Below are 288,358 nucleotides of genomic sequence, written 5' to 3'. Positions count from 1 at the left end.
TGCCCCAGGAGGAGTATCCAGAAGGATGAATATGTGTTCACAAAGCTACCTTTAAGGCTAGCAAATTGGTAACTGGTGCTGGCAGCTCTGGATTAACAAAAGATAGCTGAAGACACTGCAGGAGTGTGCCTTGAAGAAACAGCAAAGGTAGGGGAAAGGGCAAAGAGGGAACAAACCTCCAGGGCACAGGTCCCTGGAGTGGACCAAAAGCGGGATGTTGAGGTGAGAGATGAGAGGAGCAGATGGCGAGCATCTGTCTGCCAGGGCTGTGATGAGAAACTGAAGTTTCAGGTAGGAGAGGACTTGAGCCAGATCTGCTGCTCTTAAGAAAGATGATATGATGTGTGTCCTTAAAAGAGGTGATATGGTGATATGATGTGAGAGGGAGATGCAAGATGCACGGACATGTGGATGTGCTTCATGTAAACATCTGTGCACTTGAATAGTGGAAACCCAGACAAATACCAAATGAAGGAATGGGAAAGCACAGCCTATACATTGTCAGCATCCTGAATCACTGAATTCAACCCTAGATGGCCTGTGGCTCACTAGTGGCATGCCACTTGGTGTGGGAAAGGGGCACAAGGGTGGCAGAGCTACTTCTGCACTGTCTGCTCTGTTATCCGTCAAGTCAGCCCCTGTTCTCACAGTGATCTGGCTCACTTCAAGCAGAGAAATACTCCTCAGCCTGACACATAGCCAAATAAATCCTCTTGAAACTTATTTTTCTCAAATCCAGCATTTCTCTAAAAACATATGCCATGTTTCTCCCACCCTTCTCCACACTTTTTTCTCCCCTATTAGATTTAGAGTGGAAACAAGGTACTGCTGCAGCAGTCCCTCACCCCGCTCCTGTCAGTGAACTTCTATTCTTTCCATGATGTTTAAAGAAGAAAAAAATGAACTATTGGGTAAAATTTTACAACAAAAGCTTTTCCTTTATCTATGAGTTTTCTGTTTTCCACAGAGACAGCCTGTTTGCAAGTTGTTGATATTCAAACACGTTCTAAAGCATGCTCACCCACCTCATTTAAACTCAGAAAATGTGCAGCCAAATAGACTATCTTGTTCCAGATTTCTGCCATTCAAGCACCAGTACAAAATTAAATGGAGAAAAGACAGAATTCATTCGGTTCCTCGAGGCTTCTTGAAAAGCCGCTGAAATCAGCAGCATGACTCCTTTTAACATGTTTGGAGTGAATCAGGCTGTACAACCTCAGTTACAAATACCAGTGGGACCATGTAAGGGTGGGGGTGGTATGCACAGAAAAGCTGTAACTGCACATATACAGTCATTTTAGAAAGATGTATAAAAAGTAACTGGAAACCTTGAGATCTTTGAAATACTCCAAGAAAAAAATAGGCACAAATTTGAAGTTTGCCTTCCTGAGTATCTCCAACTGCAATGAGTTCTTAAAGAATTAGCTATTATTTTGAAACCCCACACCATTATCACTTTGAGTCTCCTTTCACAGAGATTTGCCTTTTTGCTTTAGGAACTACAAAACTTGAGCTTTTTCTCAGAGAACAACTGGATGACAAGATCACCGTCTCACTTGGCTGCTCTTTGCAACAGAGATGTGACATTTCTTCTTGACAAATCAGTCTCACAACAGTAATCAAACTTTAAAAATATATTTCCAAATAGTCCCACAGTAAATTAATGAGTACAGGAGGCTGTACTTATTGACTTTTTCAAATTGCTCACTGAGAATTCAAGATCCTCGATTAATTCACCTCTTTGAAAACTCCTGCTTTATCCCAATCCTTTTTCTTAAAACTATGGAAAAAGAATATACTGACACCTCAAAATCAATTCTTCAAGATTACCAACTTTGTATTATTTAAATAACTGACAAGGCACTATTTTTTCCATGAAAACACTCCAGCTGGGATATTGCCTCATGCCAGATTGGACTAGGTAAAAATATGTCAGCCGATCTCCATAGTTCATGATAAATTCAAAAGATTTGATATGGGAAATTAAAAGATAAAGATGAGTGAATAATCAGTAATGAATAGCCTACTGAACCAAATTTGTGTCCCTATGTGTACACATAGTTCTGCTTACGAATTAATATTGTTATCTCTTTTTCTGCCTCTTTTATCAACTAATTTTTATGATCAGTTCTTGGGCCGTAGACTCTTTTTAAAAACTTGAGAGCATTTATGATATGGGATTTCCATTGGAAAATGTATTCCATGATATTGTCTCTGCTCTCTTGATAAATAAACGTGTTTAGTCTTAGTTGTTGAATTAACATTAAAAATGTTTTGCTTAAAAGATACTATATCATTATTGAGGGTTTGGGGATTTTTTGGTTGTGGGGCTGTTTGTTTTTTTTCTTAAATGAACTAGTCACAGGGTAGGATGTGTCTGCTAAAGATTTCAGAAGTGGAATACTGGTTAAGAGCATAAAAGTACCAGTAAATAAATCTTAAATAAATATAAGCGCATACAAACTTCTTTATTTATCTGTTAATATAAAGATTAAATAAAATGTTTGGAATTTTGGCTTTAAATCACCTCAACCATTCACTTTCCTCACTTCATCCTGCTGAATTTTGTGTTTGATTAGATGTGACAACTGCTGCTAAAAATACTGGAGTTTGTGCAGCGACAGTATAACTTCAGTCTGCAGAAGAGAGGGCCAAATTCAGCTCCACTCAGAAGTTATAAATCCTGAAATACTTCACTGGAGTCAGGGGAGCTGGTCCAGATTTGCACCCTATGAGAACAGAAACTGGCTCACAAAGCTAAAAAGTGTAATTCAGCTGGCAGTCCTGTGCCAATTTTTCTCTTCAGTTGAACTCCTACCATTATGTTTTGCAGCTTCACTTCTCTCCTGGTATAGAAAAGATCTGGATTTTATGGGAGGATGAGACCCTTCTCAATTTCACCCATATTCACTTCCCCTTCCATTCAAGGAGTTGCTAGGTAAGAGATTGGAGAGTCTGGTTTGCACCTGAGTTCAGTATTCAGCAGTTGTGTTGATGAAGATATCCAGCGCAGGTGGACAAAAAGCAGTAATTTGCAAAATACACCAGAGCAGCTTCCTTCTGCTAAGCTGCATAGGCAAAAATCATGGTTTGCTTTTGCCTAGTGAGTCAATCCTGGGCTTTGTATCAGGCACCTCGTCATGACTTGCATCTGAAAATGTCTCCATCTTCCTTCTTTTTTTGTGCAGTAGTAGGAAATGGAGGTGACCAGAAATACTCCATAGCACTTTGTACCCCGAAGGACACAAAGGTATTATCTATTCAGTGTAACCTGCTTTCTAGAAAAAACCTGCTGGAGCAAGACACGCAGATGTTATCTGTGCATGAAAAGAGTGCTATCTCCAAGCAGCTGTAATCACACCATACCCAGTCTGCCATACTTCCCTCCCCTTTGCTCACACGGTGTTGAATGTCCCCATGTGGTTGGTTCAACAGCGAAATTATAAATGTAATCCCAGAGTTCAATGACTTAATTTATTGCTATCATCCCTCTGCCAGCTCAGGTGGACAACTTCATAGGGCAAGCTAAGCAATACTCGGATCTTTTTTATACTGAGAGTGTCCTGCACTAGATATATGCACCTCAGAATTTCAAAGGAAATGTTTTACAGGTAAAAAAATGGAAGAAAAAAGGTAGCTAAAAATGGCCTTCATTTCATTAATATTTCCAGCCCACACCTTTGCTGCTGCCAGCCCAATCTGAAGGAAATTAGCAAATCATAATGTCTAGAACTGATTCAAGTGTCCCATCGGGATAATGCCATGCTTTCTTTAGTAGAACATCCCATACAAAAACCAGGTTTAGCTGGTGCTTACCTTTCCCAATATAATGGGTCATGGTTATGTTTTTGTTTAAGTTACCACAGAAAAATGTTATTAACTGTTATTATACTTGTACATGCATAAACAGAATTATCCTTTGTTAACTTCCTTTCAAATTTACTGATACTTTCTGCAGAAGCTTAAACAATGTCTCTCAGGACTTGTCAAAATTCAAGGGAAGGAGTAAACTGCAGCTTTAAGATTCTGGGTGCTTTGGAATTGCACACAGTGCACAATTCCTGGCTTCTGTAACAGTTTCATAAGCCTCCAGAAGTTCAAAGTGATAAATATAAGTAACCAGACTATTCCACAGTTGTTGGCACAATGCGGTATCAAAGCCCTGTGTTAAAATGAACAATCATCAAAATAGAGGAACGAATTTTAAGTTATAGCCCACAGGAATTTCTGCATCAAGATCCCAGTTCTGCATGGAGTTCCTTGTACAAAACCTTTAACATTTAGCTTAGTATGGTAAGTTATGACAAGCACAGAACCATAGCCAAATTCTGCCCTCAGTTATGTCTCGGCAATACCATTAGCTTCTGTCAACTTGCACAGCCACAGTCAAAATCAGATCTGATCATTTGACTAGTGTGTAACTCACAGCACATCAGTTTCAGTGGGCCCATTTATATGCTTTAAAACCAAACACATAACTAGCACTTGGATAAATTTGGAACCAAAATGAAGTTTGAGATGTGTCTTCTTACACTAGGAAGAGTTCAACATTTAGGTTACTGCCAGAAAACACAAGTCTGACAGTATCAGATGAAAAATATCATGAGGTATTTAATTAACAAAATTAGCCAGAGATACTCAGGTTTTGGGTCTCAACAGAAAAACATGTGAAAAGTATACTGAGTGTTTACATTTTGTGAACAACTTCTCTATTTGTTTCATAAGTTTTGATTTTTTAGTGCTTTGGAATAAATATGCTAGCTTAAAATGTGGAGTTTTTTTGTTTTTTTTTCATTCTGAATGACAGAAGGAACCATTTAAAGTGTTGTGGTGAGCTTAAAAGACTAAATCAAGTTCAGTTTTCTTCCATAGCTGGCTAGAGCTAATATTTGCTACCCAGTTTAGGTAGCAGTTTAATTTCAGAAAGAGTTGTACACAAAACATTTGTCTCTATGAAATATTTACAACCATTTTTTAAAACATTTGGCTCTATGAAATATTTGCAACCATTTTTTTTGGCTTCTGTTCACTGGCAGGCAAAAGGGCTTGGTTTAAACATAAAGCATGGATTTCATGGTACATCTTTGCCATACATGGACAATGATGGAGACGCACCTCTTTACAGTGCAATCAAGACTTGAAAGCTACAATTTACAATAATTGATTGCACACAAAAAGCAAACATTTTATCTGCTGCCTTTAGCGCACAGATTTGTCCATGGTATTTTCCTGCTGAGTACTCAAGCTAAAGCTCAAACAATGAATCATCTGCTGTTGCTTCTGTAACTTGTGCAGTTTGAAATGTGTTATTTTTTGGCAGTAAATTTCTGATGGCTAAAAAAAAAGAATGCAAACCAGACACAGTGAGGCCATATCAGTAAACTTAGTAAGAAGTAAGAGAGCTAGTGCTTCTGGGAGGCATAGCATTTGCGAACCGTGTCAAAATCGAAATCAGAAATACAAAACCAGTGTTACCTGGCAGGTTTCCATACAAACTTTTGATATTTATAAATAAAAATATCTCAAAAGAAGCGTGACAACTTGGATAAAGGCATACATAAATATATATGCACTCATACAGTGTAAAACTCCATAAATCTGAACCAGAATTGTGTTGGCTTTGTTCAGGCACTCACTTGGCACCTAAATTTAGGCACCTAGTGACATTAAGGGCTTAAATTCCCTTTACAGTCAGAAGGAGAAATACAGTTGTCTTTGAAGGGCTGCAGAAAGAAAAGATCTGACCATTAAGCAGACTCTTTTCTGGAAACCTTCAAAGTCACCTGTCTTTTTCTGTTGACTACAACAGAAAGTGGCACAGTTACTCTAGAAGAGCTACTTCATGAGATTCATAAAATACAGGAACAAGTTAGATGTCTAAATTCAGCTAACTAGATCTAACCTTGATTTCTGATCAAGATAGGGAAACTAATTAAGCTGCAGACTCTTACTGAGCTGCCTGTGTAGTACAGGAGAAAGAAAATAATCCATGAAATCAAGTCCAAAAAAAACACCACTAATCAGTGGACTATTTACCAAGAGTATCACAAGGTATGACAGATGCCAGAAATTCAGGGATTCCAGGCTGGTTAGAGCTGCAACTGCACAATAAGAGTATCCATGCCTATAAACCACAGAAATCACTTCTATCCAACTCAAAGAATTTACATTCTCAACCATCAATAGTACCAACTATTATTAAGTTTGTCCAGCGATTTCTCCACCATAAGTGTTCTCAGTAGCTCAGAAAATCATTAAACTTTAACCACTTAAGCTGCTTCAGACTGAATTTTGATCTGCCTCAAACAAAATATTCTTTCAAAACTTCTTAGCCAAAACCCATCAAGGATTTCCAAGAGTTCAGCCAGAAGAGAGTACATATTTTTGTCCATTTTTAAAAATATCTGGCAATTTTATTCTTTCTGTAGTTGACCTCCCTTCCCTGTGAAAAGGCATAATACCAGACAGGAATCCTTTATGTCAAGAACAGGCTTTCGGCCCCCCCTAAGAAAATCTACTCTTACAACAACGCCGATCGTCCTCTAGGGATATAGGACCCATTCTGTGACTACAAACACCTTTCCAAACCAGCTAAGACCATGCTGATACTAATATTTAGCTGTTTCAGGTTGGAAAAGGTGGACTAGCTATTTTGATATGCCACCTATTTTCTGTTTAAATTAACCTAGAGAAACTGATTGCATAGTTGATGCAAAAAGCAATCTGTAGTAAACTGGTGATAAATTCAGAACACTCTGTTTTGGCGACAGTGGTTATGCTCATAACTTTGAAATTTTCAGTCATATTCCAGATGCACACACGTGACCCCAGAGTCTTTCCGGGGCAGCTGGGCTCCTAACTTTATCAGCTCTGTAAAGGTGTCCATGCTCAGAGGTTAGGGGTACTCCTTTAATACAATATCAATGTGAATTTTTCAGGTTTAGCCTAAGAAGAGGTATAAGCTAAACTGAAAAGGTTACTTTTACACTCAAAGGAGCCTCCACGGACTCAAAGATATTCAGGGTATGGTTACACCAGTTTAACTTTGTCTATATAACCGGTAAAACTTTCCCATGTCAACAGGGCTTTATCTTCATGAAATCTAAATGCATAAGGGAATGTGAGTTCAAGGGGCTCTAAATTACTGTATGACCATCTTAGATTACAGTGAACCATGAATTTGGCTGAAGTGCATTGAGTACAGGAAGCATTATAGTTCTGCTTAGCTATGGTGCTTTTTTTGTCAGTGCTCAAGCCTAGCCTACTGAGGGATAGCATAGACAGATCAAGTATGCAGCATTTTGGCAGAAGGAAGCCAGACAAGAATTGCCTTCAGCAGTGAAGGATAACAGGACTCCAGCAACGCCTCCCTGGAGTGCCACAAACTGAATCACCAGCTTGGCTCTCAGCTCACCAGCTTTTACTACCTCAGCTTTACTCTTCCCTCACTGGGGCAGGGCAGGCAGGTGTGTCATGTGTGTCCAGATTACAGCCTTCGCCCACACAACTTGATTTCCTCTTTTACACAGGCTCTGCTTTAGTGCCTAATCTTGTGTTTAGGACATCATGCTCTGTTGCTATGGAAGTTCATGGGATGTCAGAGGTTTAGCATAATGACTTCACTATAGGCCTAGAGCTTAGGGTAAGGGAGGAGATTTACCATGAGAGAAACCAGGGCTGTAGCTGTGACTACTTGATTGCTAGCATAAATGGAGATGTTCTCTGAGCCCAAAATGCAGCCCTAAGGAAAGATCAGAATGTGGTCTGAGGAATATTTTGTGTTTCATCTTCTCATGAGGTTTTCTGAAAGACATAGAGCTTGCACTCATACTTTTTCAGGTTTCTCAGAGCACTGCATTTCCTTACCTCCTCCCATCCAGCCCCTCACACACTTTTCAAATGAACTACATTTGTATCTATGGTAAAGCAAATTAAATTCCAGAGCACTTTTCTAGAGCCAAGCCATCAGTTTTCCTTCTTCCTTGCTGGAATCTGGTGTTTAAGACCTTATTGATTGTCCTGGTTTGTAGAAGTGACATCTGTAAGTCCCTATCTTGTTTGGTAATTTTCAGTCTAAATCTCAGCTCAAATCATCTCATGATAAATCCTTTTCCCTTGTCATTCTCACCCCATCTGCTCTCCCTAAGGAGACCTTAATAGTCCATCTTCCAAGCTCATCTCTTCAAATGGCAAGGAAGCTGTCAGCTGTTGTGAAGATTTGTAGGGCACTAAATCTTATACATTAAACCTTTAAATACATTTATCCAGGTAAAGCATTTTGAAGCAAATATATAAACTCTGAAGGTTCATATGGCATAATGATTAGCAACCAGATACCAGTGAATTTCATCTTCTTTATTATCATTGTTTTAACACCATAAAATCTCTTTTCCATTTATCAGTATGCTTGAAAAAATGCTCTACTCAGTTTATCTTTCATCAGCTTCATCATTTTCATTACTAATGTAATGGCTGAATCCAAAAATCATCAATTTCATTAGCGTAAACACCCCACAACATGGATTCTGACCCTGACCTGTCTACAAGAACATTTCTGATGAAGTCTCCTTTTTAAGCAAATGTAGCATCAGAACTATTAAAACTATTCTTTCAACAGTTTGAGCCTCATTAGTCACCAAAGAAGTATAATGTGTAAATAATAGCCAGACTGCAATCTCCTGAATGTCCTGAGTTTCATTTCAAGTGATAATTCATAATGTGGTTTGATTCTTTTTTCATCCAACCTCGTTTGTCCATTGCCTGAGTTCAGTATGAGTTATTCACCAAATCTGCACGCCAGGATTCCTGCCTCCTGAAAGCTTTTAATATCTGCCAGCATATCAAAACACAATTATTTGTTTGTTTTCCACACTACTCTCTATTAGGAAAGAAAAGGCTCTGAGATTTTCTGGTGTAGGTTATATAAGTGTCAAGCCTTCATTACTGACTGTTTTGTGAGCTGCTATTTGTATCACATGGCTGGGTGCTGGCAGGGTTAACAGGAAAACACACCGAAGAAATTGCAGGAATCTGGGATAGAAAGGGACTATGAAGTCATCTGGTCCATCTTTTTGCCAATATAGGCCTGTTCCCTAGAGTATATTAAAGTACAAGCACTTTAAATAGGCTTTCTTAAAATGAAGAGGAAGCATCTAAAGTTAACAGCCACAGGTGTGACCCCAGAAGGAGGAATAGGTGGCTTACAGTGATCCAGGGTAAATCTGTGCCATTGCTGCATGGAAGGATGGCTGGAGAGCCTCGCTGAGACGAGCTAATTATAACTGGATTACTGTGTCCTGAAATGTATAGGCTTTCTCAATCTATTTGTTTTCAGTCTGCTCTCCCTTTGGGAGGAGCAGTGGGATGTTAGCTTATTCCAGTTTCTGAAATATACTCTTATTTCCAGCCAGGCCTTTCTTGAAGCTGTAGGATTGCGCTGTTAATTGAAAGTTGTTCTTGGAGGGACAAATTCAGCATCCTTTTCCTATGGCACAGGAATGAACCTGCTGGCTTTGGCTCCCTAGTACTTTAGTCAGACTTCTCTGCAGAAGGCTTTTCCACAGGTACCAGTGAAATCAAGGACTGCAGAATCAGGCCTTGAGGTAGTAAGCCTAAATTTAACTGCACAACACATCTCATGTGCAGAGAAATATATGTGGTAAACCACCAATGATTCATCATTTACTTATTCCAGAAAACAAACAGGTTTTCTTCTGAGTCACACACATGCTACGAATTTTTTCCTTCTCAAGCAAAACAAAATCTAGTGTTATTTTTAGGTTGGGTGAAAAAAGTTCAGATAAAACAAGAGCTCCTTGAAACTGTTCAAATCAGGAACTTGAACATAAGCTTATTTGATGTTCTATGATGTTTGGAAATTTCCTTTTCCACCAGATGCTGTTGCAGAACATGTTATTGTATAACTGGGGGTCACAGAAGGTGATAGAGTATGGACATATTGGGATCTATTTGAAAGTCATGAAACTCTTTTCCTCTTCCCCCTCTCACTTTCAGAGAATCTGAGTGAGCTGCTGATAATAATACAAACATACATTGTTTCTAGAGAGAGACAAGAGCACAAGACAGAAAAAAAAAAACATAAATAACTAAATAAAGAGACAACTGAAATGACTGGAGAAAGCATTCCATTATATCCAACATTGGAGCAACTCTGGAACTTAAATTTTTATTTTATTTTATTTTATTTTAGTAAGAAAGCACTATTTTACACCTATATGCTTTTGGGCTTCAGACTCTGAATTGGATACGGATTCTTTTGCCATTAGTTTAAGAAACATCTCTACTGCCTGTCACAGACTTCAATCTTAAAGCAGATAGAGGTGTGTGATGCATATTACCCCAAGAATTTCTGCATGTTTTATACTGATGGATGCTGAAGAAGAATAGCAGCTAAAGTTGTCAGCAGGTTCACATGAAAAAACCTTGAAAAACTGCAGACTCCCAGACTTCAGCTAAAATTCAGGATCTGTTTCTGTGACACATTCAGTATAACTATTGCTGTGAACATCCAAGTCTATGACATAAGCAGCATAGTGTAGGTTCTAACTAGGAATGTGTCATAGACATGTAAGTTAATTAGCAAATTTCATCCTTTTGTGCAGTTGCACTCAGCGCATGCCAAGCTGTTTTCCTCCCTAGGTACCGTAGTAAACTTTTGGGATCTGTGTTGCTGCATTTGGCTACTATCATCTTTCCATATATTGTGTTTTCTATATCATCAGTTAATTGACACATCATGACAGCTAGTATATATCATTAATGTATTGCACTGTTAATACACAAATTGGAGAGTAGACTTGGCAAATGTTGTGGAGGAAGAAGTAGAAATGTTCAGCTGAAACATGGAGGAGAGACCTTAGTGGCAGAAAAGGATGGGAACTGCTGTCACTGGTAATGAAATGAAGTTTGAGACAGCAAGTTGTGCTGAGGTGACAGCCAACCCCCTAACTAATATAGCAGTGGTAAATGAAATGACAGATGAAATCACATAACATGGAATCTCAACACAGAGGCAACTTTGAAAGCTCTAAAAATAGTGTTTTGCTACATCTCTAGGGTAAAATTATGTCTCCAAATGAAAGGAGAAAGGAAAAGAGCAAGAGGAAGTCAATAATTTGACAATGCTTTATGAGAAGTTTCAAGAGAAGTGAGGAGATGAGAAAACAAGTGCTACAAAGGCGGAAGGCAACCAAGAGGAGAGTGATGGAAGACAGGGAGAAGCATATATCAAGGGAGGCTATCAACAACAGCAAAAAGTTGAAGACAGTTTAAAACCAGTTCAGATGGTCAATAGTTCCCCAAGGAAAGAGCTTTGAAGAAGGGAGTGTTTGAAGGACAGAAGAGGGGAGGGAGGGCTCTGGATTTTAGTCAGATGTCTTGAGTCAGGGTAGTCCATAGGTGTGTCTAGAAAGTAAGCTGTGGTGCAGAAGTTAGCAGAGAAGTTATGTGAAGAGTTAAGCGCAGACGAAAAAAAAAAAAAAGAATTAACAATGGACTATTGGATAGACTGTAGAGGTCTGAGAAGCAGGTGGAATTTGAACAAGATACCTTCAGGAGGTTATGTAATAGTGAGAGAGAGGGAGGAATATGTAGCCAGAAATAAAGAGTCCCAGTGAAGGCAAAAGATACAGAATTAGGCAATAGGCTTGGAATTAGCCTGAACAAATGCACCTATTTCTAGGACACAACTAGTCTTATCCTAATGCAAAGAGCTACATGCATTGATGAATCACACGCTACAAGTGCCAGTTTCCTTCCATTAACTACAAAAGAACCCCAGATACAAGGTTGCATGGACATGGTCTAGTGTGAGGGGTCCCTGCCCATGGCAGGACAGTTGAAACTAGATGATCTTAAGGTCCTTTCCAACCCTAATCATTTTATGATTCTATGATTCATGTCAGAATCATGGAGTGGACAGGTGGGCAGTGAAGAGGCAGACAACCTGAACAGACAGAACCTATTTCTGCTCCAGGTGCAGCACACTCCCACTTGTGCAGTACTGTGCCCAAGCAGTGCAGGTTCAGATGAGAGACTGAATAGCTCAAATGCAGCCCCAAGTGAACATGGTATTTCCAGACTCTAGCTTATAAATCCCCATTCAGCCGATGGGCTGGAACATGTGGATTCACTGTTCAGGTCCTGGAATCTCTGCATCTGGTTGACATGACCTAAACTGCACCATCCGGATACTTGAGAAAAAGCAATGCTTTCCCACTTGTAAGCAATATTTTTAAACTAACAAGACTTTCTTGGGGGAGCAGGCCAAAGCAGAACACTAGCTTGGAAAAGCTGAATAATTAACAGTTGAAAAAGCTCTCATCTTTCATAGTGCTATGGCAACAGCTCTGAACCTTTCCTTCTACTGTAGCTGGGACTGGCTACTGAGGAAGTCATGATTATACCTTCCTTATTGTACCACTTCCAGTTCAGTGTCCAAGCTTGGAGGCATTCAGGGGCATGCAATTTCCATAACTTTTACTACTAAGCCTAGCTGAAATCACCAGACAGGAGACACAAGCAAAGACCAAGAAAACAGAGCAGCTCCATTTCCTCCAATTGCTGGGCTGCTGAGAATTTAGCAGACAGGGGTGTAGCTCAAGGTGATCAGTCAGGAATAAGAACAGATGGCAATAGTTTCACTAGAGACTAAAAGTCCCTCTGTACTGTTTGGATGTGGAGGTTCATGCACCTGAGCAGGACCGCTCTGGACTCAGCCTCATATCACCACTCCTCTGATACTTTGGCAGCACCTGGGCAATGGAGTTGGAGCCTATAGCACAGAGACACACTCCCTCCTCTCCACTAAAGGGAGCCTCCTGTGCCTTCTTCCCTCCTCTCATCCTTCTGCTCTGTGTCTTTTCTGAGAGTCACTCACCCTGCTGCAGGGTCTTTTGCCCAGGCATTTGTAAAGTTGTACTATCAATAAAATCATTCTAGAACAAAAAGTTTCAGCCTGTTATGTAAAAAAAGAAATAAAATATGCAAATAAGGCCTTGGCTAGCCAGCAAAATTTTCACTTACTCCTTTCCTTTAAGGCATTTCTGCCTATTTGGACCTTCTCATGGTTTTCACCTTCCCAACAGGTGTTAACAAAGCTGTGTACTCTTTTGTGGCTTCACACATCTTAGAGCTTCAAGCCCTGAGCACATGGAGCAGGGATGGAGCAGAAAGAAGGAACATGGCAATGCTGAAGGGAAAGCGGGCAGCATGGCTTGAAGGAAGCATTCAAAATGAACGTCATTGTCTTTCAGTTACCTTAACACTTAAATACAACAGCATAAAAAGTCCATTTCATCCTCTTGCTGTACGAGGTGAACAGCACAGATGGCATGTGCAATGGTTAGTCTGTGGGAGACTCCAGCAGGCTCAGCAACTGCATTTAAATGCCACGGGTGGTAGACTGTCTGGATTTAAATGGGAGCCACATTTGCTGGAGCCACAGATAAAATTTGTGGGAGTCAGCAACTGGGATACAGAAGTGTTTGCAAGCATAAGAAGAGAGCATCAACATTTAAAGGCAGGTATGCTGGTTGAAAAGCACCTGGAAGAGCAACCAGGGTGGGCAGTGGGCCCCATCCCAGGTGCTGTGCGCTCAGCACCTGCTGACGTCAGTGGGAGTGCAAGGCATTTAATACCTCCCAGGACCAGGCTGTGAGAGTGACTTCCAGAAGGAAGCTATCTTGGAAACAGATCATGTTAAATGTAGCATAGATGCAAAAAGAGCAGAGCAGTGAATGTTGCAGAATGTATCTTCTTTAGCGCCGTATCCCCAAGCTGTGAGCTTATTCACTCTTGGCTTTCTCTTTCCTCTGCCTTATCTGTTATGATGTTGGCACAGAGCTGAGTCCGTTGGGACTGCAGAGCTGGAACAAAACAGTAAATGTTCTCCAGGTTTTCTTTTCTTGCAGAATTCCCTAACTCCCAACCTACTTAAGGGGGAGCCATGAGCTAAAGTAAAATTATAGTTTTGTCTTCTTCTCAAGCCAGATACCTCCAGAGGGAATTCTGCTCTTACTGTACTTTTTCCCCAGAACTACTACCACCACCAAAGCACCTTGCAAGGAAAATAGGCTCTTTCTGCTCCCTGATGAAGGTTTCAATTAACAAAGGTAGATTAAATGAACGTTTAGTCGATTCAGTTTTGTTCTTCTTATACCAGTTGTTCTATGCACTGGAATTTTATATTCAATCTTTTATACCCAATCTGAACATTTATATAATGTTATAAAGTCTGCAGCTGTTATATGTGATTTGGCAAAGAAAGAAGTATGTTTGAGAAAATAAAAAAAAAAAAAAAAAGGAAGAAAAAAAAAAGAGGCGGTTAAGTCCTTTTATTTGTTTTTTAAAATTCAGAGTTTCTAGTTAAAATTTAACCAAATAAAAATAGTACTAAATGAAGCAGCCTCAATGTCAAACTTTGTGGCTCTCTGAATTATTTCAAAGAAGGTTTGTAATCTTTTCTAGCAGGAAAATTAAACAAGTATTGCTTATTGCCCCAGGCATAGTGAAAACATTCAGTAATTCAGTGGCTTTCAGGGGTCTATTCTCTCTGTTGTGTTTTAACACCCTGGACTGCTGGTTTTTGGATACCACAGATTAAGCAATCTTCTTTTCTTAAATCAGGAAAGAGGTTTTAAATAGATATATGTATGATCCACCCAAAGGACGTCATATCCTATGTATGGACAATCATCCTAAATCCCTGTATCCTACTGGATGCATACAAACAGGATATTGCATCTGTTGGACCTCAAAGCTGCCTTTAGTGTTAAGAGCTGAAACAGACTGAACCTCTGGAGCTGGATAATTTTCCATTACATATCAACATTGTATTCACTGCAGGTCAGTATATTTGCCTTGTTTGTTAATTCACTCTATATACAAGTAAAATCCCAGTGGATGTTGCCTTCTCTTTTACTGTGGTAAAGAAGGCTATTATGATAATAACCATAAAACCAAACCAAACCAAAAAAAAAGCTTTAGTTTTCTTCTGAGATACTTCTCATTTACAGCCTGGCTTTGCTTGAGTTTAGTAGAGGTCAAAGCTGCTCAGTTCAAAACAGAGTTGCTGCCCTCTGGCATAAACATAGAAATCCCTTTTGAGAGGTAGGACAAGACCTCTGGGTCCAGCACAGAACATGAGATGAGCAGGTGTACTAGAGGCTACTCCCTTGGTCCTTTGGTCCTAGAAAAATATTTTAATCAGGCAAGAAATAAAACAGCCCTAGCAACTGCTCTGCATCAGGAGGGATAGTTGACTGGGTAATTGTCTATCCAACTTGCCATAAGAGCAAAAGACAACTCAAGCCTGTGCTGTGGAAACATTCTGTGAAGACAAGAGAGCTGGGAATCAGTGACATCAACCATGGCAGCTAACAAAGGGTTTGCTACTTTAAGAAGCTACCCAGTCTCCATTCTCTTTCCGTCCCTGGAAGATGGAATGAAGAATAGGACAAGAGACTCATAAATAGTCAACAAACAAATTTTTAGCACTGCAAAAAATAAAATCTGAGTTCCAGTGTTAGAAATGTTGGCAAAGTTTCTCATGGATATTCAATTCTGTCTAACCAATATTCACAGGAGTAGCCTAGAGGATAGAGGGAGTATTCCAGCAGAGGCAGGAGGTATTTCATAATTCATTATTTAATTAGGGGGTTTTAGCTGCAGTCTAGGCTCATGGGAAAAACAATGGAAGATTAAATGGCAGCAAAGATCATGCTGCATCCCTTATCTGTTCACATCCAGATTTCTTTCACATATGAATTTTTTGTAACATGCTGGACTTTTGTAAAAAAATAACATTGAATGGAGGAAAACAAGAAAGGGTCAGATGGACTAAACTTCATCTTTTTTTTTTTTTATAAGCTAATGCTTGTGTGTTTGGGAGCAATGAACTAAATATGGATTTTGCTCAGACAAAGACAGATTCAAGGTTAAGGGGGAGACTTTTGTTGTATTACACAATGCTCTGGGATAGACTATTGTTGGTCCTTGTTGTGCAGATGTAGCCATGGCTGATTATCCCTACTCCCAAACCTCTTTACTCACCCACACTGTTTGGTTTCCAAGAGAATGATTCTCTAGTGACTGATTTATTGCTGCAGAAATGTGTATGTAAAGTAACTTATTTTACAACTGTTCACAACTGCGCATCCTGTACCCTTAGCAACAGGCAAAAAAAGGAGTTTTATAAAACATACAGTATTCTACAGTACTCTGCTCTTGTGAGGCCTCACCTGGAGTATTGTGTGCAGTTCTGGTGTCCTCAACATAAAAAGGACATGGAACTGTTGGAACAAGTCCAGAGGATGATCAGGGGACTGGAGCACCTCCCGTATGAAGACAGGCTGAGGAAGTTGGGGCTGGTCAGCCTGGAGAAGAGAAGGCTGCGTGGAGAGCTCATAGCAGCCTTCCAGTAACTGAAGGGGGCCTATAGGGATGCTGGGGAGGGACTCTGCATTAGGGACTGTAGTGATAGGACAAGGGGTAACAGGTTCAAACTTAAACAGGGGAAGTTTAGATTGGATGTAAGGAGGAAATTCTTTCCTGTTAGGCTGGTGAGGCACTAGAATAGGTTGCCCAGGGAGGCTGTGAATGCTTCATCCCTGGCAGTGTTCAAGACCAGGTTGGACGAGGCCTTGGGTGATATGGTTTAGTGTGAGATGTCCCTGCCCCCAGCCAGGGGGGTTGGAACTAGATGATCTTAAGGTCCTTTCCAACCCTAACTATTCTATGATTCTATGATTCTACAGTAAGTTTTGTTGTTTGTTTTGTTTTTTTTAAATATTGTGGATAATGTGAAAATTTTGTATCTTGTGGACAGGAGGATAGAAACCAGAATGAAAGTTATGGAAGGAAAATTAGCAGTGGAACATCCCTTAGTATTACTGCAACAAATCCAGAAAAATACGTTTTATAATCTTTTATATCCTTGAGTTTCTGTAGTGCTTATAAAATTGTACATTCAGTTTTAAATTTGTCATAGTTACTGCTGTAAGCACCAAGAAACTAGCTCTAGAGTAAAGAAGTTACTAGCACTGAGTACCTGCTATGTAGTAGGATAGAGGAGGGGAATGATGTTAATCAGCAAAAAGACAGGTAAAAGAGTTCATAAAGAGAGAGACATACATTGTCTTCTTCCTGGATGAAGTGACAGCTCTGCATTTCTTATATAGTGGACCAAGTAGTTCCCAAAGAAATTAAGGTTTGGTCCCAGAAGTGTACTGTGTTTGCAGGATGCTCCTTGAGAAGAATAAAATTAAATGACCCTTTGAAGCTGTAAAATGACATCACAAAGAAACAGTATTCTAAATTGCAGAATCTGAACACTGGTACAGACACTTTGGGAAAAAAAAAAAGTTAGAAATGAGCTGAATTCCTTTGTACACAAAGAACAAGCAAACATCTTTACTCTGAAATCCAAGAGAAGGCAAGAAACATCTGAATGTCTCCTGTTTCTTGGTGAAAAGAAGGGCAACAAAAAAAGGGGGTGTCAAAATCCCAACATACTATAAATATATAATAAGAAGAAAGAGGTGAATACTTCCTGATGGCACACTTCTGAAGCACGCAAAAATCAAGATCACTGCTGTAGACCAGTGACCTTATTGGACTTACTGTCAGTTGAAATGAAATAACAGAAACTGAGATCCAGGAAAATCAACTAAGCATGGGAACAAAAAACACATGGATAAAACTAGAAAATGTAAGGCAAGAATATACAGGAAACAAGAACAAAATGTACCTACACATTATAAATCAGAGGAAGACAGTTTCACTACTTAGAAAGAATAAAATTCCACAGAAGTCTGTTAATTGTTCCACTGTTTCCATTTCTTGTTAATTATGATAGCATTAAACACATACTTAATCAGATGTTTATGTTTGGTTGAGTTTTTTTGAACGAAAGATAAGGGAAAAATACATTTAAAGAATGGAAGATGTTGAATACCGCCAAGTTCACTGCTAAGAACTTAGCTAAAGCAACCTGACCCAGTCCCGATTATTTTTGAGAATTCATGGATGACTAGGAATCTCAGGAAAGCCCATTGCACCATACTTTAAAAGCAGGATTTAGAAGGCCAGAGAGCCTAACTGTCAGTCATTATTTAATCAAAAGATACAAAGAAAATAGTTAAAAGAAAAATTTGAAAGGAGAATTCTGTAGGTGTTTCAAAAAGAAACCATATCAAGCACACCAAATTTCTTTTCCAGATATGATTGCCAGCCTCCTGGATATAGAGATTGCAGAAATAGTCCTTGTAAGATGTCCTGAACAGGCACTACTTCTTAGAAACAAACTAAGGAAGTAGAATTTAGATAAAACACCCATGAGTTCTTATACAACCGATTGGAAGCCCTACCCTAAACATAGAATCATAGAATCATAAAATAGTTAGGGTTGGAAAGGACCTTAAGATCATCAAGTTCCAAACCCCCTACCATAGGCAGGGACACCTCACACTAAACCATATCACCCAAGGCCTCGTCCAACATACCTATCAATAAAGGGGACCACTTAAAGACAGGGCTATAAACATGATCTTTATCTCCTACATGTATGACATTAAGGTGAAAAGGTTGACAAGCACTTGGGCTAAAAGCTGAGAATTCAGTGTGATCTTGGGAGAGGAAATAGTCCAAACAGGATGAAGTTCTTGAAAGACAAGTTGCAATAGTTTATGTGAAATCCAGGCATCTAGGACAGATGGGGTAAATTGCCCTCTAGAGACATCTGTGTCTCTGCATTACAACTAGATGAAGCCCAGGGAACTGCATAGACAAAATGCTTAGCTTTTGAGTGGCTTTTTTTAAGGTGAGATAAATTCCAGTTCCTAAGAACTGAAATGCAGATATGAAGTGGAGAATATCTGTAGCCGGGCAACAGTTCAGCAGGAAAGATCTCGGAAATACTGCATATCTCAAACTCATGATGAGTCAAACATGGTGTTTTGCAGAAGAATCAATCTGCATTCTAGGTAGTACTAAGAGGATAGTTCCATAAAAGAAATGGCGTATTTATTTAGCCCTTTTCAGAATTGGCAAGGCCACATGTTAAATCCTATGCCCAGTTTTGGAGGGGTAGCAGAAAGAATCCAGAAGGGAGAGCTTCAGAAAACATCACCCATTGATATTCCATTCAACCTTACAGCTGTATACTTCTTTAGCACAAAAACCTTCTGTCAGCTGCATTATTCACTTAATAAAATATTTCTGGATATTAAAGAGTTCTAGTAAAATAATTTATGTGACAGAGAAAAATGGTGTTTGAACTGTGGAAACCAGTTGTAACAAGGCGATGTTGGCTTCCCTACATAGGAAAGCTTCCTCCAAAGGCTATATTTACCCTGCTTGAAAACTATCTGGCTTGCTCCTGAGGAAATCTCTTACAGCTTGGAGAGAAATCTGTGTATGCAGATGATGGAGATAGGGATGGGGTCAAATTCCTGCTTTGTGTCCTCTTGAAAAAGAAGAACAAGGCTCACAGGCTGCAGCTCTCCAGATCTATCAAACTGGCATCTCTCACCATCATTACACTTGCATTACAGTTGCTGTCAGAAAATTACTTATGCCAGAGCATGAATTCTGTGGGTGAAGACAGAATTCTGGGGATGCTCAGTGTTATACCAAAATCTGCTCACAGCTACAGTGGAGTTGTCTTACAGCTGGTCTCTTGGTGGGGTCAGCCTAAGGCCAAGGATGTGCTCTGTCCAAAATTCTCCATTCATCCTACTAGGAAAATGAGGGAACAAGTCATCTAAACAAGGTAAGGCTTTTACTATCCCAAATAGAGTTCAGCACGTGGACTGCTGCCTGTACTGGAAAATTTGAAGAGAAAAGCAGCAACTGTGAGGAGGAGGGTGCCTGATGCTGATGACATTATATATGTCATCTTGATGACCTGATGAGGGAATACTAGTTGCCTTGTTACATAAAAACTTTGAAAGTTTTTAGATCTGAAATACTGGAACTGGGTGGGAATCTGACCAGAAGTTGCAGTATTTTGGGTTAGTTTGGATTTCTTCCAAGGAGCATTTCAAAACTTTACAATCAAAGTACAGAGCCTTTGAAACATCTCTCAGCACAGTGATGGCAGTCATTCCCTCTGTGAGGCACAACCACCATGCAAAGCACTGTAATTCTGAATTATTCATTAGTTATCTCATAAAAGCTGCAGAGAATACACACTGTGCCAGCTCATCAGCTGGTGTAAATTAATACAAATCCAGTGTCTCCCACATGAAGCCCACTAAAAGCATTAAAAGTCACTTAACTACCATTTCTGCAGTACAGATTTGTTTATTTAATAGAGCCAAAATAAAGGCAAAATGAAATGTTTTACAGGATGTAAAGCCAGAGGTGAAGTGTGCTATGGCTTTTAGCTCCCCTTTTTTCTCACCAATGTTTAGCACACAGTGGAGAATGGCTGGAAGGACATTGTGGGGCTACTCTTGCTTTCTTGATACAGGGTGCTGGTGATCTGTATGTGTGCTTTGACGATACTGGGCTCCGAGAGTTTTTCTGTCCCCTGAGAGCAGGGAGAAGCTGCAGAGTTTTGGGAGTCTCAGTCTTTCTTTTCCCTTCCATTCTCCTGGACATAAAAGGCTCATTCTCTTTCAGATGAGCTCCATATATCACAAAGCACAACCCTTCAAAACATGCAGGTTATTCTCCTGTATTAAAAAAAAAAGTGAGAAAAAAATAGACAGGTGTCCACAAAAAATTTCCATGCATTTTTTTTTTCTCTTAAATCCCCATTAGTTGAACATTTCTCCAAGACCAAACATAATAACCTAGAACATAAAATAGCTAAGCTCTGATTCATCAAGGCATTCAGTCACATGCCGGACCTAAGGTGCATGAAATGACTGTGCTTTTTGCATGTTAAAATACAAACTCATGCATTTGATACACAGACATTTAAAAAAGAATTAGAAGGGAACATGCAATGGCAGTATTCATAGATTGCTGGATACATACTGGAGTTTAACCTTTGTGTAAATCTAAAGCAGGTCTCTGCTCTTAAACTGAATTACTCTTATTTTACACCATGATTCATTACTTTAACACAATCAACCTACAACGTTAGAAGCCTCTTAGTGGATGTAAATCAGTCTTCTATACATCAGTTACTCTTTCCTGAAGTCTTTTCAGTTGGGCTGACCTTTCTACTAGAAGATAAACTGTTATATATTTGAATATTTGCATTTTACAGTCTTATATAAACAAACATTTTCAATGCAATACTTGTTAAAGCTGTAAGATCACAAGTTCAATACTTTATAAAACAGCTGTTTTTTTTAATACAGTGCTTTAGACACTTCAGGCATTTAAAGAGAACATAAAGTACTAGCCAAAGAAAAGAAAGGAAAAATAGTTAATATTCACTTACTGTTGTCACAGATGTGTACAACATAAATTTTCAGTCTTACGATAAGATTTTTGAACAGCTTTTCTTTTTTAACTATTGGTTAATAACGATGATTTTTGCAGAGCTCTCAGTAGCAACACATTTCATAGAGTGCGAGTAGATAAATTAAATGGCAAGAGATTAATTGATGAAGAATTTTTGGCTATGGGTATGTGAATATGGATAACAGAAGTAAAGCTTGATGGGTTTCATCTTTCTTTTTCATGTTTTTTCCTAGCAACCTGCCTTTTTCTCTCTTGGATGTAGGAGTTGCAGTTTTTTTGTACATTTCTGCATAAATTTTGCTGCTTCTTTACAGAAATGTACAACCATCATTTTAGAAGACTGACCCATACAACAGAAGGGTATATAATCGTAAATTACCTGGCCAGAAAATTAGTGGTCTAAGTCAGACAGTGAGTCCTGATTGTTAACAGAAGGACAGAAGCTTCAGAAGGGGTCTCTGGAAGTGCTCAGCACCATACTGACAAAAATACACCTTGTGATTTTTTGTTTCGTGTTCTCATTTACAATATCAGCCTAAAATCAAATGTCAGAACTGGCATGTCCAAATAAGGTGAAGTATTGAATATTAGTTGAAAATAAAACGTTCTTTGATTACATTTATTTCAATGTCAAGTCTTTGATGATAAATTCACAGTCAGTCATAGAAAAATTCGTGGACTTTTGTTACTCTTTCTTCATTATTGTTAACTCAAACCATATCTTCCAGAAATGTCCTCAAGGTTAATCTTCACACCATGGTTGCTGAAGCATCCATCCTTGCCCTTGTTCTCCAGTTTTTGTGTCTACACAAGCATTCATACTCCCTAAGGCCTGAAATCATTGGAGGTAGAACAACTACCTTTTCAGATCATGTTCCATCCCATTATGAATAATTTAAGGACAGTTTGTTCATCTTTCATCTGTTTGTAACTTGACACAAGTAATCAAGTGGGAAAAGCAGAGCTCACTGCTTCAAGCCGTGCCCTGCCACATGTTGCATGCACTATATATGGGCAAAGCAGCCATCTACTGAAAATCCCAACTGTAATAATTGAGATCAGTAAATCACCTCTGCAAAGGAGCATGAAGTTCAAGACCCTTAGAGACACTGGTAAATATTTCCCCACCCACCCCATCTTGTTCATTACTGAAAATTCATGAGAACTCTCTGAGTGGAATGCTTTGGTTTGAAGCCTGATTGAATTTTGGACAAGATCCTGCACAAAAAGCATTTTCTTCCAGCAAACTACCAATCATACTAACAGTTGTTGATTTCAGATTTATCACTCCTCTTAAGTGAAAAACTGTTGTTACAGCTTCCAACACTAAGAAGAAAATCTGCCAGAGGTAAGAGACATAGTGAAGATAATTAGGATTGAAGGAAACTGATTTTATTTTTAATGAATTTTGATCATGCATATGTTTATTTCTCTGCAGTTATTCCCATTTTATTGATGTCAATCTTTCCACTGTAAATAACAATCTGTATTTTAATTGTTCTTTTTCTTACTAGCTCAGTTATAGGAGTCACGATTCTTAACAGATTCGTAAATAAAATAGCTTTTTATAGCATTCAGTTCTGATAGCTTGCCAGATAAGTCTTCAGGAAAGGATACCAGTTGTCTAGAAGTGCTACACTTCATATATTTTCAACTATCCCTTCTCTGAAAAATTTTATATATTAATGATGGTGTTCTTAAATTTGTTTTAAACGGAAGGAAAAAAGTCAACGATCATTTTCAATTGCAGGTTCAAATATAATCTTTACAAGCTTTTTAAAATTGAGAAACCAATAAAATTGATTGTATCCTTGCTGATTCCAAAGTCCAAATTAAAGGAGTTTAGCGATAAAAACATAGAAGAAGATGATCAGGTTTTATAAAATATGAATTGATAAAACCCGTTAAAATATTAGACTGTAAAATTTTCCCTATGACTTTAACGACTCCTTCATTCCACTTAAAACTGGTGGGAATTTCTATTACTTTCTGTTGGTAGAGATGGACTTTGCAGTTTCCAAGTGTGATTTTCTTCTTTTATGAAAAGAAACCACCAATAAGGCACTGAACTGAAAGGGGAGGGGGGGGGGGGTTGTACGTTATTAAAGTACCATGATATGCTAACTACTTTTCAGACAGGACTAATTTAAATATATATAAAACTGTAAAGGTAATGATTTCAAAATCAGACTCTCAAATCCAGCCTTAATTTGGTCACTAAGAGAGGTGTCCTGCTATTACAAAACACTAGGTGCTCTTCAGCTCCCTTTTATTTTCATAAACAACAACTGCTAAATTTCTTGCAAAGTAAGACTCATGAAAAATCTACCTTTGGAACATAACTGTTAAATGGGACAAAAGAAATCATTCCAGCTTTCTGGTTCTTTCCAGAAAATGGCTGTTTTGACACCACCACCTTCCAAAGTGGAGAAGTGATAGAGACTTTATAAAACCTTATTAGCTTATTAGTATTGTTTTACTTGAAAGGCACTTAGTACATCACCTTAACCAAGACGTAACATAGATATTTGTGTGACCTGAAGTGACCAAATCCCAAGATAATAGGCTCTCAGAGCTGCAATTTGGGTTATTTTACTTTGTTTACAGATGGTAGCATTTCAGTAAGATTTTCCAAAGGGAAAAGAGCTATTTTAGCATGCAAAGTGTTTTGGGCTAGGCTCAGAATTACCTCATCCAACACAGATACAAAAGCAGCTATGATGAGAAGTTTCGTAATGTTCCTTCCACATAAATGTTTCTTTTTTTTTTTAGTTTTCATAACTTGGATTTTTCTCAAGCCACCTGTAACCCAGTCCTCTCAGAAGTCTCCTTTCCTCTCTTGTAGGTGAGTTCATTTCACCACATCATTGTTAGAGGGCATCAAGGTTGGTTTGGGGCAATTGTGTGATACTGTGTATCTCCTTGGTTACAACGGGAAGCCTCTTATAGATGCAAATCATGTTGGCTTCCAAAAGTACTCAAGTAAAATAAAGAAAGCAGGAGGATGCAAGCACCACCTGCAACTAAGTGCTTTGCTGAGTAAAGCAGTGTATTTGTTTCAACTGTGTTACTACCTGCATGCTGAAGTAATGAGAGACACAGCTATAAAATCAGGAGGGAAATGAGTTTCTCTCCCCCAGCAAGTAATAAAATTATCCTGAGATTCCTAGTATATAATGGGAGGAGATGGGCCAATTCTAACCTTTAAGCACATACATACAGGGGAACCAACAATGACAATTCTACCAGTATACAAACTAGTTTGTTCCCACCTTATACACCCCCTTTTTGCAGGCTAGCCAAGGAGGATAAGAGCTCTTTGTCCTTTCTCCCAACCTCATCTATCCAGAAAGGGACAACGATAAATAGACTTCAAGCTTTTACCAGTAACTCATCTGACTTCTGGACCTTTCCTTACAGAAATGGGCTTGGTAGTTAAAAGAAACCCCCCCATGTTTTCTAATCATTTGCAGCAACTAAAAATTGAAGATCATTATAAACATCAGGCTTGGCAGCATACTAAAATCTCTTTCCCCTCTAATATAGCTCATGCTGGAGGCCTGATCCATTGGCTTCTATTTTGGGAAGTGAAAGAAGGTAGCCACTGGAGCACTATTAAAACCAGAATTTTTTCAAGATAGTCACATCAATTAAATAGATCATAAAAAAAAGGCAGAAGGAGTATTTACAGTTCTATTAAAGTAAACAAAAATAGCAACTCACAGGTAATTATGAAAGAGATTGAGTCTGGCAGGTGAGTTCCAGCATTCTGATTTTGATTTCCAAATGAGGGATTAGAGCCAAGCTATAGACCTGCCATAATAAATTAACTATATTCCCATACTTACATGGCTTGTTTCTTTTCAATCCTACTTTCATTTTACATTAGCAGCATTTGGCACTCTGATATAGAAACAGGCCTTATCATTTCTTAATCACCTCTGCGCCCAGAGTTGGTTTTATGGTAGAGCTACAGTCACAGCACAGCAACCACCTTGGGGCCATCCCACTAGTCCATACCTGTGCAGCACTGCCCCCAGGACCTGGCATCCATATGCAGCTCAAAAGGAACAGAGAAGATTCACTTACATTTTTGAGAAGAAATAGCTTGTCAGTGAAATTATGAGTCCCAGGATCAGAAACTACAGGGGAAACAAATTAAAAAACAGCATAAAAACATTATGATAGGACCAGAAAGTAGTGCCACTCAAGTGAATGGAACATGGAGGAGCAAAGAGGAAGGGTATCAGCAGATTTGTGGAACATATTTACAAAAGAATTCTGTTTGATTTTATTTTCTACTGCAGTCTTGAATATAAGCTGGAATGCCTCTTCAAAGGATGTTCTTAGTAGCAACACAGGCACTAAAGAAGTCTGGCTTCATTGCAATCCACCTGTGAAGTAGTCTGCATGTGAGGGATGAAGATGCCAATAGCCCAGGAGCCTTTCACACAACCTTCACATTGGCATACCCACCCTACTGACTGCCAGGGCTTCGTCCTGCATGCACTGCTGCTTCCCTTGCTGCCACTGCCTGGCTTCAAACACAGTGACTGTAGGTGTGAGTACCTACATTGTGAACACAGCCCAGCTAATAAACCCCCAAAAAACAGAAGTGCTTCCAAAAATGGGGACTTACAGACATGGAGTAGTGATGTGCCCTTTGGAGATTTACTCACTGCAATTGGCATTGTTTTTTGAAAAATGCATTAGCTGTGAAGACAGCAGGCAGGGAGACAGTCTGACCCTGGGGTCCTAGGTGAAAATCATCAATCCTGTGCAAACAGTAGCACTGAGAACAAGTGCAAGCTACTTGGATAGCAAGTAACCCATGCCAAAAGAAGGAGCAAAGGAAAGGACAGCGGGTATGATTTCCCTTTTGATAGACAACTGACATACGGTCATTGTGCTTCAACACCTGCTAGAAATGGTCATTGTACTGAAACGCCTACTAGAACTTAATGTACATCTACTTTGATTCTTTTTGCTTAGACTAAAATCCATTAACAATGCCCAAGAAGTTAAAAACTGAAAAATGACTGAAATTAATTACTACTGCCAATTTTAAGTAGTAGAATGATTAAAAAAATAAAATGTAAAATGGTGATTTTTTTTAATTTAAATTTTACTACAGTTAAAATTTTAATGGATAATCTGAGCTTTTGTGAAGATTTTGCCAAATATTTTGTTGCATTTCTAGTTTCAGAGCTGCTCGTTTTGGTAAGCAAGTATCGGAATTCAAAATTATATTTAGAAGTACAAACGTTGCTCAGATGAACTCTAGTTTTGATCAGCAACAACTGGCTGTGAACAGTGCAAAGTTCTTATTTTCAAAATGGGACAGAACTTGGAAAAAGAAAATGTCATACCAATAGACCTTTCTAACCTACCGACTTTGAAGCAAGGTCAAAAACACATCCCTAAGAGACCTTTTTAACTACCCACCAGGACGAGTTTTTCAAAGACTCCTTATTCACAAAACCTTCCAATCCCACAGCTTCTTCAGTGACAGCTGCACCAACAAAGTTCCTGGCTGAACTTTGTAGATCAGAGCAGTGCACCTGGCTGCCCATCGTGCTTAGCAACACTGTCCTAGCTTTCCACAACCTCCCCCCTTTCTGTTTATACCTACCTACCATCTCCTGTGCAATACCTAGACTGCAAACTCTTTGAGGCACAGAGCAATTCTTCTGCTCCATATTTCTACTACATCCAGCACACTGGGCTGCCAATCCACAGATACCTCCTAGGTGACATGATACAAATACAGACTGTGGTCACAGTGGTATTTCCACCAAAAATACGTGTCATGCTCGTACTAAATATGAAGGATGAGAGAAAGAACTAATTAAATCAGTGCCCAAAGATACATGCTCTTTACTACCTAAAAGTAGAGTGATGATTTTATTAAAGCATTTGTCAGTTCATTCCATGTTAACAGAACAGGCTATGATCCAGTAAATAGTAAAAAAAAAAAGAAGACATGAACTAAACCACTCCACCTGGTGTGAACTGGTACAGGTTCATTACCATCTTCATCACTTTTGTAGACTGAGCTGAACTAAACACATTTTATCTTTGTGCCTGATACTGTTTACATTTGATGAAGAAAACATTAATAATGTTAATTTTCCTTGTAAAATCCAAAGTACTGTATTAATACATTATTATTACTTAACAGCTGAAAGTGCAGTAAATAAAAATAAGTAAGAGCAGAAAATTATTCCCCATGAAAAAGAAAGAGAGGTCTTCTTTCCAGAATGGAGCTCTGTGCTGGCACTGTCTGTGGATGTCAGCAGTGACAGTGGAAAAAGCATTGGAAACCCACATTGCTCCATTAGAGAAAGTTTTCTCCTACCTGGAATTAAGGGAAAAGAGTTCAGATTTTCCACTGTAGTGTAGACAGACCGCAAAAGCCAGCATCTGCTTCCTGGTGCTCACAGCAAAAGGGGAATAGAGAAAATGACCATCTCAACATTTAAGAAAGGCAATGGGCTTTGTTGCAATACATTTTCCTGGTGTAATCTGATGTCACAGGAAAGATGGCTCAGAAAGTTAACAAAAATAACCAAAGTTACAACAGCTAAAGCTAAGCTGGTGATACAGTCAGTGTTTAATGTCCACTATGTGAGATTAAGAATTTGTACCTTGTGATAAACACCTTGTCTCTAACTGTGGAGTTTATGCAACCCCTTCTGAAGCATCAGGTGTTGATCACACTCAGCATGGTGAACTGAAGAGACTATGAGGCTGAGCCAGCAAGAAAGGCACTATGTCCCTATTTAGAAGCCAGAGCTGGGGGAAATCCCATTGCAAACAAATACAAACTGAGCCCAAGTAATCTGTTCACACTCACACTGCTGAACACCAGCTTATTGTGGATGACAAGCTTGAAAACATATGCTCCCGCATGTCTAATTTCCTGCACAGGCATAGATGGACATCTCTGCTGACACCTCTGAGGATGCAGTAGCAGAGTCTATTGCACCCTGAAAGAATGCCTATCTTCTTTTTGTACACAAAATATGACAGTTTGGTCATATAGTTTATATATGTTGTGGTTCAGCTTTTGAACTCTTTGGTGCTACCTATGGTCACTCTGTGTGATGACTGACCCTGCTCTTGGAAGATACCCGCATCCATACACATGTCTTTTCCTTCCTATAGAAACCCGTATCTGAGCGAGAAACACCAGTTTTCCCAGGATCAGAGAAACTTTTCTCAAGGCTTTAGCAGACACTTTTCCAAGGCATTTTTTTCACTTTTGGAGAACACTAAAACAGCGTGAAAGTGTAGTCTTCATAGAAACATGTTCTCCATTAATGTAGGAACATTAAACTAAGGATACATAAATAAGGAATTCAATAGGAGATTAATTATGAAAAGCACAGATAAATCCAGTGTTAGCATAATTGGACAAATGGATTAGCTATAAATGAATAAGGATATGAAACTTTTTTAGGTAGCTGGAAACAGATTTGAACTCCTTCACAATCACTCTGTCATGGTTTTCCAGATCTCCCTCCATCTGTGTGACAAGGAAAAGAGTTTTACCTCCTTGGATAAGCACCTTCCATGTGTTTCATCTGATTACGAATGGCAGGCAGCTCTCTAACCTACAGTCATAGAGGCTGTCAGTCATGAGGTTCAGTTCTTTTAAGAGAGCAAATTTTGTTGGAAATATGATAAATTTTCTCCTAAAACCCCCTCAGATTTATTTTTGTTGCTGAGGACTAAAATATCTATGAGATATTTTGCATGACCTCTAAGTCTGCTACTGTAAGCAAGTTTGGTTCTTCCTGACAACTCTGAATTTAATCTGTAACAACTAGAAATACATCTCCCAACCTGTGGGCTTACACTCATGTCTGCTGTAGTTTCTCCGCTAAATGTTCCTCATGAAACAGATCATTGTCAGATTTGTTCTTTTCCACCCAACAAAGCCAAGACCAAATTCCTGATTCTTGCTTCAGTACCATTTTTCTGGTGTGGGAACAAAACTGAGTGACAAGTGTTGGAAAATTAACAGATGTAGCACTTCTGAGCTAGTGTAATGTATTTCATGGCTGCTACCCCACCTCAGACAGGGGCAGTAGGTACCACCTGTCCTGGGTTCAGCAGGTGACAATGGAATTAGTCATCCAGATTTGGGGTCCGTCACTGGATAATTGTGTAATGGTGCTTAAATATTGCATAGGCCATCTGCTTTTCAGGGGGAAAATTGACTTGCCATATTTGATACTGCTGACGGCTGTAATCTGTTTCATAACATGGTGGGAATAAAGACTGAAGTTATACTCTGGAAAATCAGGAATCAATGGATGCAGTTTTCCTCCCTAATATGTTATTACAACAGGCAAAGAAACTGGTTCTGTAGCACCCATGCTGCAGATCACTTTGCAGATGAAGCAATTCACAGAGATCATTTGACTTGCAGTAGGATTTTTTTTTTTGCAAATTATGATAAGTAACTCCAAAGGATGAAAGAGGAAAAGAAGCAATGGCTGACATAACCATTTTGGTCTGTACAAAGAGAGAGAGTCAAGCACTGTCTAAAACTATGCTCTTCTCCAATCCTAAACACAGGCAATGATCTGTTGGATGGAGCTCTTTAAGACTCCATCTGGCCAGACTCCTGCAGACTGTGAACACATCTGTACTGGTAACAGACGCATTGTCTTTTTTTATGTTTTGTTTGTAAATGCTAGTAGGAGAAGGCAAGTGGCCAATAAAATAGATTATTTGATTATTTTTGTTGAGCTGTTAACCAAGATGTGATTACAAGCTCAATATTTTCTAGAACACAGCCAGTAAGGGAAAGAAAATTAAACCTGGAGTCAGAATTGCAAGAGTAAAACAGGAGGGGACTTTGCTGTCCTTATTTTTTTCATGGGTAAGGTTGGATGAGGGCTTTCTTCTGCTAAACATGCAGTTGGGCAGGTCCTGTCCTCAGCAGAGCTTCACCAAGTTCAGTATATGGCCACTCTTCTGCTAACTTCATCTGAAATTTCCTCTAGGGAACCTTTTTTAAACTTTAAATATGTAGAAAATAAATAGCTTATCAGGTTTCAACAGATCTACTCTATGTGTCATATTTTTTTTTGTGGAGATGGCAGGCACTATTCACCTACAATTTGGGCAAAACTTGAAAGAAGTGTGATGCTTGAAATTAAAGTTCTTGCTGCAGCCTGGGAAGTTTACTTTGCAGGGCAGTGTGACTGCATGCTTATTTTACATTTCCTTAAGATGTACTAAAACACACACAACTACAAAAAGATTGAAAAGTTACTGCCCTTCACAGTATCTCAGTTGACCTCACCTGTTCCTATGGCAATATTGATGAAGGACGGAAAATAAGTAAAGGGTTATAATGTTCTGCAGCTTTTGACTACAGTAAATATGAAAAGCTACTTTTCAGATCACTAAAAATGCCTTTGAATAGCTAAGACATGGTGATTAATTAACTCATTTTTCAAGTGCTCATTTTTCATTTCACCACAAAAATAGCCAAATCAGAGTGTATTTTAATCCATCACCTTTTCACCATCACCCATGGCAAAACCCTCCTCTCTTGACCTTACCTTTTCAACTTCCTGCTAAAATGTGTGTTTAATGAAACAAAAAACTGCCTAATTTTCAAGCTCAGATCCAGCTCTTTCCCTATTACAATCATCAACTAATTTCCTTAAAACATCATCACATAATCAAAAGGGACCCTGGGGACCAGTGTCCTAACCCTGTCTTGTCTGACAGATGGAAGATTCCTTTCTTACAAGTCCAAAGCTCAAGGTTGACATGGGTCCTTCAGGGAACAATACTCATTTTTTTCCAAGCCAGTACCAGCTCCAGGTCAACTGTGGCACTAACTATAGAAAAACTAAACACTTTTCCTGTTCCTCTGTCAATTCTCTTTAATGTTAACCTGAAGGGACTACCCATTCCTCATACAATTGTACTAAAACCAACAAAAGTGCATCCACGCATGCTATTTTATGAGCTGAACATTTGACCTCCTTCATTGTTGCCTAGTTTACTCTGGACAGAAATATCCAAGTTATTTGTGTTTGGTCAGTTTCCCCCTCCTAGTTCCTTCAATGCTCTAACTAGATGTTAAAGAACAAATTGGTAACCTTCACTGCTGCAGCTACTTACCTCTGAAATGCAATAATTAATCCCGAGTGGATGACAAATGCAATGCAATATATTCTCTACTTGGCTGAAGTTTGAAGGAGCATGGACTCCAAATTAGTGAGCTCTTTGGGTTCAATCTGGAAAGCATATGTTTCTCTTCCATCATTCAATCCATCAAAATGCAAAAAAGGCCTGGGAAAGGCACATGGCACGTTTTGATATTATTCATTAAAGTCCTTGTTATAAAGATATGTTTCATTTGCAGGTAACAACAGCCTTATGGGCATCTGGGAACACTTTGAATGATTGCCAAAAAAAAAGAAATTTGGGTCATAACTAAAGATCAACATCCCCTTTTAATCAAATGAAGCCATCATAATGTGTCAGTCCTCAGGGGGAACAAGGGCCTTTCACCTTGCTGGGGCCTGCTGAGGCCAGCAGTAGCTGCAAGCAACCCTGGCAAGTGGTCTTTTACTTTAGAGAGGGGAAAAATGGAATCTATCCATCAACACACTCACATAATGTATAAAAGAAACCACGTCTGATCAATGGGGTAGTTATGTTGCCTTCAAGTTAACCTGTGCATTATAGAGCATCCATTTAGGGCTTTCCTGATATCACTGCAGATCTCCCCTGGCACTACTGGTGGCCATTGCTCTAACACTCAGAAGCCTCCTCTTGGGACAGGTCTTCAGTAAAAATATGGCGTTCTGGCTGTAGCTCCAGTGGTTGTGCAAATAAGACTCCCTGGAGCTCTGCAAGGACAGCTTTCCATCTACAGTGTTGGTTCTACAAAGGGAAAGTGTCGTCAGGTGAATTGGTCAAAATTTTCCAACTTTTTTTTTTTTTTTTTATAATCAGGTCACAGTATTTTTATAAATAGCTTTTGAATGGATTTAGAAACAAAACCCAAAATAGTATATACCTAAATGACACCAAAATAAGACAAAGAAGTTGATGATTTTTCAGGAAAAACAAACAAACAAACAAACAAACAGAGCTCATATCTACAAACATGAATTTCAGAAATGAGAGCGTCTGGTGACTCCTGATCACTGCTGTCAGCCAAAACACTCATTGAACTTCTGCCATTCTGAAGAGCTCCTGCTGCTGTCAGGCTCCCACAAGACAGTGTAGATGCCCTACAAAGGCAGACAAACCCAGGGCAGACAGCCCATCCTGCAAGAAAATAGAGTTATGAAGCAACTGAATGTTTTCAAGTAGACAAGACCCCAGCCTTCTGCCAAAAATAATGATTTGTCTTGGTAAAAAAACCCAAACATATAATTTCACCAATGAACACTTCTTTTTTAAAGTGTTCTGACAATGCAGCTCACTGCTGCAAGGGACTTCTTAAAAATAAAACCTGAACCAAGTGTCTTAGCTATAAATGAACCCACAATGAGCATGCATCTCATGAAGATGAGAAAGGAGAAAGCCTTGCTCGGACCACATGCCCCAGAATCTTGCTGCCATTACCCTGACTAATTTTTAGCCATTTTTAATGGCTAAAACATTAATTTTTCTTTTACATCTCTGAAAATTAATGTAAAAGAGATATTGCTGATGTGTCATTGCACTTCGCAGTGCAATGAAGGAAGGAACAACTGTCCTACAGGTACCCAAAAGCTGCAGAGCAAATGTTTTGATTTTTTCTGAGGCATCAGAGAAAAAGGTTAATTAAGCACTGTGCTCCATATTTTGCTGTGAGATTTTAGGTAACTGTATTCTGGCTTTTTTCATTGCCACTCAGAGCCCCTTCAGTGAACTATAATATTTAATCTGCAGCATTGCTCCATCTGAAATTACTCTCTAGATTTGCGTGAACCTACTGTATATCTCAGATCGCTCCCTGGGTAATCCTCCGTCTATCAAGGAAAGCAGCCTTCTGGTGAGAGCTTTTCTATTAACTTACCCTGGGAGGTGGGCATGGGCTTTTAAAACCCATACTTCTAAGCATCTCGGTGCCCCTTTTCCTGCACCATCAGATCACTTCCCATGCTGTCATATACTCACAGCCACCACATTTCTGTGAGGTGAAGCTGGGCTGTCACCACTGTTAGATGTAAATGAGATCTAACAACACACATATTAAACACGTTGTTCAATGAACAATTTAATCCAACTGCTGCTGCCAAAAGGTGGTTCATGTCATCTTGCTGAGGTGGCTCATATCCAGTCTCAAATGTCCCCACCTCCCTATAGGTGTGTGGCAAACAGGACTGGTAATGCTTCTGCCAACAAAAGGAGGGATGTTTCCTAGAGGCAAGACTCCATTTCTCAGTAACCATGACCCCTCTCAATCTCTGGTTTGAATGAAGCCTCTGGGGATTTTCCAGAGGAAAAGGCACTGGAGGTGCCTGGCAGGAGCTGGCAGTCCTGCTCCAGGCATTGGCACGGTCTCAGAAAGGCAGAGCAGCTTTGCTAGTCGTAAGGCTTTCTAGTATCAGGTGTTGGACTCACCAATCCTGTCTTTATTTTAATTACTGAAAAATAAGCCAGCTACCAACATTATAAGTGATGATTAGCCTGACTCAAACTGCATTGAGCCAGTGCAGAAACCCCAGTGCAAAGCCCCCATCTGCTTCTCTCTGGCTTGAGCTTAGTTTCTGAATAAACTAAGGGGCAGGCAGCTCTTTTTAAGATCCCTTCCCAAGCTATTGCATTTTCTAAGCATGACATTAACCACCCTGTCAGCACTGTGTTAGCTCACAACATTTTTAAGTTAGGTCTCCTCGGATGGCAAGGGCAGCACAATATGGGAGTTTAATATTTGGAGGAGGGTATGAAGCAGCACATGCTGGGTTTGAGAGGTTTGGATATGGCACCATTTCTCAACAGTGGTGCTTTCTAACAGTCCCATAAAAAACACTGATTTGGAGACAAAGTATGCAGGCCTGCCCTTACGCCCAAGGCACTAAAGCCAGCTGGCAGGCTTGTCCTCCGGACTACTAGTACTCTTGAACATGAGAAGGATATTGCATTTACTTATGTCTCCTTTCCACACTGGAAATGTTTTTGAGCTTCGTTCTATGCCTGGTTTTTGTTTCAGTTAGAAACTCAGGAAATCAAAAGAAGAAACATTTAGCATTTGTAGCACACAGCAGAGATGGGGGCCTGACTGAGAAAGGATAAGAAATGATGGCAAAGCTCATACACTCAGTAAAATCTCCCAATTACACTTCCAATCCCCTGCCTTCACAACATGGTGACAGTTTGCCCACTGAATATTTTCAGTGCAAAAAGTCCCACAGAAAAAAAAAGAACATTTGTGTTAAATAGCTGCTCTGCAGAGAAAAAAAAAAAATAATCCCTGGCTGAGTGATAAAATCAATAAATGTTAAAGCATTGCAGGTAATTGCAAAATGATGTTTGCTTTACTTGAAAACACTCCTATATTTTGGAAATTAGTTCTGCAAATGTTGCATGTGAAAGAATAAGCTTCCCCAGGAGCATCCCTGAAGATGATGGACGGGACTAGGAAAGAATGCACAATCATGTTTTCTTCCTCCCAGAGAGAGGGCATAAATCATAAGTTTCTCTCTAATCCTCCTACCAAGGCCCCAGAAGGAAAGGGAAGAACTTGTCATACCTTTAAAATTGGGCTTTTCTGGTCTTCGGCATGGTTGTTTCCACTGGGTTTGCAACAGGCTTGAATGCATCCTTGAATTTCTGAGCACAGCAGAGCAAACTCAGGCTGTATTTTTGAGCTGGGGTTATCCACAGGGCTTATACCTGTGCTCTTCCACATCCAGCAATCTTCCTTTCCACTTTGGTCACTGCCAGGTCCATATTTCAGAAAGAAAACATCGTTCTAAACCATCTTGCCTCTGATTTTGGGCACCTCCCATTTCCATTTGTTGGGAGCATTTCTCTGCAAAGTCAGAGGTCGATGCAGGCATGAGGGCAAGGCAAAGTCCAGGTCAAGTTGCAGTGCATCTACAGGACATGCCACAGCAGTATGCCTTATCACACCTTCCCAGCATGGAATGGTTTCTGAGTTAGATGACACTATAAAGCAGGTTAGCATCTCCTCAGCATCCATAGTTGGTGAGTTTGGAGCTCAGCTCCAGTCACAGGCTGAAGCAGCAGCAGAGCCAGAGCAATTTTCAAGAATGGAAAGAGGCAAATGAAAAAGCACAAGGAAGGTTTTGATCTGTAATATGTTTGAATATTTTGAAGGTCTCTATTCCTGTAGTTTCCCTGCTGCGGCAATTGAGTTGAGGAAATAATAGTGGAGATTAAAAGGCATTCACCATTCAACCTCCCGCAACCCTGACATTCTTCAGTAGAATATGATTGGAACTGGGCACATCTGCTCTCAATAACAAATATAAAAAATGTCCTGCAGCTTCAAGGCCTGAAAAACTTACAGCTGGGCTAAAAGAAGAGCGTAAATATGTATATCTGTAGACTCAATATAAATTTAGTAGTTCGGTAATACTCTGTGATTGGGAGCACACCATGTTTTGGACTGTTTTGTCTCTTGGAAATGCCCAGGAAATGCAGGGAGGTAGAAAGTCAATCTCCACTTGCAGTTAAGTACAGCCAGCCTCAGGTGACATGCAGGTGCAACAGCAGAGCCAGCTCCAAGCCACCACCAAGCACAGCGTAGGCCAGCAGCTGATCCCTCACACCTTCAGATACCTCCCCCACTGCTGGGGTGGCACTGCATGGAGACACCTGAGCTGTAACCCTGCACTTCTGGATGCAATTTGTTGTGCGAAGCATGTGTTGATACTGAAGAGAACTGAAAATATAACCAGTGCTGGCTTGGCATAGTTCCTTCTGCACCTTGCAATTCAGTGACCCCCTTGGTTTTGTTTGCCAACAAAAGAAGCCTGTCATACTGGGGACAAGACTGCAACAGGCTGAAAGATGAAGCATGTCCGGTCTCTCTGGACACAGCTGCTTCAGCCAAGGCTGTGCTATGAATCAGATGGTGTTGCTGATTCATCCCATTTCCACTAACAAATGCAAGTCATCTGTCCACCCTGGACTGTTCACTGAAGAAAAGTTTATTTTTAACAGGTACTGGTTAAAAATAAATGTATACATCATACAAATGAGTAAAGCACTCAGCCCCAAATTGGTGTGAATTTGCCCTGCGAAAAATTAGCTAGCTTGAATGCAGCAGGAAGCCTGAGAGCCATTCCTTCCCTTACACTGGCATAAATCAGGAATAACCCCACTGAGATCAGTTACTGTTCCTATAAGGAAACATTTTTAAGGCTCTGATTGAGATTATGTTCCATTAACCTAGTAGGACAATCCCTTTAGAGGTTTTATTGTTATCCAATGTTCACAAAAAGAGATCTCTGACAGCAAGGGTTTCAATGCAGAATTCGTGCCACCTTTACTGTTAAAAAAGTCTAATGTAAGCTCCTTGTTCAACCTCCCACTAAAATAAAATGAGAGAAATGATTGTGTCCAACCCATCCTCTTATAGGTCTCAACAGTTGGGAAAAAGTGCCCCTTGCAGGTGCAGATAGATATCTCTGCACTGACCATAGACTTGGACTAGACACCTGAAGTTTGTCAAGATAAGCAACATCTTAAGTGATCACAGCAGATACAAGAACTGAACTCTGTTCCTCTCAGCAATAATAAGAGTCTCCATGCGGCTGAAGTGGCTGAGGATGTAAAGACTGTCGAAAAAAAGGTTGATAACAGAGCATTTGGGTAAAAATCAGTGACATGCAGCAGGACTAATAGTCTTGCCTGGCCTGGAAATAGCACATCAATGGCACCTACTCTGCAGCTACTCAGAGCTGCATTATGGCTTACAACCATCAGGAAAGCTGCACAATATCAGCCACTGGATTTAGTCTGCTTCAACAGAAAACACATTTGTACCTCATGGAACTTGACAATTTCCCTCCCTGGGCTTTGTCATGGACACTGTGGTCCTTTTCCATCTAAATACATACATGAGCAGAGCGGTGCAGGCACATGTGGTCTCCTACCCCAAGAGTTGACATCCCTATAAGATGTGCAGCATATGAAGCATGGAGGTGTAGGAGACAACTGAACGTGTCTGTTTAAAACAAAAATAAATAATTGGCACATACATACATTTGGATCACAGAAACAAGGCAGAAGCACCAGTAATTTCCCTTGAACATTTCAAATGAGCAGATGGCATGTAGTAATTTTGTGGTGGGACTTTGAAGTGACCTGCTCTTTCAAAACGTGAGACTGAAACAAACTTTTAAGAGCAGAGCACTTCCTTCCTGTTGTCTTTCACGTCAGGCGAGCAGGCCACAGAGAGAGATGTGCTCCACTTTCTCACCAAGCGCTAAAAAAGTCCCATCTGAGTTGTTCTTTGAACTAAGCATTAGTGTGAAGAGCCTTTCAGGGCAGGCACCGTCTACTGTTCTGCCTGTGAGCTCTGCCTCCGCTCCAGGAGCATGGCCTCACAGCACTACCACACTCAACCTCATACAATAGTAAAGCAACATCAAACTGTGGTAGCATGGCTGGTGTTTCCTGCAGACCCCAGCCGCTTCTGCTTTCTGCCCTGGAGGGCAGGCCTTCCTCTCCTGCACCCACCTCCCCTGCTACTCAGGTGACCCCATCACCTGCCCCTTTTCTCCATAGGCTGCTCCACACAACACACTAGGAATGGGGGATTTGTTGTTCTAGAGATGGTTGCTCAGGAGACCTGCTCACATAGGTGCAGCTAGTCCTATTACCAACAGAGCTCTGCCCAGGGGAGAAAACTCGGCACATGGAAGCTATATGAGAAGAAAGGAGAAGACTTGTGATATGGGCAAGGAGAGCCTCACATGCCCCTGGCAGTGGACCAGCCTTCTCTGGACAGGGAAAGGGGCCACAGTTTTTGTGCATCCTGGTAGGCAGCCACCACACATTTACTTCCTTTTCTCCATGTTGGACAAATGCTGTCCCGCATTTTTCACTCCTAGTTCCCCACATTCAGGTATCCATAGGGGTCATTCAGTCCTTCTCTTGCTGCAATACTAGGAGTGAATTTCACCCACAAAGAATATGTCAAGGAAAACATTTTATCAATCGAAAACAAACCAACCTCCAGTACACAAGGTGGTCAGTAAAGGCATATGTCCTTGATTTGGAGTAGACCAAAGCATTAATTTGCTGTTGTTAATTACTTAATGCAACATTTTGACCTTAACTGCTTACAAAGGGTAATAGCCAGTAACTACAACTTAAAAGAGGGGCAAATTTGGGTGCAGAAAAAATGTTCTTCATGAAGCATTTCCTCTGTCTTTCTGAGTGCCTTATCTGACCAGCATCTTTCACTTTTATTTACATTTTATCTTCTTTAAGAACACTTGTGATATGGACTGAGTCATCAATAAGGGCACAACATGAAAGGAGGGATGAAAAATAAGCTGTCTTAAGAGCACTACTCTGCAGGAAACTTATTAGCATTTATTGTGCAATATCAAGTTACCAGAGTTGAATGGAAAGAGCAGAGTTTATTTAAATAGCACAAAACACAACTCTCTGGAAGTCACATCCAGTATTTCGAAAGTACATGATGGAAAAGGTTATAGGAGAAATCCCTTAGATTTTGCAGAAGCAAGTAACAGGTACAAGTTGGGGGTTGAGGGGCAGTGTTAAGGCTCACGAGAGCCTTAAGAAACAACTATTGGATAAGGGAAATGCCACAAAATTTGGGAAGAAGGTGTAATTTACAGTGGGAGAAATCCCAGGGCTATCACATTTATAACCTACTTGCACAAAGTCTACATCTTGTCATTCACCTCCTAACTCCTCCCCCCAAATAGGAAAAAGAGACATACTTAAGAAACAGCTCAGTAGATTTCCAAAACTGATTTCTGCATCTGGAAGACTTCTGAGTTTTTCAATGGCCAAGTCAAAAACCTCACTCCCACATTAATAGAAGCTGATTGCTACTGATGTAGACTGCAGGAAAACCTTAGAAGCCTCTCTTTAGGGATAAAGCAGGATATATATTTACAGATGACATGCATGTGCTGCCATAAGCAAGTTATACAATTAGAAATGAGGCTAGATTTACAGTTTTGAGCTCCCCTTTGCTTGGATAATGATAAAGTGTGCATGGGTGACATTTGACTCTGAGAAAGCAAAAATACATGCAGAGAGAGGACTTCAACTTGCTGTAAGAGAAGATCTTATTCCTCACTGACTTTGTTCTCTCTAAGCAGATGGTCATGATCTGAACTTCCATTATAGCTGTTCAAAAATGCATCAAAGGTTCAATGGATAAAAGAATGTTATTTTCCAAAACCACTGGGATACTTCCTGTCAGTTCACATAATTGAGTATTACAGTATTTAAATTACAAATTGAAGATTATTTTTACAGGTGTCATTTTAAATATAATATGAAATTTCTTGACATTACCTCAGCCATGCTACACAACCCAGCTGCACTTGGACTTGCATGTGTGATGCACATGGCTGAAATTTTGTCATATTACATCATGGGCTACAAAAACACACAGTATAAATAGACGATGTAATATTTGAGAGAGCAAAAACACATAGTGCTGGCCTCGCTTTATGGAACTCCATATCTAATACGGACGTGGAAATGTAAACTGTTACTAGAGTTCAGATCAAAAACTTTTAGGAAGGAAGCGCAGAGGAGAGCAGATAGACTGTCCTAGGTTGCCCTCCAGTGGGCTCCCACCCAACCTGCCTCCCACTGAACCCTGGCTGAGGAGGAAAACCACCCCGCAGGATTTCGCCAAGCCGAGCAAACGGGACAGCTGTAGCCCATGAAGAAGACACACCCTATTCACACTGGCAGATCTGCAGACCGACGAGAAAAACGTTAACTTGATTAAGAAAGAGATCTTTAAGAACGCTTTTGGCTTTCTATCCACAAATTGACGTTAGCGGCTGCAAAGAATTTGCCTTAAAGTGTTCTAATTTAATGTGGCTTTCTAAAATGCTATTATGTCCACTCTGTAATTTGTTATTTCATGTTTATGGTTTCCAGCAAATGCCATGTCTGGAAAGGAAAAATCCACCTTTTCTTGTTCTCTGTTGTGACTTGCAATTTGCTTTCATTCTGCATGAAAAACTCTCCCCATCAAAGAATTCTAAGCGAAACAAGAAAAATAAAGAAAACAAACTGTCAGCAATGTTGTTAACACAAAAAAAAATGTCAACAATACTCACCAGGTAAATTAAAACTCCTCTACCCTTTTTCTACTCTCCTCCTAGAGAGGAATATGAAGCTTTTAGTAAATTCCAACCTTTTTAAGCAGTTCCATATCCAATATTTGGTGACCACAAGCTAGGCTGAGTGGCTGGGCAATAACTTACAGAAATTGCCAAACTCAGAAGCAAGCAGATGTCATTTCATCTGCAGGCCTGCCTGTCCACACAGAATAAGACTCTGATAATTGTAAGATTAACTAAGCAATTTTTGTTTTGTTTATGGTTGGGCTACTCCTCAAAAAACGAGCATAATTTCAGTGATTCAAGGAACAGATTTGTAATGGAAAAGGCACTAACATATTGTGAATTAACTTCCAGGTGTTAGAATTCCAATGCATATACGGTTACTAAAATGAAGGACTAAAGCAAAATGACCACCTTTGTCTCTTAAGACAGAGCATTGCATGTTAGTGATTTCAGCGTAAATATCCTTATTCCTTTCACTACCTATGTCTTTTTCATTTTTTTCTTCTTACAAAGAGGCATAAAATGAAAAATTGAAAAAGTTCTAATTTCTCTTAAATTTTTTTTTTTTTGGGGGGGGGGGGGTAATACAAGCACTTAAATAAAATGAAAAAAAAATAATCTTGTAATGGTCCCATTCTATACTAACAGATATTTTCAAGGAAAGCTGCATGGTTTAGTGCTAAGAAGTTTGGGTTGTCTCCATGAACAAAGTTTACTCTTTAATTGAAGACAGAAATAAAAACTATGCAAAAATAAGAGATTGAATCAGTTTCTTGTTGTGAAAGGAAGGTAACTAGAGGCCTGGAAAATGAGCATACTGAGATGGGTCTGATAGTAGGAAAGCCTAGCTGGTGATATGTGAGGGTGACAACCGAGGCTACAGTCTAAAACAGGGTTTGGAACTAGATGATCTTAAGGTCCTTTCCAACCCTAACGATTCTATGATTCTAGGATTCTATGAAAACAGAAGAGGGAGCTCTCATCCAGCCTGTCAAGGTGGGAAGGTACTTTCAGGTACTACACTGCCGGTTGAAAAAATAAGCCAGGAACCCCTTAAACAGGTGAAACGTTTATATCATAAAACTGAAGCACTGATTTTCTAGGACTGAAGATTCATTATGGGCAAGTAACCACTGATGTGATAATTTAGACTGCATGTTTTAACCCAAAACCAAACAAAATTGAAGTGTTTTTTGGGTTGTTTGGTTTTTTTAATTGTTTGTTTCAAGGGTTCCTAACACTGAATCACTGGAGCTGAGTTTGAGCTCAGTGATGTTTGGCTTGTTCACATCTGAAGTTCAAAGTGAAAAATATCAAGGAATGGGAGTTCATATGGATGAAACCCAAAGCAAATGTTTGCAGGAACCTCTGAGAAATGGAAGTGCTGTGTTCACATCGTTCTAATTATAACACTGCGTTTGTAGGATTCGTATGAGTTACTGCCCATGGAAGAAAAAAATAAAGGAAAGCTGACTTAAAGGGAAGGCAAAATACCATATGGATTTTGGATTGAAATCTTCTAATGTGAAGGAAATCTCCTGCAGAAAAGTGGGAACTACTTAACAAAACAGCTGGAGAGACCACAAGTGAAAGTCATCCTGGTTATAATCTAAACACAGAAAAGGGCAACAAAGGCCATTTCAGTTAAGCAAGGATATAAAGTCTTATACTCCGTGTGCAAAAAAAGCCTAATAAGGGGTCCTTAAAATATAAATAGCACTGGAAATTACATAAAAAGTAGACAAAAGCTAGTTAAAATGAGTAAAAGATGAAGGAGTTCTAATGAAAGATAAACTGCAAAGGATACTTCTGTTAATCATAAAAGCTTCTTGCACAGTCCCATGGCAAAGACAAGGGAAGGAAGAAAACCACACTATTTAAAATTATAATGGAGGAGATGGTGCATTAGACCCACTTTTCATGCTGAAATGATATTTCTCTTGATTTAAAGAATAATACATCTTTCAATATTTTCCATCATGAGAACATTTGTTTTCTGCTCACAGTATGAGGGATTTTTCTCATCGCACTGTATCCGAGTAGAAAACAGATAAGCTATCCAGTTACTCAGACACCATGGACAGTCAATAAAGGTAGGCATTAAAGCTAAGCAAGGTGTGGCACCTCTCTTGAGGTGCCTCTCTCCCACCTTAAGCTATGGAAAGCTATAAGTTGCCTAACATTAGGTGTGAGGACATGACCCTGTATCTTCACAGATATGGTTTTAATCCAGTTACAGATTTTCAAGGAAACAACCTAATGACTTGAAATATATGAACCTTACTTGTTTACAGAAGCCAGGGGTATCACAGCCTCAGAGTAGCAAATTACAGTTGAAAAAGTAATGGGAAATTTGTACCCAGATGAAAAAAAAAGAAAAAAGAAAAGAAAAAAAAAATCTGCCTATAAATGGCATTCTTCCAATCACAAGCTGATGAATTGCATCTGTGAGTCATTTTTCATGGAATGGTAAACTTACAAGGGGTAAATGGCTTGTTAGGCTGCAGACATGTTCAAAGAACATAGCTGGAAAAAGGCTCCTAGATAGTGCCTTTGCAGATGCAGTGGTTAGTTTTAGAGCCCTCCCTTATTATTTTCAACTGTTCAGTGTTATGCCTTTCCACATGAATTGCATGGATTTCAAAGAGTAACAGCAACTTTGCGCAGCAAAGACCAACCTGCAGGTCTATCTTCTTATATTTCAGAAGTACAAATATGTATTACATGAAGTGTAACCTACGTGATTTGCAAGAAGGACCTTGCAATGATCTGCTCTGAGACCACCAGTAGGGAGAAAAGCATTTGACAACACAGACTAGGGCTTAACCCAATATCTGATGAAAGCCAATTTTTTATTAATTTTCTCCATTTCATTTTAGTGTCATAATTAAATGACTTTTGAAAGCAAAATTGCAAAGGGGTTTGACAACTGCTCCAAAACAGAGTCTGCTCTGTGGGAAAGCACTTCAGTATTTCAGTGAGCAAAAAGCTTTTATTTTGAAGTTGCAACACGAAATTGTTGACCTGTGTAATCCTGGCTTTCAGTGACACTGTAGGGGTATTTTACACTTGAGCAGGGATGCCCAGAGTCATTGTGACAGAGTTGTCTGCACAGTGTGGGAGGTGGCACTTTCCTATCTTCTGTAGAAAGTGTAATACGGATGATGCTCAAAATGTTCTCCAACTTAACTGTGGGCCATTTTTGTGAGGTCTTATTGTTAAGAACTCACAAATCTTGAACAACTGTAGCAATTACTTTTCACCAGTGTAGTGAGCTCTGTATCTGGCCTAGTAGCCCAGAAGCAAAAAGTTCATACACTTACATACTTTCTTCACAGGCAACCATGGTCTAGCTGAGCAGCTCCCTGAAGGCTGAGCAGTGTTCCTAGATGGTGCTTCTTAAAAGACAGACCTTTTGAAATAGTGACATGACTGAAATAGATTGACAAAAAATTCTGTTATTTTACATGCTAGGTGTCCATATCAAATAATAATAAATGTTGTTTACTAAGTACTTGCTATCAAAATCCTCAAGGCTCTTGAAAGCACATCTCAAATAAAAGATAACAAAGCTGGTTTCACAAAAGCCCTCTTTCATGAACTACCAAGATAAAACCATTAACTTCCTCTGAAACAAGAGTTTTGAGAGCTCCTGCTGTGTAAGAGCTATCCACAAGTCCTCAGTGTCTGTGGGAAACTTTCCACTGACATGCAGGTTTCTTTCATAGGGCACAGAGAAGGAAAATGTCCCAGATATACAGGCAACATTTGTGCTAAAACAAGCAAAATTTGCAGTCCTAAAACCAGGGAAGTAGAAAGGCCAAATTCAGTGCACACCTAAGTTACAACTCAGCTGATGATTTTCTCAAAAGTTGGATATCATTGGAACGAGTAAGTCAAATGGGATACATCAGTGGTGTTTTAAGTCCTGTGGCTACACACTGAAATGCACAGTTTGCAGTAGAAATTCAAGTAAATGATCTTTCAGGTGCAATGTGATTTTTGTTTTTTTGGTTTTTTTTACAGAAGACTTTTTTGTATGTGTTTTGAATAGCCATTAATCAGAGCAGTGGAGAGGAAAAAAATCCACCAGAAATGGAATATCACTTAGCAAGCCTGCAATTAGCAGACTAAAGAGTTTGTTATTTTTGTACTTTTTCCCACTGTATGACCTAATGGAACACTAGCAAGCATTAACACACCACAGTTCTAGTAAGAGCATTGTGGTCTTTCACAACGTGCAGAACCATACTGGGAGCCTCTGTGAGTTAGCTGTTGTAGAGCTAAAATGCACTTGATGTCTTGTCCATCTCAATTTACCATGAACTGTATGTCAAGAGCTCAGTATTGATGAAGACAACTTATGAGCAGTCATGTGCTTGGAGATGTTCCAGTGTTAAACATAATAGGAATCTTAAGGAATTTAGTTCTATCTTGATATTTGAAGAACAATGCAAATAATATCAAGTTTCAGAACCACAAGAAATGCTTAACACAGAGCCAAACCACAGAAATGTACAGGTGTCTTTTCTTGATCATTTCCAAAACCACCCTGTCCCTCTACAACTCTAGTTTTTGCTCATTTGAGAAAAAAGGGGGAAGGCAAATGCTTTTTGATTAGCAAAACTAAGAAGTTGTGCAACAATGCAAAGGGAAGGCCAGAGTTCAAATTCAACATGCTGAATTGCTTGTCTCCCTCAATCCTATTCACTAAATCAGCAGCACTGAATTGCTATGATGACAGGAAGAATTTGGAAAAGGAGGAAGGTTGTGCTAGTACTGAAGACAAAAAATAAATCTATAAAGTGTTCGTCAATCTCTTTCCAAAGTCAGAACAATCCGTCCATTAGAAGAATTAATAACTTCTACCTTCACTGAAAAAGGATGAATTTGTGTTTATTATACTGTCATAGAATCATAGAATCATAGAATCATAGAATCGTTAGGGTTGGAAAGGACCTTAAGATCATCTAGTTCCAACCCCCCCTGCCATGGGCAGGGACACCTTAACGCTAAATCATATCACCCAAGGCCTCGTCTAACCTGGTCTTGAACACACATTGTTGGGTTTTGTTTGATTCTAACCCAAAATCTGTGTTAGGTAGGAAATTTTTCCCAGCAATAAAATGCTTCTCACATAAAATATCCATTACCACAAGCAAATATTCTCCCTGGATGTTTTCGATTCAAATGATGGCATTATGAGAGCTTGCTACAAAACCAGCTACACATTGACTCTTGCCCAGATTACCAAAAGCATTTATGCGCTTGGCTTGCATTGAAAATTAGAAGCTTAGATCCCTTTGAGACCCCGAATTCGTAATAAAGTCAGATCTGAAAAATAATTCTTACTGAGAAATCAGATCATGTCATGAGATTAAGGAATACTCCTATTTAAAAAATAAATACTATCTCACTGAGAAATTAGCAAAGCAACTTAAACACAAAACAACTGGAATTGTGCAGTTCTTTAAATAATTTTGATTTTTAAAAGCCTTAGCAATCATCAAGCCATAAAACTCAGTAATAGTCTTACCTTGTCTGAGTCTTTGAAAATATTAGGTATAGTTTACAAAATGTTTTAGACTTATAGCCAAGCTGTGTGCTTAGGGCACTTAACATCAGTACCCAGTGGAGCTAAAAAGCAGACTAGTGACTCAGAAGGAGTTAGGTTAGGAACTGAGGTTTAACAGACATAATGAGGCTTCTCTGGAGCTTCAGAATGGCTCATCCATGCAATGCTGAAATTTATCTCCATCCGTGGATCTTAGGTAATGCTACAGCATGTTCTGGTGCACCTGGTCCTACATGGGGAAGAGCTAGAGACAGGGTTATGGCTGAGTGGCCCTTCATTCAAAACTGCAAAATAGGTGTCTCCTTCCCCAGAGAGTTCCTGGTATAGGAGAAGCAGTGGTGAAAGTGGTCTCATATTTCTCTCAAAAGCAGCTCAACAGACAGCAAAATCTGCAAGATCTTTGTTAGTGGGGTAGGGGCTAGTGCAGCCATTGGTATTACAGGACTATTATTATAGATACATCCTGGAGAGGAAGAGTCACTGGACTGAATGTGGGCATCCCGTGACAGGGAACAGTGTCAGAGAAAAGTCTCAATCATAACAGTTGTACAAGATGTCTGAAACAGTGTCTGAGATTTAGGTATATAATGTCCACATATTTACCCAGCTTGGGTGGCCTGAAGGCTGTTTTAAGTGACTTGGCACCTTTGGGAGGAGCACCTAACTCCCTTTGATTTCAATAGTGATAACTGCTTGGGTATTTCTCCATCAAGTCTTGAAGATATTCAGTGCCCAGAAAACAGATCCAGCACATAACCAGACACCTCGGCTGAGATATACCCCATTCATTTTCAACCTTTTAAAGTTACGTGCCTAGTCTACGCTAGCCACCAAGCTTTTCTGAAGTCTGTGTGAAGAGATAAATCTGTTCAGGGAGGAATTCGCTCCATTTATCCCAGACATTTCTCTTAATTTATTTTCTAAGAAATGGTTTCTGTACTGCTTTGCTGGAGTGTGGCCCTATCTGTTAGTACTGTTTCAGCTCCTGCAGATCTCGGAGTATTGACTCCTGAAAATATATTCAGCTGCTGAATGCAGAGGTGCTTTTGAATCATGAGTACAAGATTTTTTCACTCTGTCAGAAACTTGCTTGTAAATTATCAGCAGAATGAGCATATTTTTAACTGTTTTTCTCTTAGTTCAAGAGTTAAATACATTTTTCTGTGATCTGTAAGTATCTATCAAGCTTCTATTGTCAGTGAAAAATACCTTGACAAAAAAACTAAAGCTTCTATTTTTTAAAAATTAGCTGTCTTTTCTTTTTTTCCACAGTAGACAAGAGTAGATCTAGAAAGTCACAGGTGCTCTTAACCTGAGGGTTACTAAAAAGCAAATGAATGCATATAAAAAAAACTGTCTAGGTAAAGAAAACTGACCTGAAATTGTGGCACAAGGAATAATCCAAGCAGCATTTTCAGTATAAACCCTGACAACCCTATGCTGTCTTACAGTACAATGCTTTATATATGCAGCTGATATGCATTCAGTGTGTCATATTTTTGGATGTGATAGCAAGAAATTCCAAGAATCGTTCAGCCAAAGGTAACTGTAAGTATAATTTGATGTGTGGGTATAAAAACTGAAACCCCTTATTTTGTGAAGCACTTCACAGAAGATTTGAAAAATCCACCTTCCATTAAATCCAAATTCCAACCTCAGATACACACTTGGGGCTCTCATTAAAGGCTTTGGGAGCCAGAAGTACTTTGTCAAGGACAGAGCAACTCTACTGAAACCTTGATTAGCAAAATGGAACAGAGACATGAAAGTAGTTTAGATTAACAGGGTTTGGATAAGTAGGAGAGGTTTTAGTGTTTTGTTATGACTTTTAATAGATGTGACCTTAGGCCACAAATCAGCAAGGCTCCTGGGCACATGCATAACATTAACCATATGAGTAGTTGAGTGAAGTCAGCAGAAGTATTTGCGCTCTTGAACACAGGCATATGTGTAAGTACGAGGTAAAACTTGTAACCGGTTTTTAAGACTGGTGATAACTAAGGACTGTGTATTGCTCCGATTTATTTTTTACTCTAAACACAAGCATAAAGCAAGTTCCCCAAGACAGATACTGCCTATTTACAAACAAGTGACCCATTCATGCCAGCCAAGTAAATGAACCTAAACCAATTAACTTAGGGTACAGGTGAGGAAAATCTTAGACAGCAACAATTTAAAATCCCTGCCAATAGAACTTAGAAAAGAAACACTGATAGGTCTGGTAGGGTGTGCTGAAATGCCCAGAATAAATTCATTCTTCTCCTGAACCTCCAGACCAGAGTATTGAATTCACACTGATCTTTATCCCAGTTTCCAAGGAGAATGATGCTATTGGAGGACCTGTCTGTATTCCAACCTCACTCCAATAACTTTTGCACCAAGCTGTTGAAGTCCAGAAAGTTTCACGATGCCAAATGCTGTGGTAATGGGACAATAAAGTACCTAGGATAACTTTGCAATTTATTTTAAGTCTACACACTCTTTTATCCTGAAAACCGCAAACTTGTCTTCCATTAATAACTACCACGTTAAAAAACATTAAAGAGCAGTTGTATGTGCTAGAAAAGGCACACGATAAGCCTATGAAATCTAAAACAGGGATAACACAGAGCTGTAACAAACTGAACCTTACCCCAGCACTAGCTGGTAGATTTTCCTTACAATTAATAATAATAATAATGATGATAACAGGAGTAGTAGTTTCATATTTGAAGACCTAGATTATTTGCACCGACTCTTTAACATGTTTCGTGCTTCACAGCACTGTGCATAGGAGTTCACTCCTCCCCACACCATGCTGTAGGATGCAGCCACTTTCCTTCCCTGTACATAGCACTTGGAAGATCGTACTTGGAAGATGAGCCAGGAGAGTGTGTCACACTGGCATGAGGCTCAGGTGTTACATGATGAAAAATCTTGATCTAGATCTATTCAACTTCATCTGATAAGTAAGTGGGAAAGATCAAAAACAGAAACAGATCTCCTTGCGGACATTTCCATTTGCTAACAAAATAGGTATGTGCCCAAACCAGCACATCTGAAGTTTGGAGAGATGTCACTTTTTTTTCTGTTGTATTACTCCAGTCATACCAATGCTTTATTAGTAATAGTTTTAATAAAGCTTCTGGGAAAAAAAAATAAGAATCCAATATTAATCTATTTTGGAAGAATAAACATCTGTACCTTATGGGACACATGTATCAAGCTTGGTTCAGCTGCATGACAGCAGGATGGTCAATCTACCTTTTCAATCTTAACTCCCACTGTGGGATTATTACTGAGAAGGAGCTGAGGAGAAAGGCTATTCCTTTATTAAGGGAAAGTAAATCTGTATGTTTTAAAAAATATGGAGACACAACAGAAAAAAAGGGAAGTCCTTTTGTTAAATACCCATGAGTTGAACCCCTACATAAGGACCTTTTATTGAAGCAAAAGTATGTCAGGGAAATTGGGAGCACCGCAGTGAAAGCAAGTCATCTGGGGGATGTAACAAATTGGTGCTGGTAACAGCAGAACCATAACAGAGAAACGCAACGCGTGCCCTGTCTGTGTGCAAGCTACATCCCTCTGCCTTCAGCAGAAACTCAGTATGAAAATACATAGGAAAGCTTCTTGCCTGAGCTAAGATGGAAGTTGTAAAATTTCCATGAAAAAAAAAAGAAAGCTCCTGGGGCTGCAATGAAGAGAGAATGAGGAAAAAAGGGTTAATGGAGTGATAGCAGTGACAAATAGGAGAAGCAGATGACAGTAAGGGTAGGTAATATAAGCTCTCCAAAAAAACCAGCAGTATTCAGTCACATATTTAATTTCTGCACTGCTTTCTTTTCAAGTCATACTTCTGTCACTGAACTCAAACATCTGTACACCTGTCACAGGTCTGTATCAGGTATAAGCTTGACACAGGTCTGCAGCCCTGTGCCTCTTACTGGGGAATGAAACGATCACGTCCCTGTGCTTGTGACCTCTCTCCTCTCATCACAGCTCCCATTGGGATGATTTGCATCACTGATTCTGTTTCAAGTTTTGGGGAGAGTAATAATGAAAGAAGCAAGAATGGAGTCCCTGGAAGTGCTCCCAGAGTGTTGCAACTTCAGTGCTCTGGGGGAAAGGGAGCAGAAGGAGGGAGGCATGAAAACAACGCTAAGCCAGGAACCATTTGTGTGAAAGGCTGGAAAGCAGCTCATTACTATTGTCAAAGAATTTTTTGTGATTATCTACACACAAAGGATTTCATTTTTTTCCTTTTACGTATCAGACAGCGCTTTGGGATGGAAGGCATTGATTGGGAAAGGCACAGAAACTGCTTCTTTCCCCCCCTGGGTTTCTAGATAGGGATCTTGAGCAGTAGCATTTGCAGATTTTATGGGGAATCTTACTATTCCATCTGACCCTTTTTTACTGCTGATAACACTTCACAGAAGAGTCACATGTGAATGTAGGAAATCAACCCCATAGACTGCTAATCAAACAGCTCTTGAATTAGATTTTGATACAGCCTCACAGAAGATTAGTCAATTATTGTTTTATAGAATTCTGTGACACAGTCCAAAAGGGAAAGCCTGTTAGCTAAAGCATCTATACATAACACAGCAGATATACAGATATATATCTCTCTATATATAGAGAGAAATATAGATCTAATTTAAATAGAGTTTAAAAAACTGTACAGATGGCAAAATAGTATGCTAGAAAAAATGTCTACCCTGACAGAAAGGTCGATGAATTTTTATTATACTTGCACAACATGTAAGATCTTAGACCTCCAGGCTACATCTGCAACATTTTATACATTAAATGTACCCTGGACCATTTTCTAGCTCAGGGGCCAACTCGCATGGGCTGTTCCACATCCATGTTCTCCAAATCTCCTGTCCTCCGAATCAGGATGGTTACATCCAGACTGTCTGCTGGGATTAATCCTGTCCTAATTCCTGAAATGCCTGGGAATTGCTCAGGGTAGTGCCAGTCAGCGTGGGCTGAAAGCATGTCACAGATTGACTAAACACTATAAATGCTAAAGTTCCAGTGCACAAGGAATGTTCTTGGCACGGTTTGATTTACTATTATAGACATATCCAAAGAAAGTCCAAAATCAGGACCTTACGTAACTTTACTGGATACAGCAGTTTCTGAGAAATGAGACATCATAAAGGTCCTGAATCTCACACTGAGAAGTGTGCAGTTTCCCTGGGGCTTTTATGATCTTCAGGAGGAAAGCTAGTTGCACTTCAGTGAAAATCCTCCTCAAGTATTTCTGAGGGCATCAGGATTAAAGTATATAACTATTTTACATAGTACCTTGATTCATGGATGTAGTACTGCACACTGCTGACCTTTGATATTATAATATGTGTAGCTAAACCATGATTCTTAGATTAGCCATCTACTGTCTACATGAATGTACATCTGAGCTCTTTAGTTCTCTCTCAAGGAAGTGCCATCGATTTCATTTCATGGTAAAGAAACTGAAGTAAAGAACACACTAAGCTTTGTGTGCAGGAATTTGGGGGCTTTGCCTCCATGCCACAAGTGATCTGGGCACCCTCAAACCCATGTCCAGTTGAGTCTCCAAAATGACCCTGTTACCCCCAAAAGCGTAATCCACATCACCTGCTTAGAACATGTCAAATTTGGAAACAGAAATCCCAAGTCTCAAGTCAGAGCCTTAGCTATAGGAAAAGCTTCCTGCTTCTTCCTTTCTCAGAAAGATTTTAGAAGGAAACAGGTGTCACAAGCAGTTTTCAAGCAAATTTTAAAACACTGTCATTACTAGTGTTTTGTACAACTGGAGCAACAGCCCAAAGCTGACTTCAGACTTTGTAGAAAAAAGGTCCTCCATACCAAGTGTGAAAATCAGACTCCCGTATGTAGGATCATTTCCAAATGAAGCCTCAGCCTGCCACCTCTCATCCATCTCACCCAAGAACACAAAGTACTATTTGTTATCCTCCTTTTCAGCCTGCACAACTATGTTTTTTCTGGCCTGTATCCACAAAGGGGAAATATAACAAAAGAAAAATCAAGGATGGATTATAGCTCTGAAAGAGATTTAATGACAAACACATTGGCATTTTCTCTTTTATATTTACATTTTATTTTGCCAGTTTCATTACAGCATTCTGCTAGGTGACATGCTGGACTTTGCTTAGTACAAAATAGCCAAAACCTATGATGTGCTTCTGCAGTGCTGTACTGCTCCAATAGTACTTCGTGACTTCCTCTCTCTACCCTCCTTTGTAGTTCCTGATCCTGAGAAGAAATGTCCAAACTTTATAAAAGAGATTTTGCTAATTGTTAAATGCTCTTTTTTTTAATTTCTTTTTCTTCTCTTGTCTCCCACCCTAAATGAATGCACTTGGAGGTCCGAATATTCCAGTCGGTCATATTAGTTTACAGGGAAACTAAAGAAATGAGATGTGGCTGATTTTCTAGGAAAGGTTAGTACATCCTGCCTGGGAGGCTGCTTTTTGTCATGGAAACTAGGATTATAGATTATTCTTCTGCTTCATCTTGCATCACTTGAACATTAAAGTGAGATAACTAAATTGGAGCCTATTTTTCATCTATAACCAACAGACGCAGACAGACACGCTCATTGCCTGTATAGGGAGCTGAGGAGTATGAACCCTTAGGCAAGTTGGTCTCATGCCTAAAGTTAGATGGAATGAAACCAAGCTGAAGGTCTTTATTTTGCAGTTTGTATTATTTTAATATGATTAAAGCATCCAAGGCACAGGACTTGTATTTCTTCTTGACAATGGAAATAAAAGAATGGGAAGACAATGGGATCTTTTGACATATAAACAGGGGGACATGGAAGAAAAGTCCTAGTGAGACCATCCCAAGAGCTTTGATAAAAAGGTAGAAAATTTTAAAAAATAAGGTATGGAAAGAAAGCTATGAGTATTTCAGGAGTCTGAAAAGTCCATCTCTATTAAAAGATACAAAAGCTCACCAAAGACCTATGCAACACATTTACTATATATTACTCATAAGCTTTTTGTAGATAGGTTTCTAGTATTGCTACCAACACAAACAGAATTTCTGAGGTTTAAACATTGCAGTTTATTGTAACTAGATATATGCAAACTATAAAGGAGGTGCTCATGTGCAATGGGATGCCTTTAACTGTCCTTAACAGAGAAAAACATGTCCCCACCATGATTCATCTGGGCTGGACATCCTCCTCAGACAGATTCGCCAATTCATCTGGAGATTCATGCAGATTGGTGATGGGACCACACTGTGAAGGTTTTATCACCTAATTTATTCTGGTAAGACAAAAGGTTCATCCTGGCTGTAATTTATGTAAATCTCTGAAAATCCACTTCCCCTACCCCAAGTGTTTCTTTTTTCTATCAATATCAAGTGAAAAGAAAGATGGGAGTAGCAGTGATGCAATACGGATAAAACCACATAGATATATAAATAAAAATAAAAAGCACAAAGAATTTTCTTCTCTTACCGAATTTAATGATGCATTCCTAGATCCTCCCATCTCTTCTATAAACCATGGTGAACTGATCAACAGTGTGATTTTGCTCCTTAAGACAGCCGTGACACAATGACACCATTCATAGTAAACCAACTGAGGATCAACGAATTAAAACCACACAGTAGCATAATAAGGGAGTTTAAGCAGGGAATTAGCTCTCACACACAGGAAACAAAACTGGCCAGAAGACACTTCTTAAGATACTGGCCAAAGCATGAGATAACAAAAGTGAGTTGTGCATGTACCAAACCAGGTTCAGACACCTGTACTCATTAACAGATACTGCAACACATAATCTCATTTTTCCCACTCACATAGACACCCTTTTTCCCATGATGTCCCTACACCTGTATCATTTCCTCCTCTAAGTATTGTAGGAGGAGTATTCTTTCAAATTGTCACTTTAGTGAATGATCCCCTTAGACCCCAGGTGACAGCAGGGCTGAGAGAGTTGGACTTGTTCAGCCTGGGGAAGAGAAGGTTCCTAGGAAACCTCACAGAAGCTTCCAGTACCCCCTTTAGGGGCTGACAAGTAATCTGGAGAGGGAATTTTTGCAAGGGCATGCAGGGATGGGACAAGGGAGAATGGCTTTAGACTGTCAGAGGGGAGATTTATATCAGATATTAGGAAGATTAACAGACTTATATCAGATATTATTTGGCCAGGAAGCTAGAGACCAGGTTAGGAAAGCTAAGGCCCAGTTAGAATTAAAATGGGCTAACGATGTGAAAGATAATAGGAAGGGATTCTATAATTACATTGTGAATACAAAACAGACTAGGGACAACATGGGCCCTCTCCAGAAGCTGTCAAGAGAACTGGCTATCCTGGATTTGGAGAAGGCTGAGGTGCTTAAAGACTACTTTGCCTCAGTCTTCACTGGCAAAGACTCTGACCAAACCACCCAATTCTTCGAAGGCAGACGCAGGAACTGTGAGAATTAAGACCTTGGGCCCAGTGTAGGAGAGGATCTGGTTCGAGACCATCTTAAGAAGCTGAACATGCACAAGTCCATGGGACCTGATGAAATCCATCCACAGGTCCTGAAGGAGCAGGCGAATGAAGTTGCAAAGCCACTGTCCATCATATTTGAAAATGCATGGCAGTCAGGTGAAGTTCCCAACAACTGGAAAAAGGGTGATATAAACCCCATTTTCAAGAAGGGGAAAATGGATGACTCAGGGAATCACAGACCAGTCAGTCTCACCTCTGTGCCTGGCAAAATCTTGGAGCAGATTCTCCTGGAAGGCATGCTAAGCCACATGAAAAACAACAAGGTGCTTGGTGACAGCCAGCATGGCTTCACTAAGGGGAAATCCTGCCTGACCAATTTGGTAGCCTTCTATGATGGGGCTACGGAACTGAGGGACAGGGGTAGAGCAGTTGATGTCATCTACTTGGACTTGTGCGGAGCATTCGACACTGTCCCACACGACATCCTTGTCTCTAAATTGGAGAGACATCAGTTTGATGGATGGACCACTCTGGGGATAAAGAAATGGCTGGATAGCTGCACACAAAGAGTTGTGATCAATGGTTCAATGTTCAGCTGGAGACCAGTAACAAGTGGTGCCCCTCAGGGATTGGTGCTGGGACTGATCTTGTTCAGCATCTTCGTCGCTGACACGGACAGTGGGATTGAGTGCACCCTCAGCAAGTTTGCCAATGACACCAAGCTGTGTGGTTCTGTTGACATGCTGGAGGGAAGGAATGCCATCCAGAGGGACCTCGACACGCTTGTGAGGTGGGCTGACGCCAACGTCATGAAGTTTAACCATATCAAGTGCAAGGTCCTACACCTGGGTCGGAGCAATCCCAGGCACAGCTACAGGTTGGGCAAAGAAGAGATTGAGAGCAGCCCTGTGGAGAAGGAATTGGGGGTGTTGGTTGATGAGAAAATGAACATGAGTCGGCTTCAGTGTGCGCTTGCAGCCCAGAAAGCCAACTGTATCCTGGGCTGCATCAAAAGGATCGTGACCAGCAGGTCAAAGGAGGTGATCCTGCCCCTTTACTCTGCTCTTGTGAGACCTCACCTGGAATATTGTGTGCAGTTCTGGTGTCCTTAGCATAAAAAGGACATGGAACTGTTGGAACAAGTCCAGAGAAGGGCCACGAGGATGATCAGGGGACTGGAGCACCTCCCATATGAAGACAGGCTGAGGAAGTTGGGGCTGTTGAGCCTGGAGAAGAGAAGGCTGCGTGGAGGCCTCATAGCAGCCTTCCAGTATCTGAAGGGGGCCTATAGGGATGCTGAGGATGGACTCTTCATTAGGGACTGTAGTGACAGGACAAGGGGTAACAGGTTAAAACTTAAACAGGGGAAGTTTAGATTGGATATAAGGAAGAAATTCTTTCCTGTTAGGGTGGTGAGGCACTGGAATGGGTTGTGAATGCTTCATCCCTGGCAGTGTTCAAGGCTAGGTTGGACAGAGCCTTGGGTGACATGGTTTAGTTTGAGGTGTCCCTGCCCATGGCAGGGGGGTTGAAACTAGATGATCTTAAGGTCCTTTCCAACCCTAACTATTCTATGATTCTATGATTCTATGAAGAAGTTCTTCCCTGTGAGGGTGGTGAGTCACTGGCACAGGTTGCCCAGAGAAACTGGCTGCCCCATCCCTGGCAGTGTTCAAGGCCAGGTTGGACAGGGCTTTGAGCAACCTGGTCTAGTGGAAGGTGTCCCTGCCCATGGCAGGGGGTTGGAACTGGGTGATCTTTAAGGTCCCTTCCTACCCAAACCACTCTATGATTCTGTGTTTCTATGATCCCCTTGGAATACACTCACCAACTATTAAGCACTAACTGAAGATGTGTTTGCATTAAAGCTTTAGTGACATACACACCAAGAAGGTAAGGAGTTACTAGAAGCTATGGCAAGCCTAGTTGGGAACTTATTTTGACCTGGAGCAAACTTTGGAGCACACTGCAAAACACCTTCATCATGAGTTATTACTCATTGGCTGCTGAAGTGTCATGGTTCACTTAACTTATGAGTATATTGATTTGCTGGAGTTTGTATATATCAAGACCACCTGGTTCTTAGGGGTTAACAATCCTTTTACTTAGTGTATAGATCTACTGGAGCATTTTTAGCTTTACATTTTGCTTAAGTTTGTTAATACTTTAGAATCAGTAGTGAGTGTAGAATGAGAAAAATTGAGCTCTATTTCTCTTTTTATTCCAGGAAACCTGTCGAAGCAAGAAAACAACTGTTCCAAAGGAATTTTCCACATGCATATATATGTAATTTTTGTTTACTAATTCAAATAAGGACAATTTAAACCCTGTTCTTCTGGCTTTAGAATTAGATGTATGAAAAAGAAATTCAGTACAAGTTCTGATAAAACCAAAACATTCAAGATTAAAACCACGGTAGGTCTCTCCATCACTGGATATCCTTTTATTTTGAAGGACTTTTTTGTAACTCTGATCCTGCTATGTCCTTGAAATTCTCTCCCCAATTAAAGAATCAACAATGGTGAAAAACCGTGCTATGAGAAAAGGTTTTTTTATTAGAATAAGTCATCAGTTCAGCATGATAGAATTTTCATTTCATAACATTATGTAACTCTTCAAGTCTTTGGTACTTAATGCAAGGCAGTTGTGCCAGTGGGTTCCTGGAAATTAAAAAGATCAATGAGACAGATTTCAGCACTCTAGTGTAAGCTAGTTAAAGCAGCTATAATAAAAGTAGAACAATCAAACAACTAAGTGAGTGGATTATGTTATATTTCTCAGACAGTTTTGTACCTCTCTAAAAAGTGTATCATGACAAAGAATTCTAAAGAAAAGAAAGTGTGAAGGCATGGAGCAGAAGTTCAAGGACATAATGAAATGTGTGTGGATGTATCTGAAAAAGGTTTTTACAGGCAAAACTCATCTCTGATTATCAGATAAATTGTTTATGGCTAAGGGAAATATAGTGAGCTAAACTATTCAGTTTTCACAAAATAATTTAAAAAAAAACAACAGAGCCACACTGAGGATTACTATTTACAAGAGAAATAATAGATATTACCGTAATTTTTACCTGTTTAGCTGAAAAGAAGATTATATCTTGGGGAGGGGGAGCTGCCAGTCTTATTCTTCCACCAAACATCCTCAAGGATAAGCCTTAATACCTATTTTATTTCCCTTATTCATTAACTACCTGAAAGCTGTCTTAGAGTTACAGGTGACAGAGCTGGGAATTTCACCAATGCAAATTGTCATAAGAGGTGATTCTGAGCAATAGGAGAAAAAGGATGAAAGTTAGCAGTAGTAATTTTAAGTCACACATGGGCAAGGATGCTGCTCTTGGGTGCTCATGTTAACTGTCTAAATTGAGATTCTGAATCAGCCTGAGAGGCTGCAGCTTCTCTTTATTTTATAAAAGCCTTGTAGACCCAAGATTATAGTTTCTAGACCTTAGAAATTACTTAAAGCTATCCATATGACTATAGCTAAAGGAGCTGTGCAACAAAATCACTTGCTTGAAGTTGTAGGCCCATTGGTTGGAAAAGATTAATATGAAAAAGATCTGGATAAATTGTTAAATGGCAATATTGAAGAGCTAGGATGCAGATGGAGAGGTATTTCATGCAAGAATAGGGACACATAAACACCACTGTCAAAAGCAGCATCAGGACAATGTTGACTGTACTATATTGTATTGTCTACGGTTCCGATGACCCAAAACCATAGTTTGAGTTTTTGACAGTTGACTTATAACTGGAGAAGAGAGGAAAGGAAAGTCATTAGGACATTAAGAGGGAAAGAAGAACATGTCTTATGAGATGAAATTAAAACACTTAGTTTAGTCTAACAAGTAAAGTCTGAGAGTGGCGTGCTCCATAAACACATCAAAAGAGTAAGGCCAGAAAGGAATAAGTACTGTTTAATCTGAAAGCCAGATTTAGCACAAGAATTAATTAGCAACAAATACATGACATTTGACAAGTAGAAGGTTTGTAACTGGAATGGGGTTCTGTGACAGTCTTCAGTAGCAAGAAACCTAGTTAATTTCAGGATGAATCTTGATCCACTTAAGAAAGGTCAGCTAAACTGTCAGGGGACAAGGGATCAGGAGCCAGGAGTTTCTTCCAGGCCTATTTCTTTATTTCCCCTCTACCTAAATCAGAAGTGGTTTCTCTAGAATTCTTTAAGCATGATGACAAACTAGTGGTTAAAGAAGAAACAGCCAATTTTATTTACTGGGATGTTCAAATAATAATGAGTGACGTTTACAGAAGTCTACCATGTAAGCTTCATACCTACAGCAAAGACTACCATGTAAGTTCATACCTTTAGTAAGATATACTAAAATTCTGGTTTTCAGAATATAATTCCCCATTTGTGTTCTTTCTCTTTTATATGTGAAGTATCTGGCAGAAGAGATGTTGAGAAACAGGACACCAGACTAGATAGGCCACTACATTAATAGTACTTTGCCTATATGTTAAGTGCTTCATTCTTATATTTCCAAAGGTTATACAGCTGAAATATATTATCTTAGTCTTGGATTCTTTGCTCTTTCTGTTGTGATTTTCTCTGACATAAACCATAGCAAAAGAGCCTACATGATTTCAACACTAGGAGATTGCAAAGTAAACCATTTTTACATACCATGTCTGGTAACACTTTAAAATAATAGCCCAGTTAATTAATGATGAACTGCAGTGAATGTTCTTATACCAGTACATATGACATTCCTATTAGTGCCAAATGAGTTCATCATGATTAATATTATTACAGTACATACCAGTGGAATTCATAAAGGCCATTATGCTGAACAGTTACCCAGCACCAAAAAGCAGTCTTCCAGCCAGCAGCCCACACTCAGTAAGGAAGATGAACAAAGTTCTATTCTAAGACTTGTAAAGTTGCATTATAATCAGCTTGGTATGAGATAGAGGCCTTTAAAGGAGATCTTCAGAGGAGCCTTCTGGTTTAGGAATTCATTCACAGCCAAGCGTGGTGCATAATGGGCTTAAAATTTGAGCAACTAAATTAGGTAGTGCAGTGCTTGACTTCTTAGTAGTGCAGGTAAAGCCTATGGAGTTGTGCATGCTCATCCTCTTCAGACAATGTTTTTTTTATCATGATGTAAAAGATTAAGTATGACTGATTGAGATCAGAGGTCACCACAGGACCTGTGTGAAGAAGGGTGCTTAGTCCCATTGCCCTCTTTTTCCATCAGTTGCATGGCAAGGATCAGCAATATTGCCTCCCTGGGACTTGTAAGGACAGTTCTTAATGCCCAGATTTTACAACACAAGCAGAGCCACAGAGGCAGTATCTCCATCTATAAACTCAACAGGATGAGCGCATGGAGCAGAGGTCTGGCAGACATTCATTCATACTGCTAACCACTGGCAGTACTCCCTGGCTTAATTTGGTCTGTGCCAGCTAAGATTCTCCTAGACACCACAGCAGCATGGTTCAGGGATTAGCATAGCCAGGAACCATTCCTCACAGGCAGTTTGGATCTAGCCATTCTGTTTGGGAGTAAGCTCAGCAAGTTTAAGTGTATGCACACGAGCTATATGACAGCACCTGAACATAGGGCCAGAGAATGCGCCATGATTCATTTCTCTACCTCCAGTAGAAATAGTCAGAGAAGCTGTGCCTCCTAAGAGCCATACAAACATTGGCTCACCACAGCTGCAGAGAGTACTTTTGGCTTTCTCACACTCATGGGAAGTTGAAACTCATGGTAAAAACTGAAGAAAACTTCTGGGAGTGAAATATGGGACAGTACCGGTGCAGTCTTGTGCAGAATGTCCTACACTATTAAATGTTTAAGCATCAATTTAGATTTAAGCTTGTGAGTAGTTCCAGTGTGATCTGTAGCTCTAATCATGCTGATTATGAGCACATGCTTAAATAAATAAGTTTTCATAAAGTTTCTCTTTAGTCTTCTGTGCAGTTCCTCTCTTTTCAGGCTGAATCAAGCCTTCAGCTTCTCTATGCCCTGCAAAATTTTCTTGCAGGCTTAGATACAATAGTGAGGGTTTAACTCATAAAAAATAATTTACTTTTTAGCTAACCCAGCAGGAACTCTCAGGAAAGACTCCTTAAATTCTTAAACCTCAAAACAAGTATTCCTTATATGAGACCACATAGCATCAGTTTCAGGACCTCCTACATTAAGGCTTATTGAAAACACCCAGTGTCGTCTTTAACATCCTGTTAATCTCCAGTGACATAGCACCATAAAATGAGGTGTCTCAGGTCAGGAGAACCAACATAACTTAATGCTTTATATGTCAAAACCAGCCAGTAACTTGCAACCAGAAATGAATCCACAAACCATACAGTTGGCCATGTTTACTTCCAGAGAGGCATTTTGGAATACAGATGTGAACACAAAATCTGGATACGTTTGATGCTGCTGGAGAAGGTAGCTGGAAAAGGGTGACAGCTAGGGAACCTGATCTAAATTCTCATCTTGATTCAGTCATTTATTCATTCTAGCCCATATGTGGCTCATTTTTCCCACGGGCAAAGCATGAGTGATTCTTTTCCATTTAAGTAAAGTGCTATGACCACATGGATGATCATGCAGTTGCATTATTTTTATGATATACAGCAATGGTGGAGTCACAGAATTTTTCAAGCTAGAAGAATAATAAAAACCAAGCAAACACAAAGGAGGGGCATATATTGTCAGTCAGCTCTGAAGCCAGTTGTGTGGCTAGTGACACTGCCTACTAAGAAACTTGCCCCAGATTTCCCATTCAACTGTTTTGACAGCTTCTTCTACACAAGAGGTGTCTAACACAAAATTCCTTTAATTTTCAGCTAACATGGTTAGCAATTCTGGAAAATGAAAATAGGGGAAAAGTACCTGGCAACTCAGTTTCAATAAAGAAATTCTTTCTCTCTTTCATTTAAGAAAAATGTGGCATAAAAGAGAGATTTGTATATTAGGTATATGACTTTTCCCTCTCAAAGAAACAGAAATGGTCCAATAGAAAGATTCAGAAAACAGTCTGTATTTAGCCTCACTTTTAATAAAACCATCTTGTAAATCTCCATACTCCATGACCACCTGAATCTTCTCATAACTCCTAGATAGAAGAAGTAGTGTCAGATGGACCTTTGTTCTCACCAACATGACCATTCTTAGATTTTTATTTTATGTGTCCTGCAGAACATTTTAGCCTTGTGTCTGTTACATAAGGCAAGCTATATATTCCAAGCTTTATCTAGGCAGTTGCTGTTAGCGTAGTCTTCATTCTGTGAGTGACCAAATGAGTTTCATAACTGATCCATTCACTGAGGGCTCAGAACTGTCAATAAGGACAAGACTTGTATTTTGAACATATACTGTCATATACAAGGCTGAAATTTGCAATAAATCAAGCTCAGGGTATCAAATCAGGCATTAGATTTTGGCATATAATGTTAATGCTCAAAGCTTTTGTGATAGTACTTCCCTGTACCTAATAGGGGCATGGGGAAGATTATTAACTCATGAAGTCTGGTCATATGAAGCCTCAGATTTTAAAGTCATGGACAAGACAGAAAATACCATGAGGAAATTAATAATTCTGACTTCCTGGTTTGGACAGGTATTTAACCACATGATAAAGAATAATTTCTCCCTATGTCAGTAACATTCATTCCCTCCCCTAAAAGTGGCAAAGGTCCCACTAAAACAAAACACACTGGACCATGCAATTAGTAACTGCATCTTATGCACATGAGATTTTAATTCACATTGCATGGACAAGCTATTTCCAAACACTTGAGTACTTGATATTACAACCTGAATAATATCTTTTTAATACAGCTTTGGGCAGTTAATTTGCATTTCAAGACTCTGGAGCATTTCAGGAAAACGATGGATTGGCACATTGTTCAGGCTTTTCCTGTGATGAGCGGGCTTTTATTTTCTAGTACATATAGACTTAGTACTACACTAGCATTTATTCTCCATTTTGCCATACTTACACCTTCATGTCAAACCACTTTTAAATTTATTTCCAGAGGCAAGCAGCCCAAAGTTCAACCAGAGCAAGCTTTATAAAAAAAATTATGGAAAGCAGAAATTAATTCTGACACATCTGATCAGCAATTTGTGGCATCATTCATCCCAAACTCCCCAGACAAATGAAACCAGCAAAAGATTATAATCATTTTTAAGTACAATATTCAACTGGAAATAATTTTCTATCTTCCCCAGATCCTCTGCTCCCCACCCCCAAAATATAAAGTGTTTTACACAGTAACATCTTTAATCTTTTCTTTTGTCTCCCTAGCACATAACACAGATGGGCTGTGATAGGAAAACCTGGCCACAGTCCACTTCTCTCCTAAAGAATGAGAAACAAAAAATGATTGAAACTAACTCAAGCCTCTCAATGTGCTAGTTTCAAAAGAAGAGAACACAAACTACCAACCTTTTAACTTTTTGGCCAGTTTTGTTTGTGTGTTATTTTTACTTATGCTATTGAAATTATAATAATTTATAATATAAATCTGAAACAGATTGGAATGGCTTCAGGCTAGTCACCATGGGAGAGAGGCTGCTGTCCCCTCAAAGAAATGCGATATACTATAGTCCATCCCAAGGCATCTTGTAATCACATTCACCTTATGGAAGTGGAGGGTGGGGGTGTGCAGGTGAGAGCAATGGAGGAGGAGGGGAGGGTAGAGCAGAGGTACTGCAGAGGAAAGGTACCTATTTCTTTCCCTTGAGGTTAAATGGATGGAGTATGACAAACTGGATATAGCTATATACTGCTGAAGTCTGAAATCAAGTAGGATCCACAGTGTCTTCTCAATATTTTGTAAAGAAGTATATGTGATGAAATTATGGCTTAAAACAAGTAAATCAAACACTTGGCAACGAGTAAAATTTCAGAAAATGCATAGTCCCTGATGAGTATAAAAAAGTACATTGGTTTTATCTACATTTATATTTATCTGCACTCTAATAAAGGCCTCTTTTTATACAGAGCTATTCCTCTCCACTTGATAGATAGCACAGTGATTAACATTCCTTGGCAAATCTTAGAGAAGCTCTGGTGTCAATAAAGTCTTGCTAAATTGAGTTGAGTTCAGATGATAAATGTCTCATTCTTTTGTATCCCAGTTCCGTTATCAATCAGGCAGAAGTACAGTTGGCAAATAACTTATACCAGGTTAATACGCCAACTTCCCCAGCTCCTTTCACCTCAGAAGAGAGGGCATGGTAATTTGAGTGAATTTACCCAAAACCACTGGGATACCTGGTTACTACACGCAACCTGCAAGTCTTAATGTGGCTTATGTAGCATAGGCCAGTTGTACAAACATGCTAGTAAGATTTAAAACATATTCTATTTTGAATACCACAGTTTCCTTAAGGGCAGTTTAATGCAGCATATTTTTCAGATTTCCTGTGTGTTGCATGCCACTGTGATGTAATCTATCGAGATGCTCCAAACTGTGACAGACATTTTCAAATGTGAAAAATATGTTTCCAAAAAACAAGGTTACTATCACATCAGACTTCAACAACCAAGAAAGGGTGGGCTGACAGGTTTTAACTACATTTTATGCTATCTCAAACCTCTAACAGCATGTAACTCTGGTAATCTGTGCATTATAAGAACTTAAACGTATACAACAAGAGAGATATGATTTGTTTGAAAAGATCATACTCTTTATTTAAAGAACAGTGACCACCATCTGAAAGGACACCTTCTAAAAAGTCATTTATCAGTAGGAATACATCTAAAATTTAAGCAATACTCCATTCAGCTTTAGCAAGACTTTAGCTAGTGCACTAGTTTGGAGAGCTCTGCAGACAGCCAAGCCTATTGAAAAGGAGAGGACTAAGCAAAGGTCAAGGAGCCATCACCTACAAAGGGAAGATTGCCAGAACTATTGTTGTTTAGTATAGGTAAGTTTAAAAAATTATCAACTTATGATATCGGAAAGTTTTGCAAAGTATTGCGAAGAGGACAGTAATACTCAGCTCTCCTTGTCTTCAAGAATAAAAAGTAATGGATTCTAACTGCAGTGAGGAAGACTCACATCAGGTTTTATGGAAAATTCCCTAATGGCAAGGATAATGAAGCAGTGGAACAGATTTTCTAGGGAAGCTACAGAATATCTGGAGGATTTTAAGAGCAGATTAGGTAAGCATGTGGCAGGAATGACATAAGGTTAATTGATTTTGCCCTGAGTCACAAGACAAAATGACCCCTGGAGGTCTGTCCCACACAGCTTTCTTTTCAATGACTGTATTATTGAGACCTGCAGCAGAAGGCATCCAAAGTACCTGGTTTCAAATAACACTTCTCTTTATGCAAAATCTGGCCACAACGTCTTCATTTCAGCTTTGACTGCCTTTTTGGATCGTAAGGCTAATTGAAGGGACAACTTGACTACAGTACATAAATATGTATGTGGTAGAGAAAACCAGGAAGTTTTAAAGGACTAGTTTAACATAGTAATTTCATAAGAAGAGTCAACAGTTGCATACAACAGGCAGATGTTTTCAAAGTAGAAGAGAAATACATCTGACTAAAAGTATGAATGAATTATCACTGAAATTAGCTACCTAGGAAATGATGGATTACTCCCTCTTGAAGACATTGACCCAAAACTGAATATTTTCCAGAAGATAAACTGTAGTCATATAAATTACTGGATTCAATGCAGAAAAAAATAGTTAAAATACTGTGGCTGTGTTTTACAAAGGATCAGCTTTTTTGTCATGTAAATAACTCTTTTCATCTTCCTCTCCTAGAACTGTACTCTTTTTTGAAAGTATTCATATTCTATAACCAAGTAATCTCTCTCTTATATAATCAAACAATGATTTTCTGATCTACTTTTTTCTTCTTTTTCAAAACATATCTTTTCCACCTAAGAGGCTCACAAGTAAAATTCTGAGAACACTAAGATTTTCCTAATTCTTTGGACTTTTGGATGGGAAGAATATACCATTTTCTGGTTTTATAACTGCCTATTACTAGAATTAGCTTGCATTTCAGAACAATGAGCAATTTTAAAGAATAAAATTGGCCTTTAAGGTTTCAAAAATGTTAATATGAATTATATCAAGGTCTTCAAATTACTGTTCTGAAGATTCTGCCAAAAAAAAAAAAAATCAATCAAGTGAAAGAAAAATTAAGAGATTTGATTCACAAAGCATCTTTTTCCAATAAAAAAATCTATTGTTGAATGTTCCCATCCCACTTTAACTTTTTTTTTTTTTTAAATAAAATAAGGCACTCTTTTACTTCAGTTCTGTCACTAGAAGTCTTTTTCTCCTGCGTTTTTATGGCTTGGGTTGCTTTGGTTGTTTTTTTTTAAAATCTCCAACTAATCATATTTCTTTTCAGAAACAATAGGGTGATACTAAGCAGAAGAGAACAAAGAGAAAAAAATACCTTCATATTTCCAGCTCAGTTAGGCAAATTATTTCTTATTGTACCAGATGATCTGGATTACCTTGTGTAATCATCATAAGAAATCACTTCAACAGTATTTGTGCCTTTCACAAATGTTGGCAGCGATAGATCCACATTTATTTCCACAGCACTGAGGGACAATTCACATGGCTTTTGAGCCAGAAACCACCATTCTGGAGCTCTACTGAGAGCATTTCTATTTAATGAAGTTACTCACTAACAAGTCTTTTAAGATTTTGTCAGGTGGATCGTAATAGACCAGAGTTCACCTTGTTGATATCATGTAGTGCTTTAGTCAGACTAATACTTGGCACAGATCAAAATACTCTGTAACACATAGTCTGTGCTGATACCAAAATCAGTTTTATTTGTCATTTCAAAAAGTAAGACCCATGTTATTTCCCTAAACCATTTGTTCAGACTTTGATTATATTCATGTGAAAATTAATTTCTTATCAATTGAATCCTGTATCAGATTGCCCATTATTTGACAGAAAGGTAAACCATGCCATGTAAACCAGCCTACAACTGTCAGTCAACTCACTCCTGCTCTTTGATTGCTGGCACAATATTGCAATTCTTCCTCTGTTCTGGGGGTTCCCCAAGATTTCAGGACTTATTAAAAATGAGCATTTGTGAAACAGAGAAGTCCTCAGCCAATTCTTTCAGGATTCTTAAGTGCAAGTTAGCCAAGACAGATATAAAAATATTTATCCCTAACAAATCTCCATTGTTTTCCTTTGTTACTGATGAGCTGGAAGGTAGTAAAGTATGTCACAGTATACATTTTCAGATGGAGATGAAAAATCCTTATTACTTCTGTCTTTTCTACTTCATCACTGTCAGTTTTGTCTGTCTCCTCTAGCATTAAGCCTAACTCTACACAAAGATTTCTTCTGTTCTTAGTAGCCTTATTGCTATACTGTCACCAGGATTCTATAATAGGTGTAATTTCTCTTAACAATGAGTTTAATTTCTCTTAACAATAAGGTTTACTTCCCCTTAACATTTTCACAATTTCTATTTTATACAGGTTGTATTCAAATTTCTCTCGTTTTTCCTATATATAAATTATTTGGGGATGATTATAGCCTTGTTTCTCCACTAGACCAGAATTTATTTTAGCAAATTACATCCTCTGAACGTGGAATCAGAACCCACTAACCAAGCTAGCAGAGGAACTGTCTGTTTTGATTCAGATTTTTCCATCTCCAATTGTCTTTTGAAGCAAATTTATTCATCACTTCTCCCTAACTCCAACAAATGAGCTAGTTGTTGGGACTGTTCTATTTTAATATAAGTTACATAATACTTGCAATCAGATTATGATCATCAGACCCATAGGCACTAAATGCTGCTGCACAGTGTTTAATTCATCTATATCCATCAGAACAACATCCAGCATAAAATTACTCATTGTCAAACCCAGTGTGTTTTGTGTTAGAAAGCCATCATCTATCATCCATCATTTTTAGGAGCTTTCCTACCCTCTGCACAAAGCAGAGCTTCCATCATTGGATCCTGGACTCAAGTCTCTCATGACAATTATTCTTTCTATATATTAAAGGCAGGTGTTGCTATGGCTGGATTCAGTGGGCTGTAACTAACTTACATTAGTGCATAGTCCTGCCCTTTGTTAATTAGTTTGTAGGTTCATAGGCATTCAAGACTGCACATTTCAGGTCTCCCTGTAGCCTCCCAGATTTCAAAACTTCAACACACCACATTCAACTTTTTTACTATTTACATTTTTTTCTATATTTTCCATTTAGCTCTATATAAAGCTTTAATCACAGAAAAAGGAAGATGGCTTTCTTGAATTAATGAGAAACATACATGGAAATTAATCTGTAACTATGAAAAGATACATTTTACATCTGTCAATTATTTACTTGCAATACATTTCCATTTATAAATTTGGAGACCTTAAAGGACTATTAAGATTCTCCCTTCAACCTGCTGAATAACAAAGGCTGTTAAAACCCACTGCCTGCTCCTCTTTGGATCAAGTTTGTTCCTAACTGAAATATTTTAAAGGGACTGATGGTCCTAGTATTGGTAATGAACACTTTGCACCAACTTCATCTCCATTCTGACATGAAAGATTAGATGACATCATGCTGTGAAAGCTTGGCATCCTTTCTTTAAAATTGTGTCAGCCAAAAGCCTACCTGATCATTGTACTCCAGAGTTACCACCTTTAAGGACCTTCTGTAACTTGTTTATAGTAAAGGTATCTGTCTTCCATACGTGATTCTAAGGGTGAACTCTAAATTCTACCAATGTTGTGCTGAGGATTTCATCCTCTAATACTATGATGATGGACAACAAAGGAGTTTCTTTGTAAATGAGTAATACCATCAAATTAAATGTAACTTGTGTCAATACTTTCTCATAAAATCCTTCTAGTGTTTCTTAACTGGAATCATCATAATTCACATGAATATTATCTTATCCATAATATAATTATGGATATCCAAGCAAGAGCCTTGGATCCCTGCATTCAATAGAAGTTTTTTTTTAAATGCCATAGATTTGTACACTGGAACAGCATACATATTTGACAGCCTCTTAATTAAAAAAGCCTGCAAGGCCCCATTATTTCACGAGCTAAGGAACAATTTTCATAATTATAATTACACAGAAGCATGCACATAAACTTGGCAATCCCCATCTAAGCAACTAGCTCAAACTAAACTTAAATTGTTAATGCTCCTTTGCATTGAACCAAGCCAAATGGAGCTGTAAAACCTGATTTTGCTAATAAAGCTGATTATCTGAGATAACACCCACTAAACTGCCAGCTTTTGTTGCAGCTACAAGGTTCATTAAGGGAAAGAACATAGATAAAAAATCTCCAGAAAGAACAATGCTTACAAATATTTTTCCTGTTGAAAATGGTTATACCCACACTGCAGACAATGTATCCAGACACTTTAAGCCCAAGTTAGTACCACTGATGAAGCATCAAGAAGTCATCTTGCTTTTGTGATAACAAGCAATGGGTCTGAACCAATCACCATGAACTGGAGCAATGTGAAGTTGTTCATGTCATGAACACATTCCTGACTTGTGCTGGTTAAGGACAAGGAAAGGAGACTCCACGCCAGGGCTCCACATCTGAAAGCACAAACTATGCTGATATGATGGTCCCAGATATACTGGCTTGAGAGTCAGAATGCACTACAAGTTCAGCAAAAAACATCCAGAGCACCCCAGGGAGTCTGGCTGCAGTTATCCTGTTACGGGACTGAATCCAAACCCTAATGCTATCCACACTTGTGCTGCGGGTAGGAGTACACGCTCTCTGCCCTCTATTCCCTGCTAGATTAGGTCAAGTCAAAACCTAAATATTTGCAAAGCCCTGTAAACCTGCAAAGCTTTGGTGTAAAATAAGAAGTTTAAACTGATGCTTCTGTATAATGACATGAGGCAGAAATCTTTGGTAGCTTGAGCCTCTGGTTTAGCACCAATTTGTGTTACTTCCAACATCTCTATGGTGTCAGTGCAATGTGAAAGCCCCTAGTACTCAGAGGTCACAAGACATGCAGGTACAAGGCTATTACAGTATGACAAATACGTGTTTCACCCTGAAAAACAACATTTTAATTTCCTTTCTCACCCATGCAAGGAATCTGACTTGGCTCTCTTAGTCCCTAAATTTCTAGTGAACTGAAAAAAAAAATAAAATTATTAAATTTTCAGAAAAAATATCACAGCTCTCATTTGTACCCTGCAAACAGAGGAAATCAAGGTCATGGAGCACTGCCAAATGACATTTTTTCCTTTTTCACAGTTAGAATGGGTTTCAGCATGGATCTTGGAAGGAAAAAGGCTACCAATGAATAAAACCAATGCCAAAACTCGTATATCAAAATGAAAGACCCTAAGCTACAGTGTATGAACTTCACTACCACAGAGGATGCCCCACCCAGATTCTCTCTATAATAGGACAATCCTAGATGCTTTTCTGATCCATATCCATGATGCACCATATCCACTCCTTTGCTTTGCATTGTCTTCCTTCTGGAGCAGGCAGAACACCTTTCAAGCAATTAAATTATATTAAAAAAAAAAAACTAAAACCAAACAACAAAATAATGAAAAACCCAAACAATCACACAAATAAAAAAAAAAAAAAACAAACAATACTTGTGTATGTTGTTTAGTTTTATGGTTGCAAGATGTCACGGAGCCAGTTTCTAACATCTGAGTCCTCAGCAGACACTGCACAGTGTAAATAAACATTGATGAAACTGAGATTTTATTACAGTACTGGTGCTGGAATATTTCTTTCAGTAAATAACATATTTTCATGATCTGTATGATTTTCCATACCTGGAAGAGTTGCACAATACCACTGTTAAAATTGGACAGTGCACTTTTTGAAGCAGATTGTCAAGGGATTTTTTTTTTACTTGAAGCAATCAAGTCAATCAAGAAAAGAGTTATTTCAATATCCTGAAACAATAGCCATTATCAATAGCTCAGCCAGACCTCACTGATCCTTAAAGCATTCCCCAAAGACTTAGTCATTCTGCAAATATCTCTCTCTGCTCTCAGACATGCAGTTCTGCTCAGTGGAGTCAGCACTTCTAGGCTAGCAAGAAATCATCATGTTGGTTACCATGAAGCTGTACTGTAAAAAGACTGGAGTGGAATAAAAACTATCATATGTTCACCTATCATGAACATGCAATGGTGTCATGGGAACACATAGCTGAATGCAGCTGGCACTCCTTGACCTATCCAAGATTCTCCTGCATTTCACTGGGGCTGTTTTGAATGATGCATGGATCAAGATCTGTTTGAAGGCCTGTAAAATTCTCAAGAATCTTTCAAAATGAGCCATGTATCTGAAATGCAGCAGCAGCATTCTAACCCTACACATGACCTAGCTGAGTGATTTCTGCTTGTAGTGATTTAACTAAATTCAGGGCAAATGCAGTTTGTGTTTTCTGTAGCAGGTTTATGGGGATTGCAGAAATAAGCCTTCCAAAATCATAAAAAACAATTCAGAAATCTGTTTCTAGTGAATTAATGTATCTCACTGCATGAAAGAGACATTTTAGAAGTTCATGAAGACAGAACTCATTGCAATGCACTGTTGGCTGACCTTCGTATGCTTCTTCTATTCTGTGCCCCAAAAGGCGTGTAATGTAATGCATGTAATTTCCAATATGGGAACAATTTGAGTTGTAATTAGGCAAATCTCAGAAGGTTCCGCCACTGATTTGTTCATTCTTTCAATATTATCCTATAAGACGCAGCAAAACCACTACATTAGGTTCAAGCAGGAGACAATTAAGAAAACTTTAATCCTGTTACAAGGGTATGTAAACATATCATCACTTCATAATGGTGTTATTATACTTTACATATTGGGCAGATGGGTCCTATTGGTGTTCTGGCATTTAGTATTGCACATGCTGTCTCCAAATATAACTTGCCATATTAACAGATACATCTCCTATTGTTGGACACATAGGATGATAGTTTTCTGCTAGAAACTGAATTAGCAAATATGGATCAGTCAAAAGAAGTAGTGACAAAGTTAAGAGATTGGGACAACCTCAGTAAGCCTTTTGCTATAATGAAAAAAGTCAACAGATTAATATTATGTTGAGAATATTGACACTAGATAATTTTTATTTTAGAAATCCTTTTCATGATGAGGTGAAAGTGTCACTTGCCTTCTCTAATATGCAATAATTTTTCATTTTCTTTTCAGGTTTTCAATTTTCTTTTCAGGTTTTCAATTTGTATATCACTTGTATGACATTCATATACATTCAGGGTAGGTATAAAAAATATGTCCATGTGCTTAAACACATCAACACCTATATATATTTATATGTGTGTATAAGGTAAGGGATATATAAGATACATCACTATATGCACTAGTTGAAGATTAGTTGAAAGTCAGACCTTAGCATATTGGTTAACATTGTTGAATTTAAGTTATTGTGAAGCCTTACAATATTTACTGACATCCATTACTGTAGAATGTTTTATCTGTCCTTTAAACACAAAAAGACAATTTTTTCTTCAAATGATATTTAAGAAAATTACCCTAAAGCAATTTCCACATTCAGGAATAAAAAAAATAATTACCAAAAAAAAAAAACAAAAAACCCAACAACTTAATCGAGTAAGTATTATGTTCTTCTGTCAGGTGATGTAGTATCATAGAATCATAAACCTAGAGAGAATCTTCCACCTTTATTTGAATTCCAAAGTGATTAATCTCCCAAGGCATCTATTTTAACAACAGAAAAATATTAGAAATCAGCTTACTTAGAAAAATACGTAGAGGAATTCGGTATCAACTCCAAATTTATGTTCTACTTGATGTAACTTTAACATGTTTATATTGACTGTTGTGTTTATGGTCTTTATTTTACAAAATGAGGACAAAGATTTATCTGGGTCTGTGGACTGTTGAAGATGACTAAAATGCAGAATAACAGGGGAAACAAATCTTGATGCCACTCTTGGTATTTCTTTCCTGCTGCCACTAACCTGAGGTATAAGGATGTCTTAAACTAGAGATTATTTCTTCATGTTCATAGCCTCTCAGTACCTTTTTTTTCCATGAATTCATCTAATTGCTTGCTTAAATTCACATAAACTTTCAGGATTATAAGTGCTGCAGTTTAACAATGCACAGTTTATTTTGAACTTGCTAGTCCACAACCTTCTCAGAAACCCCTTCATTTTTTCTTTATGATAAATAGTGAATAATTATTCCCTGTTCACTAAAATCATGCCATTTCTGAGTCCTAACATGTCTTCTACTTTCCTCAATCATCCAGCACACTAAATAAGCAAAACTGTGTGCTAAGAGAACATTGAAGTCTTAAAACTAACATTCACTGACTGCTTAATTAGGTCATCTTTTAAAGTGAAAAGTATTTACACCTTTTCTCTGGAAGAAGTCTGTATTTTTCTAGGTTGTTGTCCAAAAAGATATGCCTCCTTTCTTGGGGTTGCACTCAACAAACTTCTGAGCAAAGTGATAGCAAGGACAATTAATAGCACCACAGCATGGTTAGAATTCAAAGAGTATAAGGCAGACCTCAATTCATTTTGCAGCACATATGTGTATGTGACAAGTATCAAAAACACTAGAAAGAGAACAGGTTGTGCAGATTTAGCAGGTGAAACCTTCTCTATTACAGGTGTCCTTCAGGCATAAACCAGCCAGTGATTTAAACAAACCACTCTCCTCCTCAGCAAAGTGAATCACACCATATAGCTGGTATTTGGGCACCACTAGTTGAAATGTATCTGTTTTTACAGCTGAATCTGTCAAAGTCAATGCAATGGTAGCATTCAGAGACCAGAGACAGCATTAAATGGTGAAAACAAAAGAACATGTTCTCCTTACCAACCAAAACAAAACACAAACAACCAATACCTGTTACTGATTAGGCTGATGCATGATTCAGAGCTTAAAAAAAGAAAAAATATTTAGTTCCATTTTCATTGCTGAATTCTGACATGGACTGTCATGTACAGTTACACTCCGCAGGTGTTTGACAGAGCATTACTTCTTTCTGCTGTCTCTACCAGCCAGCCTTTAAAAGGGCTTTGTGTCTTCTCATTTTTTTTGTTCTTTTTAATACACAGCTCCAACTAAAATGTTTTTAAGAGAAACGTCTTCCATTGTATTGATATATTTGCAGATGGGCTTAGGCTATACCCTTGACAGAAGCGCACAGACTATGGAAGTGATTAAACTTTCAGTCTTACTCAGGTCTGTGGCAGAACTTAATGTTTAATTACCAGCTTCGAAGAGCAGAAGCAGAAGGGAAAACTGTTATTCCCTGAACTGCTTGGGACCAGGGCCTCATGGGTATCATGGAAAAGATGTGCTATGAATTAAGGGCAGCTAATCACAGTTGCCTCCTTTGGGCTCTGTTTCGAATTAGCTGGTGTGAGCAGAGAATGCAGATGCGTGGTATGAGCTCTCCTGGAGAAGATATCTGCTGGGGGTCACCCATGCACCCCTGAAACCCAGCCTGCTCCTCTCTGCTGCCTCAATACACACAGTGTGTCCCCACACAAGCGCACACAGGATTCACCACATGAGTTCTCACATACGCTGACAGAAGAGAAAAATTAAAGGCCAGTCAGATGAGTAGGGAATACTGATGGGAAGAAGGACGAGGTCTGGCAAACCAGACTGAAGGTTGCCCAGAGACTGCCATCCAGCACAAGGAGATGTGGGAAGAAAAGGGAGTGCTCAGAAGCACCATCCAAAGTTTCAAACTTTGTCTTTCAGGTGGCAGTCATGGAGGTTCACTTTGCAAAAAAAAAAAAAAGAGGAGAGAGAATCAGAGTCTTTGTTTTATTTTCTGGCAGTGTAAAAGCACAAAGTGACCCTGATCTGTATAGACACCCATCAAGTCCAATAGATGTCACAGTCCAAAACCAAGGTCATCATCTGCTCCCAACACTCCACTGTTGTCACAGAAAGAAAAAATGGATAAATCAGAGGTATCTCTGCCACTGTCCCATTTAATGTTCAGATTTCTAGTAGCTAAATAGACCTTTATTTAAATAGTCATGTTGGCCACACCATACCATGGGTATACCTCCAAAGTTGTCAGAGTTACACAGTGCTCCAGTTTAATGACAAAACTAACACAGCAATGTCCTAGTTATTAGAGTATTTTGATCAACATAAATGTTCTTCCACTGATAGACTCAGGCACCTGCAAAAGCTCTGTTTTCTCAGGCTGAAGTAGTGAAGTCATTTGAGGGCTTTTTTTCAAATAAATGAGTATAAAACTGTTGTGGTATGTACACATAGGGCTTGGGCAACAGAAGCATATACTGGAAAGAAATCTTCATTAGGATTACACAGAGTGCGAGATTAACAAATGGAGAGGATAATGAAGTTGTAATACTAAAATGCTATTCATTTCATCTTTAAAGAATTAAGAATTACCTGGACTGCCACAGTGAACATTAGAGTAGTCCTTCAGCACGTACTGTGCCCAGTTCAGCAGTGTGTCCCATCAATATGATATTAGATCAACTCCATTTAAATTAGTGGGGTCACTGGCAGAAGACAGCACATACAGTAAAACTCGGGAATTAATAGTATTAAACTAACACTCTCAGATATATTTATATGAATATTGCCAACATATTAATTTGTAAAAGTTACCTAAAATTTTAGATCTTCCAGATTTACTTATCAAACATGTAGACTTTTACATATTGACTTTGTTTCTAATTTTCTGCAGCTTTCTTAATTTTCATTTTCTTTGAGTTCCTCTGACCTCTAAATTCCCCTGCCTTGTTCTCTGTTTAATAAAAATTGATTTTTTTAAAGAATTGACCTTTAAAATCATATTATCTGTGGCTGGCTTGGTCTTATATCATCTGTTCTTTGCATCACAGTGGAAGAAACAAGAGCCTTGCAGTTGCAGGAGGCTCTCAGATGCAATGACTACATCCGTACCAATAAACCAGTCAAATCCAGGCCCTATTCTCTGGCCCTGGGAGCAGAAGCATGCTGTCATAACATGGCCACATGCATTTATTAAACTCTCCTGGCCTCTAAAATAGGGAGGCTGCATCCAAACTGTCTTTTCGATGGTCCCTGGCTCAGCCTAACTCCTGAATGTGGACCAGGAATAGTATTAAAGGCTTTCCATAAACCCAAGCCAAAACCATGCCAAGGACAGCTCTAACAATTTAATGACAGAAACGTCATTCAGGGCCAAGACAAGACCTCTGGCACTGCTAATTTATTAGTATAGACACCGCAAAAGGAGATGGCTCATTGCCCAAGAAAGAGGTGATTCTTGGCCATACCCTGCAGCCAACACTAACACAAATAGCTCCTCAAGGGCCATGCAGGCTCCCCTGGGAATGCTGTGCTGGGAACCTGGGGATTCCTCTGCTTTCAGCATGCTGCACCCTTAATCTCACCTCAAGTATGTTGTCATACACTCACACCACAACCTTTCTATTGACCCTTTTTATTTCTTGGTCAGACCAGCTGCTGCTCCCCGTTTCCTCCATGGTGCCCCTCAGACCATGTCATTAACTGCAGTCTTCTTTCAGAATCTCTGAGCCTACAAATTTAGGCTAACAGAGACCTAGCACTATGCAAAAATTAATAAGGCTAAGCATATTCACAGTATGTGGGCACGTATCCCACTGATGCCAAGAAGAGCTACAGGAAAATAACCAAAGAAAGAATTCACTGCAACAAGATTTGGATCTGCAGCATACTCTATTATGGCAACATCATGAGATTATGTTACTAACAGTGCCTGAAATATCTGCTGCTGAAAGATAAATTCATATTAACAGCATGTGCCATTTGTTGGGAGCATTGTGATAAAAACAGCTATCATATTGCTAGAAGTTTGATGCTTTATAAAGGCTGTATGTCATGCAGCAGTCTTGTATCATCAGTAAGAGAGACTGAAATGATATTTCGTGGCTTCAGAGAGGAAAGTCTATCACTTAAACTCGAAAAGGTACAAAATCCCAGCATTTCACAATGTAGTATCTACTTTTCTGTCTTTATTCTCTTGTCTTCCCCTGTCTGCTGTTGACACCTGTCCTTTAGCAGCTGAGAAGGCCACTCCTGACAGATTCAGTTCAACAATTCTGTCATCGCTGTCACTTAGAATGTCACAAGTCTTGCCAAGTGCCTGACATATCTGCATAGCTCCCCACCACTCGTTCCACCTATGCGCTATCACCCCTTGTGCTAACATGACATCTTGACTTGAGCCCTACAGCCCAACTCACGCCCCCTGTAACTCATCTGGGACAACTCTTTATAGGGACCAATGAACATGACTCTCCAATCCAGTCAGCAGAGCATTTGTGCGGATGAAAAGGTAAGTTCTGGGTCCTGTCCACTACTTGTGAACGTCAGCATAAACCACTGCAAGAGCCCATGGAAGATCAGGAGGTACCCGCCACCTGCTTTCTCTCTCCTTTTTTAGTCTTTTCCTGCTGAATACAGCATTTTTATCATCCTTACTAGGAATCTCAAAAACAGGAAGAAGTCTGAGTTTCCCCTCTTTTTGCCCTTTTCCAAGCACCCTGGTGAGCAGGATATTTTCAAGGCATGGAATTGAAGGATCATCTCTGAAGAATGAGGTCATGAAACTCCAGTCGCCCATTGCTCATAAATAAGGAGCAATAGGCAGCACCACTTTCATTGTATATTTTTTAGTTGAACTAATCATAACAACTGCTTGGGATTTGTGGCAGCTTATGGCCACAGAGTTTTGAGCCTGCCTAAGAGAACAAGTATGTCCCCATTCTGTACTGGATTTGGTCAGAGAATCCAGGCTGGTCTTCCCTGGGCTACTTTGGTACCTGCAGCGTGAGAAATGTAGGTGAATATGAGCTTTACATTCAAAAGTCAGGTCAGGTACCTACCCACAGACATTAGACATCCATCTATTTCAGAAGTGGCTTTGAACCTCACACTTTTAAACTCATCTGTGTACTTTCTGACAAGACTCACCCTACATGCCCAAAGTCTTTGGTAGTTCTGGCCAAATTTGCATAAAAAGGTCAACAGGTCATTTAAAGTTAATTTAAAGTAATGTTCTGGTGAGGAACTGGATATTTACCTAACAAAATCTTTCTGACAAGCCTAATTTTGGCTACTGCAATATTTCTTCATGTTAAAGAAAATCTTTGTCTCTTCTACTAAGACTTATCATAATGACATTTATTTTGATAGTAAAAATAATAATTCCCTCCTCAATTCTAAATTATTTTGTTTTTTATTCTAACAGTTTGCTTACAGGATTATTAAGTAGCATTGGTTTGGGTTTTTTCACCCAGAAAATCACTTCTCCGAGGCTGTCTATTTTAGAACTGTCATCTTCTCCATTACAACAGGGCAGATCTAAATCCTAAATCACTGCACTGACTCCAGTTGGTTTTGGATCAAGAAATAGCAGCCCTTACAGCTATCTGTTCAGGGAGACAATCTACTCAATTAAGTGCTTTCAAATATTGACTGTCTTCCCAATGACTGAAAAGAAGTGCCCAGTAATTTTCTTCAGAACTTGCAAAAAGCTACCATTGGCAATAGAAAGCAGTAAGATAGAGCACTTGTCCAGAGCAAACCAGAACTGCATAATTCCTAAAACCCCTTACTTACTTGGTTCCATTAACCTGGTCAGATACTTTCCCATTCTTTTGTTTGGACACACCTCAGAACCTCTGTTCTGATTGTCGGTCTTCACCACTCCACAGCTCTGTGCCATGCATGATTTCATAATTCTTTTCCAGTAATTAACATAATACAAAAGGGGCTGAAAATTAATGCTATAGAAAAGGCTCATTAATCATGGCTTTCTGCAAGCCAAATTAACTACAGAAAGTACTGCTGATAACATAACAGAAATTAACTACAGAAAGCTGCTGAAAATATGTAAATACAGCCTAAGCTTTTGGAATTTTTGCCTTAAAAATATTTTAAAATAACAAAACAATTCTTTTGCTTATAAGAAACAACTTGTCAACTTTTTTCTACACGGTTTTAGAAACAGATCAGCCCAACAATATCTTGGTGGGTTTTAGATTCTGTTTATTGGTTTCTAACCAGGATCTAATCTTTAAAATAAAAAAAAAATGCTTTAATTTCTGATGTAATTCTGTTGCCTACAGATGTGCATTTATTAATGAATATCAACTGCTAGACAAAGCTAGAGGAGGTGAAGAAAAACTTTCCCAATGTAATTAACTGCACTACTTTTCAGTTAAAATGTCCTTAACATTTGACAACAGTATCTTTTGAATTACAGAAAAATTCACTTTTGGGGTTTCATGCTAAAAAAAAATGCTATACACTTTTGACCATAATTCAGAAGTTACTGAATTTAGTGGAAAGACTTGGACTTTGGATCACGTTGCAACTTTTCCCAGAAGTATCTCTCTTCCTGAGGTGGAAGAAAACAACCACCATTTATAAAATTCACTTACAGAGCAGGCGTAAAGAAGGTGTGCTCATCTCTGAAAAGAAACAATGTGAGATACAAAGGATCTTTAGTTTACCATATCATGCTTCCAAGAATGTCATATAATAGCTAAATAAACCAAATCACTTCATCAAGTGGAAGATATAAGCAAATTAACAGTTCCAAGGACTTTATGTAGGATTCATCTCCCATAACTCACATGTCTCAGATTTAGATGTTTAAGCCTGAACTAATCCCTAAGTTCCCTTTAAGGTTGAAGAAAGAAGCAGCTACCTCCAAGAAGATAGTTATCCTGTGGTAGACGCAGAAGTCAGGCCTATATGCTGGAGATGCTGAATTCTTCATCTGAGAGCTGAGGGTGAATATTTCCATTTTCAGATACAACTTTAGGTCTTTGCAGCTAGGGTCACTTTAAGAGTGATCATTCATGCTTAGATGAATAAACAATACATGAATATATCATTTGAAAGACAACAGAACTGTGGTTTTCATCAGCAGGAAGCTCTGAATTAATGCGAAGTCTAAAAAGCCCACTTGGATGCTCCCTATTTTTATAGACTACTCAGGGGGAAACCATGAAGAAAAATGTGGAAGGAAAAGGGAAAAAATTGAGAAAAATGAAAGATTTCTATGGAACATTTTCATTTTTGGAGTGAAACTCACTAAAAATCGATTCTTCGCTGAAATTAATATCTGTGTATCTTCAACTCTTCAGACAGGTTAACTTGAAGCTACTTTCTTCAGAGGATTTAAACATTTTTTATAACATTTCTTCAAATTTAAAAAACATTTTTGACATAAAAGTTTCTGAAATCCAACATAGGTAGTCTTTATGTGAGTATGTGTGAGAGAAAGAGGGAAAGAGAGGCAGTTCATCTGCCTTATCAAAAATTGTGCAGAAGATTCAAATCATGCCTCTACAAGGGAGGCAAAAACCAGATGTTTCAACCCACAAAAACCTTTTCATAAAATGCTTGCGGTTTTGTTCTATTTCCAATGCAAAAAATAAAAAAAAAGTCACATTTTCATATTTTTGGGGGTAAGCAGAATCCACCAGAAAGGCTATTTTTAGACTGAATAGTTCTGGTTATACCACAGGCACTTAGATCGTCACAACTACAGCGATGGTGAATGGCAGAGAAAACTGACTGTCACTGGAAACAATACATCATTTAAAAACACTTTTTGCCCAAGGTTATCAAATCCAAACAGTGAAAGGGAGAAGAGGAAGGAGGAAACAGCCTGGCAGAGTCCATCATCATTCACCCAGTGCAAATGCAGAACAGCTCTCCTGCCCTTGGAAACATTCCTCTGGATTTACACTGGAGTAAATTAGAGAAGAATTCACTACAATAATATCAAACTGTTTACAGTTTTAATAGGAAAGAAGGTTAAAAATACAAAGGGAACACTGAAGCATCTTTTTCACATTACCAATATTTTCAAAACTTTATCAGACTCAAATTTAGTTTTTAAATGTAGGTCAGAATCGGAACCAGGATTCAAGTTTGCCAACCCGCCCATGTTTTGTGTTTCTACTACAAAGAGGGCTAAGTTTATTAAATCAAAGTTCATGGAACTGGAATCTATAAACACAAACTTACATATCCTTGTTGTTGTTCACTATTGATTTGTTTTGTGATGATGTAAAGTCACCACAAGGCAAAATAGTGTCTAAAAAAAAAAAGAAAAAAAGAAAAGGAGCGAGCTTCTTAATACCCCAAATGCTTCAGGAGAAGAAATGTGTAGAAATTTATCTAGCTCAGAGGAATCTTATTAGTGCTTGGAGAAGGGAACACAAGTGCTATATTCCTATAAAATTTGGAGGTGACTGAATAACCTCGTGCTGGACCAAATACAGGCCCATTAAAATTCCTGGGAATCTCTCCATTGACTACAATAGGCTTTTCCTTTTTTAGGCAAGGCAACACAAAATGGAGTGAAATCCTATACCCACTGAAGTCAATGGGAGTTTTGCCACTGACTTCATTTGGAGCAGGATTTCATTCCCCCTCTATTATCAGAATATAAAGTGTGTTTTCCGGATCTAATCTTCTGGTTGTAAAAGAAGACAGGAACAAAAAAAATGCAACACTATCCAAACACAGCATACATCATGAAATGGCAATAATACCATGTTTCCAACGGTGTAAGGTACTCAAAATGATGGTGGAACATGAAGCAGCATGAGTGCATACTAGAGGCTAAATTACCTGTCAGTACTTCTTCATTATTGCAAACTGCAGCACAGAGATTTTGTGGTAAATGAAAAATCAAGAGCCACGTTTCCAAAAACAATGAGCTACCTACCCAGTCCTGCTGGCATTTCTGTGGTTGGTTATCTTGTTAAAGTTGTGCAAAAGATCTCAGAAGCAAAATGTTTATATCTGATTATCCATCCTTGAATTTCACTCACCATGACCAAATGAAAAGAAAAAAAGAAAAATTAAAAAAAAAAATATTCTTTTTCCTGCAGTTGTTCTTAGTTGTGTATACATAAAAAGAAGAAACACCAAGTGGATGCCATCCAATTTTGCTAGTAGCTAGGTCTGGTGATTTCTGGGGGTAACAGAAGGGTTGTGTTCCTTCCAGAGCAGCTCATCACAGGGTCACATAGCTGTTAGTCTGGAATGAGGGAGGCAGGGACTGGGGGCACACTTTTTAATTTCTTCACTGAAAGGGTGATCAGGCATTGGAAAAGGCTTCCCAGGGAAGTGGTGGAATCACTGTCCATAGTAGATGAGGCTCTCAGTGATATGGTTTAGTGGTGGACTTGGGACTCCTGGGGTAGCAGTTGGACTTGATGATCTTAAAGGTCTATTCCAACATAGCTGATTCTATGATTCCCTGATTTTGGAGCTCTCCCACACCAGTGCAATGCTCTTGTGAGAGCACAGATCCAGCTCAGAACCAGTGGCTGTTCTGAAGAGAGGAAGATGTTCAGGAGCACCTGCCCCAAGAAGTCACCTCCCTCAACCTCCCAAAGGATTTTGAACCTGGCCTGCTCATTCACTAGGAGCCAACCTAGGAAACACACTGGAAAGTAAAGAAGGCACGTAGTGAAATTAAACATCTGAAATCTCTCACAATCTAGGGGATGGCACATGAAAAAGGAAACAATAAGGAGTGCTGTCTTTTTCAGCATAGATTGCAGATCAGAGCCTCAAGACTGGGCCCCAGATGAGAACGGCAGGATGCGGCTGATGATGTACTGATTCATGTATCCACTCACAAGTAGCAGTATTAAAACAGGGTATAAAGATGCCACAACTCTGCATGAACGATTCATCAGCCAAAGCAGATACAAGTGCTCTAGCAAAGCCAGTGGTTCCCAACTGGTAAGGCATGAGCCTAAAGCAGAGGCAGGACTGTGTTGAGATCCAGCGTATCTTTATAGCAGTAAAATAAATCAGGTCTGTGGCTCCCCCCACCAAATTGTGCCTAGGAAAGGAGGCTGGCATATGCCAGGGACCACAATGGCAGTTTCACTGACGGGATTCACTGTGAACCAGGTGGTCTCAGGCTCCTTAAAACCCTCCTGTTTAACCATGACAAGTGCAATGCTCTACATCTGGGTCAGAGCAATCCCAAGCACAGCTACAGGTTGGGCAGAGAAGAGATTCAGAGCAGCCCTGAGGAGAAGGACTTCGGGGTGTTGGTCAATGAGAAAATGAACATGAGCCAGCTTCAGTGTGTGCTTGCAGCCCAGAAAGCCAACCATATCCTGGGCTGCATCAAAAGGAGCGTGACCAGCAGGTCGAAGGAGGTGATCCTGCCCATGTACTCTGCTCTCATGAGACCTCACTTGGAGTATTGTGTGCAGTTCTGGTGTCCTCAACATAAAAAGGACATGGAACTGTTGGAACAAGTCCAGAGAAGGGCCATGAGGATGATCAGGGGACTGGAGCACCTCCCATATAAAGACAGGCTGAGAAAGTTGGGGCTGGTCAGCCTGGAGAAGAGAAGGCTGCGTGGAGACCTCATAGCAGCCTTCCAGTATCTGAAGGGGGCCTATAAGGATGATGGGGAGGGGACTCTTCATTAGGGACTGTAGTGATAGGACAACGGGCAACGGGTTAAAACTTAAACAGGGGAAGCTTAAGTTGGATATAAGGAGGAAGTTCTTTACTGTAAGGGTGGTGAGGCACTGGAATGGGTTGCCCAGGGAGGTTGTGAATGCTCCATCCTTGGCAGTGTTCAAGGCCAGGTTGGGCAGAGCCTTGGGTGACATGGTTTAGTTTGAGGTGTCCCTACCCATGGCAGGGGGGTTGGAACTAGATGATCTTAAGGTCCTTTCCAACCCTAACTATTCTATGATTGATTCTATGATTCTATGATTCTATGATTCGAATCAAGAGCAAGTCCTGAAGGTATGGTAGTGACTTTAGTTGGTTTGCTTTGACATCCTGGACCCCCAGGGCTCACAAAAAAACAGACTGAAGACATCCGCAGGGGAAAAAGGATTTAGTATTTAAATCAGAGCTGGCAAGTGGTACTAGGGCAGGCCACGTCAAAATGAAACTGGGGACAAACTGTATTGTTCATCAGAGTTGTGTCTTCATAGAAAAAAAGCCAAGGGTTTAAACACCAAGGGCCAGAATATCAAGGGCAAGCTTCAGACGCTGCCTAGGTGACAGTAGGCAGAGTTTTTCAAGTACTTTAAACTGCACTGGGTATTTAAGTCTTCAGGCTTTATCATGGTCCCCTCCAGCATCTCGGGAATGACACAGATGAAGAGCAAACCTGGCTGGAATGGGGATGGAGACAGGCAGCACAGGGGACTGCTGCAAAAGTTGTGCCACAGGCACCACTGGCATGAGACCAGGATGAGCAAGCACACAGAACCATGCTTCAGTAGCTTCAAAGCTGAGTAAGATGTAGGCACCAGGAGTGCAGCACTGGGCTGTGCCTCCCACCAGAACCATACCTCAGACTCCAACAAGGGGGATGCAAACCAAGGCACAAGTATCTGAGGGACACAGAGGGCTGCACAAGTCCATCCAAGGCCAAACCAGCATGCACAGCAGTTGGCCAGTGTCACTAATTGTGGATTCACAAATATGCAGGCCAGTCTGAAAGATTTTCCCCCACACACAATTTTTTCTTGGATGCGATTTTGGCAGCTCTAGTTCCTTGGTACTCAGATCTCTTAGTCACTCTCTGTCACTATTAAGCCAGTGTTCTTTCATGGAGCAATTACATCGTATATGTAAAGTTATTCCTAAAAGCTGCCTTTGATAATTGCTTTTTCTTCTTTGTATTGAGCAATCATTAAAGACGTAGGCACAAGTGAAACAATAGACTGTTAGGATTTCTTTCTGATGCACTCATGTGGATGTGATCCAGTTGGCCATTCACAGTATTTCAAAGACAGTGTATATTTACTCACCCAGCTCAGCTCCAAGGTAAGCACCTAGGCTCATTGCTACAGTGGTGACAGGCTTTATTTATTTTTACTATAGTGAAGTGAATTCTGCCACAAAAACAACCTTTGTTAACTGCAGGGGTATGCACAGGAGAAAGATTGACAGCACAGTGATGGACTGTGGATCACAGGAATCTGCTACAGGGATCATGATGTGACAGCAAGAAGCAGAGGGAAAAAAAAAATCACTTTAATTCCGTGCTAAAAATAGTGATGCTTTGGGTTAAACATAGCAGTATTGCCTCCACACATGGTTTGGTAAGAGCCCTATGCAATGTGTCCAGCTCTGGAATTCACATTTTAAAACACATCAAAAGTTGCAAAGGTTCTGGAAAATATATCTTTTAACAAGAAATGCAAAGAGTTCAATCAGGTTTGGCCACCAAAGAAACAGAGACCAGTTTTTAAAGCTTCTGAGGTGGAGAGGCATGATATGAGCAACCTCTTACCTGTATCAGAGAAAAGTCCTGCAAGATCAATTGGCTGAAAATGCAAAATAGAAAATTGTAAACTGAAAATAGGACACAAATTCCTTACAGTGAGAGAGTAATTAATCACTGAAACAAATTACCCAGGGAAGTGGTAAATTTATCATTGCTCGGAGCCTTTAAATGCAGATGGGATGTTTAAGTGACATGCTGCAGTAGTTCAACAGTAAGTTCACAGGCACAGGATGATTCAATGGTCTAAGTGTAAAACTATTCCAGTTCCTCACACTGCAAAAGTGCTACCTGGAATTAGGTGGCCCTTGTCGCACAGTAGGTCAGAGAACCTGGGACAGTGGCCATTTCAGCCCCCAAATCTATGAACACCAAATCTCATTAGCCTGTGAACATTTAAATGGTTTTATTTGTCAGTTCATCCCTAACTTGATTATGTTACACATCATGTGCCTTTAATATGTTACAGTTATGCTGCAAGTAAAGTTTGCAGGTAAAGAGAAACTGGAAAAGAAAATGCATATGTGCAGGCAACAGAGCTAATTTGCAACAACAATTTGAGCTCTGGAATGCCTTTCCTTCTGCGTGCCAGATACTCAGTCTTGGCACTTCAGTAATTAATTATAGGAAGTTTTTGCTTACTTTATTTTTTAAACCGATAAATCAAATCTTATTGCTTCAGCTGGTAGAATATAAAGGTTTCTGTACTTTGTTCATCAGAAAGACCCAATAGGCTTAACAGAGATATCTTAAATTTAGCTTTCCCTAGCTGACTGAGTACATTGCCTTAAATGGAAATTTTCAATCTGTGGAGCTGCAGTCCTTATTGACCATACTAGAAGAAAGTAATTTTATAAGGGAAGTATTGCTCGATAATAAGATAAATCAGATAATATTGTAAGATAAATCAGATAAGTCAACTCAGATCTTGAATGATTGAGTTTTGATATGTCAGAAATGCAGGATCCTGAACATTAATGGCTCAACAAAATGAGTAAGGTCCAAAAGAAGCTTTTGAGGAGAGGATAGCAGGCTGTGAGCCACCAGAAATGTCAAAGTAAAAAATGGAATGATATAACAGCTGCCTGCCAGTCACCAAGGGAAACAAGTCCGTGAGGTATTTGTATGTGGCAACTCTTTATGATGGATAAAGGTGAATTGAATTCTGAACAATAAACCAATACTTGATCAGGAACTGCAGGTCATGACCAGTTTCTATTTCATGTAGGCAAACACAGCGCAATCCAAATAACAAAAATACTTGGGTATTTCCAAACAGTTACATTATGACATTGGGAAAATATAAGAAAAATTTTCTAATAGGAAAATTGTAGACAAAACAGATGTCAGACAGTGGAGAGATCTTCAAGAACTTGTTAGGTGACCAGCATATGATCAACAAAAAAGACAACATTGTCTGAAAGCTTGCCTTGGATAGGTGACATACTGAATGCTTGCAATTTCAGAAAAAATTCAGATATCAAACACACAAAACAAACCTTAAAATTAGCAGTTGTAAAGAGTAGTAGGTGTGTAAAAAAGGTAAAAGATCCTAAAGGAAAATTCATGGCTGGCAAAACTAGCTGCAGACTATATTGAGATCAAAGTAAGGCAGATTTCTTAGTGACGAAGGCAAAATTCTTAATAGCAATACTGAAAACAAAGAAAAATTAAATAAATATCTGTTTTCTGTTTGGCCATGATGTGTTTTAATCACTTAATTATGATTAGACATTGTTTTATTTCAAAGAGAAAAAAAAGAAAAAAAAAAAGTCCAAAAGAGGGAATGAGATAATATCTACTAAGGATGCACATTTTAAAACCATCATCCTGGATAACTTGAACCTGGGAGCCCTAAAGGACTTGCCTAAAGAAATCTCCTCTCACTTGTTGCTTATTTTTACTAAATCCCAGAATAACAGAGAAGTCTGAAAACACCAGATGAACGATCACTTTATGCAAACATTCGAGAGGGGCAAACTGTACCTATAAGAGCTACAATATTGATTGTTTGCAACCTCAAAAAAAGAATAAAAAAAGCACATACAGAATTTAACTGATAACAAAATAAAGGAGAATAATATAATGAATACCAGACAACATGAAATGCTTTATGGAAAACAGTGTTGCTTAAACAAACTTGAGTTCATTCTCTAAGAAGGTTTTTTTTGGATTAATGTAACTGTGTGGATGTAATAAAGTTTTATAGGGTGTTTGACCATAACATTCTGATATATAAATCAGCAGTATATGGTACCAAGAAACTGCATATAAAATATATTTAGGATTAGCTAACAGATATAACTCAAAGTATTTTGTCAAATATTTTAGTAACGTCACTAAATAAGGCTGTTTCTACCAGGGTCACAAAATGATAGCTGTAAACCTGAGACACCATACTATCCTCAAATATTTGAAAGGAAATATAAAATTACTGCAGATATTTTTTGTTAAATGTAAAGATTGTTGGAATGGCAGACAAAACTGGGGAGAGGACAGCCAAAGTGAACTGAACTGCTAGGTAATCTGGGGCTACTCAAAGAAAAGGCTTTCCATAAATCCATATGCCTAAGAAGGAAATAACAAAACAAAACAAACAAACAACAAAAAAATGTGCACTTATAAAACAGGAATTGTCTTCTGGAAAGCAGCATTTCTGAGATGGATTTTAAATCTGTAATGGGCCAGGCTGAGATCCCAGCATCAAGCTGTGGCAAAAAAATGTTGCTGCAGCCCTGAAAAACCTATTAAAGAGATGTTTTCTAAGAAGATTAAATTCCCCTTGTATCTTTGGTGGGGCCAAAGCCACTACACTGAGTAAAATTCTGACATTTTTAAAGATCTTTACATTACCTTATTCCCCATGCCTCCCACACTGAACAAGCACACACAGAGGCTGAAGAACTCTACTGCATATACCATCAATCTAGTATTAACAATCATTAAAGTTTCAGTAATTTGATAATAGTATTCCACAACTTTATAAGAATAAAGTAATGGCTTTCAAAGTGACCTTTAATCTAACAGAACGCGCACGGACAACTATTGTCAATAGCTAAAATAAATTTTCAGTTAAATATTTAATTAATTTTAACACTTAGGGAAATCAAACAGCAGAAGAAACAACATATCAAAAAGGTGAACTGTCTGAAAGTGAAGTTTATGTACTTTTCTGCTATGTATGATTTGGCCAATCACGACTTTTAGACTCAGAAAGGGGTTAACTGCATGTAAAGAGGCCAAACTAGATGATCTCACGGTCTCTACTGACTTTAAATACGATGGAAAAAGACACTGCAATCAGAATGAGATGTTCTCAGATGATAGGCAATCCCAAACTGAGGCATTAAAACCATATCACTGGAGAGGTTCTAATAAGCTCATGAAAAGCTGCCGAATTTAAACTTATGTAACTTCAAAATTACTGACCCAAATTTCTTAGATTTTTGTCAGTTTATATTATATTCCCTTTGAGACAGGGTTATTTCTTGCCTATCTATAAAATACGTCATGATGAAGCTACTTGGAATTTCTCACCATGTAAAATTCTGACTTTTTATCAAAAAATTAAAAATTAAAAAGAAAAAAAATCCATTTCCAGCCAAAATGCTATTTTCAGCGGAAACTTTTTCCCAAGAGTGATAGTTTTTTTCACCAAAATAAATTGCTCTGTCAAAACAAAAACTGTCATCTAAAAATGATTTTGACAGAGAATTTTCAAGCCACCATATCTACAATACTGGTGGTGCTATAAATGAGCAGAACAAAACCACATTCACTTTAATCAGTTACATGCCAGATGAAATAAACTGTTCCTTCATTTTATCCTCAAGCTTATTAAATTTGAGCCGTGTGGGATAGTTTTAGGAAAAAAAAATAAATATTATCTCTGGTTTTATTCTGTAGGTGTGGAACTGGATCATCTTTTTATCTCCTGTCTGTCTACAGTGGTAATTGACATTTGAACTTTAGCTTAATATAAGACAAAATAGATTTGATTTGTTTCCTACACTTGGAAAAGCTAAATAATTTAAGTGTGTAGATTTCACCTATGATATCTTACTGCTATTGATTGAGTGGTGAGTTTCCTGGGATCAGGAAGGCAGCTCGAATTTGTATCCCACACTGTAAGGATAACCACACAACTTTGTGCCAAACAAAGGCTACCCTTGCAGGCACTCACAACAAATGCATTCACTGAGACAGGTTGTTATGAAATATACTTCAGGTTGAAAGAAACTACTGTCACCTGCAGTATGGAAAGAACTGGACAAAATCCCTCCATGCTTATTTCCAATTTGATTTCCAATTTTCTTGCTTTGACTAATTTGTGTCAGAATTCATATCACTTACTCTATGGTCCGTCTTTCATTTCAGTTGCTGCTGAATGAATAAACATTTTATTCTGCAGATAATCTGGAGGCAACACAGTATATTTCCAGACTGAAGTGTTTATAATCACAATTTTACTCCTGCTAAACAATATAGGTTACCCCATGACCTTTTCTTCTATGTAACAAAAACCTTTTTAACTGAAGAGTGGCAAGAATTTTCTAGGGCAGCAGCTCCTTATCTTAAGGTAACACATTTTATCTATGCACACAAGTCACGTGCAACATAGTACAGCATACAGAACTGTCACCTGTTAGAAGTCACTCGACCGTCATCCCTCCAAACCAGTCTAGATTCCACTTTCTGTTCCTATAGGACAAAAGTCAGTGCCAGTCAAAGAGTCATTGTTCCAGGCTCCAACGAAAACCCACAGGAAAAAAAAAATTAGAAGCACATGTAAACATCTCTGGGAGAACATGCAGGAAGATAACTGCCGTTAGATCTCATTAGTTAAGACTATTGGAACTGACTAGCAGAAAGGAGAAGAAATTAGGGTTTGCCACTCCTTCAAGTAAAAGTAAATAACAACACTGTTGGAAACACAACTCTTTTTCTGAAGTTAATCATACCAGAGCACAGTTTGTCCTTCAGTGACATGTAATGTCTGGTGATTTAAAATAAGTCTCTAAGTGGCCAGGAGAAAATAGGTCTCAGCCCAGGATTTTCAGAGTCCCATGTGGAGAGGTGGAGGACCTCTTAACTCCATCATACAGAAGGTCATGGCTCCTGTGATGGAAACAGGTAAGCTCTGAGGGACACTGGAACAACTGCATTCCCTGAAGAGGTGGCTCACAGCTCTGCCCCCTTCTTTCTCATCCTCCCTCTCTGACCTTTTCTACACTATTTCCAAATCTGTCATATTTTTCAGTAGGTGTCCATTGCAGGGGATCCAGCCACCTGCAGGTTACGCTGTTCCTGCCCAGGCTCTTGTTGGCAGCAGTGGTTTTCCATAGCAGCAACTGTACGTGCAGCAGTCACTGAAGGCAGAGCTCACATCCCACCACAAAGTGAAGCATCCTGAAAGGAAAAAGAGAAAGTTTTGGAGAGGCAGAAGAGGAAAGGTTTCTGAAAGGAGAAGAAAGTAAAGGGGATAAAATCTTGGCCTCTTAGTAGTGGGAGGCTTGCCACTAGTTTCAGCTCTTTCCTGCAGTGAGCAGCGCTTGCTGAACCTTTGTCCTTTTGAGGAAGCAGCTGCCCACAGATGAGCACTGGAGGCCTCAGAAAATCTCACTGCCCTTCCCAACTGTTTTTCCAGGTGCTAATTTATTCTTCATAAAAGACAAGATCCTGAGGACACAGACATCATTATCCAAGGACCCCAAACAGTGCACAATTCAGTGACAACTGACATGGGAGGATGAACAGTGTGCTGCAATAAGCAGCTGAAGCGCGTGGGACATACACTGAGATGGCAAAGCAAGAAGCCACACTTGCAGTCATGCACCAGGTCAACCCCACTCTTTCTAGGCTCCTTAGCTAACACCATCTGGCTATAGGCCCAGCGTACTCCCCTGAAATTCAGACTGCCAGTGTAAATTCAGAGAAGAAAGTAATCCCAGTCACCAGACACGAGAGCTCACAGCTAGGATAGAAACTCAGCATCACCACTCATGTCAGCACAAACGCTTGGCTACTTTTTTCAAACCAACCGACATCTGTCCTTCACAAGCAACTTTCACCAACAGCCCACCTCTCTGAAACAACACCCTCCTTGGCTTCTGTCAGGGTTTTTTTTTCCTCAAGAAACCAGGATAAAGTCCTTAAAGTTTTCTCTGCAGTTACTCACTCTACTGCCAGTTAATGCTCAGTACAAATTGCAGACCTCAAAATTCTGGATGGATCCAAACACACAAAGTCAAAGTAAAGGAAAAAGAAAAAATGCTTTGGCAACCATCCAGTCACCAATGGAACTGGAGGAAACCCTATCATATGAATCATTTAAAAACAAGATCAGTCTGGACACAGCACTGGAAAATGTACCGTGGGGAACAGACTTGTATTGGCGGGGGAATGAACAGGATGAGCTAATCCTGTAGGTCTCTTCCATCTCTAGTTTCTAAAGGCCTAGTCCTCAAGGGACCTTGCAGGTTGGGCTCACGCCACGTCAGATTGCTTCAAAGAGCATTAATACAAGATCTACGATAAAGCTAGGACCACATGATCACAGATCTACTGTTCAGCTTAACACAATAAGCACATTTGCAGAGGTCACCCAGGCAATAAGGCCTGGTCTAAAAGGTCAGAGTAATTTTGAAAATAGTTCATGAAGAGTTTTTGAGAAGGCATCTCTTCTTTGACCAGACAGAGGCTCAAGGCTCAAAATCCCTGATACTGTGCCTGTTTGGAGCTGGGATTCTTGTTCAATGTATCAGTAGAGACAAGGCCCAGCTGCGAAGCTTGGAGCTGGAGTCAGTCTACTATTGTATCTGTTTACATCCAGCTATTTGGTTTGGGACATTATCTAGACAGACTATATTGGCAACCTGCCTCATCCTATTCAAAACAAATGCCCTGGATATTGCTAAGTCCAAACATCAATAAGGAATCTTTTGTGGGGGGGAAGATGGTAGAGTAGAAAAGGACTCCGAGCATTCTTCCCAGTCACCACTTCAATAAACTGACGTGTCAAGGAATTGCTGTGATTAACATCAAAACCTCAGATCCACCCTTCTCTTCTCTACTCATTTTCAACTCCCTGCATATAAATTTGACTGGAGAGGTGAGAACAGGCTTTTATCTATAAAGGCCATGAAACGAGTTAGGAGATGTGAGTTTCATGTCTGCTTCTAGTCATCACTCACTTTCTCTCCCAGCTCCTTAACTTCTTTTTGCAATGACTATAAAGGAAGCGATAGTGTCTGCTTCTTGGAAAATGCTTTTGAATTCTTAGCTAACTGGTTCTTCAGCAGTGTGAAGTGCTAATGCTGCTAACAAGGAGGAAGGAGAGGAACTGTTGAGGGTGGTGCAAGTGGGTAATGGCACAAAACCAGCAAAGGGATATTTTAGGCTGGAAATCAGGAAAAAATTAACAATGAAGCCCATTAGACTGTGGAGTAGGCTCCCAGAGGGAACTGCTGGCAGCCCCACCACTTGAGTCATTTCAAATAAGACTGGACAAAGCCCTAGAAAAAAAAAAAACTATAGGGAACAGCCCTGGGCTGACCTTCAGGGAATGGAGGGGTAGGAAGGGGGGAAATGGACTGCGTGACCTAACGGGTCTTTTCCATCCTTAACTTCTATGAATCTCTTACTGACTAGTGAAATATGTGATGTAAGGGCAGCCTGCAGTGATTGGCAGACTAAATGAAGGTCAGGAGTAATTTTTTGGATGCCTTCAGCTCAGTGCGTGTCCCAAGCACTGACCACACTCACTCGGCATGTTTAGCCACCTGGCAGCTCCGCTGTAGCCAATCCAAATAGTTCATATAAAATTGAAACGAATTAGCAAACAACCATCATTCTCAGAAAAGTTCACTTTTCCTGGGATTTCTTTTTCTCTCTCTCTTTTTTTTTTTTTTCCTCTTTTCCCCAGACAAACCAAAAACAAGTGATTGAGTTGAGGTACTTGCTGAGTGAACTCAGCCTGGTCAGGGCTGACTGGTGGTGAAGCCATTGTGGGAAACAAATAAGCATTTACAAGAGGAAAGTCCACCTGCTGTATTTGGATTCAGCACTGAATCAGGCTCAGGCTACTCTTGGGGCCACAGACTGCTCCTTAAACTTGACAGATAAGCCATTGCAAACACAGGCTAGAAAACTACAGTTGTGCCCCTGTAGACAGACATGTATCACCCCAGATTGTCCAAGTTCCCTCCTCAGTGTCTTCTTTTCACAGAGCCTTTAGAAATAAAGATATATGTTGCAAGAACCTGGAAAACCTAGATTTCATTCCAGTACACTGCTAAAAACATTCTGTATCTCATGATTACCAGTGCTTTCTTGTTCCAGAGTCTGGTGGTAAGACTCTTTACTGATTCATATATACTAGTTTTGTGCACTTTGCTGGTGCACTTGGATTGCCATTCCTGATCTTGCCTTGGTCTCTTCCAGACTTGTCTGCTGGAAGAAGTCAAGATGAGTGTCGGGTGTTGCTAATGAAGTGAGCACTCTAACTGACAAAGGATCTTGGTAGGGCACCAGAGCAAAGACGGGATGAAAAACATGGGCAAGGAGAGTTGGGGGAAGTGGAATCAGCCAGTAAAAGAAAAAGAGGCATGACTAACTGGACTAAGTGGAGAGGAAAGAGTGAATAATCACCAGTGACAGGAGCATCTACTGAAGCAATGAAAAAACTAGAGGTGTAGAGTTAATTCACAAGTGGTCACACACAGCTGAAATGCAGCTTTTCAGCTCAGGAGGATTTGCTTTGCCCTAACTTTGAAAGGCTGCCCAAATTTTATGCCAATTTTTATTAAGGCATTTTTATGGACTCCAAGCAGTAAAAACTCACTGTACGGGAAGCATTCAGCACTCGGGGCATGACCTGAGGGACCTGCATGGTCCCTGGGTACAGCCTGACAGGCCCTTGGCATATGTTGGAGCTGCTGTGCAGGGAGTCAGACTTTAGGAGGAAGCAGCAATTCCGAGCTCTCCCTGAACAGTCTGAGGACAATCAGGAATGCAGCCCCCCTCCATTTACCACCAAAAGCAAACACCACAGCTGGCTCCACATCATCTCGGGAAGCTGAGGTCTCTCTCTTTGATAGTCCCTTTCTATGGTACTCAAACCTAGGCAGGGCAATGAATGTTGCCCTCTTTGTCTATGTGCCATAAGGTGCTTTCACTGACTCACAGCCCTCTGAAAGTTTCCTTTTCATTTGCAAGAAAAGGAAAGCAAGGAACAGGGCAGCTTTACTTTCTTCTTTGCTTACCTGGCAAAGTATCCGCTTGTTCGTTTTTTTTTTTTTACCTGTGGTTTTATTTGTCATTCCAAGTATATCAGATCAAATACAGGTTTTGGTCAGGATGGATCTTGACAGGAAAAAGATACTTTCTCTCAATATTTTGTAGATCAAAAGAAATTAAGCAATGGCTGCTATTTCAGTGGTATAAGCAGCAAGTGATGTGGGAAGAGGGATCAGAAGTTTACAGACAAAATTATTTATGTGCAATAAGACCAATAGACCAGAGGCTACTATGGGAAAGAATGAGCCAATTTGCACTTCAAGCTACATGAACTGGAGAGGATACTCTGCAAATTTAGCAGTGGGGAAAAGTAATATTGCCTTTTCATAGATGGATTCTTCAGAAAAAATGCATAAATGGAGGGTATGTTTGACTCTTGTCCACCACCTGCTGATGTTTGTATTTTAACTATTTGTTTGTCAGAGAGCAGCCAAAACAAGTGAAGCCCACATGAAGTCATCATCTAAAGTACCTTTACTCATTTCCTAAAATCAGAAAGCCAGGTTGAATTAATTCTATTAGTCTGTTCAATTTACAAAAAAAAGAAAAAAGATTCTCTGGAGTCCCTCATAGGGGCTCTTCATGAAGATTCCCATTTTAGTTTGGGCCTGCCTTATACCTCTCAAGTACAAAGGGAGAATTTTACAACCATACTGGTGGTTTTCAAGGTTTTGTGACCTAGAGATCCTTAAAACTTTTCCAGCAGAGACATGGATCTTATCCAGAAAAAGTATACCTAACGCATTAAAATCTACAGAGAGAAGGCTGAAAATGACAGTGCTTGACAATGGAGAGAAATAGCAACTGTCTCTTTATCAAAGTGCACTTTGAGGGTGAGCACATTCAAATACTGAGGTCAGGTTTATTGCTGTTCCCAAGCTTGGTCTTCTTTCTGTCAGACAATATCAATGTCTTTGGCCTATACGACAGAAACTAGCTTACACCTGCTTTCACTCCAGACACAAGCTCATGGCTTCAGTGAGCATATTTGGCACCAGTCTTGGTCCTGTTACTAACTTCCAGCCAAATCACATCAACTCAGTATCTCCTGCAGAGCCAAGGATATGATTTCTCCTTTTTCTCATACCTCTCATAGCCGCCACCAGCATCTCCAGCCACTTTCTGTTCACAAAAAGCCCTCCCCTGGACCAAGGCTGCTCAAAAAAGGTTCAGGCTTTTGGCAGAGAACACCTGAGGTCCTGTCCCCACTGGCCAGGGGGCCCTTTGCACACACCTGCAGTTTGCTCCTCTTGAGCACAGTTTCAAAGCAAGAATCTGTTTCTGTCAGGTCAAGTACAGGATATGAGCACAAACATGAATCTGTCTGCCCAAGACTTAACAAGCAATTCAGTTTAAATGTATTAATATTCAAAAGGGCAGAGGAAGAGGTCACTAAGCTGTTTCCCATGGTGCTCTCTTTCTACCTGAAGACAACGCTCAGAGACATTTTGATAGCAAAACTCTCCTTTTTCCTTTTCAATCAATTAAATGTAAGACTTGCTCATCAGTGAACTATTTCAGAGCAGGCTGTTTTGCATTTGATAATGAATTGCATACCATCTTCAGATAGAGATCTTTTGGACTCGTTTTTGGCATCTCGAAGGAAATATGCTCTCCACCTGCTGCTCTGTCTCTTGCAAACACCATCCCACAGCGTGTTGCGGGCAGACCCTGCCACCTAGTGCATCCAGACGTGTACTGGCCCCACGGGACGCCTGAAACAGCTGGCCGAACCCCCAGGCCTCATCTGGGGCAACCTGATTTCTCCATAATGCTCTTTCCTTCAGTGGCTGAAGGAAGCACACTGAAGGAAGCATGCTGAAGGAAGCATGCTGAAGGAAGTGACAGCACTTTTCCCAAGAGATGGAGCTGTGCAAATATTCTCCTAGGACCTGATCAGTTCTTAAGAAAAGCCATTTTGATTTTCATTCCAGTTAGTATTTCTCTGCTACCAATAAAATGGGTAAGCGGACACTGGGCCATCCTATTTTGTTCTCCTATACTTTCCAGGTAAGTCCCTTTGCTCAAGCTTATTCAGTCCAGCATCCAACAAGCAATAGTAATGTCTAGCTTTATGGTTTCTTCTTGCACCATTATTCTGTGGGGTTTGCTCTGTGTCATGAAAGGAACAGAAAGCCCTCAGAAAGTCCTCAACTAACTACAACTCCAGTCATAGGTCAAGCAGCATGGCAAATAGAAAAGGAGAGAGTACAAAGCCAATGGCTGTACTTTCATATTTAGGTTGCCTGACTCCCCTCCACAGGATTGAGCTACTTCCTCTGTGTGTTACACAAAGCACACTGACTTCCTCTGAAAAATCAGGTCTGGGCATACTAAAGTGGACACAGAAGATACAATATTTGACAAATTCTGGTGATAAAAGCAAAATTCTCCTTTGTTTTTACAAGAACAGTTTATAAATCTTTAGTCCTGGTTTGAAAGTCTTAAGTCTTCCCCACTTTCTCCCTCACAGAGCCAACAATCCTGTTTCCAACAGGACAACCATCAGTTTTTTGCACTCTACACTGAATAAATACCCACTTGTTTCCTCATCTCTCATCTCTGGGAAGAAGGTATTTGTTTTGCTCCGCAGTAGCAATATAATACATTGCTTCAATCTTTCATTAGCTGCCTAATCCAATTCATGTCAGCTTTTTCGCTCTGCCCTGTGTTTCTTAACCCTGTGTCTAGAGAAAAGCCCTCTTTGCCATCCATTTTTCCAGCAGTTGACCAGCCTTGCCAAACTTTGCACTTCTGCTCCCTTTCTTTTTCTCCCAAGCTTCTGGTGGCAAATAGATTCAAACTAGTAAAGTAGTGTGTTTTTCACAACACTCTTTGAAAGGACTTACCAAGAGCATTGATTGATAGACTTTTCACCAATTGTGTGGCTTTTATTTAAGGTCAGAGCCAAATCATAGCAGCAGGTGAATAGGGCTGAGCCCCAAGAAGGAGGAAGAAGAGATCCACAAGCTGCCTTCTCCTAAAGTGCCAGAAAAGAGGTGGAGCTCAGCTGGATACTGGGGTAATGCCCTGATCCTGCCCCAGGGGAGGAACTGGGATTGGTGATGGGGCACAGGTGGAGTGGGAAGCAGTTCATGCCCCATCCTGAGGCTTCTAGCAGCAGAAGTGGATAGGACTGCTCCCCAGGTCTCCCTTCAGCCTCATGCTTCCTTCCCATCCATTTGCTTTAGTCCCCTGGGGCATGGTACGACAAATAGGAACTGTAAAATAGATATGGGTTTCTCACCCAGAGGGATCAGCTGCTGTGTGAAGCACAGCTGGGGCTTCACACCCCTCCAAAGTGGGAGAGCTTTAAGGCAAAACCAGAGGGAAAGGGATCAGATTGGATGAGGGGGGAAGAAGAGAGATCTCTGCCTCAAATGACAGTCCCCTCAAACTTTCCAAGTCTCTCAAATCCTTCCTGGCCCCCCACTTGGACCTCGCACAAAAGTTTCCCTTCTTCCATCCCTTCTCTGGAAACCATGACCTTTCTTCTCCATCTATGTGAGAAGATTCTACCTCAAAGCAGCTTGCCCTGTGACCTCCTCCTGAATCATACACCTGCCAAAAAATAACCTTAATCACCTCCATATCTTCTCTTCAGTCCTCCGTGATTTTTCCTAAGCTGTTTGACACTTGTGGTGTCCAAAACCTCACTGATCTCACACTTGCCATACTAGAGTCTTCCTGACCAGTCCCAGATCCTCACCCCCACCTCCTGAAATCCCCTGGCCCATTCCAGCCCTTTTCCTCTCACAACCCATTCTGCTGCTGCCCTGAAAGGAAACTTTGCCTACACTGCCAAAAAGCCTTCAGGCACCTCTGATCACAATGGAAAACTTTCTTCAAGTACTCTCTCTCTCCCAGCTGCAGGAAATCCTGTGGGGGCTATTCAGTGACCTCCATAATGAAATAGGTCAGATTAGATAACCACAATAAGCTTTCCTGGCCCTGAAGGCCTCCTGCAAAACAAATTGCATGATCCAGCACATGTAAGAACACGGATTAACAAGGACATTCAGGGAGGTTAAACACAGTGTTCCTAAAGCCTCTGAAACTACAGATGCCAACAGCAGTCTAAACCTATAGATCTAAAGAGGGAGGAAAACAAGCGTAAGTGCAAAGGAACGATCTATGTAGCCCTGATAATGCCAGCATTACACCCATATCATTTGTTTTGTATTATTAGACAAGTTACATAGACATCCCGTATTCCCCAGTTTGAACTAGCAAAATGCCAGTGGACAAGGAAAAAGAAACACGAAAGTTTATTTTTGTGGGAATAATGCGATGACACATTTTCAGCAATATATACTATATTGTCAAGCCCTCATTAGACAAGCCAAATATTTTTGTGTAATTTCTGCAATAAAATATAAAAGCAGCAACATTCAGACAGAGAGGCTGGCTTTTGTTAAAGTGGGGCTCCAAGAATAACAGCTTGTGAATTACCAACACCATTGTTTGGAGTAAGAAAGTTGCTTGATATTAACAAATTCATTAAGCCAAATCTGACATGCTTGTTAAAGCAGCCATTAGCACTCAAACTTTATGGACTTGTGTCCCTACCAAACAACACCAATTGTGGATATTGTGTCAAGTGCTCCGACAGAGTAACCTACAACCGCTGGGGCACAGATACATTTTCCAGCACGTTAATGATGATTTATGACTCAGATTTCTTCCGTGTACTGTGGCACTCATACAAGTCATTTGTGCTACATGCTTGCAAGAGTCATTTCACCCATCTAGTACTAGTGAAATGTAACAGCTTCTAAGGAAAAAAAGCAAGCAAGAGTTGGAGCTATTACAGTAGCAGCATGCAGATATCTAGAACAGGGGATGAGGAAGACTTTCACCTGCTAAGGCTTGCCTCCATAATTCATTCCCTGATCATCCATCCCAAGTTACCAGCCCAGAGGACAACTGACCCACAGAGCTTGGCACCACTGCCTTTCTCAGACAGGGACTATGCACTGAGACAGACGATGAGCCCAGACCTAAGTGCAGTCCAGAGCCTCAGCACGTGGCAAACCTTTTTTCTTTCTCCATTAGAAAACACCAAGAGAATTTAGAAAGACGGATAGTAATTTGCCCAGGAGAAATTTGGCAATGAAGCCAACGTAAGAGTTCCAAGTCCTCTGATAAACTTCATATGATATTACGCAGTGTGAGTGTCTGACTACATGAGTGCAAAGTTTATTTATTTGTTGCTTGATCTATTTTTATTTAAATCTGATGGACAGTTTCTCCTTCTCTCCATCCTGTATCCTTGAGAAACGTAGTCCCAGATAACATGAAGAAGAAATGGCTCAACAGAATTAACAATACAAATTATAACAAAATATGTGGGAATCTGTATTTGAAGCACCTTGATGTTGAACTTTCATTTTCCTTGTTACCTATTTCTTTTCCAAAGGAAGTGTTTCAGTCTTCCACTTCAGCTCAAATTCCCATTAGCATAGGACACTTCTGAAATCTCAGTTTTGCTGTGTAAGGCTATCAGGTTAAACAGTCAGATTTGGATCTGGAAGGTCACAAACTTGAGTGAATATCAAAATATGATCCTATTATTGTGGAAATGCTCTTTCCACTCCTTAAAAATTGTAGGAACATTAACAGGTATTGAACTATTAAAAGATTAAAGCTTTTACAGATATATCTAATGGAAGCAAAATATTTAGGGCTTGGGTTAGTCCAGGTTTAGGCCGGTTCACCAAGAAATCTTTTCTGAAGCTCAGATAAATCTGTTTTAGACAAGAATCATGTTAATTTTCACCTCCTTACCTGTCAACATAAGTCTCATTTCTCTCAGAAGTAACACTTCACTGACAAAAGAGATCCTATATAGAGATGTGCAACACATCACAGATAATTAACATCCTGCTACACCATTCATGGACAGCTGTCATTTAGAAAACATTTATTGCCTGCAGTACTTTAGGGTTTATATAGAAGAAAAATGTCAAGTTTGGAGTGACAGAGACTTTTAAGTAAGAAAGAAACTCAAGGTTCACTTTAATCCCTAGGTCCCTGGGTAACTCATCTGCCAAGTATCTGTCCTACCCAACAAAGAAAGCCAAAGAAGCCTTACTTCTACATGTCACTGTCTTTTACCAGTCAAACAGAGCAAAGTTTTAGCTGGATTAAAGCAAAACTGTTCAAACCACCAGAGACACATTATCAAACAAACCCTTAGACAGCACGGAGACTACTATGACAGGATCAGATAGGAAAGACAGATAAGTGTATTATGTTTTTGTGTAACCAAAGAGTAGTATGAAGTAGCAGCAACTCATCTGTGTTATTCTTCTACCTTCCTTGGGGAATGCATGTCCCATTGAATCCAACTCCATTTTTTCTGCAGACCTTTCGAAAAGCCAGCAGAAAACCCGACTCTTCCCTTTTGCTCTATGACCAATGACACAACCTGACACCAAAGCACTCACTCCCCCAGGAGCTAGTGGGAATGGCAGTAGGTAGGGAACAGGAGCAGGATGCAGACACCTATCACATTAAGCCTGCCCTGTACCAATATTGATTGATAACCTATGCAGTGTGCCTGTGATCTGTATACTGGCCCTAGTGCCCACAAAAAATCAGCACTATATTTACAACTTATGCTGTCACTGTCAAAAGAATGTCCTCCATTTTCTCACAGGGACCAAAGACCAAACCACAGTAGCCACCATTAAAAACCCACCACATTTTCTAAAGAAATGCTCTGCTGCAATTGAGAACAGAAAGAGGAGTCAATAATAAGGTGCAGTCCTTTATGCTATATAATGTTATACAGGAAAACACAGGAAAACACTGTCATGGAAGGAAGTTCACGCTCCCACTGCCCTTTTATTGAACTTTTTCTGTGTGTTCATTAAAGCTTATGGCACACAGGATGCTTGTCTCACTAGCATAAACTCTTGCAAAATAACACTATCAGTTACAGTCATACCAAAAAAAAGAAAATGAGCAAATTAACTGCATAAGAAGGAAGCTTGTTATGAAAGGACTAAAGATGATGCTCTAGAACTTCTCAAGGGCATATGATTTGTAGCACTGAGCTTAAATAGCCATAGAAAATTGTTTTTTGGAAATGTGGGTAAGGTTCCCAGTTTGTTTCCCACTTTACTGAACCCCTCCATTTACTCACTCTCTCTGCTTTCGGTTCCACATGTAGCTGCTGAGTTATGGCACCCTGTCCAAATCTCCCCATCCTGGGAATACCGACCCCATTGGTTCTGGAATCAGAATGACCACACGGCACTTATAACATTTCCAGACAGACATAAATACACAGATTAGTCTTTTCTGCATTTTTCCTCATAAAAACAACAGCAGCTTCGAAGCGCATTGGCACGAGCAATAAGATTAAGTATTGCAACCTGCTATTGTTGGCAGGATTGCTCTGGCTTCTTCTGCTTTCCCCACCTCCTTGTAATTCTCTCTCCTCTTGGAGAGTAGTTAAATGCTATGTCCATTCATGTCACCATGGAGTAGTCTTGGCAGATGCATGCCCCAAGGCTGGGATGTTTTTACGAGAACCGTTTTCATATTTCACTGTTTGCCTGGCTGATCCTTTATCTGTTCTAGCAGTTATACAACTAAACATACTGAATCCTCTGTCAGATGATTACATATTCCATGCTGAATTGGAGGATATGGAAATACTGCCAAACACAGTCCTGGTCTAACTCTGTTGACTTCAGTGTACAGCAAAGAACGAATTCAGCCCTTAAACTCCTTCACATTGGTCTTTGAGAATAAATAGAAGCAAATCATCTGTAATATGTCTTGCATTTTATGCATATATGCCTTTCTAGACCCAAAAGCTCCTTTGGATACCCCCTGGCTCTGAGTGACAAGCTTGTATATACTACCCCTCTGCTCAGATGTATGTATTTAAAGTTGAAAACATTTAAGTCTAGAAACAATGGTTGTCAGGCTCTAATGAAAAAGGAAAGATGACAGTGGATGGAGCCCTTCACTCCTTCCTGCTGACCCAGCAGTGCCAGGAGGGAGGTGGAGGTGAGGGAGGCAGGAGCAGAGAGGAGCTTATTTCCCTTCTCCACCTGACAGAAGCCTCCCTGTGCTGCCTGCTCCCGGCTACACAGCAAGAGCTCTCTGTCCTGGCGGCAGCTGCCTGCAGAGTCATTTGCTTTTTGTAGAAAAATTCACAGGATTTTTCAGGTTGCTTTTAAACATCTCCAGGCCCAAGGAAAACATGGGGTGTTTGTTTTCTTGCATAAGTTATCATTACTTTTTAATCTCATGATTACCTAAAAAACTGTTTCATGAGAAAAATGCTGATCTGATCTATTCCTGTATCATTCAGCTACTGCTACTGTATTAAGACATTAATATAGTTTGAGGGTCTGGTTTGCACATGATCAGAAGTGAAGCAGAAGACAGTTACTCTAATGACAGCTGCCCACATGCAACCAGCATTCTTTTGTACCAAAAGCCTAGAAGGTTTATTTACTTATTCATTCATGTGTTTTGAGAAGAGTGGCAGACTCATCTCCTACCAGTGAACAAAACAACATAAAAAAGTCCAAAGCAAAGAAAAACATAATCATAAAAAGGTGGAAGGAAAGTTTTCATCAGGAAAGCACTTCAAAAAGTATCACAGATAGTGGCTGAATAATTGTCCTTAGCATTCCTGGGTGGCTCATAAATCGAATTGCTAAAAATAATAGACTGGTCCTGGTAATATTAGTGTTTCAGCTCCTTGGACAACAAAGATGGGGGTCCATAGAATGGCTCCTCAACCTTGTATCATTTTCCCCCTGCATGACTTCTGTCCAGTCCCTCTCTGTCCCAGCTTATCTGGACCCTAATAATTTCTGTACACAGCAGATTTAATGAGGACTGCATGTTGCTGCTATTTAGTTGGCTGCAACTATAATTAGACAGCTGACAAAGACTGGCTTGTTGTGTGCTCTTTCTCTGTGATTACATATCATATTTGGTCTATGTGCAAGATGAAAGATGTTTTTTCTTTGTCACTCTCCAAACTCCTCAAGGGATTTGATAAGCATATTGGCTGCTTTCTGCCACTTACTTCACTACTTATAATAAGACATTGTCATCATTACTAAGCTGATAAGTGTATCGAAGTGACATGTCAAGGAATGCAGTCAGCCTCCTAGCTATGTGTGGTTTTCCCCCTTCTTGCCAGCGTTGCCTCATGGGGGAGAAAAGCTGATGAACAAATATTTTAATTTTGAGTTGTTATGCTGCTTGTTTCATGACAGTAGTTGATTGAATTTCATCTCCCAGTACACCATGATGTCCTCATACAGCAAAGGGAAGCAGGACGAGGCACCGTGACTACAGCAGGACACACAGATGGGGATCAAGGCCATATGAGAAAGTGAGAATATGAGGGTGGCCTGAAATGGCAACTTCTAAGATGTTTTTCACCTGCAATATTTCCTGGGTTTACTCAAATCTTTGCGTTTTTCATGTGGAAGACCCAATCTTCCCATGAAAGTAGAGCCTTTTAAGGCAAAAGTCCATTTACATTTTCAAACAAAACATGCTAGTAGAACATTTGTTAGTTCACTGAAATAAAGACATTATCTTTAGTAATCACTGGCAATAATAACTTCAACTCAGAATCAACCCAGAGCAGATATTTTGAGTGAGAAGAGGGCATTTCCAAGACAGTTACTTTTCTAACCATAGTTCAGGACAACAGACTCTGAAAACTATCTGTAGAAGTACATAAAGCCATTCTTCATCTTCAGTTCACCAAGAAGAGGTAGCAGACTATCATTACAAGATAAACGAGTAGAACAAATTCCCCCAAAATAAATTCCAATTAAAAAATAAAATAAGCAAGAGAAGACTTTTGATCCCTAGTCTGTGAAATCTCCCAAGTGAAGGCAACAGAAATTATACTCACATTAGGACAAGGTTTCTGCCCTACCAAAAAAGGCCATAAATACAGAGAAAAGTTGGGTGACAGAACTTGCATTCCTCATGACCTGGAGTTGCTGTGGACCACACCACACCTCTCCAACCAGAACCTGAATGGAAAAGTAATGTGTTTGTGGACACTAGCCAGAAATAGCATCATTAACACTAGGCTTAATTTCAGGGTATCAGAGGGGCAGTGGAGGAAAGAAAGTGAAGCCTACGAAGCTTCAAGAAAATCTTCATCGTAATTCCATGATGACCAACCTAACTTACGCTGCTACACGCTTCCTATCAGGTTGCTGCTCACAAGCAAGCAACAAAAAGTAACTTACTCATTTTAGCAGCTGCCACCAGTTTCTACCTTTCTTCCTCTGTTAAGAACGCCCTTCCTATTGCTTAGCACATGAAAAGCTTTCCCACTGTCTTTTCTTTTCCCTTCCCCTTGTTCTGTAATTCAGCACAGCCCAAGTACCTTGTAATGCTCAGAAATGATACCCCAGGGTATAATTCTTAGCACCTTCCCATCCCCCAGTCCCCCCAACAGCTGCCCCCACTTGCCTTTTGGGCAGACCTCCTCGTAAGTCAACAGGATTGGTAAAAATAGCTCTCCCTGTCTGCCCCATTTCTGATTCATGGTCCACTTAGGTAATGTCTCTTTCAGTTACATGGAATTGCTGGGGCCTCTTGGACCCTAGGGACATTACATCTTCATAAATAAGGAGATTTATTTACAGATATAAATCAAGACACAACATTTAGAACATGCTACAGGGAAACAGTAAAATGCAAGGAGAAGTTAAAAAGAATAATCAAAAGTCAAGGATTCTGGCCAAATTCTTCTTAAAATAGCTCTTCCAACACATAGTGAACATTGTATCAAACTCACACAGGATCTCTAGCCAGCATTTTGCCTTCTTTCATGACTCATTTTACTCGGGCTGGGGAGTAACAATTTTCTCCCTAGCCACTGACTAACGTGGCTAAGACTAGGTAGACAGAGGTCAACCTATTGTGATTGATCAGGTCCCTCTTTAGGGAAAATGATGCATTTCATCAAACACTACTGTGCATCGAAATGTCAGCATCAAGAAAGTCATCCTCTTTCACACACACACCTGCATACACACACACACATACAGGCACACTCAGCCTGGTGGTCAGATCATCACCTGCTAGTGTTAACATGCACACAAGCAATTTCAGAGCAGACATCTGTTCAGGATGTTGCTCATTGGATTAGCATCTTCGCACTGAGATGTCTGCAAGTCTTTGAAGCATTTATATTCTAACTCTGCGCTGTCTACAAGTGCAGGATGGTTTGTCTGTAAACGCTCCTCATGCTGGCACAGCATTCATTGGCATGAATTATTCTTGTTCAGCACTAAAGCAATGATGCTAATAGGGGAAAGTCAGCCTGGTGCAGACAGGCAAGATAAAGCTCACTTCTTTCAACTCTTGATAAGTGGGAATTATAGAATTATGGAGTGTTACATGGGCCCCTTGCATGGGAGAGGTTTTGCAGATTTTCCTATAAACAGTAAATAAATAGTGTATATACCATGTTCTGTTGGGCAAGACAGTCACTATTTCTGAGAAATCAAATAATGGCTTGGAAAAAAAAAAACAAAACACAAGTCAGTTACAGGGTTTCATCTCAATTATGCCAAAGTTTCAAAATGTGCATCAGAATGAATGCCAAAGCAAAGTTTGAGTTTTCAGGGTGATTTCTGAATGCAAGCTGATGCAACTCCCTCCGAGGGCATTGGTGATATCTTGAGATTGGCCCCAGAGGTAATTAAAAATTAAACTGGACAGTGGTGTCAAGAGGTGGCAAATGTCCTTGCCAAGTCCCTGATCCTCTGTCCCCACACACAGGTAGCCTGGCCAGGACACTGCAGAGGTCATCACGTCAACTTCTGCAACTGTGCATGATCACACAAATGGCAATTATTCCTGACCTCATCATTTCACGAAAAAAAAAAAAAAGAAAAAAAGCATTTGAAACACATGTAAGCAAGACATTATTCTGAACTTCACCACCCCGGACCTAGATTAACCAACAGGGATCCCAGCATCTTCATACATTTAGCCTAGTGGCCCTGTCTCATGTGGGCTAAGGTCCAGACAGACTGGTGTGATTTTCAGGATGGTCTTTGCTACATGCCCAACTTGGACCCCTTCTCTGTGTTGCTGCCACTGTGCTGTCTGGGTGCCTTTGGGGATGTCTCTTCAGGTGCACAGAAGTTGCTGCAAAAAAAGGGAGACAGATTGGGAGGGAAGAAAGGAAGAGGCACAGAAAGAGATAGTGGACATACCTATCAAATATGCACACAAGAAATTATATACCTACACAGCCGGCTAATGCTGCCCATGTCAGGAGCTGAAACACACATGCTGGAGTTAGACACAGTGGTGGGCTACACCTTCCTGTAGTGCAGACCCCAGTGGTGTAGCTGGCAGCAGCTCATGTGCCAGACAGGGTGGGAAGCATCTTGTGAGGACCATCTCCTATCACTTGGGAGGACCCACGTGTCCTCAGACTGCCCTGTGGAAAAGGCTGATCCACAAGAGTTCTTGGATCCATTGAGCCAACAACAGAGCATTCTCCATGTGTGGGAAGCCATGCACTGGAACATGTGACTAGCACATGCATTTGCCCCACGTTGGGATGGAGGCAAAGCCTGCAGCCAGCTGAACCAGCTGATGCAGATCACCCAAGTACTCTCTCACATTTATTGCCCATGCTGTATTCTTATTCTGAGCTGATATTTCATGCCTCCTAGCCATCATGCTGTGGTGGCTGTGGTCTGCAGCTCACTGGGCTGCCGTGGAGCCGGGAGCACGGTGGGAGGAGGGAGGGATGGCCAACACTTCATTCAGTGATTGCAGGACTCCTCCAAGGCTCAGACTTTGAAACAAGACATTGGCAGGCCTGTTTAGAAAAATTATTTCATCCATATATGAATTAAGCCAAAGAACACAGTACTTGTCCCTTTGGTGTTTATTTTAAAATAATTATTACTTATTCCCTTTTCTTTCAGGAACATTAAACACAATGCTGCACATGATTTTGTTCGGGAGGGTTGCAGATGGCTGTGATGAGGGAAAGTTAGTGGCAAATACTGACATATGTATTATGGCAAGCACTCAAAAATGAATTTCTCATTCCCTTCAGCCTGAGGAATGCTGAAGTCCAATACCATTTTTGGGGAAACTAAGATCAATAGCAGCTAGCTGATTTATAGGGTTGCTGATTTTTCTAGTGCTGGGCCACAAGTCCTGTTGTATTTCTACTCTTTAAATCGAGTGCAGACCTTTACAACAAAGTGTTAGCATTTGGTAGTAAGAGGCTTCCCTCAAACAGCTGTCCTCTGAAAAACATGCAGTGGTTTGAAAATGTGGTTGCAAAATGTGGACAATGTTCACAGGAGTTACTAATGTTCACAAGAAAGTGTGCTGCTTCACCTCCATTTCAGTCATTAACCACAGCTGTGGTTTCGCAAGTGAGGAAATCTACTCCCATTCTTAGAGCTCAGATCTGGATGTTTGTAAGCAGAAACAGGTAGTTCCTAGAATTCCTTTCCCAGCTACAATGAGAACACATACAGACACTGGAAAAAGACTTACTTTTATCTTTAGACCTAGCACACAAACTGCAGAAGAAATTTAAAACAAGGCTTTAATGTCAGATGTTTAGCATGGACCACATTTCTCAATGTGAAAAAGGAATAAAATTATATGTATCAAAAAATAAAAAATAAAAAGACAATACACTGTCCAGGAAAGCAAAGCAAGCCAGCCAGCTCTACAACCATTTGACTAGGAGTCGGCTCAAGAGTCATTCCAGTACTGGCAGTACAGCTAAGCCAGAGTTCTCCTATAAGCCAGATGACACAGTTGGAAAAATATATTCCAGAGCTTGTTATCCATCCCCCGGACCTGCCAGATTTGGCCGTATGGGACCACAGGTGTTGGCTCAACCCAAGGAGGAAAAGGATGGAAAAAGGCAGCAAGATGAAGAATATAAAGGACTTGAGCACTAAGTATCATCAAGCCAGTGCTGAAGTTACTACAAGCACCAATTTCTGATGAAAGGACTGTGACCTTCATAAAGTCCAGTCCAGGTAAGAGGATGTTTATAGATACATGCATTGGCAGATATTTAAAAGCTCAAGATACAATTTGCGCATCCAGTATGGGACACTCCATTTTTGCACATGTATCAGCATGGCAGTTGTCAAACATTTGCAGGTACAGTGTGTTAGAAAGCACAGCCTTCAGCTTCACTCACAAAGAAAGAGCCTCTTTTTGTCAGTGTACCATGAAGAAGCAATTCCCTGAGCACTCTTAAGTCTACTTCCAGTGGTGTGGACAGGCCAATGCACTCTACCCGGAATTCCAAGCTGGCCAGATGCAACCCAGCTCCTGTCTGGAAGATGTAGCTGTCTTAGTGTAGCAGAGTGCCCAGACTAACTACCATGCTGAAAAGCAGGATATACTAACTGGAGAACATGGCTGTGTTAACATGGCTGTGTGGCTTCTGGAGCTGAGGTCTTTCTGAGTCCCTCAGATGTAGTCAGGGAGGAATTTGCTTAGCACCTGCACAGGTCTGATCTTTTTGCAAGCCAAAGAACTAAAGCAGAGTTGTCTTTGACCAAGTGCAACATACCTGGATTTCAGTTCAATCGGCTAGCCTGAGGCTGCTGGCTGCAGATGAGACAAACCCCAAGCTTCACACAGATCAGCACTATATTTGTCATTGGGAATCAAGCATGGGAATTTTACCATCAAAAGTATAAAAGCCTAGTACTTGAACAGAAACAGCATCTCTTACATTGCCAGCTTGAGCCATCCAAAAGTTACAGACAGGTTCCCATACTCATGAACTTGTCTTTAAATAAAAATTACACCACAAGATATGATTTTAGTAACACATTTGGGGTTGATTGCATTTACTGTCTAGGGTTTTAACCACTGGGCTCCACGTCCAAACACTTTCACAACAGGAAGGCTCAGAATATGTTATTTTATGTTATTTTTCAAATGAAAGCTGAGGTTGTTATGCATTCAACTCCAGGAGCTGTGTTTTTTAAGGCACACACCAAATGTCAAGGGACTCACAATAAAATCACAAGAATTGGCAAGACTGCCTTCATTGGCTTTGGGGAATGAGCAGGTTGTTGTTGGAGCCACACATTAGAGGGAGACATATTCCCATGTTCTTAACCAGTGAATTATGCACAGAGGTATAATGGCAATCTGCCCATCACTGACATACAGCAACAAGAACAGGATGCACAAAATTCCCAAGCCTTTTAAGCTAATGGAGAAGCTTTGTTAGTTTCCCTAACAAGGGAATCAATGACATAACCTGCCATAAACATCTTGGGATCATTATATACACAGGCATGAGACATATTTAAACTATAAAACCCCATTTAATAATCAAAAAGACAGCTGCGTAATTTGCACATTACACTCATATAAAGGAAATAAAAGTAAAATTAACTGGAACATGTGTGTCTGGAGACAAAAGGGGTGAGAAAGTCCTGAAGACCTCTCAGAGAAATCTTCTAGGACCTGCTTCAGTGGGAAAGCACTCCTATCCTCCATTCTCTATGGTACATTTTCAAGTAGGGAGAGGAAGCTGGGAGCAGGAATTCATCTTCTCCACTGACAAGGGAAACTGCATCTCTGTGTCCAGACCTGCTGGGTACCATCACCTGGGATCAAGACAAAGTCCAGTGAAGTCAGTGAACTGGTCCTTGTGTTTCTTGCATTGAAGTGAAACACTGAAGTGCCAGGCACAGTATGACAGAAAAGAAGGATCTACTCTCTTCATTGCTCTCTGCCTTTGGTCTTAAAGGCGCTATAGATTTATGTGCAACAAGAAAACTGACTCAAACCTATTTAACTAGCACTATGCTTACAATGTATTTGAGGAGCTAGTACTATGGGGTATGAAAGTTTTCATAAATCATATCACTTTTTTTTTTGCCATCTCTACAGAGGACATATTCAGCTGCATAATAACTCATTGAGGTTTTGTCAGGATCAATTTACATTTGTCAGATGCTTCAGTCTTCAAACAAAAGCCATAAATAATGGCACTGCACCAGTATTTAATCTTTTTAAATGTCATGATTTATAGCCTATAGAATGGGAAGAAGAGGCAGTGGAGCAATGTATTTCTTACTCAGCTGCAAGTACTGATCTTCTCAAGAGAGGAACCAATGAACAAAACTCAGCAACATCTATCCCTAATAACAAAACAGAGGTTGAAAAACCCCTCCAAGGTGCCTTAATGTCTGTAACTAATTTATGGGTAATTTACAATGGAAATAGACTATATAAAAATGCATACAAATTTGTAGCCTTGCACATTGGGGCAGATAGATAGTTTAACTACAAAATAATGAACACGAAGTGTCTCTTGTGAGCTGCCAGGTAGACATTTTGATTGCCCAGATTTCATTAAACTCAAACCAGAGAGAGCTTGAAATCTTCCAAACATTCTTTATCAAGTGTGTCGGTGCTCTACAACTGATGACAATATATTTCACCAGAGTTGCCAAAAAATTGTTTAATTTTAAGGCAATGAATGCCTGTACTGCATTACTTTTTACAAGCTGAGCCAGCATGTGGGGCACGATCAACTCCATAGATGGGTAAGCACATTGTTAATGTTTTCTTTGCATCCTAAAACCCAATTTCACACAGACATTCCTTAAAACTGGGAAAAAGACAACAAAAACAACAATAAAACCCCTGTTGTGTCCTTCTTTTCTCTAGCCTTCAAGTGAGCTTTGCTTTTCCCAACTTTGACAATCAGACTCCAGAAAGTGAAGAGTTACAGAGAGCGGCTGTGCTGCCAAGAGCTATTTCCAGTGGACTTTGATCAAATGATGCTGTAATCCCTAATGGGAAGCATACTTCATTTATAAGGTATTCTTTGGTGTCATTCCCAAGGAGAAGGCATACAAGGTTTTGAGCAGCAAAGCTCTTTCTCTACTGAAAGTGCTACGTTTGTGAGAGGGTAGCACTGCCATGTTCAGTGCAGATGCACAGGACTGCCTAGAGAAGTGGGCTTTAGGCATCAGTCGTGGCTACGGTATGAAAAGGTAGTCAGAGGCTAAGTCACAGCATTAGAATTTCTTCAGCCACAGCCCTTTACCAACAGCAATAACTAATAACTAGTGCTTTTCAGTTTTATCATTTCCAGCAAGGAACACAACAGCAGGCTGTTCTGATATTTGCATTTTGCCACAACTTTGTTGGACTTAAGAGGCTTGGGTTATTCAGAACTGCATTTTATTTTCCCTGAAGTTTTATTCCAAGACCAAAGACAATTAGCTCACATTTAACAAGGAAGCAATTTAAGAGCATGACATTCATAAAAATTATTTATTGTGCTATTAAATTAGGATGAAAATCATCAAAGTTCATAATAGCCAAGGAAAAACAAATATAAATTATCTTCATACTCAGTTTGTACCCCGATGCTTATCAGCCTGAAATGCCTGTATTTATTCTCCAGTGCTGCTGTGCAATTTCTGTCATTGTATCTCGCTGTTTGGAAAGCTCATCATTTTCATTCTGTGCTGAATAGCAGCCCTTTAAATTGAAAAGGTTAAAACAGCCCTCATCTGCTTAAAACTTCCTCTAAAAGCATGTTAAGCTTCCAGAGTAAAGGCATTTTGGGCACTCCCCGGGCAAACCTCACAGAGCCAATTATCTTACTAGGCAGGAGCAGAGCCCCTTGCTCAGTAAATCCTCTGCTTCCTCCATCTGTCTAGTTGTCTATGCATTTATGGAAAAGTCTGCTTTCATAAATACTAAAAACTTTCTTGGCTTTGTTGTGCCTTCACTTTTCCATTAACTTTTCCACTTTTTTAACATGCAAACTAAAAAGACTAAGATGTTTCTACTGATATGGCTTAGAACCATCATAGAATAGTTTGGGCTGGAAAAGACCTTAAAGATCATTTAGTTCTAATTCCCCTGCCATGGGCAGTGACACCTTCCACTAGACCAGGTTGCTCAAAGCCCCAGGTAACCTGGCCTTGAACATTTGAGCATTCACAACTTCCTTGGGCAACCTGTCCCAGTGCCTCACCACTCTTACAGTAAAGAATTTCTTCCTTATATCTAATTAACTAACACACTCTGCTCCCATTTTCTTCCCTAGCATATTTTAAAATATCATAAGTATCTATTTATTACAAGACAGAAATATGTCAATAACTCCACAAGAAAAGAAACAGCAATGAGAACATGTCGCATTATAGAATCAGAGATCAAGAGTCTTTCTACCACTGCCTGCCTCTGTGATACTACGAAAAAAGTTTTCTGTGCCTTAGTGTGGAATAACAACACACTAACTCCTCCATAGGACTCTTGTCTCTAAAACATCTAGGCACCTTCTATAAAGAAGAATTATGTTCTCTTAAGTTCAAAAAATCTGGGTTTCGTTTCACACCAATATACAGAAGTCCATTCTAGAAGCCTTCTGCTCTTCACTAGCATCTTTCATGGAAATCCTTCCAGTACCTCACTTCACATTTTGACTAGAGAGCAGCCTTCAAAGCCGGCAAAAGATGCATACCTGCAAAAGGTCCAGTATGCATGAAGTTTAGGGATCCTCTGATCTTACAGAAGTTGCAAGCCCGCTAGCCCTTTTTGATGTTGCATGTGATGAGAAGATCCACCTGACAGAATTGCAAATAAGGCCTCCTCAGCAGGAAAATCATCAGGACAAATCTATCCCTGAAGTTAATAGGTAAGAGCCAGCTGAGAAAACCTGTGACCCTATTCAGGACCTAAATTTGGAGCATGTGGGAAAGCAGGTCTGTAAAAGTGAGCACCTTACTTATTTACTAATTACTGGAAAGATTCCTGGTTTAGATGTCTGAACTTTATGGCAGTGGCAGAGTTCATTATACATTTAATTTAAGGGAATTGCTCATCTACTAAGTACATGTTAAATCGATTTGCTGAACTGGGACCTGTGTTTTAAAGTCATAATAAATCTCTATTAGTCTGGACACTATTTCTCTTACTATAACTTGGTAAACATCTATTTATTAAAAATTTGGACTTTACAATTTGCAAGTAATTTTTACAGGTTCCTTAGAAAGGTTTATTCATGGCCTGGAAAGTATCATGCATTATCACATCAATGCAAAGCAAGCTAGTAAGCCCTTAAGTACATCTGTTTTCTAGAAAATAAAGTTTAAAAGAAGTGTTTCAATTCCCCATTTCCTTAGTAAATCATCCTTACTCATTTGAAAAAGGAAAACATTAAATCCTCTGCCTCTATGATGAGTTTTAAACAGATATTTTTAATTAATTATCCTGATTAAGCTGCCTGTCAAGGTAATGGTATAAATTGCTCCTTCAATCTACATTTACAAACTGATTTGAACAGCTTCAGTAATGACTCAGACAAAAAGGTAAAGGAATCTGATGTAAATCAACGAGATTAGTGTTCAGATCTCCTTTAACAGACAGGCTGTGCCGCAGCTGAACAGACTCATATTTCAGTTTCTTTTCTGTTTTGCTTTAATTTCCCTATTTCAATTCTGTTTAAATTTAAAAAGTATGAGTGACAGTCTGGAAAGAGTACTCTGAAACAGACAACGAAATAGTGGCAGAACCTCAGGTACTGTGCCTGAAAAACTCACATTCACCGAATGAAGGGCTGAATCCTACATGCAGAAAGTATGTTCTAATGTTAAAATGCCAAAAAAAAAAGAAAAAACCCAGACAGGATTTAAAAAAATGGGGATTTTAAAACACTTTACATGTGATATGGACTTAAAAGGCAAAAGTATGATTGATCTTATTAATGAACCTCAATTTTGTATAAAGATGTTATATTTAGCTTTTCTCCTCCCTGCTATAAAGATTTTTCTTGATGTGTTTATTTTATTTTTTAAATTACTTGATCATTATAATGATAGACATTTTATGTCGTTTGTAGTTAAGAAGATTTAGGTGTTCTAGTACTGGCTTACCTTTTCAATTATTTTACAGACATTTATAGAAGAAAAACAATGATAATTGGATATAAAGTTGCAGTATTCATGTTCTTAAAAATGATTAGAAGTCTTGAAAAATGTTGACATACCTCACTATTCTGTTTTGCTCTGTTTTAAATATCAGTGTATTTATTAAAGCTGGTTGGAAAATTTAATCATATATAATATTTTTGGTTTTCATCAGATTTGAATTCTTTCCAGGTTTTTCAGGACTCTCATTTTTCTACACGTCTCAGAAAATCTGTATTAAATGAGGTAGGATTTATTCCAAGTTATCCACTGCATATCTTCAAAGAAGTATGTTATGTGTATATCTTTTACAATCACTTATTATGTAAATAGTTACTAATACAGAATAGCTGGAAAAAGATTACTTTAAAAAAAATGTTAATCATTTAAAATGCTGCATAAGAAAGATTTTTACGAACACAGTGACTATCCTGAGTTATAGTTCATGTAGTATTTTGTACTAATCCAATTTAAATCTTGAGATTATTTTCTACTTTTTTTGTTGTGGATACATGTTTTCTGTTATTTTCCATAGCTAGAAACCAATTCCTGAAGGGCAAGAGTTTTGCCTTTTTAACTTGTTGTGTGATACGTGATTCTTCACTGAAAATAATCTGGTTCATACGTGTAGTGCAAAACCATCAGCGTGGAGAATGTGGATGCTCAGACTCTGATCTCACAGCTCTGGGCACAAAGGACAGACAGCTGCAGTCACCCACAGCCCTGCTTGAGCCCGTGGCTCTGGTTCAGGACCCACGCAAGGAGATGCAGCAGGAGCAAGACCAGGTCAGTAACTTTGAACAACCAGCTCAAGGTCAGGGGGAGCTTTGAATGCAAGGACTTTAGTAATAACCTTCTTATAGGTGGTTCTTTGAAATTAATACCTGAGGGTATCCCTTTCTGACCCCAGCTTTAGGGACTTTACCAAGTTCAGTTTCAGAGCCCAAGCACCATAAATACCCGATACATTCCCAGAAGAAAAGACAGGCTTTGTTAAACTTCCAGAGCAGCGTTGAGCTAAGATCAATGTGATGTCTGGAGAAGCTGACCTCTATTGAATGCTGCAGGAGTGTGACCTGAAGAGGTGCTTACTTAGGCACTTCAAAAGATTTCCTGAAGCTTGGCAGGATGGATCCAGGAATAGAGGTACTGCAAGAGAAGTGGCACAGCTGGGTCATGGATTTTGCCAAAGATGCTTATTATAAGAGTGTTTATATAATTTAAGCCTGGAATGAAATCCTGCTAGACATATGCTTCATTATTTTTCTTACCCTCTGAACAGACTTCCCCTCAGTCTCTGTGGTGGTAACCCAAGGTAAAGCCCCATCAAGCACTGCATGTAAACACACGTAAGTTGAAGCACGTGAGCAGTCTTTCTGGAGTCAGTGGGTTTGGCTTGTTGAAGTAGGATTACCTGGCATGTGTGTAATGAGCAGAACTTCAGAATGGTGATGGACTTGACTCTCTTAATTGGACTTGACTCTCTTAATTGGACTTGACTATCTTAATTGACTATCTTAATCAACAATTAATCTAGTTGATTCTGTGACTGGGTTATGTCCAAAAACAGGCCAAGGGCTTTGAAGGGGGTGAGACAGGTTGCAAGTAGCAGTTCAGTTCTGCTAGGTAAAAAGAGTGAGAAATGGTTATAACTACTGCTTGAAACTGTTCCTCCTAACCATGGAGCTGCTAATTACCTGTCATTGCCTGAAGCTACCCAAATCCCAGAGAGAGAGGGGGACATGGCCAGTAATTATAGTGATTTCTCCCTTTACAAGGGAACTGAGTTGCTGCAGCTTCATGTGTACTCACTCCAACAGAAAGAATATTCTCAAAATATTTGAATAAATTTGCCTTGAGATTTTGCTTTATGTTGGAGGATGGGGGCAAACCTTGCAAGTGCAAAGAAAAGCAATCTCTATCAACTCTAGAGATGCAAAGAAGGAAACAGTGATTATCAAGGTCTCAAAGTCTGGCCAGCATAGAAAGAGTTCTGTTGCAGATCTTGGGTTCAGTATGATACTAAATGCAAGTAAGGGCAACCTTGACTGAGCTAGTGTCAATTGAAGCTTTAGGCATGTCTGGTTGAAAATCCATTTTCCCCAGGTTGTTGCACATTACCAGTTTCTAGGGAGGATTATCCCTAGGCATAGCCTAGGCTCATCCTAATAAAGCCTGCCCCTTTCTTGTTTCCTGCATTTTACTGCTTAGAATACAGTATACTAAATATTACCCTTGACCTCTATTAATTGGTCTCTTTTCTTCATATATGTCACTTTTGGCCTTTCAGCAGCACAACTGTCTGGGGCACAACAACAGGAAAAACACTGCTGACAGACTGCTGTTTTCATCTGTGATTTAACATCAGTCCTGCCCAGGCTCTGAACTGCTCCATATTGCTCAGGAGCCTAAATCAATTCACTATGCAATCCTGCCTCACTCAGCAGCAGGCATCCTCCTTGCTCGGGGCAACAGGAGAGCATGCTTCAGCACACCAATGGGGATAGACTTAAGGACATACTGAAGTGTTCCTCTGATTTGCAGCCTGAGGAAAGCAGCTTTCCTGCAACAGCATAGATCTGCCTATTACTTTGGTCAGTCTGGAATCAGTGGTAGAAATGAAGGCAAAATGAGGTCAGACACCACAGGTTAAAAGGTGAAGCAAGATCACGAAGAATACAGGGAAAGCCTGTAAGTCAAGGAGATGATCTAAAGTACATTCAAGAGACAAGATGTGGCAAAACCAGGGATCGGAAGGAAAGTAGTTTCAATGCAGAATGCATTGGGGAAGGAAACAGAGGAATGGGAACAGGCAGGGCTGAAACAAGCTGCCTCTGCTAAATTTCAGACTGTACCTGGAAATGTAAAGTACACAAATTTTCCTGTGCTAGAAGTGTGCAATGACCTGTGCCTGTGCTCTGGCACAGTCTAGAATACCAATACAGATGTGCCCAGAGGCCCTTCCCCCAAGCACCCATTCACTCACCATTTGGTCTGCTGCCAGATTGATCTAGTCCAGGGTTCATTTCCCATGTGCACAGGAGCCAATGCCAATTAGGCATTCCCTTTTTCATACTAATGAGACAATAGTGTTACTAATATAACATTTTGAGAGTTTCACTTTGCAGCCTTAATATTCTTCTAATACAAAAGGCTTCATGTCATTTTACCTCGTCAAATTACCTTGTCAATATGTCTTTCTGGCAGTAGGGAAGATACGTTTGTCACCTTTGTGCAGCATCTTGGTACTGAAACATGACCAGGGACCATGGGGAAGGAAGGCCATCAAGGGACAGATTCCATCTCAAGGCTACCATGACCTTTTTGCAGCAACTACAGTTTCCTAAACTCACCTTCCTCAAGCCTGAGGAAGGAAACTCAGCTTGACAAATATGTTTCTCATCAGGCCATTAGGGTGTTTGTTAAGTGACAACACCAAGCAGTCCTTTTTCATAGCAAGTTGTGTTGAAAAGTTACTTTCCTTTTATAAACTGGCCCAAGTTTCTCAGTCATGTCTGTTTTCTATGTGTGATCATTGCAGGGGAGAGAGGGGAGTCAAAGTGATTCAGCACTTGGAGCCTCATCCAAGGCTGTGCACAGCTTGGATCACCATCATGTTGGGAAGCTGAAGGATGACAGGAGACTCTGCTAGCAGAATGCCTCAGATTGTTTGTCCTTGCACTTAATCTACTTTATGCTCTCTCCCATGCCAACACTAGCAGCAACTAGCAGCTTTGAGACACTGGAGGTTTTGTATAGCTCTTGCACATTATTTTGCTTCAATTTTTCCTCCCAGTGTTGGATATTATTTTTTCCTCTTTTGTGACATATGTGGTGGTTATGAAAGGTGTGCCTGTGAAAACAATACTGACAAAGGATTCAGTTCAATTCACTGGAGAATACAGCAGGAATTATACCTAAAGTGTCCAGCTATTGTAGATGCATGGAATAAATTAGGTTGGAAGAGACTCCTGGAAGTCATCTGGTCAAAACTTGTGCTCAGAGTTAGAGCAGGGTTATCCAGGCTTTGTTCAGCCATGTTTTGAAAACCTTTAGGGAAGGAGATTGCACAGCATCTCTGGGCAACTATGCCAGTGGTTAGACACTGACTGTGAATTTTTTTCCCTTATATTCAGTCAATATTTCCTTTCCTGCAGATTGTGACTATTGACTCCTGTCCTTTTCCTATGAATATCTGAGTCCAGTACAGCCACCCTCCTTTTGGCAGGTGGACACAACAGTGAGGTGAGATATCCCCTCCGCCCCTGTTCTTCACGCTGAGGCCCCATAAGGCCATTTCTTCAGCTTGTCATGTCTCTCTGAATAGCAGTCAAATCTCCAGTTCACTCAATGCCCCCCTCAGCTAGGCATCATCCACTGAGGTGCCTGCCATCCCATTGCCTGGGGCCCAGGTGAAGGTGCCAATACTGGCAGCTGAGGAACACCACTGAGCCCTGATCACCAGCCAGGCTTCAGCTCATTAACCACTCACCTCCAAGCTCAGCACTCCAACCAGCTTTTCAGCCACCTCATATCCCACATCTCCCAGGCTTGGCTACAGCTGTGTGGCTTCTTTTCCCTGGGGACATTAGCATTGCTCTGTGGTGAAGGAAGCAGTTGCAAAACTTTGAGCACAGAGATCAGAGGCAGGGGAGCTGGGCTGTTTCCCAGTCTCTGCTGTGTGACCTCCAAGTAAGTCACCCAAGCCACAGAGACCAGATGCTATATGTTGTTTAAATAAGTCAACCTATCCCAAAGATTATAGATGCAGCTGCATCGGGGGCAAAACTCTGCTTGTGTGACCGCTGAACCAACAGCACTGCCAACAAGAGGAGCCCATGCCCTGAATTCATAAATAAATAAAAATCAAAACAAAATTTTCAAAAGACTCCAGCACTCAAATCTTAAGACAGTGTCTTAGTCTCAAGCTTAAGTCCCCTCATCTACGAAATGGTGACAAGATAACCTTGTCAGGAGTGCCAGTGTTGTCACATCAGCATTGCACGTGAAATAAGAATAAAATAATGCAATCAGCTATAAAACATTCAGTGCCATAAAAATCTCCATGCAAAGTGATCTGCAAATGAGGAGCAAGCCATGGCAGCAACTGGATCATCTCTGTGAATTGCCTTCACATCCTGTAATATTTTGTTCAACAAATAATATTGGATCAGCAGAAACTTGTGTCTAGTGTCAAGATACACAAAACCTGAACAATTTTAGATAGCTGGATGGGATGTCACAAGAGGCTACACAGGGCCAGACTGATTACAGCAGAGGCAGGAGCTGAAATCAGCTGCAGAAAGAGAGGCAAATCCTTCCAGAAATTCCACTGCCAAAAGTGCCTTTTCCTCTCCACAATAAGGCTTAGGAGTATCATTGCCATCATTCCACACTGGGATTCAGGGACAGGGTAGGAATGTTTGCACTATCAGGTGGCCATCTTTGCATGTTTTCTTCATGCATCTGTAACACAGGGCAACATCCTAGGCCCCAAACAGGGATGGCATATAGTACCTGCTACAAGGCAACCATCCTTCTCTAAGCCCTTCTTATACATTACTGGCTTGCTTTCCTGCCACCAGGAAATCTGGGCTCAGCCTGAAACTCCATCGAGGTGGGTTTGATGGAGCTGCAAAGTAAGTTGTATGGATTCTCAGTGGTTTGCCACTGCCTGCAAATACATCTGCCTCCTCGGGCAGGGATGCCTTCTGCCCCAGACTGCAAAGAGCCTGAGGAGTGCAGTGCAATGGCCTGGGAGGTGGGAAAAGCAGGAGACACAGCCCAGTGGGGCTGGTGGCAAGGTCCCACTTCCTCATCCCACCAAGGAAATTTCCTGTGCAAAGATCCCAGAATATTATTCAGCAACATGGCCTGAGCCAGAAGTTCAGCCTCAGAGGGAAAGGGGGACGCCAAGCTGCAGTGACCTATTGATTGCCCCAGCTCAGGCCAGTACCTGATGGGTGACCACTGCCAGAACATGCCCAGCTCCAGCTAGCTCATAAGGAGGAAAAGGGAGACACCTAATGGGAACAGGCAAAAAAAGCACCCACAGCACAAGTGGACTAGGGACAGGAAAGCACGGGTGAAAGCCAAAGACCTGCAGTGCTGTCCTACAGTGGCCTAGGGAGGAGGAAAGGCATTTAGGAAGGGAACGGAGAGCAGCATCTGCACAGAGTCTGATGCCAGCACCGCCATGCTGTGCAAGGGTCCCAGCTGCACCATGGCTGTGCCACCAGGAGAGCAAACAGGGGCAAACAACCCTCAAAGCTCCAAGCAACTATTGCTCTTAACACTACTCTTTGAAATACGGCCAGCCATGGCAACAGTTGTAGTACCCCTACACCAAAAATGTCATGGCTGCAGGTGAGAGCAGCATCATGCATAAGATCAACCTGGATAATTGGGGATAATAGTTTCTGACAGTAACCAAACTCTCAAGGGAATAAAAGAGGACACTGCACCTTGTTCTCCCCCTCGCTGTGGACCACAAGGGCCAGGTCCTACTGAGAAGAAGGGAAGGCTGATGGATCCCACAAAACACAGACAAACACTCAGTTTCTCCAGTGCAGCACCAATTTAATTCACCTATATCTGCCCATAGAAAGGGCACATAACATGCCAGTAATATGCAGCAGTGACTCGACAAATCATCTTCCCAAACAGACCTCTACTCACAGAGAGAGCAGTCCTGGAGAGTTATAGCTCCTCTTGAGCCTCCCTAAGAACACTCAGTGCTACTCCCTCATAATCATCCCAGGGACCAAGTGCTGTTCCCATTTTACAGATTTTAATCCCCCTAGGGGAGGGGGGTGGGGCTGCAGCTCATCAGGCTGATAGAAACAGCACACAGCCCCCCAACTACAAAACAAGAACAATCAGCCGGTGAGGCCGAACAGCAGATCACCTCTGCAGCCAAACAGGCAAGTGTGGAGATCTCACCAGAGAACAGAGCAGCCATGCAAACCACCGAGTGAAATTGGGAAGAAACCTCACAGATCACTGTTAATGACAGCTGCTCAGCCAGGAATAAAGTACTTCAGACTGGTCATGGGCTGAAGTCCATGGTTGCCCTCGCTGGCCGTCATCTTAGACAGATGTACAGCATTAGCTTGCCAGGGATTTCAAGCTCTTGTAGTCCTAATCCATGCTGCGGTAACCCGAGATAGGAAATTAAAAGTGTCTTCTTGCCAGCATTCCTGGATGTGCTTCAGGGTGAAAGCTCTCTGCTCCTCTCCTGCCAAACCATGCCTATAACTGTGTGACTCTCAGGAACCACATGAGTGGTTTTGCGGTGAAAACGTGACTCAGCAAGTTCTGCACTCAGCTGGATCTTGGAGGCAGCCATTGGTGTCTGAGACAAAGGCAAAATACCCCCAACCAGCTGATGGTAGCCAACCTCCATGGCAAGCAGCTGCCCACCACCTGGGCTGCAGCCAGCACTGGTGCAGGTACCTGTTGGAAGCAGGTACCCACAGTACCCACACTGCAGTACAAAGAACAGGGAGAGTGGAGATGATGTGGGAAGAATAGAGATGAATAACATGGGTGTTAAGGGTAGTTAAGGAAAAGGCCACGGGAAAGGAAAAAGCACAGGGCTCCTCTGCAAGAGAATGGAAGAAAGGAAGAATACACTGGGATGGGGCATCTTAAGAGGGAGAAGTTATGTTGCTAATAGGTTGGTAGCTGTTGTGGCTCTGACTACAATAAGCATACCAACAAAATACCTGATTCTTTAACACAGACAAGCTTTTTTCTCTCGGTTCTTGCCGCACTTGGCATAGGACAGCAGAAGCAGCAGGAAGGGGAGAAGCAAAGGTATAACTGGGGTCCTGAAAGGGTTTACTTGGGTTTAAATCTTAATGAAATAAATGAGATATAAACAAAGTGCTGCACTCAATAGAGATGCTTTCTTGAATCAGGCCTTTCATCAAGAAATGTTAATTAGATATACCTCCTTCAAAAGACATCTGCCTGTGAGGACAATATCATCATCTCTGAGGTCCTCAAGTACATAAGTGACAAAGCCATATAGCCACCCAGGCAGGCAGATTGCTGAACCTCTCAGACCTCAGTTCTGCCACCCATGCTCAATGATAAATAATGTGGGTTTTTTGCTCTGAAATAACTTCTTACTACTTTAGCAAGACTACTGCTGAAAGCAGGGCTGCTCCTCTCAAGAAAGATGACAGATTCATGTCTTGGTCTGGAACCTCCTTCATATCAGAACTTTGTAGACAATTCTGAAGACCACCATTGTGCCAGCATCACGGGCACTACAGAAACATGCAACGGATGCTCTACCTCCTCCACCTGCATGGAAAGAAAATATACATGCCTTTGGTGGGAAATCAACCCATGCAGTCAAATATCAGAGCGAGGTGGGGGAAAAGTCAGACAAATTAAATAGAGGGATCAAATTCCAGCATGCCCTGAAGGTCACTCCATGCAGGGTCTGCTGTAGGGAAGGTGGGAGCAGCATTGCTCCTCCAGGGAGGGTGCCAAGCTACCAGTTCCTTATTGATTAATCCTGGGGAGCAGGAGGCAGTGGAGAACACCCTGCCAACTGTAAATGTGGTGATGGGGCATTGGGGGCATATATATGCATCATTAGTCATCCACAGGAATTTTGTTTTTGTAACCTCTGCATTTTTATCTGTCACTTCAAGCAATAAATACGCACTCCTGCCAGTGATCTGACATTACACTTGCTTTGGATGGTTGCCTTTCCCAAATATTAATAGTAACTCATTGTGGACACAGCATTGGTATTTAGTTAGATCAGACCAGCTTCTTTTAAAAAACAACTTTTTGTATGAAGAGAACAGATGTTTTTAATTTACACAAAGAACAAAAACAAAGTCCTATTGTTCAGTTATAGTGAACACAAACATAACAGGCACACAAAAATTAACACCAATAGCACGTAAAAAAAAAAAATTAAAAGCCCATCATTATACAGGTCTGCTTATTTGTGTTTTTTCCACCACTTTAACAATTTAGTGGCATGCAGTTATAGCAAGTGTTGCTTTTTGGAATTCATATGAATTTCAGTGTGGAGTATTTTAAAGACAAAAATGGCATAAACACAGAGACACTTTCTAAACACACATTATACATATAAAAATAATAATAATAGTAATAATCTTAGAATAACAAATGAGAAATGTAAACCCTCACGGTTCAGGGCATAAATCAACTATTAGCTCATGGGGATAGAAACAAATTGCCTCTTTCAGCTTATAATTCTATAGTTGTTCCTTACAGGGCATATTTTCCTCTGGACCATCTGCACACAAGTGAGGCTTCAGCCCTCTGAAGTATTTTACTTGCATCAGTGAGGTTATCTTGTAGCATTGTATTACGTTAAACCAGAACTACCCTTGTATGCTACTTTTCCCTGGGGATTTATAAGCCCCTTGAATGCACCTACAAGCTCCTGGCACATGCAGGAGAGAGCAGAGCTCAGGTACATGTTCATGCCAAGGTGACCAAGCCCCTTCCAGAACAGGAGTGCTGGTGGAGGTACGTCTTGTACCTCTCTGTCTCTCACAGGCACACACCCTGAGAAAATGTTTCTCAGAGACGAAGATCAACATCATTCCCATTTCTCATACACTGGACCCATGACCTGAATGTCTCATTCTCAGCTTATTCTAAGGCATAGCACTTCCATGGAGAAGCATCTCCTCTAGCATCTCAGTTTTGAAGTTTCCCTAGTGATTCTGTCCAGTTGGGTGTTACATCTTAGGTCACCTTCTTGGGCAGCCACTTTAGGCTTAGAAATATTGACATACCAATATTTTTATCTGTATTTCAGATTTGCCAATCCTGCAGCTGCAAGAGAGCAAGGAGGGCAGGGTTCCCTTATCTTGGCTCTTCCCAACTCTATATAAGCAAAGATTCTGCTTTCAGTACATTAAAACCAGACTTCACCCTGTTTCCTTCCCCATTGTTCACTAGTTTTGGCTTTACCCAATAACAGGTACTATTTTACTTTGTTCTACACTCAGATTAAGTATCAAACTTACCTAAGATCATCACAGGGGACCTAGTGAAAAACAAAAAAATACTTCCTTGCATTTGAACCAGCCAGAAAAAAATAAAGTTATAATTAAAAGACTTGGGACAGAAATATGAGTGTCTTTTTTCTGTAGGATTCAGGTAACCTGGGGATTTCAGTGCCATAGGACAACAGAAAGACAAACACCATGACTCAAAGGGCTGGAGCCTTTTTCCACCACTTAAAGCAAGCCTCACTCAGCTGCTCCAAGTGGCCAGTTTTAAACTTTCAATCAAACCATGTAATACAAAATCCAGTTTCAGACCCATGCAGGAAAAAAACAGAAACCAAAGCATTACAGTCATACGGTACCTTTCAGCCCAAAAGAACCCATGCCATGAATCATCTTATCCATCACAGAATGAATCACCTCAGCATCGAAACACAGCAGCTGTTTATCACCCTACAAGAACATTAAGATGGGCTCTCTTATGCAGCCAAAACAGCAAGGAAAACCATGTAGACAAATGTAATAACCTGGAATGCACAAGTTTATCCTCCCTACCTTTATAATGAGTACCAGAGGCACTTTAGGGACCACAAGCAGCAGATGCTTCCAACTGCCCAATGCTAACAGTGCTTTCCACATCACTTAAGCGATCCTTGAAAGCCAAAAGCATTTGACCTGGACCTGCTTCGCTTTGCTCAGTTGACAGGCTAAGAGCTGGCTACTGCACACTGACCACAATTGCTATGTCACATCCGAAGTAATTTCTGCCACATTTAGAACCACAATTAATTCCAGAAACAGAGTAACAGCGATGCATTGAGTTGTCCAAAAATACGTAAATTCATCCCTCCCTACTTGTGCAAAGAATGCAGCTAATTGCAGTCATGTACCTGTCCTGATGGTTGGCTGTTCATTAATAAATTGCAATCACGCTCTCTCAAATATGGCTCTCTCAGACCTTGACTCTCAGTATCTCGGAGAGATGCTACATGGCTCTTGGAAGTGTCTTATCAAAATTGGAACCATTTTCTATCCAAATATACTGAAGTTTTCACTCAAAATCCAAAATCTCATTGTTACACCACACTCATCACTGTGGTATTGGAGTATTGCCATTTCAAGCCGAATTCCAGCCCCAGCTGGATTCAATGAAGAGTCACTTTGGGTACGGGGACACAGAGTTAACACAGGCCAGGATCATGCAGCGAGTCCTGCGTGGGCTCATAAGACGTTTGTTGCAGAACTTGGACCTCAGCTCCTGCTGAATGAGAAGGGTCTTGTGGCCAAAGGACATTAATTAGGAGATTGCTAAAGCCCTGGGGCTCCACTCCAGAGCACTCACACAAGCTTGACACTTGTATAAAGTGAGCGTATCTGGCAGGACAGTGGTGTGGGTTCTGCTGTTTTCTGCAGAGGTTCTGTGACAGAGGGGGACAGCGGAGAAGATTACACTGATTGCACTGTGTCCTGGGAGTGTACGTGCTCAATGGTTTCTTCTATCCTAAAGCAGTATGAAGTATGCTGTAAAAACAATCTCATTTGTACAGCACTGTTCTGCTCATGCATGTGAACCAAAGTAAGTTAAGAATGGTTCAGTAACGCAGCAAAATGGGGACAAAGAGGAGAATAAGCCCTGAGTTTCAATGGCTAAAACATCACAGTATCACACACAGTATCACAGTATGTTAGAGATTGGAAGGGACCTCGAAACATCAACCTAAATGTCCTGTACTTCTCATTCCACCATAACTCAGCTCATCTACACCACACAAGCTGTGTTTTTAGCTTACCAAACCTCTCAGACTTTCTTCTTCTCTGGGCACTGGCAGTCCCAGAGCTCCGCTCAGGTGCAATGACTCTCTTCCCAGACAATATGTTTGGCCATTTACCGACCAGCACATGGTCTGACTGATCCAGAGATATCAGAGCACTTCTAAAAACAAGATGTTTTCCCCAAAACACTCTCAGATAATCAAACAAATCAAAGGGCAACCTAACTGGATCCATAAAAGCAAAACATGCAGCTGCCAAAGAACTGCTGTTATCTCTGGCATGGCTGGGTCACTGGGACATTTCACAGAAACAAAAATGTATTTCCTCTGTAGACCCAATTAAAGTACCTCAGGGGGAATGTTTCATGTGCTCTTAAGACCTGAAGCCAAAGCTACCTAACTGGCTTGTAAGGAATAAGGTTTCTTCCAGGGGTTGATGGAAAGCACGGAGCACCCTATGCTGCACTCATTAAAATTAGGCTTAGCAGCAGCATTTGACCTTGTAAATACCTGCCAAAAGGGTGCTCTGTCCTCCCAGGTAGACATAGGCTGCCTCCCCCTGCCAGAGCTCAGATAACATTGAAGGGCACTGCAGGATTCAGCCCTCCACGAAAGAAGCTACTGACCTCTCCTGATTCACAGACAAGGTTTGGGGAAGAGAGCACAATCTCTGTTGTAAAAGGTCAGCTATACCTTTTCCTCCTGGGTCTGACAAGGTTCCCTCTACACAGCTGGGTCAGCTTTACCTCAGAGGGAGGAAGACTTTGCTGCCCGTGCACAGGTCTCTGGGGACAGATGGAGGCTGTAGGTTACTCTATGTGCAGGTAATGGGACTTCGGGTGCTGCCTCATTCATTTTCCATCCTGGTAATTTTTTCTCCATTCACCTCATCATTTGTTCATGTACTTACACTGCAGGATATTGCTGCTTTTCTTACTGATCTGGCTGGGACAAGGGAGGCAGATGGCTCCCCCAGGTTGGTGAAAACATGACAAAAGTATAGTGAAGTAAGGATGAAAACTTGGTTATTTTGCTTGTAACAAGACGTGCTTCTTCTCTGCCCTCTGGTCCCACTGGCTGATCTGCTCTGTTTGTGTTCCCACCAGGTTTTGTAGAGAGTAGTTGCCGCTCTAGGATTTTTTGGATGAAACTGAATAAACTCTTGCTCCAGGGAAAGTTCTTCCAGCTTGAAATTAATGGTGAGTCACAAATGGCTGCCCTGAAGACCATGAAGGCTGGGAAATCACCTAACTGAGCTGAAAATCTGTGATCTGGATGCTGCTGCCACCTACACGATAATTGGTAACCCACCCCAAAGAACTTGCAGATATTCTTACTACCTAGATCTGGCCTCTTGCACTCAATTTGGTCAATATCCATATAGATGAGTAAAGCCTGCATCTACAGCCACAGTCCCCTTTGCCCCTTACAACTAACTTACTGGGGAAAGGAGAAAATATGGTCTGAGGAGGAAGAAATGTCATTTGGCTTTCATTTTTATCTCTGCTGAGCCCTTACACATGTCTAGCAAGGAAAACAAAGGTGATATTGCAGCTTGGATGTGTCCTGGACAGCACAAATAACACCACCAGTGTAAGCTGGTTAATACCTAGAAAACACAGTATCAGTGACTGCTGAGTGATTAAGCAATTAAGAGATTCTTTTATTTTCATTTCCTTTGTATTTACCACCACAATGGCAGTTAAATACCCTTTATTCAGATTGAACAAAGGGTTTCCATTTTGCTGAGGAAAGAAAAATCTACTTAACAAAATGAAAACCAGAAAATGTTCACTATCAGATTGAAAAAAGTATGTGATTTCACCTCAAACTAGATTTCTTTCTGTTGAGATCAGTCCATTTTTTTCATGGGTTTTGGGTTTTTTCAGTTGATTTGGAGGCAGAACTGAAAAAGTGAAGTACAGCAAGGGTGTGGGGGGAAGTGATAGCATTTATGAGAGCAACTGATATTGCTGGAAAAAACAGACCTGTCTTCAGGCACAATAAGGTTGTTTGTTTCTTCCAGATCTATCAGTTGGTCTCATAAAAGCTATTCCCTCTTCTTCCAAAATTCTCCTCAGTTATCTCCTTAGTCTACCCTGGCTGCAAGACCACATGTATTGAAGCAGCAGTTATTAGTACTGTTCAACATACAAAGATAACAGACAAATCTAGAAATTGCAATGACAGCTAGTTAAAACTCTACTTGTACAGATTCTTGTGTCTAACCCAAGACTAAAATAGTTCCTTAATCAGAGGGCAGATAATTAACAAAATATGATGTTATTAACTCTACCAGCATCAAGAGCTGAGCGCAGCCAGACCCCATGATGCTTCTTCCTTGGCTCCCTCAGTTAAATTTAAGAGCATGAAGTGCCTTGCCAAGCAGAGATGAGCAGCAAACCTGAACAATTTGTAGAAATGCCCATCCAAAATAGGCGCGTGACTGCATCCTTTGACAAGAATGAGCAGCAGATTACCCAATTTGAGGATTTTTAGAAATGTATGGGCTCAATAGCGCATGACTTATTTCTAGAGAGCAAGGACAGGGAGGGAGTAATGAGTGTGATGCCTCAGAAAAACTCTCTGTAACAGTACTTCACAGTGACTGTGGCACAAGCCTCTGGACACAAAGAAATGGGCGTTAAAGTGAACATAATGTGTGTGAGCTTGAGACATGCTAAACTGTCTCATGAACCCTAACACAGAATAGCTTCACCAGCTGCACATGCAGCTGGAGAACACCCAACCCAGCTGGACCTCTTTTCAGAGGAGAGCTTCGTAAGGTGGTCTCAATGCTACTCTGCCCTGTGCTTTAAAAGCCCTGAGCGTTCCATCCCATGCATCATTCCTTTTTTCTGTAGATCCTTATGCTGGCCCCCTTCTGCTGGACGAGAAACTAGCATCTCGCTGTGGCTATGTCCTGTCAGAAGACGTGTGGGGCAACCCTGTCTTCCGTGCGTCGGTGCTTGGCTGCCACGTGGCCAACGAGGTAAGACCCAGAGATGGGCTTGAAAACAACTCAGACAGTACATCCTTTCCAAAAAAGACAACATAGAGATATTATATGGCATTCTATTGGCATGTTTTGAGAACTCATGAAATAGTGAACTCAAGGAGTTAGTACTGATGGTGTGTAGAAATGAATAGGCAAAGGCTCTCCAGTATGAGGTTTGTTCAGTGTGACTGACATGGGATTTCCTCTCTCCATGAAATGACACTTAGCTTAATGCTGCTGACTAGCTGCCAGTTCTCAAGCATATCCTTGTAGCTGCTGATTTGCCAGAGAGTTTTTTGAAAGCCTCTCTGGAAAGAAGTAGGCATTGCTTGAAAAAGCAACATTTGCAGTGTGATTCTGGCAGATCATTTCCTGGCTTAATTTGTGTGGTAATGTGCCTGTTAACACATGCCTAGGAATGTAGATCACACACATCTATTAGACCAGATTTGTCTCACTTTAACCATCTGAAAGATAATGTCTAGTCTAAACTAGTTGTTTATGCTTCCACAATAGTCAATGGAGAGAAACAGGATTCTCTGGAAGGTGATTCACCCCTTCCTAAAATACGTGTAAAAGTGTAGCCTGGATTTCCAATTTCGAAGTGTTAGTTGAGATGAAATGAACCTAGAAACAGAACATATCAGGGTAGAAACTTCATTGCTTACCCATGTTTAGTCTGGCTGGTCCTGGAAGCCCCTCAGACAAAATAAGGTAAAATTTTATGGGCAAAGGTTATGCTAACAAGAACAGGGGGTGTACAGTGTGCTGTCAAATGACCAGGATTTCCAGACTGGAAATTTCTCTGGAAAGGCTTTCCCTTCTTCTGCATGAAAATGCACATCCATGTCAGACAGAAGCACAGAACATGGCTTCATGTGTGGCTCCTGGAGAGCTGAAGGACCAAAAGGAGCTCATATCTAAGCTAGTCACTTTAGAGCTAGACTCTAAACATTTAAGAGTCTAAGAGAGATCTGAGCTACCTACACCAAAATAAAAGCTCCAGTACTTTCCCTCATGCAGAGGCACACAGCAGTCATGAATGAAAGGAACATGAGCCACATGGTGAGGTAGGTCAGTTCCCCTGACTAGCTGCTCCTTAATACTGTGGCAAGAATAGTGCTGAGATGTGCTCTGAGGCTAAGGCTCTAAGTACTGAGGCAATATCTGGCTCAGAAAGCCCATGCGCACAAACCACTTCATACAGAATGGTATGTTGGAGGAGCTGTCACTGCAGCTCTCAAACTGTTTCCATCACTACAAAACACTCTCAGAAACAGGACACTGGGCTAGATGGTGCCGTGCAGCTGCTCCTGGGACCTTCTACGCTACCTGCTGAATCGCCTGTTTTCCTTCCCAGGCAGATGAGCTGTTTTCACTGACTGTGAACATCAAGGTCTCCTCATTTCTGAGCATGAGGGCAGCTGTGACCTACACCTACCCTATGTACTGCTCCTATTCCTCCTGGGCTTCAAGAGAAATCATGTGTGAAGAAAACTACATGGAGGTAAAAGCTTTCCCACCAAAGGCAAAACTACATCCAAGCTCCCTGCCAGGCAAAACAAACTCCACAAATTCCTATCAGAAGCTGATTTTACACTATGTACCAGGCATAATAGCAACGTGCTGATATTCAGGAGAGGGTGTAACTGTAGATGCTTATTAGTAACACATTTACATGTCACAGGTATTTTGGATGCAGTGAAATTCAGTTAACTGTACAGATGATGTAAGTCAGGCCACTGCAAGCAAATCAGCAGCCAGCCAGGCCAATCTATTTAACTCACAAGAGCACCTTTACATTATGAAGTGCTGAAGCATCTGTGAGAATGTCACTCATCTATATGAATTAATAAAACCTAGAGTTTGCAGAGCTGCACCCCTGCTGCATCACACAACCCACATAACATCACTGTGAGACAGACCATGCCTCCCACTGGGTGGTACCATCTGGCAGCCCAGCCTGTTACCAGTATCTACATACCAATGTAGAAATAAGGCACTGAACCAAAGAGACTTCATTGCCTTTTGTACACACCTACTATAGGCAAGACAAAGAAATTGGTTTTATCCTGTTAGGACTTGAGGTTGTGCAGTCACATCTGGGCGTTGCAACACACACCATGGTACAGATGTCTGAGGCAAACACTGACCCCCACCTCGGTGTCCAGAACTCGCCTTCCTTTGCAGCACATGCTAGCAAGATTTACACCATAGAATTTATCTTAGGTCCTGGGGATCCTGCATTTTCAGATGTTCAGCCTGCATGGGAAGAGGGAACCATGTTGAAGCCAAGGAACCCTGCTTCCTTATACTTCCAGTGGAGAGACCCAGATGTCACTGAAAGTATCCAGAGTGGGATCTATTTCTTAGCAAATAGGAAAAAGGATTTTTATTTAGCCAGTTATACATAACGTATTCCTTCTGTTGTACATGCACCACCATAAATGCCATGGCTTTAATTTTAAAGCCACGGAAATTACAACCATCAAGAACCTCTTTGGGAACACTTTCATAACCTCCAGTGAATTGCTAAATCCCAACAGACACTGGAGGAGAAACCTGAAAGCCCTCTCTCTGCTCCCCAAGACTGTAATAATGGAGATTGGTTTGTTCCCAAAGAATCTGCTCTGTCCTCCCAGGTGTCAGTGAAGACTGATGTCCCTGCAGTTTCAAATGACTACACTGTAGCATGGATGTCGGCGCTGCCAGAGGTATGGAAGGGGGAACTTTCCTCACAGTTCCTAGCCTGCCTCTTCTCACTAGTCTCATGAGTCATTCCTGGGGCATAGCTCCATCTCTGTCAAAAAAAAGTGAGATGGTAAAGATGCCATCAAGTACTGAAAAACCTCTCAAGTTTTCTTAGAGATCTAGACTGCAAAAAGACATTTAGGTGGGAGAACAGAGCCATATGCTTGTTACATTAGTAGAAACTGAGTTCAAGACAAATAAAGGTATGTGGTTCTTCACACAGTGGGTAGTGAATCTGTCAAAAGTCCTTGCCAAAAGATGTTGTGGCTGCTAAAAGCTTGCTTGATCTCAAGAAGAGTCTGGAAAAGTTGACTGAGAAATATTCAATAAGACATGCAAAATACAAAGAAGCTACAGATAGGAGTCACTGAGTTTTATTTGAGGCTGGAAAGTATTAGGGGGGAATATATACACTTGTCTTATTTTTCTCATATCTTACTTGCTCAATATGCCCATTTTCCCTTTTGACTATCATCTCATATGGTGATCATTTCAGGATCCTCTGTTCTAGACCAGTACAGTCATCCCTCTCTTCCTATTTTTGACACACTATGGATACATGCTGTAAAAGGCAGTCTGGCATTTAGCCTTCAGACTGCTCCAGCAATCTAGAGATGTGAAGGCAACCATTTTATTAACAGCACAGGCATTTTGTCCAAGGGAATGTGTTCAAGACCACCAATCTAACTTCCTTCCAGGGCCTCTAAAAGACTATCTCTAAAGATGCCTTAAAGAACTATAGAATTCCTTATCTTAATATAAATTAAGGGTATTTCTTGCCTGGGGTGAAGTAGCAGTGCCCAGTGTCATTCCAGTTACTCCACCTTCTAACAGGAAAGTAGGTGCTACAATATCAGAGTTTTTAAGAGGCTTTGGTAGACTTCGATCTGATGCAGCTCATCTCTCTCTTGCAGACTCAAAATGTTGCATACCAGCTATGGCAACTGATGTTTGTTTCTCCGTCAGGGAGAAAGAGAATAATGGTAAGCGATGCAGCAAAACTGGGCTACAGCTTTAATAACACGCTGTCGCGAGTGTACCTCCGTGCGCCCTATCACAGCAACGAGTCTGACATCAGCGTGGTGAGTTATTGCCCTCAGTGGGACACAAAGCTGTACTGTTCCCACTGCTGCTCTGGAACATGTTCTTTTCTTCTGCTTGCATCCCAACAGGTTAGTGGTGTCAATATGAACATGGTCACTTCCACTTCCATGTACAGGCAGCGGTGGCTGCTTTTGCTGATTGATACCACTGTCTCCTGTCCTGTTGGTAAGGCTTTCCTCCTTGTTCACCAAAAATAACCACCTAAGGAGCTAGTAAAAAACAGTCTTCCCCTTTCCCTGTGACCTACTCTGTAAGAGAAGAGGTTCACAAGCTGCCCTCAGAGCAACATGAGCTAAGAGTCCATGGCTTTAGCCCTGGACAAACACATTCCCTGCTGTGATGCCACATTACTTGTGTTCCCAATGCAGTGTGTCCAATTTCTCAAGCCCCCATGCTAGATGCAGGGAAATGGAGTCAAGTAAAATTGCTGCAGAAGGGCCAGGGAGCCTCTCCTGTCAAAAAACTCCATGGGGGGATGCAGCTCCGCATCCTTGGGACTCATGTAGTCCCTTCTGCTGGAGAGGCAGAACTAGCCTGGCTTTTTGCAGAACAGTGGTGGCTGCACCTTCTGTCTCTCACAGAACAGTATTAACGTGAACAACTGATGAGGAGGCAGAAGGTTTTAAGTTATCATGACCTTAAAGCCATAAGAAGGTCCAAACAAGTGGTTCTGTGCCCCATTCCTTTTGCCAGCAAGGCAAAATGCCTGGGACCAAAAGGACAACAGAGCAGGCATTTGGGAGCTTGACTGTCTGTTCTTCTGAATAAATTAATTAGTCACCTGAAACTGGTGATTCGGTTTCCAGTCTACTTTGAGCACCAGGGTTTCTGTGACAAGATAGCCATTGGCTGGCTACTATCCTACAAGGTGTTTCATCAGTGAAAGTTGTAAAGGTACCCTGGTAGAAAGCAGTCAGGGAAAGACAGTTATTGCAGACTGAAGACTGACTGGTAACTACACAGACTTCTGGGACTATCTAACTCAACAGATGGCATCAGTTTCACTGACACTGCGCTAACATGGACTGTGCCAAGTGTTATCCCCACATTAGTGGTTCAAGAATCCACCTTTCTGTCTAAAAACATTTTAATGGGAGTTGATGACCAAGTCATAGTAAACCCAGAGGAGAAAAACTACTTACTGGAGCACAACGAGACGCTCATCAGAGTAACCATCCCTATTGGAGCAGAAGGAGGAAAGCTAAAGGTTAGTATAAATACATTTGAGGGCCTGCACTCAAAGATGTTCCTAAATCATGATAATTCCAAATAGTGATTGGCTGCTGCTTAAAATTCTTAGATACAAGAAATCTTTGAAGGCCTAGGTACTCCTCTGCATCAGGAGCAGACACTAAGTATTAATCAGACACTAAGTATCTATGATTACAAAACATGACAGAAGCAAGAGACCGTCTTTGTTTATAAACTATACTAGTAAATTAAGAGTGAAGGGATTCCTTAGCACTGGAGTTCAATTGTTTGGGTTGCTACATTACGAAACTAGTCCTGGTAAGTTTCTGGCCTGGGCCAATGAGTAGTTTCCCAGATAATTTCCATTCAGACAGGATGAATTAGCATGAGACAGGTCCCCAGCATGTAGTTTAGGTGCAGCTGCTTTGGAAATAATATATTCCAGAACAGAACAGAACAGAACAGAATAGAATGGCTTGAGTTGGAAGTCACCTTTAAAGATCTAGCCAAAGTCTCTTGCCATGGGCAGGAATATCTTTCACTAGATCAGGTTTCTCATTCAACCTGAGCCTCAGCACTTAGAAAGAAGCTAGCAGTATTATCACATGGCTCTTTACCAGTTCCATTTGTGAAGGTGACATTGCTGTGATTTTGACTTACCCCCTTCAGAAATTCACATTTTTGTGTATCAATGGACACTTTGATCCCTATGTGTAGACACCAGACAGGCTTAGTCTGAAGAAATGCTGGAAGCTCCAACAAACTTTTAGAGTGACCTAGGACAGAATGAGAGACATGACTGGTAATACAGGGATTGTAAAAATATAAATGCAAGTATGGTTGCTTACTAAACAATGAGGACACCCCCCTCAACCGGGTACTTCCTTACTGAGAATCTCAGCAGTATCTGAGCCAAAGCCAAACATGGACCAGACAAATGGACCAAGCAAAGAAACAATCAAACAAGCTCCCCCATCAAAATCCATCCCAAACTGTATTAGAATAACATATTCTCTTTGTAAAGTAAGAATTTTAACCATATTCTGTCATTCTTCTACTTACCTATTGCAAATTAAGACTTAAATCCAAATTTTACCTCCTAGAGCTCCATATCTGGTGGTGTATATGGAATCATTTACAGTATTGACTTGTTTTTGGAGCACACATGGACAGATGCAGATTGGCAAACCACAAAGTATACAGTCATCAAATCCATCACCACGCCTTTCATGCCACAAATACCAACTGTTATCAACAGTAAGTCATTCTTCTTACTGGCTTTTACCGCTCTCTTGCTCTTGCTGTGTTATACATTATTCCATTCGACCTCTGCCACACACTTACATTCACCAAAATGTTCTCAACTCCCACTCTAATTTGCTAGCCGAAGTCAAGGTTCAAGGTGTTATCAAAAACCCCAAACATTTAGTGTTAATGGATGTACCATTACTCAGATGTCATTATGGGATGAGATGGAAATTTTAAGTTGCTGATAAGAACATAAACATTCCTTTCACACTAAAAACCAAATTTTTCCAGGGAGCACTGGAACCCTGGAATAAAGATGTGGTGTGCAGTAAATCACACTCGGGAGAGCAACTGTCTGAGGACAGCCTTCGTTGATGGCATTTTCTCCTCCAGACTGACTACATTTGTTATCTTGGGAGCATACAGAAATCATTGTGCCATTCAGTGGTGCAGTAATTTTTTTATGGTATTTTCGAATGCACTAAGACACTAAACCTGTTTGGAGCTGTCTGGACAACTGACATAGAATGGAAAAGGAACCTCTTCACATACATTATGACAGTTTCTCCATATTTTGTGTGGCTGAACTAGATTCTAGATTTCTTTACAGGAAAGCCACTGCACATCGTAGTGCACTTCTAGAAAGTTACTGAACCCACTTTCTATAAAGTTGTATGTATTTGTTGTTAATCTCCTGCAGCTTGAAGCAATTCTCATGTACTCTGAGTATTTCCGATCTGACTAGAACACAAACACTCATTAATCAAAGCCATTAATGAGATGACTATTGGCTAAATTTCCTGGAACCTGAATGGGAGGGCGCCCCAACCGTCTTCGTTACTCGATCCTCATCAGCAGTAATTCGATGTTCTCTCCCTACAGACACTCTGCCAGAGGAAAGGCTATTTAATGTTGCATTTGGACACTTTCTTCCCGATGTCTCTCTAGTGGCAATTGTAATAGGAAATGTGCCATTTACCCTGAGGGAAGCACAGCACCAAGGGTTTAAAATTTATGAAACTCCCTTTTCTAATAGAACGAAAGGATTTATCCTGGAAGTCTCTTTTGATGATCCATATGTTCTAAAGGAGGTAAGATACAGCAGGTCACTTCAGCAGCTGAGTGGAGGAGGTAGGGCAGCCCCTTTTCAGAATATAGTCTGTCTTTTATTAACCAACAACTCTTACTTGATCATAACAGTGTCAATGCATCCAAGCTCATCTGAATTAATGTTAGAGGCTTGTATGTCCCCACCTAGCTCTCTGTAGGTCTCTGGGAGACATGCAGCATCAAGTGTAATTAGATGATATGAGGTATGACTTCCTCTAGTGTCTGTCAGCATGGCTAATGTCCGAGTGCATGCCCAGCAGGAAGAAGCTTGAAAAAATTCTATTAAATGCTGTTTCGTGATACAGAACTGCCCTGGAAATAAAACAATTAATTATTGCAGTCCTGCAAACACCAGTTACCAACATCCAGTAATTCCTGAACCTACAGTTTATGCAGAGTCATTTGAACACTGGCACAGGCCATGCACCATGCAAACATGTAGAGGCAGGCTCAGGGTATTCTAAACGTAACTTTGTTAAGCTTCAGACCATTTGTAATCTCAATATTTGTAAAAAGTATAAACTCACAAGGGAAATTCAGCCTCTTGTTTCAGTGGGAGGAAGCCCTCTACCACTGTTTCAACTGAATCATGCAATGCTATTTTCTGTTACAAGGAACAACATTGTGAACACAGGATCAGGATTTGCTCAAATAGCTTTCAGGCTGCATTCAAACTACAGTTAAATTGCATTAGGGATCAAAGGAAGCCAAAAGATTTCAGAAGGATTTCTTTCAGCTTGAACAGCAGGTTTTGCTTTGGGAGCACTTTTAGTGAGTTAAATGAGGGTAGAAAGAGGGATGAGGGATCTCTTACAGCATCAGATAGAGTGTGATCTTACCTCACACCTTCTGTTTTACCAATTATTTATTCTCCTGGGTTCAGTCTACATTCTGAGAAAAGAAGAATAAGGATTTGTACCCAGATCTCTCTCTACGAGCTCTTTCACCAGTGGGCTACAGAGGAAACACCACTGCATTCACTTCTGCCTCCATTTTATGAACAGGCACTACATTCTCTACATTTATGTTTGGCTGAAAGAGCTGTTGAATCCAGTCCAAATTTCTGAATAGTTTTAGGCCAACTGAAGCGATGTCTTTAGAGACTGAACTATTTGCAGGGGAGAGGAGTGTGTTGGAATAATTATTTAGTACTGCTCAGGATATATATGCCTGTCTGTGCTGGAAGGTACTGCTACTGCAGCATTGCATTTCTCTCTTTCAGTATGTGAACAGAAATGAAACAAAATATACCCTCCTCATCAACTACACTCTAAGTGTGGGTCTGGAGATGACACTCTATTATCACTCAGCAGAGGTGGAGTGTGTGATTGCTGGTATTGGTAAGCTTTTCCTTGATATTAACCAGTTTACATCAACTGCATGAATCAGGTTTTCACTGAATTCAGTGAAACCCCCATTAGGCTAAGGATGAGAGCTTTTGGGAAAACCCCACCCTTCAATAGATCATCACTGGTAACATAGCCACTTGCTGCTTTTCTGATGGCAGCCCTCCTGCATACTGGCAAGAGTGTCTGCCCTCAAGACACTAAGAGCAATAAATACTAGTGTACAGAAGAAGTTGGCTTGCAAACTCAGTGAACAAGATGCCTCATAACTTGAACATACACCTACTGCCAAAGCTATCAGACATTGCTATGAGTTTCAGTTTGTCCTCAAACGCAATTCTGCATATGTGTCCAGGGCAAAACTCAACTGACTCAAATAAATTGCTGTGAACTCCAAAGATATATTTGTGCAAGGAGACACTAAGAGCTGTACTTAGCAGGTTATTGAAACAGTTGGGAGGTCTGACTGGTATTTTCTCAAACCTCTTCGATTTTGGATGCCATGAAGGTGACAGTTTCCTCACTGTCCTATTTTATGTTTGAAATGTCTCTGGGTTCAGCCCAAAGAAGGTTGACCAAAAAAATACATTTACATACATAGTTCAGCTTGCCTTACTAAAACAGGGAGTGGTCCTGGAAGCCATCTGGCAGGCCACTGCTAAAGCATGAGGGTTCCTGATCACACTGATTGTGAGCTGCTACACTCAAAACACAGCCAAAGCCCTGCAGACGATGCCAGCATGCACATAACAGCACTGCTGAAGTGCCAGTTCAAATTTTGCCCATGACAGAATTCCCTGACTGGGCCAAATCATCACTCAGACATTCCTTCACTGCTACCTCTTTATCCCTCCTTCTTCCCACAGAACTACCAGAAGCAGTTGGTTACTGTGATGAAGAAAACATGTATCTAGCCATTCCTACTTTTGGCTTGCAACAGTACTGGAACCTGTATCTTGGTAATAAGCTCCTGAACCGGCATGTTGCACTTACCAACGGGTATCTCGCAGTTACCAATTCTACACACCTGATCTTGCAAATACCTCTGTTTGCTGCAGGAGTTATCTACGAGGTACACAATCCATATAGCAATGCCTTCTTTAAAGCTCATAGGGCTGTTTGCTCATACAGCCACAGTCCTACAGCCACAGTTTGTGGCGCTGTGGTATTCCAGGTACTGGAAAATCTCCAGAGGGAAGGACTCCAAGCCAGTGCAAGTAGGACAAGAGATATCAGACACAGACCCTTCTGATAGTGCCATGCATTATGCAATCTGCAGTGCTAAGTTGTCTCTAAATGATATGCACGGAGCCTTCAAAAACAGACTAACTCCTCAGTATTTTTAGTAAGGTGAGGCAAAATGTCCCACCTGCACCGAGCCAGAAACAATATTTCAATATAGCTTTTATGAAAGAAGTTCTTTTAAAGGAATGTTCTGCAGAAATGTTAAGACATGGCAGGGGAAAATTGGTGCTGTAATAAGCATCTGCACTGTTCTATAACAATCAGCCAAAATTTATCCCTGTGACAGTGACCAATTATTTCATACAAGAAAACTTCTGCCCCCATGTTGTGTCAGGCTCAAGTCTTCACAGTGACTTAACTCTTGTGACTTCTCAGTATTCAAGTGGCACAAGAAGCAGAACTTTGTACATATGAATCACATGCCTTAACAGGAGACTTCTTCCATCACCTCCTTCACAGGAAGTGTCCTTTCAGAAAATTAAAGCAAGGTTTGATGTTGACCTAAAGAAAGTGAGAACTATGGACACCTTACAGATGTTCTCCATTAGATGCAGTTTCAATTCTTCAGAGTTTATAGGTAAGTTATACAACTAATCGATCAATAAAATGATCTGATTCTTTCACTGAGTTTATAACCACCCCCCCAATTATCTCAGTATGCCACCCAGATGGTACCATAATGGTATCTGCTCAAATGAAGACAGTTCCTGCCATTGATATGAGTAAAACGAAACTAAGGGATAGCTCTTGCAAGCCTAGAGAGCATGATGAACGACATGCCTTCTTCAAGTTCCACGTCACTACCTGTGGCACTTCAGCAAGGGTAAGCCCATGGCTGGAGCAGATACATCTGCTGGAAGTTTCTGTCTCTCCTGCATTTTCTGTTTTGTTCTCCTGTTTTAGCTCCCAACACGATCCAGTTTTTAACACACTTCCCATATGTACAGTTTGAAGGTGATCATATTATTTATGAAAACGAAATCTCTTATGAGAAAGAGACTCTCCCAGAACAGAGCATACCAACAATCACAAGAGATCCAGACTACAGGTAGGAGCTACTGCTGACACTGCTCACTTTGGTACTGCAGCTGGGAAGAAAAAGCAAACACAAAAATTACTCTTTCTCCTATTAACAGACTAACAGTCCTGTGCTACTATCGAGCAAAAGAGACCATAGTGCTAGGTGCCTTTGCTAGTGATCCATCCACATCACCTCCCTTTGGCTCTGGTACAATGATACCAAGATCAAATGTTGCAGGTAGGCAATTCTTTTCCTCCATTTTTAAACTTCTGTGACTTTCTCAGTTGTAAGTTCTCACGCCCTGCTTTATAGAATCATAGAATCATTAGGGTTGGAAAGGACCTTAAGATCTACTAAAGAACCCCACTAACATTTCCTTTTCTGCAGTACACAGAAGGATAAGACAAGCCCTGAATGTAGTTTCAAGAGTGTCCAAAGGTAAGCCTCCTTTGGAAATGCAGAAAATTTCCAAACATGTTTTAATTTAAATAAAATTAAACAACAACAAAATCCCCTGACACTTTCTGAAGATGAATCTTTCATGGAATTCTATGAGCCAAACATGACAATACTCAAGCAACATGTGGAGCCTGTGTTTCTCGAGGTGGAGCTGAAAGACAAGAGCCCCGACACTGAGTTATACTTGGAAAACTGCTGGGTAACTGGGTCTCTAGACTCCAACAGCAGCCCAAGATGGAACATCACTGTGGACGGGCAAGTAGCTATTGAATGACCAAAACGCTCATCAGCAAAGCCCTAATTTCTTTTTGATCTGTTGATTCCTTCTCTCAAACAGGTATGAGATTAATGGCAGTGAATATGCTGCAGAGTTCTGTCCAGTAGCAGTTAGCCCCAGGGTAAGACACCCTTCTCATTTCAAAAGACTAGCAGTAAGGACCCTGGCTCATCAACTGGAACAGGTAAGATTAAGTGAAAGGCTCACCTCCCTCATGGACACTATGCTCTGAACTTCAGACCATTTTAAAAACAGCCAATTTACACACTTCATAGACTTAAGACCCAGCCAGCATCAAACCTAACTAGCCTGACAGGTGCTCAGCTTTAATTTAGTTCTCTTCTCAAATCTGTTCTGCAGCATGGTTTCAATGACTTGAGATCAGACTAGCTGGAGTAAACAAAAGAGTTTGGTATGTAAATATAATTTTTATATGCTGTTCCTGACTTTTTATAGGATCAGAGTCACAGCACTTCAGCTCAAAATGTCTAGAACAGAAAATTCATCTTATATGCAATAACATTCACATGAAGTCAGTTCTGCTGTCTCCCATATGTCCCAGCCAGCCAGGCATCTTCTAAGACGCCAGAACAAGAGCAGGGAAGCAGAGGCATGTGGGTTTGGTCTTACATTTTTGAGGTTCTATCCTCCTCTAACAGGTCTAAGAAGAGCAAAGAACAACCCAGGACAGTCACCTGAGGATGCTTTGCTCCTACTGCACCCAGTTGAGTGGACCTTAGCACATGTACTGATATGAGCCATGGCAGTACCCCTACTTGGGCAGTTTAAGTAGCCACATAAATTTTTACTTGGCCTTTCATAAGCAGTTCAACTTGTGAACTTGCTAGAAATGAACATGATGCAATTCTGGCTTGTGCTGCTTCCTAAGTGCACAGCTGCATCTAGCACTAGATTGTGTTTCTGTCTAGCTTTGATACATCGCCTCACTGCAGCTCATGAGGCTTTAAATTCTCTTGTCTCAGCCTCTCAGTTACCAAACTGCCTGAGGGCTTCTTTGACACCAAGCTTGAAATTCAAGGAAGGTTCAGCTAGAAGGTGCTGTATGAAAGTGTTCAGCCTAAGTCTGATCAGCTGTGACTTCTGCTAAAGATGGACAAAAAAATGCTCTGCAAAGCAGGCTTTGGTACAGACCATGCAGTACTTTTATTCCTCCTCAGGTGTATGTGCACTGTTTGGTGGCAGCATGCTCTCCTGCCAACACGCTACCTGGCAGCCCCTGCAGAGGACAGCGCAGCTCAAGCAGGAAGAGGAAGGGTAGGTGTTCAGGAGAAAAAGAGCCATTGCAAAGCACTCCTGATCTGATGTTTTTAAGGGATTTAGGACATCTGGCTTTGGCCCGCATGGACAGTGTAACTTTACCTTTAGTTTATATGTTAATACATTAGGACTTAATGTGCAGCACGTATGTATTTTTTTAAAACTACACAAATACACTGTATATCATTCTCAGCCTTTCCAGGTCACTCTGCAGCCAGCCTCCAGGGCTACGTACTTGCTGGACCAGTCTGGATTGTCAATCCAGATCTAAGATGATGCATGTAAACTGAATTTGGTAAGAATACCAAGCCCTGCATACTCACCTAGAGAGGTCGCCATGCTTTGTGGAACAAACAATTCATAGCCTGTCCTTCAAGACCTCAGACCCATAAATTCCGGGACAAGAACTAGGGAACAGGCAGGGTTTGCAGTCTCCTGGTCTAAGCATGAGCCCGTAAGAGAAGGAAGGAGAGTCACCTGTCAAGCCAAACACAGGTGGCATGGCTCTGGAGCAGATGCCAGCAGTAGAGCAGGGCATGCTGGAGTTGGGCTGTAGCTTTGGAAACTGGTATTTTTTCAACAAGTTTCAATTGAGCAGCCACCAGTCTGAAAGAAAAGGGATCCAAAATTTCAGAATCAGTTACTACGGCACAAATCACTGCCACATTCCAAACTCTTTTGAAGGGTCCAAATCCTCCACACTGGAACTTCATCTGCCCTTGGAGAACCAGAGCTATTCATCTGTGTCCACAGCCTCACTCCTCTGTGTGTGTCTCCCAACAGTACCTGAAGGCTTTGCTGTGCTGCTGCTTTCCAAACAGTGCCACCAGGCATGGGAGCTACATCTTTCAGTGACCACCACAACTATCTTGAAGTGAAAAGGCCAGACAGTGGGACTCAGAACACCACCACAACACTGGAAAGTGCTAGGGTCTGCTAACAGGATAAGTAGTTATAACCTGTTGCCTCTCTGAAGTGGCTACAAAACAAAACATCAGAAAATACCCCAACGCTGAAAAATAACACTTCTTGTTCCTTCTAGTGGTTGAAATACGGACTTGCAGATCACGAAATTTATTCCAACCCTGATTAAAGCTGTTTCTTGTAATATTTCATAAAGTGACTGCCAATCCTTTCATGTGAATATAAAGTGCAAATCTGAAAAGTCAAATAAAAATATGTACAAAGTAATATAAGGGCAGACCATCTCCCTGCTAATGTGCAAAAGCAACCATCTGGTGTACCAACACTGGCTTCAAAGAGCCAAGCAATGTGCCGCTTAGGGCCTCTTCCACATGCAACACAACAGCACAGGTTTTCTTCCATTATTGCAGGCTTTTGTCTATAACATTGCACTGACCTGAGTGTCTTGCAAACGTGGTATTTCCTTATTTTCCTCTCACCTGGCCCTGTATGGAAAAGGCTAACTTACAAAATAAGAGAAGATGGATGCTCTAACACAAGTAAAAGGACAAGTTACCTGGCATTTTGTTTTCTGTGCCCACAGAAAACATTTTAAACTATTTCCTACAAATCAAGGCCACACCAGACATAACGACCAATGGCCCTGACCACTCTCAGGATGTGCCTGTGCTATAACTGCAGCGCTGCCTGCAGCACAAGTAGGTGCTCATCAGCAGCGGGGGCATTGCCCTGCCGCCGGTGCAGGCCATAGCAAACACACTTGTGCAGCCCCCGCTGGGTTTGCACAGCTTGCACAGCCTCTGTCTTCACAGGCTGGCTAGCTACGTGTGCTGATGAGTGCATGTACGTGGCACGCTTCCCAAAGGCTGCAGTCATGCCTGTGATGATTGCTGTATAAATGTAGTCTTAAAGCTGAATCTACTGAAGGACTAAGTTTTGTGGAAATGAATCGGAGCTTACTGGGATCCCAGAAACCCCGTCCGTAGCAGCCTGGGTGGCGCCTTCCACTCCGCTGTAGGAGCAGCGCACTCTACTGTCCCGAGCTAACAGTGCAGAATCAAGCGAGTTTACTGCTTCCACACGTTTTCCAGGACAGCACATTTTCCGTTTTCAATGGTAACAGCAACAAACTCATCAGCTTACATTAACTTTCTGTTAATCTTAAAAGCAGTCCTTTTAAATTTTGTTAACCGGGATGAAGGTTAAATAATGATGATTAGATGCCAGCTCTTCATTCCCCAGTGCTGACAGGACACTACCTCCACACATATGAGGTCGTTGCATAGCAAAGGTTCCCTCACTCTGCAGTCTTGCAGAGTAGACTCAGGTAAACTTGTCTGCAGCAAGTGGGATACCGCAGACCTTTCCATTTTGCCCTGGAAACCCAGGATGAGGTGCAGCAATGCTCCATATGTATCCACCCACCACCTGGCCAAAGGGGAGACCTTTCTGGATATGCTGGGAGGAAAAGGGAGAAGGTGAGACAGACCTGCATTCCCATTTCAACAGGCATTTCAGGATCCCACATTCTCACAGACAAGCCAGAGAAATTCCATGTCCTTGGTTCCCTTCTCCTACCTTGGTTGCTGTTCATTACAGATGTTTGGTATTCTTTTACACTGAATCACACAAGTGTGTTAGGGTTAGGTAGTCACTGTTCAGCTTTGAGGGTGTCTCTCCCAAGCTGATTCAGCCATGCTCTTACATGGTGTATTGCTCTGCATCTAGGTTCTCCTGGGATTAGTCCTTCCTCCCAGGTGTTGTAGATGGGGCAGACTGCAGTTTTCAGGCCCATGACTGTTGGGAGCTGTAGGAAGCAATGGTGTGGACTGCATCCAATCCCTCCATGCTCTTAGGCTAAAGGGATCCTATAAGGAATATCTCAGAAATAGTTAATCTTCAGAAATAGGCTAGAGTTCAACTCAAATGATCACGGCATACTGCTAGGTGACCCTCCACACTGACCAGATCTCACAAGCCTTTTTTCATCAAAAGCAACCAGCCCATCCATAATGCATGAGAACCACAGTCTGAGGTTGAACCTGTTGTACCGATTCAGCCTCTGCCTCTACTAAAAGGATTAGGCAGACCAACAATAATCTGCTAACACACAAGAATACAGACCATCATCTTTCACCTAGCAATCTTCAGTTTTAAACATTGTTTTTGCTTCTTTCTGAACCTCCTTTCTGATAGTTAGGGGAGAGCATGACCTGCATAGCTGAGCTTGACTGATAGGGTGTTCATTCCCCACAGAATTTGAATAGCGTGTCTTTCACTACTGATCTGCTTTTTACCAAGGTTACCTACTGAACAGGACAGCACATAGTGCAGTCCTCAGCTCTAACAGCCAAAGATTTTCAGGTTTTAATGCTGAATTACCTCTGTTGTCCATTCAAAGGGAACACACATGGAAAAGGAACACATTCTGGCCATTTGACCCATCCCTTTCCCTTCAACGTGCCACAGCTTTCCCTTTGGAATGGCTCCCCTTGTTCCCCATGCTGCATCTCACACTAAACTTACGTGAAACACTTCTCATGCTGCTCTGTGCCCTGCTAACCCAGGATTTCATCATAGCTTCCTATCTTCCTGTGTAAGCAAGGGAAAGGCCTCGTAACACTACAGTTGTTAGACAACTCCTCCTTCTGTGTTTCAGTAGGACAAATTGAATACTAGGGAAAAGCCCAGGGTGATGTTGTTCTTTGCCTTGTTCTCTGAGCAAGTTAGATTTTAGAGACTGCTGTTCAAGATAGAAGGAGGGGGGAGAAACCAACACTATTCTGTAATGCATTGAGGAAATCCTACAGTTTTTGTAAGTTTAGAGGTCAATCACCAGGTGAGAACATGCTGTTACTCATTGCCAAATTAATCCCAGCTATGGGGAAAAAACTGGAGGGGCTATCAGTGAAGGCTGCATGAAGGAAAGAGTCGGAGGGTTTTAGAAAGTAGGTTTATAGGTAGGAAACCCTGGGAAAGCAGCTGTGAATTACTTACATCTGAAACATTTCTGGCCAGAGTAAAGAGACAATGTACATAAGCAGCAACCACCTGCTAGACTTACTGGTGCAGTGCCATGACTTTTGACTAGCAAACACTTCACAAGGGCAACAGAGTGGGCAGACAGGATTGACCCAGATGCTCTGCTGAGAGTTGTAATTCTCAAGCAGAGACAACCCCTGAAGCCCAGTGAAGGTGGAAAGCCACAGTACCTCTGCATCGCAAAGCATCCAAAGCACACAAGCCCTGCTCCTTTTACAAGCTGAGACCTTGTCTGAATTTCATGTGGAAACATTACATAAAAAAAAATTTTACTACTTGCAGGACAAGGGAAGTTACTAAACACATCCTCCTCTTCAAGTTTGGGTTTATTTTCATATGGATAGGAGTGGTTTGTACCCTTTCAACAGCCCTAAGTGAAAGAACACCACATACTACTACTTAATAATTTCAGACTGAAAACCCCAATTAGTCTTGTGATGTAAAACCAGAGAACCAAGTGACTCACATGCACGAGAGGGGAAAATGTGAGAACTTTGCTGGCCCAAATTACCTTGAAAGAATTTCAAATTACACCAAAATGCACCAGGACAGTTCATACTTTACAGAAGAGGCAAGGAAATACTGCAGAGAATCTGCAATAAAATTGTTCCCAGTCCAGTGAAGTATTTACATGTCAACAATGTGTTAGAAGTAATTAAGCCACGTCCACAAAACACCACAAGCTGGAAATTAAGAGGGATATTATCACTAGAATCTTTTTTTCTAAAATACTTATTTGCTGTTAATCTTCTGATTTTTTTTCTGCATCCTGTCATTTCAAGTGTTCTGTGCAGAACCATATCTGCGATCTCTCCTCTTAAAGCAAAACTTCCTAGGTGATATTCAACTGTTCATACTCTCTTTTCAATTTTCTTGGCATGGTAAGTCAGGAACAAGCTTAATTCTAGCTCACCTTACCATCAGCCAAGAGCTGGTGTGATTTCTCAGGTTTTGAAACAGACATGGCATAAAACATGTCAAGTCCTTAAGTTGTTTCAGAGGCAGAGCACTAAGATATAAAATGGAAGCAAAGCACATGCTTAATATATTCAGAAAAGCCATAATTAAGCTTTCAGAAAAAAAGAAGTCATTGTTACGACATCACAACCTGCTTTCCAAACTGCAAATGGCTACCTCCTGCTATCATGCATTGTATTTATTTATCAGGGGGGTTAGAACTAGATGATCTTAAGGTCCTTTCCAATCTTAACCATTCTATGATACTTAAGTAACTTCAAAATTGCAGCTGGCAAGTGGCAGGAGCATGAGAGGTAAATGCAGCATCTTCTCAGCCTCTTGCTCCAAATTTGCTGACTGCAAATGTTGCAGTTCCATCCCAAAGCTGAAAGTGACCACAGCAAGGTCACTGGGGAACAGTTCAGAGACTGTTCTCATGACCTACCCAGAAGGTCCCACCATCTTTAGCAAGCCCTGAATTTGTGCAAGCTCTAGGATCATCCACGCAGAAACTCACTATAAGCAGCAGAACTGCCATCAGCACTATTTTTAAAAAAACAAAAGTTCTAATGCTCATGTGGGCAATCAGAAAGTATTTCTTTCATTAGAACTTGCATTGCTATGAACAGGCAAGGATGCTTCTTACTGATGATTTACAGATGTTAGCAATGGTCCTCCCTATGACGGAGTAGTGAAGCTGCCTGGGCATTCATAGGCAGCCCTATCAGAGATTTCACATGGTATTTTTCAAGCAATCGTTTTATGTAACAAGAAGAAAGCCACAACTCCTACTATGAACAGCCCAACTACATTATCTGAAATAAGATCCATAAAGACAACCATGAGATTAAAATTATGTGTTCATTTTTATTCATTCAATTATTACTCTGTCCAATATTTTTACAACAGGATTAAAAAAATTAGATCCTGCCTGTTCAGGTAATTTAAAACCACCTCAACGGGTGAATCAACTTACAGAGGACTGAATGCTTGTGCCACATTCCCCATGCCAGGTACAGATGGTGTTTCCTAAAGAAATCTGTGTTTCTGTTAAGTGTTTTTTAATACAGAAACACTCTGAAATCAGTTACTGCAACATCTCCAGTACACCACCTTGTAACTAACTGCATATTTAGCTTAAATTTACATCTGAACATGGACAAACACTATCATTATTAAATCACTGTACTTCTCACAAGCTCCAATCTTAAGTACTTACATGTTTTAGTGATTTTTCTTCCCTATGAAAGGCTGTTCAAAACAATCTATGAGAGTACAGAAACAGTTATAACAAGAGAACTACAGACTTCATCTGCTGTCAGTAGGCTTCCAGTGTGTTTATAAACTACTTCTGTACAAAAATCTCTACAAGTGTCTCACGGAGATCTAACATTATGCTTTTCCTCAACACTAAGAATATACAAAAATAGTTCACTTTGCAACCATAATCCATTTTTAACTTATTTACCCCAAACAGGGTTTCTTTAGCAGGCCGTAACAGATGCAAATGATCCTGTGCTTCATCCATCGATGTCAAGAATCCCACGTTTTTGCACACCAGTAGCCGAATTTTCAATAACCCCGCTTTTGTTTTTCTTCTTTATCAAGAATAGCCTGCTTTAGACCCAGTGCAGCATCTTCAAACTGGGGGTTTAACTCTAATACTTTCCTGAAATCTTTCATGGCGTCATCAAAGCATCCTGTCCCGAAAAAGAAAGGAAGAATCATCTTTCTGTAACTAACATACCACAATTGAAGAATACCTCCTAATATTTTCACTGACAAAAAGTAGTAACTGTACTTACTGGACTCATTACATTTGGGTTCTCCCAAGTGGGAGTCATAGGTCTTATGAGCATGAACCAGAATGTGTTATTTTTGAACCTCAAAGGGCCTTAAGGCCCAATTCAGCCAGCTTATTCCAAAAGAAGTATCCAAAAGGTCCTTGCCAATAGCCAGGCTAGCTTACACCTAGAACACAAGCTTACTGCTTCACAGCCTGTGCCCTTGGTTGGGCTCTGGCCTTCAAGGGCTCTCTCTAGTCCCTCAGCTTCTGGGTCTTGACTCTGCAATGGAGAAGCCCGAACAAAAAGCACAGGGGTGTCATTTTCTTTTGGCATATTCAAAACTCAGGCAGCAAATTCCCTAGAGTGGGCTGAGAGCCCATCACTGGCTGAGAAGGCCGTGCTCACTACAGCTAAGGCCAAGAGATACATTCCCTTCAGTTTAATGGCAACCATCGGAAATGGCCAGTATTACCCGAACGCAATTTCTTCCAAAACCGGAACTGCATCTTTCTCCTTACTTTTCCCTGAATAGCATAATTTCAAATGACACATCAACGCTTCTGCAAATTGCAGTATCTAACTGCATATATAGGCCAGACTTGAAGCCAAAATGTCCTGTAATTACTTGAAAACTGCGTATCTCTATCTGCACCGTCCATTTCTGGTAGGAGGTCTTTACCCCCCCTCCCTGTGCCAGGCAGGTCCCTCCATCTGCAGAACGGAGGGAATTATGCTCCGGCTTCAGGTGACTCCTGGGACAAACACATCGCCCTGGGCTCTTAAGTGAGCCCTGGGAGGGCGTTGGGAGAACTCTCTCCCCTGGCGGAGGTGACCGGGGCTGGCAGTCGGGGCCAGGCTGTGCCGGGGCAAGGACCGCCGCCAGGATCGCCCAGCCCTGCCCCAGGGCGCCCGGGAGAACGCTGGCGTGACCGGCCGAGGCCCGTACCCAGCCGGTAGAGCACCAGGCCGCGGTTGTAGTAGGGCACCTCGAAGCCGGGCTGGCACTCGATGGCGGCCGTGTAGTCCTCCATGGCGGCGGCGAACTCTACTCGTAAGTACTTGATGTGGCCCCGGTCGTTGAGGGCGGTGGCGAGGTGGTGGTCGGCGCTGCGCGGGGACAGAGAGCAGCCATTACGACAGGACGGTCCCCCCCGTTCCACACACCCACAGCCTCCGCCCCGGCACGTACCCAGGCCCCGCGCCGTAGGCGATGAAGCGGCTGTACAGCTCCTCCGCTGCCGCCAGCCGCCGCCCCGCCAGCTGCGCCTGCGCCGCCGCCAGCAACTTCGTCGCGCCGCCCGCACGCTCCCGCTCCATGGCGGCAGCTCCGCCGCGCCGCAGGACGGCGGCCGAGCGCCGGCACCGGACCGAGCGCCGAGGGAGCCGCGAAGGGGGCGGGCACTGCCCTCTGATGGACGTGTTCACGAAGGAGAAGGTACCAGGACGGGAAAAAATACACAGTAGTGTTTAATATTTTCCGTGCAAAATGGGGTTTATTCTCACCTGGCCTACATTTAGGCGAGAGGTGTTACTTGCACAGAAAGGCTGTGCAGAAGAGGCACAGAAAGGCTGTGCAGAAGAGGCACTGCGGTCTCTTCCCAGAAACATCTGGATGCACACACGATGTCAGGGTCGAGGTCGGTGGCTGATGTCCAGCTGGTCTCAGGAAACTCACTGCATGGAGCAGGGCCTGCAGCATTTCCCTAGCCGGGGCTCAAGCTCGGCCATAAAAGACAACAGCACAGTTCAAAGTAAACCTGTGTGCAACACCAAAAGGACAACACAAGAAAGTCCAGAGGAGGCCACAAAGATGATCAAAGGGCTGGAGCACCTCTCCTATGGAGACAGGCTGAGGGAGCTGCGCTTGCTGAACTGGGAGGAGAGAAGGCTCCAAGGAGACCTTAGAGCAGCTTCCAGTTCCAAAAGAGGGTCTACAATAAATCTGGAGAGGTACTTTTTACAAGGGCATGTAAGGACAGGACAAGGCAGAATGGCTTTAAACAGACAGATAGGAGATTTAGATTAGGTATTAGGAATAAGTTCTTTCCTGGCACAGGTTGCCCAGAGAAGTAGTAAATGCACCATCCCTGGCAATGCTCAAGGCCAGGTTGGATGGGGCTTGGAGCAACTTGGTCTACTAGGAGGTGTTGCTGCCCATGCCAGCAGGGCTGGAACTAGATGAGCTTTAAGGTCCATTTCAACTCAAATCGTTGTGTGATTCCTTAAACTGCTGTGTACAACAAGGATGACAGTTCAGCTCTTGAAATCTGTTCAGCAGACGTCAGCTGCTTGTTTCAAGCTACTTAAAGGAGTAGCTTGTTTCCAGATTCCAGTCTGAAGGTTCACAGAGGCTCCCGTTGTTGGCTGAAGACACCACCACAGCTCAAGAACCCAAACACAGATTAACGGCACTGATTTCTAAATATCTGCAAGCCCTTTATTGCTCTCCTAGCTTTAAAAACAGCTGACTAAAGAAAACAGCACAAATATATGCCTAAACTGGTACCATCACTGTAGTAAAACAGTAGGAGAAAAAACATATACAATATTATCAGAACTACCGTGGTATTACTTAAACTCAGGAATTATTTATTTTAAAAAACAGTAAATTTTGAGAAAACCCAATAGTTTCCTATGGAATTATGAAAATGAAAAAAGGAGTTTGCCCAGAGTAAAACGTATTAAGATGAACTGACTTTCAGTTCACATGGTTTTGAAATGAGGTTCAATTTACAATTAGAACAGAATACTTTTACCTTAAACCTGTGTAAAAAAAAAAAAAAGTTAAAAATTAAAGTGTAGTAATACAGTCTTCATATAAATGGAAAGATTTTTTCTTATGGGTTTTCTGAGGTCTATGTTTCATTTGGTTGGGTTTTTTGTTTGGTTGGTGGGGCTTTTTTTTGGTTGGTTGGGGATTTTGTGGGGTTTATTTGGTTTGGTTTGTTTCGCTTTTTAAGTTATTCTCCTATAGTGGCAATATCTGTTAGAATACAATATTTCAAAATATTAGCACATTAATCACTAACATTTTAGAGACTTTTTTTAGGATCTGAAACATATATGAGTATAAATAGTCCTTTATCTTCTCCTATATTGTGCTGTGGCACAGAGGACAAAAGCTACGACTGCTTGCCTCTTTGGGTTTCATACAGTGCTTACATACACTGCACATCCAGAACCGCTGCTCCAGGATCGGGTCTCCTGTTGCAATACATACAGGAAGTTTCCCATCTATGCTACTGGAGGAAAAAGAAAAAAATAAATAAATAAAGCTGAAAGAATAAGAATATAGTTTTAAAATAGCAAGACAAACTTGTGCTGTAGGTATTTGCAGGACAGCATAAACACCTGCATCATTCTTGCCCAATATTTGGTTTAAAGCAGCAAAATGACAAATGAACTCAGTCACACAAAACCTGCTAAAATGCAAAATACAGACAATAGCAGAAAAAAAATGCTGGTATTATTACCATGTCATGTAACTATAAACCCACCTATCAAGCATGTCATCCAGGTCAGACTTTTTGTTACTCTTCGGACTATGTCTTGTGAATATCTCTAGAGCAAGGTCTTCATACTGTTGTCTCTGCTCTGGCCTAATTGTTTCCAAGGATTCTAGTTTAACAAAGGCTTTTGAGCAAATATCAAACGCTCTACTTGCACATGCACAGAGTGCCAAAAGAGAATAGATTTCAACTGCAGGGATAATGTCTTCATAATCTCGCAAATGAAGAGCTAAGAAATGAAAAATTCCAAGGAAATTATTAGATGTCTTCTGAGAAGTGCAGGCATTATATGAAATACTTGCTACTAATTGACAGCATTAATCTCACAAATAGGGCACAATGAACCAATGTCTTTTCATTGACATGACTGTGAAGGATGCATTAAAAATAAGTAAGGGGGGTTGAGTGGGGAATTAAAGTGTCTGAGACACTTTTTTTTTTGTTTGAAAACATGTTATTATAAGTATTTGAAATGGATCTCCATTACTTGGAAAAAATATAGGGCATTATTTGCGTGTGTAACTCCCACAATTTTCTTTTTATGAAGCTCTACAGAGAGGTCCAATGTGAATTCAGACATGCATTATAATGTAAAGAAAGAAACAGACAACAGAACATCCACAGAGACTGTCCAATTTAACCAGGTGACATTTGGCGAGTTATATTTGCATTGTCTCCAAGAAACTACTTTCCAGGTATCTTGACTGCAGCCACATTCAATTCATTAGATTTCCTTCCTTGGATATAAGGAAGAAGTTCTTTACTGTAAGGGTGGTGAGGCACTGGAATGGGTTGCCCAGGGAAGTTGTGAATGCTCCATCCCTGGCAGTGTTCAAGGCCAGGTTGGACAGAGCCTTGGGTGAGATGGTTTAGTGTGAAGTGTCCCTGCCCATGGCAGGGGGGTTGGAACTAGATGATCTTAAGGTCCTTTCCAACCCTAACTATTCTATGATTCTATGGTCTTAAATTCCATGGATCAAGCAAGAACAGTTTCTTTACACAGTTAAAAATAAAGTCCTACCTGTTTTAAGTGCTGCTTGTACAGAACCTTTATAGAGCTGTCTTTGCGCTAGTATGAAAAAATGGTAAGCCTCAGCTCCTCGCCAAGCATTGTCTGCAAAGCAATTAGTTGAAGAAAGAACATCTTCTTCTAGCAAACCAGCCAGAGCTGAAGCAGTCTGAAAACAAAGCAATATCACATGTAATTTTGATATGAACCAGATACAGCAGGAAATGGAGGTATATGAAAAGAACTTTTCTGCATTTTGTGATTACACCACTGTCTTGTGTTAACTAGGGAAAATATAAAGACATGGACCTAAAGTGAGCATTGTTAGGCATTTTATAGAGTCCATAGGCAGAACATATGGTGCACATTTTAGAAGATAAATGTCATATACATGTGTACAAATATATTATGTGCACATCTGCAGACTGGTTCATAGTTCGGATTAATACTGCATTTCAACACCAGAGCTCTTAAAAATGTTTAAACTCTTTCATTTGTGCATGTGAAGATGAAAGCTTGAGCAGAAAAAATCTTCTATTTGCTTCCCCCCTATCTGGAGGCATCTCCCTGTTCAATTATAGCCAAGATAGCTTAATCTAATCACAGATCTGTCTTTCGGATTGATACTTAACCCTAAGCAGGATTAAGTATTAAGTAAGCATTAAGACAGGAAAGTGAAAGTCTTGCAGGAAAAAATAAATCTGGACTTTCTTAGTATGATTTTCACTGTTGTAGTGAAAATATTAACACATTACACTTAAGAAGAAAAATATCTATTAACACATATGATTTAAATGTTTGCAAATAATACTTTAAACATTATGTCTCTGTGGAAGACTTGCTAAAGGAAAGCTTTGTTCTTAGGAGGAAAAAAGGTTATTTAATAAAAACTGTAATAGCCTCATTAAGACAGCTTGCTTTATTCTGCCGAGGTAACACATACCAGAATTCAAGAAAAAAGAAAGAAAATACTCTACCTCTGAACTTTTTCCTTTAATTTTTCCCCTTTGTACATTTTGTATTTGCTCATGACATTGTTCTATAAGTAAGGCTGACAACACATAAAGCTTTTTAACTCGCAAAGGCTTTGTCCTTTTCTTTGACTCTTCATCTGCAATCTTAAAAACAAAACCAAGGAATTTAATGTAGATTAAAAAAATTATTAGAAGAGTCACTTCATTCTCTTGGATAACTGCATGCTTGTACAAACCTAAAAATCATGCCACAAAAAAATACCCTGCAGTTAAATATAGTAATTCAGACTGCAAACAGAACTATAAATTAAAATGTCAAAGTGAAAAATGCACATTTCTCTATATTTATTTAGCTAATAAGTATATAAAGCCAGATTCCCAGGAAATATAATGCAGTATAACCCCATATAAGTCTATTGACAATATAAAAAAATAAACTAAAAAATAGTCATTTTAAAACACTGAAGTCTAAGAAATATGTAGCTTTCAATAACGCCTGGTGGTTTTCCTAGAAAAAAAGAAGGCTTTTGAAAACAGCATATAAATACATATTTTTTACTTTAAATATTTGCTGTAAAAATTATATATCACTCTTACAGACTTTATGAGCCATGTACAGAAATCTCTACAGACAAACCAAATACAAGCAACATCCTTACCTTAAAGGCACACCATAGCATTTTCTAATTGAAACAACCAATTGAAGAAATACCAAAAAATAACTAAATTTATTTTTTATAAAAATTTAAGAATAAAGGCGATAAAAACCTAACCCGGACAACATATAAAATAACATGAAAAATGAACCCAGGCTGGTCTGCTATACTCCTTTACTAGGTAATCGTTGATCTTGACAACAGGATGTTTTCCAAGGTGCAGTTCATCTCATTCGGAAGTGAAAGTCTCCAAATAAAACAGTCAGATGGTTTGTGTTCTGAAAGTTTCCTCTCCATTGGCTACAAAGGACATCTAGGGTAACTATTTCAGATAAAGACACCTGAACTTCAGAGTTGGATTCATCTTTGCAGTATCCTATATGACACCTGCTTATTGCCTGTATATTGTTAACACTAAAATAACCCCAAGAAAACCAAAGTAAAAAAAAAATAAAAACAAGAAAAAAAAAAAAAAAGCATGGAAAAATAAGAGCTAGTCCAAAACCCCAGTTATTTGACATAAAAAGAAAACCTGTAATACCTTGAACATGAGCTTAGCAGCTTCAAAGAAATAATTTGCTTTACGATAGAGTTCTATAGCATCAAAGATTTTATTCTTTTCCAGTAAATGACTTGCGTATATGGCTAACAAGGATCCAATCTCTTTCATGTTGTGATTTTTAGCCAGCTCCACAGCTTTATCCCACTAGAAATGAAAGCAGAGAATTACCATTTTCAAATACAGAAAGCAGACCTCATTTTTCTCAGAACAAGCTGGTTATCCATGAATAGTTTGCAACATTTGTGTGCAATATTTCATCACCATTTAGAACCAGGCTACTATAAAATTAAAGTAAAAAGCAAGAGAAAACAAAAGCTAACATCATTGCCAATCATGGGGCAGTGGCCTGTGAAACAAATGCTGGACCTCTGTCCAAAACCACATACAAGGCAGTTGCTTCTGGTTTGATAAAAGCTTTGCAAAAATTACTTCATTGCTGCTCACATTGATTTCAATGCTTCTGAAATTACTAAAACTCAGACTCTCAAAAGCATGTCTAAAAGAAGATTTCAGCCCATAAGCTTAAGGCACAAACAGTAACACTTTATTTATCCTTCTATACACATTTTGTCTGTGAATTTTCCTGATCTTCAACAGCTTGGCTACTGTGTTTGCCCCAGATCAAAAGTTTGGCAGAACTCAGAGACTTTATAGAATCTCATAACCTAGTAGCCCTTAAGATCCATAAACTAGGAAGGTGTTCACATAGAGCCAGCACTAGCCAGTCGTGCCATTCCCATGCATCAAGTTCCTCACAGCCATCCTCGGTTTCATTCTTATTTGTGTTGACACAAACATTTGCACAGTTAGGTCATACTTGGGGACCAGGGGTAGCTGTAAACACACAGATCATTTTTTCAGATTAGGTTTTTTCCAGCTACATCCTAATGCAGCCACAAATACATTTGCATTTGTACCAGAAAGGAGGGGGACGTAGAAAATGAGCAGCCAGAAGCTCTCCAGTCTTCCTTCCATTCCATCAGGAGGCAGTATAGCCTGGCTCTACAAATGCCACGAGTGTCTGTATGCTGAGCACACTTACCACACACACAGACAGAAGTAGGACTGCTGAATTTAGCTTTGGCCCTCCAGGGGTCTAATCCTGATTTCAGGTAACTTTCTGAAGCATGAAGAATGAATTTTCCAGAAATCATGACAAATCATCAGACACTTAACACAGACTTGTATTTAGCTGGGCATTAGAATAGAAATCTGGATTGGCAAAGCAGATTATCTACTGCTGGTTTACCTGGTTGAGATGTACACAGGTATCTACCGCATCCTTTGGTCGATTACATTTCAGAAAGGCTGACACAGCTTGTTCACACATCCCCACTCTTACAAACATATAAGCTATATCCTGCAAAACACATCAGCACCATGTTAATAAACTCACTTCCAGATTTTTAGTACTTTGCACAGCAACTGCAATATTATTGTATTCTTGTTTAGTTTAATTTCAAGAAGTTGGGGGAAAGAGGTTGTTTGCCTCATGGATTCTGGAAAGACAACATGCACTGCTGTAAATCTTTAGAACAGTGTGCTACTTTCACACACGGCTTCTGAATTAAAAAATAAAAGCCATTTAAATATTTTTCTGTCAAATCATACCAGAAGGACTCTGTTCTTACACAGAAGAGGCTAAAAAGAAAGTGCTGTCTTGCTTTGTTCAGACAACTGAAAATGGCATTAAATAAGCATGTTTTGCATTTTTCAAGCATTTTGGGTTAATTAATCATATCAGTTTTAAATTGGCTATTGCTTAGTAGGTCATTTTAGGCTATACCACCCACTTTCCTCCTTTCACAGGAGAGAATCTTCATTTTTCATTGAACATTAGCATTCCCACCAGAGGTACCATGTAAGAAGTTAAAGGGATAAACAACCAGAAAGAATTCAAGGAAAAAAAAAACCCTCGGCTAGACTCAAGATGAAAACTGAAGTGTCCAGACATGAAGAGTGACTTCTCAGTGAAGTATAGGTATTTCAGAGAGAAATGTCACTATCTGGGGAGGGGTGCAATAAATTATGACTTAGCCAGGTAGCCATAAAGTATGATGAATAATCAGGTCTTTCTGAGGAACCTAAACCATACAGGAAAGGAAGAATGATGGAGGAATATTTGAGATCAATACAAAGTAACACCATTATGCTTAAGCGAGTAGGTCGCATACTCCATTCCTTCTCTCTTTCTTACTTAACACTTCCAAGATGGGAAATTTTAAATAAATGGTTGAGCATAAGACATTGAAAAATGCTTTTTGCTTACAGGGAGCAATTTATTATTCTCTGGAAGTGAGTTAGCTAGATTCTCCAGTCCTTGGTAGTCCTCTAGCATGTAGTAACATTCAGCTAAACGTTCCTGGTTTCGCCCTTGTACATAATACTGTACAGCATTTAACCTAATAAGGAAAAAAAGAAAAAAAAGTGTACTGGCTTCTGGTATATAAACACAAGTGAAGCTTCTCATTGTAAGCCTTTTGCATTTGTGGATTTAAAATGACATTATTTTAAATAGATAACTTTGCTTGAGAGAGCTTTTGTAGCTAGAAATTCACTGTTTTTCTAAAATGCACTAAAATGTTTAACTTTCAGACATCATTAAGTAGTAGCAAGACTGTTTCTGCAACTAGCATAAGGTTAGGAATTAAAACTGCATTCCCACATCTGCACAAGTCATGGCTGATAACGGACAACAGTTTAGAACTAAACTTTCAGAAAAGAGCTTTACTGTTGTGCCTCTACATTTTAAAACACAAGCACCAAGATCTCCAAGGCCAGTCTCCAAAGTTACCTAAACCATCCAAAAAAATATTCAACTTGCAAAATCTAATCACAAGTTTTAAACTTCTTTGGGACCCAAGTTCTTTGTGATAATATACTTGGGCTAGTTGCAATAAATAATGGAGCTGTGGAGACAGAGTGTTCTGGATGTGAAAACTTTACATGGGATTAGAAGGCAACAAGAGAAATTCATGAAAAAAAAATTCCCTGCAAGTTCTTAACTATGAAGACATCACTTCTGGCTCAGTAAGTACTTGACTGCAAAACTTTCTGGAGGAATACCATTACATGTGTGTGCTGCTTAAAAGTCTTCCTTGGGCACCCAGTTTGCATAGTAACAGCAGACAGCAAGGCCAGAGAGAGCTCTGGACCTTTTCAAGTATTTGTGAGTTTAAGCATTCTAGAAATCTTGTGGTTAGTTTTGAAATTCACTGATGTTTAATAATTCTCTCTCCTCCCTTCCTTTGAAGCAGACAGTCTTCTGTCAAAACTTGGATTTTTATCTATCACCTTCATTCTTTAGATGATCAACAGCTTTCTGTTTAAAGGTACATGCATTGATGGAACCATAAAGGTCTGAGCTAAATCTCATCATTCCAAAATTATTGCATCCTGACTTCCCTGACATCTGTCCCTCCTCATAAATTAAGTCTTGTCATCAGTCGTATAATTTCCTTTGTAATTTCCTTCTTACCAGTTCCTCTACAGAACATACCACTTCTGACGGTCTGCAAAGTAATCTCCAATCGCATTGTATGCTTGTTCAAGAAGGGCATCATCTGAATCACCTGAGCCAGTTTTCAATAGCTGCAATACTCGGAACCAATCTCCCAGTTTTATCCGCAGTCCAATGGCAAGATCTCTAGTATAAACAAAACACAGCAGGAAAAAGTCAAAGACAATAATATTACTAACAAAAACCTTGAGAAAAGCATCCAAAGTATTTTCATGTTCATAACCTACACTACAGGTGTAACAGTGATCCCAGATACCTTCTTTACAATTGAAACATTATTCTGTAAAAGCAAATACTCGGAGAGCTCATAGGTTATATCATACATGCACTTCCCTATTAGCCATACTTCTGTGTGAGAAGTTAAACGCAGCTGGTGAGACAGCTGGGACTGATGTTACTTCAAGTTTCCTCTTATTCTGTATACTATTCCTTAACTTTCACTTCTGACTTATTCTATGATTCTATGACTGCTACAATAGATGTCAGCAGCTACAAAAAGATAAAAGCCGAAGGGAGATGAGGGGAAGGGCTAAGGAGCAAGGAATATGAATAACAGAGGCTAAAGCTGAGATGTAATAAAATGGATTTCAGAGACTTCTCTTTCAGATTCATGATGACTTCAGATGAAGAAAAAAGGACTCAGAAGTAGTCTTTCCTTTTTATTATTCATGCATACGTATGGCCCACCATGTGTCTGCCTGGCGCATTTTTTCTACCATATAGAATAAATCTCTGTTACTTCACACAGAAGTAATTCTGCAGGCGCATAGAACATAAATAGCAGAGATCTATACACTTCTTTTAAAAATGCCCTAACTCAAAAGTGAGTTAAGGAAGGCAACAGCAAGTCAGTGCAGTCTGCATCTATCAAAGAAATTTTTATTTGAAAAATAATTTCAGCCTGATTTATGGTAGATCCTTATTAAGATTTTTCTAGTGGTAAATACATGGCAGTCAGGTGAAGTTCCCGACGACTGGAAAAAGGGAAATATATGTAACTCCCATTTTCAAGAAGGGGAAAAAGGATGACCGGGGGAATTACAGACCAGCCAGTCCCAGCTCCGTGCCTGGCAAAATCTTGGAGCAGGTTCTCCTGGAAGGCATGCTAAACCACATGAAAAACAACAAGGGGCTTGGTGACAGCCAGCATGGCTTCACTAAGGGGGAACCCTGCCTGACCAATTTGGTGGCATTCTGTGATGGGGCTACAGAACTGATGGACAGGGGTAGAGCAGTTGATGTCATCTACCTGGACTTGTACAAAGCATTCAACACTGTCCCACACAACATCCTTGTCTCTAAATTGGAGAGACATCAATTTGATAGATGGACCACTCAATGGATAAAGAACTGGCTGGATGGCCGCACACAGAGTTGTTGTCAATGGCTCAATATCCGGCTGGAGACCAGTAACGAGTGGCGTTCCTCAGGGATTGGCGCTGGGACCAGTCTTGCTCGACATCTTTGTCGGTGACATGGACAGTGGGATTGAGCGCACCCTCAGCAAGTTTGCTGATGACACCAAGCTGTGTGGTTCAGTTGATACGCTGGAGGGAAGGAATGCCATCCAGAGGGACCTTGACACACTTGTGAGGTGGGCTGATGCCAACCTCATGAAGTTTAACCATGCCAAGTGCAAGGTCCTACACCTGGGTGGGAGCAATCCCAGGCACAGCTACAGGTTGGGCAAAGAAGAGATTCAGAGCAGCCCTGTGGAGAAGCACTTGGGGGTGCCGGTCGATGAGAAAATGAACATGAGCCAGCTTCAGTGGGCACTTGCAGCCCAGAAAGCCAACTGTATTCTGGGCTGCATCAAAAGGAGCATGACCAGCAGGTCAAAGGAGGTGATCCTGCCCCTCTACTCTGCTCTTGTGAGACCTCACCTGGAGTATTGTGTGCAGTTCTGGTGTCCTCAACATAAAAAGGACATGGAACTGTTGGAACAAGTCCAGAGAAGGGCCATGAGGATGATCAGGGGACTGGAGCACCTCCCATATGAAGATAGGCTGAGAAAGTTGGGGCTGTTCAGCCTGGAGAAGGCTGCGTGGTGACCTCATAGCAGCCTTCCAGTATCTGAAGGGAGCCTATAGGGATGCTGGGGAAGGACTCTTCATTAGGGACTGTAGTGATAGGACAAGGGGTAACAGGTTCAAACTTAAACAGGGGAAGTTTAGATTGGATATAAGGAGGAAATTCTTTACTGTGAGGGTGGTGAGGCACTGGAATGGGTTGCCCAGGGAGGTTGAGAATGCTCCATCCCTGGCTGTGTTCAAGGCCAGGTTGGACAAAGCCTTGGGTGAGATGGTTTAGTGTGAGGTGTCCCTAGCCATGGCAGGGGGGGTTGGAACTAGATGATCTTAAGGTCCTTTCCAACCCTAACTATTCTATGATTCTGTGATTCTTTATATGACCTACAGGCTACATCATACAACTGCTGCTTATTATGCCTCATTAGCCTTTTTCAGTAAAGACAGTGCTCTAGCTAATTACTTAGTGCTACATTTCCCAGTAATATTGTAATTTTGCTTTGTTTGTTTTCATTCCTGAGCAAAAATTCTATTGATTGATCCACAGTTTCATCCAGAATCTTTTCACTCTCTCCAGAGATTACAGTTCATTAAGAACTCTGTTATTTGTATATGTAATTGGAAAGAATGTGTATTTGGCTACTAGCTAAGAGCAACACTACATAAATTAAATGCTAGTTGAGACTGTTTTTGAATTGCAGTTGAAATATCAACAAAACACTTGCAAAAAACATGTATGAAACTCAACGCTACCTGGAGCACTAAGGTTTTGCAATCAGTTTGGCATGCACTGATTTCCATATAGAATTGGTTATCTATGGATACAACAAAATTTTTTCCATCTGATCCTTCTGTCTTTCCTGAAACTGGCAGAGTCTTCAGTGCTAAAACAGCCATTCCTTATTAAGGAATGCTTTTTTGACCCACTCAGGCTTTTTTTTCTCTATTTGCTGCTGAGGTGACTACATGCAATTACCTTCTGTCCATATCCAGATACATTCTTTCAGCTTCTTCAAATCTGCTAAAATAGGCTGCCACTTCTGCTTGCTTCATTGACTCACTCTGCAGGTTCCCTAGATGCTTCACAAATTTAATACCTTGATAATCTCTGCAGCGTACAAAAGCTTGTTCAGCAGTCTGCAGATCCAGCTTCTGAAGAGCAGCTTCAGCCAGGAGACGCCTGTGTGAAACGTAAACAAAATAGACTGAAAAACAGCAATAAAGTAAATTAAAGCAGGATCCATTTAACTCATAATTATTTAAAGTAGATATGCAAGTTACTGCAGTGGTATTGTTTACTAACTAATCTTTAATTCAGTTGTACGTTTGTTCCCAGTACATTCTGTGATCTATCATGTACTTGCTCAGGGAAAGATGTTCAAATAATTGCTAATATTCTTTTGTTCAGGTGTTCAAATGACACTGGCTTGGGAGACACAGAGCAGGGTTGAGTATTGCAGTTGTCTTATGTGAAATGGGTTGCTGGTCTCAATGCAGTTCCATTTAGATATTTCTACCTATGCATATGTCATAACTTTAAGCCTTGATGGCAGCCTCAGTCTGAAGGCCTCCAACTAAATTGGCCATGAAGAAAAAGTTATATTTCTAATCCACCTGAATGTTCCTTGTCCAGTTAGGACAGCAGTCTGGATGAGCAGGGTGGTTTGGGAAACCTTGGACTGGTATTGCCCCATTGGTTACTTCTACAAATAGAGAATTTCCACCTTCAGGCCAACCAATGTCCATTAGGTGCTTGAATGAGCTCTAGAATTTTCTGCAAAAATAAGGCTAAGTAAATGTTGTGAAACAAAGTCAGTGCAGTAGGCACCAACAAAACCAAGTAATATTTTCTGTATTCAGTGCCTTAAGCCATGCTTATGCAGAATCAACTCAGTATTTTTTAATCAATCTGAAATTAGTATCCTTTCAACTCAATTGCACTAAGGACACTGTCCCATTTTGAGCATTTACTTTATATCCAGCAGTTCCAATCTATTTCTTGTATATAAATATGTGACATACATTTCCTTGCATAATGAAAATTAAGTTCATGGTAATTTTGGAGTAAGATGAACAGCATTTAACATATATTTTGTTACTTTAGAATATAAAACTTTTACTGAGACAGACTTTCAAAACTCATAGTCATTTTATATTAAATAAATACATGGTACTAGCAAAAGGCATTGAACAACTTTAAAATTCAAAAAAATCTTCAGCTAGTTCAAGACATTAGTAAAAATGAAGACTCACAAAAACACTACACACTCAAACTAATAAAATTGCAGTACTATTACAGAAACTTTCAACATGCAGCTGTCAAATCCTTTTTCTCAAAACGTACGTTCTGGAGACAAAAGCAGAACTGGATAGGAAGGAATGCTTTCTGGGGCAAACTTTAAAAGCAAGTTGTCTTGGCCGGTCTTTCAGCAATTCCAAACTCCCCTCTGAACTGTCAAAATTAACAGAGAACTTGCAACCTGCCATGATGCAAATCAAACATCCAATGCTATGTGTTCCCTTTTCTGGGTTTTAAGGTTTTTGTCATCAATGTTCAATATAAAATATATATATAAATAAATACCCTTTCAACTTATAACCAATTTGAATTTTGATTTAACCAACTTAGTTTTCTGCCAGCTTTTTGTCATCAATGTTCAATATAAAATATATATATAAATAAATACCCTTTCAACTTATAACCAATTTGAATTTTGATTTAACCAACTTAGTTTTCTGCCAGCTTTTTCATATCCTTTAGATTCACCCCTACAAGCAGGGAGCACTGCATTTCAGGGTTCATGCAGTACAGAGCAAAAAGATGTCCTGAGCTTGTATCCTATACCCACTATCATGACACACACCACATGGCTTCTATTCTAGGTAATAAAACAACTGTTCCAATTTAGTAACAGCCCCCTTCTTTGGGTTCAAGAACTAGGAGCCCTGGGAAGCACTAGCCCCAAGTTTTTTTTTTGAGATGGCTGCTGAGAAGTCTTGGAACATTTGATCAGCATCTCCTGAAACATGAATTCTCAAATGCTCAGGAACAAAATCCTCCTTTTCTTGCATTCTTGGAAATCATAATGCCACACAGCATTGCCCAAACACACTAGCTGTGAAAGAGGTGGGGAGCCAGGCTGGCAGGGGACTGCAAGGCTCTCTTTGAGTGTTCCCATAATGCTGTAATATTCCTTGGGAGGCAATTCAGCCCACTGAAGAGATGTTCTCAGAATAGCAGTCCTTCAAAGTGCAGCAGAGCACTGTTACCTTTTGGGGGCTTTATTATCCTTTTTCTTAAATGATATGTTTAAAGTGGGTACTGCTTTGGCTGATTCTAATTGGAGGTTTTTTACTTTAATAGTAGATCTGTCTGAACAGGAAAGGAATACAAAAGAACACAAATTTAAACAAAGTTGGCTTATAAAGAGATTTTACCAAAGTCTGGGATGTGGGTTATCTTCTATGAATTGGGAAGATTCCTCAATGCCAACTTTTTCAATCAATGCTCGACTGTCTCGTAATGACCGAATCTCAAAATTGATGATGTAATCTTTGTTAGGATGTTCAGGATTCTAACATAATGGATAAAGAAACATAATTTTATTCCATGTCACCTTTATTTTCACCCTTCTTAGATATCTACTGTTCAAATCATCAAGACAGACTTTTCCCTACAAAATACAAATTAATTATACTTACCTTTAATATTTCATCGAGAAGAACAGATTTGATTTCTAAGTCTTCAAAGTTGCAAATATATCCAGAAGTTTGTATAGGTTCCTTAAAGTTAAGTAAGTTACAAAGGAATGAACTTGTATTCTGTCTGATTAAATCCTAACCAAATCCATTGTGTATAACATGAGAGACTTTCTTAGTCCCCTAACTAGGATTTAATTGCATTTCCAACAGGAAACAAATACTAAATCAGTAACATTATTGACAATGCCATATATACAGACATAATTTAAAATATCTTCTATAACTAAATTATGACAAAGAGGTAAAGGAACACTTGCCACACTTGCCAATATTTAGATTCAGCTGAACTGTGTTTGACAAGTATCTGCACTGAAATTGTGTTTACATTTTCCAAAACATACAAAAAATATCCTCCTGAAAAATCTCATACATTTAAGAAAAATATGACAGCATTTTTATCTTTCCAAGACCAATAGTTCATTTTACTCACTTGTTCCTAAACAGCAGTCCCATGTGAGAGCTAACAAGATTTTGAGATTACCAGAAGCAAGTTTGACTATATAAACACTTGCCCAATTAAATTGTAAGCACAAGAATAATACTATTCAACACAGAGCCATTCAATTACAAAAGAGTTTGCAAAATGAGTCGTTTACATATGTTAATATTTACCTCTGGATCCAAGTTTCTGAAAACATACATTCTTGTTTTCTCCATCATTGCAAACAGATCTGGGTTATCTTTGGCCCATTTCATATCCCAGACATCTTTGCGTTCCAGTTTCAGCTGCTCACCTACCATTTGCTGTCCTGTACTGGTTAGCACCCGTGTATCCAACTCAAAGAAAGTTAAAACACCTGAAAGGTCTATGACAGCAACACGACTGCAAAAAAAACAAAAGAAGGAAAAAAAAAATAAGGCAGTCAAATAATACTATTGAAGGTTGTAAATATGAAATAGTTCCCTAAACTGGCACACTCAGGACAAATTTCCCCTCTAATCTAATACCAGTATTATTCCACCGCTTCAGTGAGATGCATGTGGTTTTCATTTATCTGCACAGCAGAGAGAGACCAGAGACCTGGAAAGAAGCTTTTCACCTCTTCATGCAGAATCTGGCCCTGCAAAAGTTCTGAAATATGCCCATTTTTCATCCAACATTTTGAAGATCCTTAGTAGTTCAGATACCATGTTGGGTAAATTGCAAGTTTTGCTCCTCACCAAACTTTTCTTGAGAGAGCCTAAAATTACCAACTGGACAGAACTGTTGCTCATTATTACTAGGAAGCAACGAAGCAGATACTTAAAATAAAAAGTCTGGAAATGTAAAGTGTTAGTCTCAAAAACAGGATTTCTTCTATTTCTACATATATTCTTTAGGATTTTTTCCACACGATGTGAAGTATAACCCCATTAATCTTTGAAGTAATTTAAAATATGGGAAAATATAATTTCTGAGGGGTTACATTGGAAAATTTCCAATTAAATAGGTCTTCAGTGAATCATAGTAGTCTGTATTTACTACAGTGCCATTTTAAATGCATTTATTGAAAGTTATTTAGACAGCCTTAATCCCTGTTAAAATTTCAAAAGCAATTTAGAAAGTGAACTTCAAAATACTTATGGACCTGAGCCTTTTTCACCAGAACAAAGTCATTTAGGAAGGCAACTTGGGTTCAAAGCAAAATCAGTGCAGCTCTGACTAGATCACGTTTGACATGGTTTAGCAGTGGTCTTGACAGTCCTGGGGTAATGGCTGGACTTGATTTAAAGGTCTTTTCCAACTTATGATTCTACTCTGACTTTTAAGTGAAGCTGTCTATTTTTGGCCTATACCTAAACAAGTAAGTGATCTACTGCATTATGAATTTTATTGGAATTTATAAAGTTATTTTGAAGTGATTAAAGTTGTCTTATAAGTTCTCTTTAGTCAGCATATTTTTGTCTTTTTTGCCAAGACTCTTGCACTCTCTCTTGCAAAAAAAATAGCTGTTAAGTAGAAAGCATCTTCAGTACTGGCACTGCTGAAGCTTCGGAGAAAGAGTCTTGCCAGAAGCATTGCCACCAGCTACAACTTGTAACAGTGGAAAATTAACATGGGATAAACAAAGTTTCCAGGCATCAGATAGACACAGAAATAGAAAGACGCCTTAGAGAGGTAAAATTTCAAGTTATGACATATTTTCATCAATTCATGTCATGATCACATGAAGCTTATGTTTGGTTCATCTAGTAGCACACAGATATTTCCATGTATGTTTCCTGAATCTTCACACACAATGTAAAAAGTTCAAAACCTAAGACAGCTTTACTAATGCAGTCTCTCTGAGCAATCTGATGACTGGCCAAGTGTAATTAATTGGTAATAAATAAATGTTTAAGCAACCATTAATAACAACTACAAGTAAGAATTAGTTTATATTAAAGCTAAATTACTACATAGCTATTATAGAATCACAGAACTCATGTTGTATAGGTTTATTTTAAAATTGGATACCTACATTAGAAGCAGATCTATAACTTACCTGGAGTTACAGTTCAAAGACAGCTGATATGCATGATAGTTCAGGGTAAACTTCTGTACTATTCCAACATTGGGAAGACTGTATCTCTGAAGAGTGCCAGACTCTCTTCCCTAGCAAAAAGCAGTGCTTGGTTATTGAGAGAATTTTTCCATTAATAAACCCTTTAAAAATGTTTTATTTATATGCTGTCCTAGACAAAAGAATTTTTGCATAAGTGACAGAGCAGAAATGGAAATGGAGAATGTCATCACCTTGAAAGATCCAAATTCTGCTATTTAGAATCACAAATGGCTTGGTTTGGAAGGGATCTTAAAGCTCATCTAATTCTAACCCTGCTGCCATGGGCAGGGACACCTTCCACTAGATCAGGATGCTCCAAGCCCTGTCCAGTCTGGCCTTGAACCCTGCCAGGGATGGGACAGCCACAGCTTCTCAGGGCAACATCTTCCAGTGCCTCACCACCCTCACAGGAAAGAACTTCTTCCTAATATCTAATCTAAATCTACCCTCTATGATTTTAAAACCACTCCCCCTTGTCCTATCCCTACATGCCCTAAGGCTAACAAGCCCCTTTCCAGGCTTCTTGTAGACTCTCTTTAGGCACTGGAAGCTGCTCTAAAGTCTCCCCAGAGTCTTCTCTTCTCCAGGGTGAACAAGCCCAGCTCTCTCAGACTGTCTACATAGGAGAGGTGCTCCAGCCCTCGAATCATCTTTGTGGCTTCCTCAGACTCTCTCCAACAGGTCCACAACTCTTGTGCTGGGAGCCCCAGAGCTGGATGCAGTACTGCAGGTAAGGTCTCACACGAGCACAGTAGAGGGGGAGAATCCCCTCCCTCGACCTGCTGGTCACACTTCTTTTGATGAAGCACAGGACACAGTTGGATTTCTGGGCTGCAAGGTGATCCTGCCCCTCTACTCTGCTGTCATTGAGACCTCACTTGGAGTATTGTGTGCAGTTCTGGTGTCCTCAACATAAAAAGGACATGGAACTGTTGGAACAAGTCCAGAGGAGGGCCACGAGGATGATCAGGGGACTGGAGCACCTCCCATATGAAGACAGACTGAGAAAGTTGGGGTTGTTCAGCCCAGAGAAGAGAAGGCTGAGTGGAGACTCCATAGGAGCCTTCCAGTATCTGAAGGGGGCCTATAAGGATGCTGGGGAGGGGACTCTTCCACAGGGACTGTAACAATAGGACAAGGGGAAATGGGTTTAAACTTAAACAGGGTAAATTTAGATTAGATGTAAGGAAGAAGTTCTTTACAGTGAGGGTGGTGATGCACTGGAATCGGTAGCCCAAGGAAGCTGTGAATGCTCCATCCCTGGCAGTGTTCAAAGCCAGGTTGGACAGAGCCTTGGGTGACCTGGTTTAGTGTGAAGTGTCCCTGCCAACGGCAGGGGGTTGGAACTTGATATCTTAAGGTCCTTTCCAACCCTAACTATTCTATGATTCTATGTTGTGCTTCTCATCAACTATATTTAAACAAATACTTTCTTAAGCTCCTACAATTTACAGATATGATTAAATCAGGGCTGTTAAAAGAAATATCTAATGTCCACATACAGCCCACAGAGCAGTTTCAGGAGCCCAACAATTCCCAGTTAACCTTCAGAGATGGTCTATATAACAAAAGAGGAGAACAGGGAACAGATCCCTGTATGATGCTGGTAGGAACATGGATAAAAATTTAGAAAGTGTTCTTTTTCTGTCTTTGTTCTATTCAGTTGGTTTGTTTTAAAGCCCACCCATATGTCTGTTTATCTAATGAGATCACTCTTTTCTCATTAGAAAAAAAAAAAAAGCACTAGCTGTTTGGCATGGTACACATTGCACATTGGCTATTTACATATTAGTGGTACAAACTTTGCAAATCTTTGTGCATTTACATACAGCCTAGAAGAGACTTCCTACAACTCAGATTACAGAATTAAGTTCAGACCTGGATCTTATCAAACCCTATATGTAAGTACTAACTCAGGCAACTAGTCTGTGTTTAAATTCTAAGAACTTAGTGAGCCAGCCCTCCTAAATAAATAGTCCAGATTAATGAAAGAACCTGTTAAAAGTTATCACTGAGGACACCTAGGATGAGATTTTATCTGTGTATATTCTAAATTCAAAAATGCTTTGAAATTGTGGCTGCCCATGAACACACTGCAGAAGAATCTCCTGCCTACAAGCAAAAGAGGCAATTAGGAGTATTTAAAAATATTAAAATTATGTAACTTACCACAAGTAGCATCTTATCAGATGCTGTTATTGCACAAATTGGATCTCTCGTTCCCTGAAACTATACAAGTAATATGTGTCAGTTTTAATGCAACAGTAATAACGCACTGATAAAGAAGTGTTATTTAAATACACAAGAATGTTGCTAAGTATCCACATGAAAAGCAGCTATTAAACCTTGTCAGCATACAATATGTGGATCGTTTATGATATTAGCAGCCTTTCTTATGGGAATCATGACAATAATAATATTAAGCAACTTATTTTCTTCCCCTGCCTCTCCTCCAGAAAAATAAGAAACTCAAAATGTAACAGGTGTTTGTTTCATAGAAAACACAAGAAGGCAACTATCCCTGACTTGTAAGGCCAGTAATTTCAGGTACATTGGTAAGTACAAAAGCAAGCATGCACATGCACACACACACATAAAGTGAAAAAGGGTAAAAATACTAGAACAGGTTACAAGGGTTATTGAGTTTCAACGAGCTTATACTCTAATGAAGTATAGGGAGCTGGTTCTCACCAAGAAAACAGGAGATGTCCACGCACTGGACCCACAATATACTTTTTGACGTTCCCTACAGTTTAGTGTATATTTCCAGTAATACATAATAGCACAGTAACAACACACTAACCAGAGGGAAGAAAAATAACACTTATGTTCAAAACATAGCATTAAAAAAAAGTTTCAGCATGACCACTTCTGCTGATAAAAATCTGTGAAAGTAAATAAAAGAAATGCTAAGTACTTCTCTGTCAAGGTACCAGTGACAACACAATTAACTAGTTAAAACCATCACTCACTTCAATAGCTCTGCTGTAATCAAGATGTCCACCTGAAGATCCTGAAGGGGTGTCATCAACATGATAAATCCTATAGAAAAGGGAAGTTAGAAGAAAAAGTGTGCCCAAAGAAAAGGTTACTTTTGATAGCATATAGGTATCCTCAATCCTTGGAGAAGAAACCACTGCAATTGGGAAAGAGGATAAAAGCTATGCCTGTTCTTATGTTCTAGTAGTATCCCCTTTGATAACCCTACTTTGTATTGATATAAAGATATGGTACTTGCTTTCACTTTCACTGCCTCTTATGGTCTATTCCCATGTGATCTATAAACTTTCATTCTGCAACAAGAAATTCCTGCAAATCATCAACCACCCCAATTATCTCTTTTCAAACATGCATTCCGTATTTCCTCAGGCAGGCTCTTCTCCATACTTATGAAGAACTTCACCTTCCTATTCACAAAACATATGTATTACTGTATTTAATACTTCATTATGATTTCTCTTTTGCCTTCAAAATTAGCATTAGAAAAGATCTTACAATATTAAAATAATATTTTATGCTGAATTACGATGATTTACTTTTTCAGCATTTCTGTCAAATTTGCGATCTTGTTCAAGGCTAGGACATTCAGGTGCTAGAACAATGTTAATTATTACACCATGTACAAATAATTATTATTATGAATATATGGTGACAGGAGACAGTGGATTTATAGAAAGCTATAGCATCTCTAAGGAAAAAAACATAACACAAAAGAAAATCATAACAAAGTTGCAAGTTTGTGGAGGTGACAGAAAACTCAATGCCACTAATGAGGACCTGGGAAGGATATATTTTGGAGGCAACAAGATGTTGACTTGGGCTTGTTTAGTTTGAGAGGATAAAAGTCCATACAGGCTTAGACATCAAAGATACAATCAGATACGAGTGTATTTAGGCAAGAACTAGCTGGATAGACTACGTCCTTACAGCCACTGACACACAAGAAGCAGTTAAAGTTACCAAAGCAATACAGCTGCCTAGAAACTAAGAGTATAGAGGAGAAAATGAAGAGGAGGAAAAAAACATGTAGACAAATAGCTCTGTAAGGGAACCACACAGCAAGCAAATGAAAGGGCACATGAAAAACAAGGCACTTGGTTACACCTTCACTAAGGGCAAATCCTCCCTGACCAATTTGGTGCCCTTCTGTGATGGGGCTACAGAACTGATGGATAGAGGAAGAGTAGTTATGTTGTCCACCTGGACATGTGCAAAGTATTCAGTGTTGTCCCGCACGAAATCCTTGTCTCTAAACTGAAGAGACATAAATTTGACAGTTGGACCAATCACTGAATAAGGAACTGGCTCGATGGCCACACAAAGAGTTGTGGTCAATGGGTCAGTGTCTAATTGGAGACCACTAATGAGTGGTGTCCCTCAGAGATCAGTGTTGGGACCACTCTTGTTCAACATCTTTGTCGGTGACATGGACAGTGGGATGGAGCGCACCCTCAGAAAGTTTGCCGATGACACCAAGCTGTGTGGTTCGGTTGATACACTGGAGGGAAGGAATGCCATCCAGAGGGACCTTGACACGTTTGTGAGGTGGGCTGATGCCAACCTCATGAAGTTTAACCATGCCAAGTGCAAGGTCCTACACCTGGGTTGGAGCAATCCCAGGCACAGCTACAGGCTGGGTGGTGAAGTGATTTAGAGCAGCCCTGCAGAGAAGAACTTGGAGTTCTTGGTAGATGAGAAAATGAACATGAGCCGGCTTCAGTGTGCGCTTGCAGCCCAGAAAGCCAACTATATCCTGGGATGCATCAAAAGGAGTGCGACCAGCAGGTCAAAGGAGGTGATCCTGCCCATGTACTGTTCTTGTGAGACCTCACCTGGAGTATTGTGTGCAGTCTTGGTGTCCTCAACATAAAAAGGACATGGAACTGTTGGAACAAGTCCAGAGGAGGGCCATAGGGATGATCAGGGGACTGGAGCACCTCCTGTATGAAGACAGGCTGAGAAAGTTGGGGCTATTCAGCCTGGAGAAGGCTGCATGGAGACCTCATAGCAGCCTTCCAGTATCTGAAGGGGGCCTACAAGGATGCTGGAGAGGGACTCTTCATTAGGGACTGTAGTGATAGGACAAGGGGTAACAGGTTCAAACTTAAACAGGGGAAGTTTAGGTTAGATATAAGGAAGAAGTTCTTTACTGTGAGGGTGGTGAGGCACTGGAACAGGTTGTCCAAAGAAGTAGTAAATGCTCCATCCCTGGCAGTTCAAAGCCAGGTTGGACAAAACCTTGGGAAACATGGTCTAGTGAAAGGTGTCCCTGTTCATGGCAGGGGGGTTGGAACTAGTTGATCTTAAGGTCCTTTCCAACCCTAACTATTCTATGATTCTATGATTTGGTTATGAAAAACTATTCTTTGGTAGTTAGTTTTAGAGGCTGGCAAGTCAGCAAATCTGAATAGAAAAATTTGAAGTGTTCCCATTCTAAGCATGGGAAAATCCACCTTTATCAATGATACCAAGGGAAAGGAAGAAAAATGACAAAGCCAGAAGACAAACCTTTCCCTGCCTTCTTTTCTGGTCCGTGCTACCTTATTAAATTCCATTGCTGTGAGCTTCTTGGCCACACGATACTGCCAGACGTAAAATGCTTCTTTTGAAGCTGCTATCACATGCGTTTTAGTCATTGTGACAAACAATGGCCCTGTTACGAAACCCAAATGGTTATAAAATTAGAGTGGCAAGTATTGGACTAGATGTTCAATTGCAAACTTTTTCCCAAATGGATGACACCGTATCTTCATGAGTTAAAATGAAAAAAAACAAACAAAGAACAAACCAAGGACCCCCCAAAAAATACCAAAACCAAACCCACAGTTTTCATTAATTGGTAAGAAATGTCACTGGGGCCTTGTGGCCTTGGTCAGGAGAACAGAGAAATATTCACAAGTTCCGATTTTAAAATCAGCACTGTTCTCCCTATTATTTCAGCAATTTTCCATGTGCTAAGGCAGAAGACATCAAATACATATAAACGAATAATCAGGTTTATGCCCAGGTCAGGAGTATTTCCCATCTCCAACAAGATCTATAAAATACCTCCATATCTGACATACCTGTAATTATTCCAATATAAATAAAAGGAAGACTACTCAAAAGTTGACAATCCAGATTCTTCGATTAGCACCACTTAAAAGCAGTTAACAAATTTTCAGTTAGACAAGAACTAGAAGTGCTGTTTGTGTCTTAATTAATAGCTGGGCCAAAAAACAGTTCTTCATCTGCATGGCAGCAAATTAAGCATCTAGCAAAGTATGCACTTAAGCTTCCTTTATTGCATCCAAAGATCACAGTGTAGGAAGGCTGGGCATTTTTTTATACTTTAGCCCCAAGCCCACTTAGGGTATGTGGATAGATTGAGTATCTCATTCCTGCTGACAGTGTTTGGTGAACAAAATAAAAAATATATATGATACATTTATATACTCAAACCATTACATTATTCTTTATAAACACTGTCTTGACTGCATTGTGGCTATTTTTTTCCCTTTTACAATCCTTTTATTCATCTTTCTGAAAACCAGTGAGTGCACATAAAAAGGCATAGAAAAAATGTTGAAACCTATTAAGTAAATCCCTCAATGTCTTTAAATTCTACAGGTAAATCAGTATGCTACTAGACAAAACAGGCAAATTCACAATAATTGTGTAGCCCAGGCTGTTAGTGAAACACTGAGTCATACAGATAATATGCTGAGAGCACAAAATCTGATACTTTTACAGCAATCACATTTTTTTCTGTATTTTAGCAAGGAACAGAACTCTGGAGGGAGCTATAAGCCTGCCATAAAGAAGAGCAGAACTAGGAGAGACAGAGGGCCAAAGATTGATTGAGCAGATTTTATTTCTTTAAAACCAAGAGAATTACATAAGCTACCTGATGGCTATAGAATACTTTTCCACTACAAACGTAAATACTGGGGAAGAAGGCTTAGCGATGAAGCTTAACATGTGAGCAATACAGTTGTTTACATTATGTGCAATTCAGTGTACTTCATATAGCACATTCATTTCAATAATTAGTCATATACAACTGAAGATGCAGTCTCTTCTGTTTCATTAACAGCATTAATACATTATATGTATTTGCTGTGTTCTCTTATTACCTCGCAGCTGTACATGTTGTAACAATCAATGCTTTTGTCCTTTAAAAATGAAACATTAGACTCTTCTGACCTGTGTGGAAATAAGGTTTTTTCTTGCTCAAATTACAAGCTTTTAGTACTAAGCCTCATATTTGGACTCAGTTTAGTCAATGTTTAAACACTTTACTCCAAGACAAGGCTAAACTAAGCCCATCTCTGAAAGCTGTGGGCATTTCTCAGACTCACCAGTGACTTCCCATTTGACCTACAGCTCCCATAGAGGCTAAACTTACTCATTTGCCCCATCACTGGAAGTGTTCAAGGCCAGTTTGGATGGGGCTTTGAGCAATCTGGTCTAGTGGAAGGTGTCCCTGCCCAAGGCAGGGGGACTGGAACTAGAAGAGCTTTAAGGTCCTTTCCAACCCAAACCATTCTATGATTTGTGCATACCTTGAAGTATCTCAACTGGGGGAAAAAAAAAAAGCATGTTCAGATAAACTCTGTTGTCATACAGAAACAAGATGGCGACATCCATGCTTTATCCAGAGGAGTACAATCAATTAGACAGTTTATGAGCATGCCTAAGACTTAAAATTATTGTTGCTATCAAAAAAAAACACAACCACATACCAACCCCTGGCACATTTCCCTGCCATTTCTTCTGTATCAGCTCTAGCAGTAGTTTGACCACGGAGTAAGCTGGATCAGTTCATTCATCTAACTGACCTCAAAACTAAATAAATAAAAGATTAGTTTTAAGTTGGATTAAAGGGAAAATCACTAATTCTGGAGAGGGCAAGAACAAGCAGCAAGCAGGGAGGGCAGGGCTTCCCCTTCTTTCCAACAGCAATGGAAGGATACAATCAATTGCTAAGGGAAGTCTCATGGGAAAGGTTACTAGGTGGTAAAGGGGCTCAAGATACTTGGTCAGCATTCAAGGACCACTTCTTCAAAGCTCAGGATCAGAGTGTCCCAATGGGTAGGAAGTCAAGTAGGGGAGCCAGGAGACCAGCATGGTTAAACAAGGAACTGCTGGGCAAACTCATGCGGAAAAAGAGAATCTATGGATTACGGAAGGAGGGGCTGGCCACTTGGGAGGAATATAGGACAGTTGTTAGAGGATGCAGGGAGGCAATTAGGACAGCTAAGGCCTCCTTGCAACTTCATCTTGCAAGTCGGGTTAAGGACAATAGAAAGGGCTTCTTCAAATACATAGCGGATAAAACTAACACAAGAGGCAATATAGGCCCACTGCTGAATGAGGTGGGTGCCCTGGAGACAGAGGATATAAAGAAAGCAGAGGTGTTGAATGCCTTCTTTGCCTCTGTCTTTACTCCTGCAGACTCTCCCCGGGGGACCCAGATTCCTATAGCCCCAGAAAGAGTCAGGATAAAGGAGGAGTTTGCTTTGGTAGATGAGGATTGGGTTAGGGATCAGTTAAGCAATCTGGACATCTATAAATCGATGGGTCCGGATGGAATACACCTGCGGGTGCTGAGGGAGCTGGCGGAGGTCATTGCCGAGCCACCCTCCATCATCTTTGGTAAGTCGTGGGAAACGGAGAGGTGCCTGAGGATTGGAGGATGGCAAATGTCACGCCGGTCTACAAGAAGGGCAAGAAGGAGGACACAGGTAATTATAGACCAGTCAGCCTTACCTCCATCCCTGGAAAGGTGATGGAACAGCTTATTCTTGACACCATCTCTAGACATATCAAGGATGAGGGGGTCATTAAGAGCAGCCAACATGGTTTTACCAAGGGGAAGTCATGTTTGACCAATCTTACAGCCTTCTATGAGCAAGTAACTAGGTGGATGGATGATGGTAGAGCAGTAGATGTGGTTTTTCTTGATTTCAGTAAGGCATTTGATACTGTCTCCCATAGCATCCTCATAGATAAGCTAAGGAAGTGTGGGCTTGATAATCAGGTAGTGAGATGGATCAAGAACTGGTTGGAAGGAAGAAGGCAGAGGGTTGTGGTCAATGGGGCAGAATCTAGCTGGAGGTCTGTGACTAGCGGAGTCCCTCAGGGGTTGGTGCTGGGACCAGTGCTGTTTAATATTTTCATCAACGACCTGGATGAGGGAACTGAATGCACCCTCAGCAAGTTTGCTGATGATACTAAACTGGGAGGAGTGGCTGACACACCAGAGGGCTGTGTTGCCATTCAGCAAGACCTGGACAGGCTGGAGAGTTGGGCGGGGAGAAACTTGATGAAATTCCACAAGGGCAAGTGTAGAGTCTTGCATCTGGGGAAGAACAACCCCATGTACCAGTACAGGTTGGGGGTTGACCTGCTTGACAGTAGTGAAGGGGAAAGGGACCTGGGGGTCCTGGTGGATAGGAGGATGACCATGAGCCAGCAATGTGCCCTTGTGGCCAAGAAGGCCAATGGCATCCTAGGGTGCATTAGAAAGGGTGTGGTTAGTAGGTCAAGAGAGGTTCTCCTCCCCCTCTACTCTGCCTTGGTGAGGCCGCATCTGGAATATTGTGTCCAGTTCTAGGCCCCTCAGTTCAAGGACAGGGAATTGCTTGAAAGAGTCCAGTGCAGAGCCACAAAGATGATTAAGGGAGCAGAACATCTCCCTTATGAGGAGAGGCTGAGGGAGCTGGGACTCTTTAGCTTGGAGAAGAGGAGACTGAGGGGTGACCTCATCAATGTTTACAAATATGTAAAGGGTGAGTGTCAGGATGATGGAGCTAGGTTTTTTTCAGTGATGTCCAGTGATAGGACAAGGGGCAATGGGTGTAAACTGGAGCATAGGAGGTTCCATGTGAACATCAGGAAAAATTTCTTTACTGTGAAAGTGACAGAGCACTGGAACAGGTTGCCCAGGGAGGTTGTGGAGTCTCCTACGTTGGAGATATTCAAGGCCCGCCTGGACAAGTTCCTGTGTGATGTATTCTAGGTTACCCTGCTCTTGCAGGGGGGTTGGACTAGATGATCTTTTGAGGTCCCTTCCAACCCTTGGGATTCTGTGTGATTCTGTGTGATATAAGCCAAATGTGAAATCACAGGGAGAGGGGAGAGGGATACACAGCACACAGACACAATCATCAGTATCACATCTTTTCAGAAACACATCCGGAAAAGCGGCATCTATGTGTGGGAACCAGACCTTTTACAAAAATGCCTACATAGCCTTAACAACTGCATAAAAGGACAACATATGGGAATTTTTTCTAGAATGGCTCTAGCATTTTATACTAGACAAGCATTGAACAAGCAAACAAAAAAAACTAGAAACAGAAAAATATGTGGGAAAAGAAACTAAAATCCAAGCATTTCTTCACAGAGAGAGGGGTCAAACACTGGAACAGGCTTTCTAGAGAGGTGATTGAGACCCAAAGCCTGTCCATGTTTAAGAGGCATTTGGACAATGCCCTTAATAATGTGCATTCCAGGTCAGCCATGGAATGGTCAGGCAGTTGCACTAGGTGATCCTTGTAGGTCACTTCCAAATTAAAGGATTCTACTCCCCATTCTCACCTCAGAGCCTTAATCACTGGGCTACACTCTGCTCCTAAAATGCTTTCCTTCTTGGCTGTGTTAACAGCATAGACTGAATATGAGGAAAGGATGACCCAGCCACTCCCAAGTTAGGGCTGTTGCTAAGCAGAGAAGGAAGGAATGGGGTTTGTCCTTTCCTGGAAAAGGAAAGATGCTCGTTTCAATCCCTTCAAAGAGAGGAAGATCTAGAATTCCTTTCTACTCACCTGTTTTAACTACTTAGTTTCCTTTAGTGTAGGGAAGTATTATCATCTTATGCAGTGGCCTCAATTTTAGCAGCAACTGCTGCTCACTTGGGCATCAGTGCCCTTCAAAGAATTCATGCTCTGACTATTAAGCAGACAGAAAAGCAAGCATCATAAGGGAGGAGGCAAGAGGATATTCTCCTAGTCAGCATTTCCACTGCATGGCAGCTTTCAATGCTAAACACGTAGACTTCTTAGATTGTCTAGCTCTTCCCACAGATTCTGCAGATAGCTAACTTCAGTATTAGTATCTTAATACTTAATTTTCGGATAATGAAAACATTTAAACAGTTGTCTTACTTTTCAATGATCAAATACTGAAAAGGATTAAACACACCACCCCATTAAAACAACATCAACGTGAACAACTGTCCTTTAAGTTTTCTCTGGCCCTTCTTTTTTTTCTCACCTCATTTCTCTTCACTGTCCCTTCATAAAACCTCCTCTCTGAAGGAAAGAAAGTTTATTTCTTATATATCCAGGAATCTCAAACAACCTTTTGTAATGTCAGTATTTCATCCACACTCAATGCATCTCACTTCAAAACAGTTAGAAAACACCTGCTTTCATGTCTAATCTTCTTTAAAAAATAACGGAAAACAGATTTAGTGCATGACTATATTACTTCACTGCATGAAAAAGCTGAGACACTTTCTAGTATATGAAATGGGATATACAAGCATGAGAGACAAGTAATCACACCTAAATCTGGTTGAAAGGAAGCAATCTGACAGACAGACACAAGACTGAACTGATGCTTTCATACAATCCTGTTACAGGCTGTTCCTCAGAACCTGTGACCAACCTAAGTAGATGTTATTGATAAGACTAATTTTAGAGCTTGATTCAAATGTCTCTAGAACTGTTCACTCATAAATAGAAAAAAGCATCAGACAGCAGCAGGGAAAACTGAACTGCACATGGGACAACTCATGAATGGCCACGGATTAGAGAACACAACAAAATACTGAAGATCAGTTATAGTTTAAAATTATCAACTTTAAATAACAGCAGTTCAGGTGCTGTTTCACATGTAGATCAGCATTTCATTATAATCCCTAATCTGTAGATTATCATTTCTTAAAATGACACTTTGCTATGTCCATGCTCCTAAAAACATATAAGAAGATGACATAATCCAGCCTGCATGACATTCTTAGCAGATACCATCTGCTGTGTTTCCATTAAAAAGATATTATATAACAAGATATTTAACCTTCTATAATATATATTTAGCTATTCATGAAAGGACTTTTGACAGAAAGCTTGTAAAACAAGCACAGAAGAAACTGTGTTGGTTAATGTTTGTACCTATGGAACATAATAATGCTAGACAATGGAGACAAAGAGTAATTTACTGCCTAGCAAACACTAGCTATTGTGAATGACCCTAAACACAATGCACAGGAAGCACAGAAAGAAAAATACCCTTGGTCAAAATAAACAGCAACACCAGGAAGAGCTTTAAGGTGTAACCATACATTAAGATCTAAAGAAAGCTGAAGGGATGGCCTTTGACCAGATAATGACTGATTAATCCTATTTTGCCACCCTTAGCAGAGGCAATCATCAGAAAGCTAATGACATAATTTAAAATTCAACAGAATAAAAGGAATAAGCACTTTTTTTGAGCCCTTCTTGAGCTACTTGTGTAAGATTTGCACCTCCTGGGGGTGAATCAAACGTTGTGCATGGTCACAATTATTTTGTCATCAGGAGATTAATACTACTTTGTTGAAACAATTTTATAAAATGTTATAAATTGACAATTTATACAATTCAGATGTGTGCACCAACTGGAATCTTAGAAAAACCTTACAGAAGGTCTTCTGCCTTTAAGGTTTCACAAGGTCTTCTCTTCTATTGATCTCAGCAAGGCCAGTCAGCTGCTTAAGTTCAGCACCCTGTCAAACTGGAGCAATTATATTTTCTATTGCCAAGAAGCTCCAACTGTGATAAACAGCATGATACACTGCATGTTAAGACCTTGACTGTGTACAGGAGTCTACATCTTGCACAAACTGACCTTATAAATATTTCAAGTTGTTCTATAAAGCTGTATCTTCAGAGATCACAGAAAAGGAAAGCAACTATGATAAAACCAGCACATGGTCTTTGGAATTGTCTTGCAACTGTAGGTGCTTGCTTTTCACTTTCATCTTAAGTCCCTTCCCTAAGTTTGGTGGGTTAACTTAAAAGGAGTCTTAGAGACTGCACATATTAAGAAAAGGTTGAATTTTTGGCTATGTTTACTACACAGCAAAGAAAGGCTTGCTTGTTATGTTTGAACTATTGAGACTACAGAAATTTTTCAGGACTCGAAAATTAAATATTCCTCACATCAGCTATTTGCCTGTCTATGAGGTTGAAGTCTATAACCCCTAGCATTTTCACAAATGAACTCACCCTAGGAAACCACGTTGTAGATCTATGCACTAAACTGATCCTCTGACACTGGAAGGAACAGCAGCAGACTGCATAATGCCTAGTTAAGCTAAAGGAAGAGTAGCTTTTTCCAGATTGCTTAATCTCTTCAGCACAATTCAAACCCAGCTGGAACAACTACAGCATTTTTCAGTTAAATTGTATTTCTTTTTTACTGTTTTCAGTCATAGGGTAAAATTCTTTTAATGTGTTCAGACAGCTGAAGGAGATAGGTTGCAATGGGGGGATCATAAACTGATACCTTTGCTTATAACATAAAGAAATAAAACTATCACAGATAGCTTTAGAAAGCTCACACAAACAGAACACTAGAAAAATGTAGTTTAAATGCAGACTTAGAGGTGGACATGCAAAGCTAATTTTGACCATTTGAGTGAGATTTGTCTCACCTATTTTTAGACATCTCTGACAGAGATGAGGTGGTTGCCCTGGGCTTCTTTGTACTTGGCAGAAGGCAAAAAGACCCTTTTCAGGAATGAGTCACTGAACTTATTTTAGATGTCAGCTGTAGAAATGATAGAAACTACTTCCTGTAACTCCCTGAATCCTCCTCCCACCACTCCAATCCCACCTGTCAAGTCAGCCCAGGAGACTAAGTAGGCATACAGAAGAGGACGGGACAGGAGGTACACAACAGACACCCCACCCACACCATTACCACCCACCACACCATCTTACTTCAGTGCTCAGTTTGGGGTTTTTTAGAGGGGTTGGTTTGTTTGTTTGTTTTCTCTCCTCCATCCATTGTAAAATTGACATAAAAACTGAAGTATCACAGTATTTCACACATATTCCAGAAGACAAAACTGATTCATCAGAGCAGGATACTCTTCATTTCAATTATGATCTACAATATCAGCCATGAATTTCACAATATACACATATGACTCACAGCTGATTTCCTCCTGCTGTCACTGAAAAACTCAACAACGTTAGAAAATGACACTTACAAACCTACTGTATAATAAAATAAAAACTGTTCAGTAGTCTAACCTGTCATTCTAGTTAGAGCATTTATTTCAGATTTCAATCACAGTAGCACTTATTGAGAAAAACAGTGATATTTATGACCTCAACTATTTCTATACTTGGCTTGGTAGTTTTTCCTACCTCTATGCTTCTATGAATTGTTGTTACTTCCTTGCTTCTATAAATTGTTGTTACCTCTTTGTCTCATAGTTCTTCACCTTAGTTTCCTCATCATCTCTCTTACCAAAACTTTGCTAGACACTTTTCCCATCTATTTTATCAGACAGAATGGCTGTTTGTTTAATATTAACACCAAGTATTAGCATTATGGCTTGGAATTAACTTCTCTAAAAAGACTGATTAAGATGGAAGAGTTACTTTTTGCAGAGAGAATAGGCCATCTCCAACACAAATTACGGTTCACAACATGGAAACCCCTGATCACACATTTAATACATTTAGGGAGAGTTAAGTCCATGTAAGAAGCCAGTATAAAAATCATAGTTAAACCATGTATAGAACAGAAGATCAAAACATTTGGATGCCAGGGGTGTTACCACACAGTGATTGTTTCATCATTGAACAACAGACCTGCATAAGAATTTCATTATAAATACTAGAAAAAAATACAACAGACTATTGCGGGTTGCTTACCAATATCAATGTATTTGGGATCTAAGGGAGTGCCAATAGAATTGCAGAGAACCAGCACATACTGTATGAAAATAAAAGCAAGTGTCATTACAACCACATTTTTTGTAAATAACCCACATTTCACACAATCTAATGCTGGTCAGCAACAAAAAAACAGAGGGACCACTACTGCAGTAAATATAAAGCAGCGTTAAGCACGAGAGTAATGAGGCATTTGCCAATTAGCACTATAAACGAAGCCAAGCACAAAACAGGGAAATGACCGGCTGTCTTCAGCAAAGGAGCAAATCTACCAGACAAAATACAATACATGGATGTACCCACCAGCAGGGACCACAGACAGCATATGGGCAAGACAGCCAGTGTCCCATCACCACCCTGCTGAGCGAGGCACATGCTGTACTGCAATGATTTACTAGCATGACACACCAACAATTTCTCAGTGACTCAACTGTTGCATAGCTGTCTATGCAATAGGTAATAAACTGCATCAGAACCCCTTGCTAGCTCCCAGAAGTCAGAACAGACCAACAGTCCTTCACAGACCTCAATCTCCTTGAACCTCCAAGAAGGCTACATGTGGGGAGAATTGTGAATAAGGCTATCCTCTACTCTGCAGTACTGCAGATACTACAAAATTAGTGAGTTTTGTTAGTTTAGCCCTTCTTGTAATCCCGCTTGGGAAGGCTTTGATAGCATAGATACCTCAGCTTAGTCTATTAAACTCAGGAAAAAGCAAATAAATAAAAATTGACCTACACATCAGCGTTTCTTGTGGTTGCTAATGTATTTATTTTTCCAGATCTAAACTAAGGACTAAATAACTTTATGATTACTGCACAAGGAAATAAGAATGTCTTGAATGAGAAATTAAGTAGCAACTTTTACTGCAAAGTCTACAGTGACTGTACAGCTTACCCCTTGAAACTGATAGATTGATAGCTCATTCATTACATGAGAATGACAGAGTTTAGGTTTCAGCTGCTGTATGAACTTCATTCTTTCAATGAAAAAGTTATGAACAACCATTTCTGTGAATTAATTAGCTTATTATACCTTATTATTCTGGCTCTGCCACTAATAAAACCTTCCCAAAAGTAGTGGTTTTATTTATTTGTTCATGAGCTAAACATACCACCAGCATTCTCAAATTTATCTTTTAAAAAAAATTATGTTGAGTCTCCACCTCTTTAGGAAACCACTCCTGGCTTTTTGTTTCCATTATGTTCATATTAATTATTCTCTGTTAAATTATCCCAAAATTCACTCTATAATCAATTCACTCTATAATCAGTTTCTCTTTTATGCACTTTTACGTATTTCTGAGGCTCTAACTCAGTAGATCAAGGACTGCCAAGAGGCGATGGCGTAACAGTATCCAAGACAGAGGCTGCATGAACATATAGGGTGGTGCCAGGAGCAGGAAGATCAAATCATCATCTGATTTAATGAAAGCAGAAAGCTCAAACCTTGCTATGGGTATCACCAGTAAGTTCCTTGTAACTTAATCACATTCACCTTTGAACAGTTTCTGATGAAATTAATCTTTTTTCTCCATCAGCTATTGCTCTACCTTTTGCCATCTTGAAATCACAATTCTAATGACCAAAATCTATTGCAAAACAAATCTGTTTTTCAGAAAGCAACTCTAATGAACTGCTACCCAAAGGATAAGCTTGTTCACTTCATTTCATTAACAGTGTTAATAATTACACTGGAGCCATTTCAAAAGAATTGAAAAAACTCATTATCTGTAATTTTTAGATGCTAAAATGCTCAGGAAAGTTACACTGTGTCCCTCCACTGTTTCCTATTATAAAGGAAAATACAGGAAAAAAAAAAAAATCTCATTTTATTGCACTCAACTTCACCAAATGGTTTTGGCCATGGGTACCAGATTTTCAATTCATATGACAGTACACCACCTATTGTGCAATCAAGCAAAGCAGCAAAAAGCATATTTTTTACCGCTGCACCAACTGACTCCATCTCATGCTCCTCCTTTGTAAGCAATATACAAGTGATATAGGAAAGAATTCAGAAGCAAACACAAGAAGAAAATCCATCATGCTAACCAAACATACATTAACCAAATTATATCATTTGTCAATCCATTTAAAATAAATAAATGGAACAGTTTGTAGGAACATGGGATTTACCTAAAAATTTCCTTTTTTCCCCTCCCATCACTTCTGACTGATTAAGTCTTCATTACCATTCTGATCCTCTCCTGCTTTTAGCTTCTTTAACTATTTCTAAAGAAACATTAATTTGGAAGTATGCAGTTTTCAGTAAGTTACCAATGGCTACAAGGAGTTAAAATATAGAGGCAATGAATCAGTTCTGCACATTATCGCTATGACTTTTTTGGGGTTCTTTGTTTTTAAACACTGAGTCCATTCCAGTGCCATTCTGTCAAATGACAACTGAATGACACACTGAGACAGATTCAGAATTTTATATTTCATCTTATTCTGACTGTAAAGCATTGACATGTGGAACAGAGTGTTTCAAATGAAAATTAAAAGAATTTTTACCTGAGGTTGATTTTCATCTGCTTTAGTTGCTAAAACACAGAAGTCTCCATAAGTTGTTATGGAAATCAAGCTCTTGACGTATTTTACATACTTCTCATTGTTCTTTGTGTCCCAAAAGACTACACAGTATTCTGGACGATCAGGTCGAGTATACGCATAAATAACCGTATTGGAGCAGTAACCCCACTGCCAAGAGAGACAATTTTGATAAAGCCCATCATAAATCACAAGAATTCAATGATAAATTGTTCACAGCTATGAAAGAAAGTGTTTATTCCATATACACAATCAGTATTCAGTACTCTTTACTGTTCTGGTGGTGAACTGATTTATTAAAAGCATGTGAACACAGTTCTGGTAATACATTGTTGGCATAGTATTAAACTGGCAAAAGAAGCCTTCCTATCACCAGAATAGCCAATTGCAATCAGAATTGAAGGATCAAACTCAAAATGAAACAAGATCTCACTTTCCCCTGTTTCTTACTTGTTCAGCAGGTACATAGAAATACCCACTGTGAAGATGGTTTTTGCCATGAAAATACTTGCTCTATGACTATTGATTTGAAAACTCAATGTTCATTTCCCAAGAGAAATAAAATAAACACCTCAAACAGTGCAATTACTGAAGCAGACAAAAATAACCAATTATATTAAAGCAATATGTTAACTCACATCACATCTTCCATATTAACAACATGAGAAAAAACCTCCCTTCTGCCCAGAAGAATGTAATTATTCATGTAACAGGTAGGAGAAAGGGCAAAAGAAGAAATGGAATATTCAAGCACCTCTGAGCAACCTTGTATACTGGAAGGTGTCTGTGCCCATGGCAGAGGGGTTGGAACTAGGTGATCTTTAAGGTCCCTTCTAATCCAAACCAATCTGTGATTCTATGAATACTGTAAACCCCATTAAGATGTATTTTATTGCATTCAACTAATTTAAATTATAGAAATTAGTAATGAAGACCTTTTCTAAAAAGCAAATCCAGAAGACATCTCAGAAAAGAGGTGAAGCTGACCAATAAAGGAGATATAAAGCAAGCCACTTAAGGATGATGATGCAATTGTAGAAAAACTACTAGAATTCTCTGCATCAACATTTACTAGAGAGAGCAGAAAGCTTGGTAGAGAGCTGGCCAGAAGGGTACCCACACTCTAAAGGGAATGAAACAGAGGCAATAAACTATCATCAAAATAACTTTTAGAATAGATCTATAAACTGAATGGTAATCATAGAATAGTTAGGGTTGGAAAGGACCTTAAGATCATCTAGTTCCAACCCCCCTGCCATGGGCAGGGACACCTTACGCTAAATCATATCACCCAAGGCCTCATCCAACCTGGTCTTGAACACTGCCAGGGATGGAGCATTCACAACTTCCTTGGGCAACCCATTCCAGTGCCTCACCACCCTAACAGGAAAGAATTTCCTTCTTATATCCAATCTAAACCTCCCCTGTTTAAGTTTTAACCCGTTACCCCTTGTCCTATCACTACAGTCTCTAATGAAGAGTCCCTCTCCAGCATCCCTATAGGCCCCCTTCAGATACTGGAAGGCTGCTATGAGGTCTCCACGCAGCCTTCTCTTCTCCAGGCTGACCAGCCCCAACTTTCTCAGCCTGTCTTCATACGGGAGGCACTCCAGTCCCCTGATCATCCTCATGGCCCTTCTCTGGACTTGTTCCAACAGTTCCATGTCCTTTTTATGTTGAGGACACCAGAACTGCACACAATACTCCAGGTGAGATTGTCAGAACCCAAAGGTTATCTGTCGAGTTCAACAGGAATTCAAACATAATGCTGTGGAAGACAGCCAGAGGAACAAGTGGGCAGATGTAAAAAGCACTGATTTTTGGAATCACAAATCAGTAAATCCAGCTTTCACACAAGGTAGAAATGTGATAAATAAATAAATAAATAATGGGATTAGATGATTATGGATAAATACAACACACTGGTCATCATGTTTTTAGCCCTAGAAGTTGTACCTCATTCATTTATTATTATCATTTATTATCTTTCAGAAAGGCCACAGATGTGTTAATGAAGATGACCTAACTGATACAACCAACTTGGATTTTGAAGAAAATAAAGCTCATTTTGGATACAGGAAGAAACATAGAAGAGTTGTAAAAAAACTACCATTATTCCAATCAGAGCACTACCCACCAGATCCTTCCCAGAGATGCAAACTAGAACTTATACTATTCTGAATATTCAAAATTTATGAGTAAATTATCAGGTAACAAGTCAGTAAACTGTAAATCAGGTTTGTCAAATATAAAACTGATTTCAAAAAGTGGCAAAGGACCCCAGAATGCTGAATGATTAGGATATAAAGTGAAATCCAATGTAGATTTGAACAATGTAATATACACCAGAAGAAATGCAACTAGAGGCATAGAATCTAAATTAGTATTTCAACTCCAAAGAGATTACATATAAACTATGAATAGCTTAAAAAAGGTTGGCTCTATTCATAGTTTTTACTGTCATATTAATTTAGAACCCCTTTCTCTTATTATGATAATACCTGAAAAATACAGGAAATTATTCAGGAGATGGATAATGTGATACTAACACTCCATCTCCAGGTCATTACTTCCAATCCAGCCAAAATTAATGACATCTTTGAATCACTATCGTTTAATGACTGCAACCTTTTAGAATATCTAGTTACTGATGTAATCAGAAAGAACATAGCAATAGTAATGTGGGTTATTTATTGAAGGACAACACACAACATTCACCATAAAAATACTTAACATTGAAACTGAGCATACTACCAAGAGGTTAAGAGTTTATTTGCTGCAGAAATAAATTCATTTGAGCACACCTTTTTCCACTTTAAATATGCAAAGGGAAACAAAAACAAAAAAAGGAGCTTACACATGCAGTTCCTGAAACTAACATTTCAAAATATTATTCATTTGCAAACTGTGCCAGACCTTGAAATACACATGGTCTCATATATCCTGATGATTTTAAGAAAAAGCAATAGGCCTGTGCTCCAGCTGTTACACATTTCCCAGAATAAACATTAAGTAGCATTTCCTGCAAGACTAATTTCCAGCTCAAATTTCCAAAGTATTTCCATCAGATTTACAACAAGCTACCTGAAATGGCTTCCCAGCAGACTGGTGTATATAACTCCCTGACCAATAATTTTTCACAACTGAGTGGAACAATACATTTCAATATAGCTGCAGTATGTTCCTCACATTACATTCTGTCTCTTTAATCACAGCGGTTACACACGGATAATTAAAAACATGTAATATGGTGGGAAAAAAAAAGAATACAATACTGTATACTGGACAGTAATTGCTTTTTTTTATTAAACTGTAAATTTAAGTTAAATAGTCCTAACTCTAAAGAAAAAAAATCCAGCCAAACAAACAAAAACCCTATGTGGCAGACAAGATAAAAACATGATTCAGAATTAGCTGAATTCACACTTTCTTCAAGTATATTTGGAACTGAAGTAAAAGTAGGAAATGTGCCTATCAGGTTGTATTAGTTTCTACTGTTCAAATTTCCAAACAACTCTCCCGGTTCAAACTAGTAATTCACCACCAAAAGTATGACAGTAAAACTAAGGCTCAACCAAACACCACTGTATCACTTAGCCCACACATTTTAACCAAACAGCAATAAAAACACTGGAACCTTAACTGCGTGACAAGCCCCAGTTACTACCAACATGAGAAACATGCCCAATTCTGTTAATATTAACAAAGCATATGTTTACATATTATGAAAATAAAATCATAAATTCACTGTAAAAGCAATAGCTAAAGTCATTCCACCACCAAGACACTCACAGTCCACTAAAACTTCAAGTCGCTACTGCTGATCAAGCAGTAATCATAAATTAAGCTCTGATTTATGTATTAGAGAGAACTACTTTTTCAACACACTCAGAAACATAGTAACAGGAAACATTATATGATTCTATGATTCTATTATTATGTGGTAGCTAAGTGCCTCATTACTATGTACCTTGTAATCAGGACGAATGTTTGCAAAGTATATGTAAGAATCGACAGCCAGTGCAATTTTCAGTCCACTTCCCTCCCAAGACAAAGCAGAGATCTGTTTGCCAGGCACTCTGAGTGTGCGCAAATGCTTGTGTAAAACAAGGAAAGGAAAAGAGTCAGTATTTCTCATAGGAAAACAGTTTTGATAGTTGATGAAAACCAAACATAGATCCTCTTTACAGAACCCTTTAATGACTCTCCAAGTACAATACACATGCAAACAGATATTTAACATGCATTTCCGTAAAGTATTCTTTTGCCTTATTTTTTTTTCCTAGATACAAAGAAACACCAGGACTCAGTGGTAGTTCAAACTTACAAAACTAAGTAACAGATGGAGAATGTCAATATAAACAGTTTTTCCTGTTTGGTAACTTGAATCACCTACATAATTTCAATTCCTACTAAAATATACACAACAGTAGCACCACTACCTGACATGCCCCAGTTGATATACAACACCCTTACCTGATGGTTTAAAGAAATAAAAACAAATAGCTAATCTATGTCAAGAACATGCACTGAATTAGCTGCATGGGTACACAATTCGTAGTAAGGCAAAGGGCATTTTCCTCTTTATTCCCTTTCAAAAAAAGTCTAAAAAAGGCAGTTAGATGTCCATTTCCAATTTAAGAGCTAACAAATAAACAGACTTTCCATCTTTTTTTTTTTTTTTTCCATCTTTATTTTGCCATGGAATTTGAAGTTGACCGAAGGAAACAACTGAAAAAGAAGTTTTCAAGAACTGTAACCTTAGTCCCACAGAGCACTTGTTTCTGTGAAGCTTTTTGTTTGCAAATAATATGGATGTGTGTAATAAAGGATACATTCATCAATTATTAACTGTCAGATTTTTAATAGTCTTGGACTTCAAAAAAATACAGCATTTTACCAAGCAGACCACTGATACCTATGCTTAGATCTAACTTGCCTGTTGAGGGCATAACTTTGTGCCTAAATAAACTGTTATTAATGAACTGGCATAGTGTGGCACCTATTTCATGCCTTTGATAAGATGCAAATACCAAGTCCACATACTGGTCACACATTATTCACACAAGATACAGTCATCCAAAACGTTAAGCCTGTACTTGAATATGAGAACTAGAACAAAACAATTCTAAAATCTAACAGATTTACTTCTAAATAATAGATAGAGAATCTGGCACACCTGTTTCAGTTAATCTCAAGGACATTAGAAGCCTGATAACAGTATTGCCAAAACCTTTAGTTCCATTTAATACTTTCAACTAAGGAAACCTCTGTAGATGATGATCACTTATTGCTAAGTCTGAACTCAGGTATCAGAGTCAGGTGTTCAAAATTAGACACTACGCATATCCCACCATTTAGTGGTTTATGAGATGCACTCGGATTTTCATGCTGACCACTAACTCGCTGTTCTAAAAGGTGACCTGATCCTGTGTCATCTTTCCAGATCAGGTAGATATCCCAGATACCTTAGAGCACATTAAACACACTAAACACCCACATTTTGGCACCCAGATTCAACCAGTAACAACCACATAGACAAATCATACTAAGATATAAAAAAAAATTTATGTATTAAATATTTTTACCTCACCAAACGGAGTATAGAACTGTACAGCGTTTACATCTTTATCTTGAGAAGTTGTTTTTAGGGAGCCAGCCACCGCCAATACACTTCCACAGTGGTTCCACTGAATGCATACTACGTTCATAGCAGTGTCAATCAAAACAGGATCTAGTTTTTAAGAAATAAAGAATATAAATACAGGTCAACATTTTGGGTCACGAGTAGCTCATTAATTAGCACCCCACATTTGGTACCTACTATGGTCATTCTCATCTCTCATTATCTGGCATCTTCCATTGTCATAACAGACAGCAAGACAAGGACAATCTGGTTCAATGTAGCCCTCTGTGCCATGATACCAATGTATTCCAGCAATGCTGAATGCTCCAGTTAAGTTCACTAAACAACTCAGTTTCATTTTCACCTAAATAAGAATCATTAATTATTTAAAGTCATATACAACATGCTATTTAGAACAATTTACATCTTTACTGATATACTGCAAAAGAACAGATACGTACGCAAATCTTTTTCCTGTCCCAAGAAAAATTTTCACATTCTCAAAATTTTAAGTTTGAAAAACTTCCTTATTTGAAGCCAGATCAGAGGTACAAAACCACGTATTTTAACTACAAAGAAGCACTTTAATATTGGCATTTTCATTCATTGCTTTTAAGTTACTTTTCAAAGGAAAAAAAAAAAACAAACAAACAAAAACCCACCACCACAAGCATGCACCCAAAGAATCCTACTGGAACTTTACAAAAAAAATACAAATAATTTAAACCAATCCTGGCCACAGGATTTTTACAGGAAACATTTTGTCAGCTTTTTCTTCATAAAAATCACTTGAATAATATATAAAAATAATTGGAAAAAATACACGTCCAAATTAGGACAGCAATTAAGATAAGTTTACTTTTGTAGTAATTAGCCCTGGACACCTGGTAACACAGAAAAGGGCTTTTTCTGAAAGATAAGAGTGCACCTGGATCACTTCAAGAAGGGCTAGCAGGTAAGTTATGGAAGAGAGGGCAAGGGCTGGCACGCACAGCCATACATAGTGTTGGGTGGGAGGGACAACAAGTCACTTAAAGAATTTCAATAATCTACAGCACATGGTAGAAACACCATGACTACAGCAGTGGGAAGAAAGAAAGATACAGTTGGGGGTTGAAGAAGGAAAGGGGAGAAGGGGGATGAGAAAGAGAAAAGGGGAGTGGGAAGGCGAGAAGGCAAACAGGAAATTCACCATAAAAGGTATCTAAAAGTAAACATGATTCTTTGGAACATCACTCATTTCAAAGTCTGTGTTTTACTTCTGTTTAGCATTTTGCCATAGCATTATCATATATTCCAGTACTACAAATAAGTAGATAAAAATAAATAAACAAGCCAATGTTGTAGGAATGCAGAACGCACTTATTACTGGGTGTTCTCTGAAGCATGTAACATTCCTTATGTAATAAAGAATGACAGCAGCAATGGAAAACACTGCTTTATTCTAACTATTGCTTTATACTACAATAGTACTTTTAACATGAACTTCATTTAATTAGTACCACATACATGTTTTCACATTTTCAGTAACCACTGCAAGGCAAAAAGGCATTAGTTGATGTGATATTTACTTAGCTACCAAGAAAAAAATATTTATATTAAAATGCTGCAGATGCATAAATCTTGAATAAAAACTCTCTACACAAGATCTTGTCCAGTTCTCAGTACTGAAGTCTACCAACTATGAATTCCACCAACTAAACAAACATGAAATACATTAACAGGAAGTAAGTTTTTGTAAGCTAAGTTTAGTAAGTTAAGTAAGCCTGTTAATACCTTTATTATATCACCATGAACTTACAATAAAATTTCCCTGATTGTCATAAATATGAATCTCTCCATTTGACATTCCAAAGAGTAAAACTTTGCTATCAGAGGACCAGGCCACATGGCACAGGTGGGTACCTTTCAAGTCTTTTCCCCAAATGCGATTACCTGTAACAGGATATTGATTGCACTTAATAAATATGACACAAAGTTAAAAATAGGATTCAATTTTCCAATGTAAAAATTAAAATAGCTAAAGAAAATCAAAGCAACAATTAGAAAGTAACTATTGCTCCTGTTTATCTAGAGACAAAGAGCCACTACTTACATAATATATAAAAAAAAAAGCTATGTAATACCACAATAATTAGTATAGCTTAAATTTTACCATCCACCGATCCAACAATCACAGCACCATCTTCATACACAATACAAATCTTTTTTCCATCAGCATTCCAGCTCATACTTCGAACAACAGATTTATTTCTATTGTTAATCATCTCTTCGTACCAAGTACCTATTAGTAGTGAATGAAAAACTGTGTTATACTTCTGATTTGATAATCACCTAGTGGATGCAAGATACTGAATCCAAACAGTAAAACTATTCTCATTTTAAAAGATATGCAAATAGGATGGTAATGATGTTTCTTAGCCATATGAATTCCTGAAGTTGTTCAAAAAATAAATACATAACAAACATGTACTATAAAATATATTAGTTATATATATAATATATATAAGTTACCAAGCAATCAAATTATGAGTTCAATGTAATGGAGAAAGACGACAATGGTCTGCTTAGAAGTAAACATGAGATGGTGAGTTACATATAACTTTTCAGTGTAATATACAACAAACAGAAAGCTACAGAATCATAGAATCATAGATCATAGAATCATAGAATAGTTAGGGTTGGAAAGGACCTTAAGATCATCTAGTTCCAACCCCCCTGCCATGGCCAGGGACACCTCAACACTAAACCATGCCACCCAAGGCTCGGTCCAACCGGGCCTTGAACACTGCCAGGGATAGAGCATTCACAACTTCCTTGGGCAACACATTCCAGTGCCTCACCACCCTTACGCTAAAGAACTTCTTCCTTATATCCAATCTAAACTTCCCCTGTTTAAGTTTTAACCCGTTACCCCTTGTCCTATCACTAGAGTCCCTAGTGAAGAGTCCCTCTCCAGCATCCCTATAGGCCCCCTTCAGATACTGGAAGGCTGCTATGAGGTCTCCACACAGCCTTCTCTTCTCCAGACTAAACAGCCCCAACTTTCTCAGCCTGTCTTCATATGGGAGGTGCTCCAGTCCCCTGATCATCCTCGTGGCCCTCCTCTGGACATGTTCCAACAGTTCCATGTCTTTTTATGTTGAGGACACCAAGTCTGCACACAATACTCCAGGTGCCGTCTCACAAGAGCAGAGTAAAGGGGCAGGATCACCTCCTTCAACCTGCTGGTCACACTCCTTTTGATGCAGCCCAGAATACGGTTGGCTTTCTGGACTGCGAGCGCACACTGAAACCAGCTCATGTTCATTTTCTCATCAACCAACACCCCCAAGTCCTTCTCTGCAGGGCTGCTCTGAATCGCTTCTCTGCCCAACCTGTAGCTGTGCCTGGGATTGCTCCGACCCAGGTGTAGGACCTTGCACTTGGCATGGTTAAACTTCATGACGTTGGCATCAGCCCACCTCACAAGCATGTCAAGGTCCCTCTGGTTGGCATTCCTTCCCTCCAGTGTACCAACCGAACCACACAGCTTGGTGTCATCGGCAAACTTGCTGAGGGTGCGCTCAATCCCACTGTCCGTGTCACTGACTAAGATGCTGAACAAGACCAGTCCCAACACCGATCCCTGAGGGACGCCACTCGTTACTTTTCTCCGATTGGACATTGAGCCATTGACTACAACTCTTCTCATGTGACCATCCACCCAGTTCTTTATCCACCGAGTGGTCCATCTATCAAACTGATGTCTCTCCAATTTAGAGACAAGGATGTCGTGTGGGACAGCGTTGAATGCTTTGCGCAAGTCCAGGCAGATGACGTCAGCTGCTCTACCCCTGTCCATCAGTTCTGTAGCCTCATCATAGAAGGCCACCAAATTGGTCAAGCAGGAGTTCCCCTTAGTGAAGCCATGCTGGCTCTCACCAAGCCCCTTGTTGATTTTCATGTGGCTTAGCATGCCTTCCAGGAGAATCTGCTCCAAGATTTTGCCAGGCACAGAGGTGAGACTGACTGGTCTGTAGTTCCTTGGGTCATCCATTTTCCCCTTCTTGAAAATGGGGGTTGTATTTCCCTTTTCCCAGTCATCGGGAACTTCATCTGACTGCCATGATTTTTCAAATATGATGGCCAGTGGCTTAGCAACCTTATTTGCCAGCTCCTTCAGGACCCGCGGATGGATTTCATCATGTCCCATGGTCTTGTGCATGTTCAGGTTCTTAAGATGGTCTCAAACAAGATCCTCTCCTACAGTGGGCTCAAGGTCTTCATTCTCACAGTCCCTGTGTCTGCCTTCCCAGAATTGGGTGGTGTGGTCAGAGTCTTTGCCAGTGAAGACTGAGGCAAAGAAGTCATTAAGAACCTCAGCCTTCTCCAAATCCAGGGTAGCCAGCTCTCCTGATAGCTTCCAGAGGGGCCTACGTTGTCCCTAGTCTGTCTTTTATTCGCTACATACCTATAGAATCCCTTCCTGAAGTCATATTAGTCTACTGCCTTAATTACACGTTTCTAAACGCTGCTTTTATGAAAGTATATAATTGATGTTCTCAGCAGGGTTGCTTAATTCTTGCAGTTCTACCACCAATACGTCTGAGCTTGATGCACTTTTAGAACTTTTAATACTACAATACCCAGAACAGAACCTATACAAACAAGCACTGCTTCTTTTTTGGTTCAATATACTACTTTCCTCCAAGGAAATAAAGTAAAATAGAAGAAAACAAGAAATTTAGAGCAGTTTACAAAGCACGTGGCTAAAAATTTGTATCTTTTCCTAAGGTATCTCTACAGGACAAACACCTTTCTATATTTGACTACACTGTGAAAAATGTTGACAAGTATTACAATAAAAACTTGGAAATTTTTTTAAATCTATTTTGAGCTTTACAGTCTGCAGAATAAAAGCCCTGGGTAGGAATTCTTTTAATTGCTGGGGGAAAAAAAAAAAAAAAAAAGAGAGAAAACAAAAAGATTTCTCACAACATAGAATATTATCCCATCTCAGATTTATCCTGCAGAGTACCTTTATACAGCATCCACACAATGATAAGTCCATTTTGATCACTTGTAGTCAGTTTTTGATACTGTTCATTCCATGTCACTACTTGAACAGAACCTAGAAAATGATACAGTTTTTTTATTTACATCATTTAAGTAAGTTAATAAAACTCACCACATCCAACTTGATCAGCCTGGAGCTTTCCAGAAATTTGCACTTCAGACTCTAATTTTGGGCATTCTTTTTGTGTCTCTCATTTCTTCTTTCAAAATCCTGCTAAACAGCTCCTTTTGCTTCTGTATTCACCCACTTGACTAACATCCTCTCCAAATTCTGCTCAAAATATTGCTTCAATATGTGAAACCCAAATTATAGTTTTGCAGTTTCTGACCATCTCTGACATGTTAGTCTGTGAAGCCAAGAAAACTTTACTGTCATAATAAGTTTTAGTTTTCTCTTCCCCTTAGTATGTTGATCCTCAGTAATGCTGCACTTTTAAAACAAAATCTCCTTCACGATTACCAAAAAGAGAACTCTAAACTCAATTCCTGCAGACTCTCAAGTCTCATATGGATCCTACTCATAAATATTTGACCCGAGACATCTTCAAACAGTGGCTTCTAAGCAGCATCTGATTTCAACACTGGATGTGAACTTGGCCACTTCAAGCATCACATTCCTTCGTGTCCTCACTGCTAGTCATCCATTTCCTCTGTGTCCTTTCCATTTTTCAGACTTTTAATCATGAACTTTATCAACAGATGCAATCAAAGATACCCTGAATGTCAGGAATTTGTGAAGGTAACAGTAATCTATTTCAGAATTTAAAACATCCATTCAAAATATCCATTAAACAAATTCACTTTTTTATATATTTAACTAACTATTTAACCCTGACTGTTAGCAGGTTTCAACTGCAAATCCTCATGAAAAGACCACTTCTTCAAAGAATGTAAGGATTTTGCATTCTCTTCATAGCCCACTGTCCATAGATGATGATCATTTAACATTTCTTTCACAAGAGTTTAATGCTTCCCTGCATCCATTTTTTACTTCCACACACTATCCTTCTCTAGCCTGTTTTCTAACCTCTATAAACTTTGTCTGCATATGGGAGCTGTCCCTGCCCATGGCAGAGGGGCTGGAACTAGATGGTCTTAAGGTTCTTTCCAATCCAAACCATTTTGTGATTCTATACGGCAGTCCATGTACGTACACATATTGTAATTTGTCAATAAAGAGAAAACAAAGATATATTTAAGGCAAAAAATGGGTGTACTGAACTAAATTTGATTTCTTCAGAATAAATGTGAAGCTACCATAACATACAAGGAAATCTCATATACCATAAAAAATTAAAAGCTTATCCATCCACATATGTTTCTAGAAAAAATGCTTATAGAGGCTTTTAGTGACATTTCTGATTTTAGCCTATTATATAGAATTTAAAACTTCATATAAAAAGTGCAAGAGAAAATTGTTCTCCTTTTTTGAAAAAGAAACCACAGTAGAACCACAGTAAAACTGTAAATGTTTAACTCAGCAATTTCAGCATTGACTGCCCATCTGTTTAGCTTTTCTCTTCTGATATAAAACATTCTTTATCTGTCATCTACAAATGTAGTATGTGAACAAACATATCATGATCTTCTACATAAACACTGAAAAAAATATTCCAGTCCCATGCAACTGTGTAGCATTTCCAAATTAACCATGCTAAAGTCAGAGATAACAAGTGCTATACCAGTAGCACTGCATGATTAAAAAAAAAATAATAAAGTCTGTCTATAATATAACACATACAGCAGCATCATCCACTTAAATAAAAATCAGTATTTCTTTCTCAGGATAATGAATGGGTACCAAATAATTTGGAAAAAGCAAAGCCTGAGGTAATACAAAGCACAAGCCAGGCTGTAATGTCAAAGGACACAGATTTAGACTTGCAAAATCCATAAGTAAACTTTAAATCGTAAGAGAAAGAGCCGAGATTGGTTTGTGCAGCACGCATTTTGCATTACACATCAGCCATGAGAACTGAAGTTAGGCTACATCAGTTTGATTCTCAACCCAGTAATTCACTCACGGATCATGACTGTAGGTCTTTCATCAGATAACTTGGAAAAAATAGATAGCCAAGATATTATATACCTGAGCTGAACAGTAATAATCTTTGTTTCAGACTTGTAATAAAAAGTTATGGCAAAATTACTCTATTAACGTCACAAAATCTTGTATTTTTTTATTCTAAGCAAAAGTACATTAAATACTCAAAGCCACTTACCACTATGACCTTCAAGAATTTGATTCACAGAAAGATTGCTAGGAGCTGCGAGTCCCTTTATTTTTGCTTCATCTGAAAATAACAAAACTAGCTATAAAATCAGCCTAACAAAGCACACATATTACTGTGTCTCTATCAATACTGCAGCTCCATTCACTGCTTACACAGATAAAATTATTCACCTAAAAGAATGTAAATTGTAACTGCAGAATGAATTTTCCACCCTCAGTTCAATGTGTTTGCTATTCACATCTGTCATCCAAATTCATACACTCTTTATGATCAAGCAGTTTTTCAGGGGAAAAAAAAAAAAACACTAAAAACCAAACATACACACAAAAGAAAAAACCCCACACATTAAAAAAAAACAACCAGGGCTATCATGTTTTGTAACACTCAGTAAAAGAAGTTAAAAATAATTTGGAAGTATATTAGATTTTACTCTTCTTGGAACATTTTTATTAAGACAAAAATTGACAGCTTTCTCCATAAAATAATGAAGATGCTAGACAACATTGAAACAAAATAAAGAAATCATAAGATAAATTCAAAAATAACCTGAAAGCCTATACAAAATGAACAAGAATAAAACATGTGCCCTGAAAAAGAAAAAAAGCAGTAAAAAAAACTTCAGCAGACGTAACGGGTACACAAATTACACATGCGCCATGTAAGACAAGCTGGAGGAAATCTGTGCAAAAGAAAGTAACAGAACATTGGATGTTTTGGCAAATACATATCTATGTACAGGTTTAAAAGGTGCAATACCATCAAGAAACTTGTGGAAGCAGTTATGCTTCCTGAAGTGCAGTGGATTTTGTTCTTAAGAAAAACAAAGAAACAAATAAACAAACAAACCTAAAATCACCCACTCATTTACCTGTCTGTGTTTCTAATTTTAAGACTTTCAGTAATCCATCCTCTCCACCACAGGCTATGAAGCCTTGATCCTTATTCCAGGAAATACATCTTAATCGAACACTACCAGGAATTGCAATCTGAAAAAGAAGCATTTGGTATCTCTACACAGCTATAAGAATCATGTTTTATTTTAAAAACACTCTAACTGAACACCTCAAAGATACCTATGATACCACATCAGGTAAACTTATTTCTACCAACAGATCAGTACGTGCAAAAAGAAACAAAAGACAGTTACAAGCACCAGTGAAACTGCAACACAAAGCTTGAGAAAAGGTAACCTAACACATGCAGTAAATCATGATAGCAGGACATCTTCAAAGGTGTGCTGAGAAGGCATTATGAGCAACGAAGGAGGGGAGAGGGATGCACAGAGCTCTGACAAGAGCTGAACCGACATCTCAAGAGCAAAGACCAAAGCCCCAAGCCGTGAACCCAGGCCGCGAAGGAGCTGGCAGGGCAGATCAGGGCATCACTCTGGGCAAGGGCCAACCCCACGACCGCACCACCAGCGCCAGCAGAGCTGCAACCAGCGGGAGAGTCCCAAGGAGTCCCCTCAGCGCCCCGAGGCCTCAGAGCTCCCAACCTCCGGGGGCTCCCGCCCCGGCTCTCCTCCGTGCCCCAGGAGTACCTTCTTGCATAGGTAGATGAACATCCTGGCGGAGCGAGAGGGCCACCCCTCACAGCTCCTCACGGCAGCACGGCTCGGTGGGCCGCGTCACCCTGGCAACCGCAGCCGGAAGTGCCCTCCGCGCACGCGCTCTGTTATTTCCGGGAGTGGGAAGAGAGAGGTGGGGGCTGCTGTGGTGCTGCCTGCAGTGGGCTCCAGGCACAACTCCTCATACCTATCAGGCCCCAACCCAGAGGTGCCTCCAGAGGCGGTGGCAGCCATGAGGCACTGTTCTGCCTTTGTCTGTCGCCTGCCGCCTGCCGCCTGCCGACAGCCACGGCAGAGGATAGCTCCTCTGAGAGGGAAGGTGGGCTGGGAGTTTGCCCACCCCGCCTCAGTGGTTGACGGTCGTACACACCTTGGGTAGAAAGCACTGATAATTCATTAATAAAGGTCGCTCGGCTTTTACATGAGGGAAACTCGAAAGCTTCTGAATCCCAAATTGTTTGTACATAATGGTTTTAATGTAACATGCATCAATACATCCTCAGCCCAACCTCAGAGCTGCCCCAGGCCTAGCTGTTTAAAAGCCTGCCCAGCTGGCAGCTTGCACTTGGCATGGTTAAACTTCATAAGGTTGGCATCAGCCCACCTCACAAGCGTGTCAAGGTCCCTCTGGATGGCATTCCTTCCCTCCAGTGTATCAAATGAACCACAGAGTTTGGTGTCATCGGCAAACTTTCTGAGGGTGCGCTCAATCCCACTGTCCATGTCACCAAACTTCGCCTGCTGATTTTCCTTGCAATTGTTTGTATCTATTATATGCAGGGTATGAAGCAAGCACAGATGTCATTATAATATGTCCTTGGCATACCAGCTACTGATGTAATATTTTGTGTGACTATATTGCAGATCTATACAAAATACATTGGATTTTTCAATTCTTAAAACAATGTATTGTTATAATTGTAGTTTTGACTCCATCTTCAAATGTATTTAAAATTAGTTTCTGAAGTATTTGGATTCTTATAAATGCCAAGTGCACAAAATGAGTGGATTCTTTAATGATTACATTTTTTAATTGTTAGGTTGCATGTTTTGTCCGACAAGCCAAACTGACACAACTAGTCTCAGTAAAGTCCATGGAACGAGAACAGAAATAACTGACTAATAACAAACATAAATTTTTCAGTATAAAAAAACTAAAATTGGAGGACACCTTTATCCTTCTGAGTGTTAACATTATTAATACTTGAAATTACTTTAAAACCTTTTATCTATATTAACAAGGACTTTCAGGTTTTAAAATCAAGCACTTTTTTTTCCAACTATGTGGCTTGGGGATAGTCCCCTGTTTAATTCTGTCAATGTCTGCCATTTATGCTTCCTTTATCTTTGAGGTTTTGTTTCCTTGTTTTTGGTAAACCCTTTATTTCATAACACACATAATTTTTCAGTTAAATATACAAACCATTCCAACATCAGTGTGCATAACATACTTTATTTTATTAAAATAAGTTACAAGATCCCAACTTACTTTCTCATTTAATGGATAGAAGACATGGGCACACTATTTACTCTGCCTTGCCATTTCACAGTTTTATACAATGTCATATAGTGTATCCTTTTATTTATTTACTTTTAAACAAGATAATGAAAATGCAGTTACTGCTTGTACAGCAAAGCAGAGCAGGTACAGACAGCTTTATGGTTATAAAGTGACTGCACATGAAGATCCAGGATCTGTTGTCTTCCTGAAGTCTTCTTGACATATTCTTTGTCAATAACAACAAACCAACTGCTGTTTTGTGAGCTGTGCAACAAAATAAAGCTTGCTGAACTCAATAAAAAGGATTGATTCTGAAAGAGTATTTGAAGATTAAGTAGAATGATAGCTCAGACAACCTGCTGTCCACCTTGATAATGCCTCCAGCTTCTCAGACACTTTGTCTAGTGGTCAGTTGTTAAGGGTAAAAAAATTCAGTGTCTACAAGGTTTGTTTTCTCTATAAACTTTCTCATTGCTACATTTTCAACAAACAGTCTGTTTTCCAGGTGAGATCAATACATGGATGAACCAGAGATTGCAAAACATTTTAGAGACGTGTCAATGTCTGGCAACTTCCCAAATGATCTCACCAACCCTAATTGCTTATAAGGAGTTGGACCAAGTGACATTCAGAGCTGAAGAGCAGCAGGTGACTGTCTCTGCTGCTTTTTCCAGGTTGCCTTGAAAGCATGCTAGGGATACAAATTGCCCACCAAAGAATAACTTTAGAAGAAAGCCTCAGTTATTTGTAATAAAGTATATCCCTAACATGAAACCACTGCATTTTATTCCATATCTTTGGGGAAGAAAGACTGATCTCTGAAGGACAGGATACTATTGAGATGATGTTACAGGTTTCATTATCTTGGTGCTCAGTTTTAACTACTTGGATTCCATGGAATTATATATTACAATCCAAGGAAAATCATCATCTTCCCTTCACTGTTTCCAGACTGAACTCCAAGCACACTGCAAGAGGGATTTGCAATCAGATTTTATAAAAATAACTCTGAATTTATTCAAGCAGTGGGGAAGTCTTGTGTCATGGGCAGAAGTTTTCATTTGCCCTTCAGAAACTTTGGTAACCTGAGAAATTAGTTTATCTGTATAAATGAGTTCACATATAAAACTTGCTATTTTGCTTTCCTTCTTTGATTAATCCTAGATACCCCACTCTTCCTTGATTTTGAAGCCCCAGGGATCAGGATGACAACCACAGGCATAATGCTCATCTAAAGCAATTCCTATTTGAACAAGAGCATCTTTTACAAGAAAAAAGCAAGCAGTCTCAAAAAAACCTATCACAATCTTCGGCAAATCTTTGGCAAACTGTGATCAATCACTGTCACATCTAAAAATTGTGCCTTATGATGAATCACGGTTTTCCCAGCTTTAACTTCCAGTTACTAGTTCCTGCTGTGCCATCTGAGGGCATTTATTACATCATTCAGGTTTGCTGTGGTCCAGGGTTCACTACTATCACTTTTTTGTTTGTCTTTTCCTTTCCCACATGTTTGTAAAATGTTGGGCTCGCACCCAACAGCCTGTACTTGGATGTTTCATGGAACCAAGCTTTGCCTCCAACATCATCACCCTGCCTTGAAGCTCTCCCATTCTCCTATATCCCAGCAGCTGGATATTCATAGGTTAGCACATTTTCATGGAAAAGAAGAAGGTCCATCAAAATTGCTTGGTACAATGCCTGCCTGCAGAGGTGGGATGCAGAGGAATACTGCAGCTGATGGGACTGTGTTCACCCTGCCTGTGAAGTTGTCTTGAAAATTTGAGACATAATAGGAGGGATCAAAACTGAGCATTTGCTGTAACAGTAAAAGTCATCTGGAAAAACTATGAATAAAGCAGTTCAACATAGCATATATAACCTAGGGGTTATGGGTATATGTATTTTATCTTTATCTTGGTATCAAAGCCCTTCAATAAAATGTGAAAACGTAGTATTTGAAATAAATGAGATTTTGCTTCCTGTGTTAAGGTATTTTCGTTCCACAGCTTATATCAAAACAGGTATCTCTAAAATACTAGTAAATGACTGAATGCAGAAGATCATGTAAGAAAAAGGATATATTTTGTAGACAGAGCTTCAAGGCGTGAGGTGACTGAGTTCTGCAGGGCAGCTATGGCTTCACACTTACAGGACTCTTCAGTAGTTACAAGACTGCTTGTTGTGGCTCCTAAGAAAGAAAACAGCATTTACAGTATTTATGACAATTATCAAACACTTAAATCCCAGGGAAACACTTGATTCTGCAATGGAAGTTGACCTCCTGCTGTGAGACTATAGCAAGCACTGAAACCCAGGGCAGTTGGGAAGGAGGGACAAGGGCTGGTGTGGAGACACAAATTCTGCTAGACCAGGTTCCTCAAAGCCCCTGGGCTTGAATGCTGCCAGGGATGGGGCAGCCATAGCTTCTCCGGGCAACCTGTGCCAGTGCCTCACCACCTTCACAGTAAAGAATTTCTTACTTATATCTAAATGTATCTAAAGAGAATCTAAATCTATACAAAGTCAAGGTTGCTGCCGTGTTAAAGCTGGACTTTAATGGCATTTGGGGTATCAATCATTGCCAAACACAGCACTCCTGAGAATGCATTAGTCCAAAGTTAAGCTTCCAGGAGTTTTGCAAGCTAAGCAGGAAAGCACGTAGTGATTTTAACCACATAAAGAGTCATTCAGTGTCAGAGATTCATCAGTTTCCATCAGTTTCTGAGATGTAGATGAAATTAGATACTGAAATCTCAGCTTGGGAAGAAATAAGAAGAATACAATTTACCACTGGCAAATAATACAAAAATGAAACCAGGAACACATGCATTCATTTAAAATACTAAGCAATAGAGTTCAGCTAGATTATCAATGTGTATCATAGATACAATGTGTATCACCCCACAAGTACTACTGGTTTGTAACATTTGCAATATACATGCATAGGGAGTATAATTTTTGATTCAAGTGGTGTGAACATTCCAATGTCACATGAATATGGATAGAGGGAACATCGCATTCAAATAGGCCCAAATGAATTTAAAATCTAGTAGAAAGGCACAGCAGTATTAATTGAGGAGCCAGATAGTATGATAGAGAAGTCATTAATCTGTTAAGCAAGAGAAAGCAAGCATTGCCCTACTCCACAGTGGTTCCATTGAATCTGTTCCTAGGTCTTGCCCTCAGTCTTCCAAATTTACAGGGGACTAGCCTCAGCTGTCCTGAAGAATTTCTTTTTCGCCATAATCCACCCCAAAACCAGGGCTCAGAGATGATAATTTCATTGTGGTATAATGTGAGTTCTTAGCTACGTGAAAGGCAATTTAACCTCACCTACTCTACAAAGAAAATAGGAATTAAGATCTACCACTTGCTGCAGGCTTATAACAAACATATCAACAGCTACAGAAGCACAAGTACTGTAGTGAGATTACCATCTACATCTGAGACCAGAATAATAAGCTTCCAAAGGTAGAGCCTTCTTAAAAAAGGGCCCACAAGTATGAAATACCCTTTCAACAAGTTATCAAGAGGTAGTACCTGCATGTAATATCTATCTATACATGCTTTTTTTTTTTACATTGCCTCCAAAGGCAACGACAGCAGATTATTCAGTAATTTTTTTCTGTAGATATATAAATGCATAGCTAATAAATACCGAACAAATAAGGTGAGCATTATAATAGTAAAACAATAGAAATATTATACCTGGATACAATTTCTCCTTTCTTTTTTTTTTTCTGAATTTTGGGTTCATTTTTTTGTTTCTCAACCATGCCATTGGTACTTGCATTTTGCAGGCAAACTGCAAAGTCTATGAACAGATTCATTTCTAGCATGGAGAAATTAATTTGTCTTAGAGCCAGTGTTGAAACTGGTGTCTCCTTGATTCCACCGAACTGGTATTTGTTCATCTCCCTTCTTTGGAACATTTCACAGGCTTTATGGTCAATGTACAAAGAAGAGCTGTTCAAGAGTCAGCTGGAGGAAGGCCAGTTCCAAACACCACAGCAACGTGGCTGGTTTCTAACCAACTGTCAGGGGTTTTTTTATGTTTCAAATGAAATTCTCCAATGACAGATACAGATCCAGATACAGATCCTCCTTGGATTATGTCCATTTTAACAAAATTACTTTTCCAGCCAACCTTGGCAACTGCCCAAGGGTACCCTGAATTCTTCTACAGTCCTTCTGTGAAATGTAGTCTTCCAGTATTTGATATTCAGAATCTTGGACACCCCTATTGCCACTGGGATGCTCAACAAGTCATACTAAACATGCTAGAGTTATGTTTTTATGCTGCATTTTACTGTTTATACTGTTACACTGTTTAAGTCCAGACCTATTAAAAATTACTATATTTACAGATGGCATTTGGCTATATCCACCTATTTTATAACTTTGCTCTTACATGGGGATCTTAGCCACGTGGTGTAATGGCAAGTTATTCCTGCTCTGAACCAGAAATCATACTAGGTACCTCTTGAGGTCCCTTCCAGTCTGACTATGATTACTTTGCACAATCTGTGCTCATTAGGATGGCAGCTGCCTGGCCTCACCGGATATGAAGTGCTAGACCACCTCCAAAGGCATGCTAGGAAAAGTTTCCAGTACACAGTAACTTTAGTCAGGAGACCGGGAAGGGAAGGAAAAAACCCTTATAAAATGATTGCATATTTACTATGACACAAAGTCCCTGAGAAGCTAAAGAAACAAACAGCAACATGAAATTCAGTTGGGAGGGGAGGACATCACATCAAACTGTCTCCTGCGTGGTGGTACACAGATTCACAGTACTGCAAAGTGTTTTACTGTGTGACTTAACACCAACTCTTCTCTCTTTAATTATGTCTCAGTTCTAGGCTCACTGAATATTGCATATTTTATATATAGAGTGAAGGCTTTAGTTTTAAGATGATAAAGGCCAAATGGTAAGCAGTTACTAGCATTGTTACATATGAAGTGCTTTATATCTCTGAATGTTACTCAAAGTGGTAAAGGCAAAGTGATACAGAACTGTCTTATAACATGTGAATGCATGTGAAAATTTGTCAGATAGATCCAGTCCTTCTAATGAGAGCTGGGACTGTGAGAATGAAGACCTTGAGCCCACTGTAGGAGTGGATCTTGTTCGAGACCATCTTAAGAACCTGAACATGCACAAGACCATGGGACATGATGAAATCCATCTGCGGGTCCTGAAGGAGCTGGCAAATAAGGTTGCTAAGCCACTGGCCATCATATTTGAAAAATCATGGCAGTCAGATGAAGTTCCCGATGACTGGGAAAAGGGAAATACAACCCCCATTTTCAAGAAGGGGAAAATGGATGACCCAAGGAACTACAGACCAGTCAGTCTCACCTCTGTGCCTGGCAAAATCTTGGAGCAGATTCTCCTGGAAGGCATGCTAAGCCACATGAAAATCAACAAGGGGCTTGGTGAGAGCCAGCATGGCTTCACTAAGGGGAACTCCTGCTTGACCAATTTGGTGGCCTGCTATGATGGGGCTACAGAACTGATGGACAGGGGTAGAGCAGCTGACGTCATCTGCCTGGACTTGCGCAAAGCATTCAACGCTGTCCCACACGACATCCTTGTCTCTAAATTGGAGAGACATCAGTTTGATAGATGGACCACTCGGTGGATAAAGAACTGGGTGGATGGTCGCATGCGAAGAGTTGTAGTCAATGGCTCAATGTCCAATCGGAGACCAGTAACGAGTGGCGTCCCTCAGGGATCGGTGTTGGGACTGGTCTTGTTCAGCATCTTTGTCGGTGACACGGACAGTGGGATTGAGCGCACCCTCAGCAAGTTTGCCGATGACACCAAGCTGTGTGGTTCGGTTGGTACACTGGAGGGAAGGAATGCCATCCAGAGGGACCTTGACATGCTTGTGAGGTGGGCTGATGCCAACGTCATGAAGTTTAACCATGCCAAGTGCAAGGTCCTACACCTGGGTCGGAGCAATCCCAGGCACAGCTACAGGTTGGGCAGAGAAGCGATTCAGAGCAGCCCTGCAGAGAAGGACTTGGGGGTGTTGGTTGATGAGAAAATGAACATGAGCCGGTTTCAGTGTGCGCTCGCAGTCCAGAAAGCCAACTGTATTCTGGGCTGCATCAAAAGGAGTGTGACCAGCAGGTCGAAGGAGGTGATCCTGCCCCTTTACTCTGCTCTTGTGAGACGTCACCTGGAGTATTGTGTGTAGACTTGGTGTCCTCAACATAAAAAGACATGGAACTGTTGGAACATGTCCAGAGGAGGGCCACGAGGATGATCAGGGGACTGGAGCACCTCCCATATGAAGACAGGCTGAGAAAGTTGGGGCTGTTTAGTCTGGAGAAGAGAAGGCTGTGTGGAGACCTCATAGCAGCCTTCCAGTATCTGAAGGGGGCCTATAGGGATGCTGGAGAAGGACTCTTCACTAGGGACTCTAGTGATAGGACAAGGGGTAACGGGTTAAAACTTAAACAGGGGAAGTTTAGATTGGATATAAGGAAGAAGTTCTTTAGCGTAAGGGTGGTGAGGCACTGGAATGTGTTGCCCAAGGAAGTTGTGAATGCTCTATCCCTGGCAGTGTTCAAGGCCCGGTTGGACTGAGCCTTGGGTGGCATGGTTTAGTGTTGAGGTGTCCCTGGCCATGGCAGGGGGGTTGGAACTAGATGATCTTAAGGTCCTTTCTCACACTAACTATTCTATGATTCTACTTCAATACGTGTACTGAGCTGGGGAGGGTATGGGAGATACAGAACAGCAATCTTCTCTTAATTGAGCAAGTCTTCTTGTCTGGGTTCAGGGTGTAGCCTTGGTAGCAGTCACAAGTATAGGACAGATCGTGTTTCACACAGATCTGCTCACAGTCATGCCTTCCGGGTTCACACATGTCCACAGCTAAGGAACACAACATGAGGAGAGAAGAATATTAGTCAATACCCAGATCTTCAGACTTTTAAACTGGTGTTAGTAGTCCCCTTTTGCAAACATATCTTCATTTAGAATCAAACCAGGATGTTTTTATTGCATGTCAGGACACTATTAGCCGTAGCAGGGAAAACAAAGAGTGTTTCCATCTTGCAATTAGCATCATAAAATTAATACAATTTTTGGAATATTGGCAACACTTTTGCAGTTATAACAGATTGCAAAAGGAATTGAATTAGCAGTGATCCAGCGGCAAGGTAATTATCCAAAGGAATTTCAGAGAAGAAATAACTGGATTTTAAGAAATTATTTGGCATGATTTCAGCTCTAATTGGGTTGAGTAAGACACTGTTTTACAGAGTGAAAACGTTATAAACAGAAGAGTACATGGCTGCTGAATAAAAAAGAGACTTGGCCCTCTCTGCCAGTTACAAAGCGGGCACCTTTTGTGTGAGGCTAATTATTTCTGCCAAATCTTACACATCAGCTCTGAAAGGGAAAGTTGACAGGGAGTTCCTATATTTGGATATCTTTGCAGTAAGGAGGTCCAGTAAGGCACAAGGAAAGAAAGAATGATGGAAAGAATGAAGGGAAAGAAAAATTTAAAAAAGAAAAGTGAAGACCCCTCCTGGACCTAGACTATTTTTGTTACATCACAAAGACCTGTATGGATGAGAAACTCTTGAATAATTTATCAGAGAAATAACACAAATTAACATGGTTTTTAAGAGCTACTTGCTTTTAGCTTAACACAGTATTTCCCTAATCAGGTCTCACCTGAGCAAGTCTTCTTGTCTGCATTCAGAGTGTATCCTTCATAGCAGTCACAGCTGTAGGATCCATCATTATTCAAACACACCTGTGCACAATCATGCCTTCCAGGTGCACACATGTCCGTGGCTGTGGTGAACCATGTTTTAGAAAAGAAACCTATTAATCCCTCCCAGACACTCAAGCATTTTAAATGCTTCACTATTCATAAATACAATTTAATTAGGATTCAACCAGCACCCTACTACATTATTATATTATGCTGCAGACAGCTAAATTCAGTTAGTAATTATTTAATGCAGAAGGTACATACCAGGACTGCAAGACATTACTACACCACATCTCACACAAGTCTGATTTTCATGAGCAATTATAACAGTGCTGAATATGCCCAGTAAGGATGAAGCTAAAACGCCATACTGAGAAAAAAACAAATGCACAAATAAGCAGGACTACAAGAAGATTATGTTCTCTCTTCACAAATAAGAAGAGTGAAAATTTAAGTGGGAAGAATGCTTATGTGCTCTCAAAGGGAGGGATGCACTTACAAAATAGCTACCCTAAGGCTGGTGCTGCTCAAAACTTCTGGATTAAAAGAAACAACAAAGAGAAGTATTTGGAGAGAAAAAAGTTTTTATAATAAGCTGTTTTTTTCAGAGAGCCAATTCAAGGAGTAGAAAAGGAAGAAGCTGCTGTCAGTATAAGACCAGGGTTGCTGTATAGCAGAACCCTACACAACTTCGGGAGCAGAAACAGCAAGCTGTAAAAACCGTTTCAACAGGAAAGATGGAGAGGACATGGGAAAATCATCAGGCTCTAAGTTCTCTATGGATCTGTGGCACTCACTCTTCAGTGGAGACACAGTGCTGGAGGGTATCTCCAAGTAAGTTCATTCTCCCTCAGGGACTAAGTTTATGAAGTACTATGAAGACCATAAAATGGTAGGTAAGTGCCACATTGCATTTTTTTTTTATCAATGCATTTAAAGAAAAATGCAGTGCTGCTGTTATTGGAACCAAGGGGAAAAGCTCCAGGTCAACTCTTAAAATGAGAGTTGATGTCTGTAAGCAATTTTTCAACTAGAAACAATGAGAGTAACTCACAGAAAACATGTCCATGTCTCCATGAATTTCATATATTAAAGCAGCCTTTAACTCTTACATGAGCAAGTCTTCCTGTCTGAATTCAGGGTGTAGCCCTCATAGAAGTTACAGACATAGGATCCGTTGTTTCTCACACAGATCTGATCACAGTCGTGTTTTCCAGGTGCACATGTGTCCACAGCTGCAAAACACATGTTTAAACAAGTAATTGTTAATAAAAAGCAGTTTAAGATGAAGTTCATATTCACATTATCAGATAGATTTGGAATCAGCTCAGAAACTGCAATAGTAATTGAAAGAATTAGAGTGGTAGGAGAAAATATCTATATAATGTCTACATCTGAAGACTTTGTTTTGTCATCTGGCCCTAATGAATGTATCTGTAGGCATACAGATAACAAGGATGGTGATAGAATCAAACTATTTCTCACCATTACTTGCAGCAAAGTTTTATTTATTAAGATACAGATGTTCACGATTTCAACAGAAATACACAAGTAGCTTCTCAAATCCCATTATGGTGTTAAAAAGTGGTATCTTTCTAGTTGCGCATATTTACTGAAGGAGTAATACCTGAGCAGGTTCTCTTATCTGGATTCAGAGCGTAGCCTTCATAGCAATCACAAAGGTAGGATCCACTGTTGCTCACACAAATCTGCTCACAGTCATGGGCTCCAAGTGCACACACATTCACAGCTACAAAGGGTATTTACAGAAAAAGAATTTCAGTTATCCCAAAGGAAAGAAACAGTCATGAATAATTTATGCTTACAACAGTACATCTTGCATTGTTTGCTGGATTAGTAGCAGTGAAGGTCAGTGCATTGTCACTATCACAGAAAGTTACAGGCATCTTTTGCATCATTCTATAGCCAGAAGAAAGAGGTCATGACCGACACAAAAAGGGCAAGAAGGAGGACCCGGGTAACTACAGACCGGTCAGCCTCACATCCATCCCTGGGAAAGTGATGGAACACCTTATCCTTGGTGCCATCTTAAGGCATATCAAGGATAAGAGGGTTATGAGGGGCAGTCAACATGGCTTCACCAAGGGGAAATCATGCTTGACCAATCTCTTAGCCTTTTATGAGGAAATAACACGGTGGATGGATGATGGCAGAGCGGTGGATGTGGTCTACCTTTGACTTCAGCAAAGCATTTGACACAGTCTCCCACAGCATCCTCACAGCTAAATTGAGGAAGTGTGGTCTAGATGATCAGGTAGTGAGGTGGACTGTGAACTGGCTGAAGGAGAGAAGCCAGAGAGTTGTAGTCTATGGGGTGGAGTCTAGTTGGAGGCCTGTAACTAGTGGAGTGCCTCAGGGGTCAGTACTGGGACCAGTATTATTTAATATATTCATCAATGATTTAGATGAGGGAACTGAGTGTACTATCAGCAAGTTTGCTGATGACACTAAGCTGGAAGGAGTGGCTGACACGCCAGAAGGTTGTGCTGCCATCCAGCGAGACCTGGACAGGCTGGAGAGTTGGGCAGGGAATAACTTGATGAAATATAACAAAGGAAAGTGTAGAGTCCTGCATCTGGGCAGGAACAACCCCAGGTTCCAGTATAGGTTGGGGAGCGACCTGTTAGAGAGCAGTGTAGGGGAGAGGGACCTGGGGGTCCTAGTGGATGACAGGATGACCATGAGCCAACGCTGTGCCCTTGTGGCCAAGAAGGCCAGTGGCATCCTGGGGTGTATTAGAAGGGCAGTGGTTAGTAGGTCGAGAGAGGTCCTCCTTCCCCTCTACTCTGCCCTGGTGAGACCGCATCTGGAATATTGTGTCCAGTTCTGGGCCCCTCAGTTCAAGAAGGACAGGGACCTGCTGGAGAGAGTCCAGCGCAGGGCAACGAAGATGATTAAGGGAGTGGAGCATCTCCCTTATGAGGAAAGACTGAGGGAGCTGGGTCTCTATAGTTTAGAGAAGAGGAGACTGAGGGGTGACCTTATTAGTGTATATAAATATGTAAAGGGGAGTATCACGAGGATGGAGCCAGGCTCTACTCAGTGGCAAACAATGATAGGACAAGGGGTAATGGGTACAAACTGGAACACAAGAGGTTCCACTTAAACTTGAGAAGAAACTTCTTCTCAGTGAGGGTGACAGAACACGGGAACAGGCTGCCCAGGGAGGTTGTGGAGTCTCCTTCCCTGGAGACATTCAAAACTCACCTGGACACATTCCTGTGTAACCTTATCTAGGTGTTCCTGCTCCGGCAGGGGGATTGGAGTAGATGATCTTTTGAGGTTCCTTCCAATCTCTAGCATACTGTGATACTGTGATACTGTGACACTGGAACAACTGCATTGAAATAACACAACGCCTGAGGTGGCAGCCAGGATGGATTGGAAAGGGTACAAGAGGAGTGATTTTAAGCGTTTTGTAACATAATACTGGAAATGAGAACTCAGCAATGAAAAAGACCTGGTCTTTTTCATCCAGTCCCTTTCTATTACAAGCACCTGTCCCTTGCCTTCCCTCAGCAAGTTTGCCGATGACACCAAGCTGTGTGGTTCGGTTGGTACACTGGAGGGAAGGAATGCCATCCAGAGGGACCTTGACACGCTTGTGAGGTGGTCTGACGCCAACGTCATGAAGTTTAACCATGCCAAGTGCAAGGTCCTACACCTGGGTCAGAGTAATCCCAGGCACAGCTACAGGTTGGGCAGAGAAGAGATTCAGAGCAGGCCTGTGGAGAAAGATTTGGGGGTGTTGGTTGATGAGAAAATGAACGTGAGTAGGCAGCGTGCGCTTGCAGCCCAGAAAGCCAACCGTATTCTGGGCTGCGTCAAAAGAAGCGTGACCAGCAGGTTGAAGGAGGTGATCCTGCCCCTTTACTCTGCTCTTGTGAGACCTCACCTGGAGTATTGTGTGCAGTTCTGGTGTCCTCAACATAAAAAGGACATGGAACTGTTGGAACAAGTCCAGAGGAGGGCCACGAGGATGATCAGGGACTGGAGCACCTCCCGTATGAAGATAGGCTGAGAAAGTTGGGGCTGTTCAGCCTGGAGAAGAGAAGGCTGTGTGGAGACCTCATAGCAGCCTTCCAGTATCTGAAGGGGGCCTATAGGGATGCTGGAGAGGGACTCTTCATTAGGGACTCTAGTGATAGGACAAGGGGTAACGGGTTAAAACTTAAACAGGGGAAGTTTAGATTGGATATAAGGAAGAAGTTCTTTAGCGTAAGGGTGGTGAGGCACTGGAATAGGTTGCCCAGGGAGGTTGAGAATGCTCCATCCCTGGCAGTGTTCAAGACCAGGTTGGACAAGGCCTTGGGTGATATGGTTTAGTGTGAGGTGTCCCTGGCCATGGTAGGGGGGTTGGAACTTGATGATCTTAAGGTCCTTTCCAACCCTAACTATTCTATGATTCTATGAAATAATCCCAAAACATATGTGACTGTCTGGCAGCTTACTAACTTCTGCTCACTGGCATAAAACCTGATTTATTAATTCCTGCTGCACTGTAAAAAACTCCCATGTAAACTGAAATGCAACAGAAAATAATAAAATAAAATAAAATAATAAAATAAAAAACAAAAATAGCAACAGAAAAAACTTCAAGACCAGGAGGACAAGAAAAATGACTCAGAGGTGCTAGGATAACAACACTGTCTCCTCAGGGATAAAGAAGTGTCTGTGTCATGATAATCCAGATGTATCAGCCAGCAAAAAAACCCACCATTGCAAGATGGGGGTGTGAGGGCTGCAGTTGCCCTGACCCATCAGATTAAAAAGTCAAGACCAAAAGAAAACATAAAGTTTCTACAGTAAGGTAGCTTTACATGCACATGGATCTCTGAATTGAAGGACAGTACAGAAATAATGTTCAAACCTCAGAGAACTGAAAAGCTGAAACTGCAAACTACAAAATGAGATTGAATTCTTGGGGACCAGCTAATTCCTCAGCAAACAGTAAGGTCATCTGCCTCATCAGACTGAGAAAACAGCAAACAGTGATAGGAAAAGCAGTGTGATGGATGACAGCTGATCCATGTGTGCTGTGGTGACAGGACTCACGACGCAACTGTGGTAATGCTGGGCCATCTCTGCAATGCACTATATGTGTTGACAGTCTTTTCCTTTACAGCTGGTCTAACCAAATAAGTTATTAATTACTGATTAGTTTTTCTCAAGTGTATCTAGCTTTGGATCTGCCACTTCTTTGGTGCCTCTGTTTCTCCCCACAGACTGTAAAAGAAACCTAAATACTCTTACAATGTGGTGATGGACTACTGGTAAAATTAAACTGGAAAGCCACAGTGGTGAAATAAGAAATGAGAAGACAGAGTGCTTGAATCTTCTCATGTATTTCTGAATGCAAGGCAACACTTCCGTTTTTCTATAAAATGGACAATTTTGATGTCCCCTAATACGGCTTATAAGGTCTTGTCCTTCCATTTGTAAAAACAAATCTGAAACCAATCCACATCTTTTCATTCTGCTACACCCTTGGGAATAGGAGAATTCATCTCCATGACTTATGAACAAAATCTGTGGGTGATATTTTCAAACATAACTGAGAAGCTCAGACTCAAATGGCCAGATTTTTGTGGTAGGAAAGTCTAGCCTCCACTGACTTGGACAGATTCAAGACTAAGATTTTCCACTTCCAGGATGGTCTCATGTTGAATGATGCTCTCAATGCATCAAGAACTTGATGTTAGCCAACCATTTTGCCCCTGAACATTAGTTTCACTGTTTTTGGTTCACCCTACAAACAAATTTATTTGCCTTGGCCAAAGCAAAGAAAATCCTAATTGTCACTGGTGGGCTAGATTTCTGAGCAAAAGCAGCCTGGAGCTGGAAAAGACCCAGTTTACCCACAAAGTCTTACAAGACCCTTTTAGATTCATTTGGTTTGTAGGAACCTTTTAAAAAATGATTCCTTTTACCCTGTTCATGTTCATGAATCCCACAGATTCTGGCTAACTGCATTCAGTTACACTGGAAGTGTATATGTGTGAGCTCTCCTTGGTTTATCCTCCAGCCTAGTAAGACCATAATTTCCAGTGGGTTTACTCTTAAGAACAAGAGATTTTTCTATGGTGCTATGAAAGGACTTGCTTTGGCAAGAACGTAAGTGGAGAATTAGTGCTATGTTCACAGCACACATACCTGTCCAGCTAGATGGGCACTTGTACCCTTCCTGCTACCAGAGTGAGGGTCTAGTCACATCAGCAACCCAACATGATGTCAAGCCAAACCTCAAGGCTTTTCCTATGTTAATTATTGGGCAAAGTGTCCTGCCTGCAGATAGTTCCATACATTTATTTCATACCTACAAAAAGACATCTATTCACTCTGAATGTATTCAAGAGGTATGGGTGGTAATTTTTAGTAAGGTTCTGAAATAACAAAGCAAGACATTGCCAACCAAGTTCCTGAGGCAATGGCTGTTATTTTAATGCTCTTATAATGTTCTTTGCACCCAATTTTAGCCATTACTTGATGGAGACACATTTACAAGAAATTTCCTTAGAAATCTATTAGAAAATTCTACTTCATATGACTTTTTAACTGTTAAAATGTTGTAATTTGACTTTTGCAAGTAGGGCTGTGTCACAGCTATCTATAGGAAGTTCTAAATACTCCAGATACATGACCTGTTTCTTCTGTAAATGAGAATAACAACCCACACTGGCCTAAGATTGTAAGTGGAGTCCTAGCATGAACCAAATAGACATCTATCATTTTTCCAAGAACAGCCCTGAAAAAGCTAAGCTAATTCAGCCTGTCCCACAATTCTCTGTCTAAATCAAGTTGCAGACAAATAGAGAAAGGTCCAAGTCTGGCTCACTGAAAAAAACCAGCAATGCCTGCAGAGTGAAAGCCCATCCTGAGATGACCTGCTTTTTTGTTTGGGCACTTCATCCTGCACCAAATTTCTCCAGCTAGTGTGGTGGTTCACCTGCTACACTGATTTTCTTACTCTGACTCTATAAAAAGCCCTTCAACACCACACTCCCACCCTATTTGCTTCCCATTGAGATGAGAAAAGACACGAGCAGACTGCGCAGCTCCAGTGTGGGCTCTCAGTAAGTCAGTAAAAATATGTAGCCAAATCCTGGCCAGATTGACGTGCTTTCTCTTGCACTAGATCAGATCAACTAGGAACAAAAAAGGTCCACTGAAATCAGATCTGTTACTTGCATGGTAAGGTCACCACTCAAAATTAAAGGTCATTACTTGGCCTCCACTGAATAAAAGGGTTGGCTTGTTTGTTCAATAGGTGGCAAATGCATAACACTTCTGAAAAAGAAACACTGCTTTCTTAGGGGGTAGGACCACAGTAGAAGCCAAAAGGAGCCAAATTAGACTGTCCTCTTGGACTGACCACCTTACCACAGAAAGTCTCTCTGAACTGTGATGTCAGCTTTTCTATCACACCATAGGTCTCCACACAGAAGACATGTTCATCCAGTGGTTCACTGGCCATTATCCTCAGGGACTGCATGTCTGCCCAGTCTACCCCAATTGCATAGATCTCGATGCCAGCTATCCGGGCTCTTGCTGCCACGTCTTGAACCTTGTCTTGTGGCCGTCCATCTGTCACAACAATGACTACCTTGGGGATATTGAAGGTTGCTGGCCGGGTGCCCATTTCCTCCGTGAGAACTTCATCCATAGCAGTTTGGATGGCAAGGCCAGTCATTGTGCCAGCAGACAAGGGCTCAATGTGCGATATAGCCTCTTTCATTGATGCTTTATCAAAATAGGTCCAGAGGGGGAACTCTACTTTAACAGTGCTGGCATAATTCATGACTGCCACATGGGTTTTCTTTCACCAATGTCCAGAGTATCAATCATTTTTTACAAGAAGATTTTCACTTTCTCAAACTCTTCAGGTCGGACACTGCGGGAGCTGTCTACAATGAAGACGAGGTCAAGGGGCTGGTTCTTGCAGGCAGCGCCTGTCAAGAGGGAAGGGAAACATTTCAGTCATCTCCTACACAGGACCAGAGCTCTCCCCCTTGGGCAGTGAGAGTTGTCATGGCAAACTGTTCCTACCAGATAGATGTTGGCAACCTTCATTCTTTCCTAAAAAGCTTAAAATTATAGGGAGTAACACATTAGAAATTCTTAAGTGTTAATTTTGACAAGTAATCAATAACTGAATTTTTCTAAGCACTAACTGATAGGTCCACATTTGAGCTCACAAAATGTCTAACTATCCTTGAAACAAAGGGTTGTGTTCACATGTAACAGCCAATGCAGAAATTTAGCAATTGTATATAATGTACTTACTTTTTATTTTCATAAAGATAAAGCCTGAATTCCATTTTTATAAGTTACAGAAATAAAATGGTAAAACAACAGGCTAGATTACATCATGAACAGGTCCTAACAATACAGATTGCTGATTAGAAATTATTTCTTGTTTGTAACACACAATCCAAATTACACAACAAGAAGAAATAAAGGCCAACAGGAAGAAATGCAAATGGTGCTGTGATAAGGGCTTCTTTATAAGTTGTTACCGTTCCAAGGCTTCTAGAGCAGAGAAAAAAAAAAGAAATTACTTCTGAAGTAATTGTACATGTAAAAAAAAAATAAATTACACAGCTTCCAAAATTCCTCATTGACATAGAAATCTACACAGAAACAGAAAAGCCAAAACTTTTCTTCCAATGCATTAAAAAACTTTTTTTCTCTTGTGGGAAAAGGAAGGGAAAAAAATCAAATTGCGCAGGTAGAGCTTACTTCTATCAGGAAACACAGCAGCAGAGTTGATTTTGCCTTTGGACAGAGCAACGAACTGGATGGAGCTAGGATGCCCTCCGGGTGTCTTATAGACAATTCTACACGCAGTCCACAACTCAGGTGTTTTTTTTTTTTGCATAATGATTTAGAAGAATGGCTTTGTGCCCTCTGGGAAGCTGAGAAAACGAAGAAATATTTGTACATGGACATGTAGCTCAAGACATGGAAGAAAAAGACTCGTAACTCGTGTCCTAAAAAAAAACAAATACAAGGCTTGTAGGCAGAAAAAAAAAAATACATTTTAGATTAAGGGGAAAAAAAAAACCAAAACCTTTTCAGTAGCCTGATCCTTCCGTGACTCTGAAATAAAGACGTTTCAAGAAGTGAACCCAGGTAGGGAAGAGCTGTTTGGTTTAGAGATTAGCAAGGCCAGTTTTGCACAAGAAAAATCAGTTGGCACTTGTCCCTGCAAGCGAGCGTTCCTCGGACCACTGCAGCTACAGCGAGGTGTCCCTGGGGCGCAGGTTTCCGGCAATGCTCTGAGCAGCTCAGCACGTAAGATACAGGGAACAGAAGCAGCGCGGGCTACACCGGAGCGCTGGAGAGCGGCGAGTGCAGCAGGGAGCGAGGCAGGCAGCGAGCGGAGGGATCACCCCTTGGCCGGGCCGGTACCTGCGACGGCGAGGCCACCGGCGTGGCTCCCGGGCGGGCGCGGCTGCCGGCGCAGACGGTGCGGGGAGCCCCGCTCCGCGGGCAGCAGCAGCAGCAGTGCCAGGCAGCAGCCGAGGATGCCGAGAGCCTGCTGCATAGTGCCGCCGCCGCCACCGCCCTCCCCGCCGCCTTTAAAGCTGCCGACAGCAGTAGGGGCCACGGCATGGGATAGGACTGAGGACTGCCCCCCTCTGCCCCGCCCGTGGGTGCTGCCCTCGGCCTCCCGCCCCGCCCCGGGAGGGAAGGAAGGGCTGGGGGAATCGGAGCTCGGCTTTGGTAGCTAGCGCCAGGGCGGAGACAGACTTCAAAACTGGGAGCAGCGGGAGTTGAACCAGAACCGCGGCCTTTCTCCCAGCGCTGGAATCATTCGATCAGGATCTGCCAACTTTGCACTTCCGGTTTTAAGGCTTTAGCTCTGGGCCAGTATTTGCAAAGAACGGGAGAAAACCCCCACAGCGTGATCACCGAGGCACAATAAACCACCTCCCCTGTTGTCAGACCTAACCTACGGCACTTTGTCTGGTCTCTGGCGCTGCAGATCTGCCAGTTCCTGTGGGAAGCTGCGGCAAACTGTAAAGGAAAGCACGATTTAGGTCACGAATCCACTGCAATCTGCAGCACAGTCTTTTAGAAGACACCTTTGCTGACTCCACAGTTGACACAGGCGACCATTTTGCCCTTAACCTCTGTAAGAGGAACAGGAACCCCAAAAATGCTCTGAGGGCTGAACACCTTTCGTAGGAAGACAGGCTGAGAGAGTTGGGCTTGTTCAGCCTGGAAAAGAGAAGGCTCTGGGGAGACATTAAAGGGGCCAACAAGAAAGCTGCAGAGGGGCTTTTTGCAAGGACATGTAGGGACAGGACAAAGTGGAATGACTTTAACATGACAGAGAGTAGATTAAGATTACGCTAGGAAGTTCTTCACTACGAGGTTAGTGAGACACTGGCACAAGTTGCCCAGAGAAGCCGTAACTGCCCCATCCCTGGCAGTGTTCAAGGCCAGGTTGGATGGAGCTTTGAGCAACCTCGTCTAGTGGAAGGTGTCCCTGCCCATTGTAAGGGGGCTGGAACTGAATAAGCTTTAAGGTCCCTTCCAACCCAAACTGTTCTATGATTTGGAACAGGACTCCACACACCCTCACAACCCACCAACAAGTATCGCCCCAGGCAGGCATTGCCCCACTTCAGCAAGTAGTCTTGACTGCCTGGTAGATGAGGCCATCATACACTCACAGACTGCAAGCAGCATCAGGGGAGAGGGAACACCTTCCTTCACACAGAAAGCCACAGAACATGGTCTGGTAGAGTAAACCAGCTTTCATCTCCTGGAGGGAGCTGCAGCTCTGAGCAACAGCACATGCACACTCCTCACAGCAACTTCAGGCAGTGTCCGCTGCTGCCAAATACTGCTCACCCGTGAGATCACCCTGCTGCATTTCAGGAAGCCTCAGTGCCCCCATCAGGCTCTGCTCATACCCAACCCACTGAAGTCCTCTGATGCCCATTCATGGTCAGTCAGCCAACAAAGGACAGACCAAGGCTTTAGCTTCCTTCTGTAACACACAGGGATTTTCCCTGGTGCAGATGGGCTGTGGCCACAGTGTATGCTGAGATGGGCACACGAGTACAACACATGACCCCAGCAGTTCCAGCTGTGTTTCTTATACCACTTCAGTTTCACATGGTCTTTCAGCACCAACACCCCACCCCCCCCACCTTCCCCAAGTTAAGGTGCTTGGCCAGCAGATTCCCTGGTTATGGAGTCCTCTTGTAAGCCCCAGTGCAGTACCTTTGAAACCTGGACACTGAGCACCTCTGCCAACAGAGGCAGGTATACAGGGTGATTGGAAGGGCAAGTGGTGCCAGAGGAGCAGCACAAGGTCCTTGGACCACCGTGGCTTAATGTGCTCTCACAGATGTAAAAGGAAAACGCATGTAAAGGAAAACTTCAGTGAAAGGAAAACTCAGGAAACTATTACTGATGGCACGGTAAGGACAGAGGGAACTTACAGACATGTTAGGGGAACAGAAAGGAGACATGGTTGAACAGGCTGGAATAACCAACAATCTTTGTGCTGTAGATATTTGAATCCTTTTTTTCCCAGTTTTATCCCAACTCCCTTTTTATCTTCCAGTGTAGAAAGCCATTTTTTCTTCAGATACATTAGCAGATCACCAAGTTATCTTTTAACTTCTTAACTACAGAGAAGGAAGAGTAGGAAGTTGTTCAGTTGAGTTTGTCGTTTGTTTCTTTTTTTAGAACATCCATTCAGTAACTTAGGACATTTTCCAGTGTAAACCACACTGGAGTCCCTCTGGGTGTCTGTCCTGTTCTTAATGCCTGAGCTCTTCAGACATCAAATTTGCCCTGAGAGCCTGAAGCTTCCAGTACAATTCCCTTTTCCCAGCTTATGTGTAAGTAGCAATCAGACAAGAAGACAACTGAGTACATGACCTGCAAAGGCTGCAAATTGAGCATAATACCTCAAAGGGAATCCCCATTCTCCACCCACAGTAAGACATCTGCTGAAGAAGAGACCAGCCACTAAACAACCCATAGGAAGCTCACGTACATGAAGCTGCATGTATGTGGGACCACTTGCAGCACACTGAAACCCAACAGACAAACCAAGTGAGGCTACTGGTAAATGTTTTGTAAAAGATTTATTTAAGTATCCTTTATCACAAAGAGAAAAATACATATAAGATTAGAAGCATGCAACCATCTTCACATTTCTATTTAATTTTTCTTGCATTTGGAGCACATGGTAATAGATGTCCTGTGCCACCCTCACTTCTTCCTGAAAACTGCTATGTTTCAAGACATGGGATAACAAAAAAAAAAAAACACAATGAAGGCAAGATAACATATCAGGAAAGTGCAAAGTAAAAAAAGTCGCATATATACCACATTCAAACCCTGCTCCCCTCCAGAAACTGGATAAAGGCAAACTGTCATATTGCTGCACGACCAGATTGTCTTTATGACCTACTTTACAAAAAAAATTATATAAATTAAGGGCATGATCCTGCAGACACTTATAATTGTAGCTAACTTCAATCGCAGATTGGCTCAGTTGGTATTATTAAAAGCCACCAGTTAGTCACATGCATAAATCCTTGCAGTATAAGGCCCTAAGGCAATAAAATGTTTAACAGCATTAAGGAGAACAAAAATTAAAGCAAACAAAATCATTCTCAGATGTGTTTTGCTTTGTAAAGTTTGTATCAAACAGTTTAAACAGAACAGTTTGCTCCTAAAGCCCTGAATATTTCTATTACTTAAGCAGTTTTGCAAGATTAAAAGACAAAACCCCCAGGAAGCTGGTACAGATGTTAATCAACATAAAAATTGTTTCAGGCAGGTATGTAGGGAGGTGGAGGTTCCTTCTCAGGCATCTTCACTGCCATTTCATAGGTGGGCAGAACATACTGAGGAGAAGACATTTTGAAGAGATTAACGTAAAGTTTTAGGGAAAAAAAAAAAAAAAAACAAAAGAACAAAAGCATTGTTGCCCCATCAGCAACTTAATCCTCTGTTGCAAGTAAATGTTTAAGAAGAACTTGCTGCTGTTTTCAGTAAGATAGTGATGAAGTGGAAGAAGGTGCAACGGTGTTTACTGCTCTGCTGAACCTAACCAAAGGTCATCCATTCCACCCCACCACCTCTTGGTTTTGCAAGCCAGCAACGAAGAATTTGACTGGTGCCATCAGAAAGCTGCACTAAAAGAACATTCAAAGACTCCTCTCTATAAAGCCTCCTACTTTGTTCACTGTAAGATTGTAACTAAAAAATAACCCACTATAACATCAGCTGCTTTAGCTTTTTTTCCCATCTTTCTAGTCTTTGTTTACAAAGCTGGACAAAGGGTTGTAAATGTACATGATACAGTGTGTTTTCTACTTCAAAATGAAACGATATAGGTTCCTTTTATCTCAAAAAAGAGGTTTTACCTGTGGAGGAGCTTCAAAAGCCGGGTAGGCAGCTAACTCTGGCAAAATTCTGTTGCTGATGTATTTATAGCAGTTCCATACACAGTTAATTAGATATGCCTAAAAGAAGAGAAATTTCTCTTTTTAAACACCTCATACAAATGAACTGATTCAGAAATTAGATGCTGGCTTACATTCATATGACATAAAGGAGCATAAATCAACTTAGTCAACACATCCCCAAAGCACAGTTGCCACTTCCCAGATGTGGCCATGCATTTAGCTTCTGCTGTAACAATGACTCAGAGCATGAGCCACAGGTTTTAGCAAAAGAATTCAGCTAATGTATCTGCCTCTGCAGTGCTAGTTGAATTAATCCTCGACTGGCTTGTGCTTCTGTGGATATCAGTCCAAACTTGCCAGGAGGAAGACAAGGAGGAGGAGGAAGATAAACCAGCACAGTCCTACTCATCCCTGAGATAACATTGCTACTTGTCCAGCTACCAGTGAGAAAATGAGAGCACAAACACACAACTGGGAAAGGCAAGAAGATAGGCAGAGTAGCCTGGACTTTCAGTTCACATTAACTGCTGCAGAAAGACATCCTGTCGTATTACATTTTTATTATTATCATCTGTATAACATTAATCTCTCAATTTTTCATTGTCAGGCTAGCATATGGTTATACACAAGGTACTGAATTTTCTAATCACTACAAAACTCTACCATATTAGGCTTCCACTCCCCCAGCAAGACATTCCTCTTGGAAAAAGTATAGAGGATTAGGAAAATTCTTTTTTATTACTTCATTTTTTCTTAAATACAATATGAATGCAATAAAGGAATATTGTCATGGCCAATGTATATTACCAACTCATTTCTCTAACCTGCTTTGTCAGCACAATAGTTTTTGTAATTCAAATGAATGCCTCTGTATTTAGATTTTCAATAAGAAAATAACTGGTAATATCACCCTTCAGTAGATAGAAAGATGCAGCTCTGAATTAACCTATGCATTTCCTCCTTCCACTGCCTTCCTTCCAAAACATTCACCCCTGGTTTGTTAGGCACAGTGAGCGACAACATCAAGCACTGGGAATTAACTCAGACTGATAACATCTTTATATAGTAACTCATGGAACAGACACATGGTTAAGTTTTAACTTACCTTTAAGATAATAAATAAAGCAAAGACCACCAAAACAATAAACAAGAGACAGGTGGAGTCCAAGGCAAGAAGATCATCTTTGTAAGGGAAATCCGGCTAGTTAAAAAAAAGTAAGGAAGTAAGAGAAAGGGAACAGATAAGCATGAACACTGCATAGTAACAAATATGACAGAACATCCAAATGTCACACCAAATGCAATCAAACTCTTGCATAAACTACTCTCCCATAAACAAAGAGCTCTGTTTCTCACTAGTTTCTTCTTTATCCTCCCATGAAGCACAGTATTCATACTGCCTGTCCTTCAAGTATAGCTCACTTCAGAGAAGGGCTACCTATACTGCAGCCTTGTACTATGCCCCTACTCACTTCCTCAACCCCATGCTGATACAAATATCCATGAAATTTCCTTTTTAACAGCTGTAGCACAACATTTGTACCTGTGGTCCTCTACAAGTCTTCAGAGAGTTACATGTCGATTACCTCCTGTCAGTGCAACAGTAAGTTGTGTGCAAAGTAGAATGCAAAAATTTCCCCAAGGTTCAGAAGAGCTAAAACAACTTGTGAGTTTCACTCTTCTGTTTCCCTGACCACAGTAACAAAGCCTCTCTCCAATACAACTTTTTAATCTGTTTTAAAAAGTAATTTTTTTAACATCTACTTGAAAAATGTAAACACCAGCCAGAAAGAACTTGTAACCCCCATTAACTTGGCATATTCTACCCATTGAGTCTTCTTGCAGTTAAAATACAGGCAGTGTTAATGAAAACTCTGTTACAGTTTTCTTAGAAGATATTGTTGCAAAATAAGAGCCATGCAGAATGTAAAAAGAATGTTCAGAATCTCAGATTCCATCCCATAACTGTGTAGGATCCTGTATAGCTACCCTTATCTATGCTTTTCTTCCCTTTCCCCACCAAATAAGCATCAACACATTTTCAATCTGCAGGAGCAAAAGTATGGTAGAACCACACTGCTCAAAGGGTCACGAACGTTATTGTTTTGAGTACAAATGCAGCTAAGACAGTTTAAACCAACAATTCCCATCACAATTCTTTCTTTACTCTCACTGGCTTTCCTTCTAGGGAACAAGCACACCTTTAGCACTTCCACCTCTGTTAAGGTCTCCTTCTCATAACCACCCTAGCACTCACCCCCTGTGGCTGCTGTAGTCTGAATTCCTCAGTCTTAGGCACAGGAAAGTAACTATAGCTCAGTCACACAATTAAACCAAAGTTTAATTTCATGTAAAGTATCAACTGAAGCTGAACAAACACTTACCAACTGATCCAGGTAATCCTTGATTCTGGGCAGGTATGTTAGAGAACTGATGGCAACTAGACAGCTGAGCACAAAGTCAAAGAGCTGGTAACAGAAGAAGGGGATGAGCCAGCCTACACGATGCTAAGGAGCAGGGGGAATAAAGGAAAAATAGTGACATTCTGGAAGATAGTTAAAAATTCAAGTAGCAAGTTTTAAGCCAGGGGCTATAAACATACTTACAGTGATTGCACCATACACCATCATTGCACTGATTGTGAACATGAGGAGGGAGATTGCAAACAGAACACAAGCATTTTCTGCATTAAAAGAAAAACAATCAGTCATTTCCTGTAGCTGTCATGCTGCATCTGACAGATACCTGAGCTCTACCATCACTAGGTTCTGCTCTCAACAGTTACATTTGTGCAAACGAGCAGCAGCAGAACCAGGTAAGTCTCACCTTTATCAATGGGAGAAGACCTGGTTCAAGAAAACCAGAAGGCATTTGTAAAAATCCCTCTGCCTTAATCAAAAGGCTGAACAAAGCTCAGATACGTGAGTTAGAAGCCTGACACAGACTGATAGTAATACAACATAAAGATGCTGATTTGCAATATATGTCAGTGCTAAAGTTATGTGGGTGATTATCTTTACAACTGGAAAGAATTTTAAGTAAAGCCAGCCCAGTATCAACCTTTACACTTTAAGATGGTTTGATTATATAATTCAGTCATTGGCAGCAGGAGTAGCACTGTTCCTTCAGTAACAAAAAGGAAAACAGGAAATCACTGCATGGAAGGTATACCATTATTTACAAGAAAAGGCAGTTGAACAGAAGCCAAGTGGTAGCAGAATCCAGGACACTCAGGGAAAATGAATGATAAAGATTCTCCCTGTGCATCACAATTACTGATGACAGAAGCACAGCCGCTTTCCACAAGTTAGATTATACTCTCATTCAGCAAGCACAGTTTATGTTTTTAAACATGGAGAAAGAAACCAGTTTGAGAGTCTATAGATGTGGTAAGTTAATGTTTTTAGCAATGCTGAAGCCAAACTGTTGTGGTTCCCACGCTTGAAAGAGATTATCTGAGAATCATAACTTTCCAGTCTGCAACTGATTTGAGAAGATACAATGCAGAAGTGCTCATTTACCCAATTCAGTACAAGATAATATCTACACACACAGCTGGCATCAAGAAGGAGGTCCTCCCATGACCAAAATTTACTGCACTGATCAGGAAACCCCAAGTACTCAGCATAAGCAGCAAGTACTGTTACTCACAATATCCACATGGCACAATCAAAACTGTAATATCCCTTCATGCATACAAACCCCTCTGGCCTATATCCTAACATGGGAAACAAGAATCCTAGAGTCAAAAGCACATGATAGCCATTTTACACTAAATGTATTTTAGTCATATAAGCTTAAGGCTACCAAGAACACCAACAGTCATTACTGAATGTGTGACATTTTACATGTATCTGCTTTAATTTCATTTGAAATCTTGGCAGAGGTGTTTGGCCCTTTTCCACTCTCATTTCATTACTAGCAAACGCGAGATACAGTCACAGGTCAGAACAGAGAGAGCTCCTCAAGCCAGAACATGAATAATTAACATGAAGAATATAAAACAAAACTCTCAAACCCTCAAAACAGTCCCGTAGAACAACTCAATCCCAGAATAATTAAAAAGAACTTCAGACAACAAGACAACCATATAAAAAAGCTGTATGCATGTTACACATCTAGTGTAAGGCAATTACACCATGATATTGCATGTTTTATTTCTAATCAGACAACAGAGTTGTACACCTACCAGCCATTCTCTCAGAAGCATAGTAATTTCCGATGACTTCATAGTGGATATCAACAGTTGGCATTGTATTTGGATGAGTCACCTCTACCGTCAGCAAGATGCCCATCAGCAAGTTCACCACCTGAGAAGGATCACAGGTACCTAAAGGTTATTTATGCTGCAACAGCTATGAGCTTCTCAAAGACACACTAATAAAACTTTTATTTTAGTTAGAAAGAATCTTTGCTTTACCTGTATGTGGGGAAAAAAAAAAAAAAGAACAAAACCACCCAACACAGAACTGAATAAATTTTCAAGATGCTTTAGTTAAACTACTATCAAAACACCCAGAAGAGCACTGAACTCTTGCTAGTTTTAATGAATCACAACTAAACAACTTTGCAAATAAACAGGATGGACAGGGTCTGTAGAGAGCAAATGATATAGTTTAAATGCTGCATGATGAATGCAGAGATCCGTGAACCAGAAAACTGGAAACAGTTAAAGAGGCCAGGAAGGAAACAGATGCAACAAGGAACATTTGGAAGGTTTCTGCTTTCTACAACAAATTGAAAGGCAGAGTTAACTCAATGCACAAATACGGTACTGTACCCTTCTCTCAAGACAGCACTGAGGGGGAAGGCGGAACGAGGCAATGTGTAAGCATCACACAGTAAATACCGAGAACATGAGGAATAACTTCGACTATAGCTCTGATCAAATGTAGCTTGCTTCTTGGTTTCCTCCAAGAAATGATAATTTAATACAAGAAGGAGTGAATGCACATACAGATGTCTCTCCCCTCACATTTTGTTAAATACCAGAAATGCTTTCAGTACTAGTAAGCTCAAGAGAATCAAAAGTAGCTGAAGATTCGGGGGACAGGGGGGAAAAACCCATGTCTTCACAGTATTTATAACCTATTCAAGACCTACAGGGCACAGTTTCTGTTACTAGTATGTGGAGAAACATGCCAAAGGTTGCGTAACAAAAAGAAGTGTAATGGTGGCATTTTGAAGCTGCTGATCAGTATTCAGTGCAGGCATTGCCAGCAAGATCTTTTACAATTAGCCTCAAGAGAAAATAGCCAAACTGGTTTGCACTTTCTTACAACTTACACATATCTGCCAGATAGTTCTTCTTACACTGGCTTGGTTCCAGGAGTTAATGATAGCAGTAGTGGCTATGCACAGTTACAAAAGTTTTCAGTAACGTAAAAAAACCTTTTGACCATTTAAAAGGAGTTTTAGCTTTTAAGACTTACAGTTCCTACCATCAACTCACTGTTGCTACCAGGTTTTGGTTTTTGTTGGTTTTTTGGGTTCCCCTCCCTCCCCCCACCCCTCCCTTTAAACAGGATTTTGTTGTTTGGTTTAGTTTTAGTGTGTTGGGTGTCTTCTGCCCCCTCCAAGGTTTAGAGCTATCACGGCAATAAGCTTGCTTACTCTTTCTGCTAAGAAGAACCTTTCAGTGAAATCAAAGCTGATTGCTCTGTAGAAATGCTATCATGTCATCATGTATTATACAAACTTATTAGAAATTCCAGGTACTTTCAGCCACTTGTATCCTCCATTTTATGCCTTAGAATGTAAAAAAACACAGTAACTAGTACAGCTGCCAGTGAAGAACTAAGTTTAGACACCAACATCGTTAGCCTTGAAACAAGCATTCCCCCTCACAACACACTTCAGGGCTTACTGTCAAGTTGTTCATCTGCCACTTGTCTAAATCTTGTATTTTGCTTCCCCATTATTCAAATGTATAGAATACTACATCCTCTCACTATTCCCATTTCATCCTTCTCTACTCTGGCTTTCTGCTCTCAAGGTATTTTCAAGGCTTCTATTTCCTCCTCTCAAAGTAAACCAAAGACCTACACTTTGGGAAGCAACTTCCTGCTCTATACCTGTTTTAAAAAGCCTATGTCAAGATTCAGATCTCTGGCAGTTGAAGCACCGATTTCTACTTCATAAAACACAAAGAGGCACATTCATTTATTGTTTATACACAGTCAAAATTATAATTGAAACAGTGATAAAGTTCAGGACAAAATTCAATTATTATTTAAATACCAAGTTTTACTGCCATGATAGGCAGTCTGCCTCAAGGCAAAGCGCAAGCAGCACTTGAATTAATATAGAAGTACTGAAGAACCTGAACGCCTTGGAATGGTGAGACTGATCCTGCATTTGTTGCTTTTTTATCCTATTTTCATTCTATCCATGGTCCTAATTTAGCATACTGAAGTCCTCTGCAATTTTCACTAGTTACTGAGTGCAGTTTTAAGTATTATTTTCTCAACCTGAAATGGCATGAAGGAAAACAGAAAATTAAAGAGTTGTTCAAAATCCAATCTATTAGGATCAAACAGTGAGAGAGAATAAAAATAGTAACTTAAAAACAAGAAACCCAAAGTTCTGCCAATAAACACCCCAGGGTTTCCAGGACTCCATTACTACTATTTGTCAATCACATCACAGCACTAAGCAATTCATCATATTCAATATATGGATTTCAACTTTCACAGAAGCTTGATTTAATAGCAAGACCACAATGCCGGTTTCAACTTGATAGTCAGTGTGACTAGCAGGAAGAGTACGGTCTGAATTGCAAGGCATCGTCAGAGCTTCAACGAACATACTCGCTGTGAATAAAATATATGTTCACAAATGGTGTACATGGGGAAGTCAGAAAACTCGCAGCACAGGTAAGCATCACTGTAAACTCAAGATTATAACCACCATCCCCTTAAGAGCTGACAAATCCAACTTGGTGAACAGTGCCCTATTCTGAGGTGATACCTCAGGAGACCCAGCAGTCTCCAACCTAGCCTTTTTTGTTGGAAAGTTAAAAAAAAAAAAAAAAAAGAGAAAAATGAAGTACAAAATGGATCTTCAAATTCTTATTCAAAAGATTACTCCACTAAGATGAAAAAAATTAGCTTTGTAGTAATTTAAGAAATGTATTTTGCCGTTATAGTTGGCATAACTGATCTTAAAGTTTCATGTAGCTTATATCAAATTAAAAAATACAGTATCTGGTATTAAAATAGAAAGTCAGCTTTTTTTGTTACAAACTGGTAACAGAAATATTAGCTCCCCATATGATCAGAACTCAAACGGCTGTGGGATAAGCATTATCTTTTCAATCAGTGAGCTGTATCTCCATGGTATACATTTAAAACCCAATTATGCAAGTGCTTTGTCTCTCTGGAGGCCTGAGCACAAAGTCCAGGTTTCCTCAAGAGCTGCAAATAACTAAAAGTCTTGGACATAAACAAGAATTCAACTTATAAATTGTTTATTCCCTTTTATGAGCAAGAACGAAGAAAACTGCCTTACACTACTCCACCTTCTCATCTTTCTCATCTCTGACTTTCCCTGTGTTTTTTCTTAAATATGCTTCTGAAGAAACAAACCAAGATGGGGGGTTTGTTCTGGTTTTTAACTATACTGAAATAATAAAAATAATTTTAAATGGGGTGCTTCAGACCTTCTAGCACTTTCAAGATTAGACTGGGACCAGTTACATTTCTTCATTTCTGGTGATCTTGTTCAGTAAACAAACTGACTCGAGATCCTCCTCACCCTCCTGCTAACCAGTAGCAATTGCATCATTTTGATTCCATCCCTGAAGTTTGCTGCCAGAACGAAACAGCCACTCCCTCCGAAACAATGCTAGTACTTTTGGAGTGTTTATTGAACTCTGATCTGATTTTTGCTAGCACAGTGTTCATGCTTCCGGTTTCTGGAAAACACTGTGCCTAGTAAGAAAGCTTACAGGAAGAAACAAACTCCAAAACCACACATTTGCAATTACGGAGCTTGGAATAGAAAGGTTTCTGTTTCCTTCCTACACAGACAGTAGCGGGTGTTGCAGAGTAAACCAAACTATATTAGCACAGGAACTTAAGGATGAGTATGCTAGAAACATTCTTATTTCATCTTTTTGCACATACAGCTTTATGTATTTATCAGAAACAACAGCACAGAGACCCAAGCATGCTTAAAACACACAGTTCGACAACACAGCATCAGCAGCAGACATTTTTGTAAGATGACACCTTATATGTCTCTGTAGACTCACTAAAGTACACAATAAGGACAGCGATATAATTGGATTAGTGAGGAGACAAGTTATTTAGATGCAAGGCTTGTAAGTACACAAATAAGCAAGGAATAGGAAAATGCCTAAAGAAACTGTTACATAAGAATAACACACATGTATTAAGTAGCCAAAACTCTTATCTTACTAAAAACATCTGGAGTAGACTGCTATGCAACTCCATTTTGTGTTTGGTATCAAATCCCTTCAGGACTGCTCAGCACAAGAACATAGTCTATCCAGTAAATAAAAGCTGACCAAGATTTTCAGTAACATGAAGCTATTGTTGAACTGAGCATTCTCCCCCACCAAAAAGCTACCTCCCTTGCAAAACAAACCAACAGAAAATAAACTCAAAAAAACCCCACAAATAAATGAAAAATCCCACCCTAAAAGAGTTACTACTATTTGTCCCACTACAACTTTCAAGCACTAATTATTAAATTAATTTAGACATACTTATCACAAGCTAGTGTCTGAAAGACTGAAGTTAGTGACACACTTAAATGTTGCATTAATTACCTTAACATGCCCTAGGCCATTTAATATTTTTTTGTTGGTCAGCAGAAAAGTAAGTTTAATTACCACTGTCCAAATCATACTTGGCCTTCAAAAGGTATGAATTATAGTTGAGTTCTGATTTAAAGCATTAGGCAAGACCACCTAAGGCTTCATGGTAAGACCTTACTTATTTCAGCTCAATCAGCTAACAGTTGTCAGACTTAAGAGTTATCACCTTTTCCCAGCTGACAGCTGGAAAGAAATGGGTAAATATTTTCAATACGTAGTTAAGGTGATACAGTTTATAGAAAAAGCACAGCTGTGAACATGCACACTACTACCCTGAACTCACTATGTCCTTCCCTTCTAGCAGCCTGAATCTGTTGCAGTTACAAGAGAACAAAGCAATACTTGGTCTCACACACTGCTCCAGCTCTGAAGCCTCATCGATGACCCACATAACTTTCCACTGTCGGTCCATAAGTACTACAAATACTTGCAGAGACCCAGGAAGGAGGAAGAGGTACTGCATCCAAGCAACAAGATGCAACAGAAGCACAGCAAGAGAGGTAGAAGCTGTAAGTACTACTGGGTCTGCGGCCATAGAAAATACATCCCTGCCCACCATTCCACCAAGTTGCTGGGTTTCTAGATACTCCTGCAAGCAGAAAACTAAAGTAGGGAAGGCAGAAGGTTTGTAACAAGAATGGGTGCCTCTTCACTGTTAACAATTTATGCTTTTACTTGAGGTAACAGAAGCGTATTCTTGATCTCTTCCACCAGCACGGGGTAAAACTTCTGGAGTGTCTGCAGGTTACCAGAACAAGTCTGCTGTCCAGTACTGCAACGGACCTTACTTTTCTATTTTACACAAACTAAAAGAGCTTAATCAAGACCACAATGTTGTTTGGTTTTTTTTTTAATTTCCTTTTGAAAAAGGAGAAAACAAACAGAATAAAAAACAAACAGAAAAAAAAACAAACACACCCCCCCCCCCCCCCCCAACAAACAAACAAAAAAACCCAAACCAAACTAAAACCCCCAAAACCCCTTTCCTAGAGTTTTGGTACACTTCCCACCACCCACCTTGCTTTTTCTTCCACTCCACTCTCCTGCCATTTTATTGTTCGTCTGTATTTTTTTTAAATCAGTGGAACTACCAAGATGAAAAAAAAAAAAAAAAGACTCTATCCATGTATTTGCTGAAGATAAACCATAAACTCTGCAAACTTCAAACCCCCACACTGCCTGTAAAAGCAATTTCTGTACACAGCTCCTTTATATCAAGGCATGAAAATCCAGAATTTTCTTATTTTTACAATCTGGGGAATGATAAAGGAGAATACAGGCTTTGGTTACAGCTTCAGGAGAACAGAAAAGGTATGATGTAACACTTTTAAACTAACTTCACATTTTTTACAGCCCATGAGCATAAGGGGAAGGAAAAATGAGGAAATGACTTCAGTAAAGAGGAACTCAGCTCACCTTTAAGAGAACTAAGAGAAGTTAACGCTCCATGCCTTAACTTGCTGGTACTATTGTGAAAACAGTATTTCACTCTACTGCAAAAATATTCCTTTAACATATCAGCTCCACCACCACAGCACCCTCTCAGAAAAAGCACCAACCAGTCAGAAAACAAGAGGTGTTTTGGAAATCAGATCTGTTTGTATTACCCCTCTGTGTTGAGAATACAGAGTACCAAACAACTGGAACTGGAACAAGTGGAAGCCATGCTCATTTTGAAGAGCTTCACCTTCCTCTCAGAGGTTAAACACTACTCAGGGGAACCACATCTTAGAATTATAAAGTCACAGAATGTTTGGGTTGGAAGGGGCCTCAAAGCTCATCTAGTTCCAATCTCCTGCCACAGGCAGGGACATCTTGTACTGAACCAAGTTGCTTAAAGCCCCATCCAGCCTGGCCTTCAACTCTTCCAGGGGTGAGGCAGCCACAACTTCCCTGACATACCCAAATTCCAATCTCCCCACGCATCTCCTGTCTTACGAAGGATAAGTGCAGGACTGCTTGAAACATAACATGTCCCTGTCCCTCCAATCCAAGAAAAGTAATAGTAACAAAACCCCTCAGAGAGCCACATTAAGATGCCCTGAACTTCTACATTATTTTCTTTCCCTAGCCGCCACAGATGAGGCCGCTGGGGAACAACTGTGTTAGGCAAGCCCGAAACACACCCCGGGAAGGAAGAGGGGCTCGAATCACGCGGATGACTGCAGGAAACCCGTGCAGCTTCCCCCGCCGGGAGCGGCACGAGGCACAGTCTTAACAGCTGGCAAGACACAGCCGACTCCCGAGTGGGGACAACTCCTGCGGTGAGAAGCAGCCCCGATGCGCCCACCCCCACAACCCCGCCACAGCCCCCTCAAAACCCCCGCCCCGCCGCACGCGCGCTGTCCCACACCTGCGCACCAAAGCTGAGCAAAGCCCCAGCTCCACGCATGCGCGCTGCACACCCGTCTCCCTCCCCCCACCCATGACCGCCCCCTCAGCGGCGCCGTGCCACCAACGCCGGGCTCTCACCATGTACCAGGTGCCCAGGATGATGGTGCCAGTGCGCACATGGCAGCAGCCGCAACAGCGGGTACTGTAGAAGCGGTCCCGGCTCCGCTTAAAAGTCATGGCGGCGGCGGCAACGCCGACTTCCGTCCTGCCTGCGAGCTTACGACTCACCCTCTCCAGCCACTTCCTCTCCAGCTGAGAACCATAAAACCCCCGCGCGCGTCACCGCCGCTCTGACCAATCAGTCGCCGCGCGGGGAGTGCCTGCGGGAGGGTTTACGCGTTGCCGCGGCAACAGGAGACTGGCGGAGCCGCAGGCCCGAGCACCGCTGAGTGCGATGCCTTATCGCTTACCTGGAGCGGTGGGATGGGGTGGGGTGCTGTGCTCTCACCGTGTTGAGGTCAATCTCCTTCCTCCTGTTTCAGGCCCCTCCGCACGGCTGATTTCTCTCGGCCCCTTGTTCCTCTCCGGGATCTACGGAGGCACAGCTCTGGTGCTTCCTCGCGCAGTGCCAGTGAAGGCTCGCCGGGGCAAAGAGTCGGTTGTGGCCTCCGAGTAGGCAGCCAAAGCCCTAAGGAGACGATTGTGTTGCCCAGCGACAGCCCCTTCCATGAAAAACGGGAGGCGTTGTCTCCTTAGTAGAGCCCGAAGTGGCTTTCTTTGAGATGCTACCAACATTCCATGGCTTTGGCTGAAATCCAGCCAGTACTGTACAGGGTTTAATTCGTTTAAACTGTTTGTTCTTTTGTTTTAATTTCTTGGATGAAATTATTAATATTTTGTGTTACATGCTAAGAGGATATGTGATAAAAGGGTAAATAGGAGAGTTTTAGCCTACAGAGTTGCTTTACTTTTTGTGAGCCAAAGTCCCTGTAGATGAGTGGGTAACAATAATAGCACATTAGTCACACTCAAAATTGCAGATGCTGCCAGATACCTATGTTAATTAGAAACAATGTGTATAAATTGAAGTGCTGCCTTTGTATGTGTATGGGTTAAGAGGTTGCTCCGCCACTTGGACAGCAAACAGCAAGTAACCCAGAAACACAGTCTTGTGCTAATAGAAGTTTTACATCATGCTGTCATATTTTAGCTGCTTTTTCTAACCCTGACTTTCTGATCCATCTGTTATGAGTTAAAAGGTCTGGAACTGAGTTAAATTGACTCTTGCTGGTAAAGGATAATTCATATTATTAACAGTATTCAACTACAACAAAAACTGCAGAAGCCTGGACCATTACATTAGGAACCCCAAAGTGATTTTGATTAATTCAATAAACAAAAGTAAAAGCCAATAACCACAAAACTCCATGTGATACATTCTTGTAGGAGCAGGACCTATAAACTTCCCCCAACTCAGGGGCAGCTGATGGTTTTTGCAGACCTGAGCTGTTGGTACAGATACGCACGCAGTTTGTTTTAACCTTGGTGCATCTGCAATTATTTCCTTCTTGGCCTTGTACAACCAACACTCCTAGGTCTGTAAGTATTTGCTGTGCATATATACACAAAGATGTATGTCATTTGTCAGTATTAATACTGAGTTTCCTCACTGTGAACAATGGGAAGGTAATGAGGGTGGCTGTACTTGTTCTTTTGATATATTCCAGATCCTACAATTAACACATTTTATTGTTTTAGCTACTTAGTCTATTTTTAAACATGAGCTGTTGCTGAGTTGTCTTTATTTACTTAAAGACTTTAAAACTGACCTTTTTATTTTAAATCCCCTGTGTTCCACAGCTGGTATTTTTCTTCCTTAGGGTATATTTCATTTTTGAATAAAAATGTTGTAAGTGCTGCTAAGACTGCTCTAATGATCCTATTATAAACTATTGTTTATTTCTTTAATGCACCTAATGTTCTAAGCCCTGTGCACAGATGCTTAATTATCAACACTCTGATTTAATGTAGCAAAACCAGACTGATTTTAATCAATACACATGCATGCATGTAAATAAATAGAAAAGGAATGTGCATCTTGTTGTAACCAGTCATTTAATAAATCAGTTTTCTCACTAATGGCACTTGGGAAGCCAAAGCCAACTGTACGCCTGAACTGATTGCATTGTTCCTGCAAAGTTGAGCAGCTCTCCCTCCTCTTGATTGGTCCCTGTGTGAATCAGGAATCCTTAGGACCAGCTAAGAGAAACCAGTAGCCTCTTGCTTGAGTTTGGGCATCCGCTTGAAAACACCTAGATTTCATTCCCAAGTGAAATGGTTTGTGAGGGCAAGTGCTCCCATGAAGATCTTGCAGTTGGACACTTCGCCTTGACTAGCATCGCTGGCAGCTCACATGTCAGGTTCAGATCTTCAGAGCTATTTTCATGAGATGAAAGAACTCTTAATTAAGTGTTCATATCTCTGTCAGCCAGGGTCGAAATAAAAATTGATGTGATTCCCTTGAGCTTCACTGCTTGTTCACTGTAGACAACAAAAGACACTGGGAAGAATAATGTGAATGTCATTTAATATCACAAAGCAGCTTTCCACAGCAAGATAGGCTGATGTTGAAATATTGAGTGTGCATAAAAAAAAAAAAAACACTCTCCACTTTCTCCACCCTCAAAAAAAAAAAAAAGTATTTTGAGAATGACTTCCTTGTTTCCTGTACTTTGGAGAAGAGAGGATAGTTTAATGATTTTAGTCCTACCCTCTGTGAAAGACTCCAGTTCTTTCATGCCACAGGCGGCCCAGATGACCTCAGGCAAAAAAACCTTCTTCTCTGAGCCTTAATTCTGTCATTTTTCCTAGTTCAGAGAGGATTTGTGAGTCTAAATGTTTTAAAAATTCTGAAGGACTCCACTAATGCACATGGCAGCCAGAGAAAATCTCAGAGAAATAGCAAGTATTGATGATAAACTTTCCTTCCCAGATAGCAGAGCAACCTTGACACTGCAGGACCAAATCATCCACTTCCACAACAGTGAGAGCAGAAAGCCCTACTCATTCTGCAAGTGAGAAGCAGCTGCAAAAGAATTATTCAGATTCCTTTACCAGCAAGGCACTTAACTCCTTCCCTTTCAGCAGGTAGGGAGAAAATGAATTTTGATATCACGGTGTTCCTCATTAGCCAAACTTGTTCGGTCTTTCAAAATCCATGTCTAGACAGGAGATTTGAACTTCTGTCTTGAGAGGGCCTGGCAATCTTCTACCAAGCACGTTAGTTTTTAATAATAATATTTTAAAATAATACATGTGACAGCAGAACAGTAAGGATTGAGCAAATGAGTTGTCAGGATCCACTCTCCTTCAGCTGCTTCAAAAAGCTGAGTTCAAAACCTGCAAGATGTCAGAACAACAGAGCACTAAGACTGTTCTATGCTGATTTTTGTAATTCCCCAGTCGCTCCCTTTTGTTCCATTCTTCAGTCTATCCTTGGCTAAAAGATGTTGGTTTAGACTTACGCTGTAATCATTACTGCTCTGCGTGCACTGAACTCTTGCCAGGTTGCTTATGAAAGACGAGGTGTTACTCTCTTTCAGCATTTGCTCTGTGTGTGTGTGTGTGTGTGTGTGTGTGTGTGTGTGAGGGGAAACCTACAGACCATGAGCTGATAATCATACGTAACCTCCACAGGCAGAGTTGATACCATTTCGTAATTAAAATCTTGCCCTGTTTGGAACTGGGGACACTGAGGCACGATGAGCTGAACTGATTTGACCAGCACCACGAAGGCTAGTGAATGCAGTAGGAACATCAAACACATCTCATGTCATATGACTTCTTTGCCAGGGAATAAAAGGTAGAGTGCAGGACATGTGGAGCTTTTCTATCCCAAATGGAAGGCGCACAGTAACAAGCTACTTCTATTTTTTCCCCTAACTTTTCTCTAGGCATGTTTCTCCTACTCTATAAGATAATATAATAATAATAATAAAAAAAAAAGAAGATAGGTGACTTGGCTGTCAGACTCAGTTATTTCCTGCATGGAACAACCATTTTTAAGTTAAAAATGCAAAGTTTTTTCAACATCACAGAGAAACTAATGTCTTTACATAGATACTGCAGTACATAACACTGGATCCATACAACAGAAGTTAGAAAAACCAATAGCACTGGTCAGAAAATGTGAAAAATATCTGGTCTGAGAGCATGGATTAGCATTTTGCTTCCTTAAAAAATATAAGAATGTATTGGAGTAAAAGCAAAGCATTAACGTATCAAAAAAAAGGAAAAAAAAAAAAAACACAGAAATAAATTAGTCAGGAGGGAAACTTTCCTGTAGGTGACTCACACACTGAAATTCTAATGTTCCTGAATTCAGCATTAACAAATTTCAATAGGCTTTTTCTCCAAGATGGATTCTGCTAGAAGAACAGGCTAATTCAAAGATTCAGTGGTTTCTTGCAAGAGATAAGAAAGTAACAAGAATGTATCACATGGAGTTTTGTGGTTATTGGCTTTTACTTTTGTTTATTGAATTAATCAAAATCACTTTGGGGTTCCTAATGTAATGGTCCAGGCTTCTGCAGTTTTTGTTGTAGTTGAATACTGTTAATAATATGAATTATCCTTTACCAGCAAGAGTCAATTTAACTCAGTTCCAGACCTTTTAACTCATAACAGATGGATCAGAAAGTCAGGGTTAGAAAAAGCAGCTAAAATATGACAGCATAATGTAAAACTTCTATTAGCACAAGACTGTGTTTCTGGGTTACTTGCTGTTTGCTTAGCTTTTCTGAATATCAAACATTGAATAAAAATTCTTGCATTCATCAAGAGAATCAAAATCTACAAGAGCTGTGGTTCATTTATAGCAGCCTTCGTGCAGCAGAGGAGCTATAAAAATGTCTAAAAATAATGTAATCTAAAATGGTACTTGCAATTTCAGATATCTCAGTACTTTCACATGATGAAAAGTGAGCAGTGGACTTCCTGGCAGTCTTCCCTTCCAGCCCTCAGCCCAGACTTGCGTCTCCATGAATCTTGGCACAATGAAAAGGTGGAACCTGAGGGCCTGCACACCACCTGCTCAGTGAAGTAGGAAGAGTTACCTCTGGGTGATTGTTATTTCTTTACACGTTGGCTCTTTTAATGGGTTTACAGTTTGGGACATGGGCAAAGGTTTCCCTGAGGAATACAGTGGCAGGCAGCTGATGCTGCCAGAAGTGCTCGATAAAGTCATGTATCACATCTCTTCAACTTGCTTCCACTACTAAAGGAAAATAGTGCATGCAAAGAGCAATCAAAGTTTGACAGGAAATAAAGTTCCCCACATTTGTAATATGCTCTTGATGGGACAATACCAGGGTCAATTACTGTTAGAGTGGCTTTTTCCCAAGAAGACACAGGGAGTTTGTTTCTGAGACCAGTGTATTACACTGTCCTTCCAGTACAGGAGGACGCTTCCTTTGCAGATGAGAACATCTGTGGAGCTGAATGCTACCAGGTATGGCCCATACTGAAAAGTTCAATTTGCCTTGAAAAGACCCTTGGGTAAGGTTCAGTACTATCACAGAAGAAGGACAAGACCTCATCTTTGCAGCCCATCACTTAAAACCCCCCTCTTCTCACAAGGAGTCAGGTACCCTTAAAAACATTCAGTATTATGGAGCAGATCTGTGTTACTTTCTGCCAGGCAATTAGCATGTCTACCTGCAGATATGTCAGCTGTGCCACTGATCTGCAAATCGGGTGGAACCTTGATAATTATATGATCATTTGCAGATAATTATTGAACAACAGGCAAAATTCCTCTCTGCGATTGCCCCGCTTAACCCTGATGGTATTATAACACAGTTTAAGTGTGAAGCAAAGCTCCAGCCTCTGCATCTGCATCCTGCAGTCTGACTATGAGTAAACCCAGCTTTGTAGGTCAGGAGTTCATCAATTACAGCATCAACCACATCTTAATCCCTGAAATACTCACAGACCCATTGCCCACGGATATGGGATGTAGCCAATCCTCCACTTTCAAAAGGCTTCCCCCAAGAAAGAGCATCATTACAAAAATAGATTAGACTGAGTTTAAGAGAAAGTTGAAACTTAAAGCAGTATTTCTTTATTTGCTGCTGCTGCTGTAACAATAAATTGCTTGCTCCTAACCAGATTATAGATGTTTTCTAAGCCATGCATTATCCCACCTCCTATGCTGTGGCTGCACCAGAGGCTTGGTTTCCAGCCACTGGGTTGTCTGCAGGGGCAGGGAGAGCTTTTGGGTGTTCCCAAGGCATATGCTACTCAAGCAAGTAATAAATTGCTTAGGGAAAAAGAAGGGGGAACCAGCTGGATCTGGCCCATGAACTGGCAATTAGACCACAGTGGGTTGAGGAATGAGAAAAGAGAGGCTACTCTAGACTTACCCTTTCAGGGGATAAGCTACACAGAGAATGGAAACTTTCAGCTATAGCACAAGCAATGCTCCAACTTCTTGGAGGGATGCTGAATCTCCTATCTGAGGATTTATGCTGGTCTTCAGCTGGTGAAGATCAGAGACTAGGAGAATAAGCATATCTAGCACATTCATTTAACACTCCCAGTGCCAGAAGCAGCATAGCAGGCTGTTGATCTGCACAGAACAGTTAATTCCCACAGCGGAGAAGAGGAAACATGTCTTAAACGCATAGAAACCAGGGAGCAGCTTGAACACGCAGTGTTGAAAGGAAGGTGAATTTCCTACGGGACTCAACAGTCTGGATTTCGAAGGTGCTGGTCATATGCAAAGACCATTTGTTAAGCTGAGCAATGGTTTTTCAGCCTCCGAGGACTAGGAAATGAAAAAGTGGAAGTTAACAGCAGTTGCTGAGTGATTTGATTTGGTTGTTTTTTTTAAATTTAGTCCTCTCACGGAGGAACCAGACCCTCAGCACACTTGCCCATCCCTGGGAACCCGCGTAGCAGCAGATCTGGGGGATGCGGCGCAGAAAGGCTTCAGGCATGTATCAAACAGTACCCAAATACTTTCCTGACTACTCTCAGCAATGGTACCAATACCGCACATGAATCACAAAAACAATACAGACACCAAACTTTTCCTGAAGAGAGGTTTGCCATCACTTAGGAAAGCCTACAATCAACTACAATTCAGTTGAAGGAATGTATTTTCTTTGCTTACGTTAGTATGTATTATTAAATCATGTGCTGCTATAAACTACTGAGCCCGTCTGTATTACAGTGATGACTTCCCATCTGTGGAACAGTGGAGGCAGAAGAAACACACAGCTCTCCTGATACCACTGATGTCAGTAAGAGCGGTACTGATGAATTTGTCAGAAAAACTGGGTAATATAATTTACTGCTGCTTGTCATCAGCACCACAGTCAACTTGTCGGTGTTGCAGGTATTGATTGCTCTTTCATCCCAACAAAAGAAGAATGTCATGAGGATTTCCTAACCATATGTCCTGGGTTCAGCAGTAGCAGTCATTTTTCTCCTTCTTGGTAGCTGGTGCAGTGCAGTGTTTTGACTTTTGGCCTGGGAACAGAGCTGATAACAATGATGTTTTGGTTTGGCCAAGGGCTTTGTGAGCCTCATGCTCTGCTAGGGCGGAGGGGAAGCCAGGAGGAAGCAGAGACAGGACATGTGACCCAAGCTAGCCAAAGAGGTATTCCATACCACAGCACGTCATGCCCAGAATGTAACTGGGAGTGAGCCGGAAGGGCTGGGAGACTGCAGGGTTGGAGGAGGTATCGGTGGGTGCTTGGTCGGGCTGGGGGGGAGGGGTGGGCGAGTTATCGGTTGGCTGGTGGTGAGGTGTTGTATTCTCTTCCCTTGTTATTTCCTTTATCATTATTATCATTGGTGGTAGCAGTAGTGATTTGTGTTATACCTTAGTTACTAAACTGTTCTTATCTCAACCTGTGGGAGTTGCATTCTTTTTGACTCTCCTCTCTGTCCCTCCGGGAGCAGGGGGAGGGCAAGAAGGGGGGGGGGGGGGAAGTGCATTAACGAATTGCCTGACTGGGTTTAAACCACCACACCATAAAAGGGTTCAGATGAAGTAAATATATTAAAAAACATTTACAGTACACCAAAAAAGCTTGAAAATTAAATGGTTTTAGCCAAAAACACATGCTCTTACTTGCACACATACAAACTAATTAAATAATACTGCTCTTGAATGCTGGGCTTTGGGCAAAAGTTTTGATATTTATTATTAAAACAATGAACATTTGAAAAAAAAAACATAATTACACAGACCAAAAAGTTTGCAAGTAGATACAGAGGAAAAATACAGAAGAAATCAGGAGCCTCTCTTTATCTCCTTCATTCTTCCTTTTTTTTTTTTTATGACAGAGGTTATCTTCAATGTTAAACAAAGACCTTGAGCAACATCCTGGCCCCAGTGAGGTCAATGAATGAATGTTTTCCATTGGCTTCAGAGATAGCAGAACTTTAGTCATTACCCACATACTCTTCTAAATCCTTGAACTTGCTGTACTTGTTTCTCCAGTGACGCTATATATTTTCTTGTTATACATCTGCTCCAAACCAGCTACTTTCCAGATAAAAGCACTTTGGTCTATTCAGTCCGCTCATAAACTGCCTATATTTTGCCTACATTGAGACACAATCACCAAGACTTGCAGAGTCTAGATAGTGGGTTGCTAAGTGGTAGCAGTTAAGAGTACCCTTCACCTGCCTGTCTGAAACAATCCTGCTGTGCTGAATTTTCAGGACACACTGTACTGATAACTACCCAACAGTCACAGCACAAGAGAACATACAGTAGCTAAACTCGAAACACAAATACATTGCTGCAACTAATTGCTTCTCTGAAGGATACAGCTGTGTTGACAGCTATGCAGATGAAGGCTGTCAGGTAATAGCATAGAACTCCAGATAAAGCTGACAAGCCAGCATCCGGGATTCAGTGGCTGCAATGTCAAAAGCACATGGCTATCTTCCAGCCCAGTGATGCAATCAGGAGTACTGCTGTGGCAGAGTAAAGCCATTATCATCCCTAGTTACTCAGTGTTCCATGTGAAATGAGTTTCAGCGCACCAGCCCAATGCTTACAAACTTGCATACATTTAACACGTTACCAATGTAATCTTCCCACACAATCTCCAAAGGCACAAAGTCCAATGCAGATGGAGATTTCTCAATCACTACCTCATATTCCAGGCAGCACTTCTAGGATGGGTCAGGTGGAGGCACAGTCTCAAGACCCTCTGATGGAACCCTCACAGCTGCCAGTAAAGCTGCAGCTCCTCTAGAGATAAAGGGCTTCAGCTGTTAGTGGTGACAGCTCTGCGCTTTTTGTAAACCTCAGTATTCAATTGTAACACATTCCCTCCTCCATACCATAAGCCCTCTGACAACAAGAAATACACACTCTTCAACAAATACTAAAATGACATTTTAAAAAACTTCATTCACAAATTTCATTTATATTGGAATATTTAACAAAACTATAAAAACCTTCAGATTAAGAAAAATTATTTTTAAAAGTTACTTCAGTCTACTCTAAGTACAAATGCAACATGCTTTGGACATCCAGACTTTAAACTTTAGCAGACCGTGAAACCTGAGGAGAAATAAAGGGTTTAGATCATCTTTCCAAATAATTTTAAAATCTCCTTTAGAAATTTTCCCTTGTAGAACAAGTTAGCCTTATGTGGCGTGAAAAGTATAAATACATCAAGGTATGAGACCATAGTCAGATAACAGCAGCCAACGAAGGTCAAAAAGATTTAGGAGGTTTAAGAATGATCCTTGTATTCTCCCTTTGTCTCTGATCAATGGTTCCTTCTGTACATTACTAGCCTGTCAACAAGTATCTCTGCAAAAAAGCCAGAGAAGACCAGACTAGCTGGTGGATCCGCCATGGGACCAAAGTACAGTCACAGTCAGGAGCGTCCTGACTGTTTCTACAATGGCATATAACATTACAAGTTGACAAACAACATAGCAGTGAAAAACTGAAAGGACTTAATGCAACCAGTCAAACCCCATTCAACAGCTTCTAACCAAGAGCAGCAGTTTATAATGAACGGCTACTCTGTTTCAATGCCACCTCCTGTGCACAGCATGCTCATTCTCTCCGTTCTCTCACTCACTCACACACTCTGGCTCACAGCTCCTCTTCTCCTCTTTCTTTCCTGGGAGGTCCCCTATATCCTCTCTTTGCTTTGGACTCAGTGCAGCATCACAGAAAGCGGAATCCTTGCAGTGCACTGGCATGCCTGCCCCATTGTGTTGTCACTCTGGCAGCTGCGCAGCTCCTTCAAGTCTCTTTCTTCATTTTTTTCCTCTTCCTCCTCTCCTTTTTTCCAGGTACACCTACCATACAAACAATGGGGCCAGTGCACAAACCTTCTACATGCAATCATGTCCCTGGACACTGCTGGGTTTTCACCTGAAATGAGTATTTTGGGGTTCTCAGATACGTTTTACAAGGGCCACCTATTTTCAAGGGTAATCCAAAGTCATGGGAAGGGCTGTGTATGTTTTTAGCAGGCTCTGACTCACTCACACACACATCTGCTTCTATTTCACATTTAAAAGCACTGTGCAAAATACTAAATGCAATAGTAGTTTTGCTTATTAACTCTAACAGGAGCAGGAATATGTATCTGTCACAGAAAAACCTCAAAGTTTTACAGAGCCTCTCTAAGAAATGACACAGTTAAAGAAGCGTTTTGCATATTCTGTTAAAAATGCATTTGTGAACACTCCTCAGATTATGCATTATTCTGAAACAAAAATTCATCAGATGTTCAAAAAACAATCACTTACCATTACTGGGTGAATTAATAGCAACATCCAAGGAGTTTTTGAAGGAAGCACAGACTGCATCACTGCTATGTTTTCTGGATAAAAAGCCCCTTGGGCCTTCTTCCATTCTTGTTTCCAAACCTTCCTGGGGCTTAATTGAAACAATATGCTTCACTAAGTATATGAGTTAAATAAAGCATATGCAAGTACAAAATATGAGAGAAAATGTCATTATCAGAGGGAATTAGGGTATTTGAAGAAACAGCAGGACAAATTAGTTTATAAATTATTAGAGTATTCTGGCACGTCATCTACCTACTTTGTTTGTTTTAGAAGGGATTAAAGTGTTGAAATTGTCTTTCATTACCATCTTTCCCTTTGTTTCCCTCAGTGAATAGAAGTACAGCAAGATATATTGAGGGGAAAGTACTGTAACTGTATAGTGAGACTGAAGACTAAGATGTGACTGCTAAATGACCACAGTTGACAGAGGTAGCACAGGGTGTGTGATGAGCAACTTTGTATATGTGGCTTCATATGTAATTTCATTTTTTTATGTCTATCGCCAAAGGATGAGCTTGCACAGCAGCAGACACCAGCATTTGGGACTGACATGAAACATGAGCTCCCTCTGTCCCATCATAAACATGCCAGACGAAACTGTGCTGTCATGAGGAGTCTGAACAGCATTATTAAGATTATTCATTAAAGTACATACAAGGCTAAAGCAACTAATTGGATGTGCAAGAGAGAGAGTAGCCCGGCAGCACCCTGGTAACTGGTGGGTTGCTGTAATGACCACATGCATTGTGGTCAGTGAGTCAGTTAAAAGTGTTTCTCTTAAAATGAGAGCATCAAGAGTTCAAGGGAACAAAACTGTCCTGAGGATCAGGAAAGACCACAGTGGGTGTGAGGGGAAGACAAATGATATTACACAGCCATACAAGTCCAGAGCCACGTTCAGTGACAAGTGAATGAAAAACAATTAGGACATTATGGGGGGTCCCCATTTCATGGAGCAGCAAGGACATCACCGCCAAGGACTGGTCCAAAACCCAGTCAACAATCTGTTCCTTTGTACCTCCCATTCCAAACAAGCTGACATTTTCCACAGCCTTTCTCTGTTGTGCTCTGAGACATTTTGCTCTCAATAAGTGTTTTACTGGTATAACACTGGTCTTGCTTTATCTTCACTGGCTTTTGGAAACCACATTTGCATTACTGTTAGTATCTCCAGGTGACCTTCCACCATGGGTAAAACACAGCCCAGCTGTACACTAAATCTGAAGTGCATTTTCCTGAGAATGCATTTCTTCTTCCATGATTAAAGCCATCTGTTCCTCTCTGCATTGCAAAATCAAACTATTTTGTAAATGTGTTGGGGAATACTGTATTGCAAAAACACACTGGTCACTGTGCTACCCTTCTTTTATAAGAGGGCAGGGAGAAGAAAGAAGAGGAAGTTAGAAGATGGAGAGGAAGACAAACCCCCTTAGATCACATCATCCTAATGGAGAAGACACCCCCCTCTGTTCTTGGAAAACCAGATACTACTCTGGGAATACAAAATACTCACAAGCCTCAGTCCTGCTCCGCCCTTTGCTTTCTTCACTTCCATTTTCTTCTTCTTCTGCTGCATTTTGCTTTTGAGTCCAGAAAGGCAGAAACAAATGCCTGCTTCGCCTTTTAGCAAATCCTGAAAGCATCAGGGATTTTATGAGAGGAGGTATGGAGCTGCTGATTCATTTTTTTCAGTAAAACTGGTTACCTCCAGGAGCATGTGCTGACAGTGTACAAGCAGGGCATCTCTCTGGGTAATGCATACATCTCAGCTTAAAACAGCTCTTTGCAAAAAGCTCAATATGCTCTTCTCACTGCTGTCAAAGAGGGTCACTGCCCTGTGCTTCTACAAGGCAAGCCAAACAGCAAGTCCTCTCTTCTACCTCTCCACAACTGCATCACTGTCAGCAAACTCTCTCACTTAAGTAAACATATCCCAGCTGCTTGCGACGGTGTGAAGGCTGGTGCCAGCTGTGGACTCTGCACCTCTTTTGAGCCCCAGGTATTCAGGAAGGTCAGTGGCAGTAGAAAGAGTTCATTCACACAGGGTGGCAAACACCTGATGTTTGCTGCTCAGGGCAGCAGTGTCACCACATGATGAACTCTCAGAACAAGCCAACTCACACGTCCTGCAAGTGTGTCCCAAGCTCCAGCTCTCTCAGACAGATCAGGGGAGTGACCATGCCAAGTGCTTTCTCCCACTGTTGGAAGGCCCCCACAACCGGAAGAGCCCGTCTTTGGGGCAGGTTTGGACACCCTGGTCTGGCTGAGAGTGATCCCAGTGGAGCAGCTCTTCCTTGGTCATAGAATCAGCATAGTTAGCAGCAACACTGTCTCACCTTCTCCTTCTCATCCCCTGTCTGGTGCTCCTCATCTCCCGTCCAGTTTCCCCACTCTTCCAAGGGAGCCTTCCAGTCAGAGTCCAGGTCAATAGCTGAAGGATCATCTGTTAGGACAAGCATACAAATTAATTATGTTCAAATCCATGCTACTTCCCAGACTCACACTAGTAACAAAATTGCTGCAGAGATCTGTCATCTTCCTGCTTGCCAATGGGCTGTCTGGTTGTGCATGTACGCACATGCGTCGTCAATGTATTTTGAAAACTACAGCTGGCTGCTGATTGACAATTAGTGACTGTACTCTTCAGGACAGGAGGAAAATTAAAGAAGGACAGAAAAATACATACAGGAACAAAAGTGCTTCCATCCTGCACTTCAAGAAAACAAGCTTTACAATACTAATAGCATGGCTTGTCTCACATTTTCTTTATTTCATGGAGAAGGATTCAGGCATATCCAGAAACACTGGCAGACACAGCAGGCTTTTCCACTCACTGCAACACACCATCCTCAGGGCAGTTATTTGTATGGAAGAGTAATATTAGAAAAGAATTTATGCATTTTTTAATGCTCTCATTGGTGTTTTCTTTCCTATCAAAAATAGAACCAACTGCGTTCTTGACTTAATCTTCTTGGTTTATTTTCTTTTCTTGAATGTAAGCCAGAAAGGCACCATCTTGGCATACATGCAACTGTAAATATGCATTAAATAGGTAACACCTACCCTGCATCAATTCTTATCATTTCATGAGGACTAGGCAAAAAACTTTTGAAAATCTTCTAGGTTTCTCTATCTGCCAGCATCTGGTGCCTTTGAAACTCTGGCCACAAGCCCTGAGCTGCCTCTCCATACAGCACTGGCAAACGATACTCAGGCAAGAAGGCAAAACAGACCAGTCTAATTCCTTTGCCCAAACTGAAGGAGTTGCAAAAAACCAGATAAATCAGCACAAGCTGTTGAAAGGACTACTTCATAGAATCATAGAATCATAGAATCATAGAATCATAGAATAGTTAGGGTTGGAAAGGACCTTAAGATCATCAAGTTCCAACCCCCCTACCATGGCCAGGGACACCTCAACACTAAACCATATCACCCAAGGCCTCATCCAACCTGGTCTTGAACACTGCCAGGGATGGAGCATTCACAACCTCCCTGGGAAACCTATTCCAGTGCCTCACCACCCTAACAGGAAAGAATTTCCTCCTTATATCCAATCTGAACTTCCACTGTTTAAGTTTTAACCTGTTACCCCTTGTCCTATCACTACAGTCTCTAATTAAGAGTCCCTCTCCAGCATCCCTACAGGCCCCCTTCAGATACTGGAAGGCTGCTATGAGGTCTCCACGCAGCCTTCTCTTCTCCAGGCTGAACAGCCCCAACTTTCTCAGCCCGTCTTCATATGGGAGGTGCTCCAGTCCCTGATCATCCTCGTGGCCCTTCTCTGGACTTGTGCCAACAGTTCCATGTCTTTTTTATGTTGAGGACACCAGAACTACACACAATACTCCAGGTGACGTCTCACAAGAGCAGAGTAAAGGGGCAGGATCACCTCCTTCGACCTGCTGGTCACGCTCCTTTTGACGCAGCCCAGAATATGGTTGGCTTTCTGGGCTGCGAGAGCACACTGAAGCCGGCTCATGTTCATTTTTCTCATCAACCAGCACCCCCAAGTCCTTCTCCACAGGGCTGCTCTGAATCTCTTCTCTGCCCAACCTGTAGCTGTGCCTGGGATTGCTCCGACCCAGGTGTAGGACCTTGCACTTGGCATGGTTAAACTTCATGAGGTTGGCATCAGCCCACCTCACAAGCGTGTCAAGGTCCCTCTGGATGGCATTCCTTCCCTCCAGCGTATCAACTGAACCACACAGCTTGGTGTCATCGGCAAACTTGCTGAGGGCGCACTCAATCCCACTGTCCATGTCAGTGACGAAGATGTTAAACAAGACCGGTCCCAACACCAGTCCCTGAGGGACACCACTCGTTACTGGTCTCCAGCTGGACATTGAGCATTGACCACAACTATTTACATGCAGCCATCCAGCCAGTTCTTTATCCATTGAGTGGTCCATCCATCAAATTGATGTCTCTCCAATTTAGAGAGATTTTGATAATTTTTTAATGGTTTGAGTGCAACAATCTCAAGTCTTATCCTAACAGGGAAAAAGATTTTGAAAACACAGCATATAACAACTCTTAGCTGGTCACGTCTCTTAAAATAAAAACAAATATAAAAAAAAATCCCAAGATGCATGGAAAAAACTTCTCATTGAAGCAGGGCCAAAACCAAAAGCATGCTGGGGAGGACAGAAGAAAATTGTTTCCAAGAAGTTGCTCTCTCCAGTTTGCTGCCAAATGTCATAAACATGATTCTAGACATTGCTCAAGTTTCTCAGTTTAAAATCCATGCATAGACAGTATTTCTTTCCTTCTTCAACAAAATAGGAGCAAGTATTTTTGAACGCATTCCTCAATAAAATTACAGTCTAAGTATTTTAGGCAAATGAATGCATCTAGATTTGAGAGAGGCACAATATACATGAATGAGTTAGATGTCTGAAGAACAGTTTGTGTAAGCTGTAGCATGGGATACCAGCACCAAAAAGCTTCTGCTGCTTCTCCCCAGTTAGGTAACCTGAGGGTCTGGCTCAGAACTCTGGAGGATTTAGCTGTTGTGGATGAAGACAATAGCAACCTGCACTCCCCAGCCCATTAACTATGCCACAAGGTGCATCGGAGGGAGGACACGGCAAGTCCCAGCTCCTTAGCCTGTGCAGTGCACACTCTGCCTGTGGTTTAAAATCTCTCCTCTTGTGTAGCGTATTTCCTTTCTACACTGACAACTCCTGGAATGTTTTTAAACTTTGAATAGTCTCTAATATTTTAAAATCAGCAACTGCTTTTCCATGGGTCATAAATTCTCTCACAGGCTAAAGTTGGTCAGTAATTCCTCCAATAGGAGAAAACCAAACACAAAAACGAACGTTCCGTGCAGCAACAAGTACTCCTGTTCCCCTGGTGGGTTTAGTACTCATAGAAGTGGTATCTCCCAGTGTACCTATAGACCAACATCTTGATAATTCCCGATGTTCATTTTTACAAAAGCAGTGCTCAGGGCCAGGTTGGACAGGGATTTGAGCAACCTGGTCTAGCAGAAGGCGAACAGGAAAGTACAGCTTTGTCTGGGTGGAGCTGCCGGGAGACTAAGGTAGGTGGCAAGCAAGAATCTATTCAGAAAATCATAGAATCATGATTTGGGTTGGAAGAAACCTTAAAGACCTTCCAGTTCCAATCCCCTGCCATGGGCAGGGGCACCTTCTACTAGACCAGGTTACTCAAAGCCCCGTCCAACCTGGCCTTGAACACTTCCAGGCATGGGGCATCCACAGCTTCCTTGAGCAGCTTGTTTCAGTGTTTCACACCCTCACAGTAAGGAATACCTTCTTAATATCTAACCTAAATCTACCCTGTTTCAGTTTCAGCTGGGTGTAGGTGTCCCTCATTTGGCATCTTCCTCTAGCATAATTCAGTAGATGCAAAAATACTAAGTAAATCCCAGACTAAAGTCTTCTTTTAATTGAAAGAAGCTGCTTATTCTCATGAAACAAAGAAATTAAAATTCATTTTAACCCCGGGACAGAAGAAGGAGGGGAGCCAGGAGACAATGGGGCTGTCTGAGGGTTCCAGGCAAAACCTGCCTTGGCAATAAAGGATTCATTGGGAAGATGCCAAGTCACAGGTAGAAAGACAACCTTCATTGTCGTGAGATGCTGCATTTGCAAAGCAGAACATGGGACTTCTGACACTGCCTTGTGCTGTTGCCAAAGCACAGGTCCACTGCACTCTGAAGCAGAAAAACGGGATAAAATCATTATGTGCTTGCCTTAGAACCTGATACAGGTACTCTACAACAGCCCAGCCAGCCACTCTGTGCAGGTTACACATTTTGTAACAGCAAACCCATCCGCGGCCTATAATGTATTTTGTGAGATGGGTAAGCATAAGTACATCAGTGTCATCAAAGGGGCAGCAGCAGACCTGTGGTACAGGTGCACAAAGGCCATATTGGGAAACATATGCAAGCAGTTAAAACTGTTGAAGTAAAGCACAGGAGGAAGAGCAGGAGGATCCAGAACAACCCTGCAGAGCAAGCAAGAAAGGTGCCTGGCAAAACCAGAGCAGTTCCTGGGCTCAAAAAGAAAGTGAATTATGCCAGAAGCAGAAGAGATTCACCCCCCTTTCTCTCAGCTTTGTGGCAGGGATTAAAAGTATGCAAATACTAATGATGAGCAGGGAAAACTAACTGAAGTAAGTTGCCCATTTTGGGGCCCCCTTCCCACATGGAAGCGTGCTGACCACTTCAATTTCCTCCTGGGGCTGCAATCATCAGTGCTGGCCATGTGGCTTCAGCTCCAAGACACTCAACACCCATAGCTAATGGCTTAGATTACTAAAGACTAATTTTTTGAATATGCAGAGACAATGGCTGATGACAGAACAAGGATTACAGAATCGCTGAGGTTGGAAGGGACCTCTGGAGATTCCACCCTGCTGCTCACTGCAGGCTCAGCTACAGCAGGTTGCTCAGGGATGTAGCCACCAGGATCTTAACATCTCCAAGGGTGGAGACTCCACAACCTTCTGGGCAATCTGTTCTGCTGCCTGAATACCCTCACCATAAAAAAAAAAGCACAAATATTTTCTCATGTGTAAGTGGAATTTCCTGTGATTGTCAGAGGCAACCACCCCATCAGGTGTTCATACACATGACAGACTCTGCTGGACCTACTCCAGTATGTCCATTCCCATCTTGTACTGGGGAACCCAGAAATGGGCACAGCACTCCAGATGTGGTAGTGATTAAGAATTAACCACCAGCAACGTGTATCATTAATGAACATCACCCTAGCAGTGTGTAATCCTGAAATAAGCCTGATTTGTCAGTCTTTTAAACACACCCCTATCACAGTGACCTCAGTTCCCTAACTACTAACTCCCTCTCTCCATGTACATACACTTTCAGTGGCAACAACATGTAAGACTCAAACCTTTTGTTGGTTAGGATGTTATTATTACTGGTACTTCACAAAAAGATATCCCGATGAGGAGCAGGGAGCCAGCCCAGGCTGCTCCGTGAACCTGGCACAGAACAAAGAGACTCATTAAATGTACTGATCTGGATTTGATAAAATGACCCCAGCTCATATTCAGGTTATGAATGGCTTTTATTTTTTTCAGTTCAGAGGCCTGCAAGCACTAACAGGCCTTGTTTAACTGTCAAAGAGCTCATTTAGCCTGCAGCGCAGGCCTTACTGCCAACCATTTCCTCATCTAAATTCAAGGAATACATGTTTGTGACACTCCCCTCTGCATCAATATCAAGACTGAAGAATTAAAGGAAAAATACTACTACTACTAAGAAACAAGCTGTAGGGCGGGCAGGAACCCTTCCATTTCTGCTTTCAATCAAAATGCTTCTGCTCCAACGTTTGCAAGAGCAAGCTGCTGTACTTGCCCCATCTGTTCTGCTTCCAGATGGGGCATTGAAAAAGTGGAGCTCTGCCTGGCTTTGCAACTGCAGATCAAATCCCAAGAGCACAAAGTGTGACATGTGCTAAATGCAACACAAGGAAAGGCTGCTGGAGAGCTACCTGCGTTGCCTCCCTCCTTCCTGTGCAGACGAGCTTGGGCTCAGAAGTTACACAGTGCCCAGCAGCAACGTGGTGATGAACAAACACAGCACTAAGGGAAGGGAATGCTTAGGGTTGGTTTTTTTTTGGTTTAGTTTTTTAAAGGTTTTTTTTTTTGTTTATATTTTTAAAGCAAACTATGCTAGTTACAAAATCCTCTGATGGCCAAACTGATGTGTCTGCTTCAAAGTCTCTGTTTACTGCCGGGCAGTGGAGCGTGATGACCGCAGTGTGTTCTCCTCAATGCATTCAACCAGTCTGGGTTCCCCTGCAGTTAAGGTAATCAGAGCAGCTAGAAGAGCAAGAAGGGGTCTGCTTGGCTCATCAGCCACCATTCCTGCAAGAGCAGGGTAAAAGCTTTCCAGCAGCAGGGGTATAAACAGATACTTCAGTCCTGACCAAAAAGTCAAGAGAAAAGGCCGTATAATACCCCCACTGTTCATGCCAAATTATTCCAGCCACTCAGGACCCACGCTGGCCTATCAAGCAGATTTTAAAAGTAACAAGAAAGCAACCAGTCATAAAAAGACTGCAATGCCGATTGTCAGAGTCCACTGGAGCTGGATTTTGCGTGTGGGTTCTGGGTATTACAGAGGAGACTTTCAGTTTTGGCAGAGGTACCCCATGCTCTAGCAGCACCCTGTCCTCCCTGCAGCTCTTCCTTGGCCACCCCACAGAGGCCAGGCCAGGGGCTGCCTGGAAAGGAGCCATCCAGCTCCACCTTCGCCACCCAGTGATGGGAGGGCAACAAACACAATGCTCCAGTTATGAAAACCAATCCCAAATTTTCATTCATTGCACAAATTTAATAATCTGCGATGACTGCTAACACATGGGGTTTTGAAGCACAGAGACCATACTGTTGCCTCTGGCTCAGGGAGTCCCTGATCCACTCTCAGCTGGGTGTGGAGAGGGATCGTTTTGTGCTTGCCCTGTTCCTGTGCTTATCTGCCCTTAACTACTATGTGCAACTGCCGGAGAGAGGACACCAGGCTACAGAAGCCTTCAGACAGCCTCCCTACAGCTGGTCTTGCTACCCACAATGTCTAATTACGCTTTGCACAGCAGTATGAATGCACTGAACAAGACTGTATGCACTTTATCCCTTTTTGTCACTTTCTAAGTAAAAACATAAAGAAACTACATGTTCTCACGCTTCTCAAAGATCCCGTGCAGGGCACCTGCTGCTCTGGCCAAGCTCACAGCAGCTCTGGGCATCTGCCCAAAACCAGACACAAGCTGAATTTCTTCCTTACCTCTATCAGCCTTTGTGCAGATGAGCCACATGGGAAGTGGACCCTTATTTTTGAGGCTTAGGGAACAGACTGAAAAGGGTGTCAGCATTGGTACACTTGTGTTTCAATAGAAAGAGAGCAAAGGGACGTACCCTGCCCCTGCCATGCACTGTCTGCGGGGACGAAACTTGAGCTGGCGTGCCAACAGCATCTGGAAGGACTGGCCTTGGATGATTTATTCTTCACGTTATCTGCATACAGGAAGGCATCCTTTTAAAAAATAAAACCAAAAAACACCCCTCTAACCTAAAAGATAATCACACAGGTATATTCACATTATTAGAACCAATTAATTATGCCTTTATCTGCATCCTTCCCTCCAGCGTATCAACCGAACCACACAGCTTGGTGTCATCGGCAGTAGCATCTTCTTCAGTTCTTTTATACACTAGATTTTTTTTTTTTTCACATATCTGATCTTTCCTTTCTTTCTTTCACCTAAACAACTCCCTTGATTCTGTATTGTTCTGTATTGGTTTGATTTTTTTCTGCATAAATGCAAATGTGAACAATGTTAATATTCTCCCTGTTGAGTACTTGCACATTAGGAACTGCTTCACTCCACTGATGCAGTGTTGGAAAATAGAATATTAAATATGGAATGATTATTGATTACCATGTCTGGCTTTAGAAATTAATTTCAGCATTCTGGCTTACACCACACATGCTGTTCTGTGCACAGATGTCTATCTATGTGTATCTCTGCTTGCCTTTAGCATCTCAAAAAGATTCAGGACCAGACTTTGCATTCATCAGCCAGCTACCTGGACCTCCAGACAAATGTGAGTTTCTGGTAGGCAGAAAGTGTATGAATCAGGCAGCAAGAAGGACAGACAGTTGCAGAGAAGCAAAGTGAAAGCCAGGAACAAGGCTCAACTTAATACAAAATCAGGAGGTGTTCCATCCTTCTCAAGGCCATGTGTGGAGATGCTTAAGCTGGAAAACCTTTGCTGTGCTGGCCAGGAAGCTTCTAGCTAGGCAACCTCTAACGGGACCTCTCCAACCTGGGCATCTGCTCTCCACTGTGTCTGAATTCTCTGAATTTGCTGGTCATCAGAACACATCAGAACACAACAGAACCCCCCTGTGTGAGCAGATGTAACAGGGAGAATATGCTGGCAATATTTTTTTTTGTCATTTATTCCAAGATGAGACATGAGTTTGGAAAGTGCCAAGTAAAACATTCTGATGTCACTTCTTCAAATGCTGGTATGCTGGATTGCAGATGGAAGCAAGCTTTATGTGGGAGAGTGTCTAATGAAATGCTGCTGCAAGGGAGAAGATCCGTATGTGAGCAATGAGAGTACTTTAGGCCAAGGGTCTAAGAAAGCAATAGAAGAATTCACATGGAAGTCCAAAGAGAGAACACTCACCTAACTCCCCGGACAGGTCTGATAATGTCCCAAAGGTCACAGAACAGGATTTTACTTCTGCAATATTCCATGTTCCTGCATTTAGAAAACAAACAAACAGTAACCAAAAATGCGATGTCACATTTACAGCTGACAACTGCAGTTCCTACCTGACACTCCCAATCTCATTACAGCCCTTCCCTGTTCACTCCATCCCAAGCCTGCAGTCACTGCTGTTGCTGGAGAAGAATCAAGCAAGGAGAAATTATCTCTTATGGACAGAAAGAGTTCAGCCCAGTCACCATATACACGTTCTCAGCCCTTCAAAGTGTGCATCACACCAGCATGGGACTTTTCTGGACTTAATCAAAGTCCTCCTTCATCTGAACCGATGCCTGTCCCCTTTACGCCCAAGTGGCAGAAGCTGTAATCACATATCAGCTTGGAATTTGGCCTTTTGAAAGCATTAGAGTAAAAAATGGTACTAACATTCTCCCTGCATCAACCCTATACTTTGCAAAGAAAAGAAAAAAGGACTCTAGCAGAGAAAGCAAGTCATGTAACTCATGTAAGGGCAATCTAAAACCATTTTCTGAATCACCAGAGTACTGGATTACTGATACTGAAGGTGGTTCATTGTATGGCCTTATATGCCAATCAATCCAGTCATCGAGATTGGCCTGGTAGTCCACCCCTTCACTGTTTTAAAGGCGTCTCAGGTTATAGAGACTCAGCTTCCCACCTCCAGCTTATGTTACATAGAGAATGCCCCAACAGCACAACTGAGAGCCAAAGTTGCTCTAAACGACCTTGTTTGAACAAGAGCAAGGGGTGAATCAGCTGGGAAGCTGGGCAAAATATGTAGGTACAGCACAGCACTGACAGGAACAGACTACTTCCAACTGTCAAATACCCAAACTGATATAGGAATACCCTGACTCATACTGCTTTGATCTACATGCTGCAGATAGACCCTGAAGCCTGACTGACTATGTGTGAGCGTCCTTGAAAAGGAAAGGAAATGCTTTGTCTGCAAAGGAACAAAACACTACATACCTGTGGGTAGAAAACAAGTTGTACCCAACAGGTAGCCTGCAACACAAAAAAATTCCTGCTACAAAGACAGGAATTACTATTGCTGGAAAATAAGTAGCAGGGTTTAAAGGGTTGGACAACATTGCAGGTGTGCAGGATGCATGTTGGTGAGGCTGTACTGTGCGGGACACGAAGCTTTCCCTCTGCAAGGCTTGACACTCACCTACATTGGAGAAAACATCCTCTTCTGCCAGGGAGAACGCCGATTCTTCCTGTATGGCTCCTGACGCCTTCAGTGCAGTCCCACACTCTGCCTTGGCAATGAGAGCACCTTTTCCACCACCACTGGTGTCCTCTGTGAGTGGCCACAGTGCACTCTTCTCATCCCAGTCAAAGGCTTGCTCAGCTACCAAGCTACCCAGAGATGCTCTGCTGGGGTCTTCTTGGGAATAAACATTATCACAGGGTCATCATTATTTTTAATTACAATTAAGAGTTTGTACAGGGGAAACAACAGAGCAACACCTAATCTAAACCCATCAGAAGTAATAGCTATATGCCAACTGAAATTATTCACAGATACAATGACAGTAAAGCAGAGCCCCTGGGAGGGGACACTGAAACAGCAGATAACAAAGACCATGTGAGAAGGAAGGCACCATGCAATCCAGCAAAGTATTCCACAGGAGATGACGCTGCACTATAGAGGCCTTGGGCATCCCCTCCTAACTGCAAGGGTGGCTCAATGCCTCCAGAGTCCAGCTGGGGACCCAGAGCAATAGAGGGAGAGAAAGAGAACAGCAGGACCTCCAAGGAAAAAGAAAGCAAACCTTTTGGATGTTGTTAATTCAAGGCTGCTACAGAAATCAGCACCAGGCACATGAGTATTTATAAATAATTACAAATACCTTCAACATCTTTTGTTCTGAAGGGTTCCTAATGCACTTTATGACTCCAGCCTTCACAATAGCAAAGTTTTTTACTGGGGCTTTGGTGAGGAGGGGACCACTGCTGTCATTAACCCCACCTTCAGACACCTTAATGCTGATGCTTCTTCCCAAGTGCAGCAATCAGCACTTGACAGGGTTAGGGATTTCTCCTGGAAGATCACATTTCTTTGTAAATACCCATACTAAACAGGACCACCCCAATGACCCGGTTCAGCTTGCTGCACAACCCAGGCTCCAGGACTGCACCAAGGACTTCTGGTGCTTCAACTGCAATGTGGTCAGCTGAGCTCCCTTCCCTTGGGTCAGCAAAGCACTTTAAACCTGATAGATCTTACTGTTAAACCATGCGTTAACCTTCTGCATATGCAGCTGGAACCACCAATGCCAACAGGCCAACCTGCATGAGGAAAGACAAATACAGACCCATCTACTTTGCTGGAGAGCAAGTAGAGACCTCAGCACCATAAGCCATTAGAGACTGTCATGCAGATATTTAACTCAACTCTTGATAATCCAAGAGTTAAAAATCTAAACTCAATGTTTAATATTATATAATCCAAATGATAAAGTGGTTCCAAAATAACTGTATATTTTTAGATTAAAATTTGCTGTTCACTTGCCCTTCGATTTTAGGTTACCTGAGAGCACTTTAAGACAAGTCTTATTACAGACAGTGCACAAACACCCATATTTATCCAGCTATGTCTTGCAATTTCAAACTTCTATCTTAGCTTATAAATTACTTTAATATTTTAAATTTACAGGTTTCACTATTATATTGATCATTTAACCACAGATAATTAAAATATTTCCAAATACCTTAACTCCATGACCTGCTTTCATATATAAACATAATATTAATATGTTATAATGTTAATAACAACATGATTAGTAGAAATGTATATAGGCACAAGTACATGGCAGACATTTTAAAATCCTCAGAAGAAAAACGTAGAGTGAGCACAAAGTTTTGTTTAATTTTATCCCCCTTTTATAGCTGTTTACTCTATGCAGGTCTGGATTAAAGAACCTGTTTGGAACTGAGCAAATTACACAAGTTTTTATACATCCACTATCAGAAAACTTCTCTCAAGTCATGCAGAAGTAAGTAATCCACATTACAACAAGCCTTTAGCAGATCTCAGATCTAACAGACATTTATTTGCTTTCAAAGTCCTATGGGTAATACTATGTGTTTTAATGAAAGCCTGGAGTAAAAGGCAAGCTCCCAAGTAAGAGCTCCCAAAGTTGCTTTTTCCTAAGTTAAGAGCCTACATGAATGTGAAGATTTTGCTGCCGAATGACGAATAGAGAAAAGAAAGATGTTGGAAACTGAGAAGGGGTGACCAGCTCAGCCAGGGTAGATGTGTAAACTAAGCCTGTACATTTACCTTTTTGTTTCAGCCTTTCCTTTCTTAAGTGTCTCTTTTCTCTGCTGCTGATCTTGGTCTGCCAAACTCCTACAACACAAAGCAAAGTTCATTTTTAAGCAAACAAGAAATTTCCTTTACTGCCTTTATTGCTTAGCACGAAGGTAAACAGCTATCTGGTAGTTTCTGATACTGGCTGTAAAAGCGGCATCAGGGCAGAGAGTGCTAGCACGGCCTCATGCAGCATCTTCCCTGCGTGCAGCCTTTGTTGTCTCTGCAGAAACCAGTTACATAAGAAATCCCCATCACAAACCTGTCTGTCATATGTCCTGACTCATGTCACTGCACATATTCTTCTGTCCTTTCTGTCAGCCTGACGTGACACCCGTTCCCTTAGGGGAGATGTCACAGCAGAGCATCCACCGCCTTGTACATCTGACAGCAGAGAAAATCTTAATCATCAAATAAGGCTTCAATTTACTGGCTTTCTGTAGCCCTGAACATACCCTCAGACTTGTTCTGCGATGTGGAGACCCTCTGCCACACATCTGATTTCAGCACATATTCGTTCATACTGAATGGGCCAGGTTCTGCCTCCATCCATGCTCTCCATGACCCAAAAAGTCAGCAGAGGGACTGGCACAAATGGTTAATAACAAGAAAAACAAAGTCCCTGGATTTCATCGAGGCAAACTCTTTGTTTCTCCAAAGTACCCCCAAATAAGTGTGAAACAGTTCAGCTGGCTCATCTGTTCAAAACTAAACATCTGTTTGAAGAAAAGGCTTTTCTGCTTCCAATTCTCTTCAGGCAGCCTTGTAGGCACTCTGCTCCAGGCATAAGGGCCCACAGGGAGGACTCTGGTCCAACAGCAGTGAGGGCTTCTTTTGATCTCATGACCCCACGAATCACATTATAATCTTTTAAGTCCAGAAAAGCTTAGAGTTTCTTTTTTACAGTATGACCCTTGATGGGTGGAGACAGAGAGGCGCTCGTAGGATGCAATATATTTTCCAGTGAAATTCTAGCTGCCCAAGCCTTGCTAGCCCCTGCCAGATTGCTTTGCAGATTTGCTTGCAAGCAAAGATCTTGACTTTGTTTCATGGGCATGCTAGAAATTGGCTATATATTACCCCAGTGCCTTTACCAGCTTCCATCATGGGCACCACAAAACATTGCCTGGGAAGACCACAGCTTCAGCTGTGCATCAGCATGGCAGAGGCCACAGGATTAAGTAAGAGCATGAAGACAGGACTCTGCTACTCAGTGGACCTCTGGCCACTTCAGAGATGCTTCCTCATCTGCAGATGGGCCATCCCTGTGAATGTGGTAAGAACCTGAGAAGTTCTTACAGGAAAACACGTGGTCCCTGTCCTAGTTATACATAGTAAGGAGCAGAACATAGAATTGTATCATAGAATGGTTTGGGTTGGAAGGGACCATAAAACTCGTCTAGTTCCAATCCCCTGCCATGGGCAGGGACACCTTCCACTAGGCCAGGTTGCTCAAAGCCCTATTAATCTGGACTTAATAGATATAATTACCTCTCAAACTGGCATTTTTCCCCAATAACGCAGAATACTAGAATAGTGGAGAAGACTTCCCTTTTGAAATATTTCATCCCATGTTATTATTTGTTAATATAAATCAGATAACAGAAGTACCAGATCTTTTGTTACCTTCCTCCTCTTGCAGTTTGTCTTTTTCTGCAGAAAGCAGGTCTTTTGGCACCTTCCTATCTGAGCACTGGGCTTTCCTCTTCTTCCTAGGCTACAGTATACAGGAGGTAAACCAGAAAGATAAACCAGGTATTTGTTACATTTCATCATGAAGGAAAAGAGTCAGGGTCATAGTTTTGAAACAGAGACCACACAGTGGTACTCGGAGAGCAGTTGTCACTGGAATCTTTAGGGGGGTGCAAAAGTCTTCCTGATCCGATATCTTTGCAAACTCCAAACAAATGAATGCTGCAGCTTTTGGCCTACAAATTTGTCCTATCTGCTAGTCTAGGAAGCTTAGATTTTAATTCAGGTACCTGCTCTATAATAAGATTTGCATTCATCATTCCTGAAAATTAATTTTCATCCTATAAAGGAGGAAACCTTAAAATGATTTACCCCCTTTACAACCAGCAATGCTGAAATCAAGTGTTAAGACCCAGCCTATGCTTAACCAAAAAAGCCCCCATGGAACAGACTTTTTTAAATGAAGATGTCTGTAGTTTACACTAATCTGAAAGGGCACAGCAGTGGCTGAGGTGATTTTCATATGTCTTGATGAAGCAGTAGAGCTAACCTTAAGCCTTCAATTTTGAATATTCTAGCTTTAACATTCTAGCAAGTGGTTCTTGACTTTTCCAGGGCAGAATACCCCTATCAGGAGCACACTTCCCTGCCCAGGGTGGGGGGCTGCTCCTCACTTAGAAGTATCTGTAAAGCACAGACACTTTCCTCCATGACAGTACAAGTGCTCAATGCCCAAGATAAAACCCTTGCCCAGACCCAAGGAAATGTCCCTGTCAGAGCTGGAACTGAAATACAGGAGATCCCAGCTCACGCATGGACCATGAGACCGTCCAACTTGTGGTGGCAGTGACAAGCACCACAGTGTGACTGTACCAGACAGTTACTTGGTCTCCTGTTCCTAAGTCACCTCTTAAGTGCCACAACTTATTTTTACAAATTATCTTTACAAAGGACTGCCAAATAGGAAATATTCTTAAAACAAGTCTCTTGAAAGACAATATATTAACTCCAAAACTCTTGCTAGTACCTTGACAAGCTTTTTCTCTTTGATGTTGACTGATGATATAATTTTGCCATTCACTGGAACCTAGAACATGGACAGTAAAAATGCATTACAGACTATATATGTGCATGTGTGTATATGTGTAAATATACATATAAATACAATTATTTCAGTACCTTCACATGATATGTATGATAAGCTGAAAGACATAGCTAAATAAGTTCCAGTACAAATCTGGGTTAGAATTTGTGGCCCAGAGCTAAACAAATAAAAGAACAGCTTACATCCTACCTAGATCCTGTGAAGTAAACCATGAAACTTTAAGGACTTTTCACATTACAGTTTGATTCATGTCTTGGCTGTCTAAGAATTCAGTGGCAGCCACCAACCTCCAGCTGCGGGGGGGGGAGGGTGTAAATCTGCAGCTGAGACAGCAAGGACTGTGCCAGCAAGAGCCACTGCATGCTACACAAGCGGCAGCATCCAAAAGAAAGCAGACCTCCCTCTTGCAGGTGCCTCTTTCTGCCTGACACACACAGGAGCATTTTGCTGAATGTATGGCACTCCTGTCCCTTGCCTGGGTTGCCTTCCTTGTGCAATGCAACCCCTGTTCAGTGCTGCTCAGGTTTCCTTCAGTTCCATTAAACCTATTGCACTGCCAAGCTGAACCCAAAGCTTGCAGCAGGGAGCCTGACCAAGACTGACACTGATCCATCCACCTTTGCCAGCGGAGGACAGAGAGCCCCAATGCCTGGTAGGTGAAGACAGCCCTGCAGGGAGCAAAACCCCTGGCTGCAGCCCAGAGCTGCCCCTCAGCATCAGGAGGCACCCTCTCACAGGTTTGTGATGAAGGGGCTTCAGGTGCCCTCAGTCCTCTTGGGGAAGGGAAGACTGCTGATGCTTTCCACCATCTGCTCCTCCTCCCAACCCTCACAAGTCATCTCTGTCCTCAAGATGCTGTGGCAGAGTTTAGCCACACACACTCTAGAAGGCGAAATCTGCTCTGATTCAGCTGCAGAGGAGTGGTACCCGCTCTACACTGTCAAAAATGCCACTGTAGGGCTGAAAAATAACGTACAATTAATGAAAAGAGAGATAGAGATCAGCACACTCCACAAACACTGCGCAGTAAATCAGGGAAGCTAGAACCTGATTCTTTTTCTTTTAATATCTCACTGGATGGCCACATCCCTTTAGGAGACCCAGATGTGAGAGGCAAAGGCTCAGAGCCACCTTGGGATGAGTGAGATTACAGCTCTCCAACAGCCACAAGGGACACAAGGAAACTTTTCCACAAAGCAATACATTTTTATGTGTTATCCCAAAGGCACCTTGCAACATCTTCAGGGCTTGAAACAGCTTTTTCCAAGAGATGAACCAGTTATTTCTTAGACACCAAAAAAAAATCTCTGCTGATGTTTGCGATGATTAGTTACCAGCAAATAAAATCCTGTAGGTGACTGGCCATGCCTATCCCTAGTAAACCCAGTGGGGCTGCAGTCCTTTAGCCTGTTAATGCTTAGTTCTTTGGTATTGTGGAGATTTTGGAGCTATTTTTTTCACTAATCTCAGAAGGATCTGATTTAAAGAGCATCTTAAAGACAGCATGACAGGGACATATATGCTGGAAAATGCTTTGTCCCTGGAGATGCTTGCTTGGGAACTCAGACCACTTACAAGCTCATGGTGGACAAGGGCATAGCATGAATCTAGCAGGATGGTGTTCAACTGATGCACCACAACTATTCAGAGGGGAAGACCCAAAATTGCGGACTTTGCAACATACCACTGTGAATACACAGACAACACCGATTGTGGGTCTTCTAGTAAAATATCACAGTAGCAGGAGATGAAATCCCTGCCTGATTACACCAGTAATACCACCATCTTCAAATTATAAGCTTAAACCAAGTTGTCCTCATCTCTTTCATCTCCCTTAGCTGTCAACTGTAAACAATGTAATTGTTTATAATTATGTTCTTCTGGACATTCACTAGCAAAATAATGACTTCTGTGTTAAAATCCAGCAACACTTTCTAATAGTTAGCAAGGCCATCTTTGTTTTTTTTTCCACAGGCAGTCATTTCTCTTCTGAGATTCTCAGGTTCATTTACTAGAGGCACTCCACACAATCAACTACAAAACAGACCATTTTCCATATCCTGCTCTGCTCAAGGGAAAAATACCACTCTGCCGGCAGCAGGGAGAGAAGTAGCCTCTCACACAGGACATGAGACATAAAATACAAACCCAGGGGAATTTTGCTGAAAATTTGAACCACTTAGATATGGTAGATCTTGACCTTACACTATTCTTTCTTTCTCAGGATATGCTTCTGTCCACTTAAATGTGTGAAAATACAAATAGATCATGTTTTAGTGAACAACAATTCCTATGCAATGTAAAATGTTGAGGAGGTAATTTTTCAATATATGACACAGGGCTTCAGGAAAAATGAATTTTATGGGATGAGTGCAGGAAGGGATGACTGGGGGAAACCACACAACATGTAAGCACAATATTCCTTTTAATCTCAACAAACCCTGGTGATTTCCCTGTTCCCATAATGCAATCTTCACCATTTTCTTTTACCATTCTTTGCAAATAGACCTCCCAAATTAAGGCACCTTCAGCAAGACTGCCATTAGAAACAGAAACAGCAGTGCCAACTTATGAGGCAAAGAGAAGGATGTTTTTTGCCTTCTTTCAGACACACACAGAGGATAAGAGACATCTGATCTCCTGTTAGCCTCTTTTTATGTCAAGATGCTTCTGCAAGCATGAGGGACTACATGCAGAGAGCAGGAGGCATCTTTATTAAGGACATGCAACTGTCTTCCTCCCCCAGGCTGCTGTAAGTGAGCAGGGCCCGGGGGCTATACAGAGCCCTCACAGAGGCAGGGAGAGCTCCAGAGGGAAAATGTTGAGTGCAACAGAGAATTAGGGAAGATGCAAACTCTATTTGCTCTGACAGACTTGTCTCAGTGGGGCAAGATCACGTTTCTGGACCTTCTCTCCATATAAATGACAGCAAAGGAGAAGCTAGAAAAATTGCAGCACTTTAGTGCTTTGCCAGTCTGACTGCTGTATGCTTTTACCAGACAAGCACAACATTCGCTACTTAAATGATATTTCATCTGCTAGGCAAACAACCCTCTCTCTCTCCATCACTGACTAAGAGGATAAAAATAGAATGTTGACAGCCATTTACTATATCCCAGGAGTCTTCATGATGACTGACTGGCTATTCAGCCCTAAGTACCCACCTGGGACTCCTGAACCTTGTTGCATCCTTCCTAATGAGCAGCTGAGTGCAAGAAAAAAACAAACCACCACTGACTGATGATCACCAAATAGCCCACCACTCTGGTGATGCTCTTCTTTCAAACCTGAAATATCTGTTGCTTCTCCACCATAGCAGCAACTCCTTTCCTTTCATCACCAAGTATTTTTACCGAGTTCAGTTTCCTTTCAATGGAAAGGGATTATTCTTGCCTGACCTTTTGTATTAAATCCTGCCTTTATCCAACCCCTTTTCAGGCAGTAAACTGGTTGTATGGCTGAGGAACTCCATCCTACCCCATTCTTCCCGTTCAAAGCCCTTAGGATGCGGGATTAGTCATGCCTCTTTACCATGCCTTTTGGCCATTCTGAAAAGGGAAAGGGAATTTTCATGATTTTATTGCACTTAATATAATAGACTCATTAAAGAGAAATTAATTTTTGTCAGGGTAGATTTTTCTTCATGAAAAATGTAGGTTTGTACAGGGAGAATACATCTAGATACAGCACATTAAGTGAGTGTATAAAATCATCAATGCAATTCCAAATACATTAAATACATGCAGAGAAACAGCATGAGTACTTTTAGTGGATTCGGACTTAGCATATTAATTTCTACTCACATTCTGTGGAACAATAGGAAGATTATTTTTAGTTCATGGCCATTTGCTCATGACCCAGTGGAACAGGATTTCCCCCCCATCCCCTGCCTTTTTTTTCCTTTCTGTGTAACCTGAGGTTATATTCCTAACGATTGCTCCGAAACCTTTATTCTCTTGAGCTAGCATTTATTTTACACTGTTAATGCAGTTCTACATAGTCACAGAGAAAGAAGACAAAGTGACAGGTCTTCAAATATTAAAAAATACTGGGTTTAATCATGAACATATAAGCCCTGTATTCAAAGCCATAAAACTGTACCTCTAGACACTTACCTATGCATTTCAATAGCTTCATGAGACTAGTCATTTTTACAAAACCAAACCCCTCTGTAAGTGTCTGTCAGATCAGGAAGCCTGCTCTCAAATCTCAGTGCTACCAACTGCTTACAGGATTAATTAAAAATAATGTGAACATTAGCTTCGGGTTCACTAACTGCCCCTTGTCCCACATGGGGAATGTGCTTAAAATTGCCTTCCGTAAGAAGGCATGCAAAGCTTTCCCCAGTAGAGGGATACTAGGACAAAATAAACTCAGTGTGTGAAACCCAAGGGGAGCTATTATATGCTTCACACATTGGAAATCAGGGAATTTGTTCAAGAACATGAATAAAGACTCAGAAAATTGTTTTCAGCTACCACTTTCAGAAAACACGAATTAAGTGGCTTGAACACTGGAAATGAAAGGAAGCAAAACTGCCCCATTCTGGCAGGGGGTCTGTGAACACAAAACCATTTCCAGATTTAAGAAATACTTAAATTAAATTGTTTCCTAGTGCTCATTTCCAGTGCAAAAAAACATTTTTTTCCCCCTTTTTGTTACATCACAAGATTAATGGTGGGCTTAGGACAAAAGGCTACACTGGTACAGGAAAAGCAACACCAACATGCACTAAATTAAAAAACAAAAAGGGGGGAGGAGAAAGAAAAGAACAAGAAGAAAAGAACCTTTAAGCAGGGTACTAAATAACCTCCCTGAAATATGCTATATTGCTATTGAACAAGGTAACACTGCACTCTTCAGCTTTCTCAGTAGACCTTCAACAAGCTGAAAACTGAGCAAGAAGTCTTCCCCTCTTTCAGCATCCTCTGGAAGAACTGGTCTTTGTGCCCTGCACTAGGGATGACTTGGATATTTGCAATACCGCTTACAGTCTGGTGTTTGCTCTCTGAAGCTGGGCTTTCTCCCCTGCACACAGACACAAAGGCTCAGCCACAGGGTAAGCAAACCAGAGCACTGCTGCGGCCAGCCAACAGCTTGTATTGCTCCATCAGCAGACAATGAGCAATCTGCATGACAAAACTGTTGGGAAATAAAGCAGCACTGAGTTGCATTAATTCTGAATCAGGTTTTCACAAATGGAAGCAGACATCCTGGCCAATCTGGCTCTACCACATGGTCCTGTGCTTCTGATGCACTTATCAGTTATTTCCTAAACCAATGTAATCCAGGTGAATGGAAAAAAGACAAGCCTGCATCCGTCAGAGGAGACGGGATGGGGTTTAAGCAGAGCAAGAGTCCACCAGAGACACAGGAAGGTGTAGCTTCAAAGAAAGTTGGAGAAGGACTTTTTACAAGGGCATGCAGTGACAGGAAAAGGGGAAATGGTTTTAAGCTGAAAGAGGGCAGATTTAGGTTAGATATTAGGCAAAAAATATTCCCTGTGACGGTGGTGAGGCACTGGCACAGGTTGCCATGAGAAGCTGTGGCTGCCCCATGCCAGGTTGGACAGGGCTTTGAGCAACCTGGTCTAGTGGAAGGTGTCCCTGCCCATAGCAGGAGGGTTGGAACCGGATGAGCTTTAAGGTTCCTTCCAACCCAAACCATTCTGTGATTCTATGAAAATTACTCGTTCAGTCCTAATAGCTGAAGAAAGGATAACACAATGGCAATTTCTGCTAAGGTGACAATGTGAACCCACAAAAACATATTGGGTTTGTTAGCAAAGGCTGAGAGGCTCTTCGTGCATGGCAGAAGAACATAAAGGAACATCTTTGGGCCACGCTTGCTTACAATGCTACACATGTGTACCTCCAAAGGGGAGAGAAAAGAGATGAGGATCTTGGTTTGTGATCAATATTGTAAATATTAATAATCTTATTAATAGCTATTATATGTACATGATATATTTCATATATATATATATTATATATACATTAATACAAAGTTCCCTGGCAAAATCACTTCAGACAAATGTATTCTCAGTAGGAAAGAAGAGTTTGTTCAAATAGAAAATTACATGGGAAACATACACAATGAATAGACAGTTATATGGGAAATATGCACTGGAAATACATGAAATTTTTCCCTTTGTTTAAGGCCCCTGCTGGGGGAAAGAAAGAGGAGCTACTCCTACCAAACGCATGCTCAAAGAACTTTGCAGAAAAGGATCTGCGCCATCAGCACAGAAAACCTGTTCCCCTGCACATATTCCCAGGGATGAAATTGCCTGTAGGAAGCCCCTGAGCACTAACAGGTAACACAGGCTGATGGCAAGAAGCAGGAGCCAGAACTGCAGTTGTAGCCATTCATAGCCGAAGATAATTTCAAGAGAAAATTAGAGAAGCAGACGTAAGATGCTGCTACCTACGTTACACATCCTCCTGCTGGCCAGCCTGTCCAGGATATGCAAGAGGCCGTGTACAACAGCCATAAATACAGGGAGCTGAAGGGTACCTGCCTCAGCTCAGCTCCTGTTATCATTTCATGAGACATCTGGGGAAAGGCAGAAGAGAATTCACAGGGTGAATGGATTAAAACCACTCTTGCAAGGAGGGATGAAGAAATCAGTTTCCTGGGATTTTGGTATTCTAATTAATTAGAGCAGCATTACAACGAGAGATCAAGGCTCCATTTTAGAGGAGGCAATTACCAAACTCCAACGCCTTTCAGGATACTTACAAAATCAATTTTCATCCAAGAGAACTATATGAAAGTAATTGTGCAATTGTGTTGCACTGGCATGAAGAATACTGCATAACATGAAAGGGGAGGAAAAGAAAGGTCTGCCTGCATATGTTTGCATAGATCTGGTCCTGTTAAGCAATCCCTGCAAGCGGCAGAAAGTTATCTCCAGTTTATAAAGACACTTGTGAAAAGCAGAAACTTTTCCTTTTGGATTCAGTAGATAATACATATTTTATAAGTTGCCTAAGGAAGGTGATATCCCAGCACTTGTGCAAAAAGCTTGTTTGGAACTGACCAAATTCCAGAGCAACCCAAAAACTTTGAATAAACATGAATCCCAAAACTCAACAGCAGTCTTGCTCACATCTGTTGGCTTCCAGCAAATCGTTAGCAATTTCCTAGAAGGCTCTTCATTAGGGAAAAGGTTATCCTGAAAAAGGCTAAACACCCTCCAGCATCATTTCTAGAGATTTAGTGTGTGTGTGACGACAGAATGTAACTTGTTATGTGTGATGCACATAAGATCACATTCAAAATGTGCTTGTATTATTGTGTGCATCCATTTAAACAGAGTTAATTCAACAGACTTCTTTGACAGGGGCTGTGAAAACAATTCTGACTGGATCTTACAACCTGCTCTGAGACAAGTAATCATCCTGTTAGTCTGTTATACACAGATGTGTATTAAGTTAACAAACATGTCGTGAGATTAAAAGCCTGAAAGCTGCCTGCCGGCAGTACTGGCACGGGGAGAGACTGACATAGCTGTGCACTGCTGCATTTAGTGACTTGGACCTGGGCAGGATTGCATGGAGGTGGCTGGCAGGGCTGGGCTGTGGCAGGGCTGGACCTTCAGCCTCGCAAGGAGCCCGAAGAGCTAAGGTCAACTGCGCCCTCCAGTGAATGCACCCTGAGCAGGCACTGGCTGCCCATAGCTAAGGGGAATAGGGCAGGCAGAAGAAAGGAGATCAGTCCTACATCAGAGAAACTGCAGCCCTGTAAGAGCAATTCCCGGGAGTCTCACAGCCCACCCACGGGGCAGCAGCTGGGAATCACCGGCAAACATGCATTCCCAAACTGAAAAAATAACTAACTGCCTAGTTTCTTTTAATTAAGATCTTGACTTATCCATCACTCCAGGATATGCAGATGTTTGGCTGCTGGGATGTATCAACACACCTGAGCACTGGAGGCGATTTGTCTCTTGGCTTCATACCTCAGGAGACAGACAGCAAAGAGGGGCTCCCATCCTGTAATACCTGTGCAGCCCAGCTTATAGCATTGGCCGTCTATGGATGTAAGACTTTGTTACTAGTAATATCCCTGATGCTGCCTTGGTAGAGATTTTCATATGCAAATTTTGGCATATTAAAGGTGTTCTGCTGTTCTGGCATCCTTGCATCAGCTAAGTGCCAAAGTAGCATGCATCATTTTACACTTACGTAAGGAGATAAAGTTTTTGCCTCAAGGATATGATGTTCCAAAGACAGAGATAACATGATGGGAAATGACAAAAAGCAGTGGAGAAGGGGGTAGGGAAAAGAAAACAAAAGAGACAAATAGAAAAGAGAAGGGGCAGGGTACTGCCATGGGAAGACAAGCCTGAGTTTTTCATTTCAGCATGTAAGATGTTTTCCCCAGGTTATCTTTCTTTAAGACCTTTAAGTTATTTTTCTTCATCATCGTCTTCTCATTTGCTACTTCCTTAGGACCATTATTTCGCCTCCTCTGCACTTGCAAAATAATAAGTGGGTCTCATATACAGGATGATGCTACTCTGTGTAAATGCAGCCGCTAAAGAATAGGAATCACTCAGAGCCACGAAAAGCAACATTAATGATAGAAACTGTGGACGACTGTAAACAAATTTATCCCTTCAGTTATTCTCTTCCTCCTTTTCTTTTTTTTTTTTGTTATTCAGGCCTGTGAGTTACAGCATCTGTCACCAGAAAATATCTGTTCAAACCAATGTCTTCAGCTTGAACTAATAACCCCACCACCGTTACAGCACCAGGCCTGTCTCTGACAGAAGTGGGGGTGTCCACCCCATTCTGTCCTATACTGCCTCCAGTGACTGGTGGTTCTGCAAGACTTTAACTTATGCAGCCAAGTCAAGTCATCTAGTATTGATGATTAGAAAGATTGTTACTGTTATTGATGATTAGAAAGATTGTTACTGAAATCCCTCTTCATCCTTTGGCATGGGCAGTTCTGTTTGGATTGCTGTTTGATTTGTTTTTTTACTAATTCAGGGATACCTATGCTGTCAGGCCAAGATTCTGCTCTTACTGATGAAAGACAAAATACCCTAAAATGGAATACCTTATTAAAATATAATTCAACTAAAAGTTAAAACTTCCATGACAAAATAATAAACCCCTGAAAGCTAGTGTCAGGATGGAAAGCCTGATACATATGTGTTCATGAAGAACAAACCCACTTATTTTATAGCCCACCTAGAAATCCAGTTTGTATGTCTTTCTCAGAAATGAGACCTGGGAGATACTAGTAACAGATAACATTGTTCAGAAATGCTTGATGTATTAATGTTAAGCACATACTTATATCCAGTGTGTTCTCCTGTTTCCATATTGCAGTACCTTGGTGAAATTGTTTTGTATGCTGAGATTTGCCACTACAGACAGCTTACAGAAAGTCAAAGTGAGACAGTCATTACAATGTCATATGGAAACACCATTGGTGTGCATCACATCAAACTCACAACATAGATTCAACAAGGTGGCCATGGTCATCGGCACACAGTTACTACATCTCATTAATGCAATAATAACAAAGCTTTGATTCAGAGTAAATACACATTATTAACATATTGTATTAACACCACAGGAAAGATACCGTGCTCTCATCCTCCTTAACATGATGGACACTAACCAGAGTTTTCTTAACTCTCTGCAGAGAGGACCAAGCCCATATGGAGTTACTGTGCTAGACAAAGTGGTGGAAGAAAAGCCAGTTCTAGCAATCCCAGGCCAGGTGCTCCAGCAACCTGCTGCCTTACACTATAACCCTGATGCCACCGCAGGGCTCGGAGATGAAAGCTGAGCCCCTAACCCCTAAACCGCCTGAAGAGGTTTGGGACTCTGCATCTCTAGGCAGGACCAGCTGCCCGAGCGTGCGGATGGGATGGGATGGCTGTAGCCCCTGGGAGCAGGGCGCGCACCCCTGGCTGCCCGGCGGTGCTGTTGAGGGCAAGGTAGGCAGGAGAAGATGCTGGGGAGGAGAGAGGGAAGGATGCTCGTTCCGGGGACACCGCCGGGCCGACAGCTCCCCCGCCACCCTTACCTGCGCCGTGCGCTTTTGTTCCTCCGGCTGCAGCGCCGGTAGCGTTCCGGCCGCCCGGCGGGGGCCATCCTCGTCCTCATCCTCCTGCCCCCGCGCCCCCTGGTTGTCCCGGCGGAGGCGGCGGGGCCCCGTCGCGGCCCGGCCCCGTCTAAGCCTCCGCAGGACGATGAGCGCGGCCGCCGCAGCCCCCAGCAGTACCGCGGGCCAGAGGAGGGCCGGCAGCCGGGCCGGCAGCCCCAGCTCCCCCGCGCCCAGAGCCAGCCGCACCGCCGGGCCCAGCATGGCTGACCCCGGGCCGCCCCTCCCCGGGCTGGGGAGGGGAATGGATGCTGCGCTGCGCTCCGCTCCGCCGCGCAAGGAAAGTTGGTGCCGGAGCTGCGCTGGTCGCGGCGGGCGGCGGCGGAAGGAGGGGTACCGGGGGCGCGGACACGGCTGTGCTCACGGGAGTCTCGATGCGAAGGGTTTGGCCGTGAGGGCGGTTGCGCGGTGGCGAGGGGGTTGGGGGGGACGAAGCCCGGGGGGAGTGGAGGAGGGGGCGAGTGCTCGGCATGAATCTCTGCTATGGGCGAGTGAACGCGGAGAAGCAATCGCGAAGGCGATGCGGTTCAAAGCAGTGGAGCCGCAGGCATCAGCGTTCATTTGAGAGCAGGTCCCGAGGGTCGGGATGCACAGGGGTGGTCACGAGTGATGCGTTTTCGCAAAATTCACCAGTCTAGAGAGAAGAGTTTTTAGGAATGCACATCTCAGGCGCCGTGACAAACGTGCCATCATCGAGCAGCACCCTTGTGATGATTCCAGGAACTGCCGATGTAATACAGCGTGTGATGCGTTCTCATCTAGCGCTGATCCTTGGAGAAATAACCATCTGTCACCGCTAGCAGAACGCTAGGCAGAGTGCCTCAAACCACAGACCTCTCGGCTTTGCTGGATGGAAAATTTCTCCACCCACCTGATGAATAAGTGCAGGTGATGCTCTCACGCAGCGTTTTTTCAAAGTCACAGAGCTTCTTGTAAAATGGCAAGTTGTATTTCATCTTGGCTAATCTGGAGAGGCGGCCTCTGAGAAATAAGCAGTGAAAGGAAGGAAGGAGCCCCTCTTGCAGAAATGTCTCTCAGTGTGGTCATGGCTCACACCTGGCACAAACTCAGGTGTGAGCAGAGCATTACTACAAAGATAGTAAGTAAAGCTTATTTAAACACAACAGCATAAAATGGATAAAACTATGCACAAAAAGCATAAACCTACATGTTTGTAGTAAACCCAGTGCAAAGAAGGAGTTGGTAAGGAAATGGCCTTTATCTGTCTTGGCTTTATTTCACACCCAGCGGAGACCACTCTTCTCCCAAGCACAGATCCAGACACTGGAGCTCAAATCCAAACACACTGTCCTTCCACTGGATTACCACCTCTTCAGGGATGAAAGATTAATCATTCCTGGGCCTAATTCCAATTCATTCTGAACAAGTCTAGCTTTTGAAAGCACAATAAGGTGTCATAGCACTTGAGAAATTTCCAGACAAAATACAGGATGATTGTTAATAAAATTATGTGCTGATTGGCTTTATGGGGAGAAGAAGGTTTTGTGGAGAGAGTGAAAAGTCTTTAATAATCAGAAGAGGGCCATGGGGGTACTATGGTACTTTGAATGCTGTTGTTGGGATGATAAGCTTCTTTTTAAACATGGATCCCACAAATTATCCATTTTCTGTCTATCTCATCCTGCCTGTCTTCTAAAGTTCAGCACTGACTAATCCTGTGCTCTGAAGCCTCAGGATTTTCAGTGTTTCTGTGCCTAGCTCTGATACTGATTCCTTATGAGAATATGTCTGTCTTACCTACCTGGAGCCGTAAGATGGTACCTCGGTAGTTATGTGCAAATATCAGAGATTGGGGCCTTCCTCTGAAGTTAAAAAATGGCAGTTATGTGATTAGTTTTATGTCGATTTGATAGTTGCTTTTTCCCTGTCTTGATTTTTCGGCTCATAAAATGCAGATACATCTCCGAGCTGTTAAAAAGCAAGCAATCTATACCTTGGATCATAAATAAATATCACTATTTTCAGCTCATCAAAATTAGTTTGCTTTTCTTTTTCCCCAGGAAACATAAGCCAAAAGACATTTCAGGAGACAGTGTTGCTTAACTGACTATGAGATCACTGCTTCACACCGTTCCTTTCTATTTCTTTTTATTTTCCTCCACAAAATAAAGGCAGTTACTGTGTCTGGCCTCTACTGGCATTTATTTTTGAAGAAAACCATCACCATATTAGACCTTTTTCTAGTATTAATACAGGCTTATTTAACAACATACCCCTTACATACCCTTACAACATTGGTCTATGAAAATAGCACAGATTCTCATGATGATGCTATATGGAAAATCTGAAATTTTACTGCAAGCTTGAGAAGATATTTTTCTGTTTATGTGTGACACAAACTTACTGCAGATGTCTGATGGGAGCTGTTCTCCATTCAGATTCGGGAAGAAAGTCCAATAACCAGGAATTGGAACCATTTATTTGTTATAGATCAAGATCCAGTCTTATTAATGTTTAAATGTTTCATGAAAACAGTTTGATTTTGACAATTGTGATTTTTTCAAAAGAGGCAAAAGTCTCATTTTGGGTTGTTTCATGATAGAAGCAGACCAGAGTTTTCTAGCTGAAATTAAAAAATAAACTTTTTTTTTTTTAATTGAATTGTGAAAAATTGAAGTTTTCTGAAAAAGAAAGTAGGCAACAAAATAACTGTTTTAATAGCATTACCCAGAAATTATAAGTTCTTGACCTGATGTATTAGCAGTATACTTAAGGATTCACCCGTGGAAGCTAAGAGAAGTACCTTACACCAACACTGCTCGTGTTTAATCAGCAGCAACGGATATGATAGAAAAAACAAGTGATTTCGAACAAGTCAGAGATGTAAAGAGGAAGCTTTTAAACTGCCTCAGCAAAAGTATGTTTGAGGGGCAGCGAGAAGACCTCTTGGCAGTATTTAATACTCCTTAATCATCTTCCCTCAACTGAAGTTCAGAATACTGTAGCTGAAACAAGGTTTTGTTTCTATCAGCTGCTCAGACAGCTTCAAGTAAGGGGAGAGAATGAGCTGTGTCTTCCCTGCTAGGAAAAATTGGCACTTACCGTGTTGTTCAGAACACACCCTGCTCCTAACATTACAAGGCTGTGTCCTCCCCTCTCTGAGACTATGGGAATTTTGGGTAAGTACACAGAAAGTAGTGGGGGTTTGCGTTGGTTTAAGCAACATAGAGCAGCTCTTCTTTTTTTAGCTGGTTTCTGAGTTCTCTGTTGGAGCTGTTTCTGGTGAGCACTGTGCAGATGCAGGCGAGAGGATGTTTGATGGGGCAGAGACGAAAGCACAGGTCTCCATTTCAGGCATTCATGGCTAATGAAATGCAGAGCCAGGACATGTTCCCCAGGCACTGAGTCTTGACACGAGGCCCTGCTTCTGGCTGCGACCCTCTTGCTCAGCTGTAATGAAGCCAATTTACAGACTGAGGTGATCTTGCAACCTGTGGCTTGGTTACTTATAGGCTTGAAGGCACATTTGCTCCAAATCCCAATGTTCATCTGCTGATGTACAGGAGATGTATTAATAATGTATTTGTGTAATTCACAAACCTTTCCCATTTTCCCTCCTGTCTGAGGCCCTTGTGCACTAGCTACTTCCCGTGAACACATGTGAAGCTGATAAACTTCCAATCTTGCTTTGCCTATTGTTGAGGAAACTGAGAAGCATGATAGCTGCATGCCTGGCAAAGCATGACAGTAACCAGTAATGAGAGATGAGTGTTTCATTTGTTAGGCTATTGGGCTCATTGCACAGCTGCCCACGTGGCCAGGTATTTGCCATTAAACAAGATGATTAATTCCTTGACAAGTTGATGTCTGGCCTGGCAGTCCGGCATTTCCTTTCGGCATTTGTGGCTGATTTGAGGAATGCAGCTTTATAGATTTTTACTAATTATCTAATAGCTTTTCAATCTCTTGTTTCAGTACATGGAACTGGTGTTAATGAACTGCAGATCTTCAGCATACCATTCTTAACTGATTCCCCTAGTAAGTATGTTTAACACTTGCCTTGGTTTCCTGTACATGATTTATTTGGCTGGTAAGTGATCCATCTTTGTTTGCTGTCAAAGTCTTTGAGTTGGAAAAGGACTTTAATCATGTTACTTGGCTTTTCTGAACAGGGAGAAGAAATGGAGTCAAATAGGCACGCAATGGTAATGCAGTCAAATAAGAACCATGGCCTGAGTTTCTTTCACTAATAAAAAGTTGTGCAAGCTTCAATTTCCCTTTCATTTTCCTAAAGAACATACTGGAAACATCTATTCAGCCAAAGATGTGAAATTAAAACAAAGAAACAAAAACATCTGAAAAGGAGGAAAGAAGGCACTTTCCCAGCTTATGCGTTAAGACCAGTCAAAGAAAACTGCTTCAAAAGGAAGGAGGAAGCCAGCCCTAAGCAGGGCTGCAACTGCTTTTAATTGGCTGTAGCAATGACACGCATGGTAGACAAAGCCATAGAAGGCACGAGTGCAACAATGTCAGTTCAGTGGGTACAGTGAAAAAGTTGGAGGCAAAACTGAAGTTACTGAATAATAAAGTTGTTTCACTAGCAGATTTGTCAGCAACAGCATGGGACAAAGGAACTTGTTTAGCAGAACACGATCATCTTGAGAACTGTAAACACTACTGGTTTAAAGATAAAATCAAAGGCCTTGAGAGCAAAGCAGAAGCAGACATAAAAATATGCATAGTTGGCTTTCCTGAAGGAGAAGAATTTTGCATCCCTGACAAACTATTCAGAAACAAGCTGTTAAGTGCCCCAGGTCACTCTTGCACCCTTAGCATCCACCTCCCCTGAGCAGAGCTGCATGAATATACAGCAGCACTGGTAGGTTTTCTGCACGTTCCACTGGCAGTGGAGATCTGCGAATCTGGCAGGAGAGTTCATTCCCTTCCCCTCTACAAAAAAGCTGAGTGCAATTACAACACACTATTATAAATATTCAATACAATCAAAAAAATGGAGTTGTCTCTCAGTAGAAGACAGGACTGTTACTATGTTCCTTACATGCATATTTGCTCTCAGTGTTGTTCAGCCTGTGTCTCTGATCCGTCTGTCTGTGAAAATAGCTGGTGATTCTCTATTTCTTTTGACAGGCAATTCAAGTTCGTCCTTTAAAAACTTTCTAGGTCTCTTCATCAGAGACTGGCAGCACGTGTGCATTTTTTGAAGATAATGATGACTACAGGGAAGTCTCCTAAAATGAACATAAGTGTCTGTTCTTGCTTTATTCCAGGCTGGCACACAACACAGTGAACACAGACTAGATTAGTGATGACACACTGTTTATTGCTATCAAAAACAACATTCAGAGAGATGCAGCTGACACACAGGAGGGAAGTGATTGTTACCCTCAGGGAGGCTTTACTGTCAAAAATGTGTAAGTATCCATTAAGTGTGGCTTATGCTACAATGTTCAGACAATATCATATTCTCATGTGATCTAGGTTTGAAAGGCCACAGAGTTTTCCCTATGTATGCTCACACAACTCTGTGCCTGAAGACAATCTTTCACTTTGATCTGGAGACAGGAAGGTCTGAAAAATGTACCACATCCACCACATAATTCATGGTTTCTTCTCATGCTTACCCATCCTCCACATGAAAAAAATATATCTTGTTGCTAAATTAATGTCATCTCTTTTTCAGCTTCCCACCACTGATTTTGGTGATTTTCTCTGACAGAGATATCCTTCTCGTAGCTGCTGTGTTCTTCCTGAGAAAGTGCTTCAACGTCACAAGCACATTACCTTTTAAACTCCTTCTGATAAACAAAAGATATTAAATCTCTTTACAATGCTCACCAAAAAACATTTCCACCAGGTCTCAAGCTATTTTTGGAGGTTTTTCTTTTGCACACCCACTTGACATCCTTTTTTCTATGTGGTCATATAGAGAGGTGATATTCAGCCTCTTTAACCTAATTACTTGGTCTTAGCATATGCATTGTGGGATCATTTTAGCTCTCTTTTATGCACCAACACATTAGGGGCTCCAGCAGAGCTGCCTGCTTCTTTGTCCTGTTTCCTAGCCAGTTTATTAATTTTAATTCAAAAACATTTATTGGATTACTATGAGTAATTACTAGAGTAAATGACAGGACTTGTTGGTTGCCAGAAGGTGACTGCTCTGTACTTAGTTCCTTCCTATGCAAAGAAGAAATAATGTTTCTACAGCACTTAGTCCGTCTTGCCAGCACAGACTAATCTCATCACAATGTTGGGAAGAAGTTTAATCTTTTTTTGTGATTAACAGGGAATCTGGAGCACTTACAGATAGATCTTTTTTGAGAATACTGAAGAGATTTGTGGTTGTTGCACAGGCTGATAGCCTTGGTCGGTATGCCATCAGCAGACAAAAGCCTGATGCATTAGTGTTGCTTTCAGATGGTTTGTCCCATCACATATTTGCAGCAGATATGCTCAGTGGATTAAATTTTGTTTCTGCACTGTTTGCAGTACCAATTCCTGTAATGAAGTGGTAAATAATAAATGCATTTGATTTCTTATATTCCTGGCATACCTCCTGTGAATAAAAGTAGCTCTATTTACGCTAGAGCTCTCTAGTAGCTCTATTATACAGAGGCTCTATTTACATGGTGCTCTGCAGGTATATGCTTATTTGTTCTACCCACAGTACACAGGCTGCTCAGACCTGATCTGTGTTCAGTGTTTTCATGTTGGAGGCAGAGAAATTATGAGAGTGGCTTTAAAAGACCATGGGGAGTTCCCAGAGCTGGCCCATCACTAAAGCTCATGATCCTGAGGGATGCCCAGAAGAGCTGAAGCAAGTCATCTCATCATGGGGAGTCAGACTTGAGGCTTATGGGGCATCTGCCTCCCAGATGTAACCTGGTTGTAGATGATTTATTGCTTTGCTTTCTCTTCCTATAATTTCAGTTCTCCTTATATGTGAAGGAGATTATCCTTCTTGGGCATTGCCCGTATACTGTGGGTAGATAAACAGGTTTGTTTAATTGAAGACTCTGATCTGTAGGCAGCCAGATGGGAGGCCTGGAGTCATCATGAAGAAGCTTCCAGATCTAGCTTTGCAGAATAAATTTCTACTAATGACCAAGCAGTTTTCAAGCTGCTGTTTTGTCCAGATCCCAGGCTTGTGTTCCTGAGTTGTGCCCCAAGGATCTAGCCAGAGTCAGAGCAATGCACAGGATTTGTTGAAGCTGCTGCTCTTCTGCTCACCCTGCCTCACAGAAACACAGCCTCTTCAGATAAGTCCAACATTTCTTGTCTGCTCCTATAACTCAAGGAGCCACAATTTCACCTTAAGGCATATGACAATGCAAGCAATGACAGCAATGGTTTCCTATTTTATAATTGCCATGGCAATTATATTGTAACTTAGACCTGCAATTTCATTTATGGTGTTGTCTCTCTTAAAACATGATGTAATTTAGCATTCAAAGCCATCCCACCACCCCGTTCTCACAGCACCCTGCCAGCCACCCCATATAGCATTTTGTTGAAGCAGTGCTATTGGTGACTCCTGTGCAGAGGAGTTCTTCCACATTTCAAATAATGCAGCATTTCAGAAGCCAAGGCTGTGATTTGCAGGTGCTTTTCAGAATGGAGTCTCTTGTAATTTTCCAAGCCTCTGTAGGAGTGCGTGTTTAAGCCAAGCTCAAGTCCTTTAGCTGTTCCCTAAACCCCAGCTTCCTTTCACATCACATTTTATTAAATTTAGGGTCTTCAGTTTAAATTCCCTGTCTAAAGCATCTCCAGAGATGAGATGGCTCTTTTCCCAGCTGTCAATAACTGTGCTGCCTACAGCTTACTGTGGTCTTTAGATACCATGCAAAACATGCAGTTTGATGCATATAAAACAGGAAAACAAAATCTGCTTACCCAGCATGGATCAGAGGCAGTCCTATTTTTAATTCCCTAGCTTGGGAATTATTCACTTTTTATTCACTGGGTTGGGAATGTGGGTAGCAAAGTGTCTCAGGAGGAGGAAATACAGTCTGGAAATGGTAGGCAGCCACAACAGGGCAGGGCGAGCTTTTTGCCTGAGGTGTGCTGCTGCTGGGCAGAGCCACAGTGACCTCGGGACAGGCAGGAGAGGGGCACGCAGCTCTGTGCCCCAGTCCACCCACCACAGAGATTGCAGTGACGGCTGGACACTGAAGCCTCTCTTAGCAGGAGCTTGCTTCCCATCACAGCTTGCTCTTGCTGAAGTCCTTGTGGTCAAAACATCACAGCCAATTCTGCCTCCTGCTTTCAGCCCTCCTGTTTCATCTGTAGTCCTACTGCTGATCTGAGGCACCCTCTGAACCCTCCTGAAGTCAGGGAAAAGGGAAGGTTTTCACCATCACATAACCTCTTAACAGCTCTCCCCTAATTAGCCTCAGGTTATGGGCAGCATGAGGGAGGGCAGCTCCTGTTGAAAAAGGGTTGGAGTAGATGGCATGTCCTGTGGGAAAAGCTCAAATGCTGGAAGGAAGTGCTGGTCATCATTATGTCAAGAGTGTCTGCTGACACTTCATTGTGTTTCTGTCTGAAAATGAATTATTTGCTGTTACAGGCAAGTTCTAAGATGAAAAAATCATGGCAGTCAGGTGAAGTTCCCGAAGACTGGAAAAAGGGAAATACAACCCCCATTTTCAAGAAGGGGAAAATAAATGACCCAAGGAACTACAGACCAGTCAGTCTCACCTCTGTGCCTGGCAAAATCTTGGAGCAGATTCTCCTGGAAGGCATGACAAACAACAAGGTGCTTGGTGACAGCCAGCATGGCTTCACTAAGGGGAAATCCTGCCTGACCAATTTGGTGGCCTTCTATGATGGGCCAACAAAACTAATGGACAAGGGTAGAGCAATTGACGTCATCTACTTGGACTTGTGCGAAGCATCCAACACTGTCCCATATGATATCCTTGTCTCTAAATTGGAGAGACATCAGTTTGATGGATGGACCACTCAATGGATAAAGAACTGGCTGGATGGCTGCATGTAAATAGCTGTGGTCAATGGCTCAATGACCAGCTGGAGACCAGTAACGAGTGGTGTCCCTCAGGGATCAGTGTTGGGTCCGGTCCTGGCCAACATCTTTGTCGCTGACATGGACAGTGGGATTGAGTGCGCCCTCAGCAAGTTTGCCAATGACACCAAGCTGTGTGGTTCAGTTGATATGCTGGAAGGAAGGAATGCCATCCAGAGGGACCCTGACACGCTTGTGAGGTGGGCTGATGTCAACCTCATGAAGTTTAACCATGCCAAGTGCAAGGTCCTACACCTGGGTTGGAGCAATCCCAGGCACAGCTACAGGTTGGGCAGAGAAGAGATTCAGAGCAGCCCTGCAGAGAAAGACTTGGGGGTGTTGGTTGATTAGAAAAATGAACATGAGCCAGCTTCAGTGTGCACTCGCAGCCCAGAAAGCCAACCGTATCATGGGCTGCGTCAAAAGGAGTGTGACCAGCAGGTCAAAGGAGGTGATCCTGCCCCTTTACTCTGCTCTTGTGAGACCTCACCTGGAGTATTGTGTGCAGTTCTGGTGTCCTCAACATAAAAGGGACATGGAACTGTTGGAACAAGTCCAGAGAAGGGCCACGAGGATGATCAGGGGACTGGAGCGCCTCCTGTACGAAGACAGGCTGAGGAAGTTGGGGCTGTTGAGCCTGGAGAAGAGAAGGCTGTGTGGAGACCTCATAGCAGCCTTCCAGTATCTGAAGGGGGCCTGTAGGCATGCTGGGGAGGGGACTCTTCATTAGGGACTGTAGTGGTAGGACAAGGGGTAACGGGTTAAAACTTAAACAGGGGAAGTTCAGATTGGATATGAGGAAGAAGTTCTTTACTGTGAAGGTGGCGAGGCACTGGAATGGGTTGCCCAAGTGTCGTGGTTTAAAGCCAGTCAGGTAACTCGTTCACTCACTCTCCCCCTTCTTTCCCTTTTCCTACTCCCGGAGGGACGGAGAGGAGAATCGAAAAGAATGCAACTCCCACGGGCTAAGAACAGTTTAGTAACTAAGGTATAACACAAATCACTACTGCTACCACCAATAATAATAATGATAAAGGAAATAAGAAAGGAAGAGAATACAACATCTCACCACCAGCCAACCGATAACTCACTCCCCAGGCCCGACCAAGCACCGACTGATACCTCCTCCAACCCTGCAGTCTCCCAGCCCTTCTGGGTAACTCCCAGTTACATCCCGGGCATGACGTGCTGTGGTATGGAATACCTCTTTGGCTAGCTTGGGTCAGGTGTCCTGTCTCTGCTTCCTCCCGGCTTCCCCTCCTCCCTGGCAGAGCATGAGGCTCACAAAGTCCTTGGCCAAACCAAAACATTGCTATCAGTTCTGTTCCCAGGCCGAAAGTCAAAACACTGCACTGCACCAGCTACCAAGAAGGAGAAACATGACTGCTACTGCTGAACCCAGGACACCAAGGAACTTGTGAATGCTCCATCCCTGGCAGTGTTCAAGACCAGGTTGGACGAAGCCTTGGGTGATATGGTTTAGTGTGAGGTGTCCCTGCCCATGTCAGGGGGGTTGGTACTAGATGGTCTTAAGGTCCTTTACAACCCTAAGTATTCTATGATTCTATGATGAAACGAAGCGGAGGGGGGACAGCAACATCAGCCACATTCTCACTCTGCTAAACGGATTTTTTTTATGTTCTTGATAATTTTCATTTTACTTCTTAACTGGAAAACGTAACTGTCTGGTTTAGGTGCCCCTCAGTGGCTATGTTCACCTCCCACCTCTGCTGGGTAACTCTGAATCATTTTGGCTCAGGAGTTAATGGCTTTGCTTTATGATCCTTCATCTGCTTGTCCCTTCAGATCAGTGTTCCCCAGATTCCACCAGCCCATGGGCTACAAGAGGCAACAAGTTTTCCAGGCAGCACCACCATTTTCTTTCCCAGTGAACCTCAGTTTTAACTTTGGAATTTCCTGTGCCTGTCAGAGGCATCAGGGCAGGTTCTCACGAGGCTAAGTGTGGCCAGCGAGGCAACATCTCAGTGCAGGAGCTGTTGATGTTAAGATGGGCACCTAAAGCATTGAGGTCAGTGTTGTTGTGGTGTTGTGCCAACTGCAAATATTAACAATGCTTATTGAGCTGGGAGATTTTCATGCTGTAGAGGGAAAACCAAGTCTTAAAAACTGCCTGAATCCTTAAGCAGCATGGGTTTGAATGCATACGTCTCTTATTTCTAACCAGTTTGTTTAAACAGTTTCTTGAATGGTATGCTGGCCTTTCTCGGTTTGCTGCCTAAGCATATACCTCTTCCTCATTATACAGTCTAGATGACAGGTCCTAGAACTCACAGTAATAAAGTCCCATTAACTAACTGCTAACATAATTCTGTGTCTGAAACATAAGATCTTTCCTTTGTGTCAGTAGATAAACATGATAGCAATGCAAGGCAGTTGGATGTAAATTGCATCAGGAACCAGGACTGTGATTAAAAAGCTCCAGGCCAGTTTTGTCTCTTGAAATATGACTTTGCTGTCCTGGAGATCTGATTTGTATAGCAGCCACCTGATTTCCTGACCTGCCATAGACAGGTATGAAATACAGTGTGTCTGTTCTGCAGTGACTGCCAGGAAAATGCCCCTTGTTGAAATTCTGAAATTGAAAATACATTTGCTGTGATTTCCCTGATCAGGAAAGGTGTCCCTGCCCATGAGAGAGGGGGTTGGAACTAGACAATCTTTAAGGTCCTTTCCAACCCAAACCATCTGTGGTTCTATGATATATATCCTAATTCACTTTGCCTCTCAACAGGACCAGTTAGGTTATTTGCAGTACTATGGTGATGTTCCTCTGCTGCTTCCAGATCAAGAAACAGCTTGTTTGGTACTAGCAAGGCAGTCTGCACTGGACCGCTAGGAGAGGAACTCTGCTCTATATGAAGCCACCAGCAGAGAGTACTGCATATGCCTTAGGGACCGGGCATATGATGCATTCAATATATGGTCCTGTGTGAATGCACAGAACCACAGAACCACTGTGTGAGACAAAGAAACTCCATCTGTGTGATTAGAAATGTCACTGGAATAACTGTGTTACTAATTCATACACCAAGAGAGCTTCCAGACAAAAGCAGGCAGGGATAATGAAATCCAGTGGGCCATATTTTGAAGAAGGTGGGAAAGCACCTGTGAGCAAATGAATTTCTCAAATCTCAGGGATGGCAGTAGCCCTGTAATGAGGATCAGGAAGAGGCACTGACAAATGAAGCCATGGGACATCCTAAGAAGTGTCTTGGTTTTAAACCATTTTTTGAGACCCAGTATCTCCATGTTGCTGAGGGATGCTCCCCTCTGCCCTTGAGAACCTGTGGTGCCTTTTGCTCCTCTTTCTGTGGGACTGGCCTCCAATGTGCCTCTTCCCTTCCTGCTCAATTTACTTGGAGCTACAGCCTCCCACAGCAATTGAAATGATACCCAGAGCTAGCAAATACGATGGGAAGATGAAACTGCCCTTTCCTTAGCTGTCTGTGCAGCTTCGCTGCTCATGGAGCTGAAGAGCAATTCAGGAGGTTCAATTTTCTGTGAAAATTTAATATTGCAGAATATGGGCCTGCATCCTATGTGTGACATACCACCCCTGATGAAATTACTTCTGAGCGACAGGGACAAAGGAAGGTCCTTACATGTGCTTGCCAAATCAGAGCCCTTCAAAACAAAACAGTGGAGTAAATGATCCTGGGAAGGTTGAAAACTCCAATGGAGATGGCTGACAGAGTCGCCCTGCATCTGTCCCTTACACGGGAACACATCACAGTCACGAGCAGACAGACTGTGGGAGCTGGCGGTTGTGAACTGCGCAGACCCAGGGAAATTTGCAATTCCAACAGCAGAGGGCACAGTCCTAAAACTAAAATCAGCCTGAAAGGCACGAGGAAACACTGCCTGACCCGTGAAACTGAAAACTCTTGCAAGAGGAACCTGTGGAGTAAGGCTACTCATTTGTCAACATAAGCAAGCTGGTTTTGAAAATAGGGTATTTTCTCTTTAGGAGAAATCATCTACAAAAGAAACTGCATATATGAGACAACCTGGTAGCAGCGAAGTTTTGCTTAAGACTGTCAAGTACAGATGACATCTTAAATGTAATTGTAAGGTTTTTTTTGGTAACCATGCCTCATAAAGCACTCTTTTCATTATGCTTGTATGATCTAGAAACAACTTGTAGTGGCCACAGATGTAAAGAAATTCTATTTACTGGAAGGCGAGTAAAACTCCAGAATGATTTAATTGAATACTAATGTCTTAATTTGCTTTCATGCAGACCAAATATTCCAGCTTCTTAGCTGTCATCCAGAATCTTTCAGAATTTGGCACAAACAAGTGTTCTGTTATGTTTGGAATTTTATGAACTGAGATTTGAGTGTATCAACCCCAAAGCCCCCAGCCCTGTAATGTGAGAAAAGCAATGCAGCAGACTTGGCACTTTGTTTCCAATAGCATCAAGACTGTTGGGCAAACACATTTATTTTGGTACTTTTCCTACATACTTGCAGAATAAAACCTAGACATCTTCCCACAACAGGCAATATGGTAAGCCTGGATGTATAATCCAGGACAACCATTTCATGATGTTTAAGGAATTAGGAAAATATCCATCCTTTTGATGCACTAAGGAATTGTTAGAGGAATTGTCTAGTGGTTAGATCAGGAAACTGTGAGTCAAGGCGTCTGTTCCCCCCTTTGTCAGTGAATCATTTCCTCTTCTTTAAGTCCCACAAAACACCCAGACAGAATCTGTCCCCAAGTAAAATAAACTCTTTACCAGATTCAGTCCCCACGCAGCTACCAGGTTACTGCTCGCAGGAGAAGCTCTGATGTGTGTTACAATTGGAAAGCTTTAAACAACAAAAGAGAAAGATGTGTTGTGGTGCTGTACTTGAATTTTCCTTCTTCAGGTTTCACAGAGCCCAGAACTCTGTTATCAGCTGCCCTGTGGTAGCACATTGAAGCAGCAATCTCAGCATGGTCCTCATTTCAGTAGATGTAGAAGAGCAGAGAAGAAGACTTTTCTAGCAATAAGAAGCATGTCATTTATATTGGTAACATTTAAGGACTGGACTATCCACCTCAGTTAAGGACCTGGTGACTTTTTTTGCAGTTAGAAAGAGGCTGCAACCTCCAATCAATTCAACCCTCAAATTTTAAATCTTTTCCTTGGGATAGGATGAATGGTTTTCTGGAGCTGTCTGTCTCCACTGTTCATAGAAGGAAATGTCAAGCGATTTTACTCCTAACTTACTGCCTCTGTTCAGTGTTTGGATGGGCATCCTGGACTCCTGCTGTAGGTGTCAGACCACATTAAGCACCAGCTTCTTCAGTTTAACAAAAGTGTATTTGCTTCTGTGTTCTACTTTCAGCAACTGCAGTTCCTGCTGCCATTTTTGCAGTTACCACATGTTCCCTGACCCCACTATCTCAGCACACTGAGAACTGCTGCTGCTCTTCTGTTCCGTGGTGTTTGTCTAGAAACCAGCCTCTCCCAGAGGCAGTCTGTGGCTGGCAAACAGAGAAATAGTGCAATGCTTTACTGTCCAACACACTAACCAGTCATCCTCTCCCACTGCTACACAAGCAAACAAAAATATATGCTCTCAGAGATAAAAATGTCTAAGGGTTTTGCAGATATTCCCCAGAGGGATTCCAGGCATTCCCATATTTGCAGTAATTCCCAGAAATTTACATCCCAGTTGTCTACGCAGGGAGAGCAAGGGTCTTCAACATTCAGAGAAACATGAATTCTGAGTTGAATAACACTGCAGAAATATCTTGGATGTTTGGGATTCCTCCTCCAAAAATAGGTCTGACACAGAAAGAGATTAATCTCACCTAGCTTCAGCTTTCTAAAGAATAGGCTGCTGAGCAGGAACCCTCAGTAACCGATGGAGGCAGAGTAGGATTTCAGACAAAGTAAGTATGAAAGAAATAATGCCTTCAACAAGGGAATCACAATAGTCTATTCTTCAGCTGTTTGTCTTAAAAACAATTAAAAATTGAACTTTCACAAAAAGAAAATAATTTTCAGTTTCATTTCTCCATGATAATTCAGCTTGCATTTGCCTGATACCTTCCAATTAGTATGTTTTTTTTCTACTTATCTGTCATCAGAGGTTGTTGTGGTTCAGGTATATGAATGTAGGTACTTGGTTTGCAGATATTTACATCTGATCTAGCTATTTTAAGCTCTGCTTGCAAACATTTCTACTGAATGGTATTTCTCAGAGGTAGAGTAGGCCTAATGAACAGAACCTCAGAAATGCTTATTTCTCACCATTAATGAGGAAATCCTGTAGTCACTAGCTCTGGTGCAGATCTCTGCACTGCAAGCTTCTACAATTATGTGGGATAAATCTCAGGCAACAAGCTTGATACTTTAAGCCCCTGTTCAGCAAAACACTTACTGACAGTATAAAATGAAGCCTGAGCTTAAATGCTTTGCTGAACTGAAGCCTCAATTACTTAAAGAATGAGAAGACAGTTGTGGGGGATCATAGCAGTTAGACTTGCACAAGGCTTATGCTGGATTTCCACCATGCAGCCCTACATACTGCCCTATCCCCCTACAGAAAACACTTTTCTTCCTTCAGTTTCCTCCTCCAAACATATTTCTCCCGGCACTCACTCCCTGGCTGAGTCACACATGCAGTGTAACCCAAAACTGGGGGAGGTGAGCAAAAGGCACCACAGATTGCTGGGATTTGCAGCTCTTTGCCACTAGCTCTTATCCCTTTATTTTTGCTTCAGTGTTTAGCATCAAGTTCTTCACCGCACAGCAGAGAGCTTTGCTCCAGAGTGGCAAGACTGCATAAATATGGGGTGGCAGGATGACTGTGCTTTGTGTAATGTGGGGCTTGGTGTGTAAATTACAGGGCTAGATAGCTGGAGCTGAAAGCCCAACTGGGTCGGGTGTGTTTTCAGCAGCAAACCCCATGCAGGGCACAGCTCCAAGCACAGGTGCCAGTACCTACATCCTGATGTTGGCCTTGGCCACCGTGCTGTCCCACACAGCACCTGGGCACATCCATCCCCAAAACACCCTCTGCATCCTGTCACCTCTTCCTGGCTACAGGAGTAAACCTGAAAGTTACAGTGATTATTTTTTATAGTCATCTTGCACCTTTGAGGCAGAGACCTAGTCATTACCTTTATGCAAAAACAAGTTGCTCCAGTTGAGCTTGGCCAAGGCTTTTGAGCAGAAATAATAAAGAATGGTAGATTTCTTATACTGTAAAGGTGTTAGAGGAGATGGCAAAATACTCAAATCAAATTGACATGCTTTTTTTATACATGTCATCACTGTGCTGCTACATGAGATGCGGAGAAATGAAATTACTGAACTGAGATCAGTCATCAGCAAGAATTGCTACAACTCTGAGGATGTGCAGAGCACAGACAAAGAGGAAATTGGTAACTGTAAAAATATAGGCACACCAATGCGATACTTTTTTTTTCCTCTGTTCTCACGATTCAGGATCTGTAGTCCCTGCTGCTCAATAAAATCAATGGAGACGCAATCCCAAATATTGAGCAATACTGATACTGCTAATCACAGACACCTGAATTACACTCAAATGGAATGCACACTAGTTAACTACCTAATAAATCAAATAAGTATATTAAACCCAATAGTAGCAACACAAATGCAATTGAGAATTCAGTTTAAGTGCAGTGACTGTCATTGCCATGGGCAAGTTGACCATGTTAAGGGACGAGGGAGACGGGGGTCAGCATTACTTGAAATAGTCAGAAATTTTCTGGGCTAAAGTTCTTTCCAGAACTCCCCATAGCTGACTTCCATTTCCCTGTGTCAAGTGCTTATGCCATGTTTACAAATGGAAGTATGAGTCATTATCAAATGCATTTTCACTTGTTTCTTTTCCTGGTATTTTCTATAAAACAAATGGTTGCAGATGTCTATGTAAAAAGATTCATATCACCATGTCTTTCACTCCATTAGTGCTTCAGCACTTCCAGCTTTGGAAGATAATGAAGCATGCTTAAGTTTCTGCTTTTTCCTCTTGATGATATGTTTATAATTTTGTAATGTGAAAAAAAAAAAGCTTTTTCTTCCAATTAATCCACATCTCAAGTTTTTATTATTGGATTTTTATACATTTAGCAATAAATTATTTTTATCTTTTTCCCACCTGTGTAAGTATTCCCAGTGAGCTGCAGGCTGGAAAATAGATGCCTGTGTGTTATAACTTTCTGTAATGCTCTTTAATAACATAAATACATTGGGAGCTTTTTGAAGTGGGACAACTTTAGTAG

General features: G+C 40.9%; 6 protein-coding genes and 1 long non-coding RNA gene across 14 annotated transcripts; 2 read left to right on the top strand and 5 right to left on the bottom strand.

Moving 5' to 3' along the window:
- Nucleotides 1-126,768: 126,768 nt before the first annotated feature.
- LOC130611276 (uncharacterized) lies at nt 126,769-143,314 on the top strand. 4 transcript variants are annotated; one of them, XM_057431876.1, is made up of 22 exons: nt 126,770-126,914; nt 127,008-127,066; nt 127,197-127,289; nt 128,955-129,082; nt 130,449-130,595; nt 131,731-131,802; nt 132,754-132,921; nt 133,012-133,108; nt 133,933-134,150; nt 135,238-135,391; nt 136,265-136,473; nt 137,715-137,832; nt 138,705-138,910; nt 139,543-139,660; nt 139,740-139,906; nt 140,031-140,131; nt 140,220-140,341; nt 140,492-140,542; nt 140,635-141,024; nt 142,019-142,115; nt 142,312-142,413; nt 142,902-143,314. In XM_057431876.1, exons 1-19 carry the CDS (start codon nt 126,886-126,888, stop codon nt 140,835-140,837), a joined length of 2,460 nt encoding a protein of 819 aa, XP_057287859.1. In that variant the 5' UTR covers nt 126,770-126,885; the 3' UTR covers nt 140,838-141,024; nt 142,019-142,115; nt 142,312-142,413; nt 142,902-143,314. The 4 variants fall into 4 exon arrangements, with proteins under 4 accessions (XP_057287861.1, XP_057287862.1, XP_057287859.1 ...); XM_057431878.1 differs by lacking the exon at nt 130,449-130,595 and having other exon boundaries at nt 126,769-126,914; XM_057431877.1 differs by lacking the exon at nt 127,008-127,066 and having other exon boundaries at nt 126,784-126,914.
- A 4,827-nt stretch (nt 143,315-148,141) lies between these two features.
- Nucleotides 148,142-150,160, bottom strand: TTC32 (tetratricopeptide repeat domain 32). The gene is made up of 3 exons (XM_057431791.1): nt 150,018-150,160; nt 149,775-149,935; nt 148,142-148,741 (listed from the first exon to the last, which is right to left on the bottom strand). Exons 1-3 carry the CDS (start codon nt 150,143-150,145, stop codon nt 148,614-148,616), a joined length of 417 nt encoding a protein of 138 aa, XP_057287774.1. The 5' UTR covers nt 150,146-150,160; the 3' UTR covers nt 148,142-148,613.
- A 1,611-nt stretch (nt 150,161-151,771) lies between these two features.
- WDR35 (WD repeat domain 35) lies at nt 151,772-199,351 on the bottom strand. Of its 3 annotated transcripts, none has more exons than XM_057431748.1 (27): nt 199,322-199,351; nt 198,650-198,767; nt 197,770-197,841; nt 195,510-195,602; nt 192,645-192,773; nt 192,291-192,424; nt 190,688-190,853; nt 190,452-190,597; nt 188,834-188,959; nt 184,828-185,013; nt 182,291-182,351; nt 172,881-173,025; nt 170,345-170,414; nt 169,542-169,601; nt 167,313-167,422; nt 165,460-165,670; nt 164,788-164,868; nt 164,524-164,660; nt 162,062-162,265; nt 159,038-159,184; nt 157,808-157,940; nt 156,788-156,898; nt 155,518-155,682; nt 154,324-154,464; nt 153,359-153,515; nt 152,326-152,566; nt 151,772-152,067 (listed from the first exon to the last, which is right to left on the bottom strand). In XM_057431748.1, the coding sequence occupies exons 1-27, from the start codon at nt 199,343-199,345 to the stop codon at nt 151,920-151,922; spliced, it is 3,516 nt and encodes a 1,171-aa protein (XP_057287731.1). In that variant the 5' UTR covers nt 199,346-199,351; the 3' UTR covers nt 151,772-151,919. The 3 variants fall into 3 exon arrangements, with proteins under 3 accessions (XP_057287731.1, XP_057287730.1, XP_057287733.1); XM_057431747.1 differs by having other exon boundaries at nt 151,773-152,070; XM_057431750.1 differs by lacking the exons at nt 170,345-170,414; nt 172,881-173,025; nt 182,291-182,351 and having other exon boundaries at nt 151,773-152,070.
- A 1,621-nt stretch (nt 199,352-200,972) lies between these two features.
- MATN3 (matrilin 3) lies at nt 200,973-218,159 on the bottom strand. The gene is given in 10 exon segments (XM_057431768.1): nt 200,973-201,223; nt 201,225-201,253; nt 202,933-203,040; nt 207,619-207,741; nt 208,549-208,671; nt 209,704-209,826; nt 210,219-210,341; nt 215,993-216,427; nt 216,430-216,561; nt 218,024-218,159. Coding segments are annotated over 10 exon segments (1,359 nt in total). The 3' UTR covers nt 200,973-201,196.
- Nucleotides 218,160-220,706: 2,547 nt separating this feature from the next.
- On the bottom strand, nt 220,707-233,488 carry LAPTM4A (lysosomal protein transmembrane 4 alpha). Its single transcript, XM_057431767.1, has 7 exons — nt 233,372-233,488; nt 226,247-226,367; nt 224,664-224,740; nt 224,442-224,564; nt 223,163-223,258; nt 222,016-222,114; nt 220,707-221,493 (listed from the first exon to the last, which is right to left on the bottom strand). Exons 1-7 carry the CDS (start codon nt 233,468-233,470, stop codon nt 221,419-221,421), a joined length of 690 nt encoding a protein of 229 aa, XP_057287750.1. The 5' UTR covers nt 233,471-233,488; the 3' UTR covers nt 220,707-221,418.
- Nucleotides 233,489-243,402: 9,914 nt separating this feature from the next.
- Nucleotides 243,403-271,717, bottom strand: LOC130611210 (protein LYRIC-like). 3 transcript variants are annotated; one of them, XM_057431761.1, is made up of 11 exons: nt 271,006-271,522; nt 260,878-260,937; nt 259,785-259,875; nt 258,129-258,197; nt 256,011-256,229; nt 254,774-254,848; nt 253,493-253,591; nt 246,412-246,518; nt 245,589-245,708; nt 244,034-244,163; nt 243,403-243,577 (listed from the first exon to the last, which is right to left on the bottom strand). In XM_057431761.1, the coding sequence occupies exons 1-11, from the start codon at nt 271,285-271,287 to the stop codon at nt 243,522-243,524; spliced, it is 1,308 nt and encodes a 435-aa protein (XP_057287744.1). In that variant the 5' UTR covers nt 271,288-271,522; the 3' UTR covers nt 243,403-243,521. The 3 variants fall into 3 exon arrangements, with proteins under 3 accessions (XP_057287744.1, XP_057287745.1, XP_057287746.1); XM_057431762.1 differs by having other exon boundaries at nt 256,011-256,226; nt 271,006-271,521; XM_057431763.1 differs by lacking the exon at nt 243,403-243,577 and having other exon boundaries at nt 244,052-244,186; nt 271,006-271,717.
- A 3,115-nt stretch (nt 271,718-274,832) lies between these two features.
- On the top strand, nt 274,833-275,316 carry LOC130611216 (uncharacterized). Its single transcript, XR_008975194.1, has 2 exons — nt 274,833-275,082; nt 275,217-275,316. It is a non-coding gene; the product is annotated as an uncharacterized LOC130611216 (long non-coding RNA).
- Nucleotides 275,317-288,358: the final 13,042 nt, after the last annotated feature.

Source organism: Pezoporus wallicus, unplaced genomic scaffold (assembly GCF_028554395.1).
Source record: "Pezoporus wallicus isolate ANWC-B61680 ecotype Strahan unplaced genomic scaffold, APGP_CSIRO_Pwel_v1 contig_161, whole genome shotgun sequence".
In the NCBI taxonomy this organism is placed as follows: Eukaryota; Metazoa; Chordata; class Aves; order Psittaciformes; family Psittacidae; genus Pezoporus; species Pezoporus wallicus.
The sequence above is the reverse complement of the archived record's forward strand: the minus strand, read 5'-3'. Positions and strand labels throughout refer to the sequence as shown.

What these genes read in the sequence shown, in the direction of transcription:
- LOC130611276 (XM_057431876.1), top strand. Translation starts at nt 126,886, where the DNA reads ATGGAGGCTGTAGGTTACTCTATGTGCAG. An exon ending in CACTGTCTCCTGTCCTGTTG is followed by an intron (nt 133,109 to 133,932) that starts GTAAGGCTTTCC and finishes CTAACTCAACAG; the next exon opens with ATGGCATCAGTTTCACTGAC. An exon ending in CAATTCTTCAGAGTTTATAG is followed by an intron (nt 139,661 to 139,739) that starts GTAAGTTATACA and finishes CAATTATCTCAG; the next exon opens with TATGCCACCCAGATGGTACC.
- TTC32 (XM_057431791.1), bottom strand. Translation starts at nt 150,145, where the DNA reads ATGGAGCGGGAGCGTGCGGGCGGCGCGACGAAGTTGCTGGCGGCGGCG. An exon ending in GCCTACGGCGCGGGGCCTGG is followed by an intron (nt 149,936 to 150,017) that starts GTACGTGCCGGG and finishes GTCCCCGCGCAG; the next exon opens with CGCCGACCACCACCTCGCCA. An exon ending in CCTGGTGCTCTACCGGCTGG is followed by an intron (nt 148,742 to 149,774) that starts GTACGGGCCTCG and finishes TTTTCGGGACAG; the next exon opens with GATGCTTTGATGACGCCATG.
- WDR35 (XM_057431747.1), bottom strand. Translation starts at nt 199,345, where the DNA reads ATGTTCATCTACCTATGCAAGAAG. An exon ending in AATTCTTGAAGGTCATAGTG is followed by an intron (nt 195,603 to 197,769) that starts GTAAGTGGCTTT and finishes ATCATTTTCTAG; the next exon opens with GTTCTGTTCAAGTAGTGACA. An exon ending in TGTGTGGATGCTGTATAAAG is followed by an intron (nt 192,774 to 195,509) that starts GTACTCTGCAGG and finishes CACTACTAATAG; the next exon opens with GTACTTGGTACGAAGAGATG.
- LAPTM4A (XM_057431767.1), bottom strand. Translation starts at nt 233,470, where the DNA reads ATGACTTTTAAGCGGAGCCGGGACCGCTTCTACAGTACCCGCTGTTGC. An exon ending in TCCTGGGCACCTGGTACATG is followed by an intron (nt 226,368 to 233,371) that starts GTGAGAGCCCGG and finishes GATCCTTCTCAG; the next exon opens with GTGGTGAACTTGCTGATGGG. An exon ending in CTTTATTTATTATCTTAAAG is followed by an intron (nt 222,115 to 223,162) that starts GTAAGTTAAAAC and finishes CTCTTCTTTTAG; the next exon opens with GCATATCTAATTAACTGTGT.
- LOC130611210 (XM_057431761.1), bottom strand. Translation starts at nt 271,287, where the DNA reads ATGCTGGGCCCGGCGGTGCGGCTGGCTCTGGGCGCGGGGGAGCTGGGG. An exon ending in CAAACTGCAAGAGGAGGAAG is followed by an intron (nt 258,198 to 259,784) that starts GTAACAAAAGAT and finishes TTTGTGTTGTAG; the next exon opens with GAGTTTGGCAGACCAAGATC. An exon ending in GGATGTTTTCTCCAATGTAG is followed by an intron (nt 254,849 to 256,010) that starts GTGAGTGTCAAG and finishes TTCTAAATGCAG; the next exon opens with GAACATGGAATATTGCAGAA.